The sequence below is a fragment of the Mauremys mutica genome, chromosome 2, assembly GCF_020497125.1.
Source record: "Mauremys mutica isolate MM-2020 ecotype Southern chromosome 2, ASM2049712v1, whole genome shotgun sequence".
Lineage (NCBI taxonomy): Eukaryota > Metazoa > Chordata > Testudines > Geoemydidae > Mauremys > Mauremys mutica.
In genome coordinates this window covers 122,369,466-122,629,327 of record NC_059073.1, presented here as the reverse complement: position 1 = coordinate 122,629,327, position 259,862 = coordinate 122,369,466, and the positions used below count along the sequence as shown (strand labels likewise).

At 42.3% G+C, this 259,862-nt stretch overlaps 1 long non-coding RNA gene across 2 annotated transcripts; it reads left to right on the top strand.

Moving 5' to 3' along the window:
* The first annotated feature begins 77,419 nt into the window (after positions 1-77,419).
* On the top strand, positions 77,420-201,607 carry LOC123364779. Of its 2 annotated transcripts, XR_006577278.1 has the most exons (5): positions 77,420-77,612; positions 108,576-109,006; positions 110,584-110,734; positions 120,765-120,915; positions 200,254-201,607. It is a non-coding gene; the product is annotated as an uncharacterized LOC123364779 (long non-coding RNA). The 2 variants fall into 2 exon arrangements; XR_006577279.1 differs by lacking the exon at positions 108,576-109,006.
* The last annotated feature ends 58,255 nt before the right edge of the window (positions 201,608-259,862 follow it).

Sequence of the window (259,862 nt, the reverse complement as noted above, 5' to 3'; positions counted from 1 at the left end):
TTACTGACTCGCTCGGACCTCAGCGAAAAAAATATCCCCATTGTTATTGCTGCTTGCTGTGTGCTCCACAATCTCTGTGAGAGCAAGGGGGAGACCTTTATGGCGGGATGGGAGGTTGAGGCAAATCGCCTGGCTGCTGATTACGCTCAGCCAGACAGCCGTGCCGATAGAAGATCCCAGCGGGAAGCGCTGTGCATCCGGGAGGCTTTGAAAGATAGGTTCCTCAGAGAGCAGGGTAACCTATGACTCTCCAGTTGATTTACAGAGAAGCTGAACCTGAACCTGTTTCAGTGACTGTTGACTTCGATCTGCGGTTACATACCCCGTTCTCCAGGTTTCCCCCCTTCCAACACACGTTTTAAAATAAATTTAATGGAACACTGATTATTAATAAAGTTTTCTTTAATTATGAATTCCTGTTCAAGGGTTGAAACATGGACGCAGACCTGACTCTTGCTAACTAACATTCATTAAGATCTCTTCAAATCCTTGTTAATTATTTACTGGCTTCCACAGTACGGTGTGCACTGATGTACAGACCGCTTCTACACTAGAGGAATGACAGGCTCCTGCTCCTACAGCGGTCTCTGGGGGGAGGACGGTTGCAGGTGGGTGTGCAGGAAGGGGTGGGTTTGCAGGAAGGAGTGAGGGGTGCCGTCTTTGGGACGGAGTTTGGATGCAGGCTCTGGGCTGGGGGTTGGGGCGTAGGAAGGGGTGAGGGGTGTGTGGGAAGGGTGAGTATGTGTCCGTGGATGAGGGCTCTTGCTGGGGCTCAGGGCATCGGAGAGGGTGGAAGGGCATGGTAAGGGCAGCCTGCCTTGCCATTTGTGGATGGCAGGCGCTAGGACCCTGGGGCAGCATACACCTCACAGACTGACCCGGGACAGCATTCACCTCCCAGAATGACCCTGGTGCCTAGTGACTGCAGTCTGTGTGTGTCCTGCTGTTGATCCTGCCCCCAAGTCTGTACCCTGGTAATGGAGGCTGTCCTATGCAATTAAAAAAACCCTCCCCCCCTTCACACAAAGTCTTCTGACAAGGAAAACGTGACGGAAACAGTGAATAACAACAAACTACTCTTAATACTCAACTACACAGTGGGGGGATGAAACTTGGATTTGGGATCGGGTGAGCCAGGAAGGCAAGCAATTCTCATACTTTAGGGAATGAGAGCTGTTTGGTACATGAGCGCTCTGCTGGGGTGGAGTGACAGTTTTCACGGCCCCTAGCGCCCCTCCTTCTTGTGATTTTGGGTGAGTGGGGGACAGGACTTTGTGGCGGGGGAAGGCGGTTGCAGATACAGTTCAGGGGGGCTCTCTGCTCCTGCCTGCGGTCCTGCAGAACATCTACAAGGCGCCGGAGCGTGTCCGTTTGCTCCCTCATTAGCCCAAGCAGCGTTTGAGTCGCCTGCTGGTCTTCCTGCTGTCACCTGTCCTCCCGTTCGCTGTGTGAGCGCTGGTGCTGACATAGGGTCTCCCTCCACTGTCTCTGCTCGGCTGCCTTGGCTCTGGAGCAGGCCATCAGTTCCGAGAACATGTCGTCCCTAGTCTTTTTCTTTCGCCGCCTAATCTGCGCCAGCCTCTGTGAGGGGGATGCCAGGGCAGTTCGTGAAAGAGCCGCAGCTGTGTGATGGGAAAAAGGAAGTGATTTCCTTGAAAAGATACATGTTTGCGAACACTGAACACAGTCTACTCAGTTTCTGTGAACAAGACCATACAGGGCACCTAGTCTCACGAGCTCTCAGGACAAGTTCGAGATTTCGGAATACGCTTTCATTGGCTGCGGTCTTGCACAGGAGATCGGACAAGCGGGGTGGTACAGCTGAATCCGTGTAGCAGCCAGGCCTGGTAAGCACTACACTATAGGCTGCTTAACAGTTAATGGATAGCTGTGCCCTCCCGCTGAAGGCAATCTGGAAAGCATAAAGTCTGACCCTGTTCCAGCCCCTCGCGGCTGTGCCCGGGAAAGATCACTGTATGCTTTTCCTCTGCGGCCTCCAACACGTGGCTGTTAAACGAAGGTCATTGCTATGCAAAGTAAAAGTCAAGCATTCACAATAGTAACAGTACACTAATTGCCCTAATTAGATGCAGCAGTCGCCGAACGAGATTACCCTGAGGCGGGTCACTCGGAGAGAGAGAGAGAGGATGCTGCTAGAATCCCTGCACAGACCAGGACCGTATGCTGCCATGCTGGTGGAGGCAATGATTCCGCTGTACATTAGGATGGCCTGGCGCGGAAGAGTGTGCTTCCACGGAGCACCAAATAAGGCACCTCTCCCCAGGAACCTCCTGCGGAGGCTTTTCGAGCTCCTGTACGAGAGCTTCATGGAAGTGTCCCAGGAGGATTTCTGTTCCATCCCTATATGCCTGGACCTTCTTTTTATATAGTTTTATATGGAAAAGTTTTTATATAGTTTTTATATATTTTTTATTCCTGTTTTTTAAAAAATAAATGTTTCCATGTTTATAGCACTTACCGACTGATCCTTCCCCTGATTCTGAGTCCAGGTTAACGGCCGGGGAGGGTTGGTAGGGGATCTCTGTGAGGGTGATGAAGAGATCCTGGCTGTCGGGGAAAGCGGTATTGTAAGCGCTGTCGCCTGCGTCGTCCTCCACAAACCCTTCCTCATCTTCCCCATCGGCGAACATCGCCGAGGAACTGCCCGTCGACACTATGCCATCCTCAGAGTCCACGGTCACTGGTGGGGCAGTGGTGGCAGACCCACCTAGAATGGCATGCAGTGCCTCGTAGAAGCGGCATGTCTGGGGCTGGGCTCCGGAGCGTCCGTTTGCCGCTCTGACTTTTTGGTAGCCTTGTCTCAGGTCCTTGATTTTCACGCGGCACTGCGTTGTATCCCGGCTGTATCTTCTGAGTGCCATGGCTTTGGAGACCTTCTCGTAGGTCTTTGCATTCCGTTTGTTGGAGCGCAGCTCCGAAAGCACAGACTCAACGCCCCACACAGCGATCAGATCCAGGACTTCCCGGTCTGTCCATGCTGGGGACCTCTTTCTATTCTGGGATTGCATGGACTCCTCTGCTGGAGAACTCTGCATCGTTGCAGGTGCTGCTGAGCTCGCCCCGATGTCCAAACAGGACATCAGATTCAAAGTGCCCAGACAGGAAAAGGAATTCAAATTTTCCCGGGTCGTTTCCTGTGTGGCTGGTCAGAGAATCCAAGCTTGGACTGCTGTCCAGAGCATCAACAGAGTGGTGCACTGTGGGATAGCTCCTGGAGCTACTAAGTTCGATTTGCATCCACACATAGCCTAATTCGAGATAGCCATGTCGAATTTAGCGCTACTCCCCTCGTCGGGGTGGAGTACCGAATTCGAACTAAAGAGCCCTCTAGGTCGAATTAAACGGCTTCCTGGTGTGGACGGTTGAGTGGTTAATTCGAATTAACGCTGCTAAATTCGATTTAAAGTCCTAGTGTAGACCAGGCCTGAGAAGGCCTAATTTTAACAATCTCTTTAGAATTTATCTGCGAGACTAGGGATTGAGGGACTTTCCCCTTTGAGCCATCTGTGCTAATTCTACTGAGTCAGACACTCCATCATAGTTTCATCAGCTATACCAGAGTGGTACAAAGAGTATGTAGTCTTGTCACAGCGGACCAGCTGAGAATTTCTCTAGGACAGTAAAGCCAGCATAGCCAACTAGAGCTGACAACCTATGACAGGTCTGGGTTTGGGTGACACAGTCCCAATAGTACTGTGGTGATCTTAATCACTGCATCCCATCTCAGATACATTAATATTTTATATCTCTAGCAACTGCCTTTACTGAATGTACCGTTCTCCACTTTTTGATACCTTATCACCTTTTGCCAGAGTTATTGTCACAAACAAATTTGTAACTGTGCCTGGGCATTTGTTCATAGTCTTAGATTGGAATGGCATGTTAGATCACTCTGATAGCCCCTATGGCCAAAGAACTGGGTACTGTTCCAACAAGTTTGTCCTTCTGTTGTGTTAATTTAGTACCATTCTGTTTGTACCTTTCTTTGTGGGTCAACAGCGCACATGATGAAGAGGCAAGGTAGCAGTAGAGAGAGCAAACAGGATCTGCCAAAAAGACACATTTAGGCCTCATGCAAGTATCAGGGCATGATCCCAACATCATAGCACCAACATAGGTTCATCATCACAACCAGACACTGCTAATGGGAGCCCACATGATCTGCTTGGAACCATCAGTCTATTTTGTGTACTCTGGCAAAAGCAGATTGCCAGGGTCATGGTGTCCCTGCTCTGGACTACAAAGGATGTGGTACAGGCTGTGTTGTCTAATTACAAGATGCTGCATATCAGGTCAGTATTTCTGGAGGGGGGATGGTCATCTGCATGTTATACATCATCATTTTCCTCTTCTGAGAAAGATGATGGTGCTACTGTAACTGGGAAAAGATGGTGTAGTAGATGTCTGAGGAACAAGCATGAAGGTTATGGTGGGGAAAAACAGGACATAGAAGATGGGATATCATAAATGGACTCTCTGAGTATTGACAATATGTTCTCTGTACAGTAATCCTACATGGAAAGCACCAAACTGGCATTTAACTTAAGCTGATAAGACAGAGTGTGGGACACCCTCTGTATTTAGGAGCTGGCAATTGGCAATACTGCTGATCAAAATTTTCCATCAAAACTGTCCTTTGACAGAAAATTGGGTTTTTGACAAATCTATTTTTTTGAGAAAAGTGTGTTTTCTGTGGAAGTTTTAAATTTTTGTCAAAAAACTGAACACCAACTCCCAAATGTTTGATTTTCAGCCAAAAATGGCAAAATTTTGACTGAAAACTGAAAATTTTGATTCAGAAATGCCACTGCTGTACCTTGGGAGTTGTACTGTGGGTGATTCATGCCTCCATTCTCCTCTATGAGCTGGGCTCACTGGCCATACCTGATCCCCGCTGCGGTGGCTCACAGTGGTTCCTCATGATCCCATGTGGTAGTATTTCCAAATATTTTTTATTTTTCCACTGGAATTTTTTAGGTTTTGATTTTTCACAGAAAAGTCAACATTTTTCAAGAAGAGGAAAAAAATTTCTATGGAGGAATTTTTCTCTCCTGACCAGTTCTACTTGGCAAGAGAGAGCACAAAAAACAACTTAGAATTGCTTGTTGATATGGCAAAACTCTTACAATTTGTCTCCCTGTCTGCCTCTCTCCATTTTTGGGGAGAGTGTAGATTGGATTACACAGCTGTAGTCATTTGTCTTTTAAAATTTATAAGATCTATAAATAGATGGGTGGGGGGGTTGCTTCATTTTCAAGTTTCTTATTCATCTCTAGTTCACCCATATTGCAGCATGTATTGTTTATTGCCTTCAACCTCTGCATTCTGCTGTGCCCAAAGAAACATATTAGCTTCTTTTAACAAGTAAGACATTATTGCTAAGAGGGATCAGCTGTTTGAAAACAGGGGGATCTGACACCTTGTATATATGGTGCTGAGGAGAATACTGCTCCTGCTGTCATGTAGTTCCTGGGCCTTAGTATAATTTCTGGGCCTTAGTATAGGCAGCTGATATAATACTATCACTTTCTTGTTTTTTATCTAAAAACAATTTTTTTGGCTAGAGGCTTGCAATTTTTTAAAATAAAAATGTGCATAAACAATGGCACATACATGAATAATCAAGTATCAGAGGGGTAGCCGTGTTAGTCTTGCATCCGACGAAGTGGATATTCACCCACGAAAGCTCATGCTCCAATACGTCTGTTAGTCTATAAGGTGCCACAGGACTCTCTGCTGCTTTTATGAATAAGACTGGCCTTTTAAATAAACAAAGGGCAAATACCAAATATTAAAACAGTTCTCATTTCTTTAGGGTATAACAAACACATAGTTAAAAAACAAACTATTTCATCTTATTTTTTAAAAAATCAGTGACTTACATCACTTTATATTATTCAAATGGTGTAAGAGGGATTCAATTTTAGCTTCAACTTCTCCAGAATCTCTGGAGGTTTATGAGACTGCTTGAGGTTTGACCATCACTGCTTATGATAGAGAGAAATCATTCAAGAAGAGGTAAAAGCATTCCAAGACAGATGATGGGCGTAAGCAGCTTTAGACACCAGCAATGTGATAACCCTACCTTGTATAATTAAGCAGTTATGGTGCTTTCAGTGGTAGGTGTTATTGTTTTGATCTCTCGGATATGACTTGGTCAGCATATTGCAATGCAGCAAAAATGAACCACCAGACGTCTCTTTCAGTAAGTTATAGCCCTAGGTAAAATACCATAGACTTGTGAAACTTTATTTTTTCAACTGTTCCCCTTGTCTTTCCATTGCTGTACAACTTATTTTCACCTGAGTCCAAGACTTGCTGGCAACTAGTCATGAAATACGAATCATCTTTCAAGAACTGTGACCTGGTTATGGGGAAGGTGGGTTATCGTATAGTAAGGCTGCTAGCCTGGGGCTTGAATGTCCCAAGTTCAGTCCCCTGCTCTGTGACAGAAGTCCTGTGTCACTGCGTGACCTTTAGTGAGTCACTTTGGCCCAGATTCTCAAAGGTATTTAGGTTGACTGCAGTGTTGGTGGTCAAGAGTTCATTTCTGTACTACAGAAACTTACTTTAATGTGATGTAATTATGGACATATTTGTGTCCACATTTAATCCAACTACCCCAAACTCCCAGTAAGTATGAACTATATTGCTCGGTTAATATGGATGAGTTTATCTGTACTGGGTAGACCAATGGGTCTTGACTTCCTCCTCCTGTTACAAAAGTAAATAATTTGGAGACTTCCTTACATTTAGCCACAAAAAAAAGAAGGGTGATCATACCACCCTGAAACTTGGTCGTGAGCCCTATCTTGAGAACCTGTGATGTAGATCAGTTTTCACATACCCAATAAAACACCTGCAGCCGACCTGTGTCAGCTGACTTGGGCTCAGGCTGCAGGGCCATAACATTGTAGTGTAGACATTTGGGCGTGGGGACCTTTCCCGGTCATGAGATCCCATGACAGCAAATCTCACAGCCTGGGTCTGTTTACTCAGGCTTATGCTATGGCTCTAAAAATAGCTGTGGAGCCATTCAGACTTGGGCTGGAGTTCAGGGTCTGAAGCCTAGGAAGGAGGGTAGGCTTCAGATTCTGAGCTCTAGCTCAAGCCTGAAGATCTACACAGCTATTTTTAGCACAGTAGACACTGGCTTTGACACCTGCTGTCATTGGCTCCTGCTTGCTCTGTAGATATACACTAAGTGGCTAGCTCTCTATCTGTAAAATGGGGATACTTATACATTCCTACCTCACAGGGATGTTGTGAAGATAAATACATGAACATTTGTAAGGCATGTAGATCCTGTAGTAATGGGGCCATATAAGTATCTGAAATAGTGACTATATTTTGTGAGGCGATACTATCCTATTGCAAACGTTGACTGACCCCTCCCCCCGAATTCCAAAATTTTCCTCTAGCAGTAAGCTATCTAAAGTGATCAGCTCTCAAGGAGGGGGCTTAACTGTGGCAAAATTGGACACATGTAAGGATATTTCCACCTGGTTTATTGGGCCATCTTTTTTATTTTGTAATTTTACATTTTGCATGAGTTACAGTAGGTATTCTCAATTGGTAATGTAAATATAAAGTAATAAATTGATGGAGAAAATTAATGAGCATATAGTTGTATGACAAATGTGCTATGTTAGATGTGCATAGATGTATAGTAATACATCCCACAAGTCTCCCATATAATAGGGAGCTAATTTTTGGTAGTCTTAGAAGAGAGGCCAAGAAGGGCATGGAGACTGAGCTAAAATGTTGTTATAGACAGAGCTGGTAGTGACACCTATAGCTAAGGTTGCCTAACACATTTCATTTATAGACTCTCATATCAGATGCTTATAACTTTGCCAAACTTCAATCATTCAGGCTGAAGTTTTCCATGCCAGGTATCTGCCTCTGACTGAATTCTTTTGGATCATTTCAGCAAAAATAGTTCAGCCATTTCTCCGAATAAGAAGGGAGAAAAGGTTGTTTTGCCAATGTTTAAAAATTCTTGCAATTGTTTCACTGAGCAGTTCTCATGCCTCTGTGTTTTGGAACAGCAGCTTGAAATCTGGCAGCAGGATATTCCTGTTATTAGGGCTGAGCTTTTACTGTCTCTGTGAACATTTGCCTAGGTTTTGGTCAGGCTCTACATCGCTGAAAAAATCTGTCTGTACATGCTCAGTAGAGACTTAGTGTATGGCAGCTACATGAGCCAAAGATTCAGCTGTATTAGGGATGCTCCATCCCAGAGTGCAGGGCCTCGGCAGGACTACTGGAACTGTAATTACTCCTTGCTGTCAGGGCCCAGGTGATCCTCATTTTCTGGATGCCCGACTTGAGACCTTGGGGTCTGATTGTCGGGGGGGGAAGGCAGACAGGGCTATTGGCAGGAGCTTGAGAAGTAGGAACTGAAGCCAGGGGTCAAAGCCAATATCAGAGTCAAGAGTCAAGTTTTGGGTCAGAGACAGATTCAGGAATCAGGCTGAAGATCAATACCAGGTATCAGGTTCCATGTTGGGGTTCTGAGGATTGATCGGCAGTTAGAATCCAAGTCAGAGCTGAGGTCAATACCAGCAGTTCAGAAGCAGGGAAGTCATGACACCGAACTAAGGATCCATATTGTTGCCCGGACACTTCCTGGTATGCCCCATGGGCCTATATAGGATCAAGGAGCTAATCAGAGATCGCTACGACAACTGCCAGTCAGATCACTTAAGGCAGAACTTCCCATGGCGTGCAACTTCTGCAGATTGTGGGTCACAGGAAGTGGCCATTTTACAGTTGCTGCTGGGTGGCAGTGTGGGGATGTTGGGTTGTCTGGTAGGCCTACAGGCCTGCATTCAGGTCCTGCCAATCCTTACACTGATTTCCAGAAGTTCTGAGCACCCACAGCTATATCTGAAAAGTCAATGGGAGCTGTAATGTGCTGTCAAAAACTCTGAAAACTCAGGTCCCAAGCATCTTAAATTGGGCATCCAAAACTAGTGGAGAATTTTGGCCTTAATCTCTCTGTACCTTAGTTCCCGCAAATTGGGAATAATAATGTCTCCTTACCTCAGAGGGGTTGTGTGAAGATAATTCATTAATGTTTGTGAAGCACTCTTATTAATTTCCTCACGAGTTTTTCTATGGTGCCTATCACTATTGTATCATTCTGTTTATTTAGTGCAGGATTTGGATGCTGTGCACTACATAAGTCATGGGGCCACATTAAGTGAGTGAGCACCATCCATCCAAACAGTCTGGGACCATGTAATTAAAGACTATAACATAATGCATGTGCACAAAGGGGGAGGCAGGAAGGGGAGGTGAATTAAGGTTGCACAGAGAATCTTAATTCTGGTATTCCTAACGTATGAGGGCTTGATTTTGCAACTTCAGTGTAGGCTTTGTATGTTATATTTTTTTTAATATGTAATACTTACTATATCAGCTGTGCTATAAAACCAGAAACAATGAATTCTACATATCTCTTACAAGTTTCTAATGGGTCATTAAATTACAGCATGGATAATAGAATATTTTCTTAGGGAGTATATTTCTAATCGCAGAATCGCTTATAAGTATAATACTCCCATCACGCAATGGTGTGTCTATGGCCAGATTGTGATTTCAGTTACACAGGAGGTAATTTGGAGTGACTCCATAGACACCTGTGACATAATTTAGTAGAATTATTTTGGATTCCCACAAGTGTAAATGAGATCTGAAACTCGTAGTCTTCCTACTATTTCTCTGTATTGAAGCCATCTTTGTCCCTATTAATTTCAATTGCCTTTCTGGGGCCTTTTTCTATTTCTGCTTTGTCTTTTTTGAGATGAGGAGTGTGTCAGAGTGCTGAGACCTGGTGGGTCGTTCAGCCCTCTGATCCCTGTAGCCTGAATTTTTCCCCAGTGATGAATGATTGAGGAAGTAGGGAGGAATTAGCTAATCAGATAGAGAGGCTGGGTGAGTTAAGGAATTAATTGGTCCATCAGCTGACTAGCTTGATAAAAGGCAGAAAGGCAGCATTGGGAAGAGAGGCCAGACAGGGAGTCCTAGCTAGCTGGGACCACACTGAAGAAGAGTCCAAGAGTCTTCTCAGGGCCCTGATAAACAGGGCCCGGAGTTCGTAGAGATTAGGACTGTAGTATTGCACTGTACGGGTGCTGGTGGAGAGGACTCAAATAAATTATACAGAATGGCCATTAAAAGAAGAGAGTCTGAGCAGTTCCTATGACCGCCAAGGAGGAGCAGCAACATGCGCTGTGTCACAGCGTGACTGAAACTGAGCATAATGCGCTACGTCCATCTGCTGGTGTGAATGGGCCTAGCTCCATTCTGGTTAGTGGAGCTGTGCCTATTTACACCAGCTGGGGATCTAGCCTGGTATTTGAAGACTTAACATTTATTTTACATTAGAATGGGGGATGGATGCCTAATTTTGATCTGACTTGCACATTGTTGGTTTTAGAGGTGGGCTGGAACTCAAACATTAATCGGGCTGTGTTTCACTTAGAGGAAATTGGGCAGGAGGGTGAAAGGAGCAAAAAAGTGACAGAGGGGAAAAACAACCACAGAATAAAGAGGGTGAAAAATGGAGCAGAGCGTGGGCACAGTGGGGGAAAAAACAAAGACAGTAGGAAAAAGCGTGTGTGCGTGTGCAGTATACATCCCATAAAGAACATCTGTTGTGCAAGTTTAGCTTTTGGGGGTTTCTCCTCTGTCATACATTCAGCTAGAAAAACATGTTTTTATTTTTTTTTAAATTGAACCATCCTTGAAAAAACAGGGCTTTAAATTACAGAAAAATAAGGTCTGTGCAGTCAAACTAGTTTTGCAGACATAAACATTACTTTGAGGGGCTTGCAAAACCTGGAACTATGCAAGACTTACTCGTTCCTAGTCATGATACCTTTTGGTATTATTCTCTAGTCCCATTTTACTACAGACAAACATCTCATTCTCTCTCTCTCTCTCTCTCTCTCGCTTTTTTTTAAATCTCCACTGCCCATTTGATCTCCACTCCATATCTTCATTCACCTGTCTGCAGAGACAGCTAATTTCTTTTGCTGAGTGGTTGCATCATCTTCAGAACCTGCCAATGCATATAAGTAGTAGAAAAAGTACCTTCTAACATGCACTATATTTCACTAATCTACACCAAATCACATTGCCATTTTATGTTGCCCACTTATCTAGCTTTATTAGAATCCCGCAATTCTTCGCAGCTTTCCCTAGTCTTGAAGAAGCTTTGCCTCTTTGTACCCTGATGGCCTACGGACTCTGCTTCCTACTTCTGATGTGCTTAACATGTCTCATTATTTATAAATATATTAAACCATATAGAGAGCCTGCTGTGCATCACACTGAAGTCAATGGCAAAACTCCCATTGACTTCACTGAGTGCTGGTGTGGGGCCATACTTTTTCATGCAGTGCATGATGATGTTTATTTATGTATCCCATACACTTGCTAGACTATAGAATGCATGTGAGTCCCTTAGGTGACTAGTAAATAGAGCTCTATCTCTTTCTTCTTATGCCTGGTTTTCAGACAGCAGAGAGATCCCAGTGCTGTAGAATTCAAGGACTTCACACTTGGTAATATTCCCAGCTGGACTTTGAAATTCAAAAACAAACTAAAGGATGAAAACGGAGTTAATGTATTTAACAGCTACTAGGATGTCTTAAAAACATCTTACAAAAGGCATCCAGACTTCATTTTCTTAGCATCTGGTCAGTGATACTAATGTCCATTAGTGCATTTAAATCTTCCTTTGATATGTTCTTCCCCCTACCCCCATCCTAATTAGCCCAGACCTAGTGGCCTTCCAGGCATGTTGCAAAGACTACCTGTTGGAATTGGCATTGGAGGCAATTGGGCTTGGGATTTCTGTTTGTTTGTTTGTTTGTTTTTGGTGGGGGGGGGAATGTGAGGTGTGGGGGTGAGAGTGTTAATTTACTATTGCAACTGATGATTAGTAGGAGATGTGGGGAGGGAGAAATGTTGCTGCTTTGATAGTGGCAGTTAATCTTCATTGTGCTTTTAAATTTCTGCTGAAAGTGCAGAGGAGTCTGGATGGATGATCTTTAGCTTGGTGTTAAAATTACATAGAATTTGAAAGATATCACACTTTATCACATTTGCAGTGCTCAGTACATAACCAGTATGTTAAATGTCATAACTCTTCACATGGTGGTCAAAATTCTAGAGCTTTGTAGCTCTAGAGTGATGTTATCTTACACCACCATGGGTTTGGATCTGGTTGCAACAGTTTCAAGCTCAACAGAGTGAAAGTCACCTCTGCTACTTGTCTCCGATGCAGAGACTCAAGAACACATGAAGACCCAGAATAGTGACCACAAATACATTCACAAGTGCAAAGTCTAGTCTGTATTACACATTTTATTAGAGTCACAAGTAAGGTAATGATTACGCAAGCAGACACAAATCCTACAAATGAATACCCACGCACAAGTTATAAATATATACTAACATCCTCAGAGATATTCTGATGGATTTCTCACCCACTGATCAGCAGTAGGGAGATAGTTCCTGCTGAGGTTCTTTCCCACTTTTACCCAACCAGGGAATCCTCTTTTATATATGTTGACTACAGCTGATACCCTGTGCATGTGCATAAAAGAGGGTTGACACCTTTCCTTCTCTGTACTTCCACATCCCATGAACATTGGGTTGCACTGTTTTTCATAGATTGATTGTAGTTATTCTCGTTCTTAATAGTATTTGTATGCAACATGTACCCTGTGGTCAGGACAGATGTTTTAAAAGATGTTACAATAAGGTATCTTGTGATCTTGAACAATAAATTGCAGTCAATGTTCCACAACATCACCTATTGGCACATGTCTACAGTAGTTTTTTGACCTTTAATGGCATAGAGTCATTCTTTGATCACTTACTTATGTCAAGCATTCCTAAATCTATGGCCTAGTATGGCTACGCTGAAATCTTATAGGCCTCAGCCTGTAGGCCTTGCGTTTCAGTCCTGCTTTACTTATATATCTAATGCATATTCATTGTTCCTAAATACTTATCAGTCTTATAATCCTACAACTGAAATCTGTTTAGCATATATTAACAACGTGTAACGTATCATATGAGTTAATCATTAGATCACATAGCACACTAATACATGGCTGATAAAATGAACTAAGTGGCCAAAGCTTGGAGCAACATTAAAGTAAATATTTCTTTTTGTAAATAGATGCATGCAGGAACCTCATGTAATGGGACAGTGAGAGGCAGGAGAGGGGAGGAAAGAGAAAGGAGAAACTATCCCTCCACAAAGATGATTCTTACACTTCCTGGAACAATCAGATCTGTCTTTGTGTTTCCTCTCCTTCACAATGTCACTGCTGATGAGTTGAATGTGATACCCACCCTCGAGGTTGGTGTAGTTTGTTTGTTAGACATACATGGCACAGTGCCTCAGAGCACATATCTTTTTATGTAATAACATAAGGCATGAAACCTTCTGAGCCAAATTCATTCCTGGTGTAAATCCATTGAGCTTGATTCTAATTTCACTTGCATCAGTTTTATACCAGTGAAATTTTACTGATTTTCAGTGGAGTTACTCATGATTTACACCTCCCTGAATAAGAGGCCAATTTGACTTCAAGGGAACTACACAAGGGGGTGAATTTGGTTTCGCATAGCTATTGAAAAGAAAATATTTGGTTATTTTAGACTTTTTTTTAATTTTTTAACACAAGAACTACAGAAACAGAACAGCCTGCTACTGCACCGGGGTCCTGATTCAAGGTCCACCTAAGTCAGTGATTCTCAGACTTTTGTACCAGTGACCCCTTTCACAGAGCAAGCCTCTGAGTGCGACACCCCCCCCTTATGAATTAAAAACATTTTTTTTATATATTTAACACCATTATAAATGCTGGAGGCAAAGGGGGGCTTGGGGTGGAAGCTGACAGCTTGCGACCCCCCACATAATAACCCCATGACCCCCAAGGGGTCCCCCCCCAGTTTGAGAACCCCTGACCTAAGTCAACAGACTCCCATTGATTGATTTCAATGGGCATTGGACTGGTCCCTGGTTCTTGATCAGGAGAAATTCTACAGTGACCTGTGCTTGCTTGACTGGTTCACTGTTTGAAAAGTTGTTTTGATCTGAGAAATGCTGCTGCCTGCCTCCTTCCATCCTTCTGTTCTGTGACAACAGCTACGCGAAAGCGCCTGAATTTCAACCATCTGCTTTCCAGGTTATTTTGGGATGGGTATATTTTATGGCAGCATAAAGAATTTCTAAAAACACAAGAATAAATGTAAAAAGACAACACTTGCACACTTTACCCTGTGCATTACACAGCGGGCAAGGGAAGGTGCTTTGGGGGCTAGGGCATGGGCTGGGACTCAGGAGAGCTGAGTTCAATTTCTGTTTCTGCTGCAGACTTTGTGTGACCTTCAGGACCCCACTTAATCTCTCTTGGAAGATCGGTTCCCCTCAGCTGTGAAATGGGATGATTTTAAACATTATTTTTCAGGCAAGTATAAATGAGTACTGCAAAGAAATTTTTATGTAGGAAATATTGAATATAAACTATCAATGAACAATCGCCTATTGCTCAGGTGACAAGCAATAAGCTGTTTCCCCATTGTTTATGACTGCAGCTGGTCAAAGCAAAATGTAAACATTTCAAATTTGAAAACTTTTTTGCTTTTAATTTTGCTTTTTTTTTTAAAAAAAGTGCCGTGGGTCTTAGCAGCGCTGAGCACCTGCGACGCCCACTGATTTAAACAGTAATTGCATGCACTCAGAATCATGCCACTTTAATGTAGGCACTTAAATATCAGTTGTGAATTTTCAGAGGGGTAGCCGTGTTAGTCTGGTTCTGTAGAAGCAGCAAAGAATCCTGTGGCACCTTATAGACTAACAGACGTTTTGTAGCATGAGCTTTCGTGGGTGAATACCCACTTCTTCCGATGTGAATTTGAACATCTGGGCCCATATGCATGTGATTTAAACTTACATTTGTGAGAAGTATCATTTAAGTTAGAATGCCAACAAAAATGGGTTTGTTTTGTGCTTTGGGGGGGGGGGCAGGGGTCCCTATAGACTGTTCTATTATTGTAGGTAGATGTCTGTTTTGCTTGGATTCTTTTTACTGGGGAAGAGGTTAAGAGTCAAGTTAAACAATTAGAAGTGGAATGACATTTGAATTTTTTTTTTCCCCTGTGGGACATGTGAATTCACTGAGTCTGCTAGGTTTTGGGTTCTTCTCCTTTTTCTTTCTCCCCAAGCTCCACTCAGTCATGGTGTCTTACTGAGTCTATAAAGGTGAAGTAAAGTGCTTCTTAGAGACAGAGTAGTAATTGATTGCTCAGCTCACAGATGCAGTTCAGGCTAAATGTTTGTGTGTGTACATAATACACTGTCATTGGAGGGCTAGGAGGGATAGCTCAGTGGTTTGAGCATTGGTCTGTTAAACCCAGGATTATAGGTTCAATCCTTAGGGTGGCCATTTAGGGATCTGAGGCACAACCCCCCCTCCCCAAAAGCTGTTAGGGACAGTACTTGGTTCTGCTAGCAAAGGCAGGGGACTGGGCTCAATGACCTTTCAAGGTCCCTTCCAGTTCTATGATCTAGATATCTCTAGACATATCTATACCTATGTACAATGGTGACTGGTACAATATAGCTACCTAGAAGGATGAGTAAATTAGATTGCCTGGTGGTGAACATCATGGCATTGCCATTCTGTTGTACATGTTAACTCAGTATTAAAGCCAACAATAAGCATTACCACAGGGTAGCAAGTAAATTTCACAGGGCAGAGCCTGCGTCTTTTATTTGCTTACTAAGCATCATGGACATCCAGGGTACTATATGAACAATAATGGTAATGGGATAACTGAACTTGTACCATTACATTTTGATCACATAATGGAGGGTAAACACTCCTGGTGTATTGCTGGAATCTGACAGTGAGTGGGTGTTAATAGACGCGATTGTAAAAAAATAACATGAGCTACTAGATGGACAAGTTTCTGGCTGGCATTCCCTGGATGGTTGTGGATCTCTGTAATATTTAGCAATTCGGTCAGTTGTGTAGTCTCTAATTACAGGGTTCTTCAAAACAGCACATTGTTGGTACCATAAACTAAGCACATAGTTGTGAGGACAGTGTACCAGCTCTTTCAAACAGGTAATTAAAAAGTGAGAGCAGCAGAAAGAAAGAGAATGAAATACTGAAATGGAATTGTTTGCACAGGGCGTTAGAGAGGCTGAGTAAAACCAAACTACAAAGTCTAAATGCAGCTTATAGGTACATCTTGAATTCTGTTTGTTATATATTCTTTCTCAGAGCAAAACCAACCTACTTTTTTTAATATGGATGCAACTGAAACAAGCTTGATGTAGGCCAATGTTTGTTGGTAGCATGTTCAGATAGTGGAAGGCAAACCAAGCAAGTTTAAACATTTCTTCTAGAGCTGACTGCAGTAGAGATAATAAATTCAGATTTAGATGAAATTAGATTATTTCAGATTTGAATAAATATTCACCTTTTTTTTAGAAGGTCACTCATCTAGCTGTATAACTTCTATCAGTGTGATTAGAGGCATACAATTTATAAGCATCAAACATTTGTTATGTTCTGAAATTCAGGTGGATGAAAATAAGATGAGAAAAACAGGCTAAGTACCTTTTTTTAAAAGATTGTGAAATTTTATCTGAAATGACAGTCTACCCCTTTACTCAGCTCCATTTTCTATGCTGTTTTATCTATATTTTTATTAGAGGTGGCCAGAAGTAGTTAAAACATTATCAGACTTCCAAACACAATGGAGCTGGGAAATGGTGGGACTTCTAAATATCCTCAGAGCCTGGGGAAATACTTCCCCATTTATGGCAGTGTTGTAACTTAACATTGATATTACACCTCTACCCTGATATAAGGCTGTCCCCGGGAGCCAAAAAATCTTACCGCGTTATAAGTGAAACCGCGTTATATCGAACTTGCTTTGATCCACCGGAGTTTGCAGCCCTGCCCCCCCAGAGTACTGCTTTACTGTGTTATATCTGAATTCGTGTTATATCGGGTCGCATTATATCGGGGTAGAGGTGTATGAACAAAACCCTCAAAGACTCTTTACTGTAGAGCTGGTTGAATAGCTGGATAGAGCAGAGTAAAAGTCAGAATTTCTGTCCTGCAGGAACTTCTGATATTTCAATATTTGTTTTCATTCTAGAACAAAAAACACAAATACCCAAATTGGTCACAAAATAAAAGTTCCCCAAAAATTCCATTCAGAAATGGCAAAATATTTTATTTTGTGTCAGTTTAATGTTAAAATGTACATGCCTATGGTGTCATGGAGCCTCGTGGGAGTTGAAGTCCAGGTAGCTCATGGGCCCTATTTTACCCTATGAGCTAGGCAACCTGGCTGGGCTACATCTCCTATGATGCACCTGCAGTTACGTGATTGCCATGTCCCACTACTTGGTTTGATGAGAGGGAAGACCACAGTTCATCAAGGGAGATATTCCAGACCAGACCTAATTATGAATAATATTAGCTATGAATGTAGTCATTTTCTATTTGTGAATCATGGACAAACCCATTCTGATTTTCTTTTCAGGTGTCCACCCCATAGCAGTTAAAATAAATAATTTTCAGACTATAAGCTGTTCATGAACAGTTCACTCCAAATATTTACTATTTGCTCTTTTCTTGGATGCATAAATCACATGGCGGCATTTTTGCTGCCTGATTTGATGGCTGAAACTTTTTTAAACAGGAGAATAATGAATAACAAATGAGGCAGTTCTGATATGAATTTTCTAAGAAACTCTCATTCATCCTAAAATTCATGAAAACTTTTCACAAATACCTGGCAATTGTCCCAATATACATGGGAAAAATTAGCAATATGATCCCACAAATCATTATTGAGCCGAAGTCCCACTTTTATTTCTCAAAATATTTGTGGACATTATTATTACTATTTGATCAAGTATCTCTTGCACCAGTTTGTGATAGAAACCCTGATTCCCTGCCCCTTCTCCCTCCAGTTCCCACATTGTCACATTTGTGATCTACTGGGAGGAGAGAGAAAGAGAGCGAGCACTTTCCTGGCTACAGACACTTTAATCAGTAGGGTATATTTGGAATGAAGTATAGCTTTACCTCTGAATTAACTGGATAGGTCTATCAGTCATATATCACCTCCCCTCCCCCTGGTTAAATTAGCTGAAAACATTTTGTCTGACTTCAGCAGATTTGAAAAAATGTGTATCATTAGGGTATTGTGAATGAATGGTTGGGCATGAACTCCTGCTGGAGTTGAAGGCTGTGCCATACAGCCTTGGAAAAGTTATTTCCCTTGATTTGAATGAAGATCTTGGATTTGAAGTGTGATTGTGATCTCACAAGATGTTAATGACCTTCACCAGGGTAATATACAGACAAAAATAATGCTTCTCCTTGCCCATGGGATGTCAGCAGGTTGGAACCCTGGATCGTCCACATCAAAGCACAACCTTAGCTACTTTGATGCCACTGTCTGTCCATAGAAATATATAGACCAACATTTTCAAACTTATCTGACTTAACTGTAGCCACCTAAGTCCATATTTGGAATCTAGCCTTCTCTTGATGAACACATTTAACTCCAGTGGCATTATTATGATTAATAAACAATAATATCTTTGTGTAGAGTGTTCTATGCACTAAAACCTCTGGGCACTTGACAGAATGTAACTAAAAACATAATTAAAGAATATACAACACAACCCAGTAAAATCTGAAATGGGCACGAGAACAAAAATGATCACTCACCTCAGGCAAGAAGGCAAGAAAGTAAAACAGCCATCCCCAGTAAATGAGCTTTTTACTCCATCTTCTACCATTCAAATCAATGGGAGTTTTTTCATTCACTTGAATAGGAGTAGGATCAAGCCCCAGGTAAAGAGTAGAATGGGTCTGTGTTACCATGAGTGGTATCAGCTATAGTTATGAACCCTGTGTTTAAAAGGATAGCTTTCTAATTAACTGGATTATGGTACCACTGTATTTCAAGCTTCCTGCTTCCTTTAGTTAGGTAGAGGTTTTAGGGTTGGATTTTTCTGTGTTGACACTGGGAGTGCACAGGACCCTTCTTCCTCTGAGACTGGAGGCCAATATTAATGTTGCCTCAGGGTACAACCGAACTCTGTGCAGCTGAGTGGGAGAAGGGTCTGTCTTGTTTTATATTTCTTTCTGTATTTATTCCATCAAGCTCCTGTTATCTCATCTGATAAAATAATCAGGCTCATCAAAATCCTGCTCCTGATTTAGGGACAGATTTTTCAAAAGAGTTCTTGGCTAGAGCTTTAAAATTGCTTTAGCCACCCAAATAAGGGCCACATTTCCAAAAGAGCTCAGCGCATTGAACATTTGGCCTCTTATTTTGATGCCTAAGTAAGAGGCAGGAGCTAAACTGTTCTGAAAATTATTTCCTTGTCATAGTACTTTTATACTCTGAGTAGGTCTTCTTAAGGACTCATAGCTCCTCTGTTATGTAATCCACATTCTTTCCTGGTGAGACTGCTCCAGCAGAGTTCTTCAGTATTGCTACTAGTTTGCTTGTTCTCTCCCTGGCCTTTCTGGATAGCTGCACGGTGCAAATTGCCATGTTATCACAATCACCAGGTCCAACTTCCTGCAATCACAACTGCTTAACTTCTACTGGTTAACCAGCCATCACCTTCCTCCATTCTCTTTCAAAGAATGGCATATTGTAGCACATCAAAGCAAAATAACATCAATGCCATATAATAAAAAGGCACAAATAACGCAAAGCTTGAATTAATTCAATACAGGAAGAGTGAATAAGAATTCCTAGTGCCTTTAAGAGAATAAAAGCAAGATCATTGGAAGAAGGCCTTTGGTGTGGTCACTTCTGTTGAGAATTAGACTTACAAAAAATATTGTTGTTATCTATACTTGTTCTGTAATAGCTCCACCCTATTCATGTGTTTAGGAGAATGGATCAAAGTAAGCTAGAAGATATATAAAGTTTATAAAAACATAACTCGTTTGCTTATACTTTCTTCAGTGCCTGAGGCAGAGGTATTGATCATAAAGCAACCGAAACCAGTTAATCCCTTTTTGTCTTCTTTAAATTTGCTGATTGCATTATTGCAAGTGTTCAATGGAAAGAACACTGATGATTCATAGAGCACAGTACAAAGGTAAGACTGAAAGAACCAAGTTGTTTGAATAAAACAAATTATGTGAAACTGGGATTCAAATTGTATTGAGTCTTTCAGATGCTCCAAAAAAAAACCCCAAACGATTATCTTGTTTAGCATTTTTCTCCTAAGCATTAATGTGAATGACAACTGGACACTATATAAACTTTTGTTTTAAAAGAAAACCCAATGAAAACTCCTCTTAATGAAGAATCAATATACTTCATGCCTGTTATCTAAAACTGCTCATGGCTAAACAGGACAAATTAATATGCCTCTTACAAAACTGCTTTCTTTGGGTGCACCATGCATGCTGTAGGCCATCTTCTACATCACTTAAACCCAGTGTCAGACCTACATTATAGGAGAAATTAGCCCCTGTGATTTTACACAGCCTAAATCTTATTTTGAGGGCTTGAGTGGGATCTCAGAGATGCACAGACTATGGGTGGGCCATCTGTACAGGGGTAATGTCATCCGAAATGAATACAGATTATTCAGATAACTATATCTAGCTACCTATCTAATGTGCATAAACTGATTTTCATTTACACTAAAGACTCATCTACATTAGAAAGATTTACTGCTTTAATTGTACCAGAATAGTGTAAAAAGTTCTCCCAATGTAGACACAGTTATACTGGTATTAAAGAGCTCCTACTGGTGTAGCTTATTCCCTTTTGGGAAGTGAAATAAGCTATATCGGCATAAGGCAGCTTCCTACAAGTATAACTATGTCTACACTAGGGTTTACACTGGTACAACTACAGTAACTCCTCACTTAAAGTCATCCTGGTTAACGTTGTTTCGTTGTTACATTGCTGATCAATTAGGGAACATGATTGTTTAAAGTTGTGCAATGCTCCCTTCTAACGTCGTTTGGCAGCCGCCTGCTTTGTCCACTGCTTGCAGGAAGAGCAGCCCATTGCAGCTAGCTGGTGAGGGCTTGGAACCAGGGTGGACCAGCAGCCCCCCCATCAGCTCCCCCTATCAGCTCCCCGCTCCCCTAAGTTCCCTGTGCTGCAGCCACCCAGCAAGCTAGCAATTGCCTCCCTCCCGCCACTGCCATGTGCTGCTCCTGCCCTCTGTCTTGGAGTTGCTCCCCGAGACTCCTGCTTGCTGTGCAGGAGGGGGTTGGGGGGGCTAATGTCAGGGTGTCCCCCTCCCCCCTGCTCCTGCACCCCGCTTACCGCTTCTCCATATAGAGCAGGGAGAGGACACAGACCGACAGAGAGAGCTTGGGGCAGCAGCTGCTGTCTCAACTTCCTGATCCACTTAAAAAGACAATGCATTTAAGAGTGGGTCAGCTTACTTAAAGAGGCAGTGTGCATCTCTCTCTCTCTCTCCCACACACAGGGTGTGTGTCTGTGTCTGTCTGCTATGCTGTCTCCCCTCCCTCATGTTCCTGCTGCCTTTTGTGAGAGGCTACTTTAACAACAATGTAAAAGGGCTCAGCCGAGTGCTAGTTCATCATTTAGCAGCAAGGCATTCCCTGGGAAATATCCCTCCCTCTTCCACCCTCTAACTTCACCACCTCAACTAAGCTTCACAATCATTATAGCTGTGATCAGTATTAAATTGTTTGTTTAAAACATACATTGTGTGTGTCTATATAATATATAGTTTTTTGTCTGGTGAAAAAAAAATTCCCTGGAACCTAACCCCTTCCCCCATTTACATTAATTCTTATGGGGAAATTGGTTTCGCTTAACATTGTTTCTTTTAAAGTTGCATATTTCAGGAACATAACTACAACGTTAAGTAAGGAGTTACTGTATAAAATCACACACCTAACAAATATAGTTACAGTGGTATAACTTTTCCAGTGTAGACCAGCCCTCAGGCCATTTTGCAATGCTCTGGTAGTGTGAAGAGGCTTTAGTGAGAGAGAAAATTATATTGACATCCATTTAAGGTCCTTTTGCAATACTAGAGCAGATGAAGTGGCCTTAGCATAAATGAGAATCAGGCTCATAATTAATGAAACCGAGGATTGTCAGTTTCCTGAATTTCTACATCACCTCTTAGAGTCATTTCCAATAACCTGGACATAGCTTTTTGAACACAATAAAGTTGTACATATTTTTCATCATGATATGTTAGCCAGAAAAAATATCAGATATCTTCTTATTTTTAATTAAGTCCCCTATATTTGAAGGGTGATGACAACTTGTCTTCAGACTTCCCTGGTTCTTGTCTTAGAGCATGAGATATTCCAGTCTGAATTTCACTTTTCTCATAACATGAAATTTATTCTAGTTTCCTGGATCTGTGGTACAGTATTCACTCTGTCCAAGGCTCTAATGATATAATGGGATTCCAGTAGTCACACAGTGTGCAATATTATTGTATATTAAGGCCCCTTGTTGGACTGTCCGGTTCAGATTGGAGCAGATTGGAACTTCATATGATACAGAAACTTCGCTTTGTTTCTTTGGGTGACTGTGGATCTGCTGTTACCGACCATTCCAGTTGTGCCCCTAAGGATTCTGTTCTGCTCTCTGCTTTCTGTAGTGATGTAGGATTTGCCAGATCAGATCACTGATCTATCAGTTCTGTTATTTTTCCTCTGGCTGAAGCCGGTTCATTGTGGTTCAGAGAAAAGTGGAGAACTCCAATTGGCTTCAATCCTACCCAAAGGTTTAAGGTTTACCACCAGGTAAGAGATGACCATTCTAGTGGTATCCCCTATTGTAAGTGTAGCAAATACCTGCTCAAAGTTCTACTGTCTTAGCTACCATTAGAAAAGGTAAAATAGAACTTCTTAACCGGATCCATTGTAGCCATGCACAAATGCACACAGGCATCTGCTCAGTACTGTAGATGTGAGGGGGGAAAAATCCTTTCTGACTTCTTTGGCAAATAGTTTACACTCTGAAACAAGACATTGGATTACCCATCTCTTAGCACACATTGGCCATAAAAATGAGAATTCTAAAGATTCTTGACTGATTGGAGGATGGGTCTGAATACAGCAAGATAAAATTCAAAGACAAGTGCGAAGCAAAACTTAAATGCACTGCTACAAAATGGGGAATAACTGGCTAGATGGTGATATTGTTGGAAAGGATCTGGGGATTAGAGTGGACCACAAATTGAATATGAATGAATAATGTATTCAGTTGCACAAGAAGCTAATATCATTCTGAGTGTATTAATAGGAATGTTGTATGTAAGACACAAGAGGTAACTGTCAGACTTTAGTTGGCACTGGTGAGGCCTCAGCTGGAGTACTATGTCCAGTGGTGGGTGTTGACCTTTAGGCAAGATGTGGACAAACTGGAGAAAGTCCTGAGGAGAGCGACAAAAATGATAAAAGGTTTAAAATACCTGACCTGAAGGAAAGGTTAAAAAAAACCCGGCCATGTTTAATCTTAAGAAAAGAAGACAGGGGGGAGGGAGGGGAAATGACCTGATAAAGGTCTTCAAATATGTTAAAGTGTCTTTATAAAGAGGACTGTGATTAATTGTTCTCCATGTCCATTGAAGGCAGAACAAGATGTAATGTCTTAATCTGCAGGAAGGGAACTTTACGTGAGATATTAGGGAAAAATCTCTAATGATAAGGATAGTTAAAGTCTGGAATCAGATTCCAAGGGAGGTTATGGAATCCCCATCATTGGAGTTTATTAACAATGGGTTGGAGAAACACCTGCCAGGGATTGTCTACGCCACACAAAGAATCTCTTCATGCAGGCAGAATTTCTTGCTTACCAGCTCTGCCCACTTTATGTTCCTTTTACATTGGCAGAGTGCCCACTTGTGTCCAATATCTCTAACAGTAGGAGAATAAATACCTAACAATGACACCAAAGAGTAAATTCTGATCAGTCCCTCAGATTCACCAGATCCCATAGTACAAAAACAAGGGCTCATCTGATGACCGTTAATGGCAGGTAAGTGTAATCAAATGAAAAACAATACTTCATAGCATAGCACATAGTCTTCCTGTGCAGTTACCACTGCAGTAGATTATAGTATCAGATGCAGTTGCTAAATTTAAGAAGGTGGTAGATAAACGTAGAAATCATTGAAATGTAGGGCTGGAAGGGATCTCAAGAAGTAATCAAGTGCAGCACCCTGCATTGAGGCATACACAAGCCCCCCGTGTATGCCTCATTATATTCAAATGTTCTTATCCATTGTATTGCTTCCTGGTATGGCAGCCTTGTTGCTGTCTGATTGTATGAACAAAATTTAATTCTGAGGGCTTTTAAAGGGCTGTCCAGTGAACACTGAATTTGTGGTTATTGGTACAATGTAGTGATATTAAGGGATAAAACATACTAACCTTAATGCGTTAGCTCTCTGAAAACGTTTTCTACATAATTTTGGGTTTATTTTGGACTCTATGCATCTTGTACCTAACAATAGTGCCACCACTGTCTGCTCAGCATTTTCCCATTACAAGAATATTGCCAGGTTAAAGCAATCATTCTCTGTACAGAGATTCAAGTGCTCCATACAAGCAGACTTAATTTGATTAACTGATGGAAAGCCTTTTCCAAAATGGCTATACTATATACTATCTTCAGTGATCTTAGCTCTGTGGGTCATATTCACTGATAATGCATTAGCTGTATGGCGGTAACACATAGTCCTGGTCTGAGTCAAGGACCAGAACCCCATTGTGTTGGATGGTTTACAAACCCACAACAGATAGCCCCTAGCCCAAAGAGCTTAAAGTGTAACTCATGAGTTGAGTTAAAGTGCTAACTCTCCTTCTGCAGTAGATTGACTGATTTTTAAAATCTTGGATTTTTTAATGCAAAGCCCTTCATGGTTTCGTTCTTATATTTTTCATAGGGGATAACTTTAAAGATCATGCTAGGGTACCTGGCTTTCCTTTAGTTCTATAGACCATACTTTTGGCCTGTGGGGCCCTGATTTCCAGAGATGCTAACCACCTACAGCTCCCAGTGGCTTCAGTTGGAGTTATGGGTGCTCAGCAGCACCTATGACTTGTGACTATGCCTTGTCCAATTATTCTCTTGCCATCTGGAGCTCTTGGTGCAGGACTCTGTCATAAAACACATTTTAACTTAAGAAAATAACATTTGGCAGTGAGTTGGCAGCAAGAGCCTTGTGTTGCCAGAATGCATGTTCACTGAGTGGGTGGCTCAGATGGCACTTGGTTAAATAATTTTTTTCTGAATTCCCTGACCTCTGTTCATTTCTATTGGTGATGAGTAACTAAGCCATCTCTAAGGTGACTGTTAACTTGCAGGAGGGAACATGGGCATCTATAATTGGGAAATGGACATCATTTTTATTATAAGGCATCTGTTCATTTCCAGAATCCTCCTCCCTTAGTTTTTACAATAATAGAGAATGTAACTTACTAAAGTAAATCTTCCTGCCCCTTATCATAGTAACTGGTTCTCAATGGCTGAACACAATATGCAAAATACCCGCCTATCCTACCTAATGTACCACTGCTAATTGCTTTATCCACTTGTCTCTAGTTCTTCATATTCAAGAACCAGACCTCACCTCACTGACTGCACAAGATCTGATCCCAAGTTATCTCTGTCTGGCAGCCAGTGCATTAAAAATGTTCCTGTACAGACCGGTATTCCTGTCTATGCTGTGTGAGAAGGCAGGACTGAAGTATACATTTCCACAAAAGGTGTTCACAGAACATTTCCTTTCTGCTGGCCTGGTACACACCTTTTGATGAGATACTAAATTTCTTTTCTGAACTCATTAGAATACTTTTAGTTACTGTGACTGTTTTCCCAGCATAGTTTCTCATGCATTTAGCTAGAAAGATGCAACTTGTTTAGCAATATTTTAAAAAATTCTTCTTGAGTTCCCTTATATGTATTTATGTTGGACATTTATTTTCCCAAACTGGCATCTATAGTATGAGGAAATAATTAGCTTATGCATTTTCAGTGCTGGATTAAATCATTTTGGGGCCTTGTGCATGATGAAAACTGGGAACCCCTCACTTTCATTCAAATTTGGCCCAACTGCCTCTTCTCCCATTACTTCCCTTTCTCGTCATGAGGGAGGGGAGCCTGGGCCAAACCTGAGTGGAGCTGTGACCTCATGCGACAGCTTGCAATGCCACTCACTCAAAACTGGTAGTTGGTGGCCTTTTGAGATGGGAACCAAGTGGACATTGGTTAATCCAGGTCTGCATAGTCTCTCAGTGCTGACCAGTTGACTGTGGTGTCCATTTCATTGTCCCTATGTTTCCTATTTAGCAGTCATTTTTCCTTCTTTCCAGTTGCACGCAGAGGTTTTCCTATAGAGCACATGGTACAGAGAAGATGGCATGGATATATTAGCAGAGAACATAGTTATAAAGAGTAACAGTTTCAAAATATCTATGTGATTTAGAAGTCTAAGTCCCATTCATCTTCAATATGATTTTGGCTCATAAAATCCCCTAGGCTTTTTCGAAATGTTATATTTTAATAACTGAGTCCTGTGTTAATATGGCCAAGTTAAAGCTACTAAGTCGTGACACATTTGAAAACTTTACCTGAAGACTCTATTTTTCATGTACAATAGTTTCATTAAGTGGCCCAATTGTGGATCTCATGTAATATCTGTCCAAGATTTTTAAGAAAGGTACGTATCTGCCATTTATGCCTTTGGAATTCTCCACCTAGGATCCTAATGTTGGACTCTTCAGTCCATCTCTAGGCACTCACCTAATTTGCAGAAATGTTGAGCACCCATTGAGCTGCTGGGTGCTCAGCACTTCTGAAAATCAGAGATTTAGGAACCTAAATCTAGGTTTCTAGATTGGAATTGCCAAAGACTAAAGATGTTGGGTGTAGGTTTTGGACACCTAACTCCCTTAAGTGCCTTTGAAAATCTTGAGAGTCAACAGGTTTAACTGAATTAGGAAAAAATGATTCTTCCTTCTACTCCTGCCAGCACATCCATTAGACTGATCAAATACCATTGGTCCAGCTATTTCAGAAAATGAATATAGTAGTCACCCAAATTAGGACTTATGAATTAACCAAACACCCTACTAAAATGACTGGCATTGTTTCCTGAAACATGTTAATGCTCCTCATCCATGTGCCCAGTAGAAGAGCAGATGTTAGCTCAGGTTGGTGGTCCAGTCAGAGAGCATCTTGCATTTTATCTCTTTCATAGCCCATATTCTTACAGGCCTTTGGAGACTGCAGGATTTTGCACAACTTTTGAGATTTCACAATGTTCTGATATTTATTTATTGAGCACCACTGGTGTACTTGGCAATGTACAAAATGCAGCTTACACTCTAATGGCTCTGTAGTGCTGTTTCGGCACAGCCCTACTCTAGGAGTAGTGTGGAGCTGCACCACCCTAGTAGGAGACCTTGGGCAAAATTCCTCCTGGAGTTTCTCAGTGTTGCACACCTGCTGCTACACTCCCTTGGTGGATGCAGCATGCTCACTCTGTGTTCTCAGCCAGCTCTACTGGCTGGTGAATAGGGTGGAACATTCCCATGGCTTGGCCTCCCATCGCACTTTGCGGTGTTTTGCAAGCACAGGGTACATAGAAGAAGCTGTCAGTGGGCTCCCAGGAATGCAAGAAAAGCAATTGTGCCTGGCTACAGCACAGATGTGCAAGAAACATAAAACTATTTGTCTTTTCCTCCCACACTGTCCTCCTCCTCCTTTGACACCTATGATATAGCTATTAGAAACATGTACCCTCCTACAAGCAGATTTGAAGCAGCCAGAGGCATTCCATGTGTGCTCTCAGTGCCAACTCTTGAGGATAGAGTGATTTGACTTTGTGCAGTGTGTCACAGTTTCACAAAGATCTGGACTTCCTTTGGTTTTGCTCATCATATCCCAAAGTGGCATTGCATGCTCTTCAGTACACCTATACTTAATTTTTAAATCACTCTTTCTAAGTCAGCCTCGTGCTACTTGCTTAGAAGTCCTGAGTATGTGAATCTGGTCTCTAGCATCTCTGTGTTTCCAGACACCTGAATACACAATGAGCACTCTCTCAAAGATATAGAGTTGAATGGATATTCTTACTCTTTACTTATGCCCCAATATTCATTTATTCATGAGTCTCTATGGATTTATGTTTGAATGCTATGTTCTGTTAGGTTTCAATTCAGGAAAACACTTAAGCATGGGTTTTAGCCTGTTCCTATTCAAGATAGCACTTAAGCACATATCTAAATCCTACTGACTTTAAAGTTAAGCATGTTTAAGTGCTGTCCTGAATAAGGATGATTTCCTGAATCAGGGCTTAGAAAGAAATGGGGAAATTACATGTATCACCTGGTGGGGTTTTATCAAGACAAGAAAAATAGAGGAAGAAAATGGAGGTAAATTTAACATCTGTGACCCTAAGAGCATCCCAGTGACAGAGGGCAAGGGGTTCACTTGTGTCAGGTAGTGCGTTTCAGCTGGTCTGACCAGTTCATTGTACCCCAATTCACTTATGTCATAATCTCTATCTAATATGTGTCAAGTAAGGTACCATTGGAAAATCAATAGAAAATCATTAATATTCTTGCATGGTATATGTATGGTAAAAGACCAAAGGATGGTACAAATGTGGGACTAAAATGTTTGAACCAGACAAATCTGGGAGTGGGTAAACAGGTTTTTTCCAGACAAAGGAAAGGCCAATGTCTCCATCCAGGTGCAATCACAGACAATTGACAATGACAGTCAAGTGGCCATTCATTGGCATATCAGAGGCTGCAGGGACAAATCAATTTGCATTATACCAGCAGGGAAGAAACCAGCATGGAAACTTCTCCATCAGACTCCATGGCATCTTTTCTCACAGCAGAAGCTGTGGATACACTTCAAAAGTTCACTGGATTATAGGAGAGAGAGGCAAAGAACCCTGAGTTATCTTTCACCTACGACAAAGGATCTGAGCACTTTGGATTTTGTGGGAGATCCTGACTGAGGTGAGGGTCAGCCATCTTGCTGGAATGAGGTGTGGTAAGAATCTTACCTTGAACCAAGATTGTAGTATTTTTAAATAAGTCACTAGAAAGCATTTTTCACTTTGATTTTTGTAACTGTTTCTGACTTTATCCTTTATACCTGATCTCACTCAAAATCTTCCCCTTTTTGCTTAAATAAACTTGGTTTACTTTTATTCTAAATCAACTCCACACTGTGTTTGACTTGAAGTGATTATTAACGCCAGTTAAAGCTGCTGTGCTTTTGGCTCTTTAAAGAGACAATGGACCTTATTACTCCTCTGAATGTTGCAGGAGAGGGCTGGACATTCCAGGCAGATAGTTTTGGGGAAAATTAAGACTGGGGGTGTGTTTGGGGGTCCCTTGCCTAGTAACCAAGGCTGGTGGAGACCCAAGTGGGCTGTGGTATAACAAGCAGGTTGCTGGAGACAGAGTTGCTGAACCAGGGCTGCTCAACACACGGCCACTCAGTACATGCTTGTACACTGGCTGGGAGCATCTATACAGGGAGCTACAGCAGCAGAGAATTTGAAGGGATTCAGGGTTACTGGCCAAGTGATGACACAACCTCTCACTGGTCTGGGTTGAACCCCAAATCATGACAACATCTTAGTATGTTGAGATCTAATGGGAGCAGTCTCACATTTTTCTCTCAGATTTGCTGACTGGCTATACCAAAGTTCCTCTCGCATACTGTTGTGCAAACATACAATCAGTCAAGTGTTGTTTTTCCTAATGGAAGCCTTCCTGCTTACACCCTGCCCGGCATGTGTAATAATTCCACAGAAAAAGTGTGGGATGCTGTGGTGCAACTCCCAACAAATAGAGCCCTCCGTTTTTTAATATATGTGTTCACTTCTATCTATGACAACTTCACTTCACTGACAAAGGGCTCATTAGCCTCTCCACTGCCAATTGTGGTCATCCTTATGTCAGACTTACGTGATAGCATATTGTGCCATATTTTTTGTAACTCCTAATAATGTGTGGAGTCACCCACAGTTGTGACATAGCATGATAGCAAATAAAGATGGGGTTTTAATCTTAACTGAGTTCCTTGTGCTGCTATTGTTCTTGGTAGCTGGTAAATAGTGTACAATACAGTAGTATGTAGATGGTCCATATAAACCAGTGACAGACTATGAAGTAGTCCTCATATGGAAACCGATTTCTCTAAAATCAGAGGGTCATGCCAGTCATGGTTTGTGTGGTCCTGTGGGACCAGATGCATGTCCCATTATCTGCAGAGCCACAAGCTAAGTAATACTGGCTGGGGTTCTTTTGCCTGGTCAGGTATTATAGATATGGATTCAGCTCTGGCTCAACTCAAGCTTGGCTCAGGATCCAAACTCCCCCAGAACTTAAGGTGGTTTGGATCCAGCATTTGGTTCTTCCCATTACAGAGGTGGTGACTGGCTGCCCCGGTTTTATCAGAATGTTACTTCTTCCAAAGTTGGGAGCTGGAGCTATTTTGGTTCAGGTCCATCTCCAACCATAATACAAGCCTGGTCAGATCTGATTATTGCCTGTGATCATTCAGTTTCTTATTTGTGGTTGGCTGGTGGTGGTGTATGTGCAGAAACCAAGAGCCTGATTCCCCTCTTGACGTGGTCTGAGGCAGGAGTAATCCGATTAACGTCTGGGGAGTTATATCGAAGTGAAAGGAATGTGCTGAATCAGGCCCAAGGTGTTCAGTCAAAATTTCAGTGCACAACTGAAGCAGTTTCTTTGTTTGCTTGTAAGCTTGTGTGAACACCCACAATTACACCCACGCTCAGTTCTTACCTAAAGCCTCCTGCTTTCTAAAGAGCTAAGGGTTTATTTTTTTTACTCTTCACCACCCAACAGTACACTTGTCCCGTGAACCTAAATGATCTTTAGTGAAGAAGTTTGCCTCTGATGTAACTCCACCGACTTCAATGCAGTTACACCAGGGAGGATCTTGGCACAATAAGAATTACAGCCTTCAGGTACATGGACAGTCTAATGATAGTCTTTCCTGCATACCATTTGCACAATGCTTTCTTGGAAGCACTAATTAACTTGTTATACTTCAAGCATTCCAGCCAATGACATAATGCTCTACTTAATTAACCCTATTAACTGTTAGTCTGAGAAACCTCATCGAAGAGCCCCTAATCTGACTATGTATGTGACAAAACACTCTGCGGTTTTTGAAGGAAGACAGCTATTGGATAGATGGTTTTGATGTAGCTGCTGCCAATCACTTAAAAGGAGTGGGGTTTCCTAGTTTTGAAAAGTCTAAGGTCTGGTCTACACTACAGACCTATATTGGTATAACTGCATTGCGCAGGGGTATGAAAAATCCACACCGCTGAGTGACACAGTTTTACTGACCTAACCCCTCCATGTAGACAGCACCAGGTCTACCACCTCTTGGGGAGATGGATTAACTACACTGATGGGAGAGCTCTCTCCCACTGGCTTAGAGAGTCTTCTTTAAAATGCTATAGCAGCACAGCTGCATCGGTTCAGATGCGCTGATGCAGTGTTTTCTGTTAGACTTGCCCTAAGTGTTTACCTATCACAAGAGTTCTTACTTAGTCCAGGAGTTCAACTGTCCCTCACCTCAAATTCCTTCCCATCTATGTCACTCAAACTCCTCTTTACCTCTCATTGTTATTTCTGGGCCAGGTTCAGCATACTGGTGAATCTGCTCCCACCAGCCTCATTTTCAGTTCATGGATACTTCTTCAAAAGCGTCTGGTTCCCTGTCCCTACCACAGACAAGGAAAGCTGCAATTTGCACCAATGGAGAACACTTGCCTTTTGAAGCTCCCCTGGTATAAATTGTAACTTTCCTTGTCTACAGTAGAAGTTTGCACTTGGTGCAAACCATTTGCTGGCTGCTGAAATCAAACCTAATTTCCATGTTAGACAGGTCTTAACTTTTGAGTCTCCTGGGATGTGTAGAAGATCAGTTGCTGACTGCCCATTGCATATCACTTTTTTACGCATTATTCAGCCATTGCTTCAGTGGTACCATTGATTTAGTTAGATATAGTCATTGCACTTGTCTTAAGCTCTAAACACTCTTGACAAGGGAAACTTTCCTTCCATTCTGTTCTTTTCCTGAATGTATTGAACTAGTTTCTTAATTTAAAATATTCTCATAAGGGGGATTTCAGTCTCCCTGATTCCCTCTCAGTTCAAGCCCTGCTTTCATCCTGCCAGAATTGGCAATCCAAGTGGAAAATATAAGTATAAGCCTTCGGGGTAGAGTCTGGATTGTGATACACTCCAGGGGCCTTTGTGTCCAGCAAATGATGAATGGATCCTTCTGATGTAGTGTTTCATCTGTAACAGAGGTAATGTTGATGATTACCTTTTACTTCAGCTTACTGATTATATTTAAACCACAGTGTGCAAGAGAAACACAATGGAAACTGCTGACAAATAGAAATGACACATGAGGGAGGGACACATAAAATACCTGATTTATTTATTTACTCGTTCAAGGCCTCTGAGGGATGTTCTGATGAGAGAAGACAACCAAAACTTCCCATCTAGTCCCCAGTGGTCGGTTTCCAATGAAACTGAGTCATAACTTAAATCTGCGTCTCCCACATAGTGCAAAAACCCAGTGAAGCACCCCTGCCTTCCCTCAGCATGAATCTGCTCTAGGCTATAGATAGTGAGGTTGGTGCAGATAGGTACGCTATAGACCTCACTACACCAGCTTTAGCTAAGCAGGTCCATTGATTCTATTGGCCAGCATAATCCATTTGCAGATAGCTGTATCTAGTTGGATTTGAATGATCAAAATTGCTTTTATTGCATGGATGAACCAACCAACCCTGCTATAAGCTGTACCCTCTCCACGGTAAAATATAATTATAGCTTATATACCTCATACAGTAGGATAGTTTACACTGAGTATTTAATGTTGTTACAGTGCTTTATTTTTTGGCGTTCCCACCTGTTTTCTTACTTTTGAAATTAGGAGTTTGCTTCCTCTTTGTCTCCTTAGATTTTAAAACAATAAAGCTCAAGGGTTCTCTGTTTATACAGCCCTACATTTTTCTTTGCTCTTGATACAGAAAAACATACAGCTGTTGATATCCACCTCTAAATTTAAAAAGCACAGGAATACCCCTGCGGTCCCCAGATAAGCACACACTTTTATTCATCCTTCTGTTTCTTTGAAGTGTTTATAGGTCTCCTGTTGAGCAGTTAAATATATCATGTGATATGATGTGATTTAATCTGATTCACCTACTGTGATGTGCTGCCAATCTTTTAACAAAGGGGAATCCCATCAAATTTCCCCCTTAGCCTGTGATAAACTCTATGTAGCAGGGCTGCATGTATTCATACTTGTCAGGGGTTCCGAGGGACAGGAGGAATCTGTCATTTATTCCTCATTTAAACAAAAAATATTTACTCATAATCATAACCAATGATGTCCTCCCCTCACCAGCTGGCTCCCAGTCCCCACCCCATTTCTCTCGTTGGGTTCCAGTCTTGCTTCTGGCTCAGTCAGTCCCTGCCTCCCCATTATGCCCGGCTCCCAGTCTCCTTGCCCAGCAAACCCCAGGCTATCTATTCTCCTCTGGCTCACAGCCCCCCTCTTTTTACCCAACCAGTTCCAGCCTCCCATCCTTCCTGGGTTCCAGTCCGAGCCTTTCCTCCCACCAACTTCCAGACACAGTCCCCCTACATCCCAGTCTCACCAGACTCCCTCTTGGTCTGACTCCTATTCCTTCTGCATTCAAACCAGGCAGCTTCCTCCTGCATGATGCTTAGGCACGGGCAGGGCAGTCACTGATAGCACAGGAGTGACATGCTCCTCGGTGTCAGTTCTGGTGCCCAGCCTCATCCTAGCCTGGAGCAGCTGGGCACAGCAATTACAGGGAAAATCTGGCTTTGCTTCTCTAGTCCTGGGCTGGAACATGCTCAATTGCTCTGTGTAGATGGAGCACGTGCAGGCCAGACAGCACTAGGAGCTGTAAGGGGATAGAGTATGCTCAGAGAGGACCAAATCTTCAGTGATTTTAGCTGCTAAACTATAAAGTCTACTGAGTACGTGAGGATGCTGATTTTTCATAGGCGTATAAAATCTGGGTAGATTTTCATGGGACAGCAAAAGGCACATCCCTGACACAAAGATCACCTCTTCCTCCTTTCCCTGCCAAATTGCAAGTCCCTGCTCCAAAGCATGGGAGGGCTAGAGCTTTTAAAATGAAAACAGTTCCAGCATTTTTTAAAATTAGCAGAACAAATTATGTCCCCCTAGACTGGTTCTTGGAAATAACTGAATTATTTTGGCTGAAATTTCCCCAAAGGATTCAGCCTGACCCAGATACCCATCATGGAAAACTTCAGCCCAAGTGAATAAAGTTGGCAAAGTTATAAGCAACTGAAAACAGGGTCTTATAATGGGAAATGTCAGGCAACATTAATAGGCAGTGCTAACAGCCCCCTCTATGACAGAGACCTTTTAAGGAGATCAGGGGGGACACCTTCTTCAGTACCTAACACATGAGTCAATCTAGCATATTGCAAAGGGAATATACTGTTTCTCACTGCAGAAGAATTTCTGTGAGCTTTGGGGATAAAAGTCATCCTTGGCAGAGATGATTTACCAGTCGCGTGCCGGTAATACATGTTAACGTTTTTAGAAGGTCTCTTTCTATAAGTCTATAATATATAACTAAACTATGTTGTATGTAAAGTCAATAAGGCTTTTTAAATGTTTAAGAAGCTTCATTTAAAATTAAATTAAAATGCAGAGTCTCCCAGACTAGTGGCCAGGACCCAGGCAGTGTGAGTGCCACTGAAAATTAGCTCGCATGCCGCCTTCGGCACCCGTGCCATAGGTTGCCTACCCCTGAGCTAAAGCATAAGGTCCATATATGGCTACCACCTTTAACATAGAGGATGCGTTAAAGGAGGTTGGCCTCAGGGGCTTCCTAAGTTCAAACCTCTTTAAACTTACCAGGTACAGCACAACTTGGAAAGACCCAACCAGTTAGGACAGAAATAACAAATGTGATACTTAACCACAAAAGGGCCCTGGTAACAGATGGACGTATATGGTAAGAAGTTGAGATCATTGATATACTAACATATAGGAAAAATACACCCCAACATTAGTAAGGTGAGGAAATACAAATAAGGAAAAAGGCAAAAACAAACAAACAAACAAAAATGCTATTGAATATGCATATATGATATTATAGTAACATATTATAAAAGTGGCATCCCAGCCTAGGGGCGGAGGGAGAGAGAGATGTAGTCCTTTGGAGGTGCCAGAATGATGGTCACTGGTGATGATGGGGAAGGTGATGGTGATGAGGAAGATGATGGCTAACATGTCAGGTTGTTCTACAAGGGATGGTGTGAGTATATGGATGTGGAGATGTATATTCTGTAGTATCTCTATCTACCTACTGAATTGAGGTGTTTGTGACTAAATGTATTAATGTGCTAAATGTATTAATAAACTATATTTGTAAATATAAAAGAGTTCTTATAGTGTGAGTGTTGCAACTGTACACATCACGGTTCCTAACTATATAATAATTTAAATAATACTGGGCCCAATCTTGGGGCAAGAACCTGTCAACCCTCAAAGTGATAACTGGGGATTCTTAAGTAATCAATATAATTAATATATAATCTAAAAGATCGGGCAACACCAGCCAGTTCCTTAACACATTTTCCCAAGTCAGCACAGACAAGGAGGAACTTTTTTACAAACCAGCTTATAAAACCATGCCAGAGACTAGATCCACCACTCTAGTATATCATGGGTACAATCCTGGCCATATTGAGGTTTGAGGTCAATGGGAGTTTTGCCATTGACTTCGCTACAACCATGACTTCACCCTATATATATTTAAAAAAAAAGAATTGGTCTATAACCATTTAACTCTGTCCACACTGGCCAGGAGAACCCTGTTACTTATGAGGAAGGGTGGCCCGATAGTTAGGGTGCTAACCTGAGACTCCAGAGAAATATCTCATAGACTTTAAGGCCAGAAGGGGCCATCATTGCACAGAATCTCACCCACCCACTCCTGTAATAGACCCATAACCTCTGGCTGAGTTGCTGAAGTCCTCAAATCATGGTTTAAAGACTTCGAGTTATAGAGACTCCACTATTTACACTAGTTTAAACCAGCAAGTAACCATGCCCCATGCTGCAGAGGAAGGCAAAAGTCCCCAGGGTCTCTGCCAATCTGACCTGAGGGGAAATTCCTTCCCAACCCCAAATATGGTGATCAGTTAGCCCTTAAGCATGTCAAGAAGACCCACCAGCCAGACGCCTGGGAAAGAATTCTCTGTAGTGACTCAGAGCTCTACACCCAGAACTGCTTAGTTCCTTGCCCTGCTGCTGACTTCCTGTGTGACCTTAAGCAAGTCACTTAGTCTCTCAGTGACTCAGTTCCCTATTCATAAAATCGGGGTATTGTGAGGATAAATGGATTAAAGACTGAAGAATTCAGCAGTTGCAGTAACAGGGGCCATAGAAGAGAGACATATAGCACCCTTATAGCAAGAACCATGTTTTTAATTCAGTTCTGGCTAGCATTGCTCTAGTGCAGAGAAGGTTTAGGTGTCTGATACAACACAGGCAGAAGAAAGGGAAAGAGAAGGTGTCCTTGATAAGACAGGGAGAAGACCTCTAGTGGGGGCCACTCATACGAGGCCAGGTAACAAAAGTCCAGTGGAATTACATCAGAGATAAATATGGCCCACAGTGTCCAATTTGTAGACAGGTCAAAATAGCCCCAAGGATAGGAACCAAAATATTTTATATAAAGCGCAATGTGTTATACCTCTTACTGCAGTGATACCCAATCTGAATCTCTTCATAGCCCTGTCTCGGGCTCCGTTTTTGGGCTTGAGAGCAGTGTCACAATTGTGCTGAGATGAATGCTGTGGATGCTAGCGGGAGTGGTGGGGGGTGGTGAAATAGCTCTCTTCAAACACAAACACATAAATATTGGTGGATGGCCCTTCTATGGGCCATCTTAATTATCACTTCAAAAAGTTTTTTTTCCTCCTACTGATGATAGCTCATCTCAATTGATTAGACTCTTCCTGTTGGTATGCATACTTCCACCTTTTCATGTTCTCTGTATGTATAAATATCTCCTGTCTGTGTGTTCCATTCTATGCATCCGAAGAAGTGAGCTGCAGCTCACGAAAGCTCATGCTAAAATAAATTTGTTAGTCTTTAAGGTGCCACAAGTACTCCTGTTCTTTTTGCAGATACAGACTAACACGGCTGCTACTCTGAAAATTGACAGAACAAGCCTTCTCAAAAGTGGTGACAGATTTTGAGTGCCAGATTTCTCACCGATTTTTCTAAATAATATTGCTCAGAATGTAACATGTATGTGGCTGGGTTTTTTTGTTTTTTTTTTGTTTTTTTTTTGTTTTTTTTACTGTATGAGCTCTTGCTTTATTAAAATTTGTTACATGCATTTCTGTATCCCAAATACAAAACGTAATTCTTTTGTGGCTCTCTGAGAACCTGTTTGATGAGAAGTGACGCTCTTGCTCTTCAAGATTGAGTACCACTAGCTTACAGTACGATACTGTTCATTCCATTTGTGCACTAAGGCACTATTCCAGCAAGCACGTATGCAAATGCCTATCTTTAAGCATGGGAATAGTCCCTTTGACTTCCATTGTCTTTGAATCAGGCCTTACTAGAATTGTTCAGCTTTCTTTCCTATTCCTTGTGCCTTATGCCTTCATGGGGGGCTTGAGCCTGAAGGTGCTGAACTCCTTCCACTTCCATTCAACACACTGCTTATAGGCAAAAAAAAAACAAAAAAAAGCCACTTCCTCTGACTACCTCTACGTCAGGGTGTAATGTAAACCTGCTCTCATTTCAGCTTTTTATTTTTGTTGCACTCCTATGTAATTTTCCTTTGAGTTTCATGGGCTGGAGGGAGCAGGAGTAATTGTAGTAGTAAATATTTCTATTATGGAAGCACCAGAAGGCTTGAATCAGGATTGAGGGCCCATTGTGCTGAGCATTGTACAAACACGGAAAAGAGACAATCATTGCCCTGAAGGGCTTGTCTAGTCTGTATAGGTTCTTAGGCCGTGCTCACCACCATAGTGTCTGAGGGTTTGCAATTTAAAGACACAATCAGAGAAGGGGGTAAGGGACACAGCATCCAAGCAAATGAATCTGGGGAAGAATCGACACTGCTTTGTTAGCTACATGTATTGTAGGTTGGTTGGTTTGTTTTTGTTCCAAATTGGGGTTAGAGATAGGAAGAACAGGAGAAGGGGAAGAGGAATAGTGACATCTTGTTGCCTGTCTAACCATGATCAGCAGACTGGGTTTTGCTGGCATCATGGTGAGGTCTTCTCTGGCTTCTATTGCTCATCTTCAAGATTCCTGCCAACACTTAAAATAGTTAGTTATTTTGGGAACCTGTAATCATTTTCTTTTCTGAAATCCTAAGATTACCCCAGGGTCCTGTCCTGTCCTTACTTCTAGCATTTCTTTGATCTGCTATAGTACATGGTGTCTAATGTACCACACATAATATCTCTACACTGTCTACTTATCTTTGCTCCATCAGTAGAATGCATTCAATAGACATGAGCCCAGTTTTGCAGATGTTTGCATCTGAGTCAAATGAGTTATTTTGAAAGAAAAATAAATCCTTTCTGGCAGAGAACTACTAAAGAGCATTGGCTCAGGATTTTCTGGCTCTGGCTGGACTCTTTCTACAAAGTGGTGTTATAATATCATACCTAAAAGATAGTAACTTGGCAATCGATGGAAAAGCTTATTGTAGAGCTTAATGAACATTCATCAGGCACATTTAATTGATTTCTGTAAAGGAGACCTTTACAAAGCAAATATAATTATTAATCTCGTTAGTGCTTCAGCTAATATACCTAAATTATGTTTGGATACCAATATATCAAGCAAATATTTGTACGAGATATGCATTTCATTAAGTACGCAGCTGAAATGTACAAATTAACATCTTTGACTGCAAGGTCCTTGTTCTCTAAAGTTATACTTTACGGCTGAGATTTTCCAATATAGATGTTTAAAGTTAGGTTCCTAAATAGGTGACGTGATTTTCAAAAGTCCTGAGCACACAACAGCTTCTGTTGAATTCATATACTTATTGGGTTACTGCATGTAGTACTTAAATATTTGGTAGCTCATATGGCAGCATGCGAGCTCTTGCAAACTGGTCGTTCCATGGCATAGTCTAGTGAACAAGTCTTACAGAGATTGCTGCCATTCAACTTCTAGTCTCACTGTTTTCCCCCAATCCTGAATGCCATCACTGAGCATATGAAAAATATTTGCATAAAATCACGTCCTATGCCCCAATCCTGCAATGATGTCCATTTGAGCAGACCTCTGCTCCCACTCAGAGAGCCCCATTGAGATTCGAGCTTAGGGCTTGATCTTGCACTCACCAAAGTCAGTAGTATAGCTCTAGTCCATTTCAGTACTGCAGGATCAGGCCCATAGTGAGTAGTTGGCTAATTCTAGATCAACCACGGTGACAAGATAACTGCTTAAACATCAAGGTATTGAACTGTCCATGTCTGCGCTCACTGTAATATAAGCCCATTCTGTATGGGATTGTGTAAGTGTGAATGTGTGTTGAATCTGACTAGTAGGCATGTGGTGGGGATATATAAGAGAAAGTGGGGAGCTACCCTTAGCTCCTGTGAAGGCACACCATGATCTCTTCTTATTGCTGCTATAGAAAGGTCCGAGTCTCAAATATTTGGGAATATTCAGATTCAGGGGTTTGGCTCAAAGCCCTCTCTGTTTGATAGGAGTCTTGCAGTGACAGACTAGATATGATACCACCCTAAGGTGGTAATTGCTTGAAGGTTATGAATGAATATGGGGAAAACTAGCTGAATTACCAGTCTAAGAGTATTATTACACCCTATACACCTCTACCTCGATATAATGCTGTCCTCGGGAGCCAAAAAATCTTACTGCATTATAGGTGAAACCGCGTTATATCGAACTTGCTTTGATCCACCGGAGTGTGTAGCCCCCCCACCCAGAGCACTGCTTTACCGCGTTATATCTGAATTCGTGTTATATCGAGGCAGAGGTGTATTTAATGGAATTGGGAGGCTGTGATAGGCTAATTGTGGATTTCAATTTCCATACATTACATGTAAAGATAAAAATGAGACATAAAACTACAATTGGTTAAGATTAATTTCATTACACATTTTGTGTAACCTATGAAAACACTTCACTGTGATGCAATTTTTGGAATAAGGGGACATTTTGAGATTAAAAATCATACATTTTTAAAAACACATACCTTCACCCACTGTTTGTTGTCAATAATGTTAACAACTTAGATTATTCAAATAGATTATTTTTTTTTAAATCGAATCTTCCTTTTCCCTATTTGTCTTTCTTTACTTTTGTGCATTTTTTTTTCAGCTTGGACAATGAAACTAGCCTAGTCATTATTCCTCTTATTTAAGATTCAGTTTCTAGTCAATATTACTTTCAGGTTCTTATACCTTTAGTTCAAAGCTGCAAACTGCACGGATATTTCTGTGTTTCATAAAAGAATATTTAATTGGAGTGAGGAAAAATCAGGGAAACACTTCTGCAGTTGTAGGTTTTGCCAAAGCTTGTTTTATAAAACCAAAATTTTGACAGGACAATGCCTCTTTAATTTGAGCAATCTGTTACGCATAATTGAAAAGGAGCTTTCTGGAGAGGACTCAGATAGGCTGAAACTCACTATTGTCTATTTAGCTACTAGTATTTAGCTTTAGTATTTAGCCACTTCTGTAAAATTCATTGTGGAGTGGTGGTTTCTAAGCCATTAGTTTGATTAGATGTTTGGGAGTCAATTTCCCTTTCTGTGCTGTCTTGCAGGGGGATCACTAATTTAAAACAGTTATTTGATTCAAACTGGTTGTGTGCTAGTACAAGTGGTGCATTGTCACTTTAAATATTGAAGCTACTGCTCTTTCAGTGTAATTGCTATTTACTGGCAATTCTTCATTTGGAGTTTTACTAAGCACATGTGGGAACTGGATAAGTGAAAAACTCTAATTGACTATCCTAGTACTCAACTATAAATACACTTGGGCAAGGGGTTTAAGGGTCCCCTCCTGCCATTTGTGAAAGGATGGGGAAGGCTAGTTCAGGGAAGAGATTTAACTGTTAATGAATAGTAGGAAAGTGTTGTAAGGGGGACTAACTACTTGGGGAATGTCCGAACTTGTCTTGGTTAATTCTGAACCCACGCTAACACTGTGGGTGTGAACATTCCACTCAGACTCCAGTGTTACTGGGTTTGGCCTCTGCTTAGGAGAGACGGAGAAAAGAGACAGAGGAAACAATCCAGGGGAAAATTAGAGTGAACAGTAATACAGGGAAACTTGAAAAAGGATCAGAGATGGGGGAGAATAGGGAAAAATTGTAATGGAAAAAACAAATTCAGTAAATACACTGTATGGAGGACCCTCCACTTTTGCTAGCCTGGTTGCTGGTGGGAGAAGCTCTTCTATCCTAAATGATTAGAAAAGCTTTCACCTGGTCCCAAAAATATAAAGATTGAAATTAATCTGCCTTAGAAAACCATGAGTCTAAATTAGATGGCAGTGGAATTTGCAGATTTGCCTGGAGTCTTCCCAAAATAATTAGAGATTTTCAGAAATTCCAGCTCCACCAGGATCACCCATCTCTGGCAATGACTTCCTATTCTAGTAGCTTAACTGTAGTCTGATCAGTTTGATTGTACCTTTTATAAAATATATATAGATATATAGATCTCTGGGTTGGCACTGCAGGTTACAATGGTCTTATTACATTTTCCTCTCATCGTCACATTTGTGATTATATATAACTGAAGTCTTAGTTCCCTGCCTGGGTCCTCAAATGATTTTTCTGAATATTCTTGAGACACCTTAGTATTGTTTAATTTTCTGCAGTGGTAGCTGTTGATTAACATTTAGGACCTGATCATTTCCCTAGTTCAATCTATCTCGGTACTTGCATGGCCTTCCCATAGTATCTGAGCACTTCACAATCATTTATGGATTTGTCATTATAACATTATTTGTCATTATGTAAGGTAGGGAGGCATTACCCCCATTTTACAGGAGGGGGACTGAGGAACAGGATAGATTAAGGCTGTTGCCTGAGATCCCATAGGAAATCTATAGCAGAGCTAGGAATTGGATCTGGATCTCCTGACTCCCAATCAAGTGCCCTAGACCAGAGTTTCTCAAACTGGAATCCGTGGACCCCTGGGGGTCTGCGAGGGTACTCCAGAGGCTCCGTAGGCCCCAGTGATCAATTCCTTCCCCTCCCTCCCAGCGCCTCCTGCATGCCAGAGAACAGCTGTTCTCGGTGTGCAGGAGGCGCTGGGAGGGAGGAGGGTGGAGCAGGGACAGGGTGCGCTCAGGGGAGGAGGTGGAAAGAGGCAGGGAAGAGAGGGGAAGGAGTGGAGCAGGGATGGGAAGAGGTGTGTTGGGAGAAAGGATTGAGTGGGGTGGGGCCTGGGGCTGAGCAGGGGGATTTGAGGGTCCCCAAAACATTTTAAATCAAAATGGGGATCCTCGGGTTGCTAAAGTTTGAGAACTGCTGCCCTAGACCATTTTTGCTGAAGCTTTACAAAAAATTCAGTCGGAGGCAAACCACAGCAGGGGAATTTTCAGCCCAACGAGTTGAAGTTTGATATACTTACAAGCAACTGAAAACAGGGTTGTAGAATGGGAAATGTTGGGAAATCTTAACTACAGGCAGTGCTACCAGCGTTTTCCTCCTGCAGCTGTCAAAGTGCACTGCATAGGAGGATAGATCTACTTTCTTCATTTTCCAGATGGGGAAGTTGATGCACAGAGAAATGAAGTGACTCCTCTAAGGTCAAACAGCAGATCATGGGTAGAAATGGAAGTAGACCCAAGGTCCCCTGAATCCTAGTCCAGTGCAGTATCCATTGGGCCACATGAAAATAATGCACTAACTCATGTCTATTATACCGCTGTGTGCACACAGACTATGAATTATTTTCTATTAGTTGCCATACTTGTGTGCAAATATTTAATGAAGCCCTGTTGAAGTGTATAGGCTCAAGGACACTAACTTATTTCCTGACTTTTCTCTGATTTAATAATCTCATTTTTCGTATCGACATTACCACTTAGGGGTGGGGTCATGTAACTTGGAAGAGCCAGCCATAAGGATGTGGAGGAAAGGTGGGAGGAATAGTAAGAGACCAGTATGTTTGCATCAGGAGCTCTTTAATGAACTGAAAATCAAAAAGGAATCATACAAAAAGTGGAAATAAGGACAATTGCTAAGGATGAGTATACATGAATAGCATGGGCGTGTCAGGACACCAGCAAGGCGAAGGCACAAAATGAACTACAATCAGTTAGGGACCTAAAAGGCAATAAGAAGTTCAATAAATACATAGAAAGTAAGAGAATGATGAAGGAAAGCATAAGCCCATTACTTAAAGGGGAAAGAGAGCAAGTAACAGATGACACAGAGAAGGCTGAAGTGTTTAATGCCTTTTTTGCTTCAGTCTTCAATAAAACGGTTAATTGGGACCAGGTGCTTAACACAATTCATGTTAACAACAAGGTGCAAAGATCTATGGCCAAAATAGGGAAACAACAGGTTAAAGAATATTTAGAAAAGTTAAATGGGAAGAGACTGTCTAGGAAGGAGTAAGGCAGAAAGGGATCTAGGGGTTATAGTGGACCACAAGCTAAATATGAGTCAACACTGTGATGCTGTTGCAAAAAAAGCAAATATGATTCTGGGATGCCTTAACATGTGTGTTGTGAGCAAGACACGAGAAGTCATTCTTCCACTCTACTCTGCGCTGGTTAGGCCTCAGCTGGAGTATTGTGTCCAGTTCTGGGCACCACATTTCAAGAAAGATGTGGAGAAATTGGAGAGGGTCCAGAGAAGAATGATTAAAGGTCTTGAGAACATGACCCAGGGCCGGCTCTAGGTTTTTTGCCGCCCCAAGCGAAAAAAAATTTGGCTGCCCCCACCCCATCTCTGGGCTCCCCCCCCACACCCCATGCTGCCCCAGCTCTGGGCTCTCCCTCCCCACTCGCACCCCCAGCTCTGGGCCTCCCCCCACCCGCACCCCCTGCCGCCCCAGCCCTGGGATCTTCCCCCCCCCCACCTGCACCCTCCTTCCGCCCCAGCCCTGGGTCACTGGTGGGTCACCGCTCTCAGGGTGGGTCATTCAGCAAGAATTTTGGATGTGCACAGAACACAGACAGGATTGGTTCCCATATGGTTACAGAACTGCAGTAAAGTGGAACAATTTTCAGCTTGTGTGATTGGAGGATATCTGGATGCATATTATAAGACTGTCCTCCATAAATGAGGAAAAGTTGAGGTGCCTTTATTATTCTTTTGTTCCACTCTTTCTTTCTATGGGGAATTTGCCAATGCAATATCACTGTCTTCATTTTAAACATTTAGTCCACCCAATTCCTTCTTTGGGGGCTGCAAGGTGAGGTCACACCAGTAACCCTCATCCAGTCTGGGAATGTCTTCTGTAGGGGATATCTGGGCCAAAGCCTTCTACTCCTTGGGAACACTTGTTTGCCATTCACAGTGCCACCCAACTCTAGCAGTGAGCTCTCCATTCACAGCAAGCTGCAGCATGAGGTTTCAGCTACCATACTCCCTCCCCCTTCCCTTTCCTGTTGATAGTGGCCAAGGGAATGCTGGGAAATGTAGTTCTTTCCCTGCTCCAGGGCTGGCTCTATAGGCAGGGAGCTAACCAAGGAACTACAACTCCCAGGCCCCCTGTTGGTTCTCAGCTCCCAAGCTGGATCCCTGCCAGCTGCCGCCCCTGCAAATGGGCTGCCTCAAGCAGCTGCTTGCTTTGCTGGTGCCTAGAGCTGCCCCTGACATGACCTATGAAGGAAGGCTGAAAGAATTGGGTTTGTTTAGTTTGGAAAAGAGAAGACTGAGAGGGGATATGAGAGCAGTTTTCAGGTATCTAAAAGGGTGTCATATGGAGGAGGGAGAAAACTTGTTCCCTTAGCCTCTAAGGATAGAACAAGAAGCAATGGGCTTAAACTGTAGCAAGGGAGGTTTAGGTTGGACATTAGGAAAAAGTTCCTAATTGTCAGGGTGGTTAAACACTGGAATAAATTGCCTAGGGAGGTTGTGGAATCTCAGTCTCTGGGGATATTTAAAAGTAGGTTAGATAAATGTCTATCAGGGATGGTCTAGACAGTATTTGGTCCTGCCATGAGTGCAGGGGACTGAACTCAATGACCTCTCGAGGTCCCTTCCAGTCCTAGAATCTATGAATCTATGTATTTAAGTCAGCAGGGCCTGATGCAGTGTTTAATTTGTAATGAAAGAGGTGCCCAGGCTCAAGCAATTAGGTGCTGGGGCTCAAGCAATATTTTTACTTTCATAACTGAGGTAACAAGCCCAGAGGTGCGGGGGCTATGAACTGCCAAACCTAGAGGTGCTGGGGCTCAGCCCAGGCAAGACCTGACATAAATTAAGGACTGGCCTGATGAAATTCACCCTGGAGTACTTAAAGAACTAGCTGAAGTGATCTCTGTACCAATATCAATTATAATTGAGAAGTCATGGAGGATGGGTGAGGTCTAGAGGGCTGAAGAAGAGGAAATATTGATCTTATATTCAGAATGGGGAGATAGGAAGACTGAGGGACCAGACAGCCTAACTTTGGTACTGGGAAAGATACCAACCAGATTGTTCAAACGTAAAGGATAAGAAGGTGATAAGTAGTAGCCAACATGGATTTGTCAAGAACTGATCATGTCAAACCAATTCAATTTCCCTCTTTAAAAAGGTAGATGGCCTTGGGGGGAAGCAGTAGACATGATATATCTGGACTTCTGTAAGACTTTTGACATAGTCCCACATGACATTCTGATGGACAAGCTAGAGAAATATGGTCTGGATGAAATTACTATCAAGTGGTTGCATAATTTGTTGAAAGATTGTGTTCAAAGAGTAGCTATCTATGGTTTATTGTCAGACTGGGAGGATGTATCCAGTGGGTTCTGTTTTGAGTCCAGAGCTAGTCAATATTTTTATTTGTGATGTGGATAATGGTGTAGAGAGTAAAACTATAAAATTTGGGATGACATCAAGCTGCAAGCACTTTGGAGGACAAGATTGAAATTCAAAAAGCTCTTGATAAATTGGAGAATTGGTCTGAAATCAGCCAGATGAAATTCAGGAAAGACAAGTGCAAAGTACTACACTTAGGGAGTTAAAAATCAAATGTACAAATACAAAATTGAATATAACTGGCTAGGCAACAGGAAAGCTGAAAAAAGATCTGGGGGATATAGTGGATCACAAATTGAATATGAGTCAATAGCAAGTTGCTGTTGCAAAAAAGACAGACACGTTATTGTGGGATGTATTAACAGGAATGTTGTGTGTAATTGTTCTACTCTACTTGGTACTGGTAAGGCCTCAGCTGGAGTACTGTATCCAGTTTTGTACACCACACTTTAAGATGTGGACAAATTGGAGACCGTCCAGAGCAGAGGAACAAAAAATAAGAGGTTTAGAAAACTGGACTGGGGAGGAAAGGTAGAAAGAATTGGGTATGTTCATTCAGAGAAGAGAAAGCTGAAGGGAGAAGTATGTAAACGTTTTTATAAAGATGGTGATCAGTTGTTCCCTATGTCCATTGAGGGTAGGACAATAATGACTGAATTTGCTGCAGGGAGATTTAGGTTAATTTAAGGAAAAACTTTCTAACTATAAGGATAGTTATGGACTGAAACAAGTTACTTAAGGAGGTTATGGAATTCCTGTCACTGGAGGGTCTTAAGAAAAGGTTCAACAAACACCTGTTGGGGATGGTTTAGATATACTTAATCCAGCCTCAGAGCAGGGGGATGAACTCTTTAAGTCACCAGCCCTACATATCCAGGATTCTACATTCTGATTAGCTGCAGCCTCAAACTTAAAGTTCAGGTTTAATATCCCCCACCCTTCCTGTCCCCAAACACTGGAAAAATTTGAATTGGGATCTGAATTTTGTGGCTTTGGCCCCTCTCTGTGTATGATGAAGAAATTCAGAATCAATAAATCAATTTATTACAAATTGCTGTATGCACGATTTAGCAATAACTTGCATGGAAATAGTGAGGAGTCATATAGTGTGTGTGCATGAGTGCATGGTTTTCATCATGTGTATTCTGACAGTGCCTGAGGGTCAACCAAAAAAAGAGGCCCATTGTGGTAGGCCTGTAGAAACAGAGTGGCAGACGTTCCCTGTCCTGAAGAGCTTGCAGTCTAAATAGACAAGACACAATGTGGAGGAAGGAGTAGAACATACAAGCAGAGTGGACATTGGGATGGTAGCAAACACCATGTTAGTTCCATGCTTTTGTTTTTGGATGGTGTCACAGGCTGGTCGGCCCTCTGAGGTAAACTGGGCTCAGCCTAGTGCATGACTTGGAAACTATCCCTCAGCCTTATTGATAAGCTGGGGACATAAGGGCTAACTAGTGACCCTAGCTGACTGTTATGGGGCATAATTAGAAAGACTGATCCCAGCTGTGATGGTGAAGCAGGGAGACCACTACTTAAATGGAGCTGGGCACTCAGGAGAAGGAGGAAGACTCTGGAGAGAGGAACAAGGTGGAGTTCCCCTCTGGGAAAAGCCTGAGAAAGTCAGGATGAAGCAATGGTCCACTGGGAGCAGGGTAAGTGCCTTCGAGTGGACCGTTATGTGACTTGGCTAGAGGCCGAGCCATAGAAGACCTAGAGGAAGAGTCAGGAGAAGACGCTGGCTATGGCTGGCCATTGCAGGGCCAAGGAAGTGGCCACCAAGGGATGAGTGAGAGGCAAAGTCCATGCAACACCATGTCTGCACACGGGGGGTGCCCTAGAGTTGAGGAAATGCGCTTACTCTGGGATAGGGAGGGTTGGAGTAAACAGCCACTCAGGACACAGAAAGTACAGCAAATGTAGCAAGTTCTCTGAACAGCCCAAGGTCCTTGCTCTTGCTGCTTCTGCCTGTACTGGTTGGCTCCTCTGTGCAGTTTCCCCCGAACGCTGCCTGGTAATGGAGGGAAGGGACCATCTGGGTCCTAGTGCCCTAGAGTGTGGCAGTGTCCCTTGCACAGTTCTGGATCCAGTGGGGTGATGGGAGAGAGGGGTGTCCCCAGCCCTGGTGATCCTGTTTTATTTCTTCTCCAAAATGCAGCAGGTCCCTGCTTTGGTTGCTTCTGCTCCCACTGGCTGAAGTATGCATGTATGTGGTAAGAGTAATAAAAGACCAACAGCATGGGAATTAGTAGTTTTTACAAACTAAATTAACTGGCGTCACTATTAGAAATGTTTCTAACATCTCAAGGGGAAGAGTAAATTCCATGTTAAGCAGCAGTAGAGATTTCTTGATGTATTTTGAAGTGCTCCCCCTTTTAAAAATCAGAAAAGAAAACAAAGAACATAGTTTCCAAATAATAAAATGTTATGAAAGAAACCCATCATCACCAGAAAACATTTTGTACTTTTTCCCTATCCGTGTGCCATGAGCCCCAGAATGGCACTGTAAGTGCTTAAATGCTCTTTTTTTCTTCATTGACTTAGTGTCTTTTATGTGTTGAGTGAATGAAGATCCTTGCAAATTACAAATAAATAAAAAGCAAGCCGACTCCCAGCTGTCAGCTTTCCCATTACCTCACCTGGTTATAGTCAAAATATTTATATGAAGCAACCTATGTGTATCTCAGGGTATAAATGGGACTAGATACAAACCCATAAATATTCTGCCTCACATTTATAACCTTAAACGGATCACCACATATAGGCTGAGCAAGAAATTCCCCTTCCTCCTCCACCATGGTGGCACTGTTCACCTTCTTCTGGAGTATTGAACAGAAGTCCTCTGTCTCTGGAGTCCTTTAGGCTCAGGTAGTTTGTATCATGACAGATTGCAGGGGATGAGCACTGGTAGATGTCAGTCCTCTCCGTCTCCTATTGCCCATATGTATATGTTCATAGAAATTAAAGATGGAGGAACTTTATCAGATCAAACCTAACCCTTCTCCTGTGGACCAATGTAAGATTGTTCTCTGCAATATATGGTTCTGATTTTTAGTGTCACAAGGAATAGGACTTCCCTTGATCACCTTGGGAAAGCTCTTCTGAAGATGAGCAGATGTCAGTGTCAGGAAGCACAGCATTTGGGGAGCTGCATTCCTACTGCATTCAACCTCTCTTCAGTTTGAGGCTGGCTGAGATGTGGCCATCTATGGCTGCATAAACCAAGGATATGATGCTAAACTTGCCCTGTGGCTCAATGGTCAGATGCACCAATGGGCTTGCTCTCCACCTCATTTCAGCCACCAACCCCAGCATTGGTAGCAAGTTTGGCTCTGTAGCTTTGCTGATGTTAGCTCCTGGGTGATTGCATTCTGTGAACATATTGATAGGATCATACAGAGCATATATGGAGAATTAATGCTATTTGCTTGCTGTGTGTTTGATAACGGATGTATCACATTGAAGCAGCTATTCTCCAGCTCCTTCTTCTTATGTCCAACTGTCCATGCTCCCCTTGGTCTTCAATGCAGGAGCTCAGCTCTAGTTCTGCAGAGGTAATAAAGTGTCTGTGTAGTGGTGAGCTACCACTTAGCTGCATTTCCCTTCTGCTTTTACTCTCTACCCCTCTTCCATGGGATTTCCATGATCTGTCTCCATTTCATGAACAGTTGTAGGAAACATTTGTGTCACATGATGCTTCAGGATGGCCTGGTGTTTGCTTTTTATATGACTTATTAAATGAAGTGTTTTATGCAATACCTCCATTCCTTGCATTAAATATAAGTTGAATGTGATCTTGATGGATCTTTAACCAATTCTTTTAGCTTCCACACTTGGGAGTCAAGTCTTAGGTCCTTATAAGATATTACCCAGGCAAACTCCTATTGCAGTTTGTCGGTGTTTGCCAAAGATAGGAGCATAAGCTTTGACCTATGGAAGGAATGTGGTCTGTGAATTACTGAACAGTTTCTGTGTGGATTGTCCTGTGTATGATAGCATCTGCCAGAGAAGGTAGTGCCCAAGGTCCCAGTGGGGGTTTGGGGTCCCATTGTGCTGCAGGCTGTACAAACACAAACAAGAGCTTATACTTGCCCTGAGCCAGGCTTGCTGATATCTCAGTTCTTGTACAGAAAAGAGAGAAAAGGGATGTCTTCAACTGTCTCTCTGTGTCGCCCACATCCTCATCTCAGAATATCGAAATGTGCATCTTTGCATTTCTAGAGTGAAAGGGCTGTTTTCAGCATGGGTTTGCCTAGAAAGATATCAATCTTTTAATAAGAAGCCTTGAAGCATAGTTAAAGTGATGTCAAGTAACTGATCTTCACAAGATATTGACACCGGGCCATCTACATGAGGGTGGTAGACTTGGGCATCTCTATAATGAATGATGCATGCAGTTTTTTGGAAAAAGTTATACAGAGAAACTGCAACTTTTTGCCCTTTTTTAAAATAGCCTTTCTAAATCTTATACCAAACCACAAACATTACTGATTTCAGATCAAGCCTTAGTCTTAAAATGTGTATTTTCCTTCCCAGATTCAATTTTTTTAATTGATCTACATATTGTAAAACAGTGGGTCTTGGAGAAATGGAAGAAAAGGAGATACAGGTAGTAGAAAATAATACACTGAGGAGAATGGCAGACAAGCAGAGGGTGGACAAAGTGACGCTGGAAGAAATTAGAGGGAAGATAGGCCAGAGAGTGCACGTTTGAGGTGGGATGGCCATGTGATCAAAATGGGAGAAGAATGACCAGCAGAGAACGCATGGGAGAAAGAGGACAGTAAGAAAAGATATGGTAGACAGAGGACATGATGGAAACAGTCTGTCAAGATAAGTTTGAGGAGAAAAGCACTGAAACTCCAAGACCTATGAACCCATGCCATGGACCGGAAGGAATGGCGAAGATTGTGGGCACTTTCCACCCTTGTAAACAGGAAAAGGAGTCGAAGTGAAGTGATATTGTAAAGTGGTTTGCTGGTAGCTTAAAATGATCTTCCTGCTCAAGTACTGGTTTGGATCTGATGATAAAACATGCTAAAAAAAATGTTGGTCTTCTGAAATCATTCAGTTCTTGACAAGCCTTCACTACTGCACGGTAGAAGATGCTTGGTGTCTGACAACTCTAATGAGTTTGTCATCAATAACAGGCTAAGCTTTGAATTTGCTACGAGTAGGCATTAGCAGTTGCATTAAAATGAGATCACAAGGCTAGTCCATTAGATGATTTTCCACTGCAGAAATTCTGCCAATGCAAACATAATGAACAGTATTAAAGAAGTAAAACTTTACTTTATGGCCTGGCTCTTGTGATCAGCATAGCTTTGCAAAGCATATTTGATATATTTCCTCAACCATGTAGAAAAAAATGTATCCAGCAATGGAAAAAACTCCTAGTGAAAATGATGGAAGCACCATCTTTAAAATTATTAAAATGCCATAAAATATATTGTGGGGAACTATTCTGTGTGGGGAGGAAAATGGATCAGATGGATGAGAGAAATGGGAAAAGCCTCTAATTCATTTGAACCTTGAAAATTTCTTTGAAACTTTTTCCCCACCAGATAAACAGTAGGGAGGGAAACAAACAACATACGGAGGCAGATTAAGGTGAGATCAATGCAATGCATCCTGCATGCTTACATACGCACAACAGTAAGAGGCAGAATTAGTGGAAGCAGCAAAGTATGACTACTGCAGTTTAAATGCCTGCTGACAAGAGTCTGCATGGGGCTGTTGGAGGTGAGGGAAAGGGACTGTTCCAGGCTAGTGGGCACAGGGCTGGGAGCAAGGACTCAAAATTGTTTGGGCCGTAGGCTGACCAAAGAGCAAGCGTGAAAAATTGGGACAGGGGGTTGGGGTAATAGGAGCCTATATAAGAAAAAGCCCCAAATATCAGGACTGTCCCTATAAAATCGGGACATCTGGTCACCCTATTGGGCTGGGATCCACCAAATATAGTGATTGTTGGTCCCTGCCCACGTTTTGTTTAAAAAACAACATGGAAATTGGTTGTAGTGATCATCTTTTATAAATAGCAAATTCTTCTAGCCAAAGCCCTATTCACTTGCTCATTGTAACAGCCATATGGACTAGAAGACTTCTGGTAATAAGAATCATCCTTGGAGGAAACAAAACTAGCTGATTGCCAGTAAATAAACACTTCCATGCAAATGCCATATGCATTATGTCCGTCCTGCCAGGTATTTCTATAAAATGAGGATACGCACTGTTTTTGCTTTGCATGCCAGCTTGAAATTATATCCCTCCACCAATAGAAAGGATGCCTAAAAATGTACCTTGCATCTGGAGAACTTGGTGATGAGTTCCTGGATTCTGAGCAATGAAAGCTGAGATGAAACAATAGCAAAGTGAGGAGCCACTTGTGTCAACACAAAGAAATAGAAGCTGATTAACATATGTCATGGAAATGTGTGGCAAAACTTATAAAGAGGCTCACTACTGCTCAGGTCATCACTTCCCTAGCCTGGCTCCCCACTCTGCATGAACCTTAAGTGGAAGAAAATGAGTGACTTTTTGACAATGGATGTATTTAATAGGCCAACCAGTTTGGATAACAAGAGGTGGCTCTCTAAAACCATCTTCACTTAAAGCTCGAACTAAGCTTGCCCTGAACATTTTTAAGGTTACAAGTTGCATTAACTTTTTCATCCCATTGTCTTTCATTGATTGTATAGCCCTCTACTTGCTGGTTGTGGGCAGGAAAGGAAATAGAAAGGCCCATATTCTGGAAGGATAGTTGTGGTGTGTCCAGCCTGACAAAGCTGTGGAAATGCCATAAGCTCGCCCACCTAACTTTGTAGAAACTTGGGGCAAATTTCAAAAGTGAGTCTACCTTGGTGTAACTTGCATTCCAAGTTAGAAGAGCGGCAAGGAAAGCAACTAATAAAAGGACCAACCCTTACCTTAATGTATGTGCACATTGTTAAACCTCCTCCTTCCAGCTCCTCAGTGTGTAGGCCAGCCCATTCATAGCTTTTGCTATGTAAATGTACTCTGTAAATTATAGCAGTTTAACCTCCATTATATATTGCTAAATGGGTGTAGGTAGGTATAAAGGAGTATAATTTGATTTCTCTTCTTTTAAAGGGAGATTATGGGCTTGTCTGCAGGGACACTCAGAACCTGTCAACACTTGAAACACTACAATGGCACAATGCCACTGTAGCTCTTCCGTGTAGACGCTACCTATCCAAATGGGCGGGGTTCTCCCTACCTCAAGATGCAGTAGCCATGTTGACGGAAGAATTCTTCCATTGACCTAGCACTGTCTACGCTTGGGGGAAGGTGGTTTACCTATGTCACTCAGGGGCATGGATTTTTTTCACATTCCTGAACAATGTAGCTGGGCTGAGCTACTTTTTAAATCAGGCCTTGAGAAAATTAACCTGAATTAACTAAAGGTGTAGATTTAAAGTGGATTAGTGAAACTGAATTAACACCCTGTGTGAATGCTCTTATTCAGAATTAAAATGGCCTTAATTCAATTTAGCTTAGTTCAGTTCCCAAGCAACATAGTGAATTATGCTAAATTGAATTAAAGCCACTGAGTAAGAGCATCCACACACGGGTTTAATGCAGTTTCACTAATTTACTTGAAATGTTAATTTGTATTAATTTTCCTGAATGTCTGCATGTAGACAAGCTTTAAATTAGTGTAAGGTGTTGTTAGACTCCCTTATACTTCACCTCTGAATCTGATCTGTGAAGTTAAGTGCCTGGGCTGAAATCCTGCCCCCACTGCTTTTTTATCATGGACTTCAATAGTTAGGATTTCATACCTGAACTTCTGGGTGCTTGTCCAAATTGAACCTACAAGCACTTTAAGGATAATAAGTTGTCCAAACAAATAACCAAACTCTAATGTATTTCAAGAACCTCTCCCACATCCTCTAGTCTTCTCTAGTAAGGAGTATATCAGTTTGTACAATATCTAGAATGCTTATAAGAATATTGAAAAATAAAGTAGAGAAAATATTTAATGTATGTATTAGTCTCTTGTCTTGAGGAGGGAATCTGCCTCTGTTTCAAATTGAAGGCATATTATAAAATGCTGAGATTGGCATGAGCTATGCATTTTTTTTCCCAGGGGAGCATAAAACCCAAGTCTCTTGTTTGCACATAATTATTCCTGCCCTCAGGTTGCAGCATCTTATGCACACAGCTGCATTGTGAACATTTTTCCAAGTTTATTTAGTACGGAGTGCATGTACTTTACATGTCCAAGCTGGGAATGCTCCTGTTTCAGCTGACTCCCCTGCTTTGGGGTATTGTACAGCACTCAGGTGACTCAGTGAAAGGCAATCACACAAGCCTGGGGAGACAGGGAGCTTACTTAATCACTTCAGAAAAAGAGAGAAGAGAGCCCAGCAGAGGACAGAGCTGGCCTCTGAGCAGAGACAGAGTCTGTCAGCAGACAGCGAGTACTACAAAAGGCAACGGAAAGACTCTGGGGGCTACATTTTACAAGAAAATATCAACTCACATTTAATACACAAATTTTACAGATGCTTAAACTCTTCTGATTCACCATGAGTCCAGATCCACATTCAGGCACCTGACTAAGGGGCCTGATTTTTATAAGTGCAGAGCACTCAGCAGCTCCCATTGTGAGTCTGCTTGCAGGGATGGCTTCATTGCTTGTGTTTTCACTTTCCCATTAGATCATTTCTTTGGCAGAGGTGGTATCAGTGCTTGTGGGTCAAGATTCAATTAACCAGCCCCTCGGTTCTTTTCTGTGTTCTTTAAACTGCTTTAGGTCCATGCATATTATTTAATATAGATGGCAAAGTGAGCTTGTTGTATGACAAAAATGCCATCTAGGTCCAGCAATATCTCTGGAATTCTCCAGGTTTCTGGGTCTCTGTTCTAGTCAAAGAACTTGCCCTTTGTGGGGTTCTTCTTGGCATATGCCTGACATGCCTCAGGTGGCATGTGATCATGATTCATCACCAAATTTGGGCCACTGGTTGGATTGAGGTGCTGGTATCCCCTGGTGTGGCATTGGAAAGAGCAGTGGTACAAGTTCAGGCATGAGGTGTTTGTACTTGGCAGAGAAGACACTGGGGCAAAGTTATGGTCTGTGTGATTCTGACTAAATACCTCTAACTCAATCACTTTTAGTGTAATTAAATGCCTGCAGTGGGTTACTTTTTAAAATGGATATAGACAGGCACACATCCTGGCTGTCATAGGATACACGTTTATATTTCTGGGGGAAATATTTTTTGTGGCAACTGAGTTAATTTTGTTCTTCAGTCAGGCCTTTGAGAATATATCGCTATTGCTTCTGTAGATCTAACCACACCCATAGTACAGGTGATCATGTTGGGTGTTAAGTCCAATGTGGGAGACTATTAAGGGTATATGATATAGGCAAGTGAGGGGGAAGGCAGAGGCAACAGATTTGCTAAAATATGACCATACCCTAGCAATACTACTGGTGGGTATTGGCACAATGCAGTTCCCTGGATTCATCTTTATTTTCATATCCAAGAATCGGACATGGAAATGACTTATTGGGTCACTCCTACTTCATCCTCTGTTAAAGCAGGATTGTTCCCTATAGCACTAGTGCTTTGCAATAAGCATTTTCTGGATGCTGCAGTAAATAAATACTGTTTTTGAGGCTTCCCAGGCAGGGCCGGCTCTAGGATTTTTGCTGCCCCCCACCCCACCCATGGCTCCACCCCAACTCCACCCCTTCCGAACCCCTTCCCCAAATCCCCAGCCCTGCCTCCTCCCCCAGTTGTGTCACATTTCCCTCCTCATTGCTTCCTGGGGGTTCCCTGCAACCTCCCACCTTAGCTCACCTCCGCTCCGCCTACTCCCCCAGGTGCGCCACCGCTCCGCTTCTCCTCCCTCCCTCTCAGGCAGGGAGGACGGAGAAGCGGAGTGGCGGCACGTACAGGGAGCAGGAGCGGCGGAGGTGAGCTAGGCTGTGGGGGGGTGCAGGAAGTAAGGAGGGATAGAGGAACCGCTCCCCGTTCCCGCTCACCTCCGCTCCATCACTGCTGCCTCCCCAGAGCGCCCCGCCGCTCGGCTTCTCCTCCCTCCCATACTTGCTGTGCGAAACAACTGTTTCGCATGCAGCAAGCCTAGGAGGGAGGGAGGAGAAGCCGAGCGGCGGCGGCGCGCTCAGGGGAGCAGGCGGAGCGGAGGCGAGCTGGGGCGGCGGGGGCACTTTTTCCCCATGCCCCGGAATCAGCACCTATGATGGCCGGCGCCAGAATGCCGCCCCTAGAAATGTGCCGCCCCAAGCACTTGCTTGTTTTGCTGGTGCCTAGAGCCGGCCCTGTTCCAACAGAAATGGACCAAGCAGACGGTGCTTGGATATGGATTAGGTGTGGATTAGGATTTGGTGATCAGCTGACCTTGTAAGACTTCTGCCATCGTAAATGGTGGCAATATCATGAGATCAGCTGTTGTCAGAATATATCAGCTATTTCTCCAGCGTGGAAACCGAAATATAAAGGTGGGCTTGAATCTAACCCACACTTTCCAGAATTTGAAAGAGTTGGATTCAGGATTCCATTGGCCTATTTGAAGTTTGCACAAAACTTTCTGAATTTGTGAAAAACTCTTGCCCTACCAAGTCTCAACACAATTGTCACGGGGAGATAAAGCATCAGAATAACCATTCTGTACCTCTTCTTCACCCTCTCCAATGATGTCAGCAGGCAGCAAGCTGTGTAAAACAATTGTCTTGAAACTTGACAAAACTCCCCTTTCAGGTTTCATTACAGACCCCGGATTTGGGCTAAATTCTCTGCAGTTTGCAAACCAAGAACATTTTATAGGGAAAGCGGGATTCCAAAGTAGGCAAATACAATGAATTTAACTGTTTGACATTGAATGTTGAAATCATTTGAACTCAAACATAGGTGGTGGAAACTTACATTAACCAAAGCCAATAAAAAAGTTTGCATGAACTTCTGCAAGCTGCTCTTTTAGAGTTTTGCACAGATTTAGCAATTGGGTCAGAGCGTCTGAGGATCTGTAGTGCCCCCTACAGGGTCACGTTTGGTGCTGCAGGTGCTCCCTCCATTAATCCACCAGTTCTGGCTGCCTGCTGGGAGCAGGGAAGCCAGTGCCCTAAGTTTGGAATCAATCTTTAAATAGTCAGCTGAGGATAATTAAACTTCTCATTTGGCTGTCAGCACCTCTAAACAAACAAAACTCAAAGGCAAGCTCTTAGTTACAGCTCTGGGGTTCTGGCCTAGCATTAAGACCTCTTTTTCTCTCCCAGTCTTTACCCCACATTCTCCTGAGAAGAAGCTGGCAAGCCTTTTTAACTGGCCTGCTGGCTCTCAGTTGGTTAATGTCTTTTCCTGGTCCTTTTTAGGCCTCTGGAGGACTAAGGACTTACACTTATAACACTGTGGCAGCACCGCTGTAGCACTTAGTGAAGATGATGCCTACACTGATGGGAGAGCTTCTCCTGTCTGGGTAAGTACTCCACTTTCCCAAGAGGTGGTAGCTATGTCACTGGGAGAAGCCCTCCCATTGGCCTAGCAGTGTCTACACCAGGGGTTAGGTCAATATAACTGCATTGCTCAGGATTTTCCACACCCCTGAGCAATGCAGTTATAATGACATAAGTTTGTAGTGTAGACTGGGGTTCAGTCTACAGCACAACACACACTGACTGAATTGCTTTGGTGCTTGCACCATCATCTTTCAAGATGTATGGTTGCCATTCAGATGATAACGAACTGTTAGTTTGGTGCAGGGATCTGCAGCAGGTCTAGCTTGTTGCCGCTTTTGATTTGTTCTTATCTTAGGCCTGGTCTACACTAGGGGAGAGGGGGTCGAACTAAGGTACGCAAGTTCAGCTACGCGAATAGCGTAGCTGAACTTGAACTACCTTAGTTCGAACTACTCACCCATCCAGACGCCGCGGGATCGAAGTCCGCGGCTCCCCCGTCGACTCCGCCACCGCCGGTCGCAGTGGTGGAGTTCCGGAGTCGACGGGAGCGCGTTCAGAGTTCGACATATCGCGTCTAGATGAGACGCGATATGTCGAACTCCGAGAAGTCGAACGCTACCCGCCGACCCGGGCGGGTAGTGTAGACGTACCCTTATAGGGCTTTAGGTGCTGGGCTAGCATCATGAGCACTTTTTGGTTTCCAGAGACACTGTTTGGTCCTCTGATTGGGCCTGGGTACTAGCGCTCTGTAGGAGTGGATCAGGGATTTAGTTTCTGATCCTCTAGTGCTTTGAGATGGAGGGAACATTTTCTGCTTTGGTTGAGATGGCACCAGAAGTAACTATGCCTTGCTCTGTGTTGATTTGCAGGGAAAATCGCACCCAGTTCTGCTTTATAGCCATTGCATGCAAGAGTATCTTAAACTTGGAGGAATGCAAGGGATTTCAGTGTTTGTCTAAAGGTGGGTGGGGACCCTCAGAGCCTATGAATTCATTAAAATTCCATGTTGTGTTGCAGGGTAAATGCGTGGGACTTAATATGCAGGGCTCCAACAGGTAAATACTCGAATCTTGGATACAAGATTAAGCGAGTTTTTACCTGCCTTTCAGCCAAAAACCTCATCAAGTACTTTACACCCACCCAAAAGGCAGCGTTCACCGCTATATGAATCTAATGCAAACTGACTGGAGCAAGTACAGAGTAGGGGGAACAATTTGCCTCTCTAGATAGGTATTTACAACAAGGGTGTGTCTGCGTGTGTTGACAGTAAAGAAAACTAACTCTTGTTTTAAGAAATCAGATGTTCTTTATTGTTTTCTTTGCACACACTCTTCTTCACTAACAGCATCCATTTGCACTGCTGATTTCTGAAGATTATATAAACACTTGCAGTATTCTCTGCCTTCATCAGAGATTCGGACCTCTAGAAAGCATTCACTAGACTAGACTATTAGCTCCCTGGTTCAGAGGAACAGTGATTGGGGCCAAATTCTGCCCACAGGTATAGCTACCGGGGTACATTCTCATTGAACTCTGAGGTAATTTGATATTGTTGTCCAGAGTTTTTAGATGCAGTGGAATCCTCTTATACTGAAGGTATTTTCCCACAGACAGAACACCACCACAATGAATCTGACTCTGCTGCCATTGAAGTCAATGGCAAAAATGGGTGAGACGCATAGATGATTAAAAAATGAGCATCTTAGGTGACCACCTATGTCTAATGGTGGTACAGAAGAAGTGGAAGCGCTTAACACTAATGAACCAGGGCAGTTCCATTGTGCATGAAGTGGGTGAATAGCTGTGGAGTGCAGGGGACTTAATATCACCTATATGCAAAACCCCAGCTCCACATAAGTCATAGTATAGAGGATTGTGGATTGGTCAGGGGAGAAGACAGGGGGTGAGCAATGCAGCCTTGATTATGGGAACCCAATGGCCACAGGACCTCATAGGGTTGTACATGTTACCTATCCTATGCAAGGAGTTGTAATGGCAGTTGCCAAGCTGTGCCACACCCTGCATGTGAGCTAGGGGGTCGATTCTACTCTCACAAACCCAGCAAACTCCCTGCACAAAGCTCTTTAACTCAGATTGTGCTTGTACAAAGAAGGCTAGTGAAGTTCTTCCTGTAACAGGTTCCACTACGTATATCTCAGCGGACGGACCCATATATATGTGATGGCACTCTGGACTATCATTCCATAACCAATAATTGTCATAGCCCTGTAGGCAACATGAAGTCTTGTCCTTCATTCAGCAGAGTCAATGTCCCTCTCTTTTACCTTTTGAGCTGTCCAGTGAAAGCAGCAAAATCAGGGAATGTGCAACCACACAGCTGAGATCTTCTTTTATTTGAGTTTTTTTAAAAAGAAACCAATGAAAAATTAAAGACGAGCTGTGGTCACTGAAAGAAGCAATAGCTCTGCTTCAGCAAGGGAAGAGAAGGAAAACCTCTGCAAGGAGAGAAAACAGAGTACAGAGTGGTGTTATTCTTACACTAGAATGTTGGGATTAGGCTTTTTTTTTTTAAATCTTTTCTTTTTTAGAGCCCAACTGGCTTCAGCTCCTTCAGAGATCAGATACTAGAAAGCCGTTTTTCTGATTTATTTTTCCTTTGCAGAATGTGGGTATTTCGAAAAGGTTGCTGCACAATATCACATTCAAAGGTTATTTGAGTTGGTCATTTTTTTAAATGAAAACAATCGTTTATCTAACCACTAGTTGATTTCTTTGGCCCTCGGGGAGCCAGTCGTGAAGGGTAGCAGGTTATTGTTTAACATGATTAAAACGGAACTCTTAATTTTTCCCTCCCAAACTCCCTCAGTGACAACACCACTTACAGCGTGGTGGTTTTGTTAATGGCAGAGATGGGCCAATAATCTGAAAAATGATCAGCAGAGATCTTGTGAGTTTCTGAATAGTTCCCTTCCTCCCCACCCCCATTCAATCATTTCCCAACCCTTTTTTTCATTTGTTTTCCCATGAACATTTGTCCCAGCAATTTTTCATCCAAAGGTTTGGGGAGGAGCTTTTATTCATGCAAAGGTGTGGAGTTGCATCTGAATGCATGTGTCCACAACTGAATGGGCACATTCTTGTGTGAATAAGTGTACTTCTGCTAGGAGTATTTACCTGACCACCCTCATAGCTCTATATTCATATACAGTAGAACCTCAGAGTTACGGATACCCCGGGAATGGAGGTTGTTTGTAACTGTGAAATGTTTGTAACTCTGAACAAAACGTTATGGTTGTTCTTTCAAAAGCTTACAACGGAACATTGAGTTAATACAGCTTTGAAACTTTACTATGCAGAAGAGAAATGCTGCTTTCCCTTTTTTTTAGTAGTTTATATTTAACACCATATTATACACCTCAGTAGATGCCCCTTCTTCCTGCTCCTTTGAAGGCACACGGATAATTTACAAAGCTTTCTGCACACCAGTATTTTTTATGCAATTCCTCTAACAATCGCCATCCTGGAGGTCTGGGAGTTGGCTTGAAACCGGAGGCCAAATTCTGTTTGTTACCCCATTGCAAATCTAGAGTAACTCCGTTGTCACCTGTGTGGAGTTAGCCTGGATTTACACCCATGTAACAGAGAGCAGGATTTGGCCTCAGGTGTCTTTCTCTGAAAAATGTGCCCATACAGAAGGGATAGGATAGAGCCTGTGTCCGCAGGGAATGGCTCCTCTTCACTGCTGTCTGCCCTGACTAGTGGTTATGGCCTTGCTGTTACGAAACCCAGGTGTGCGAACAAAAAATGTCACCATCCCTATAGATACCACAAAGGATTAGAAAAAGCCCATTTGCAGTGATGTATGTAAATCCGCACACTAATTAATACTGGCAGACAAAGATGAGTGAGCCCAGAGCTGAAGTTTAAAAATAAAAGGTCAGAAACATTTTTAGACAATGAAAACACTTAGTTACATAGTTCACTGGGAGCTGGATTTCTTTCTCCTTCTTGCCTGCACTCATCCATACACGAAACATGCCAGCTTTCTTCTGTCTGTAGGGTTTGTAAATCTAATCCCCACAGGAAGCAGAAAGTTAGAAACAGAAGAGAATACAATGTTTTCAAATGCCTGCTTAAAATACTGGCAACAAACCAATGTATTGACTTATTCTAGCTTTGTTTTCTGTTCATATGACCCTCAGCACCGTAATATCAGAGCACCTCACAATCTTCAATGTTTATGCTTACAACATCCTTAGGAACATCACAAGGAAGTGCTAGTGCCCCTGTTTTACAGATGGGGAACTGAGGCACATGGGAGGGTATGTGAGGCTATTAATTGTGGAGGCCCAAACCATATGTCTAACAATCAGTAAGTAACTAGTAAAAAGATGATAAATGCTTGTATGACTTTTTCCCTTCTTTTGTGGAGTCTGTTTTGAATCCCATGTGGCATTGGGGAGAAGTTGGAGGGCACTAGGGGAATGACGTTCTGCCTTGAGCAGAAGCACACCAAAACCCTGGTTTGTATTAATAACTCAATAGGGTCACAACGTAAGCTGGAAATCCCCCCCATCTGTATATTAATAAAGACAAACGTCGTGGTAGAAACGTATCAGGCTCCCACTCCTGCTCTGCTGCCAGCTCTGCAGCCAGCTGCTCCCCAGGGCCACCCCAAACAGCTTCTCCAAGTACACACCCAGGATATGCTGTAGCTGCTCCACCGGCCTAACATCTTCGGTTACTGGCCTTAGCACTAGGGTCCCTTCTTGCCCTTCCTCCAGCAGCTGGCTCTCCTCCAGAGTGCCTGTGACTGGAAGGGTGTGTGTGTGTGTGGGGGGGGGAGAGTACAAGGGTGGCATCATTGCTCAGCAAATTGTCATGCACTGCTCTGGGTTCAGTGCTCGCTACAGTTCCCAATACCTCTAAAAGAGGCAGATAGCCAGGGAGTTGCCAGAGGTTCCATTAGCATCCTTGGCTTTGTGGTAGTCTGTCCTCCACCAGTTGATTCGCTCTCTGGCGTGTTCTGCTGTCCAGTCAATCCCCAATGCTGCGAGCTGCTCAGATATAGCTTTGTAGACACGATCATTTCTTGTGCTCTTGCTGAAGTCGAATATGTTCCTCGCCTCGCTTGAAAGGTTAACTAGAAGCCATCTGGATTCCAGAGGAGTCCCTGGCCTGAGTCAGATTGATTTCTGTGTGGACAGAAGAGGGTCTTGTGTTTAAACATAGCCCAGGCTTAGTATGCTGTGTAGTCACTGAACTAGGGAAAAACAATGGGCTATCAGGCATCATGATTTTAACAGATTTGCTGGTCATTGAAAATTGTTCATGCACATTTGGGGCAAATATAGTTCAGCATACTGGTTATCTGAAAATTGTTAGCTGCAAGTATGGCTTACAGTATTGGATAGGTGAAATTCTATCCAGTAGTGGATACCTACTGGTGAGATTCGGTCAAGTGCTATAGGTCCACACAAGATCCTGTGCACTACTTATGCTTAATACAGGAAATAAGTAGGGCTGAAATGATACAACCGGGCCTTCCGCATGACATCTACCTGGTGTCTACTTCACTCTGCTGGATCTGTGACTGGTCACCTAAGTCTCACGGTTTTGTTTGTGTTCCGTAATTGGCTTGCAAGCAGGGTGTTGTTAGTTTGTCTGTTTTTAACATCAATTGCTTTGATTTTGACTCCCTTATACTCGTCTCACTCTCAAACCCATGAAAAACACACAAGGCAAGCATTTCTGGTGTAAATATGTGTCAATGTGCTTGGTCATACTAAAATGCATGTGTTTGTGTGTGGACAAGCATATGTGCATGAAATCCAGGGTTGTGAGTTCAGTCCTTGAGGGGCCATTTAGGGATCTGGGGCAAAAATCTGTCTGGGAATTGGTCCTGCTTTGAGCAGGGGGTTGGACTAGATGACCTCCTGAGGTCCCTTCTAACTCTGGTATTCTATGAGTCTATGAATGAAAGCTCCTCTCCAAACATCTGCCAAGAAAAATTGCTCCCATGAACATCAGCAGGAAAGTGAATAATATGAAATGTGAACATGGACAAATAGAAACATGCTTTAAAATCCATGCCTTAGAAATTTTCCTACTGTTTGCCCATTTTTAGACTGCAGTCACAAACTCTGTCTTGAAAATAGCATCCATAATTCGTTATATTTAATTCTATTTTGTACAAGAGATGGGCATGAACCCCAACCCTCCCAGTCAGAACCCTAGATCTGGGTTTGTGGATAGATTGGAACTGGGAAGTCAACTCTATAAGGGGACACATTTGAACTTTCTGTACTTTAGGATAATTTGGATCTGGATTTCAAGCACTAAAGTATGTGAGCACTGGGAGTCTAAAGTTCAGTTTCTGCCTATTACAGAGACATGGGGCCAGATCTGCTCTAACTTAAACCAGGCTGGAGTGACCACAAGGAACTGAACATGCAGCCCAGGGCTGACCTGGAGTGGGAGGTCAGTCCTAGCTGCTTATCATAGATTATTAGGGTTGGAAGGGACCTCAGGAGGTCATTTAGTCCAACCCCCTGCTCAAAGCAGGACCAATCCTCAAATCACCCCCTCAAGGATTGAGCTCACAACCTTGGGTTTAACAGGCCAATGCTCAAACCACTGAGCTATCCCTCCCCCCAATGCTACATGGGAAACAGGGAGAGTGTGTAGTATATGGTCCTCTACACCACTGGAGGGTCATCCTTATCCCGAGGTAATTATCCTTGGACAGTTACATTGGGTTTTTGGCCAGACTAAAGCAGCATGGCCCATAAGGGTCTAGACTGCAGATTGTCATTGTTTGAATCCTGGGAGTTTGCTTCTTTACATTACAGATAATATTGGGATCCAGGTCTGGGGGTTTGATTTTGGCTTGTCTCTACTTGCTACCAAATAATCTTTTTCAAAAGTAACAAGGCTATAATTCCTTATATAGGAGCTCTCAGGGAGGCACTGATGTCTTTTTAGAACAAGCAGGTATTGTTATGAAGCTGTTTAAAAATAAAGCTACAAAAATGGTATCACCACTTCTTTTTTCTTTTTTCTATTTTTGCCTGCTTTTTGTGCCACTCAGCTTGTTTGCCTGTAAAATCTTCCTTGGGGCCACATTCGTGCAGACAGACTAAACCATTTTTCACTCTGAAGGAATCCCCTCAGGTTAAATTCACCTAGATAATATCACAGTTACTACATAACCTGCTTGGATTATTTTCGAACACTGCACAGCAGCAGCAGCACCAACAAAGAGAAACTCTGCATGATACATACCAGTAGCAACTCCCTACAAATTAACCTTTAGGAACTTCGTCTTCGCAAGAAACGCCCACATGTCAAATTTCTCTGTGGGTTTTTGAGCCAAGAGATTTAAGAGTTTAAACCTGACGAGGTTTTTTTTTAATGACTTTTTCAACTTTGTTTCTTTTGTTTAAAAAAAACCCCAACAACCAAAAAACCAAGACTCAGGATAGTTTTAGCTGGTCACAGACGAAGACCGCTAGATGGTTTGAAATGTACAGGATAGCACACAAGTAACTTGAACATTATAAAATTTAATACACAGGACAAGCAAGCCTGAGTAATCACTTTACAGCCATGATTAGACGGGGGCCCAAAACGAAAGCTAGGATCTGAACATGCCTGAACTTTGGAACCATTATGATTCAGGTCAAAACATCACGGCTCTTCTTTGCCTGAATAAAGAGCTGAAACAAGCTTCCAGGTCTGAAGTTCAGAGAAATTCAGATCTGGATTCAAATTCCACATCCTGGATCCCTCTCTAAGAATGCCAATGTTAGACAGATCTCTTATCTTCTTATGGGCCTGGAGGAATGTCAGATGAATGCTCTTCCCTCAGGTCAGATTGGCAAGATCCTTATAAAAACAAAGAGGAGTCTGGTGGCACCTTAAAGTCTAACAGATTTATTTGGGCATAAACTTTTGTGGGTAAAAAAACCCACTGCTGCATCTGAAGAAGTGGGGTTTTTTAACCACAAAAGCTTCTGCCCAAATACATCTGTTAGTCTTTAAGGTGCCACTGGACTCCTCGTTGTTTCGGTGGATACAGACTAACACAGCTACCCCTCTGATACTAAGATCCTTATGTTTTTTCATTTTCCTCTGCAAAATGGGGCACAGGTTGCTTGTTGGGATCATCTAGATATATTTCTCAAAATCAGTTCCCTTCCAGTGCAAGGGGCTTCAGACACTGGTGTGCCTCAGTCCCTTCTATTCTCTGCCTGTGGCACACAATGGTTTAATCTCCTCAGCACTGTAATATTTTTGTGTAATCCAGGTTAGTGGGCTCAATAACTTGGTGGGATTTAGTGACCTGCACCATGCAGGAGGTCAGACTAGATAATATGGTAGCCCTGTCTGGTCTGAAACTGGGACACTGCCAAGATGGTAGCATGGGCTGCCCAGTGGTGGTGGTCCTTCTAATGGCTGGGAACAATAGGTCTAATTATGCGGCAGGCCAGCAAGGGCTGTCTGTGAAAGCAACTTTTTTTTTAGGGGGGGATGGGATGGAAATGGACTGGAGCATAAAAATCAAATTTTACCTGCTTATGAACTGCAGGACTGGGCCTATAATAGTAAGAAGATTTGAAAAGGGAATAAAAGATTAAAAGGAGAAGCTATACGGCAAAAAATCTGATCCAAACTAACAGGAGTAAATACCCAAAGAATGTATTTAGAGTAATATCTACAGAATCCTTTTGGTTTAATCTCTATTAATTTTAATGGGACTTCCCCATAAGAGGAAGTGCACTTTGAACTTGTATAGTGTTTTCTATCAGAAGATCTCAGTGTGCTATATAAACACTAATAAATTCAGCCTCCCAGCAACTTTGTGAGGGAGGAAGGTATTACCTCTCCATCACCTGAGAGGAAACTGAGGCATGAAAGAGGTTACGTGACTTGACCAAGGTCACATAAGGTACAAAGAAGTGCGGAATCTTATTGAATATATCTATGACAGCCCAGCAGTTAGTTCTTGTGACAAAACAAGGCTCTATCTTGTGCCTTAATCACAATAGCATTCTTCTTCTCAAGAACCAAACATATGGCCACCATTCTTAAAAGGAAAATGTATAGTATTCGAATATAAGGGTCCTTATTAGAAAGGCATATTATAAGGTCTACCATCATGTTTAATACCTTTGTAAGACCAGCTTAATATACATTGTTAGTAGATCCAGAAGAAAGCAGTGTAGTTGTGCAAATGCAGATTCAATAAATGAACACTAGTCATTATAAAGATAGAGTGATTTATCTCTACCCACTGAAAGAATATAGTTGTACCTATGTGCACTGTCATAGGAATGGTTCTGCCTGGGTTTCCATCTACAACTTTGTTTTGGTTATAACTTAAGCTAAGAAAATTTGCTCCAGGCTAAAACTTGCTCTACATAAACTTTACCTTTGGAGTCATCTTTTAATACATATGTCTACAGTGTGAGCCAGGTTATGATACCCTTACTCGTGCTGAACGACTCCGGACTGCACAAATTGTTCCATTGATTTTACTCAGAGTAAAATATGAGTAACTGTAGCTGAATATGATCCTAAAATACAGATCTATTCTGCCCCTAGCTGCTCCCATTGAAGTCAGTGGGAATTTTGCCAGTCTTCAAATGGAGCAGGTCGGGCCCATCATTTTAAAATATCTGTTTTGGAATTCAAAAATAAAATGGCCTTTAGTTGATTAGAGCACTGTTTGGTATGGCTAGAATTCATAAACAACGTGGACCTGATCCTGCAGTCCTCGTGTGCACAATTATTATCACCTGTTATTTGTATTACCACAGGCCCTAGGAGCCTGAGTCATGGACCAGGATCCCATTGTGCTAGGCACTGTACGAACCCAGAACAGAAAGATGGTAACTTCCATTCAAGTCAATGGGAGTTTTGCAGATATAACAGCTTCAAGATTGTGCCTTCAGCTGTTTGTGATTTTATTGTTTGAAATGTCATTTTTAAGTTGTTTTATATGATGTGGGTATTAGCCCTTTTTCAGATTAAAGCCAATCATTTAGTCTGATATTTTAAACTTGAATCTGTGCTTAGAAGCCTGTAATTTTTTTCCTCATAAGTCAAATTTTACGGTCGTGGATGCCTAAGGTTAAGTCGTAAGTCTACAGTTAGGCACTAAAAAATAAAAATGGCATCGTTTTCAAAGGTGGAGAGCATTTGCAAATTGCACTTAAGGGCTTGGCTACACTTACAAATTTGCAGCGCTGCAGCAGGGTGTGAAAACACACCCTCTCCAGCGCTGCAAATTGCGGCGCTGCAAAGCGCCAGTGTGGTCAAAGCCCGCGGCTCCCAGCGCTGTCCGTTATTCCCCACAGGGAGGTGGAGTACGGACAGCGCTGGGAGAGCTTTCTCCCAGCGCTGGCGCTTTGACTACACTTAACGCTTCAAAGCGCTGCCGCGGCAGCGCTTTGAAGTGCTAAGTGTAGCCACAGCCTAAGCCACTGGGAGTTACAGGTACTCATCTTTGAAAATCAGGCCATTTTCATTTAGGTGTCTACATATGGCTTTTAAGTCCAGATCCTCAAAGGTATTTAGGTGCCTAACTCCTATTGGTTTAAATTCCCTTTGAGAATCCAGGCCAAGGAGCTTAATTTTAGACACTCGTTTGCAAAAGTGGTCTTTAACATGCGGAAGACATCCATTTTTCAAACCAACACAACAGTGCTTAAAGGCTCATGTAAAGCTATACTCCTTTCAAAGGTTCACAAACTGATCCAAAACACAAAGCCTGCTGGGTCAAGGATTACATTTTATTTTATAACTTGCCTATTTTAAACACAAAACCCTTGTAATTTGCTGCATAATTAGGCTGTGATTCAGCGAAGCACTTTAGCATGTGTTTAAGTGCCATTGACGTCAATGGGTGCTTAAATGCTCTGCTGAATCGGGGCCTGAGGCATTGTTCAAACTGAAACTCTGAATAGAGTGACAGTGTGTGGATAATTATGTCTTGTTTACAGTAAAAAAAGGAGGGATTTTTGTCTAAAGCTGAATCAAATTCTATGGCTTGTGGCGAACCTTTCCAGATGCGGTTTGTCATTTCCATAGAACACATTTCAGGCTTTTATGTACTGTGCATTTTCTTCAGTGTCTAAGGCCAAGTTTACACTATAATTTTGCATCGTGTAACTACGTACCTATGGGGGAGGAGGCGGCGGTGAAAAATCCACATCTCTGAGTGACGCAGTTATACTGACCTACCCCTGGAGTGGACCGTGCTATGTTGCCAGGAGGGCTTCTCCTGTTGATATAGCTACCCCTTCTTGGGGAGGTGGTTTAACTACGCCAGTGGGAGAAGCTCTCCCATCGGCATAGTACCGTCTTCACTGAAGTGCTACAGCAGCGCAGCTGCATTGCTGCAGCGTTTTAAGTGTAGACCTGCCCTAACTTTCCTTTTATTATTTACATGCCTTTGTATATTTTAAAGATAGACTTCCACTCCCTTAAGAGGAACTATTACAGTCCCTAATGTCACCTCCCTTCAGTTTAGCTGGGTGCGCCTTTTTAATTTTTAAATAATGCTGCTAAATAAACCAACCAACAAATCCCAAAGGAAAACAAGCCCCAGGAATTATGTTGAAATACCCGTAAGGGCTTAATCTAAACTACAAATTCTAAGACATTCAAAGTTAAGGCTGTGACTCTGCCCTTGATTCACCCTGTTGCACTAAGAGATTGTGTTTGTTGCTAACCAGCAGGTGAGGGATGATTAATGCATTATATAAAGAAGTGTGAGGCCTGTCCTACTAGTCAGAGCAGAAGACTCAGAGGCCAGCTCTGCACTAAAAAGTTAGCTTGACCCAGCTATGTCACTTGGGTGTGAAAAATCCAAACCCCTGAGCGACATAGTTAAGTCGACCTTTTGCCTGGTATAGATAGCACTAGGTCAACAGAAGAATTCATGGATTAACTACAGCAACAGGAGAACCCCTCCAATCGCTATGGTGAATGTCTACACTGAAGCCCTACAACGGCACTGCAGTATTTCTAATGAAGACATAGGCAGAGCAAGGAGCTTCTGAGTTTGAATTCTGGCTCTGACATTGACTGCCTCTGTGGTCTGTCACATAACCTCTCTGCCTCAGTTTCCACATCTGTAAAAAAGGAGATACTAACACTTAACTGTTTTAAGATTAATTAGAACCATGGCTTCCTTTAGTTTCCATGATTAGAGGGCTGCAAACAGCAGAGGATTTAGACACAATGACCCAAAAGGAGGGGCGTGGCTGTACACCCCTTAGCCCTTCCATTGTTGCTTCTGTGGGGATTGTGGTGTCACGTTAGACTCAGACTCATAGAGTTCTTGGTCCTCCAGTTCCTAGAGAGGATTAGGAATCGTGTTGCATTTTGTGGGTGGGGTATATGTTAACTGACTCTGCTGCTCACTGACCCTGTTCCCCAAAGTGGGTTTGGAGGGCAGCAACAGGCAGAGACACCATGAGGAAGGGCTTCTGCAGCAGCCTAGAAGTGGAGTCTCTTCTAGCTCTCAAGGGCTTTCCCGCTAGCTGATCAATCCTGGAAGCTGTGAGGAAGCAGGAGTTCAGGGGACCTGCTCCCCTGCTAGTCCCACACCACATGGGCACCTTCAGACAGAATGAGCAGACAGGTGGGAATATCACAAGTCCAAACTTGTGGCATTTCCAGTCTTCATGCAGGAATAATCCTTAGGGAATGGTCTGGCCCTTAGTTAATATTTAAGTACATTGGAAATGATAAAGCACTATAGAAGCACCAAGAATCATCATTCAGCATGGATGGCAGTAGCCAGGAATAACAAGGTAGGATAAAATTTCCAGTGTAATGATGTTGTTAGTTTAATTTAGAAACTTTAAAATATCCCTTGATTGGATTTTCTCTTTGTTTATTTGTTTGGCTTTCTTGGTGTGGTTTAGAACATTTCAACCAACTGAAACTTACTTGTGCTGGGGATGGGGGGGACCTTAGGTGGTAGTGCACATGTCTCTTAGTGAAATAATGAAGTGTTTACATTATGGAGTCCTATTGTGAGATCAATCAGCCTACCATGCCAGATTTATAAACAGAATCTGCAGGTGGTCCCTGTGTCTCAATTGCCCAGAAGACATGCTTTAATCCTCAGGAAATAGGCAGCATATACATTCCAAAAGTCAGCCTAAGCAAAATGAAAGCACAAAACTAGCCTGAACAATGCAACGCATGTCAACCTTGGAGCACAATCGCTACAAATAGCAACTGACAGCAGAGTTTGACAATTTACCCATCAGCTACAATTGCCAAATTCAGGATCTCTGTATTCATGAGCATCTTAGGCAGGCAGTAAATGTGAAGCAGAAAGGAAGGCTAGAAAATGCATCTCACATGGCTGTCAGATGGATCTCTCTTTTTTCAAACTGAGTGGTTACATATATATACTTATACAAACTTTTTTATTTGTAAATTTCACTTATTCTGTGGCTTTCTACATGTAGAACATGTACATGGTTTGCCACAGACCTTTTTGTTCCCTGATTGCATGAGCGGAACTCTTATAATTGGGTTTCTTATCTGAATGCTTGCTGAAAGAAAATGTAAAACTCAAGTATTTTTGTGTGCAAGCTTGAAATGCACTCTTTTGTGATGTGGTTGTGCTAGTAACACTGGATTGTGAAAATATTCAAGAGAAGTGAGCATGAAAGTGTGTGAACATGGATGAAAGTAGTTTGGTTTAAAAATGAATGAATACTCACGGAAAATTTTTTGGTAGTATTCTCCAAGGTCTATCTGTAAGCAGTTTTACTTGAAATCAATGAGAATTTTGCTCAAGTAAGGACAAAAGGATTTGGGCCATTTTTTAGTACAAAATCTCCTGTACAAGAGGATTGTCTGTATATAGAATAAAGACAAACAAATGTCAGCTCAGAGAATTAATAAAAATACATGCAGCTAAGATTGCTTACTTGGTAGTTTGCTGTGGGGTTATATTATAATTAGACTCATGAAGCAGAGGAAATGCCAACTGAGTTCCACGGCAAGAATAAAATAGTTTGTTAGAAGATCATATTTAGTGGAATAGAATAGTCTAAGAGGGTGCACTCTCTTTTTCTTTTTTCTTCTCTTTTCAAGAAAATATTTTAACTAGTGAGTCAGAAAATATTGAGGAGTGAAGCTCAAGATATTTGGGGGTTCTTATCTCTGCAGAAATTTATCTGAAGCTTATCCTAACTTCTTTGGAGAGGGCTTGAAATCTAAATTAGATCTGATTTTCTCACTAGTATTTATATTTCCTTGTTCCAGAATGATCAGTCATACCATGAGAATATCTTTCTTCTTGGTATTTCAGTACTTCCAATTCTAATCATATCCAGAAGCAGAAAGCAGAGATTCGCAAGTGTGTGGACATGAAAAACAAAATAAACAAAAACATGACTGAATGCGTTTGCACTTAAGAAAACATTTAGCTGGAATTTTGCATGAAGTTTCAAGTGGTTTTTATTTTCTCCAGACCAGTTTGTTTATCTTCACTGCTATGTGCCCCAGTTCCCACATCTGTTCAATGGGGATAATGATAGTTAACTTCTTTGTAAAGCACGTTGAGATCTACCGACGAAAAGGGCTATATAAAAGTTAGATATCAACATTCTTATCTTTGAGCAAGTGACTTTCTCATTGGCCTTAAGATATACACCTCTACCTCAATATAATGCGACCCGATAAAACATGAATTTGGATATAATGCAGTAAAGCGGAGGGGAGGGGAGAGGCTGTGCACTCTGGTGGATCAAAGCAAGTTTGATATAACGCGGTTTCACCTATAACGCGGTAAGATTTTTTGGCTCCCGAGGACAGCGTTATATCGGGATAGAGGTGTAGTCTGTATTCCCTACAGGATCAAACTCACCTGCTTCCTGAAGCATGATTTTATTAACAAAATTATAAAAAATAAGACTGCAAAGTCCAGTCAAAGCCTCATCTCCAAGCTTGGTTACTTCTAGAGTTCCTATCTCAGGTCTAGTCAGTCCACCCGTTAGGTCCTCTCTGTTCCAGGCCTGCTATTCCTCTGTCAGAACAGCCCAGTTGTGAGGCCTTCTTCCTTCCAAATTTATTCTCGCTAGGCTTGACATAACTGGCAGGTGTTGGGAGGGGTGTGTGTGTGCCAACTCCTCTCTACATAACAGACCATTAACCCCTTCCAACCCTAATCTAGTGTGAGATTTGTCCATGACATCAGACCATCTCTATCAGAATCATTTTTATTTATTTTTAAGCTGGGAATTTGGAAGAAATGGTTTCAACTTAAAACATTCATAGCTGGATGTCAAACACTCCTACGTTTGGGAATGTTCATATCCTGGGGTTTGGTTCAAGACCACTTCTAGAGAGATGGTTCTCTTAAACCTCATATTAAAAAACCCTGGTTACAAGCATCTTAGAAAAAAAACTAATATAGAGTAGATTAATCTGTTGCTATGAAGTCCAAAATTATTCTTGTGATTGTGAATATTAACCAACATTACAGTACCACCTAAAGACTTCAACCAGGTCTGGACTCCTTTGAGCTAGGTGCAGTGCAGACATATAGTGAAAAATAGTTGCCTCACAGTTTACAATTGTCTCTGATCCTGCAATGGTTTATACATGTGCTTTCTTATATTCACCTGAAAGGCTTGTCTACGTGGTGCATTAGCCTGCACCACCTGCAGTTTAAATTCTAGTGCACACAAGTGTGTCACACATTAAATGGCCCGTGTCATACAGCTACTGTCATGCACTAAAAGTTCCCTAGTGTGTGTCAATGTGGCACTGTTTGAAAAGGGACTATATTAGCTAAGTAGTACCATTGAAGTTCAAGTCAGTGGAACTATTCATAATTTGTAAAGTTAAGTACATGTTTAATCTTTGCAGGATCAAAGTCTTAGTTCAAGATGAGACATAACAGTGAAATAAATAAACAGGAGGAAAGGGGAAGGGAAAAAGGGCAGGGGGGATGGATGGATGGATAGTATAGATCTTACAGTTTTATACTGATGCCCATCACTGTTGTATCTGAACACCTTCTATGTAAAATCAATAACAACAGCAAAGTCCTTAGAAGACTTCACGGAGTCTCAGGCATTTCTCCCTTTTTGGGGTCAGATCTCTGCTTGGTTAGGGTATTTTTGGGGAGTGAGAGGAACATGGTAGGGATTTAGGAATAAAGGGATGTTCACATATGGTAGAAAGGCTTCTCAAAGAGGAAAGCTCTGCAATGTTTCCTGAAGATGGTTATGCTCTGGATTCACCTGATCTCCTCTGAAGATTGTCCCGTAACCGGACCCCTTGGATAGAGAATGCTTTTTCCCCAGATCTCACATCCTGAGCATAGAGATTGGCAATTGTCCCAGAAGAGCAGAGCTGCCATGGTTATCTACAGATAAAATTTGGTCCTGTGTGTATGTGGGGTTGATCTATTAATAGTAACATGAGCATGTCATAGACTGTCTGCATGCCCAATTTAAAGGTATAGAATTCTACTTTTCTGAACCACTAAGTTTGTGCTCCCATCAGTACCTGGCCCAGGCTGGGGAAGCTAATGATCCAACCCGCGGACCAAATTCAGTAATGAATTCTGGTCACGTCCCACCCGAGGCACGTTGCGCATTGGCTAAGAAGAAGACTCCAGTGTTTAATTATTTTGACTTAGAAACTTAAATACCATTTGAATGGATTTGTACTTTATTTGTTTGGTGTTTTCGTTTGGTTGGTTTTGCATCATTAATGTTTAAGGGTTGGGGGGCTTATCTCTAGGTTAAATCACCTGCAAATGGAGAAAAATGTTCCCACTCCTAAAACAAGCCATGCATTATTTCAGGTGGTTTTAAGCAGCAAATACATTTGATATGTAACTCATGCTAATGTTTAAAGGGCATTTTTACCAGATGCTGGTGCTCAGGATTAGCAGCAATTTTAGTTATCTGACCACTATGTCCTTCTGCTTTGAAAAAATTGAGAGATCTTTGTGATATTAATCTGCATAACTGGAACTGAGGAAGCCAATTTGATAGACTGGCTAGGTAAGTAAATGTAAAGCTTAATGGTGCATGGAGCAAAGTACCAGCTAATTCATTTAAACTAAATGATGAGTGAACATAAAAACAAATAAAGAATTTTGGGTCAGTCCAGTTTAATTTGGATCAACACCCAAAAGCTGGGTTTCCTTTCTGAGGCTTGTGCGGCATAATGCCGTCTAGTGGACCTGTCAGATATCTTAAAGGAAATAGGCTAGAGCAGCGGTTCTCAAACTGTGGGTCGGGACCCTGAAGTGGGTCACAACCCCATTTTAATGGGAATGCCAGGGCTGGTTTAGATTTGCTGGGGCCCAGGGCCAAAGCCCAAGCCCAAGGGCTTTAGCCTGGGTGGTGGGGCTAAGGTTACAGCCCCCCTGTCTGGGGCTGAAGCCGTTGGACTTCAGCTTTGGCCCCCCCACCCCGGCCTGGGGCTTTCGCTTTGCCCCCACACCTGGGGCGGCAGGACTTGGGCGGGCTCAGGCTTCCCCCTCCTGTAGTAAATTTTGTTGTCAGAAGGGGGTCGCAGTGCAATGAAGTTTGAGAACCCCTGGGCTAGAGAGAGATAGAGACAAAGTTTACTGATGTTCTGAGTCAGCCACTGAATCAGATTTCAAGCAATATGTTGTTGACATAATTCTTAAATAAAGAGCATCTCACTGAACCCCAAGACTCCCTGCTACCTTGGGGATATATGAACTTTCTGAACCACCTGAGTCTGCAAAACTGGACTAGATTTTTCTCAAGAATAGGCTTTCTCACCCGTGTTTGATGCTTCCTCCTTCCATTCCGAGTAGAATGATTTTGAGGGCAACCTTTCTTTCAGCCCTGTGGTACCAGAGGGAACCTGGAAGTGCTGTGATGCACAAACAGGAGAGAAAAATGAGGGAGAGAGAAAGTGGGTTTAGTTTAAGGTTTAGTGACCATTTTGCTTCATTCTTCTTTTAAGTGACCTGTTTTCACTCATCTCCAACTAAGGTCTTGATCACTCCCTCTGGATCTGAGCATGGAGGGGTACCTACTGGGCACGGATTTTCCTCTTTCCTTGGGGAGAGGGTTCAACCAGTTTCATGGGAGCATCCTTCCTACCTCTAGATTGTATGGATGGCTCTGTATGAGTCTGGAGATCCGTGCAGGGAGGAGGGATCAGGGTCAGATGCATATTGGCACCCCGCACCCAACCCTGCAGAGCTTAAAAACAACACGGTTATACAGGCACTGTATTGTTTGTCTGTGGCCTACATCCTCAGTTGGAGATCTGCCTTTAAGGTGGGTTTAAGGCAGAGGTGGATTAAGGTTTCCTGGGGCCCTGGACCAGAGCAAGGGTGGGAGAGGGGGCCCTCCCCACCTCTTCCACTTGTGGTCCTGCCCTGTTCTGCCTCTTTCACATGTGACCCTGCTTATGGCCCCACCCCATTCAGCCCCTTCCCTGGGCCCACCCCGTTCCACCCAGGGTCCCCCTCATTCCACTCCCCTACTGCGGCTCTAAGACCAGAGAAGCTCTGTACCCCTGCTGCGGCCCAGCCTGGAGACCGCAGCAGGTAGCGAGAGCTCCTCCCATCCTGGGGTTGCAGGGGGGGGTCCCATTTCTGGGGCTTTCCTTGTTGCCCCCAGCTTCTTCCAGGGATGGGGTCGAGGAGTTCTGGGGTCTTCCACTGAGGCCCCAGGTTCTACCAGGGATGGGGGTGCTGAAGGCTTCCCCTGCTGCCCCCTGGCTTCTGCTGGGGTCAGGCGGCACTGGGCTCTTCCCCTGCCGCCCCCCATCAGGAAAGGAGTCCGGGGGTGCTGGGGGCTTCCTCCGCAGCTATTCCCAACCCACCCAGCCACCGGAGAGTGGGGTCAGAGATATGGGATGGGGGAGGGGACTTCCCCCACTGCCACACCTGGAGTGGCTGCTGGGGAACAGTGTCGGGGATGTGGGAGGCTTCCCCCGCTGCCGCCACCCTGCCCACTTGGTGCTGCTGCCTGGGAGCAGGGCTGGGGTGTGGGCTCTTTCCCTGCCTGCCTGGGGCGCCAGGGCCCCGGGGCCTGGGCCCCACAGATCCAGTGGCTAACCTGTCACTGGTTCAATGGGTACTGCTAGCTAGGGAAGCCTGGTAGTGTAGCCTATCAGGGTGTGAGGGGGGGACTGCTTGTGACACAGGAGTGTGGAGGCACAAGGCCTTTGTTTAGTTGTTCTGGGCTTCTCACTGTCCCCCCATGATCCATGAAGAATTTGGGGGCTCTGAAGATTGGTGGATTGGCCCTATAGCCTGTTCTGCAGGGAGGCAAATTCTCACTGTGATATTAGGGAGAGAACTCATGAGGAGAATCTTGTAGATTTTCTCCTCTTCAGACTCCTTTTTTGATTTTTACCACAGAAGGAGCTGATTGGGCACAAAAAACTCTGAGCCAAAATGCTAATCAATGATCATCCATCAATCATTGTCAATAACAGTATTTGCCTTTATTTAGACATATTTCATCTGAAAACCCAAAGCACTCTATAAAGGCAGGTTATTATTTGCCCCTGAGGCAGGTTATTATTTACCCCTGAGGCACAAGGAGAGTAAGTGATTGACCCAAGAGCACACAGCAAACCAGGACTGCAATTCAGTTGACCAAAGGGGAAAAATAAATAAATTTCAAAGCCCCTTGAGCAGCAAATGTATATTTGTCACAGGGTAGCTGGTCTCTAGTGCCCTGGGACTGGAGCAGGTGAGCCCAATCCAGCTAATTAAAGCAGGCTGGGCTACACCTGGGTCTATAAAGGGCTGCTAGTAGGCAACTCTTGGGGGAAGGTTTGTGGCAGGCTGAGCCTTGGGTGGCAAAGGTCACACAGGAGTGTGGTGAGCCCTTGGGACAAAGCAGGGCTCAGGGAAGTAACCCTGCAGCTGCTGCTCTCAGGTGGAGAGCAGAGCTGGCTGAGGATAGGAAGCTATGAGGAGCTGGAGTGTCACAGATCCTTGGGCGGGGTGGCCCTGAAGCCTGGGAGCCAGGTACTGACTTAAAACTGTGTTCTGGTGGTTTGTATAACCTTGTTGGAATAGAATAAACCTCCTTAAGTGTGGGGCTAGGTGTGGCAGCATGGAGGCCGTCTCGGTGACAGACCCATAATCAGTTTACAATTTTCTACTTCTCAGTCAGACTCTATTTGTTTTGAACTGCTCTTCAGGATGACTGCTTGTCTAAGAATGTGGTGGTGGTTAGGAGGGAGGGGGTTTGCCCTGAAACATGCCCAGCTCCCAAAGAGAAGTGCAGAAAACTGAACTGAGTGAGTGAACTAAAGACTCTCAGATGACCTAACAAGCTAAAAGAATTCAAACAATGGGTAGTGCACGACCTGCCGCTGTACTCATTGCCTTGATGGTATGACTGCATCAGCTCATCCTCTGATTAGCTGAAACTGTTTTTACAGCAGGATGAAACAAAATTTTAGAGATGCAGTGCTACAGCTCATTCTTGTAATCGTTCCTCATGGAAATACACTTGACTCCTGTGAGTGGTCCATTTTGCATCAGTGGAACTATGCACATGAATAAAGATTACTCATGTAATTACTCAGGCTTACCGGCTGCAGTCTCTAGTGTCTCTATATCAGGGGTCGGCAACCTTTCAGAAGCGGTGTGCCGAGTCTTCATTTATTCACTCTAATCTAAGGTTTCGCGTGCCAGTAATACATTTTAATGTTTTTAGGAGGTCTCTCTAAGTCTATAAACTATTGTTGTATGTAAAGTAAACACATTTTTTAAATGTTTAAGAAGCTTCATTTAAAATTAAATTAAACTGCAGATCTTATCAGTTTAGTGCAGTGGTTCTTATCCTGGAGTGCACGCACCCCTGGGGGCAGGGCTGGTGCAAGGATATTTTGTGCCCTAGGCAAAACTTCCACCTTGTGCCCCCCTGCACATCAGTTCATTGAGGGGCAAATCCTAACGAGCCTTTATAGACCCCAGGAGCCAGTGCCCAAGGGCTGCTCCCCAGACCAGGTTCCCCCCTCCCTGCCTGCTGAACTCCCCTGGAGGGTGCACAGCCCCCCCACGAGCCCAGCCCACCCCACCCAGGTGGTCCCTGCCCCAAGCCCACTCACTGGCTTTGGGCTGCTGCATCAGCTCAGCAGGGAGGAGCCGCCTTCCAGAGGCACCGGAGAGCCAACGCATCCCGCTTGTGGCAGCAGTGAGCCCCAGCCATGGAGGAGCCGGCGCAGTGCAGGGAGGCAGCAGCTCTGCAAAGGCAGCGGCACCACTAGCGGGGAGCAGCTGTGCCCTCCTGCCCAGGCTGCGGCCTGGCGCCCCTCCGGGGGCACCTGCAGGCTGCAGTGGATGTATGCGGGCACCAGCCCCAATGTGCCCCCCGGCTCCTCCCTCGCCTAGGGTTACCATATTTCAATAATCAAAAAAGAGGGGAGCCCTGCCCTAGCCCCCATCCACTCCCTCCCACTTCTCACCCCAAATGTGCCCATCAGAACCCCCAACCCCCCCTGCTCCTTGTCCCCTGACTGCCCCCTCCTGGAACCTCTGCCCCTAACTGCCCCCCAGAACCCCACCCCCTACCTAAGCCTCCCTGCTCCTTGTCCCCTAACTGCCCCCCTAGGACCCTACCTGTCCCCTGACTGCCCCAACCCTTATCCACACCCCTGCCCCCAGACAGACCCCCGGGACTCCCACACCCCATCCAACCACTCCCCGCCCCCTGACAGGACCCCCAGAACTCCCAACCCATCCAACCCTCCCCCTGCTCCCTGACTGCCCCCCAGGACTCCCCTTACCATGCTCATGCCGGTCAGATGCTGGCTCCATGTGAAGCCCCTCCCTTGCAGAGTGCTGAGGCAGCGGGAGGGGCAGTGGCGGTGGCTCACACTTCCAGGAGCCGCAGAACCCAAGTGCGGTGAGGGGGGAGCTGGGGGGGCACGCCTGCCCAGGCTGCGGCCCGGTGCCCCCCTGGGGGACTCCTGCAGCAGATGCATGCAGGCGGCAGTCCCGTGTGCTCCTCGGCTCCTCCCTCACTACGCTCGGGCTCTGCAGCTCTGGGGAGTGTGAGCCACCACCGCTGTCCCTCCTGCAGCAGGCTCAGGGTCCCGCGCCCCGGTGGCTCACGCTCTTGGGAGCTGCAGAACCCGAGCACGGTGAGCGGGGAGCCAGGGAATGCATCTGCCACTGGTCTGGGGTCCTGGCCCCCAGCCCCGCTCAGCCTCCTGCTGGCTGAGTGAATGGAACCCCAGGCTGGCAGGATGCTGGTCAGCAGCCGTGTGCCAGGCAAAATCGGCTCGCATGCCACAGGTTGACGACCCCCTGCTCTACATACAGGTTCTTAGAGAATTAGGGTTGTATTTTTAGGTGATGTGTAATGTGATATAACTGCACACACAAGAGAACTTACCCACACTCTACTTATGTACAGAGAAATCTAGGTTGGTGTAATTTAGGGCATGTCTACACTTTAAAAAAAAAAGTGTTCTTAACTTGGATTAAAGTAGCCGTGAAGGTGTGGCAACTTGGGTTAGCAGCTCAAGGAAGAGGAGCCTTGTGTTGAATTTGTGCTGCTAACCTAAATAAAAAAATCTTGTGTTGCCCCATCTTCATTACTATTTTAACCCGAGTTTGTTAACGCATGTTAGCTAACCAAGTTAAGAACATCTCCCTCCACCCCCGCCTTTGTTTTTTTCTTCCTTCAGTGTAGACATAACCTCATATGCTCAGGAGGCAGAGAAAGGTATCCACGGGAAAGCAGCCCCCCACTCTTCTCATTTCCATCTTTTGGTTTCTCTGCTTGTCAGTTACACAAAATTAGATCTCTTTATGCATTGGAAGAGTGGACATAAGTATGTACAAGGGAGTCAAAATTAGTATAAGGAGATCTAAGGTAAAGCAGCAAGCACATCTCAGTAGCAGTCACAACATTAATCCATAAATGCCTCTATATCCACCACCAAATGAGAGAGTCCTCCAGTGTGGTTTCTTTTCTTTGTCTCCACGGATGCAGCTGCCCCTGAAACCTTCCCCCACCCCCATCCTTAGATGAGGATTGCACGGTGCAGAGGAGCTCTGCAAGGAAGTCTTGACTACTAGATACTATGCAGTATTAATAATTTTCCCACCTGTTCCCTACAAAATTGGTAGTGGAAATGGTGTGCAGTCCTTCTCCCCATACCACTACTACCTGTGGATCTGGGACCCTTCAGATGGTATAGTACTTCAATATATGTGGGGGTTGGGGACAGTGGGTGATTTTTTGTGTGTGTGTGCCTGGGGAGGAGCTGAACCATTCACAAAAGGTCTCCGTGCATCAATGTAAAGGATGCTATTTGCTACTGAAGCAAAACATGTAGCTTCCTATAAAGCTTCTTTGAAAATTAGGAGGGGAAGAAAAGCCTGATATGAGCTGACTTAGAAAAGTGATAAAGGATTACATGTCTCAAAGTTTGTTACTAAATATCATTGATCCTTTGATTGTGATTATTGACAGTTAAGTGTGGCAGAAAGTGCTTTTGTCCCTTTGAAATGCTCAGCAGCCTTCTAAATAAACCCAACCAAAAATACATTACATCTGATAACAACATGCCTGGAAGGTGTAGGTTACTATGAGAATTGTTGTATCATGATTTCTCAGTGATTGTGTTATCTCAAGACAGCATGGAAAACATATTCTTGATGATCAAACATCATTCTCTATTAATACACTGAAAGTTTAAAATCAAATATATTGAAAATGGTCTTTTCTTCTTGCTACTGCTTTATTTTTTCTGGTTTAACCATTGAGTTCTGTCTCAGCCAGCTTGTTTTCTGACTAATCTTGACTGTAGAAAGCATTTTATTTTTAAATAGAAGAAACACTAAACATAATCTTAATGTACAATTAGTGATGGGACTGGAATTCTTCAGTCTTCTTGCCCTCTTAGCCTTGTGCCTTCCATTAACTGTATCTTTAGGATACTATCTGAGCCATTGGATGATTGTAAGAAAACAAGACATCTCAATGTCTGTCTCCTGTATACACAGTAGCAGAGCACAGAAGTACTCTGCTCTCATGTGAACATTATGAACGCTGTTAAATGTTCTTCTTCACTTGTTCTGCTTAGGGTCAAGTTTGCCCCTGGCCACATTGAGAGAAGTGCTTTCTTTTTAATGTACGTATCTATTCACCAGATTAATGTATTGTTAACTATTGTATGGTGCCGAGTCTTTCAAGGTAAAGTAATTGTGCTTCCATGAATTTATCTTTGAATGTTGTTGAATACATAAATGAACAAGGGCTCTCAAAAAAACAATGAATGATCCCTATTTTAATCACAGAAAAATTATAAATTTCTTCTCAAAAGGAAAATATAATTAAAAATAACATGCGTTTGTAAGGTTTTAGTCTGTAAATACTTTAAAATGAGATTAGATCATAGAAACATAAAAATTACTAAAATGACCCTAATTTTGTTTGAGTACTTTACACATCAAAAGTGAAATAGGATTCTTAAAAAAAAAAAACACTTTCTTTTTCACATAGTAAATCTGTACTAAATAGAGGAAATAATAATAATCCTTCCTTTATTGTAGAGTCATTAAGGTCATATTGAAGCTTTCATTATAATGAATTTTTTTCACATTTGTAACTTTTTTCTGACTATTCCTGCTATTGAGGATAACTTTTCCATGCTTGCTCTGAGTTCAGAGGTAAATATTCTTTTGAAAACTTATCCATTCAGGTATATTTTCAATTATGGAAGGTAAAAATGAATATGTTTTCTGCTGTACAATTTTATTAACTCTTTGTTCACAAATTTTCTCCCAGAGTAAGCTGATACAGCTTCATTGATAGAGCTGTACTGATTTACAGCTGCAGACATGGCCTTTTAAGCTAAAATTTTCTAGGTGGCTAGTCCTCATCAAGAACCAATCTGTAGCCTGATTTGCAAAAGTATTTTTAAAGTACCACAATTAAAAGCAATTGAAAAATCAGTTTAGCACAAAGTAAAACTTTCATACTGCAATTTGCGGAGTGATTATGGGGAAAATGTAAATATTTAATAGCAATGTTACTGATGTAGTTACTTACTTTTTTAGTGATGTTTCCCTGTAGAGAGAGAGCTGCCTAAGCTGTTAATTATATAAATGTGAAGATGTTCAGTGAAATCAGCGGACAGATTTGAGGTCCATTTTTCTTTATTGTTAAACTAATCAATTACATTAAATATATACACATACTTTAATATGTTAAAGTTACAATTATGATCATGCAGTCTTAGAAAGCCATGACAACACTTCCACTCTAATATGATAAAAGCTAGCACTTGGGGGGCGGGAACAAGCAGACTTAACAGAAATATCTCCCTTCCTCCTAGGACTATAAAAGAACAATTCTCCAGCTACCATCATTCCTTTAATGGGTTTGGATAAGAGGCATTCAGGGATATGACATAATTAGGGCTGACTGAAAAAATTCTGTGTTTTCTATTGAAAACAATTGTATTTTTTGGATAAATTAATATCTTTTACATCATTCACCTCGGTGCCCAGCCCATAGAGGAGAATGGGAGCATGAGGCTCCTAGGAGGTTCTGTGGCAGCATTTCAAAATACAAATATTTCAGATTTGGCTTTTTTTTTGGTTTTTAAATTTGTGCCAAAACCTCAAAAAAATAATAAAAAAAAACTTTACATGGGAGGAAAAAAATTCCCATTTTTCAACCCATTCTAGACATTATGCTCAAAGATATCCATGAGACTATTTCCCCAAACTTCCCTGGTAATGAGGCATTGGCAGGATTTTCTTTAGTGCAGCCATGACTATAAGGGAGCTCAGGTGATCCAATCAAATCTTCAGTTCTGACCTCTGTGTGCCACTCCTGATCCTTTTTGGGAACATGACAATGTTTATACTCAAAGCCAGTTGGGATGGCTTTCTCTTGAAGAGGAAGTCTACAGAATAATTTTTTTTTAAAAATTGTTGTTCTCATTACTTTCATTTCATCCCTTCTCCTTTTCATCCAACACTTCCCACAACAGATTTTAAAATAGGGCTTGATACAGTATCATTGTAAAAGCAACAAAGAATCCTGTGGCACCTTATAGACTAACAGACGTTTTGCAGCATGAGCTTTCGTGGGTGAATACCCACTTCTTCAGATTCAGCTTGCATCTGAAGAAGTGGGTATTCACCCTCACGAAAGCTCATGCTGCAAAACGTCTGTTAGTCTATAAGGTGCCACAGGATTCTTTGTTGCTTTTACAGATCCAGACTAACACGGCTACCCCTCTGATACTTAGTATCATTGTAGATTTTTTTCCCCATTGACTTCAATGGTCACTGGATCACAAACTATAGAGAGGCTTGGCATAATTCAGTTTTTATTTTTTCTTAGTTTTGATGGATAGTGATTATTTTAAAGCATTTTATTTAGATTTTAAATCAATTTAAATGTTCAGTTGTGGGAAATTTTAGGAAGAGTCAGACAATAGGGGGGTGTTTCAGACAATAACTGTTTAATGATGGTAGACATTGAGATTCAAAAAGTTAAATCTTTATAACCATTGAAACAAACTGTCAATATCAGGTGTCAAAATATAAAAAGTAAATATACTTAAGTCAAACTCTAAGTTCTCAAGCAGCACTTTTCTTACTTCGTGTGTCTGTAAATTTTAGTTATTGATGGAAATATTTTTTGTTTGTGTGGATTGGAAGATATTGACATTTACTGACACCAACGGAATCCTTCCAAGCCTACCTATACATTGGGGAACAGATCATCAGATAGCATGAACTGGTGTAGTGCCAATGATTTATACCAAGGGTCGGCAACCTTTCAGAAGTGGTGTGCCGAGTTTTCATTTATTCACTCTAATTTAAGGTTTTGCGTGCCAGTAATACATTTGAATGTTTTTAGAAGGTCTCTTTCTATAAGTCTATAATATATAACTAAACTATTGTTGTATGTAAAGTAAATAAGGTTTTTAAAATGTTTAGGAAGCTTTATTTAAAATTAAATTAAAATGCAGAGCCACACTGTTTTTTAGTCAAATTAGACCTAAGTGAACTAGCTGTGGTTTAGCTACATGTGCTGCAATCCCACCCCTAATTGCAGTACAGGCATACCCAAAGACTTCACTTAGCGGTGACCTGGCCTACCTAACTAATCATGGCCTACCTAACTAATCAACAGAACTCAAATTTCAAATATCCGCTATTCACAATGAACTGCTCAGAGACAAGCTTCAGACCAAGAGCTACTGTCAGAAATTGTATTCTGAATAGGTAATACATTTGAGAAAATCACAACCTGCTGGTGGACAATTCAGAAAAAGGGGCAAAATATCTACTCTATTGTCACAAATTATTCACTCAGCCTCAGTCCCAAAAGGAGACTGTCCAGATTTAAGATGCCCCTGAGCATATTTTACAGACTCTGTAAGATTAGGGCAAAGAGGCTGAATTCTAAAGGGGGAAGAGCCTTAGGACCACAACCCGCCTCAGTTATACCTACATAATGATGCCAGTAGGGTACATAATGATGCTAATGAGAGCAGAATTTGTAAGGCTCTGATGACTGCCACTCCCTGAATGACCTGCAAGGAGCATTGCCCTTCTTCTGCCAGGCAAAATCCCTATGTACAGGGTTAGGGAGTGTTCAGGGTGTGTCTGGGCAGCAAGGAATGCTGCTGTGCAGAGCCCAGCCCCTGAAGCCAGTCTGTCCCATTATTGGGGTTCTGTACTCTAACAAAGAACTGTAGCACCATAACGGGCTCTTACGAAGCAGAAGTGTTTTTAAGCAATCGTAACAACTAGGGTGACCAGATGTCCTCATTTTATAGGCACAGTCCTGATTTTTGGGTCTCTTTCTTATATAGGCTCCGATTACCCCCCACCTCCTGTCCCAATTTTTCACATTTGTTGTCTGGTCACCCTAGTAACAACAAGCACAAAAACATGCTATTTGCTCTGCCTTGACTCTAATTCCTTCTTGTCCTACCAGTTCCCCATCCAGGGCCGGCTCTACCATTTTTGCCGCCCCCAAAAAAGTCTGCCCAGACTGTGCCGCCCCAAGAATGGACGGAATGCCACCCCTTAGCATGTGCCGTTCCAGGCACATGCTTCCTCCGCTGGTGCCTGGAGCTGGCCCTGTCCCCATCTCAGTATAGCTTTTTTGCAGTGCCTACACAACAGTCCCAATCCTTGGGCCTAATCCCGACCAGTTTATTTACAAAGGTATTTAGGCACCTAACTTCCATTGATTTGAGGATGTAGGTGCCTAAATGCCTTTGAGGATCTGGGCCATGGTCTTTTAGGTTGCCGCCTCTTCCATCATTCTCCACTGCTCCAATTGCCATTCTGCTGTAGGGAAGAGAGAACAATGAGGTGGCCATATAAATGTTACATGGCTGACTGCAGGGGAAGTGATGCAGGGCTGTGCAGACCAGATGGGCTACAGGGCTCCTGTGGGCACCACAACTCAAAACATTGCTGTGTGCATGACAAATTCAGTGACATAATCCTTAAGATCACTGATATTCTAAGCAGGCCCCAACAGCTCCTTTCACCTCCAGGACTGATCTAGAATTATTTTATTAGCATTAATAATGGTCTCAATATTGTTATGAGGATTTTAAAATTATCTGTTGCTTGGAATCAGTCTTAATCAGGCAGCAAATGAAAATATTTTTCTTTTTGATGAATGGCAACATGAAGCACAAGGCAAGCTGTCCATGTTTTTATGCTGGAGAAATCGGTTCTTTCCAGGACTCTCCGCAATTTGTACCCTGGAACAGTCAGATACTCAGCACAGCTCTGGAATGGCTGTATGCTCTTAAATGGAGATGCAGCTACAGTAGAAGTTCAAATGGGTACTTTTCTGTGCAGTGAATGTAGGGATTTAGATGGGTAGCCCTTGCTTACTATAACAATGTGAATTTCACATTTTAACTCCTTGCATGGTACTTGGAGGTAAAAACAGAGACGTTACACATCTATAACATTTTGGGTTGCACTCAAGCTGGGCAGTAATTCCCAGCTCATGGAGATGTACCTGCACTAGCGCTGAGTTAGCTAGTGTGGTAAAACCAGAGTGTAGCTGCAGTGGTGGGAGGGGTTAGCAGCAGGGCCGGCTCCAGACCCCAGCACGCCAAGCGCACGCGTGGGGTGGCATTTTGCCGGGAGGGCAGCAGTCATGCCTGTGGGAGGTCCACCGGAGCCGCGGGACCAGCGGACCTCCCGTAGGCATGACTGCGGAGGGTGCGTTGGTCCCGCGGCTCCGGTGGACCTCCCGCAGGCATGACTGCGGAGGGTCCGGTGGTCCCGCGGCTCAGGTGGACCTCCCGCAGGCATGACTGCAAGAGGTCCCCCGGAACCGCGGACCGGCGACCGGCAGCGTGCCCCCTGCGGCGTGCTGCCGTGCTTGGGGCGGCCAAATTCCTAGAGCCGCCCCTGGTTAGCAGCCCTGAGAATGCGCCAGTCTGAGACACTAAATAAGCACTGGGAGGGTGACTAGCCCATCCTGCCACTTGCGCTGCTACAGTTACCTGCCCTTGCTGCTAAAAATGAAGTGTATGTCTCCTGGAGATGGGGATTACACCCCCAACACGTAGTGTAAACATATTGTGTGTGTGTGTGTGTATGTGCGGGGCCCCTTCATTCAGAGGATCTCAAACTGCTTTACAAACATTAATACCCCCAGCTCACATTTTGGTTAACTAGACATTTTATAGGGATAGCGAAACAGATACACAGATGTTTAAGTGACTCGTCTAGGGTCACGCACAGATCCTGTCTTCCATTCTCCCTCCTGTAAACATTCAGCCCTTACACAGATATAAATTAACGGTATAATCTAATGTTGTAATTCACAGGAGTGGTGTTTTTGTGGCTAAATAGCAAGGCTGATAAGGAAAGGGAATAATGGGCTGTCAGTGACATTGACTTCAATCAATGTCAACATGTTATTTTAATGATCCATATAAGAAATAATGAGGTTGCTTTTGTAATTTGTTTTCAGGGAATGTATTTTTTCAGTTGATTGCAGATCAACCATCTTAATGTTATATCTCTTGGTCCATGAGGAACTTTTTAAACACACAAAAATAATCAATACTCTCAACTATAAACTTAATCCTGATTATCCTAATAAAGAAAAGGAATTTTCGGGAAAGGGAGAGTAGCTTGGAATCTAAAAACATGTTGGCTCCAGTGGCAGGTGACCATTTTGGTAACAAGCCAAGCCAAACTTCTGGATCTAAACACAATTGAATTTTGAATGTTTGAAATCCAGGTCTGAAATGTGAGGCTTGGGCCGGTCAGGAAAATTCCTAATGAGAGAGTACAGCAGCAAGTTTGTAAGCCTGATGGAATTCATGTATTTAAGTTTGAAGCTGAAGGTCACTGTAGCTCCAATCACTAAGGGCTATTCAACTCCCATTCAGGCCAAAGGGAATCTTTCTCTTTCTATTTGGAATAGAATTAGGCCTTAAGTCTTGGCATTGGAAAAGTATTTTATTCTCTCTGAGTGCATGTTAAGTTCCAAAAATCCACCTGGAAACAGGAAATACTAATGTCCGAGAATCCACCCACAAAGAGAAGTCTTCACAGTATTATCTCCTGTAAAGAATCTAAAAAGTTTTACCAGACTTCTTTTCTTGAGGGCATTTGGTATCCACTACAAACTACTCATCTTTTTTAATAACAATCTAGGGCCATTACTGTTTTCTGCATTCATGACAATATACTTCATGGCATCTTTAACAGACAATATGTCATATGTGTTAGAAAGTGCTACTGAGTGCATCTTCTAGCTGAGGCTCATATCCTATAATGCAGTATGCATTGATCACCTACATTGTTAAAAGAACATATATGATTAATTTTTTTCTTTGTCATCAGTATAGTTTACAAAATAGGGACACAACACTTAGTATATCACAGAACATACTGTAAATGTAGATCTGTGGAATATGAAGGAACACACAGAATTCAGTGTCTGCAATAAATTTTCAGTACACTGAGCCAGCCAGAAGAGAAAAAAAAACTCTTCCATAAACCACAGTATATTTTTGGTAGGGTTATTGATGAAGTCATTGGGAGAGGGCACAAACTTGTATTTCACTATTTAGCTATAGTTGACCCATTTTAACCCAAGTTAAAAATGTGCCCTAATGACAGATCAGTAAATCCAAGGAGAGAGAGGTTATGTCTGCATACCCAGAAACATGCCTGATGTCCGCTCTTTTGTGTAGTTCAGATCTGAATCTCTTGCCTAGAAATTTTTACATTTGAATCAGTACAGAGACCATGATGCACTTCCAGAAACTACCCTTCCCATGAAACAAGAAGAATGTTAACTGTTGTGAATTTCTTTCTCAAAGCCTTGGCAATCCTATTGTTACAAAACCATGAAAACCTCTTTAACTCCCTTCAGTGTTTTGTATTTAAATGTTCATTTTGGAGACTTTACTGATTCAGCTGTCAGTCATCTGACCTGGTGAGTCATTTGTGGTTGACTAAATGGGAGTCTGCAAGACGCTATAAATTGTTGTAAAGTTGCTTGATAGGGCAAGTTGTTTCATATTTTACTTACAGGTCATTCCTTACTTGCCTTGGTGGGATGTTATATAACAGTGGTATTTTGGATGCATTTATGTACAATGACTATCATTTACAATGGAAATGTATATTCGTGCAATGTACAGTTGTAATGATATCAAGGGTTCTTTTCTCCTTAGTCACTTGAAAAGGTAGAAAGGGAAACAAACTTTAAAAAAATGTTTTCCTGCACTTTGTTTAACCTGACTCAGAATATATTTATGAGAATCTTGCTGCTGGACTGAATGGCAACAGTCTAATTACTAATACCTGTGGGGTGGAAATAATTGATCTTTAATAACAAAAATTAAAAGCTTATTCCACACCCTGAGACACACATGAGTCACCGAGAGACTAGGCTATATGAATTGCCACACAAGTCATTTACATCTGTTTGGAGAAGCCTGGTTCTCGAGATTCTCTTGACACAGACATGTATGTTGTTGGCTGCATTTTTGTTTTACATGTCTGTTTTTACCCCAAAGATCCTGTACCTTCCCTCTTCTTCAGCTTTCCAACCATGTTCCCTGAGGGCAGTCTCCTCTCCATTCACATAAGCAGATAGGGGCTTTACCCTCCCCTATTTCCTGTAAACAATTGGAGAGTGCTGCTTTCTTTGAGTCAGATGTAAGAAGAGGTTGATGTTTTTCTAAATATTAGTGTGGAGATGACAAAAACTATGGGGAAAAATAGTCATTTCAGCATTGTTTATATTTTTAATACAACATAAATTCTGCCTAGTGCATAAGAGGAAAGATTAAACCCTTAAGGGAACTACATGGTTGCCTTGAATAATCCAATGACTTCTGCTTTCACTTTTCTGTCACTGTGAATGTTTTTACAAAGTATGTAAATAATCTTTAGGGTGCCTATAAGTCTCTGGTGGCAAAATAAATGAGTGCTTAGAATGTTTACATGAAAGAACAAGATCTACTGAAACCTATTCAAGAGGAAGAGTAGTTGATAAATGTGGAGCAAAGTGCTTTTTAATTTTTTTTTAATATTAGCTTTCTTTTTCTAGTAACTTTCCTCACTGAAAGGTTTCCTTTGCATCTTTTTGATTACCTCTCTTCTCTAGTTTTTGTCTAGACTCTCTATCGTGTCTTGCCTCTTTCTTCCAGAGCTTAGTGTTTTCATAGAACTGAGCAAGACACTCATTATATTGGCGAGGAGGAGGAGAACTCTCTACATCCATAGCATTGTCCTTCACTGAGGATTTTTGTCCTCCAGTTCACCAAGAAGGTCCACAGACTCATGGTCCTTCTAGACACCTTACTTCTAGAAACTCATACATCTACAACTTTTAAAAGCACCCTCTTCTCTCTGTGACTGGCCAGCAGACTGCATCCTAAACTATCAGACTCTGTCATGGTCAGTGAGCCATATATTTGGGCTTGATTAGTGCAATTTCCCATATCTATGAAAGAAGCTGCTTACTTGAAAAAGCTCCATTTAGAACAAAACTCAGCAGTCTTGTGCCTTTTCCTTGGGATCAGTAGGTTTTGGAGGCTGAAAGTTTAAGAAGCTTGCAAATTCATAAACTCCAGGCATGTGCAGAATTTCTATTGATGTTAACTGAGAGATCTGCATGTCCAGGGAGAGAGTAGAATGAGAATATCTGAAAGATTTCAGTCTGTAGTCTTTAAGGTCTTTCACTTGTTTTGTCAATTGTGCATTCATTATTTTCCTGGCTTGACGTGGGTCTTATGAGTTTCAAAAAAGATGTGACGATTAATGACTAGCAAAAAAATAAAGAGTGCTCCCTCTATTTCTACAGAGTGCTTCATCAGTTATGATACACTAAGGCTGAAAATTGCCAGCAACTTAGTTTATTTTGCATGCCGAGTAGGTAAATTACTACTTGAAATCTTTGGTGTTATGTAATCTAGTTAACATTCTGAAACAATGAAAAGAAAATCACCAAGTATTTCTCAGAGTTAAACCAAGGTGCTATGAAGAATGAAACACATTGTTAGGTCAGACAACCAAATAGATTTCCCATTTCTGTTTTTATATAAATAGAAGTGCTGTGGAGAGTATCTTCCTTCCGTTGCCGGTATATTGAAAGAGGGATCTAGCCCTGGGTATTTTGGTCTGTTCTTGTCCAATCAGCTCTCTGATTATGGGGGCATGATGAATAATCTTAGGTACTTATATGGCCCCCATTACTGTAAAAATCTGAACACCTCCTATTTCTTAATGTATTTATCCCCACAACCACCCCATAAGGTATAACATTTTACATAAGGGAACTAAGGCACAGAGAGACTAAATGACTTGTCCAAGGTCACACCGAAAGTCTGTTCCAGGGCAGAGAACTGATGGGTATGGCTACACTGGCTAGTTGCAGCGCTGGAAAGCCTCCACCAGTGCTGCAATTAGTAAGTGGCCACACCTGCAGGGCACTTCCAGCGCTGCAACTCCCTGGCTGCAGCGCTGGCCGTACACCTCACTCAGCATGGGGAATAAGGATTCCAGCGCTGGTGCTGCAGCGCTGGTCATCAAGTGTGGCCACACACCAGCGCTGTGATTGGCCTCCAGGGTATAAGGATGTATCCCAGAATGCTTTTATAAATTACTCTCTTTGTTTTGTTATGCAGCCTCTCTTTGTTTTGTTATGAACGAGCTCCGCGCGGAGCTCCGTTGCCGCTGCTGCTTATCTAAAAAAACAAACAGAGCTCCTGTTTGCTGTGATCATCTGTACCTGGCTGTAAACAATCAAATGAGAGGCAGGCAGGGAGCGAATGAAACAGCGGGGAGTCGTGTTGGCTGCAGGCTGTTTGCAATTAAGAGTTAAGACTAAGGGGTCGGAAACATGTTCTGATTTTTCAAGGCAGGAAGCTAAACACACAGTGTTGGCTCCAAAAATCCCCTCTCTCTCTCCCCCCGCTCCCTGTCACACTAGACCCCACTCCACCCCCCTCTTTTGAAAAGCACGTTGCGCCCACTTGAATGCTGGGATAGCTGCCCATAATGCATCACTCCCAACAGCGCTGCAAATGCTGCAAATGTGGCCACACACCAGCGCTGGTAGCTGTGAGTGTGGCCACACACCAGCGCTGGCCCTGCACAGCTGGATGACCAGCGCTGCAAACCGTAAGTGTAGCCATACTGTAAGTGTCTCAAGTTCCAGGCTAGCACCCAAGCCACTGGACCATCCTTACCTACCACCTTCTTGGTTTCATTGTTGCTTTCTAGTAGGACAGTAGATACTCAACCAACCATGCTTGAGTTGCATGTGGCTTTGCCTAGCCCTATTTGCAGTTTTCTTAGTTGGAATAAGGAGTCATGTGGCATCCTGACTGTCCAGATGTGGAAAATAGCAATATATAACAAAAATGTAGGGGCAAGGCATGGTCATGCCTTGAAGGGCTTAAAACAGCCCGGGAAGAGGACCGAGAAGAAAAAAGATGGTCTGTTTGGGGAAAACAGCCACAGCTGTAGCCTGTGTATTTAGGACCCATCTGGCCCTTATAAGAGGGCAGTGGGCGAGAAGGAAGACACAGTCTCTGGTTGTGGAGAGGGATGGGCCTGGCTGCTGGGAGATGAGCAGGGTACTTAAAGTGAAACGGGGCTGGGGAGCTCCGTCCTGGAAACCACCCAGGCTGCAGGCCTTGTTAAAGGCCAAGAAGGGTACTGGGGTTGCAGAGGGGCAGCCCAAGGGTAGGCAGAGGCAGCAAGTCCAAACCCCCCTTGCCAGTGATGAGTTGCAATTATACTGCAGTCTGCCACAGTGAGTGGGGGCTAGATGGTGACTGGCAGTAGCCAAGAACTGAGGTGAGGTGGGGACAGGGGGTTGGGGGTTCCCCTAGGTGGGGAGACCCAGATTGTGGGTTGCTGCAGTGGGCAGAACCCTGGGTAAAAGGCACTGGGGTCTGGGAGGGACACGGGGGCCAGCGGCAGACGAGATACTGGCCTGCAGAGAGCGCTCTGGAGCTGGTGAAGAGCTAATTCCCGAGACAACCAGCAGGAGGTGCCACGCCGGTTAGGCGTCACCCCGCCACACACAGACATGCACCTAGATAGTAGGGACATCCCTAAAATCAGATGCTCTTTTCCCCTACTCACACTAAAGCCCCTCTGTGCATGCTGCAAGAATGGGTGGATGGGGTTAGGTGAGCTTGCCCACACTGCCAAACCACTCCCCAGGAATTCAGGTGGTTATGGAAATGCATGGAGTCGGTTAGTCCAGTGTGGGATCAAGTGTGAAGGAGCAGAGCTTCCAGAGACTTCTAGAAATCCTACCTGGTCCTGTCACATCCCCCCCACCCTCCAAGCCATGCACTCTTGAAGATCCTCCAAGTTTGGGGGTCTTGAACTTCCTGCTTCTTGGAAAGAAGAGAGATTTCCTCACCACCTTCTTACAAGGGATTATCTAGAGGAAACACTGATAATACAAACTTACACAGGTTATTTTTGAGTAGTGGAACATAAGGCCTTAAAATGTATCTGGGTTAATACTCTATTGGCATTAATATAGTGTTACTTATAGAGCTAGTTGGGGACATGATTTATTCCCTGTGAATTTTCAAGAAAAAACATGTCTTTTTGGTCCAAAAATTTTCTTTGACATTTTTCAGGTTATGGTTGAAAATCTGAAACACAAACTAAAAATGTTTTGTTTTTTGGTTGCTGAAACTCAATCCTTCTTTGTTTCCAGTAAAAATGCAGAAACTAGGTGAAGATGGAAGTTTTTTCACTAAAATTTCTGTTTCACTGAAAAGCCACTTTGAGTCAAAAGAGGAAACTTTCAATGGAAAAACTTCACCCAGTTCTAATTATGTATGATTTTAACAGTAGCCAAATACTTCTTGGCTCTTTACAGTACAAATAGCCAGGTATGGTCCTTGCTTCCAACCATCTAATTTTAGACATGACACTATAATTGGGGATAACTGTCAGGAGATGGTGCAGAGAAAGGACACGGTTTAGAAGCGTGAGATCACTAGGGGTGTATGTCTACATTGCAATTGAACATCCATGACTGGCCCATGTCCACTGACTCAGGCTTGAGCTGTGGGGTGGTAGAATTTCAGTGTTTTTGTTCAGGCTTGGGCTGGATCCTGGCTCTGGGACCCACCCACGTCATAGGACCCCGTCCCCTATAGTTACTGTAGCGCAGGGGTTCTCAAACTGGGGGCAGGACCCCTCAAGAGGTTGTGAGGTTATTACATGGGGGTGGGGTCACAAGTTGTCAGCCTCCACCCCAAACCCGACTTTGCCTCCAGCATTTGTAATGGTGTTAAATATATAAACAAGTGTGTTGTTAATTTATCAGGGGGGATCACTCTCAAAAGCTTGCTGTGTGAAAGGGATCACCAGTACAATAGTTTGAGAACCACTGCTGTAGTGATATGCACATCTTGGTGCCATTGGCTGGAATGGTAGCATGAGGGGCCCATGCTTAACATGCAGGAGTATATTCAACTGCTGGGAGGAATTTCAGCAGGCAACAATTCAGAAGAGCTGGCCCTGAATTGCATTTGTAGGTGGATGCTGAAATGATCTGGCTTTCTATATTGGTTTCTCTTCCTCATTATGAGACTTGCTGTGTGTTCCTATTATTGCTAAGTTGCGTGACTTCTCTTTCCTTATCTGTTTTTACCCCCTGATTATTTAATCAGAGTTTTGTAGGTAAGGACACATTACCACAGCCTTTTAAGATACATGAGAACTGTTTTTCTGCTACTAGATTTGATAGTCAGTAGTCAGTCATTACCTAGCTATCAGATAAGGCCCATCTGATTGGTGCATTTTATTCACTGCTGAATAAACATTTCTGATAACTTTATTTTTTTAATGGGAATAACTGAGAGTGGGACCCAGATAGTCCCTGCTGGAGATATGCCAGTTAAAAGGCTGACATTTGATTTTCTTCCAGTTCTCCTCTGTGATAAATATGGGGGGATTTATTTTCCCCTGTGTGTAATCTGAGTGGCATTTTTCTTTTCCTACTTTCAAGCTGCAAGCTTCACTTCTTTCTCCCCTTCATATTAATCATTCTGGGGTTGGCAAATTTGATAAGTGGTACCGTGAATTCAGGTTGAAATATACAGAACTGGTTTAGGCATCAGAAACACACCGGAGTCATTGAGTTGGGACCCTCCCTCGGCCCAATCAAAATATGCTAAATTCTCTTTAAAAAAGAGGGGGAAAGAAGGGTGAGGGGAAAACATACTGCAGAGGTCTGGTTAGAAAGAAAGAATCTTGCTCTCCCCAAACTTAACCAGGTGCTCTATAACTCTGGCCCAGATTCCAGTATTGTTACACTGAGCATGCACTAATTCCACTGACTTAATATTAAAATCTAGCCTTGCAGGAGTTGAGCCACTGGCTCTATCTTTTCTTTACTCCTACAATAGAATCGATAAAGGTGACTCCTTGTGCCCATGTGTCTCCAACTGTAGGGTTAAGGCCAATGTTTGAGGTGCCACCATTTCCTGCTAGGGAATCCCTTGCTTCTAAAAGGGCCAGCTTGTAAATAGAAAGCACGTTCTGTACCTCAAAACAATCCAACCAAACCCTACATAGTCATAATGGAAAGTCTTGTTACATGAAAGCCATTGTCTGAATGGTGACTATGGCTTATGTGTTGACCTTGAACCCAGTGCTGCTCCCATTGTACTCAGTAGCAAACCTCCTATTAACTTCAATGAGGCCCTGCTTCCCTAAATGCACTGTACATTCTTATTCATTGCACTAAAATTGAGAGAGAAAACAAGGATGGCAGTAGAAGCCAACCAAAAATGAACAAATGAATAATCTGTGCGGAGATACCGGTCTGTGGGCATGGAGTGACTATATAGCAACCCCAGCCAGCCAGCTCTGGAGTGCAGTGATGTGCCACCAAAATTTTAATAGACTACTCCCTCAGATCAGAGGTGATCACATTTCCTGAAGAAAATATCCATCTTACCACCCCCAAATTTCCATCCTTTCAGTATACTCCCACATCAATTCGGTTCTGTTTCTCCCCCCCCGGCACCCATACGGATCTTTCCATCCTTCCACTTCTCACCCTCTGGTCCAGTATCTTTCAGCCCAAGGCTTACCCAGTACCTCTTAAGTGGCTTCCTTATCTGGCAGCTGTTCTCCTCAGCATCAGGGGTGCAGCCATTACTGGCAGCTTTGACAGTGAAGAGACTCTGCTGCTCTGGCTACAGGCTGATTCGTTGGGTGGGGAGAGATTCCACTTCAGTGATACATTGGGTGGAATAGATCCTCTTTAGTTCTTGACATATATTTTCACATATTAATAACTTCCTGTCTTTATTCACTGGGATTCTACCTGTGAGCCAGACTGCTAAAGCATTTGTTCCTTCAGTCGCACCAAAACAACAAAGGGAAAAATGTGGCTTTCTCTGATCACCTGTCCTTGTTTCATTCCTGGCAGAGCTGCTTCTTTATTCAGATATTCCTGAAATAATGGGCTTGCAGTAAATATTAAGTATCGACTAGGTTAAGTAAAATAGATTTCACTTATTTTTCAAATTCTCAAATCTATCAACAGCATCAATGTTTTCAAGTTTAGGTGTGTATCAAGTTTAGCTTTAAATGCAATTAGTGTGCAACCTTCACTATACATAACTTCCTTTCTAAGTTTGCCGAACAGTTTTCATTCTAATCCCCATTTCAGTTGCTCATAACTTTCCAAAATTTTCATCTCTGAAATTTTCCAGCATTGGTCTCTGTCCAAATTCCATTTTAAAGTTTACACACTGTCTTCTTTTCCATTCTAACAGTCACCAAGAGCAGCAGCTCTTTCTGGTGTTCTAACATTAGTGTGGCACAATGGAGTGATAACTGTGCTAGAAGAATTATGTGGGGACATAATTAATAAACCTATTACACAGATTTGGAGACAGGAGTGCAGTGTTGACAAAGGGCAGGGCTTCAAGATAATGTTTCGTTTTTACCAGAAGCAGAATGAGCTAACACAATCTGTCACTTCCATGAACTGGGTCAGAATCCAGAATAGTGATTGCAATCTACTTAGCTGGCACTAGCACTGAAGATTGTTGCCTTTAGAAGGATAGGTTGGGCTGGGAGGGTTATTAGAAGGGATGGTTAATTCATTTGGGATAAACAACCCGGCTTTTTTTTTGTTCTTTTTCCAAAACCGTTATGGAATTGTTACTAGCGAACTGAATGTTCCTATTTTGTATAGCTATCTGATCAGTGAATGAAATCATTGAGAAAGGAAACCATCTGAGTGACATTGTTTTAAAAGTTTTGCTGAAAGCCAGTGAAGACTAACAGTAGTTCTACAGTGCTTAGGCATTTTGTTCTTGCTAACTATGTTCAGAATGCATTTGTATTATCACTCTGCAAAATCGGATTATCCTTAAATACAAACAACTAGTCAGTATGTCAGTGGGAACCATTACTGTCTGACAAGTTAGGCATACCATCCTGCATTACTGTAGCTGTGCAGGACTCTCAGCATGTCTCCACCTCAATTTTCCCACCTTGTAAGTGGGTAAGCATCGTTATCCCAATTTATGTAAAGTGCATTGAGGTCTAACTCTAAGTGCAATACAAGTGCTATGTGTTACAGCTTGAGCCAACTCCCAAGTCAATGGGAATTTTGCCTGAGTGTAAGGACTTTGTAAAAACTAGGGACTTCAGAATATGAGCTGTTGCTATTTCATAAAGGGTTAACTGGGAGAATTATATTTGATAAACTGCCACTCTACAATGAAAAATCTAGCAATATGTTTGTTTAGCTAACAGGGGTGGGGGTGGTGATGGCAGGGGGTCATCTTATTTTTCTAAAGATGACTGATGTTCTATTGAAGTCACCTCAGGGCAAATCAGATAGGAATCTGGAATCATGCAAGACCTCCTTTTGGGGGTGATGAAACCTCCTTTTGTTGGCTGCTGCTGTGTTGGTCCATCAGGTGTATCTGATAATTAAAGGTAAAAAGGCTGCTCTTCCCTACTGACCAAGGTAAAACAAAGCCTCTAATCAGGTGATACAATGCCAATGGATGGGTGCTTTCCTGTGTCCTCAGCCATCTGTAAACTCCAAGGCTTTTAAGGAAGTTTACATAAGTCTCTCACAAATAGCTTCCTTATTCTTTCCTTCTTCCAGGTGAGCTTTGAAAATGTACCTGTGAAGTAGGGGAGACACAATGGGAAGCACAGGTTTTGTGTTAGGACTGTCCCTTCAGAAATCCCCCACTTTACTATTGTGCTTTAGCCTGCTCAAAGCTGCCTATTTACACTGCCAGCAGTGTGCCTGCCTCAAAGACAGAGTTATCTGCAAAGCATCTCTTGAAATAAACAGACCCCTCCAACAAAAGGCAGGTATGTCAGGGGTCAGAAAGGTCAAATACTCATTTGGATTTTGCCCTGCAGTTTGGAACCTCTAGTACAAGAGTTGCCAATAATTTTTAAAGATAACCTGGAGGCAGCCCCCAGTAGGCAAAAAGTCATACAGGAATGCAAAGCACCTGTCAAAGTCTGTTCAGCGTACAGTGAACGGAGTAAAGGAACTTGGAGCTTATTACTTGCTCTTTGAATTTCTGACATAGTTTCATTGGGCTGGCTGGTTGCAGGCGTAGCGTTTGGAAAGAAAAATAACTGCTAGGGCAAGTACATGAAGTGTGTGAAATATGGGTTCAGTGGAGTGAGTTGAACATGTTTGTGACTGCTGTTCTTGTCACCGGGGTGTAGGTTAAATTTTGGAACAGGCTCTTCCTCATACTTCTGCTCATGTTCAAACCTATATACTAGGACACTGCTCACTGCTTGTGTGTCCCAGGCACCAGGTCAGTATTCAATATCCCCACAGCAGCCCCACTAGGAAAGCTACCCTGCCAAGAGCCAGTGCATTTCTCTCCATCTGAGTGCAGACCCCTCAGATTCTCAGCATCCAGTTGCGAGTACCATTAAAAAGCAGGTCTTTTCTAATATTTGTTACAACACCAGTTGCTGGAGAGAGCCAAAACATTTCATCAGAGGGAATGGACATGTGCACAAGCCCTTGTGTGGTATGTATGCTTCGCTCAATGTATCAAAAGGTTGTTTAGAAATCTTGAAGGGAGGGGAGGATGGATTGCTAAAGTCTGTATCGCATCTGTAGTTTATGTAATAATACGTGGACAGCAGGGTCAGATATAAAGATAGGGAGGTGATAGTGGTGAATCATTTAATTGGTGCTTGCTGTTTTGAGAGGAACATGAAATGAGCTTGTAACAGCCATGGGTAGTATTTCTTTTCTTTTACATATAAAGGGCCAAACTGGGTTCTTGGCTACACCTGTGCAACCCCATCAAAGTCCATGTGGTTATGCAGCTGTACCTGAGACTAGAATTTGGCTCTGATTTTAGATTTATTCAAACATATCAGCTGATAAGGTTCTGTGTACGTGACTAATAGTTATCAGCAGGGTTCAGAATTAGGTGCTCAGGTGAACAGCTACGTGCTCCCCATCCCATCCACACAGTGCTGCCTTGCAGACCTATTTTTGGTGGCTGCTAGTCTAGAGAATGTATAGACTGAGGCAGATTATGGGTTTGTGGGGCCCTGGGCCAGAGGAAGTGGGTGAGCCCCCTCCCGACCTCTTCCACCTGCAGTTCCCCCCTCTTCTGCTGGGGAGCAAGGTCAGAGCATGGGGGCTTCCCAGCTCCCTGGCAGGAGTGCTGGGTGGGCAGAGTGGATTGGGACATCAGGGTGCCCATTTTTCTGGGGGCTGCCCAATTGGCCTGGGTCTCATTGGCTCAGTGGCTAATCCACCACTGTGTATAGAGGGAATGGGAATCGGGGTTATGGTACCAGCAGCTGTGCCATGCCCACGGTGCTGCAACATTACCATCCTCACCAATTCAACAACCTGGGGCTGGATATGAAATATGAGATTTTCAGTCTCAGATTTACACTCAAGAGCAAGATGTGATGATGAGGGCAGATCGGTCTCTTTGTGGTTCTCCTCGTTCTCCTGGCTGCTAGGAGCAGGTGCTCTCTTCTAGCTGCTAGGTGGCTGAATTTGGGTGCATGGTCTCTCTCTCTGCTTGTTCTTACTATTTACAGCAGCACCTACTATGTGCTAGATGTTCCACAGATGCTCAAAAAGGAGTCAGGAACTTCCCTGTCCTGAGTGCTCACAACGTAAGGATAGACTGACACGAAGAAAGGGGAATAACAAAAAGATTTTCTAAAAATACAAATGTCATTTGTTCTTATTGGGGGAAGATGGGATACTGCACATTCCCTCTTTGTAGAGAAAGAGCAAGTATATCTCCTCTCTTTCCCCCTACCTCATCCCTCCAAAGAGGAATTCCATCTAACTTCAAAGAGACAATGGCAGGATTACCAAGTGGCTCCCACCCTCCCGTATCCATTTGATTAGCATTCCCCACTCTGCCAGACTGAGCCAGATGCTCTTCCATGAATGGCATTCTGCCTCCCCCAAGACAGAGTTTGTCCAGTGCTCATCTGCAGGCTTTAACAGCAAATCAGGCCATGTATGGGAGCAGCACTCTCTGCCAGGGGGAGGGAAGAATCCCATATTTCACATGAGCCATATGAAAAGATCCCAGAATTTGTGATACTCAAGTCATCTGTGAGTACTGGCAAGGCTGGTACTTGGTTAAAGGAACCCCAAAGCAGTAGCTGAGATTTGGGAATGCCTTACAGCTTCCTGCTTTTAGGGCTGTATGTTTTAACTTCAGTATTGCGTACCAAGGAATGTCCATTCAGGCTGTAGAAGAATAGTTTGAGTAAATCAGTCTCAAAGCAGCAAACAGAAGCCCTTCTAAATTCTGGAGAATCAAACACATCGAGCTCAAGTTTTCCTTCACTTACACCAGTTTTAACTCTACTGACTGCAATTTAAAAGGCTTGTCTTCATGGGGGGAGTGGGGAAGAGAGGTGGGAAGTCACAGTGGAGGGGGAAATGCACATTATGGGGCTGTGATTTCTAAAGTCCACTGACATGTTGTCCATTAATTGACCCATGTAGACTCTGCTGGTGTTCACTAACATTTGTTTAGTGTGCTTTAATGTAGTCTGTGATATACAGGATGTCAGAGCAGATAATCTAATGTTCCTTTCTATCCCTAAACTCCATGAATTAAGTATCTCTGGTCTCAGACAAATCAAATCTAAATAGAAGCTGGAAGGAAGATCAGACTTAGGATGTTAAACTAGAAACAAACTCTTGTATGTGGCTCATTATGTCATAGTCCTTGGTATCTAGATGCCTGATCCAAATCTGAGGTTCCCTTGTTGCTTAGAGGAGCCCAAAGTTACCCAAGTAAAAGACTTTCCTTGAGGTTTCTTGACGCTGCCTCCCGTGCTTTCCTGGTTCCTACTTTGGGTACATTAAAAACAAAAGATGTAGGTGTGACAGACTGACAATATCCTCTCATATCCCGAACAACCCTGTTGGAAGTAAGTTAAACCTTTTTGAATTAGGCTAATACCTTTGTACTAAAATATATTTGTGTATGTGGTGGTGTTACATGGTATGTACCTTCTGTAGTAAGGAGGGGCATACCAATGCCTCTTATCAGTCTTCGAAGACCCCTGCAGAGAGATTCACATAACTAGTTCAAACTGGATTCTCCTGAGACCAAAGGACAAAAAGCAGGGTTTTGGATAAACAGCCTAAGTTTAGGTTGGCTTCCTGATCCAGCAGATGGACAGGACCCCTGGTTCAAAGAGGACCCCAATTCTTAGAGAAGGATTGGAAGGACTTGGCCTACTGAGGCCTCATAAAACTGAGTGCTTGTTATGAGCTGAAGCTGTGATGAACTTGTAACACAAAGAAGAGCCTAGGTTGGGTGTTGAAAGACTGCTTTTGCCAGATCCTATGTGAAAGCTGGGATGAAGTCCAGTAAGCTTATTATCATGTGTGTATGTTCTTCCATTGTTTGTTTTCTCTGTAATGCTTTTTACCTTCAGACTAAAGTAGGCTTGCCTAGAAAAAACTGAGTGGTAACTTATATCTTAGCAATCACTCTATCAGCCTTGAAGAGAAAGCAAGCAGGTCTGTTGGGGCTGACTGTCTTGGCTGGGAAATATGTAGTGAAGGCAAGGAACTGTGGAGACTGGGAATACCCATGTCCAAAGCGAAAGAGACATGGATCTCCACCCAGAAAGCAACCACCAGGGAGCTGGAAGCTGAGGGTGGATGCCCTTGCTGGACCACTGAGGAGAAATACAGGTGCAGTTGCCCTTGACTGTGACAGTAGGGACAGGTGAATAGAGCAATACTTATGATAAATGTATCAGTGTTCTTCAGTGAGACAGATGTTCTAGTCAAATACCAACCTAAATCATAGTCCAGTCACCAAATAAACTTTTCACTCAACCCTTAATATGTTGCTAAGATCAGGAAGTGCTAGAGGAGCCTTGCTCAATGATTCTAGCTCAACCCAGACCTTCAGATAAGGATCCCGTCTCCTCCTGACCATACAGGGGGATGGAGACAGAAGATCCCCATGATAATTGATTTTTTGATAATATATTAAGAAAATGCCTGTATAGGTCTGGTGGGGAATACATTTCCAGGCACCAAGGGCCTGATTTTTCATACACTCACTGCTCTAGGTGAAGTCAATGGGAGCTTCAGGTGCTCAACCTTTGAAAAATTCATCATTATTGTCACCATCATCATGGCAAATCCCAAAAGGATGTAGCCTCCTTGCAAACTGAGCACCTCTCAGATTGAACTCTGGCAAGGTACTTATGGTCATTTGACTGGATATTCCATTTAAGTCCATCACCTGCAATCCTGTCTCACCATTGAAGTTTTTGACGCTGATGTGATTGCTGGCTGCTCTTGTGCAGCAGCATTCCTTGGTACACATGCTTCAGAATGCATTGGTCTTCCATTAGAATATGTTCAGACCAAGAAAGCCTCCGAAGCCAAACCAGTGTTGATGGAGATGGTTGCTGGGTTTGTTTTTGAATATCCTTATTTCTGATCTTGTCTTGCCACCTGATACAGAACAGCTGACAAAGAGGATGAGAATTGAAAACATCAATCCAGTGTTCATCAGCCTTTCTCAGCACCCATATTTCACTATGTATAACAGGTGTAACTGTGTTTCTCTAGGTCCGCAGCTTTGTAGCACGCCTGATGTCAAGGTGTCCCCACAAAGGCTGCTGAAAGGCCCGAAACATGGCTGCTGCTACTATATGAGGATCTTCCAGCTGTGTCTATGGCACTGTCCAAATATTTGACAGCTGCCACCAGATTGATATCCTGTCCAAACAGGTTAGTACTGAGCTGGTTGTTATCTGGAGCTGGAGGATGTTTGATGATGGCCAGGGACTTTGTTTTAGCCAGGTTAATAAATGGACCAATGCACACTGCTTCTGCTAGGTCGGCCCTCAGCTGCTGTGATTCACCAAACTGATTCAATAAGACAATGTCATCTGCGTATTCAAGATCTTGAAGCAAAATTATGTTCAGCTGAACACCCTCAACAGCTGTCTCCTCAAGCTCATCTACCAACCAATCAATGCTGATGTTGAACAACAGTGACAGAGCCCAGCCTTTCCAAACTCCCGTGGAGATAGGAAACCATGGTTTCCTATCTGGCATTGATGCAAACACAGCTTTCCGTTCTATAATAGAACTCTTCTATCAAAGACACTAGCTTTCCAGGGATCCCAAGTCACCTCATTAGATCCCACAAACTTCCTCCATGCACTGAATCAAAGGCATGATGGAAGTCTATAAAAAGTTCTGTGCATGACTTATTAAATTCAGCCATTTTCTCAAAAAGCTGTCCCAAGGTAAAAATCAGACCCTGAGTAAATAACTGGATCATATGAGTATTGCAGAACCACGTCTTTGGCTGACACACAATTAGCTGCACAGGACGAGGAGTTTTATATGTAACAGACATGATTTGAAGGCAATACTCAGGATTGACAAGATTAATATGTCATGTCCTTTTCAAACTGATGTCTACATGTTGTTTCATTACCTTGTACAACTCCTGCAAAGACCTGCCAACTTCAGCTTATCAGGCAAGAGAATTATAGAACAAATGTGGGAAGGCACTGCTATCTCACATCAGAGAAACATAGAGACCAAATGAGTAATAAGCCGTTAGCTTTTCAGCATGAGAAGCCTGAAGATGTCAAGCATCATTTTGTGACGACTAAGATTTGCTCGCATTTAAGTGAGTTATTAAAGTAAGGCTGAAATGAGACTCTGGAAGTATCAGTGTAATTTTGGAAACAATCTCAGTAAAGCTGGGAGTGCTGCTTGTCATAAGAGATCACAACTTCAGGAAGGGAAATTGGTTATAAATGATATAGCTTTTGGGGAAAAGCACTTAATTAAAGAGAAATATTACAAATAGAACTTGTTGATTTGACAAGTAAAAATCAGTAATACTGACCATCATGCACAATCCAAAAAGACAGAAGTTACTGGTTTGGTTCATGTTCCAGCAGTGTGCTATCAGCATCTGATAAATATAGCCTTCCTTTAGTCTCATCACACATTACATGTAGAGAGACATCCCAGCCATTGGGCTGGTTTGTCACCGTATCATGGGCTAAATTCTCTGCTGGTGTTGACTTCAATGGAGTTTCATCCATTTACACCAACATATAATTTTCTTTGTCTCAACCCCTTTTTCTTGATAGTTATTTTAAGTCTGTCACTGTAGATCCAGTAGTTTGAGCAGCCATGTCTTGACTGGTTGTTTTTTTTTTTAAATAACTACTTTTTAAAACTGAATGAATGAATCCTTCACCTGATTCTCATGTATTTTATTTCTAAGGTAAACCCATTCAGGAAGAATTCATTGCAATAGTATTTGTTGATTGCTAGTAATTTCAGTGTCAAGTCTGAATAAACAAATAGTGCTGGAGTTATGGGGAGAGATGCTCAGCTGGTGTAGACTGATGTAGCTCCATTGACTTCAGTGGAGCTAAGCTGATTTACACCTTCGGTTGATCTGGCCTATGACATTTCCTAAACAATTTTTGTTCAGCTCACTGTTATCTTGGCTCATTTGTACTATTTTCTTTCTCTTTTCTTTGTTTTCAATGCCTTTGAACGTTGTCTGCAGAAAAATTCCTTTCCCTTCTATGCAGGATAGTTTGTCTCTTGTTATAGGCTAAGGCAGCATTCATAGACCACTCTAACATCACGTTTTTAGGAGATTCCAGATATTTACTTTCATTGGTACATGACAGTTGCAGCTTCCCAAAGGGGAATGGAATACAAGAGAAATAGAAAATGGGTCCTCTCCAGGCAGGCTGCAAAGCTGATGCCTTTCAGAGCTTGAGTCGATTGTTATCCAGATTCAGTTAAAATACAGGTTGCGTTATTTGCGTGATTTCTATCCCTTGGTCTCTGTGCCACTGTCCCACCTAGTAACTAGGAGAGAGAGAGTACGTGCTCCAGGAGGGTGAGGAGTCTCCCCAACTCATCCCATCTACTACTGACAATCTGCTCGCATTCTTTTGTGTGATTTTGATGTTCTCATTCCAGTTCCATCATCTGGATGTTGAATTTTGGTGGCTGTTAATGGTGCAGTAATATTGGGAAGGAGCATCTCCAGATACAAGAACTCTTATTCCTCTCCCTGTCTGAGCTCTTCCATGTAGCAGGTATCAAAAACAGGTTAGTGGTAAGGGAAAGTATGGTGTCCAGCTATCAAGAAAATATTAGGCTCTTCAATTTTGCATTGTAGGCAGGTGCATGTTCAAGACTACATGGTAGAATGTATCTTTTAAACATTAATATTCTCAATCAAAACTAGGTAGTGATACAATATCATATGTAAGAGAGGGGGCTATGAACATGACCATTCACATAGGTAGGTCCTTTTTTTCCTTTTAAACAATCTAGCGCAGGGGTAGGCGACCTATAGCATGGGTGCCGAAGGTGGCACACAAGCTGATTTTCAGTGGCACTCACGCTGCCCGGGTCCTGGCCACCAGACCGGGGGGCTCCTCATTTTAATTTAATTTTAAGTGAAGCTTCTTAAACATTTTTAAAGCCTTATTTACTTTACACACAACAATAGTTTAGTTATATATTATAGACTTATAGAAAGACCTTCTAAAAACATTAAAATTTTTACTGGCACGCAAAACCTTAAATTCGAGTGAATAAATGAAGACTCGGCACACCACTTCTGAAAGGTTGCCGATCCCTGATCTAGCGGATGCCAACTGCTGGCATTGTTTAATGGATTACTTTGCACTATGATTTTTTTTTAAGTTGCAAAATGTTATGATGAGCTGGTAAACAGATTTCAGAGGCATTAAAGGGGATTATGAACTAAGCGAGTGCATGACAATGATGAATCCTGGATGGCAAAGGATTCAACTGTTTGGTGCTGCTACTATGACTTAGATTTAAGCAAACTAATTAACCAGACCAACTCTTGGGCACCTTCTCATGAGATTCTGGAAAAGATAGAAATAGGCAGTTCTCTCTGCTGGGTCATATCTTTAGCTGGTGTAAATTAAAGTCCCAGTGAAGTCAATGGAGCTATGCTCATTTACACCATCTGAGGATCTGGCTCACTATTTTCCTACATTGTATTTGTTTGGCCTCTCTTCCAACTCCCATTTCCTCTACCAAGAAGCCAGGTGACATTTCCAAAACACCTGAGTAATTTAGGAGTGTAAATCCATTAAAAGTGAGTGTGATTTAGGCACCTATAAACATTTTACCTGTGGTCTCTTATTACAAAGGACGGTAGTGGGGGCAAGGCAGAGAATGATGGGAAATCATTGAGGATGATGGGAAAGATCTTTGGTTCCTGTTTTGATATTCCCACTTGATTTAGCTTCATTCATAATGTTCATCTTAAGAGAAAGCAAATTAGGGAACTTTCTTTTTCTCCTTAGCTACAGTGCCTAGCACCATGTCCTCCTGTGCATTTTCTTCCTCTCCCTCCTTGGAGTCTGGGATCCAGGGGTGGGGAGGGGATGGGGTCAGCAGAGGGATGCACAGTACACACATTGCATACCCTGAAACTAATGCAGAATCTGCTCCAAAGAGGCCAAATTACTTTTTGCACAGAGGCTCTCCATGCCACAGAACATCTCTCTTAGTGTGGGTTCTTGGGGTTCTTGGGGAAGCACTGCCCAGAGTTGTGCTGCTAAGGAGAAGAGAAAGCTGCAAGAATCCAAGAGTCATGACTGGCTTTAGCCAATCTCTGAGAGCTCTGATTCCTGACTTCCAACCCCCCTGCCCATTCTGCAGGGCAAGAGGAAAGCGAACTCTGCCTATCACTTACATAACAGGATAGAAGCTTGAATAGGGTTTTCCATGGATGGGATTTGGCTCTGTTATCTGTTATACTGGTGATGATCTCCGGTTATTCCATGGGAGTCAGAGTTAATGAGAGTAGAATCTGGGCGCCAGATTGCATGTTACTGGAATATCAGTGCAGCAGTATCTTTCAGACTATGCACTCAGTGTGTGCACAGCTGTGTGGTTTATCAGGCAGCTCTTTACTTTATGACTTGATAATTAACAATACATATTTACTTTAATAATTTTCACATCACATCATACTTGTTCTGCCTTCCAAGTGTACAACCACTGTTCTGAGAACACAGAACAAAGCACTGTGGGACAGCAGAACTTCTGAGTGGTTTTTGTAAGGATGTTTTCTATAAGTGGCATCAGTGGTACTTTTCAAAGTGCCCACTGTCATGTCATGTTTATTGTAGTCATTACTAAAGCTGTAGTAAAAACAAAACAATCAAACCATGGAGCAGGTTTTGAGCTGCAAACCTACCCCTTTGTGCTGCTTTTGACATCTCAAATGGACAGCAAAGCAAGATTTCCCTACTGAGGGATACCCTTGGGGTAGGGGAGTACTCAGTTGACGTAGCACTGGCTTAGAATTTTTTTTTTTAAATAATTGGAGATATACCAATCTCCTAGAACTGGAAGGGACCTTGAAAGGTCATCAAGTCCAGTCCCCTGCCTTCACTAGCAGGACCAATTTTTTGCCCTGATCCCTAAGTGGCCCCCTCAAGGATTGAACTCTCAACCCTGGGTTTAGCAAGCCAATGCTCAAACCACTGATCCTACATACTCCCTCAGTACCCCTCAGTGTAAAGAGCAGAGAGGGGTCAGGTGTGACTGGAATGTGCAGTGGCAGGTCCTCACTGGCAAATGACTCTGTGGGGGGGAGCAGTACCAAATGTCACACTTTAAAGGGGCCCCTAGGTGTAGAACAGGTGCTCTGATCAGCTGAGAATTTGTCCCCATACTTGGGAACAGGATCAGACCTTTCCAGAGCTGGTTACCACAACTATCTAAGGAACAGGAACAAACACATGTTATACGAGGAGGACAGAGTAGAGGAAAAGAGATCCAAAATTAAAGTGATTAAGATGCAAATAAGTTTGGCAAAGCAATACCTTTCTTTTCACTAGAAATGCTTTCTGCATGTTTTTAAGGTACAGATGAACATGAACCTTATTCTGCCTTGAATGGCTAGCTCTGAGCACCACATTACCCGAAGCAATCAAGACAACGGGAAGCAGATAATGGGACTTTTGTGTCTCTACTAAAGAGGCCTCCAATTAAATTGCGTGTAGGTCTTCAGAAAGGTCAATCAAAGCTTAAGCAACCCCCTGTTGTTTGACAACTTCAGAGCCCAAACTCCATGGTCCTGGAGACCTCCACTCTTTGAAGAGGGGGGAAGTTTAATTACCTTTTGAAAGCTGGCAGCAGGACAGGATGCAAGGATGTTTTCTTTCTTTTGTGTGAGTCCAACAAGTTACTATTTTGGTCCATGAGAGCCAACAACCCGCCACCCTGGAGGAGACGGACCCTTCCTCTGGCCTGCTGTCAGAAGAATAGCAGAAGCAATAGAATATTTGCTAAGGTGAGCCTTGAACAGGAAGGAAGCATTGGCAGTAGGATGCTTGTGGAAGGAGAGGCAAAAACCTTCTAGGCCTTTTTAAATATCTATCTCTACCTTTCTCCTTTTAAAATTGTTTTTATTTTATCCCGTTTTGCTTTAGAGGAAGACATCAATGCAGTTGCAGGAAACAGATTGCTGTCACCTAAATGAAATTTATTTTTCATCATTAAAGAGCTGGGAAACTGATTGCAAGAGTTTTAATTACATCTGCTCCCTCAGAAGTGCAGCCTTTCACAACACTTTGTGTTCCAACTATATGTTAGTTGGAACACACAAATGTACATTAAGGATTCTCTCTCTCTCTCACACACACACACACTCACTCACTCTTGAATTTAAACAAGCTAAACACATACTTCCTGGGGAGAAACATTCTCAAGTGCTTGAAAAGAAACTTGGATAGCATGCCTAACATATTGTATGTGATCAGAAATGTTAGTAAGGTGCTATAACCCACAGTACATACATTGTAAAGATACATATGTCACACTTATGTATAGCAGGCATAAAGGGGTTGTGCTTCTGGAAGGATAATTTAGCATGGGAGAAATGTAGCGGCACAGAGGGCCAAGCCTGTCCAGGAGCCAAAGGCTATCCCATCCGAACTTAATGCACTGGTACTGCAATGTGAGTGGCTTATATAGCACCCGATCCTCCTCCAGTTGGCATCTATAGGAAATTTGTCATTGATTTGGCAGGAGGGGTTAGGGGATAAGGCATTGGACTCACTAGATCTAGATTCTATTCCTGGCTTAACCACTGAATTGCTATTTTCTCTCTGGCAAGTCGCTCGATCTTTCTGTATGTGGAAGGTGGAAATGGTAATGCTTACCTGCAATTGTAAGCACTTTGAGATCTGTGGACGAAGAGGGCTATATACGGCCCAGTTCCAATGCCCAAAGATTCTCTGACTTCAGTGGGCTATGCCTCATGTGCTAATTCTTTAATATTATTTAATGGGATTTGCCTGTCATGTGTAAGTGTTTTCCAGGGTATTTCAGGTTCTGAAAATGAGATAAACCCATTGTCTAGTATTTGGAACCAACCCCTCCAAACCTAACTTCATGCAGGTTTGTGTATCTATTGCCATATGAGCAAAGATATTTCCCCTTATCCCCATTGAAAATAGGTGCAGTTGAATTTCTGGCAGTGTGTGAGCATTTAGGTGTATTTTTGCCATATAATTCACTATAATGATTTCACAATGAGCTTATTTGACATGTTGGCTTCTTACCAAAAATGAAAACAATAGACACCTATTTTCAGCTGGGAAAGCCACGATCACTAAGTTTCCCAGCCCAGATAAAGAACTGAAGCAGCATCACACAAAGTGCTCTTAATTCCCTGAGTAATTTTTTTTTTTGTGTGAACAGGCTAGATTTATTGGAGAACCATTCAGCATACTACTGTTCCTCATCTCTTCACTCCTCTAGAGCCTTGATAGCTGGCTGGGCATATAGTTGTCTGCTCATAGTTAAGTTTCTCTTTTTGTCACATGTAAGCTTTTACATGCATTTAACTTTCCTTTCATACACAAGGCGCTAGAATGTGGTTGATGCTGTGCAGGTTCACAGAAGAAGAGGTCGACAGGCTCAGCAAGGGAAGTGATAGCCCTGCGGGTGGCACTGGACTTCCAAAGAGTGAGGAAAAATGTGCGTGGGCCTGCAATGACTGAACTAGAGCAAACAGGTATGCTGAACCCTGTAAAGGGATGTAGCAGTTCCACTGTACCCCAACAGGCTATCCTAATCTATCATCTGCACAAATCACCAGGGTATCTGAGCAGGAATGGTGTCCCTAGCCTCTGTTTGCCAGAAGCTGGGAATGGGCGATAGGAGATGGATCACTTGATTATTAGCTGTTCTGTTCATTCCTTCTGGGGCACTTGGCACTGGCCACTGTCGGAAGACAGGATAGTAGGCTAGCTGGACCTTTGGTCTGACCCAGTAGGGTTGTTCTTATGTTCTTAGTACTAAGGCAGCCTGTCTGCCTCTGGGATCTGTCAGAAGTCCATAACCCCTTGTTCCCCTGTAACGTAGACTGTGGCATTAAAAGGCACTATGTAGCCCAAAGACTTCATTAAGTCGAGAAAAAATGAGTTCACAATGATGAAAAATATTGCAGGTCAGGACATACCAAAACTGAACCTTATAAAATGTCTGAGGCACATGCTGGTGGTGGTTGTCTTTCATGACTGACGATGACACTGATGACAGTTTTACATCTTGAGTATGGTTGTGATTAAAAAGACCAATGCACGAGTGCCACTCCTTTCTGCACAAAGTGCATAGGTAGCTTGATGCTGAGGAAGGGATTACAGTCTGTGCCTGATGAATCTGATGCTGTTTGACTCAGCCTGTGTGCCTAATATCCTAAACTCTTGGATTGGGTAACTCCATCATTGACAACTGCTTGCCAGCATGATCTATCTGTTGCTGACAACTCCCAGCTGTCAACATCAATCTTGCACAGTTTCATGTTATGCTTCAGTGTGTTCTTGAAGCATTTCTTCTGGTTGCCTCGTATGAGGTTGCCCACTTGCACTTTGCCATACAGCAACAGTTTTGGCATTTTGGTGTTGTCCATCCTCAACACGTGTGTAGCCTGACGTAATTGTCGTGACCTAAGCATGGCTTCAATCCCTGTGGAATGACTACATTCCTCATTACTGGTAACTGTAGCCTGCCATTTGATGCAGAGCATGGCATGCAGATGTCGTAGATGGAATTTATCTGAATGCTTAATGTGATGCCTGCATCAGGTCCAAGCCTCTCACCTATACAACGAGTTGAACTAGCACAATTGCTTTGTAGACTTTTAGTTTGGTTTGCTGCTTAATACCATGTTGCTGCCAGACTCTGCCTGATAGTCTGCCAAGTGATGAACTGGTTGTGTAGATACGACTTGTCAGTGCCTTGTCTATAGTAACATAATTTGGCAATATGCTACCAAGATGATAGAAGTCTGGAACTGCATTCAGCTGCGTGTTGCTGATAGTGACTCTTTGTTTTGTGTGGCATTTCCCTCATGTAGGCTGATACAAGACCTCTGTCATTTCCAGATAGATTGTCAGCCCATACCTTTCTGCAGACTCTGTAATCAATTGTATATCTTCTACAGGCTGTGCCTCTAGAGTACAGTCATCGGCATGTAGCAGCTCATGAACAATTGTCTCAAAGGCCTTCATGGAGGAGCATAGCCTGTTCAGGTTAAATAAATTTCAAAAGGATCGGAATTTGTATCCTGATACTGTCATTCAGGTGTCTTGTCAAGCTTTGCTGCATAGATGAGATTAAACAAGAGTGGACTGATTATGCAGCACTGCTTAATGCCATCAGTGATAGGAAATGGGTCAGACAGAACACCATTTGGGCAGACTTTTCTGAGCATTCCATGATGAAACAGCCTCAGAATATTGATGAATTTTTCTGGACAACCAAACTTGTGTAGTAATTGCCAAAGCCCAAGTCTACTGACCATTTCAAATGCCCTAGGTCAATAAAGACCTTTAAAGGTCCTGTTGCTGTTCTCTGAATTTCTCCTGTGTCTGATAGGCAACAAACCATAGACTCATAGAAGTGTAGGACTGAAAGGGACCTCAGTAGGTCATCTAGTCCAGTCCCTTGCATTCAAGGCAGGACTAATAACTAGGCCATTCCTGACAGGTGCTTGTCTAACCTTTTCTTTAAAACCTCCTGTGATGGGTTGGATCACAGAAACCCCCTTGGGAACTGCCAAATGATGTGCCAAGACTACTTCTGCCCCTGCTTTCCCTGCTAGCTTGAGACTCCAGCACTCTGTCTTGCTGAGCCAGACACGCCAGTCTGAACCACATGCCCCAAAGCTGCAGACTTAACTGAAAGCAGCTTAAGAAGCGTTCCTGTCTTTAACACTCAGATGCCCAACTGCCAGTGGGATCCAAACCCTGGATAAAGCTTCTACAGGGTAAACTCATAAATTATTCACCATCTATAATACTGATAGAGAGAGAGACGCACAGCTGTTTGCCCCCCTCCCCCGGTATTAATACATACTCTGGGTTAATTAATAAGTAAAAAGTGATTTTATTAAGTACAGAAAGTAGGATTTAAGTGGTTCCAAGTAGTAACAGACAGAACAAAGTGAATTACTAAGTAAAATAAAACAAAACACACAAGTCTGAGACTAATACAGTAAAAAACTGAATACAAATAAAACCTCACCCTCAGTGGTGTTCCAGTAAGCTTCCTTTTATAGACTAGTCTCCTTCTAGTCTGGGTTCAGCAATCACTCTCACCCCCTGTAGTTACTGTCCTTTATTTCAGTTTCTTTCAGGTATCCTTGGAATGGAGAGGCTATCTCTTGAGCCAGCTGAAGACTACATGGAGGGGTCTCCCAGGGGTTTAAATAGACTTTCTCTTGTGGGTGGAGATCCCTTCCTCTCTCCTATGCAAAGTCCAGCTGCAAGATGGACTTTTGGAGTCACATGGGCAAGTCACATGTCCATGCATGACCAGGGGCGGCTCTAGAAAGTAGGCTGCCCCAAGCAGCGCGGTGCGCTGCGCCGCCCTTCCCCGGTCCCTCGGCGGGTCCCCTCTTCCCGCGGCTCCGGTTGAGCTCCCGCCGGCATGCCTGCGGCAGGTCCACTGGAGCCCGGGACGAGCGGACCTGCCGCAGGCATGACTGCGGCGGGTGCCGTGGTCCCGCGGCTCCGGTGGACCGGCCGCAGGCATGCCGGCGGGAGCTCAATTGGAGCTGCGGGAAGAGGGGACCCGCCGCAGTCATGCCTGCGGCAGGTCCGCTCGTCCCGGGCTCCAGTGGACCGGCCCCACGCCGGCATGCCGGCGGCAGGTCCCCCGGAGCCAAATGCCGCCCCCCCCCGGGAAAGGGCCGCCCCACGCGCCTGCTTGGCGCGCTGGGGTCTAGAGCCGCCCCTGTGCATGACTCAGTTTTTACAGGCAGCAGCCATTGTTTACATGCTACTCAAGTAGACTTCTTATGTGGATTGGAGCTGTCCTTGAAGTGTTTCTTGATTGGGGACTTAATTTGCACATTCCTTTCTCAAGAAGCTGACCAAATGCTTTACTAAGGCTATTTAGAAATCAAGCATCAGAGGGGTAGCCATGTTAGTCTGGTTCTGTAGAAGCAGCAAAGAATCCTGTGGCACCTTATAGACTAACAGACTATAGCAAGTACACAGCCAATATTCATAACTTCAAATACAAAAATGACACATGCATACAAATAGGAGGAATAGATTCAGTAGATCATAACCTTTACAGAGATATGTTATGTGGCATATGTGGCATATGTGGCATATAAAACTATGACATAACTGGAATATTATACGTTCATAAGCATATTTCCATGAAGCCTTATGGGGTGCACAGTCACACTTCCGATGACAGAGATTCCACCACCTCCCTAGGCAATTTGTTCCAGAGCTTAACTACCCTTAAAGGAAGTTTTTCCTAATGTTCAACCTGAACCTCCCTCACTACAATTTAAGCCCATTACTGCTTGTCCTCTCCTCAGAGGTTAAGGACAATACTTTTTCACCCTCCTCCTTGTAACAATCTTTTATGACTAGAAAACTGTCGCCCCTCAGTCTTCTCTTCTCCAGCCTAAGCAAATCCAGTTTTTCAGTCTTTCCTCATAGGTCATGTTTTCTAGACCTTTAATAATTTTGTTGCTCTCCTCTGGACTTTCTCCAATTTGTCCACCTTTCATGAAATGTGGGCCCCCAGAACTGGACACAATACTCTTGTTGAGGCCTTATCAATACACAGTAGAGTGAAAGAATTATTTCTCATGTCTTGCTTACAACACTTCTGCTGATACATCTCCAAGAATGTCTGCCATTCCTTGTGTTGGTCTAAAACCATATTGTGACTTAGGTAGCATGATTAGCCATGTTGTATAGAAGATGATCGAAAAGTACTCTAGTCAGAACCTTTCCAGTGGGAGAGTAACAAGATACCATGATAGTTACCACAGTCTGACATTTCACCTTTCCTCTCATACATGGTGACAATAGTGGTATCTTTGAAGTTCTGTGGTACGTCTTCAGTACTCCATATATTGAGAAATAGTCCACGCAGTCACCTCAGCAGGATCTTACCTCCATACTTGACTATTTCTGCAGGAATGCCTTCAGATCTGGGAGCCCTGCAGTTCTTCATGGCACTGATTGCAGTGCTGACTTCATCAAGGAAATGGGACTTTATCCATGTTGTCAATATATGTTGGCTGATCCACTAGTCTTACTAGTGCCTCATCTGTGATGTTGGATTGTGTGTGCAGAAGCTTACTGAAATGATGTTGCCACCTCTGAAGGATTTCTCTTTTGTCAGTGATCACTGTTAGGCTATCTGCACCCTTCAAAGACACTCTCTCATGGCATGTGTAGGACCATAAACTTCTTTCAAAGCAGCACAGAAGTCTTTGGTCACATGACTATCAGAATAGTCTGGGATTTCATCTGCCTTGGCATTCCACTATTGATCCTGCATGTCTCTAATCTTAGATTGGATGTCATGACACAGATTCTTGTATGTTATAACTGTGCTGATAGGGAGGTGGGATACAAGAATTTGATGATGCATCTCATATATTTTAGTGAGTAGCTGCTGAATTTCTGGATCATCCTCATTAAACCAATCTTGGTGACTGCGTTTTGCTGTACCCAAGGTGGTGAGAGAAGCTTAATATACCATATCATGAAAAATTTGCCCATTTTGAAGCACTTGGAGGACAGTGAGGTGATCCAGGAACAGTTAACATTGATTCATCAAGGGCAAGTCATGCCTGATCAACCTGATTGCCTTCTATGATGAGACAACTGGCTTTGTGGATATGGGAAAAGCGGTGGATGTGATATACCTTGAATTTAACAAAGCTTTTGATATGGTCTCCCACAGCATTCTTGCCAGCAAGTTAAAGTATGGATTGGAGGAATGGACTATAATGTGGATAGAAAGCTGGCTAGATCGTTGGGCTCAACAGGTAGTGAGCAATGGCTTGATGTCTAGTTGGCATCTGGTATCAAGTGGAGTGCCCCAGCAGTCAGTCCTGAGGCCTGTTTTGTTCAACATCTTCATTAATGATCTGGATGATGGGATGGATTCCACCCTCAGCAAGTTTGCAGATGACACTAAGCTGGGGGGAGAGGTAGATATGCTGGAGGGTAGGGATAGGGTCCAGAGTGACCTAGACAAATTGGAAGATTGGACCAAAAGAAATCTGAGGTTCAACAAGGACAAGTGCAGAGTCCTGCACTTAGGACAGAAGAATCCCATGCACTGATACAGGTTGGGAACTGACTGGCTAAGCAGCAGTTCTTCAAAAAAGGACTTGGGTATTGCAGTGGTTGAGAAGCTGGATATGAGTCAACAATGTGCCCTTGTTGCCTAGAAGCCTAACTGAATATTGGGCTGCATTAGTAGGAGCATTGCCAGCAGATCGAGGGAAGTGATTATTTCCGTTTATTTGGCACCAATGAGGCCACATCTGGAGTATTGTGTCCAGTTTTGGGCCCCCTACTACAGAAAGGATGTGAACAAATTGGAGAGAGTCCAGTGCGAGGTGACAAAAATGATTAGGGGGCTGTGGCACATGACTTGTGAGAAAAGTCTGAGAGAACTGGGCTTATTTAGTCATCTTTTCTGCAGAGTGAGGAGGGATTTGATAGCAGTCTTCAACTACCAAAGAGGATGGAACTAGTCTGTTCTCAGTGGTGGCAGGTGAAAGAACAAGGAGCAATGGTCTCAAGTTGCAGTGGGGGAGGTCTAGGTTGGATATTAGGAAAAACTATTTCACTAGGAGGGTGGTGAAGCACTGGAATGGGTTATCTAGGGAGGTGGTGGAATCTCCATCCTTAGAGGTTTTTAAGGTCTGGCTTGACAAAGCCCTGTTTGGGATGATTTCGTTGGTGTTGGTCCTGCTTTGAGTATGGGGTTGGACTAAACGACCTCCTGAGTCTCTTCCAACCCTAATCTTTTATGATTCTATTATTCACTGTTTACCTTGGCATTAGTAGTCAAGTCAGTGGGGACAGACAAAGCTGTGGTAATGTTATTACAGAGCTACACTCATGTAACTTCATCTTGTAGTTGCTTTATGTTAAATTGTCTGGTTTAGATGACAACTTGCATTGCATCTGCTCGGATTACCAATAGTAGTTTGGAGTGGATCATGCGATGGAGCAGATCATGCGATGGCTCATCCAGCAGCCTGTCCTGCACAGGGCAGCAGTGATTTGTACATCCTGTAGATCTCGCTGCTGGACGATGATATAGTTGGTAAGATGCCATTGTTTGGATCATGAGTGCATCCATAAACATTACTTTCTTGTTTGATAAGTGGGAGAAAAGGTATTTGTGATCGCTAACTGCTGCTTTGATACACTCACTAAGTACCAGGGTCTATTGCTATTCTTTCCCAGTTCCATGCTGTCCAATGGCAGGCTTCCAGATTACCACATTACTTCCAACCCTTGCATTAAAGTCCCCTATGATCAGTTTATTTGGTACTGATGAGTTTTTTCTAAGTCACTGTAGAATTTTTTTCCACTGCTGGTATTTGTCACAGGAGGAGCAGAAGTGCTGATGAAGGTAACATACTGCTTGTGTTTCAATGGCAACCATAGGATGATCAGATATGCCTTTGGGTAGACTCTTGAGCTCGGAAGCACTGGCATTGCTAATGGCAAAACTAACACTAATTTGTTGTGGTTCTGAGGATGGGTGACCTTGCCAGAAGAATGTGTACCTGCACTGATCTCTGTGAGTTGCCCTTTGTCAGAGTCTGGTTACCCTCAGTGCGGCAATGTCAACCCTATACCCGGCCAGTTCTCTTACAACAAGTGCTGTGCTTCTCTCAGTTTGGCTCATGGTAGGAATTGTCACATCACTTCTAATAGATTCATGGATTGTTAGGATTTGGTGTCATGAGCTCCCTTTTATGCAGATCTGCGACTACAACCACCAGCATCACCAGACCTATTGCTTTTGCCACTTGCCCATCACTGTAAATCTTTCATCAGTCCTCAGAACCCACTCAGGAATTGTTTTCAGTGCTAATGGCTTGCATTGCACGAGCCACACTTTTACCCATTCACCTGTGCTCCAGTGGCATGTATTCAGAAGAAGACTGGCAGGAGTTAGGGTGCAGTCTATGGATGTCAAGGTGGAATCATTCCATGTGCTCTCTACAGTAGTAGACAACTGCTGTGCTTGCATCTGCTTGCTACACTGTTGTAGTGTGTAACTCTCTCGTTCGCCATAGAAACCACTGAGGACTTCACTACTGACCTGAGAGCTAGGGACCTGGATCAGGGAGTATCAAGGTGTGTTCCAGACACTGCTGGGCCTGTTCACTACTCCTCTGGGGCCCCAGGCTGCTCCAAGATCCCTTGCAGAATTTGTCAGGATTGGGCATGCAAGGACCCAGTTACTGGTTGATACAACTCAGGAGATATTGCAAGGGTCTTGCCTGTGAAGAGAGGCATCAGTAGGGAAGACTTATGCACTGGGCCTCCTTTTCACCTAAAGGAGGCTAGCTGGCAGCTAGTGATAACAGTAGTAGAATCACTACATTGATCACTGGTATTAGATGCATCACACAGGCCTGTGCCATAGCACTAACCAACCCAGAGGCATATAGAACTGTGACACACTGTCACTATTTTTAAGATTTGTTAGCTAGGGAAAATAATCAAACAGAATCCCAGAGAGAAAATTCACCCAAGCCTCTGACCACCTAGAGCATATGTTAACCGGTAGGTGATTAGTACCTTGCCTTCTACCCAGACAAAGAGGTTAAAAAGGAATGACAGCACATCATGCAAACATTGGCTACTCAGATGTATTCTACAGGCCAAGAATTACTTGCCAAAATTATTCAGTGAATAAGTTTGAGCAGTGAATGTTGACAAAAAATCACGTACATTTGTCACGTTATTTGTAGTGAATTATGTGATTATTATTTATTTGTATTTTTGTAGTGCTTAGGAGTCCTCATTGTGGACCAGCAGGCCATTGTGCTAGGCCAGGGATCGGTAACCTTTTGGAAGTGGTGCGCCACGTCTTCATTTATTCACTCAAATTTAAGGTTTTGCGTGCCAGTGCAAATTTTAATGTTTTTAGAAGGTCTCTTTCTATAAATCTATAATATATAACTAAACTATTGTTGCATGTAAAGTAAATAAAGCTTTAAACATGTTTAAGAAGCTTCATTTAAAATTAAATTAAAATGCGGAGCCCCCCTGGACTGGTGGCCAGGACCCGGGCAGTGTGAGTGACACTGAAAATCAGCTTGTGTGCCACCTTCGGCACCCGTGCCATAGGTTGCCTACCCCTGTGCTAGGCACTGTACAACCACAGAACAGAGAGTCCCAGCCCCAGCCCCAAAGAGTCTACACACAATCTATATTTACTTAAAATTAATCCACCCCCCAAATAATCCCATGCTCTCAAGTACATCTCTCCCCTTTTTCTGTTTCTCCTACGTCTTTCCCCATATCAGCTTTTCAAATTGAATGCATATATTTCTGAACTGTCCAATTAGGAGTCTTATCAGAATACACACACGTATAGCCCCAGGCCTCTTTAGCTGGCACTTAGGTGCTGCAATAGAATCTGTCTATAGCAGGAGAAAAGGTTTAAGGAAAGACTGAGCTTTGTAAACAGGGGTTCAGAATCTCCCTCCCCACAAATACTTGCCAGGTGGCAGGGGACAACACATTGCACACTAAAGCTCTTCAGGATTGTTTATCTTCTCTTTCCTATGATGTTTATTGTTTGTCTGGTGGTGACTGATTTCCAGGTTGTAGACTGAGCAATGGTGAGGAATCCCAAATTCTTCTTGTTGGCAGAGTACTAAATACACAGCAGCAACACATACTTGTGTGGGTGGCAATTAATCAGCTCAATCAGCTTGATCTACTAGCAAAGCCCATTTTTTCTTTTGTTTCATGCCTCCTCCCCTTGGCGTATTTCCTGGTTGTTCCTTCAGCAGGCAGCAGCTCTTGTGTGCTCACTTAAGCAGTAGGTCAAATGCCTTTAGAACCTAGCCTTTTCCTAGCTCCTCTTCTCAATTGCTGACCAGCGTGGGCATTGCATGTAGTAAAGTCAGTTTAGTACAGGACATTCAACCTGCATTTTACATTTTTTAACATATAAAGGTCCACATTCCCTAAGGGTCTATGCTGGTGAGCTGGAGGGGGCTTGGAAAACGAGGTTAAGGTAAAGGGGGAGCACAGCTCTGATTCTCCTGCTAAACTCAGAGGAAGTATTCCTTCTCTTCCTCGGGCGGGCTTGCCAATGATCAGTTCCCCTTTCTCCTGTTTCCTTACTAGCTGATGAACTGAGGATTTGCCAGGCAGGGGACTCTGAGGTGGGGGTGGCAGTAGGAGCTGGTACCTAGATAGGAGGGTGCTGGGGTTCCAAATCTGCCTACCAGTAGGTGGAACATCAGAAGCATGTGGTGGGGGAGGAAAAGCAGTTGCAGCTGGGAGTCCCTATCCGTCTCATTGGAAGGAAAATCAATCTCCTGGGTGGCTCCCCTTCCCCTCCCGTGCCGGAAGGGAGAGGGAGAAAGCAAATTTTAAAAACACACACTGTGCAGCCAAGTAGTAGGAAATCATATCAAATATTTAAAAGAATATTGAGAGAAGAGCAGTCCCCCAACTTCCTTCCTACCACCCCTGATCACCCCACTTTTTGTTTTGACATCCATACAGAATCTCTCTTGGTTACATCTGAAGGATGGCATTTGTAGCAATGGAGACAGAAAAGATACATAGCTCCCTAAGTGGAGTCCAGGGAGAAAGCTGCCATGGAAGTGGTCACCAAACTGGCTCCACACAAAACATCATGAAAAGGTGTGATGGGGTATGTGTGACATTAAAAATTATATTCCAGTATTAAATCAAATAATATTGATAGGAATACTATTTTCCCTGGATCATAATACTGTGACTCAGTAATATGTTTTGCAATTTAAGGTCCTTATTCTCAGTCTCTACTAATGCCAATGAAGTTACATCAGGGATGAATTTGGCCCATTTCCTTTAGGGCCGTATGGGACCATACACGGAATCACCAACTGCTACCCACTTTGAAAGGGTGTAGCACCTGAGCACCTACTGGCCATCTTCTTTCATAGACGGGGGCTAAGGTTATAGTTTCACCTAGTTCAGTCACATTTCTTCTGGAGTATCTAGTGTCACTGGTAATGATCTGACTCCCCCTGAAACTTGAGCTCAGAAACGACACGTGCCAGAATTCTGGCTGCCCAATGTACAGTGGAATTGGACTCCCTGCTCTCCCCTAATGTGCACCCATGAACCAGCCACTTAAATGTGGTCCTCAGTGCTTTTGCACCCTAGGTGCTTTTCTCTGCTCTGTGATGGAACAGTAATTAATATTTTTGCACACCACTGTGACCGATTCAGAATTTTTTTTTAAAAAGGCCTCCCATAGGAAGAAACTGAAAATGCTAGCAAGTTGTTTGGTTAAGCAACATTATACTGAGATAAACTCCAGCTGTAAAACAATACAATTGATTTACATGTAATAATTAATCCCTGTAATTTTCCAGATCCTGCCAGGAAAGAGCTGTATGTGCTATTTTCTCTCTGGCGATAGTGATTACTACGTGGGGGCGGGGGACAAAAATTGCCAAATAAGAAGATGAATATTCATGAAAGAGCACTGTGAAATGTTTGGCACAGAATCTGAAAGCAGGCCAAACCTCTGGTTTCTATGTAGGTTAAAATCTCCAATCTGTTTAGCTTGTCTACACAACAGTCATGAACCTTTCATTATAAAATCAGGCCCAGTTGGCCACACACCTGATTTGTACAGTGTCAGTGAGATAATTAAAAAAACAAATGTGGCTTTGTGGGGATTTTATTTGAAGTCAGCTGAATCTCACAGGTTTCAGCTGAGTGTCACTTTGAGTTTCAAGTTCTTTAGAACCCAAAACTCACGTTGAAATGCCAGGAGTGTAAAACAGGAAAGCTTCCCTTAACCTCATTTTCCATGCAACTGTAATGGAGGGTTGATCTCGCAGAACTGCAGAGATCGTTTCTGAATAACCAGCAAGCTTTTACTGAAACTCAATACATTTAATTTATTTAATGGCACAGGCAGCAGTTGACATTGTGGACTAACAATACAGTACAAAGTAGCTTTTAGTGTATTAAATGGCTCATTTTAATTGAGTCTTAAACTGGAACCTTTTTGCTCCTTTCATTTGCTTTCATTTCATTGCTAATTACCCATGAAGTAGCCATAAAACATGAACCTAGTCCTTGGCTCCAGTGGAAAGTGTATTGAATAATATCCCTATGCATCATGGTGCTTGGCAATAACATGTTTAATTTAGCTAATTTAGAGGTGAGATTTATTTCTGTTTGTGTCATAATAAAGAATCCATGTTTCTCGAAGCTTTAAAACCTGCATCAGAGAGCAAAGCAAACATTGGGAATGCAGCTCAGATAGTGCCTGATCCAAAGCCCATTGCAGATAGTGTCTTCCTATTGACTTGAATGGGCTTTGGATCAGCCCCCAAGTGACACTGGGTAGAAGTAACCTGGTCAGATGAACAGCAACCATCTTGAATGGTGGAAATTTGATTAGATCTGTTTCACATCTAAACCAAGTCCACAACTGTAGGAGTGGGTTCAAACCCAGGCATTTAGATCTGACCCTTCTTTTGCCATCACTGGAATTTAGGGGAGTTGTAGAGTTGAGGTTTCAGCTTAAGTCCAGCAAAAGCCGCCTGTAAAACTGCCCTGTTCATTTTCCTCCTCTCCCTTCTTTCTTGTCAGTCTCCCTAACTTTTTCTCTATCTTTATCTCCTTTCTTCTTTCTTCGCTATCCTTTGTTTTCCTTTCTATTTTATTTTTATTAATTTAATATTCTTGCAAGTTGCTTCATGAGTATCCCTGGATACAGAAGTCCTCTGTCTTTTACAGATGAGGAATGGCCTAGCAATTTACTCAACTATTGGGCTGCCAGTGTATGGAACTGGCTCTTCTTAGACCAATTTTTCTCTCTGAGAGTAGGAGTTGCTTCCACTACAAATGATTCATTGCAGTGATTGACAGGAAGATGAGCAGGAGGATTGTAGGCTTTAAATTGTAAATCCTTTCTACTAAAGGCAGGCCGGTTCTGATTTTTACTGAACAGGTTCAGCCAGCTCTAGTACAGATTAAAATATTTGGTGATTCAGGAGATGAAGACATAGTGTATGGAAAACAGCGGGAAGGTAGATTATACTCAAACAAAAGGCACTATAATCTGCAGTTAAGCTTCTACCCTGATTTTGGTGACAGGAATATTCTTTATATGCAAAAAGAACAGGAGTACTTGTGGCACCTTAGAGACTAACAAATTTATTTGAGCATGAGCTTTTGTGGGCTACAGCCCACTTCTTCGGATGCATAGAATGGAACATATAGCGCACGCACACACACACACACACACACACACACACTTGCCCTACCAACTCTAAGAGGCCAAATATATGCTTAGCAGTTGAAGAGTAAGATCTGTGTTAGAACTCATCCCACAACCTCCACACCTGAGTGCACATCGGACACTGTATGAGCTTGGCATCTATTTGACTACAGAGAAAGCATAAGCCTGTGGATACAACTGAATTTGTTTTCTGCAGTTTAAACATTTCCTATGAATTCTTTGGCAACCTATGCTCCCTAAAATCTCAACAGCCTCATACAGCTCTCTTTGGGTTTTCTATAGCACTCGTATATCTGAGGGCTTGTCTACACTTACCAGGGGATCAACACTGCAGCAATTGATTTAGCGGTTGTCGATTTAGTGGGTCTAGTGTAACATGTGTGAGCTATCCCAAAGTCAGAACACAATGAAAACCAAACATTCTAGCTTTACAGCAAGGTAAACTAGATGAGGTCAGCACCATACCCAAAGCTGGGGTTTATCTCTGTGTGTTTCTCACTGTAAAACTACAGTACCATGTCTCCACTGCGTGTTTACCTCAGGATAGCCCACGCTCATTAGTCACCCCGAGGTAGAAAATATGTTTTTTATCAGTGAAGACAAGGTCAGAGATGCAGGGGAGCTCCTTGCAAACAGAGGCTTAAGGATGTTCATGTTAATATTGTTTCTGTTTCTGCTATCAGGCAGGAGTAACTCCCCAGCTAAGTAACAACGCTCCCGGTAATGCAAGTCCTCCACACTCCTTGTCCTGCTCATCACTTTTTATCTTATGCTGAAACATGCCACTCCCACATTTTTGGAGATGTCCCACAAGAGTTGTACTCCCCCTCTGTCATTGCGGTGTAGACATACCCTACATGTTTGTATTTTAAGAGGGTGGTATTGTATTATGTTTTTTATTACACTCATGAACAGATACAAGAATTTATGGGGAAAAATACATATAAATACAATTATTATTTGATTTCGTGGCCACAGCCTGCCACCATTTTCCTTTAAAATGTTATTAAAACCATTCACCTTAAATTGCTGTTTTCTAACATCAGCCTTTCCCTTGAAAGCAATCAGAGCAGATACCCCCTATGTTTACCCTACCAAAATGACATTCACTTACACAGACAAGGTTTTGTGGTGCCTATTTGTAGAATGATGGTACTGGGGGAAAATGAGGGAATAAATAGTAAGGTAGGGCACCTAGTGTGCACAGATAGAGAAACTCCATGTACTAAAATAAACAAGGAGTTCACAACACCTGTTGTGTCTTTTTGAGGATGAGTCAGGAAGGGCTAAATAACTATCTTTCATTCACACTGACAAATTCTCAGCAGTATTTAAGAATTATTTTCTTCAGAGAAGGGCAGCATGACTCTGGATAGCTAAACTCTAGTAATAGTCTGGAGCCATTTCCAAGTGGTTATATTTAGAGAATATGAAGGATAGATGCCATATGACATGAATACAGAGAAATTATCAGTAAAGCAAGACTTTCGCGATGCAGGAGTTTAGTCTGAAATAGCACCCAAAGATGCCTATCAAAGGATTTTTGCTCTTGGTTGGAAGTCTTAACAGAATTTGTTTTCTCAGGATTTCCTTGTTTACATGGAAAGCTCTCTGTGGTAAGGGCTATCTTTATGTGTTCAGCACCTAGCACAAGGGGTCCTGATTGCAACTAATTCTTCTGAAATAAAAATAATTAAGAAATAATTCTTCTTGAAAGGCAAAACAAAGGAAAAAAGAGTATAGATCCATACAAGGGATTTATCATTAGGTTAAAACTACCTACTGGTACTAAAATATTGTGTTGGGTAGACCCCTGTATGAAATATATTTTCTGTCATTGCTGATATGACAGACATTATGTGAAGTCACAATTTGTTTTTGCGACAGTTCTTGATATTTCATCTTCTTTTCTTTATTTTAGTTCTCCTTTTGTCTGATACTAGTGAAGGCATTGTTAGCTAGCATTTGTAGTTGTCACTTTGGTCTGTGTCAGAAAACCCTAGACTGGTTTACTGCCCATTGGGAAACAGATGAGATCAGAATATGCCAGTTAAAGACCTTGGCTCCTAGAGGGATAGTCTTACTCCTTAGTTAATTGCAGAACATTAAAAAAAACAAAAAACAATCTTTTCAATGCCTGACTATTTGTTGTAAAAGCTGGAGAATGATTTCCATTTACTCTTCACACACATGGGATTACTTGTTGCCTCTAAATAAAAAAAAATTATGATTTCCGAAGTGTCTCATTCACTGTTGGTTTTTATTCATTTATAAGGCTCCATGTACTGGAGTGTGGTGGCAAAATCGTCACTGTTTACACAAGGTACTTGCATAAATGTGCACAGTTATAATGCAGGATAACATGATATCAGATTGGGTGTGGACAGCAAAGGTTTCCCTTTTGTACGTGCTTACTGTGTTCAACAAGCACTTAATAATTGTACTGGCAATAATGAGTAAGCTGGTTACATAGTGGCTGCCCTTTGTGCTAAGAAACAAACTTTATTCAAGGACATATAGGAGGAAAAGCAATGAAAATGAATGAAAACATTGGAGGAACAGGTGAAGAATATGGAATTTCTTCTTCCGTGGTTCCAGCAAAATGCAGGGGTGTTGTGGCAAAGGAGGTGAAGGCATCTTCTTCCAAAGTTGCAGAGGAAACTCTTTGATCCTTACACACATCTCTTCTTGGGCTGAGCCACAGCTCCAAAAATCAGCTGGTCTTTCCTTTTTCAGAATTCCATATCAAGGCGGAAGAGAGAGAGGTCAAAGCTGAGTTTCTCAGTTAGTTGCCGAGCCAAGCCATAGAGGCAAAAGAGCTGTTTATTAAAGACACAATTCTGGCCTTACTAATGTGAGGTGTTATGTCTGTCACAGCTGCAAGGTAACTGAACCTGTGTCTTCCTCCCTGCCTCTTGAGATCCCACTGAGTGCCCAGTCAGGTCTCAGGTCCTTTGTCCCACTCCATTCTGACAGAGGGATGACGGACACATGGTGGAATAGTAGTAATGACTGGAGCACAGATATTGAAGGATATGCGCTGTTCAGGAAAGACAGAAATAAAGGTAAAGGTGGTGGAGTAACGTATATTAACGATGAAGTGGACTAAAGAAATTAGAAGTGTTGGAATGGATAAGACAAGGTCTGTTTGGGTCAAAAATCACTTTGGGGAAGAAAGCTACTAGAGCAGGGGTTCTCAAGCTTACTGCGCCATGATTCCCTTCTGACAACAGAAAATACTACACAACCTCAGGAGTGGGGCCAAAGCCTGAGACCCACTGTCCTGGGTTGAGGGGGCCAAGGCCTTCAGACCACACCAGGTGGCTTGTAACCTGAGTCTTGCCATCCAGGGCTGAAGCCCTTGGGCTTTGGCTTCGGCCCCAGGCCCGAGCAAGTCTAAGTCAGCCCAGTTTGAGAATGGATGTACTAGAGGTTTCCCTGGGAGAGGGCTTGGCTTATGCTACAGGCCCCCACGATCCAATTTGCATATGGATGGAGACCTCTTTAATGTTCTTAATGAAATAAATATTACTGGGAATTGTGTGATTATGGGAGACAAGTGCTACTAATAATAGTAGGGCCTAGAATTTCCTAGGTGTGATAGCTGTTAGATTTCTTCATCAAATAGTTGCTGACCCAACAAGCAGTGATGCCATTTTAGATTTGGTAGTGATGAGTAGGGAGGGCCTCATAGAAGAACTGGCTGTAGAGGACAACCTTGGTTCGAGTGACCATGAGCTAATTCAGTTTTAACTAAACAGAAGGACAAACAAAATCTGCAACTAGGGTTGTTAATTTTTTTTAAGTTTGCACTTTTGCAGAGAAAGGCGACTAGGGTAGTTCAAGGAATGGAAAACCTACCTTATGAGACAAGACTCAAAGAGCTTGGCTTTGTTTAGCCTAACCAAATGAAGGCTGAGGGGAGATATGAATACACCAGGGGGATAAATACCAGTGAGGAAGAGGAGTTATTTAAGTTAAGCGCCAATGTGGACACAAGAACAAATGGATATAAACTGGCCATCAACTGGTTTAGTCTTGAAATTAGACTAAGGTTTTTAACCATCAGAGGAGTATGGTTCTGGAACAGCCTTCTAAAGGGAGCAGTAAGAGCAAAAACCTAACTGGCTTCAAGACTGAGCTTGATACATTTATGAAAGGGGTGCTATGGCTAGACTGCCAACAATGGCATATAGCTGATCTGCAACTACAAGCAGCAAATATCTCCAAGGGCTGGTGATGGGACACTAGATGGGGAGGGATCTGAGTTACTACAGAGAATTCTTTCCTAGATGTTTGGCTAGTGTGACTTGCCCATATGCTCAGGGTCTAACTGATTGCCATATTTGGGGTCAGGAAGGAATTTTCACTTGGGTCAGATTGGCAGAGACCTTGTCGGGGGGCTTTCCGCCTTCCTCTGCAGCATGGGGCATTGGTCACTTGCAAGTTTAAATAAGACTAAATGGTGGATTCTCCGTAACCTTAAGTCTTTAAATCATGATTTGAGGACTTCAGTAACTCAACCAGAGGTTATGGGTCTATTACAGGAGTGGGTGGGTGAGGTTCTATGGCCTGCGATGTGCAGGAGGTCAGACTAGATTATGGTGATCCCTTCTGGCCTTAAAGTTGATGGGTCTGAGACAGAGGGTTTAAGGCTGCAGAGCTTTCTGCCTTGCCCTGTGCTATCCCCAGCAAGCCAGTCTGCCAGGGCCTGTGTATTGCTTTCTCCCTGCAGGCTATGACCAGGGTAGTGCTAGCAGTTACAAATCATCACACAGCTCTTTCTCCTTAAGAATAAATGTGCTTGCTTAGAAAGCTTCACAGAGAAAACACAATAAATATAACACTTAAGCAAGCACAAACTAAAGATACCAGCAGTCACTCATCAGTCTTATGGGGCCTTAGAAGGCCAAAATCTTTCCTGCCCTTCTGCAAGCGTTGGTGCCTCCATTGGACAGAAGGTCCTGCACATTTGCTGGATCAGAAAGGCAGCCCTGCATCAGTTCAAAAACAGCCTTTTTATGCCAAATGCTCATTCTTTGGCTGTTGGTCTCTGGAACACCTAGTTTGAACCAGGACAGGCAAGCCTCCCCAGGGGGTGTTACCCTTGCTGGAGGCAATTACAACCTGAGTGAGTCACCATAATCACCTCCAAACACACACTGGTTTTGGTTCCTGGAAGAGCTGTGATATATAATTACTGGCCCACAGTGATGCATAAACTTAATACAACATAATCCCCAAAGTTACTGCATGATATTGCAACATCTGTCACAATCAGGGGCGGCTCCAGGCCCCAGCACACCAAGCGCGTGGTTGGGACGGCATGCCGCGGGGGGCGCTCTGCCGGTCGCCGGGAGGGCGGCAGGCGGCTCCTGTGGACCTCCCACAGGTCCACCAAAGCCGTGGGACCAACAGACCCTCCGCAGGCATGCCTGCGGGAGGTCCACCGGAGCTGCCTGCCGCCCTCCCGGCGACCGGCAGAGCGCCCCACGCGGCATGGGGCGGCGAAATGTCTAGAGCCGTCCCTGGTCACAATGCCCACAGCACACACACAGAGAAGTGAGAAATAAACAAAAATACTCTTCCTGGAAGGTTGCAGTGTAACACTACTAGATTTCTTAGAATCCAGAACCCTATCACACAACAGAGAGACAAAGCTGGCTGCTGCCTAAAGGCAGAGAGGCACAACTCAACCTACCTTGCTACAGGCAGGCTCTTTGCAGACTCTCCAAAGAGGAATCAGATCACAGGGCCTCCCTCAGAGCCCCCCACCCCTGAGACTGCAACCAGGACCAGGGAACCCCTTACGATTTAAATTGATAGTTTATCATTTTAGCACATATTCTAATACACCACAAGATGCACTGTGGGGAGTTGTGTGATAGCAGCAGAGGGGCAATATATTCTGTAATGTTACTTACGGTTGATCCAACTCTCCCCGACCCCCACTGTGCGCCACACAATGCCTATTGTTGAGGATATTGTTCATACAGGATGGTGCCGAGGCTTTTGCCATATCCCAAAGCCAGTTGCCCACACTTCCTTGCAGCCACAGAGCACTGCAGAGAGCATTATTTGCTCTTTTCTTCCCATCTTTCTCTCTCCAGTCCTCCTGAGAATGTTTGGACTTCCCTGTTCTTGCTTGGATGCAGTAGAGAGGGAGGGGAAAAAGCTACTGGAATTCTCCCTCCCTCCCTAGCACACTGTACCTGGACAGAATTTGCCCAAAAAGTACAGGATGGCTCAAGGTTCACATTCCTCAATGCCAATTTGCTTCCATCAAACGCTTTTTCCTCACTGTTCTGAATGAGATGTGGTATGCAGGCCTCTAGCAGATTCCCAGGATTTAGAGCTGGGTGAAAGCTGCAAAAGATTTCCATGAATATTCATTTGGATATTAAAACAAATTTGTTTTGACCTTGTTTGCATCCCATTTGTGTTTGCTTCCCACCAATATTCTAGGGTATGAAAGGTTTTATTTTATTTATTTATTTATTTTTGGCAGAAATGTTCACAGAAATGGAAAATTGTAAAGTGAAATATTTGTGGGAAGTGAATTTCATTCACACCAGAAACCTAATTTCTATCCTTATCCAATCATGAAAACAAAAGCATATAATGTGAGCTTTGGGTGTAATCAAAACAGCTCAGATGTTGAATTTCAGATACTGAAAACTCACAACAAACCACTCAGACACTACCCATCAAATATTAGCAGAAATTATTCAGTCAATTTTATGTAACAAATGAATTTAAGAAAAATTTCAATTGTTTGCAGGCAATTAATAACAGAAAAAGAAGCAAAATTAATCAAACAATTTTGCTAAAACTTCTTAACCCCCCACAGAGATAGTAAGTGATCATGAATGGGAGAGGAATTGTCAGTGAGAGACTTTCTATTAACATGGGGTCCACAAGGTGACAACAATTTGAAGCCCCCTTTCATCCAAACGGATCCTAAAACATTTGACAAGCATTACAGCACATTCTGCAGCCCTTCCATTCATGGAACTTCCATACTGATTTGTTCCTAGGTGGACATGTATCACTTTTCACACAAAGAAGCTATGTGCACTAGCAAACTTTACCTTGGGCAAATGTCATTGATTTTCACCTTACACAAAAGTTGAAGAATTCTTACAAAAATCTCCCAGTGCAAGGGGGAAATAGCTGTGTTCACACAGCTGCCTCTAGCAGTGCCATTGTCCTGTGTGTATCAAACTCAGGACATTAAAAAATGATCTTTAGCCATATGAGATTCTATAAAACAATGTGATTTTTCATTTCTTTAAATTTAGAAATAGAATATTTTAAATGTTCTCCTTTAAAAAAAAAATGGAAAAACCACACTGTTTGTGCAGCACCATGACTGGCAAATACCTATGAGTCAGAGGATAATATAACATTGACTTGAACTTCCTGTGAATAATTAGTTTTACAATAAATCTCTTAATTCTCTCCTGTTATCCATCACAAGTAAACATGATTGTTGTGAATGCAACCTTGAGATTTCATGAGAAATTAATCTGTCTCAAATATTTGGTTTCAGCAAAGAATTAATTTATAATTGTATTTACTTTTATTAATCAGAAAAGGGCTGTTCTTAAAGCTGATGTTTGTGGTAGAGAGAACCAAGAAGGAGGGGAAAGGGCAGGAGAAGCTGGTTCACTGTGCTACATATTAGGGACATTGGTGAACACATACTGGCATGACTAGTCCCATTCAGCATCATGAAAATAAGGATTCCACAATATGTCCCTACATTTGGATTTATATACTACATTGGATCCACCAAAACCTATGCAACTGAGGTCCCTAACTCTACCGCTGCAGGATGTGAGTAATTCTTTTAGAATTCCATAGGAATCATTCTTATCCTGAGATGGGAAAACAGGGCATTGCTGCCTTCATTTGATCAGTTACCAACATTTTTATGTATGTATTTATTTCCTCGCCCTTTTATTTTTAAATATCACATGTGTGGATTTAATGCTTATGAACAGGATGAATTGACAACCACTGAGATTCAAATCTTTCCTTCTTCTGACCAAATAGCAAGTGGAGCAAAAGCAGGAACCATGTGAGCTTCCAATCTAGTTCCATCTACACACAGATTTTTACTGAGTTTGGAACCAGGTTACAACATGATGATTGATAACATACATGGTTGGTGTCCACCCACAACATGGTTAACACCTAGTTCTGCACAGTGTTTCTGGGCCATAGCATGATTGTCAAGCTCTTAGCAAGTCCTAATATAGGTCTTCTGAACTGTAGAACTGTATTTGTGTAAGATGGCCTCCGATTAAGAAGACAGCCTGAATTGTAATGCCCCATGTGAAAAATACCTAGCTTGCCTGGCAATTGAGCCAGTATGGGATAGATGCCCAGATTTTTCCCAGAATGCACTGATTTAAACAAGATGGTTCAGTGTGTTAGGTATGGATAGGACACATGGTTGTGCTGGGGAAAAAGCTATTGTGTGGAAGTGCTGAACCATGTAATTCTAGCTGTAACTGCATGAGATAAGCATGTCACAGCGTGGTCACATTTAACTTGTTTCTGTTTGTAGTGTTGATGAGTTCCAATGTGCATTAACCTGACCTGAAAGGATCTGAGGTGTGAGAGGGATGGCCTCCATTTCCATTCAGTCATGGGAAAATAGAATGAAGTCAACGTGTATTGGAGATACACAATGAAAGCAAGATCAGACCCTCCATCTTGACTCAGCTCTAAACCTGACACTAACTATAACCATGCCCCTGAAAAATGTGTTTCGAATGATAACATTAATTCTGAGCATAAATAGGGGCAGCGCCTGTTGAAGTTAATAAGAGTTGCATCCGCTACTGCAAGAGTTAAATCGGCTCCAGTCTCTTAATCGTCTGGAGACTGTGGTTACATATACATATCCTCCTTCACATTTATTTGGTTGTCAGTCTGGAAAACACCAGTGTTGCTGTGGTTTGGCGGCGATTAAACAACAGCTCAACCATAAACCCTAGATTCACCCAAATCATAACCACCTCACCACCCACAGGAATTCTAACTTTAAGTTCTAGCCAATCTTCTTCAGAATGTCATGGCCACTATCAGGAAAAGAGTATTCACTGTAGTTCAAATGTTACTGGTTTCATGGGAGACAAATATAACCTATTGTAATGGTTTGGACTTTTTATTATTACTTTGAGGTCAGATGTCACTGCCTGCAAGGGGAAATCCCAGTGCTTTCCGTCCATTTCTTTCTCCAGTATTTTCTCCTGTAGACTTGGTGGAGAAAATACAAGTGATTTTTAAAATAACAGAGTAAAATATCTGAGCAGAGGGCTAAATGACTGACCTATGGAGCATCCCACTCAAGGCTACACCTGGGAAAAGGGGGGCGCTATGTTTCTCTTATACCCGGCTACCATGACACAGCCCCTTAAAGCCCTATGCCACTAATATAAAATAGAAAAGCCCAGAGGGTGCTTTGTTTTTGCATTGGTGATCAGGGTTGGGGATCTACTGGTCCTGGGATCAGGAAGCCAAAGGGGTGGCATTAAACCACCCTCTTCCCCCCAGAACTTGTACAGAGTATAGCTCAGCTGGTACAGTGAAGCTGAGCCAGTCTCTGACCCAGCTTTACCCATTTAAAAATGTGTATTGGGAGCCTTAATTAGTATTTGTAGAAATTGTTGTTTTAGAGACACTATATATGTGCAAAATGTCATAACAAATAATGTTGTTACTTATTAATAGCCACTCTTTATGCATGAATGCAAAGCAACATTGGCATCACATCCAATAGAAGGTTGTCTTGTGCATGAAGGGATAGGGGTTAGAGAACAGCCGACTTGCCCAGCAAGAAAGTGTCAAGCTTTTATCTCATTCAGTACTTCTGGGGGTGGGGATTATATTTTGCTGGGGAAGTCAAATGAGAAGGGGACTATTGGGTAAGTCATGGTGCATTATTTAATGGTTGTTTCAGTTTCTGGTAGAGGTAAGCATGTACCAACTCCAGAATCTGAGCTCAACCAATGTGTGTTGCAAAATGTTGTATGGTATTTTTATGGCTGTCTAGTGCACATGTCTATCCTAAGATCCTTGATGGTAAATTTAGTTCTGTCTCTTGATGAGTGTATTGGGGAGTTAATAAATGGGAAATATGGGAGGAGCAAGTGGATTGTGGAGTTTGGTCATGAGAGACATAACTGCAAAAAGAGGGGGAGAGCATATATGCTAATAGAGGAGCATTTCCAAAGGACGGAAATGATGGTGAGCATTGAACCAGAGGGAGTCCATGAACCTACAAATGGGTGAAAAATATTAGATGTAGTGAGACTAGATCATGGAAATATTAGAAAGTCTGTTCATGACAGGGGAAAACAATATCAATATGGGCTGGGAGCAGAGTGAATCAGGTCATCTATAGAGATTCCTCATTTGCAGAATGGGCACAAAGATGCTACTCTCCTCAGTAAAGCACTTTGAGATTCATGGATGGAAAGTGCTATAGAAGAGCTAGTTGTAGTTGTTGTTTTCTTGCCAGTGAGAAGGTAGTGGGAGGTAGAATGGAGTAGAATGGAGAGTGTTGCAAGAGAGAGCAGCAGTCTGATGGCACAGGTCACCAACTAGATATGTATACTTATTCATTTTCTTTTTACTTCTTATTGCTCCTTGCGTTCCAAATTTTATAAGATCTGGCATCCCCATCTCTGCTTCTTGCCACTGCCCCTTATTGCTATCAGAATGAACTTTTGTAACCCCTTCCCCGTCCATTATCAATCCCTAAGAATTTGTATCAGTAGTTCCCAAGTGTACAGATAGAACCTAGAAAGAATAGTGTTTGCAAGACAAATAATCCCTACTTTGTAAGCCATAAAAATTTCAATTTAAACCAGTAATCCCCAACTCTTATAGTAAAGACTGATGACTCACAATGTGGAGTCTTGTACTAGAATTGCAGGTAGACATTTCAAGCTTTCATGGAGAGTTAAATCCTTGTAAATTACAGTAACCTTTCTAGAAGATGTGGGTTTGATCTGAAACATTCATATCCAGTTCTGGGTTTAAATGACTCTGAACTTTGGTCATATTTAAATATGGAATTCTGATTCAGGTCCATCTGTACTTTCCAGGCCCTAATAAGAAATGTAGGTTTCCTTTGCCCTTTGTTAGACATATTTACAGAAAAATGCATCTAAAATTATGAAACTGTTAACTGGGAATAAATAACAGGGAGAAGAAAAACATCCCCCATCAATAGTCAAACCTGCCTTTTTTACTGCAAACACATTTTTCATTGCATTTGAGGATAGATAATTTGATGGATTTAAATTGTAAGTGTATGTAGTTGATTTTTAGATATTATTATGCCAGGTCCTTGCAGTGTAAATATTTGCCTCTGGTTCACTTGTAAAGTATTTTGAGAAACCCCAGCCTGTTTTGCACCTACAGTGGTCTTGCACCTACCGTGGGAACAGTGCAAATGCTTACGTGAGCATTAGATCAGTCAAGGATGCTCAGCTAAATCAGACAAGGAGATAGTAAGAGTCGACAGCCCTCTGTCTGTGCCAATCCAGGAAGTAATAGGAGGCCTAGAAAGAGAGAGAGGTGCTCCAAACATTGTAAAACTTCTTGACTACATGTTGTTTTTTATGCATCATGGAGAAAAGAAAAGTAGGAGAGGAACATTTTTGCTTGTGTGTATACGTACAAGTGTGGATATTCCTGCTAGGTTTGTGGTTTTTTTCCCACCCCCCTGCTGCTGTTGGTCTCAAAATCCTGGTGGCAAAAAAATTGAGTTTTGGCTGGGCCTTCTAAACTAATGTTGGAGAATGCCTAATTTACAGAAGATCCATTAAGGTACTTACCTGAGTTTGAGTGTCATTCATAATTCCTTCAAGTATATTCTGCCATGTACAAGCTAAATATCAAACAGTGAGGTCTTAATGTAACTGGCGGTTTTATATTCATTTTGACGTTTTTTGACTGCACTCAAGGCCTTGAATGGCTGTTGCAGTCCTACCTACCTTATTTGATCTCCTTTTGTTTTACATGGCTAATCATACATTAAGATTCATATTGGTAGGTTACTTAATTTGTCTTATCCCAGTTACTGTCTAGAGCTGCACATTTTCTAATTATGCCCCCTGGTTATGGAATCCCCTGCCCAATAGCATTTCAAATGCTCTGTCAGCACTGATATTTAAAACCAGATTGAGTAAATTATAATGCTCGCCACTGCTATTAACTTGATTCTTTTATAGTTAATAAATTATAGCATAATATTTTAGTATGGTGCCAACAATGCTTTTATACAGTATGCAAAGATTTTAAAAGTTCCTACCCCCAAAGAGCTTATGTGCTAAAAGGTAGACATACAAAAACTAGATATACTGGGAAATCCAGAGGCAGGGAGGACTTAATGGTTTGTTGTTGTTTGTTGTTTGTTTGTTTTTTAATTTACTTCTTGTGGGCTTTGCAGAAGACGGAAGTGAGTTTTTGAGAAGGATTAGTATGGAGAGAGGGTGATGGCTCAATGAGCTGGAATGAGAAGGGTGTTCTACACACAGGAGACAGTGGAGTAAAGGGTACAGAAAGATTGGTTATACAGTATGTACCAACAGCAAATACAAATAAAAATAAGACAGAAGAATTTCCATTTAATGTGGTTACATATGGGCCTTTAAGTACAAAATTCTGTGGGAATTTGACCCTCAGGGTAAGGGGCTGGGATAAGACGCAGGAATATTTTAATGGTGTCCTCCCCTAGCTGCCTACATTATGTATGGAGTGTTAGGGCCTTTGCAGGAGAGGTATCCAGGCACAATTTTCTACTGGCTCCATCTCTGTTTCTAACGAGCCCAACTGGCATTGGCAATGGTGTTTGTCACTTTCATGCCTGCCAGTCTCTGGTCTATATAAAAATAAACAACAATAGGTCAAATCACTGATTCAGTTTTTATTCAGGCCAAATGCCCAAGTCAGGAGCACTGGCCTAGCAATACTTGGCAGGCTGGCCAGGGCACAGAGACAGCTGGCCCTGCCATGCCCTATAGTAACTTTCAGCTTTTATCTGGAAAAAGTGATGGGCACAGAGGTGATCTTCAGCTGAGGTAAATCAGTGAAGTACCATTGACTTCTACCAGCTGAGGATCTGACCCTATAGATGCAGAGGTTCTGCCAGCACATACAAAGTTGGCTGTTGGCTGTTATGCGCCTACATGTGTAATTGATTGACTATTCTCCTTAATTGTCCTATGGGCCCCCAAATAGTGAGTAACCAATGATTGTATCCATCAGCTGGCTTTATCCTGCAGGAGAGCATCTTCAAAAGGATGCATGTACTAGATATGTTTTCCTTTCAGGCAAAACTTTCCTTTTACTCCCCACCCCCGTATCCCTTACATGGGATGCAAAACAGGAGGAGATTTGGCCCATAGCATTTAGTTGTACAACACCCTTTTACCTTTTATTTTTTGGATGGTAACAAAGTAAATATACATCGTCCTACTGGCAATATACAATTTCCTCCTTGAGTAATGATCACTTTTGGTGAGTTTTTCCCCCCACCCCCAACATCTAAATACAAAGTAACTGAACCCTTATGGTAACAATGGAACTGCTGCCATCTAAAAAGAATATTCACCCAGCTGAAAAACCTGGGGTGAAATCCTATGGACGGCAATGTGAGTTTGCCATTGACTTAAATGGGACCAGGATTTCACTTTTGGAGCCTGATCTGGTACTCACTGAAGTCAGTGGAAAGATCCCCATTTAATGTGTGGTGAATGGGATCCTAATTACACGAGTGCTGCATTTTTGCAGCACCCAGTTCTGCAGTCTGTATCCAGGTGGTTGGAAGCCAGTGGCCTGTAATCTTGCCCTAATGTTTGTCTCCGAAGGAAACTATATACTCAACTGCAAATGTAAACATTGCTTCAGTCTACTAAGATATATGAAACATTTAATTGTATAAATTGTTGTCATTATCTTCTTGTCCGAAACTCTGTTCTAAAAACAAAATGAGACTATTCAATAAAATACATCCAATTAGAGGGTTTTTTTCCCTCTTAATCACTCTCCTTGACTAAGCTTAATGCTTGCCAGAGAGGTTAGCTTTTGGCTCTATGGTTTAGTCACTGAATCATGCTTCTATGTTTCAACATGTTTTTTTTTCTTTTTTAAAAAGCAAATATTGAATTAAGTGAAGTTACTAGGGTTACTGTATCTTGGCTACTATTGGTATAAAAATGGTAGGTGTTTGGCACCATAATTTGTTGGGTAGAAGCAATCCTGGCTAAACCCTAAATGGAGGAGATGGAGAGAAAGATTAAAAGCAAAGGGGAGATGGATGGCAGTGGGAGCGAGAGAATCAGAAAAGAAATTAGATCAGAGACTTTGTAGGGAAAGAGAGAGGGACATACAGAGTGAAGGCAAGAGAATGAGATGTAAAAGAGAAAGGGATGGAGATGGCAAAGAAAGAATGAGAAAAAGAACTAAGGAGTAAATGGATAAAAAGAGAAAGGGAAGGGGAGATAAAGAACAGTGGCGTCAGTGAGGAGATCCAAGAGATTCTATTGTACTTGGATTTCTCAGAAATTCTTTGCAGGGCTGACATGAAGTGTCAGATATTGATATCCTACCCATTTCATTCCACGTGCAGTCCCATTGACTTTCGAATCTGGCCCTAACGGATGACTGTCCATCTGCCTCTTGAAGTGGAGCAAATCAATAGCTAAGCTCTTACACTTCTCAGAGCAAGTCTAACATAGCTACTTATGGAAAACAATTACTCCCTCTATGTTTATTATATTAATGAGTGTTAAGTGAACTGGAATCCTCTGTCTAAAAAGCCAACAATTTTGGTGAACTCTGGAGGCTTGGAAGATCTCTAAGCTATAATCGATCCACAAGAAATTGAAGCAATATTAAGTACTAATGTTGTGGTGGGATTTTTGGTATTTGTCAAGACTTACTGATGAAGGGATAGAGAAAGGGTTAAGTTACCTGGACTCCAGTCCCCAAATGTAGTTGCCTCATTAAACTCATGACCAGGACCCTAATCAAGCTGACCATTGGAATAAATTGTCCAATTTTTGTGTGGCCACTCTGGACTGAGATCCCTTTCTTTATAAACTCAATGGATTAACAGACTGTCAGTTGATACACAGATCCTCTCTGGGAGGTATAAAGCAATGCCACTCTTCAAGTAAGTTTCCCATCGTTGATTGGCATTTGCCAAGAATTTGTGTTACCAGCCTTTAAATGAAAACTTTGGTGGTGGAGTAAATCAGGTTGGGCTCTGGGAGTGAGCATGTTGGGGGAGGGGCGGGATAGCTCAGTGGTTTGAGCATTGGCCTGCTAAACCCAGGGTTGATGAGTTCAATCTTTGAGAGTGCCACTTAGGGATCTGGGACAAAATCAGTACTTGATCCTGCCAGTGAAGGCAGGGGGTTAGACTCAATGACCTTTCAGGGGCCCTTCTAGCTCTATGAGATAGGTATATCTCCATACTAAAGGGACCCTAAGTGCAATGTAGATTAAGAAAACATTTTTGATTTTTCACTTTATTAGGATCCAGGATCAGATTCTCAACTGGTATAAAGCAATTTAGTCCAACTGACTTCAGTGAAGTGATGGCAATTTACCCTAATTCTCCTCAGTGCAAAGTGAAAGAGGATGAAGTCTGCTGTTTGTCTGGTTGAGAGAGTGAGTGTATGTATGTGTAGGATCTCTGCAGACAAAAGAACTCAAAGCTTTAGTTATATTGAACTCTGCAGAGATTTTCAAATCCAAGCAAATCCATCAGTTTAGGGATTTTTATTATTTCCTACTGAGGGGGGAAGTTTCTGGCTTTTTGCACCATGTTTTCACAGTAAATGAAGGTCAGATGAAAATGTGACAGTCCTGTATGTAACTAATGCCTTCTATTTGTAATCTATGTCTACTAAATATAGGATTCTTTTTGTTAGTAGAAATCACAAATACACATGTGGCTATAGCCCCAGTCATTCATTTCCACTGTGCGCGAGCACACACGTACACACTTTAGTCACAGGTGCCTAAAGTTAGAAACTTAAATAAATGGCCTCATTTTCGGAGGGGCTGAACAACACTAGTGGAGTTAACTTCATTGGGAGTTGTGGATACTGAGCATCACTCATTTCCGTGTCTAAGCATGGGCACTGGTGCCTAAATGTAGGCACTCAAAGTTTAAAGTTTTGCCCTAAATAGCATTCTCAAGACAACAAAATGAGTTAGTGAGACAGCCAGAAGCAGACAACATGCTGCCTTGATTTTTGTTTATCCCCACTGAGTTTTTATTACCTGATTCTGATAGTTATGCTGTGTAAGTTTTCTAGCTTTAAAAATATTTTGTAAATGTTGTTAATGGTAACCTCTGCAGATGTCCATGTCTTTGGTGGTTACCTAGGCCTCTTTGTTGGCAAGAAAAACTTCTGTCCCTGTGTCAAGTACTTGCCATTCATTAAATGCATTGAATTAGAAGGAAAGTTTAGGCACGCTACACATTTCTGTATTTATAGTGTTGCTTATTAGCACTATGAAGACCTTCAGGGAAATGTAAACCAAACGCAGATTCATTCTTTCCCAATGTGCTTGATATTCACCTTTTTGTACATACTGATCACCTGACTCTGCCATTTGGTAGGCTCAGAAGAGCAACTTTCTTCCGGCTTATCTTGTGACAAGCCATTTCAAAGATCCAATAATTGAAAATAAAAAACAAGAAGACATTATCAAAAGCCTATGTAGCATGGTTTGACATGGGTTCTAATTGAAATTCACCCCAGGTGGAATGGGTGCTAATCCATTGAGTTCCACTTGCACTTGCTTATGGCTCTGATTTAATATTATGGCATAATCATGATGCACTTTGTACAAGATGGATCATCTTGAGTGTCACTGTGAAGTGTCACTGGAAAAGTTATGATTTGCTGAAATATGATTATCCTATTTAGATACAAAAATAATACATGCATACAAAGTTAGGAATATTGACTATATATCTGTATTTCAATCGTGCTTACTCTGGGTGACACCCACAACTAGCCTTTCTTGTACAACAATGAAGAAGACAGACAGTGCTGATGGCCCATCAGCAAAGACAATGAACCCTGGAAGAATGTAACTTTCCTGTGTACACTCCAGACAGCCTGTAATGGCTGCTATGACTCAGTTAGGTATGCAAGGGCATGTAACCAGGCCACATGACTCAAGATGGAGTCTGGGGATGACTGTGCTTTTCCACAAACTGAGTTTGGGACAAAGGGTTCCCCACCATATGCTAAAGCTATCTTTCTAGGATGTTAAACTTAGTTTGCGTTTTTGTTTATTTACTGGGTAATCAGCTTTGATCTGTTTGCCATCACTTAATCTATCTTTTTGTCATTAATAAATGTATTTGATATTTTAATCTAAACCAGTACATTTGGAGTGAACTGCTTCGGCATCTAAGCTCAGGGGGCTTTTGCATTTCCTCTCCACATTGAGGGAGAGGCAAACTCTATGAGCATATGCAGTGCAGTTCCCGATGCAGTGCAAGATGGTATAATTTTGGGTTTATACTCCAGTGGTGGTGGGGAGTTCTTAGGCTGGGAAGCTGGTGGTTATTTTGGATGTAGCCTCTCTATTGTTGGTTCATGCAGTGGCTGGCCAGGGAGCCTGCATGTAACTGCAGCTGGGTATGTCCCTATGTGCGTGAGTGCTGGAGGAAGTGTAGGACCGGGAGCAGGTCTGCAGCTTGTCACAGCAGCACAGTGTGAGAGGGAGCTCAGGCTGGTGTGTCAGAGGGCTTAGTGGTGTCCCAGCTCCAGGTGGCACCCCAGGCGGAACCCGTCACACCCATGTCTATTCAAGGAGGGTGTTTAAGACCCATTGATTCCCATGTAATTGAGCACATGCTTAAAATTAAGAAAAGGGATAGATTTAAACATGTTTGTGTGTTCATGAACACTTGCAGATACAAAACCTCACATTTGCACATGCAGATAATGTCAGTGGGAACATGTGAGGTAGTTGATGCTTTAGTAATGTCTAAGTCTGTGCACGGAATTATTGCTTGTGCAAACAAACCTGAATTTTGAGGCTTTAAAGTTTAGAAGCTATTTTGAAAACTTGGCACCAGTGTTTGGGGCCAGAGTAAGGTTTGCAGGGAGTTTGGGGATCCCTTTCACACTGACATAAATTTTACATAGACTCTCTTTGTTCCTGATCCTATTTCCTCCACAAACAGTACAGTGGGTGAGGAGAGCACTTAAAAGTCCACTTACAAGAAGGAAAGCTAGATAAAGGGTCAAGTCCTACATGAGTTCCACAACAGAACTCTCAGTGAAGTGAAAAGGACTTCATTCAAAGCCCTTTCAGGATCAGGCTGTAAACAGCCTATCAATGCACCAATGTGATATTTTCCCATAATTCTCTACACAAAGTCTCTAAGGATTTATGCATCCTGGTTTGTTTTAGAAGCATACAAAGCTGAAGTGCTCAAAAATTGTGAAATGTTATTAGTTGAGATCGCCCCATCTATGGTTTTGCATAGCTCAGTATTCAAAGCTACGACAGCTCAATGGCTCACTAAAATAGGAGTAGACAGTACTAAATACAAGTAGTGCAAATAGCTGAAAGGAGATAGCATATTTGATTTTCAGCTTTTATAAAGATATTTGTGTATATGACATAGGAGAAGCCACATGATTCAGGAGTAGCAATATACAGTTTTAATTCATTGCTTTTATTAACTCTTCAGATCAGAGCAGTGTTTAATTTTAACTAAAGGATACTTAACTGATTCTAATCCTAATGCGTCAAAAGGGTCAGTGAGTGTTTGGGTGAGTGTTGTTTTAATTTAACTGGGGGTTTAGGGAGTGGGAAAAATCTACCAGGTCAAATTAATGGAGTTTCCTGCAAATTCTTCCTCTTCCTTCTTGGGGTTTCGAGCCCCAATCCAGCAAAGACCTTAAGCATGTGCCTAACTTTGAGCATGTGAGTAGTCCCATTGACTGCAATGGGACTGTTCACATGTTTGAAAATAAGTATGTGCTTAAAGGCATTTTGCTGAATTGGGATGCTCTAAATATTGATTCAAACTGCATATTCATGTGTTTTAACTATTCCTCATACATCAGCCTGTCCAGCCCTGTGAATTTTCTCTGAACGTTTCCCAGTTTGTCAATATTTTTCAAGGAGAGAGATACACAGAAATTAGCACTATATCTCATGAAGGCCATATAATGTATGTGGGGATTACTTTTTCTTTGTGCCATGGGTGATATAGTTGTGTATGTAGCCTAAAAATTGTATTGGCTATTTTTCCTCCCATTGAAAACTTATGTCTAGTTTGTTATCCTCTCTCACATAAGTTCTCAGTTAGTGTGTTGCTGCTCATCAGTTTTCTTCATCCCATTAAAGAACTTCGTACTGTCCCAAGTTTTGTTGTTTTCTGCTTAATGTTTCTAATCTTTGTCCATTTGTATTATTTTTCTATTTTCAGTAGTAGTTGCAGCTCCTCCCAGTTTATTGTCATTGGCAATCATTTTGGAGGAGGTATATTACAGAGAGAGGACTATATGAATTGCTGAGCTGGAGGGAAGGAAGAGAGCAATGCATAAGGGAGACCAAATTTCATTTTAGGACATCAGTGATCTAACCTGGCTGAGGAGATAGTTACTTAACTCTCACCTTCACCATTTAGACTATCATGCAGCAAGAATCTAGAATTCCCCATCAAAATCTAAACAAAGGAAGAAGTATAGTATGTGCACCTATACTTTAGAAGTATAAGTAAAGAACAGCATTTCCCCAAATGCTTTGTGATAGGTGGAGATTTCCTTCCTGAAACAGTCCTGAAAAGGCATAGAACCAACCCCTAGGAATGTGGATACTTCCTAACAATCAGCTGCCGTGCTCAGGCGATATCACTCTTTCTTCGTTGTTGTATGAGTCTCAATATTAGCACCTCTGGAAATGATGTAGCAGCATCTTGGTGTAAAAGTAAATTAGTGTGCACTGATCTAGGAGGCTAAACTAATTTCAATTGGAATTTGACCCATGGTAAAAGTAAATAAACTTTATGAGATATATATTGTCAGATGTTTAGAAAATGAATAAAACATTACTAAAACCAATATACTTTTTAAAAGTGCCCTTAAATAAATGAAAAGTTTATTTAATTTATTCTTTTCTTTTCTTTTTTTTTACTGGCCCTGTTGTTTTTAACCTGTTGTGAGAAGTGGCCATGGTTTTAACATGCGTGTTCACTGGTGCTTTTACTCACAAAGACATGGCATTTATATAACTGTTTTATAAGTCATCCCTGGCAGATATTTCTGATTTTTTTCAAAGCAATCTGTGCTGACTAATAAAACTGATGTTTGGAGTCTGAGACTGTGTATTGGGGGATTTTATTTTAATATTTTTTCTTGAAAATGAGGGAGAGACTTGACAGGAGTTAATTCCAAAAAACTAATAATGACAAAATTCAAATAAGATCATGCAAACTCAAGCACAAAACAGTACATTTGGAATAGAGTTGTCAGTTTAAACAAGTGCCAACTGGTCTTTCCTAAATTGCATTGTGTAGGCAGGCTCGGATTATTTTAAATAAAATATATTTCATTATTATTATATAAATAGAAATGTATATTGTACAAGCAATGAGACTCACTCAAAAAATATGAACTTGCCCTTCTAGGCATCTTGTCTGGGCACCTGAGCGCTGTGTTCTGCTATTTATATCCCCAGCAGTTACAGGGATTTGTATCTTTTCTTTCAGTATTATGTAACATTAGAGAACATTTGCAATGTTCCTATAAACTGAGCAAACTGATCAAAGAAGATAGCTGCCTAGCAAATAAAACAGCAAGGGTAGGATTTTTACAGTTTGCAAGTCACAACATGTGTTCATAACTCAATAACTGCAGGCATCTCATTACCAAATATATCTAGCATATAAGTTTAAAAGTGACATCAGTCATGTATATATTTTTCACACACACACACTTTTATATGAGTATTCTTCACAGTTGTCACCCCCTAACTTCTTTCAAAATTTTAGTGAGAGAGAGAGAGAGAGAGAGCAAGCCCAGAATAGCCAATAGTTGGGGCACTCACCTCGGATGTAGGACACCCAGGTTTGAATCCCTGCTCCAGAGCAGGTAGAGTGGGGATTAAGAGCTGGATCTCCTACATTGAAGGCGAGTATCCTAGCCAGTGGGCTCTTGCCTGCAGGTGTGTGTGGGGACTGTCTTTTTCTGGATTTGACCCAAAATGTCATCTCGGACTGGGGAGAGCTTGCCAGCAGAAGTTTTGTGAACACTTCTCTGAAAAATGTTGATTCTCTCAAAAAAGTGTTTTGTTGAAACACCAACTCCAGTTTTAAGTCACTTTCTTTTAAGATCCTCTCTTCACAAGCCTCAGAGAGAACATTTTTTAACCTGTATTTTTAGGTTTGGCTCAAGGTATGAGGGTAGGTTGGGGCTGATTCTTATTTGTTCAGATCCAATTCACCCGTAACTACATACACTGTCTGTATGTATGTGTTTGTATATCATATTATGGATAGTTAGCAACACCTATAATTAAAGTTACCTGTCACTTTCCATTATAAGAACCTTTTTTCAATTGTTCAGACCTTTGCCAAACTCTAACTGTTCACACTGAAATTTTCCATTCTGGATGTCTGCCCAGGCTGATTTTTTTCCCCTCCCCCCTAAAGAAAATTTCAGCAAAACCAGTTCAGCTGTTTCTCAGAACTAGGCTAGAGAAAATAGTGGTTTTTGCCAATGCGAGTTGCAGGGGCAGCGCCTGCAGAGGGGGCAGCGTGCAGAGGTGCCTCTGTGTAGGATCCAGAAGGGGGACATGCTGGCTGCTTTAGGTAAGCGCTGCCTGGAGCCTGCACTCCTGACTGCCTCCTGGGCCCCAGTCAAAGTCCTAGACCTGATCCCCCTCCTGCCCTCTGAACCCCTTGATCCCAGCCTGAGCACCTTCCTGCACCACAAATCTCTCATCCCCAGGCCCACCCCAGAGCCCGCACCCCCAGTCAGAGACCTCCCCCTGAGTCCCAACCCTCAGTCCCAGCCCAGAGCACCCTCCTACACCCCCAACTGCTCATTTCCAGCTCCACCCCAGAGTCTGCAGCCCCAGCCCAGAGCCCCCTCCACCCCAAATCCCTCAACCCCAGGCTTACATCAGAGCTCCCCCTGCACCCCAACCCCCTGTCCCAGCCCAGAGCCCCCTCCCACACCCTGAACATCTCATTTCTGGCCCCACCCCAGAGCCTGCACCCCAAGCCAGAGCCATCACCCCTCCTGCACTCCAGCCCTGTGAGCCAGCCAGGTGAAAATGAGCAAGTGATTGAGGGTGGGGAGAGTGAGGGACAGAGGGAGGAGGATCGAGTTAACTGGGGGAAGGGCCTCAGAGAAGGGGCAGGGCAGGGGTGGGGTATCAGAGGAGGGGTGGGGCAGGGCAAGGATGTTTGGTTTTGTGGGAGTAGAAAGTTGGCAACCCTAGCCCCAATAATGATTTACGTGATGGTGATTTATCAGTGGTTCACAGTCATGCTGGAAGGGCATAAATAGTGGGGTCCCGCAAGGATCAGTTCTGGGTCTGGTTCTGTTCAATATCTTCATCAATGATTTAGATAATGGCATAGAGAGTACACTTAAAAAGTTTGTGGATAATACCAAGTTGGGAAGAGTTGCAAGTGCTTTGGAGGATAGGATTAACATTCAAAATGATCTGGACAAACTGGATAAATGGTCTGAAGTAAATAGGATGACATTCAGTAAGGACAAATGCAAAGTACTCCACTTAGAAAGGAACAATCAGTTGTACACATACAAAATGGGAAATGACGGCCTAGGAAGGAGTACTGCGGAAAGGGATCTGGGGATCATAGTGGACCTCAAGCTAAATATGAGTCAACAGTGTAACATTGTTGCAAAAAAAGTGAACATCCTTCTGGGATGTATTAGCAGGAGTGTTGTAAGCAAGACGTGAGAAGTAATTATTCTGCTCTACCCTCTGCTGATTAGGCCTCAACTGGAGCAGTGTGTCCAGTTCTGGGCACCACATTTCAGGAAGGATGTGGACAAATTGCAGAGTCCAGAGAGAAGCAACAAAAGTGATTAAAGGTCTAGAAAAGAAAGAAGATTTAAAAAATTGGGTTTGTTTAGTCTGGAAAAGAGAAGACTGAGAGGGGACATGATAACAGTTTTCAAGAATATAAAAGATTATTACAAGGAGGAGGGAGAAAAATTGTTTTTCTTAACCTCTGAGGATAGGACAAGACACAATGGGCTTAAATTTCAGCAAAGGAGATTTAGGTTGGACATTAGGAAAAACTTCCTAACTGTCAGGGTGGTTAAGCACTAGAATAAATTGCCTAGGGAGGTTGTGGAATCTCCATCATTGGATATTTTTAAGAGCAGGTTAGACAAACACCTGTCAGGAATGGTCTAAATGATACTTAGTCCTGCCATGAGTGCAGGGGTTGGTCTAGATGACCGCCTGAGGTCCCTTCCAGTCTGATGAGTCTATGATTCTGTCTCTACTGGGCTGCTCTGGGTGCCCAAACCGACCTGCCTGCCCTGCCAGGGATCGGGTGTGGGACTTCTCTTGCGACTTCTTTGCTTCCCCCTCGGAAGTCATTTTTCTATGGGGAAGCAAATAAATCAGCGGAGGCCATGAATCCTGGGCACGTGCAGTGACGCAGAATTGCCCCCGGAGTAACTCCTCAGCCTTCTCACCTCAGTCCCACACTACTTACTCATTAAATCCGAGTCTAACCATTCTAGTCCCAGTTTACACACCCAACTCCAAGTCTCTTTGCCTAGCCAGTCCCAGTCTCCCTCTGAGCCCAAGTCTCATTCCTAATTTCCTTCTCCTCCCTGCTTCCAGTCTCCCCCTCAACCTACTCCCACTGCTTCCTTCCTCTACAAGTAAGTCCAGCTCTTGTTTTTTCTGCATTCAGATCAGGCAACTTTCTCCTGCACAATACCTGACCCCAGCAGGGAGGTCACTAAAAATTCAGGTGCCCAGACCTGGGCTGGCCTGGATCAATCCAGAGCTGGAATTGCAGGGAAAGTCTTGCTCAACTCTGGATGGAAGCATGCTTGTGCAGATGGAATCTTAGTGAATTTAGCTGGGAATCTAAGAAGACTCTACTGGATATGTGCAAACTGAAAAAAATCACAAAGGTTTATAACTTAGCCAAATTTGGATGGATTTTTACAAGGATAGTAAAAGGCACCTTACTACCAATGACCACCACTTCCATATGTAAAGTTCTTGCTCCAAAGCATATCAAAGTAGGTGCCAGTGAGATCGTTATACCACACCACACTGTTGTGCATTTTATTTATTTTCACTATATTAATTTCAATGCATACACATATTCTATAAAAAGGAATACCTAACCTTTTCTCTCAGCTGTCTTTGACACATTTTAAAAATACAGTTACACAAATAAACTACTGCAGGAACTGATCTTTGCCCGATAATTAACATAAATCATATCCATCATTTTAAAGCATATGTCTAACCTTTTTAATCTCCCAGAGTCTATCTAGTCTCTCTCAGCCAGAGAAACGAACTATGCTTTGCAGCATGTTTGGACCAAGGAAGATGGAAAGCAAGTTCTAAAGCCCACCAGGAATGAGCAGCCTGCTATTTTATAGCAATATTAGTTTGGAAACTTTCAGAGAAAGTTTTGAAAATTCTGTTAATATGGCTATTTTACCCCTCTGTCTGTAAAGCAAGGCTCCTTTGTATCATGAGTGCCACTGTGAAGGTAGGAGCGGAATACTATGAGCTGGATCCTGTGTATGATGTGATTATGCAGCCTGGAAAATGGTCACATAATATACCCTTATTTGGAGAATACCAAAGTCTAAATATTGGGTTTAAATAAAGCCATATAAATCAAATGGCCTGGTGGTCTGGCATACCAGGGATCCAAGTTTGACATCACTGGCAATTAGGTACCTAATTGTCTTAGGCACCTAGTGGGACTTTCAAAATTTCTGAGTCTTTAGATATTTAAATACCTTTGTAAATCTGCCCTCACATTGCTTATGCCAATGGAGGATTCAATGTAGCAGAGCTCAGCTCAGACATGTCTGCTTCTGGCTCTCAGCATGTCCCCTGCTCCTCCTGATGCCAAAGTGAGGGGATAGCTTGTGCATGCTGCCTGTCTGCACTATGCCAGTGGAGATTTGCCCTGTAGGGAGGGGATTCTCTGATAGGAATTTCAGGCCAGTTTAGCACAAAGTGGCCTTGGTGGATTGAAGAAGGATCTGGGAAATCTATTTGAGCTCTAAGAATGGCTCAAAACCTTCTTTGGAGAAAAAAACTTCAAGTACTATGTGAGAGAATGTTTTTCTAAAACCACAGACTGACTGACTATGTATCTTTTTATGAGACACCAGTTGCTGAGATACCTTCTAGTGATGTATGAAGTGATGTGATTAATACTTGTCACATGACTTTCTCTCCCCATTCCTATCCCCAGAGGAAATTTGCATATGGTGCCACTGCCCTTTCCACACTCAGGGGAGTAGAAAATGTGGGAACTTCACTGTCTTGTTATATAGCCAGCCAACCAGCTAACAGAGAGCACTCAAGTTAAATACTCCCAGAGCTGTTCTGACGTTGTTGATACACTAATGCTGATAGAAAGACAATGAATCAAACAAAATAGAATTATGGTGATTGCTGTGTCATATGAAACATGGGGGGGGGAGAAAAAAATCAGTGTTTGCCCATTCAAAAAGCAATTGGTAAAATAAAGTGATCACAAGTCGTAAAGCCAGTGATATGTTTTCAAACTTTCCAGTGTGATTTATCAAAGAATATAAATGACTGTTACAAAGCAGTTTGACAATAATCAACTGCTACTTGTTCAGTGTCTGTATTACCGGTAAGTCCGTGATTCTTAATGTTTAGCAAAATTATGAATTTGTTTCCAGGCTCATCTTTGTGCAGGTTTGCTTTGAGGATGAGGACTGAGAGGTCAGATTGAGTGATTGCTTTGTGAAAAGTGTCTACCCACAAATGATATGGGTTTTTTTTGTCTTTTTAAATAATTTTTCTGTATGACTTCATTTGAGAGCATAGTGATTGTCTGGTTTCACCCACACAGTTGTTGTTGGGGCATTTAGTGCATTGGCTGAGATACACCACATGTTATGATGGACATGTGTAGGACCCAGGGATCTCAAAAGATATGTTGTAGAGGGTGCTGATTATTGTAGCACTGGAGATATGTCTGCAGGTTTTGCATCTGTTCTGGCAAGGTCTGGTGCTGCTTTGAGTTGGTGTGTCCTGGTTTGTGATCACGCTGTGCCCTTTTTCACACAGTTGTTGCGAGGCTTGATTCATCAATGTTTGCTAAACTAGGTCTAGATAGGGACCATCAAAGCAGAAAATATTATTAATTAAAATGAGTAGTATGAATTTTGCAATTTCAGAGGAAATTATCCTTTTTAGACAGGAACAGCTACAAAAGTTGTGTGTGTGTGGGGGAAATAAAAACTATATCAGCTTCATCAAATCTATTGTAGGCATTTAGACATTGAATCTATTTTTAAAATATTGCTTACCATACTTTAACAGCCAATAGTAGTAAAACATCTACTAAATAGGGATTTTCCATTACATGCAGCAGTTAGACAACTGACATTTGATTATAATAACCAGCAAACCTTCATGAACTAAATGACATCTGAGTCTGTGCCTCGCCCTTGTCTGGAATGTATCAATACCATACAAGGGCTAGGTGAGGTTCTGTAGACTGCAACAAAAATATTTGGAAAACGATTACTGAGCTTTTCTGAGATGGGTTAATGTGCTTAGTTCCAATGTTGTAATAGAAATTAGAAGCACTTATGCATCTGGCTTTCTGATGCAATGACACGTGCACACATAGCAAGGGGAAAACATTCATCTTAAGTATAAATTTGCAAAGAGGACTCAACTATGCCTCCATATTTATGCACAGAGTGTAAACCTGTGTACTTAGTTTTCTGCATTATCTGGGCTTGGTACTTGGCTGACTAGTCAAGGTGCAAATCAGTGATTTGCATCTATTGAGTGTAAAGTAGGTGTAAGTTGCTGCCAAATCAGAATTATTTGGCACTTGGTTTGCATAGGTGTACATGACTGGGGAATCATACTATTTGTTTGTAGTGCCTAAGTCTTGCATACCAAAACCTTGGAGATGAGTTGGCAAAACTGTATTTGCCCAGGCAAACTGGATATATTAGTTATGTAGTTTGCTTTCAAGAATACAACTTGTACGTGCAGATACATAGGTGTGCAAATAGGTCACAGCTGAAAAATGTGGCTCTTAATGATTGAAAATATTGACTTTTACAAATGTAGCATATGAAAGGTGGAGTGAAAAAGAATCCTTGTATGCATTGGTCTTGGCACTTAAATGGCACCCTTCATCACTCTATGAACACCTCCCAAGATTCTCCCCACACCAGCTAAAGAAGTCTGCCAGCAGCTAGTGAAAACCTTCTCACTTCCAGAACCAGGGGCGGCTCTAGCAATTTGGCCGCCCCAAGCACGGCGGCATGCTGCAGGGGGCGTGCTGCCGGTCGCCGGTCCCGCGGCTCCGGGGAACCTCTTGCAGTCATGCCGGTCCACCAGAGCCGCGGGACCAGCGCACCCTCCGCAGTCATTGCAGTCATGACTGCGGAAGGTCCGCCGGAGCCGCCTGCTGCCCTCCTGGCAAAAGGCCGCCCCAAGCGCGCGCTTGGCGCACTGGGGTCTGGAGCCGGCCCTGTCCAGAACACAAACAAACTGTTTTTCCCAGATAACTAGCTACAGCACCTGACTACCAAAGGGGACTTGCTTCTCAATCAACCATGCCACATTCAGAGGCTAAAGGGTAACCCACCTGCCACCACCACTGATGGAAAAAGCAGGACAGCTGCCTGCCACCATGAACAGTAGAGGACCTAGCTGGTGGGAGGGCGTTCAGGTGCACTAGGATGGAGATGAGGAGGTCTCTGGCAGAGAATAGGCAGATGGATGGAAGGATGTGAGGTGTGGTATGTGTTTGACAGCAAAATCTTTATCTCTAATAATAGTGCTGTTCTGAACTCTTGATGTTACAGGAATTTTTTATTATTCCTTATGGATAAATGCTAGGGAAAAAAAGATAAAAATTCAGTGAGGACAGTGGAATTACAACTACTTACACCAGGGCTAAATTTGGGCCTAAGAGATTCTCTCTGGTAAAGGCTTTCCTGTACGGCAATTGTGAGTACCCTTGGTGCATAGTTTTCCACCTCTGTCAAAACGTTATGGAAAAGATAATAACCATGGAAATATATTTGTCACTTGCTGATGCTGACCCTGGTTTGATGGCATCTCAAAGGTGATCCAGATCACTCAATCACTGAGGCCCCTCAAACTATTCCTCTCTGTCAATCAGCTCTTCCTCCCAGCTTCCTGCTCACCTCCTTGATCTTACTCCTCTCCCACCACTCCCTCAAAATAGACTCTTTCCCCAGTTCCTGTCCCCAGGCAGATTCTAACTTCCCAATGCACTTCTTGATCTCCTCCCATCCCCGGGATAGACTTGGACTCACTGTTACATTCTGCTGCCTCTCAAAGATCACTGCCTTAATCTGCCTCAGTTTGATAGTTCTCAGGACAGTATGACTGAGCTGAAAAAAACCCAGAGTTCAGGCAAGTTTGGGAAAGTGCAGCCTTATCGCTAATGACTTCACCTGTACCCTGGTAATGAGGGAACAACCTCTTGCTAATGCAGTAGGGCATTCAGCTGGCATAGAAACCGTACCACAGAGAAGGCATGCAAAGAGATGATTTAAAAAAAAGCCTTCCATGAAATTCCAAACAGCTGCATGGTGTTGAGAATATTATAAAACATAATTGGATAATCTTATTATTTTTGTTAGCAACCCCACTGCTTCTTTATCTGTTGTGAATTTAATAATTTTTATAACAAAGGCTATTAGACTTTAGAGTTTATTAATCTCAAATGTAATAAACAACTGAACATTCTGACATCTGACCTAAAGAACTCTTAATTGCTCAGCTTAAAAAAAAAATCCGAGACCCAGCACAGAACAGATGTATGGTAATAAACTTATCTCATAATGTCAAATGATTAAACATTGGATTCTTTTTTGCATTTAAATATACAAGATTTTCCATTAAGGCGCTTTGTTGACTCTGATAACGGTTTCACAACCATTAAGTTTATTTCTACAGCTATTTGTTGAAAGCTAATAGGGAAAATAATAGAAACTAATTGAAAAGCAAAGCAAACAGACCAAAGCCTAGAATGTTTCAGTTAATAAGCAATAGAGATTGTATTGATTTCATTTTATAAACAACATTAATCCTCAATAACAATTAATGTGGAGACAGGTTGCTTGTTTAAGTTATCTGATAAGATGGCATAATCAGGTCCATACATTTGGAGTATTAATTTGAAAAGGATATGAGGATTCAAGCAATTATTGATCTGTTCACCAGGCGTTTGTGCCAGCGAAAAGCCCTCTTGGGTTGAATGAGGGATTCAGCTTCAGATTTGATGGCATAAAATCTCAGAAGCTGATCCTACAACATTTCTGCACCCCAACCAGAAATGGAAAAGAGGCCTCTTCTGGTTTCAGCTCTGACTTAGAATCAAAACTGTAGGATAGGTTTGGAACTGGGAATGTGAATACAAATCTATACCCCACAAATTCAAAGGCATTTGGATTCAAGCTTCCAATCTAGAGCCCATCTATCATTTTTATACAGGCTAAGACTTGATAGCAACACAACAGAGCATAGATATAAGGCCTACACTGCAGCTAGGAGCGAGCCTCCCAGCCTGGGTAGCCAACCTTGAGCTGTGGGGCTTTGAGCTAAAAATAGCAGTGTGGGCACTGTGGCTCTGGTGGAGACCTGGGCTAGACACACATGCTCAGACCTAGGGGGTTGGATGGGCTTGATAACCCAAGCTGCTGCCCAAGTTGCAATGTCCACACTGCTATTTTTAGCAAACTAGCTTGAGCCCCGCTAGCACCAGTCTATCTGGGCTTAGGCTATGTCTACACTACAAACCTTACAGCAGCACAGTGGGAGAGAGCTCTCCTGCCAGCATACTGAAACCACCCCCAATGAGCGGCGTTAGCTATGTCGGCATAAGCCTCTCTTGCCGACATAGCGCTGTCCATGCCAGCACTTTTGTTGGTGAAACATTTGTTGGTCAGGCATGTGTGGGGGTTTTTTCGCACCTCTAACTGACAAAAGTGCTAGTGTAGACAAAGCCTCAGAGGCTTGCTCCCAGCTGCAGTGTAGACTTGCGCTAAAAGACCCCCCCAGACCTACAGAATCGTAACAGCTACTGTGTTGCACTTCTGGCAGCATTGTTAAACTACTCTACATGTTAGTCAATGATTAAAAGTCTCTTAGTGCTATTATCACTGTCCTTAATTGTCCCAGTAATATATATTATCTCTAAGAGTTTAGTTGTTCCTCTTGTATGGTAAGGGCTAGCCCACAATACAGAGATGTACTGATACAGGAATAGCGTTGGGAAGTGTGCTTCAGAGAGCTACTAAGGTGGTCCATTAAGGTGGAAAGTAGTAACTTACAATACCTGGTTAATGAATGTAGCATGTTTCATCCCACACAACCAGCCAGTTCAGCAGGCCAGTGCTTAAGGTGGGAACACGCTCTTGGATCTGCTCATTCTCCACTACCTTTCCACCAATTTACTCTTGGAGGTAAGTATCTGAGGTCCAACCCCTCTCCTAGTGCCAAGGTGACAAATGCTGAGGGCCTCAGTCCTTTCTACCTCTTGCTCTACTGTGTGGCTGATGAGGACCCAATACAATCATGGCCAGATTCAAAGCCTATAGAAGTAAATGTAAAGGCTCCTGTTGTCTTCAGTGGGCTTTGAATCAGGCCCTACATTATTTTTCTTTAGAGATGCACTTAAACTCTATTTGTCTTAGAGAATCATAGAATCATTGTTCGAGTTTCAGGAGATCATTTTAATGTGAAATTGCTCAAACACAGCAGGCATATTGTTGAAGCTACTTTGATGGCAATTGTTTGGGGAGGCATCTTGAGCTCATTTCTGAAATGAAGTCCTTTATGAAGGTTTTAAAAGAATATCTGGATCAACTGAAAGATTTTTAATGAAGAGGGAAAATGTAATCAGGTCATGTTAGGGGTATTTAAATAAACATTTATTCTGGATAAAATGCATTAGATCAGGTCCTGATCAAAGATTAAGATGAAATTAAATGTGAAATAAAATTTTTGTGCTTTTTAAAAACATATTCTCATCCATATGTTGTCGAATACTTAAAAAACAACCCACCACAGATTGTCAGTATTGTGAGATGACTAAAAGATAAGCCAGCAAATATGGCATATAAATGAAAAACAAGCTTCATAGCAAACAAATTTCCTTTTATGATGAGATTTCCTGTACTTAGCAGGAGAGATGGTGTAACACAAACAAACAAATAAAGCTGTATGATTTTTAGGCAGAAATTAGTTACCTCTTGGGTAAAGATTTCCTGTTAACTTTTGCAATCCTTGGAGAGTAGTCGACTGTCATTGATTCTTAGTTCAATATTTGTGTATTTCTCTTTGGCAAATCACTCCATTTGCTATTTGCTCAATCAATGTATAATAGCTCAGCGACTTAACATTGTAAAACTCAATGACCTGTGAAAACGTCAACATTTACATTTCTTTTAAAATCTCAATTTTTTTATTAGCAGGAACTAGCTAAAATGCCAATCAGATAAGTACAGTGACAATAATTAGCTATTTTCTTAAGTCATATAGAGGCAGAGATTCTGGTAACCTTATTCACACTGAGTAATATGAATGAATGGGACTACTCACAGAGTAAGAAATTACTCAGTGTAAGTAAGGGCATTAGATTCTGGGCCATAACTTTTTTAAAAGCGGTGTCAAAGAGGTCCCTCTCAAACCCTGACTGATGTACCACTCTTCTTGCTTTAGTCTGTCAACCACAGTGAACTTATAATTCCATGTTCTAGTTATAGTGCCAAAATAGGCACAATGTGTTTTCTGTCTATATGTGCTAATCAAGTGCTTTCCGGAATCTATCTGACTGGACTCAACCAGGCATCTGGTTAAAAATGTCTCTACAGTCTTATCATTGCTAAAAATATGGGGTGAAATCCTGGCCCTACTGAAGTCAGTGGCAAACTCCCCAAAGGATACATCATGGGCCTGGTAAGAACAATATGTGCTGTTCATTTAAGAGTTATTTCCAGAAGTATGAATAGCCAGACTCTACCTCTTTTTAGTACCTTACTGAGTGAGTAGTCCTATTGATCCCAGTGGGACTTCTCACTGAGAAAGGCATTGCTTAGCGTGAATAAATGTGGCAGAATCAAGCCCCGAAGGAACAAATCTTGGATGATGAAACAGAATTGGATGGATTCTGTAAATAAATAAAAATCCATAAATATTTCAATTTTTTACACAATTTGCATTTGTATATGCAGTCATTCTAGCAGATGAGCTCGCTGGCAGAAATGTTTGCCAAAACCAGCCACTTTTGTACAAATATTGCAGGATACTGTTATTTGCTATGCATATTAAGGCAGTTGCTGAAGATCCCAATGAGGATCGGACCCCATTGTGATAGGCACCATGCAAACAAGAATTAAAAACCACAGTTCCTGCCCTGAAGAACTAACAATCTAGTTAATAGTGAATACTGGTGTATGTAGCATACAAAGGAGGTGTATGGGATAGGAATGGGAAGGCAAGGCTAATGAAAGAAAGAATACATGATTACCAGAGATCTCAAGTTGGCAAAATTGTTATGAGCAAGTTTTTCTGAATATTAGAAATCAGGCTCTGGCCAGCCCCCACACCCAGCAGTTGTTGGGGGCAGGGCACACTCATGCAGTGGAGGTGCTCTGCTCTTATCACCCAATTCTGGTCACTGCCATCCCATTGGCTCTCAGCTCCCAGAGCCAATTTATGGCCAGTCCATCTGTTTCTCCTGCCCCCAGCCATGGACACCAAGTCACCGTCACTGTGTCATATAACCGTGGAGCTCCTTCCCTAGTGGCATGACAGAGCAGCGGCCAGGCCAAGTTTGAGTGGCGCTGTGACCTGGCACATGGGCTTCTGCTTCCTGTCCTGGGCTCAGCCCCACATTTCAGAGTCTGTGTCCATTGACAGGAGCTGCCACTTCATGGTGAGTGTGGGGTGGACTCACTCTCCAACCTCCCCCCACCCCAGGTTCTCCCTGCGTAGGCCCAGATCCATGTGTGAGATTTTGTGAGGTTAATGTATGTGAGGCAGGCTTCAAATGCGCAAGTCTCACACCTCAGATGTGAGACTTGAGATGGCTGTGATTACATAGGTTAACTACATGCAAAATGAGCAGGTTTCAGTAATTTTAATTTAATATAAAACTGTAATAAAGTTGTCATCAAAGGGTTAACTGGGTTACTAAGAGTATTATGGGTTGGCACCTGATCATGCCTCCCTTACTTCCTGTTTTAGTTGCGGGGAATTCCTCTGCTCTCCACTCCGTTGTGTTGCAGTTTATTAGAACCGCAAATTCCCAGCCTGGAGTCCTGTGAGCAGACTTTTTCAGTGGTCTCTTTACAAAGATGTCAGGGAGTGAATGAGTAATAAGTAGAATATCCAAGAAAGGCAAATTTTCAATTTGTCAACATAAATATTTGCAGCACAGTTTAAAGTACACTCCTCCATTCAGGGATCAGCAATATACCATGTGATGTATGTATCCACTCAAAACAACTCCCATTTTATACACTGAATACTTGTAACAAACTGCTCATCCACAATCTGCAGAACATAAATTTTTCACAAAAATGGGACATTTCAGCAACAACTAAATGAGAGGTTTCAGAGTAGCAGCCATATTAGTCTGTATCTGCAAAAAGAACAGGAGTATTTGTGGCACCTTAGGGTATGTCTACACTACAAGAGTAGTTCGAATCAACATAAGTCGAATTTGTGGAATCGACCTTACGAAGTCGAATTTGTGTATCCACACTAAGGACACTAATTTGACTTTGTGAGTACACACTAACGGGGCAAGCGTCGACTTTGGAAGCGGTGCACTGTGGGAAGCTATCCCACAGTTCCCGCAGTCCCCGCTGCCCATTGGAATGCTGGGTAGAGCCCCCAATGCCTGCTGGGGGGAGAAATGTGTCGAGGGTGGTTTTGGGTAACTGTCATCATTGACCCGTCAATCACGCCCTCCCTCCCTGAAAGCGCCTGCGGGCAATCTGTTTGTGCACTTTTCTGGTCAGTGACAGCGTGGACGCCACAGCACTGCGAGCATGGAGCCCGCTGCAGTTATGGCCGTTTTCACCTCCTCGCACCTTATCATCCACCTCTTCCACAGTCAGCTGCTGAGAAATCGGGCTACTTTTCAATGGTGTTGCAAGCACTGGTGGACCATGGGGGACGTTTTACCAACATCAACGTCGGGTGGCCAGGCAAGGTTCATGACGCGCGTGTTTTCGGGAACTGTGGTCTGTTTAGACACCTGCAGGAAGGTAGTTTCTTCCCGGACCACAAAATAACTGTTGGGGATGTGCAGATGCCTATAGTGATCCTCGGGGACCCAGCCTACCCGCTAATGCCCTGGCTCATGAAGCCCTATACAAACGCCTTGGACAGCGACAAGGAACTCTTCAAGTACCTGCGAGCAGCGAGCAGCGTGACCTGTGACTGTTCAGTTTCTTTACAGAGAAGCTGAGCCTGCCCCTGTTTCTTTACCCAGTTACTGTTGACTATCCTCTGCAGTTACATACCCCATTCACCCCGTTTCCCCCACTTCCAACACACGTGTAAAAATAAAATACATGTTCCATTGTTACTTAACAAAGGTTTCTTTATTAATGACTTTGCGTTAAAGGGTTGAAACTGGGACGCAGACTGTGCTGCGTAGGGTGTGCAGTGATGTAAAGACCGCCTCTAAACTCGAGGAATGACAGGCTCCTGCTCCTAAAGCGGTCCACAGTGCCGGACTGGTTGTTTCAACGGAGCCTGCCATCCCTCCTTTTTGGGATTCTGTGTGCGGGGGCTATGTGACCTTGGCGGAGGAGGACGGATACAGATTCCTCTGCTGCGTGACTCTGCGGTCCAGGACAAGGACCGCTGCATAAGATCTGTAACCGCCCTCCCCCGCTACAAAGTCATGTACCCCCCCACCCACACAGAACCTGGAAACCACCTCCCATACCGACCAGGGTGCCTACTGACTGCACTGTGTGTGTGACCTGCTGCTGATCCTGCCCCCGTGTCTGTATCCTGGTAAAGGTGACCGTCCTATGCAATTACCAACCCCCTTCCCCACCCCCCCTTCAAACACAGTCTTCTGTAAAAAAACATGACGGAAACAGTAATTAACAGCAAAGTATTTTTAATAATTAACTAGACAGTTAGGGGATGAAACTGGGATTGGGGCTTGGGTGAGTCAGCAAGGGAAGGACTTCTCAAAATTTAGGGTATGAGAGCTTTTGGGTACTTGAGCACTCTGCTGGGGTGCAGTGACAGTTTTCATGGCCCCTGGCGCCCCTCCTTCTGTTTATTTTGGGTGAGGGGGGTATGGGACTTTGTGGCGGGGGAGGGTGGTTGCAGATACACTGCAGGGGGGCTCTGTCCTCCTGCCTGCGGTCCTGCAGAACATCCACAAGGCGCCGGAGCGTGTCCGTTTGCTCCCTCATTAGTCCAAGCAGCGTTTGAGTCGCCTGCTTGTCTTCCTCACGCCACCTCTCCTCCCGTTCGCTATGTGAGCGCTGGTACAGAGAGAGGGTCTCCCTCCACTGGCTCTGCTGGTCCGCCTCGTCTCGGGAGCAGCCCATAAGTTCAGCGAACATCTCGTCCCGTGTCTTTTTCTTTCGCCGCCTAATCTTTGCCAGCCTCTGTGAGGGGGATGCTGTGGCAGGTCTGGAGACAGTCGAAGCTGTGTGATGGGAAAAAGGGAGTGAATTCCTTGCAAAGATACATTTTTGCGAACAATGAACACAGTCTAGTCTGTGTCTGTGAACAAGAGCATGTGCAGCCCCTATCTCGTGCGCACTCCTGCTGCAGGCAATCCGGAAAGCATAAACTCTGCCCCTGTCCCACCCCATCGCAATGTCCCCCGACCCTTTGAATTCTGGGTTGAGATCCCAGTGCCTGATGGGGCAAATTTCATTGTCGCGGGTGGTTCTGGGTAAATGTAGTTACTCATTCCTTCCTCCGGAAAAGCAACAGCAGACAATCATTTCGAGCCCCTTTTCCCTGGATTACCCTGGCAGACGCCATAGCGTGGCAACCATGGAGCCTGTTTTGCCTTTTGTCACTGTCACTGTATGTGTACTAGATGCCGCGGTCAGAGGCGATTCAGCAGCGCTACACAGCAGCATTCATTTGCTTTTGCATGACAGCAGAGATGGTTATCAGCCATACTGTACCATCTCATTGTAAATTGGCAATGTGATGATGGTTACCAGTCGTATTGCATTATACCTTCTGCTGCTGTCGTAGGTGCCCCTGGCCGAGATCAGCCGGGGGCGCAAAAGACAAAACTGGGAATGACTCCCCAAGTCAATCCCTCCTTTATGGTATGTAAAAATAGAATAATTCCTGCATAGAATATGGGGCAAGTGTAGTAGAGATCCAGTGTATCAGAGAACCAGAGAGCACAGCCGCTCCGTGTCAGATTATGCAGGAATGATGAGCTGCATGGCATTCACAGGGGGTGCTCCTGCAACAACCCCACCTGTTGCTTCCCTCCTCCCCCAGCCTTCCCAGGCTACTGTTGCAGTGTCCCCTGATTTGTGTGCTGAAGTAATAAAGAATGCAGGAATAAGAAACAGTGACTTGTTAGTGAAATGAAATGAGGGGAAGGCAGCCTCCAGCTGCTATGATTGTCAAGACAGGACATTAAGCAGTGTGGGGGAGAGGAGAACAGCATCCTGCTGCTATGACAGTCCAGGCAGTACAGAATCTTTTCTTTAGACATGAAGGGCGGGGGCTGATGGAGCTCAGCCCCCTGTTGCTATGATGAAGATGGTTAGCAGGCCGTCTACTTATGGGCTGATGACGAGGACGGGTACCAGTCGTATTGCACTACACCATCTACCGCAAGGCTGATGATGATGACGGATATCAGTCATATTGCACCGTCAGCCACCCATGAGGCGGGGTGGGGGAGGATGCTACAGTACAGTGCCGCAGCATCGCGTCTACCAGCAGCATTCAGTACACATAGGGTGACATTTAAAAGAGTCAAGAGACGATTTTTTTTCCTTTTCCTTCTGGGGGTGGGGGAGGGGGGTACATTGACGAGCTATGCCCTGAACCGCCGCGGACAATGTGTTTGACCGTACAGGTATTGGGAGCTCAGCCAAGAATGCAAATGCTTTTCGGAGACTGCAGGAACTGTGGGATAGCTTGCGTCCTCAGTCCCCCGTCCCTCCATGAGCATCCATTTGATTCTTTGGCTTTCCGTTATGCTTGTCACGCAGCAGTGTGCTGAGTCTCTGCTACGCCATCTGTCTGGAGATTTTTAAAAAATACTTTGGACCAGGCGTAACATTACAGTAATTCCCCTAATTAGATGCAGGAGTCTCTGAGCGAGATCACCCTGAGGACGGTCACTGAAGGAGATAGAGAGCGCATGCTGCGTGAAAGCCAGCACAAACCAGGGGCCTATGCAGCCATGCTCGGGGAGGCAATGCTCCCTGAGTACCTCATGAAAGCCTGGCGCGGAAAAGTGTGCTGCCACGGAGCACCCAATAAGGCAGCTCTCCCCAGGAACCTCCTGCGGAGGCTTTTCGATTACCTCCAGGAGAGCTTCGTGGAGATCTCCCAGGAGGATTTCTGTTCTATCCCCATATATATAGACCTCCTTTTCACATAGTTCAGATTCCTGTTCCATTAATAATAAAAGTTTACATGTTTAAAGCACTTACCGACTGATCCTTCCCCTGAATCAGGGTCCGGGTTAACGGCCGGGGAGGATTGGTAGGGGATCTCTGTGAGGGTGATGAAGAGATCCTGGCTGTCGGGGAAACCAGCATTGTAAGCGCTGTCGCCTGCCTCGTCCTCCACAAACCCTTCCTCATCTTCCCCGTCCGCGAACATCGCCGAGGAACTGGCCGTCGACACTATCCCATCGTCAGAGTCCACGGTCACTGGTGGGGCAGTGGTGGCAGGCTCCGGAGCATCCGTTTGCCGCTTTGGTCTTGTGGTAGCCTTGTCTCAGGTCCTTGATTTTCACTTGGCACTGCGTTGCATCCCGGCTGTATCCTCTGTCTCTCATGGCTTTGGAGACCTTCTCGTAGGTCTTTACATTCCGTTTTTTGGAGCGCAGCTCTGAAAGCACAGACTCCTCGCCCCACACACCGATCAGATCCAAGACTTCCCGGTCAGTCCATGCTGGGGCCCTCTTTCTATTCTGAGATTGCATGAACTCCTCTGCTGGAGAGCTCTGCATCGTTGCCGGTGCTGCTGAGCTCGTCCCGATGTCCAACCAGGAAATGAGATTCAAACTGGCCAGGCAGGAAAAGGAATTCAAATTTTCCCGGGGCTTTTCCTGTGTGCCTGATCAGAACATCCAAGCTCGGACTGCTGTCCAGAGCGTCAACAGAGTGGTGCAGTGTGGGATAGCTCCCGGAGCTACTAAGGTCGATTTCCGTCCACACCTAGCGTAATTCGACATGGCCATGTCGAATTTAGCGCTACTCCCCTCGTCGGGGAGGAGTACAGAAGTCGAACTAAAGAGCCCTCTATGTCGAATTAAATAGCTTCGTGGTGTGGACGGGTGCGCAGTTAATTCGAATTAATGCTGCTAAATTTGAATTAAAGTCCTAGTGTGGACCAGGCCTTGGAGACTAACACATTTATTTGAGCATAAGCTTTTGTGGGCTACAGCCCACTTCATCAGATGCACGTAGTAGAAAATACAGTAGGAAGATATATATATAGACATAGATATATACATAGAGATATATGTATACACAGAGAACATGAAACAATGGGTGTTACCATACACACTATAAGGAGAGTGATCAGTCAAGGTGAGCTATTATCAGCAGGATAAATGAGAGAAAATCATGCCCTGGTGGTGGGCAAGTCCCAGACAGAGAGAGAGGCAATGTTTATCAGATAAAATATTTATACCGAGTTATTCACCTAGCTCTAGTTGATTCACACCATATCAGTCTGCAGCCTGGCCCTTCCCTTTCAGTAATACTTTGTGTTTCTCCTTGGTACAATGTGCTTTATTTACCTTGTACATTTGAGTACTCAGTAAATATATGTGGATGTAGGTACAGGTTTGTTACATATACTGACTACTTAAGGCTAAGAGCAACTGTTGTGTCACTATTTGCATGAGGAATGTGTGTGGGTTTATTTTTATGCAAAAGCTACCTGACACACCTGTTAGGGCAAACAAAACATTTCTAGAAACAATAAATCTGCCTCTTGCCCTAGTGACGTGAGTATCTACCATATTCATGGTTACATATTATGCAATTCACTACGCTTAGGATATAGGAATTGCCACACTGGTCCAGAATAGTTAAATAGGCTTGATTCAGGAAGGCACTTAAACACATGTCTCATGCTACTGAATGCATGAGGGGAAGTTTTAAACCCCCATAACAAATTACTTTCAGGGATATCCACTAAGGGGGGAGAAGGGGACATGACATGAGGACCGTACCCCTTAATTCTGATCCTAGTTCTTGTAACTGGAATGTTCAGATGATTTTATAATTATTATTACTTGAGTGCTTCATTTTTAAATCTTCTTTAAATGGTAATAAAATAATAACAAGAAATCAGAGCTGGGTGAATACTGCAAAAATATATTGAATATTTGCTAATTTTTAAAATGCTTTATGTAATTTTTTTCAGTGCAAAGTGGTTCTCTAGAGCAGAGATTTGCAAACTTTTTCTAGTGTGGTCCACTTCCCATCCTCATTTGCAATCCTATAACATCCCTACAGTGATGGCTCATATGGAAAGTCCATATGTCCTTTTAGTTGTCTTTTAATACAATTTAGGATCAGAAGGAAGTACAAAAGCCATTTCCCTGTGACCAGCCAGGTCTCTCTGGTCACAGCAAGTGCTAGGTGATGCATCTGTGGTCCATGGATCACAATTTGGGAATTTCTTCTTTAGAATAAAAAATAATTTCTGCATCTAATAGTGTGCAAAAAAATCCTTCAAACTGCACAATTTTTGCTTTCGATTGTAAGCTGTTTGGGGCAGGGACCAGCCTTTTGTTCTGTGTTTGTACAGTGCCTAGCATAACAGCATCCTGATTTCTGGTTGGCACTTCTAGGCACTACCACAATGCAAGTAACAGTAATAATTAACTTACATTTTGGGGCCACACAAAAAAGCAATTACTCAAAACTGCATGCCAAAAATTTTGAAGTGTAATTTTGAATGCACAGATTTTGAGGTCAGGTTGCGTTCACTGAAAATTTGACTCTATATGTATCTTCATGAGACTTCCCTGGATCACAGTTTCATTTTACATTCTGAAATGTAATCAGAATGGGTGTAGTTGATGTTGGGAGAGGCAAAGATGGCCTTGAGTAGATGCAATTCAGAGCAGAAAATCAGGCTGTGAATGAGAAGTTTATCACCTATTCCCGATCTGTTCAGTTCACCTTAGCTAACTTTTGTACAATGGTATATTCTGTACAAGGATCATGCATAACTAATCACCACCACGAGAAGACCTAGAAGACATGGTTGTTCAATCCTAGGAATGAAAGCTTTGCTCTGTTCACCTTGCCTATCTTTTATTTTCTCTGCATGTGGTGTAGTAAATGCAGCAACACCCACATGCAGGTCGGCCTGTTGGGTATCAGTAAGAGATAAGTTCATTGTGTAAGTGTGCATAAGAAAATTGGTGACATCAATCATAGAGAAAAAAATTAAATGGGGCGTGTCATTTTGGGGAGCGTGCAATGAAAAAAGTCTTACAACACATAAAACAATTTGCTAACATTGTTCCGTGTCCACATCAGGTGAGCTGCATTAATAAGAAATTGCACATGCATTGAAATTAAAGTGGAGATGTGTAGGAATTGTGGAGCTCTGTATGCTGATCTAAGACCAGATACACTTGTAGCCTGGGATTAATGAAAAGAGCAAAGTGCATGTGTCACAAATAACAAGTTTTTTATTCAGGAGATTGTTTAGAATTAATTAAGAAGATGAGATTGGTGAAGCATGTACAGAAACTTTATTAATAGAAATAATAGAAAAATCAATATACATAAATATAAGAATAAGATAGATACAGTAAAGTGGTTGCCCTACTGCTAATTTTAAATGTGACCTACGAAGAAACAGAAGAATTAAGTTTGTGCTGCTTTTGCTTTTTTAATGCCTTTTTAAAGGGCTAAAACGTGATGCTTTTTTCCCTTCTTGCTTGCTTTTTTTGCTGAAGATCCTATCAACATCATCAAAAGCTTTTATTTCAACTTTACATGCAGTGTTGATCACAGTGAGCTCAGTTTTGAAGTCAAAACAGGGGTATGTCAGGGGTGTGTCATGTCTGCAATCCTCTTCAACATTGCCATCGACTGGATAATGCAGTGTACAACAGAAGACATGCCAAGAGGCATTTAATGGACACCATTCTCATCCCTTGAAGACCTGGACTTTGCAGATGATCTCGCTCTCCTATCACATACCCAACACCATATACAAGAAAAAACAACTCAACGCATTCAGTCAGCAAATTGGACTGAAAATCAATGTCAATAAGACAGATATCATGACCTTTAATATTGCCTCACCAGAATTATGTTCTCACTAATGTAGAAACTAGGGCTGTTGATTAATCACAATTAACTCACACAATGAACTCCAAAAAATGAATCGCGATTAAAAAAATGAATTGCGATTAATCGCCGTTTTAATTGCACTGTTAAACAATAGAATACCAATTGAAATTTATTAAATATTTTTGATGTTTTTCTATATTTTCATATATATTGTAATCTATAATTGAAATCAAAGTGTATTTTTTATTACAAATATTTGCACTGTAAAAATGATTTAAAAATATTTTTCAATTCACCTTACACAAGTACTGTAGTGCAATCGCTGTCGTGAAAGTACAACTTACAAATGTAGATTTTTTTTTGTTACATAACTTCACTCAAAAACAAAACAATGTAAAACTTCAGAGCCTACAAGTCCTCTCAGTGCTATTTCTTGTTCAGCCAATCACTAAGACAAACAAGTTTGTTACATTTACAGGAGATAATGCTGCTCTCTTCTTATTTACATCACCAGAAAGTGAGAACAGGCATTTGTATGGCACGTTTGTAGCTTGCGTAGCACAGTATTTACATGCCAGATATGCTAAACATTTGTATGCCCCTTCATGCTTCGGCCACCATTCCAGAATGCATGCTTCCATGCTGATGACACTCGTTAAAAAATGTGTTAATTACATTTGTGACTGAACTCCTTGGGGGAGAATTGTATGTCCCCTGCTCTGTTTTACCTGCACTCTGCCATATATTTCATGTTATAATAGTCTTGGATGATGACCCAGCACATGTTGTTCATTTTAAGAATACTTCCACAGCAGATTTCACAAAATGCAAAGAAGGAACTAATATGAGATTTCTAAAGATAGCTGCAACACTCGACCCAACATGTAATAATCTGAAGTGCCTTCCAAAATCTGAGCGGGACAAGGTGTGGAGCATGCTTTCAGAGTCTTAAAACAGCAACACCCCGGTGGGGAAACTACAGAACTCAAACCACCAAAAAAGAAAATCAACCTTCATCCGGTGGCATCTGACTCAAATAATGAAAATGAACATGCATCGGACCGCACTTCTTTGGATTGTTATCAAGCAGAACCCATCAACAGCATGAACGTGTGTCCCCTTGAATGGTGGTTGAAGCATGAAGGGACACATGAATCTGGCATCTGGCACATAAATTAGTGCATCTGGCACATAAATATCTTGCAATGCTGGCTATAACAGTGCCATGCAAACACCTGTTCTCATTTTCAGGTGACGTAAACAAGAAGCAGGCAACATTATCTCCTGCAAATGTAAACAAACTTGCTTATCTGAGCGATTGGCTGAACATGAAGTAGGACTGAGTGAACTTGCAGGCTCTAAAACTTTACATTGTTTTATTTTTGAATGCAGTTATTTTTGTACATAATTCTTTGTAAGCTGAATTGAAAAATATTTCTTGGTTTTTTACAATGCAAATACTTGTAATCAAAAATAAAGTGAGCATTGTACACTTTGTATTCTGTGTTGTAATTAAATCAACACATTTGAAAATGTAGAAAACACCCAAAATATTTAAATAAATGGTATTCTATTATTGTTTAACAGTGCGATTAATTTTTTTAATCGCTTGACAGCCCTAGTAGAAACATTCACAAACTTAGGCAGCACCATCAGCCAGAGGTGGAACAAGCCAGGACATCTGGAACAAAATCAATAAAACCAGGAACACCTTCAGGAGCTTAAATACATTCTGGAAATCATCAAAATACAACATCAAAACCGAACTCAAGATTTATCAGAGCTGCGTACTTTCAGCATTACTATATAGTGCAGAATGCTGGGGAATGAGACATGTCCAAACTGTCTTCATTCCATAAAACCTGCCCCAGAAAAATCCTCCATATCTTTTGGCCCAGAACAATCTCAAACCAAGATCTATTGATACAGTGCAGCTGAGAGGATATGAGCACCATCATTGCCAGGAGGCATTGGAGATGGATTGGCCATGTGCATTGGATGGAAACTGATTCCATCACAAGAATAGCAATAAGATAGACATCTGAAGGCAAGTGAAAACAAGGCTGCCCGAAAACAACATGGCGAAGCTGGAAAACCTGGGGAACAGCTGGGGAACCATTGAAAGACTTGCCAGAAACAGACAGGAGTGGAGGAGTTTCGTCGCTCCCCTAAACGCCAGAGGCATAATGGGAACATGATGATGATGATGACTTTGACATGCATTAGGAAAACAATCAGACCTTCCCACCGGCTCCCTTCCACAGATTGGCTGGCTCTTTAAAATGAGTCCAAGGAGGTTACTGAGGTAGTCCTGAGATGAAGACCATTCCATGCAGAAGTGTTTATGCTTTTTCTGTTGTTGTGGGAATAATCAGTAACACTTTTCTAAAAATACAAAACCTCTCAGGTGTCCTTCCCATCCTCTCCTGTGTAGGGTTTGATTTCAAGAACCATCCAATGCAGTGGTGGTGGTGTCTTCTCCAGGTACTTGGCAAACAAAGATGATTCTTCCCTTAACAATCCTTACAACTCTGCCTGTTCCCTCACTGATAGATATTCTCCCACTGCCTCCAAAAAGGGATCTTTACACCAGTAACTGAGATGGGAAAAGCTCCAACACAAGGGCAAAGCCTCTGAGAAGAGTTCTCTCAGTGACCTTCCAGAATGAGGCTTTTATAAGCATAGGTCCAGCTCCAACAGACCACTGGTGGAGTGTGCCATCCTACTACTCTATCCCAGTTAGGTCCAACCCTATGCCTTATGTAAGTTGAGCCAGCTGGCTTTTTAATACCAAAGTGGTTACTCTACCACAATGACCATCAAGTTACTCCTGCCAAATAGCAACAGTTATGATCAAAGGGGGGCGGGGAGGAGACACATAGCTAAGCATTTCATCTGTGTGTTCACACATAAGCTCCTGCCTCCTCATATACACCCATTCTTCACCTGCAGCCTGCCTCTTCTTTATTCTGTGCTCTAGAAAGTTAGGGAGTAGGAGCACAAGGGATTTAAGACGTCTGCTCAATGTGGAGGAATACACCTATTGCTTAACATTACTTTGTAGTATCCACTCACCCTTACAATGGTAAAAACAACCTTGTGCTCCTTGTTGTTCAACAGGCTCAAAAGGGACCTCACATACCATTTTTGGATTTATTTAAGTCATATTTGAGGGTTTACTCTGTGCTGTGGTAGGAAACCCCTCTTTCCCCCTATTTCTTAGAAAGTGTTGGGCATTTTAGAAAAAAACCTCTTATCTCCCTCCCATTACTTGCACACAGACCTTCAACTGGACTTAATTTAAGCAGGTGGAATTCATATCAGGCAACAACCTCTTGGCAAAGTACAATTATGCCTAGCTCTCAGCTTGGAAATTTTGATTGCTGGATAAATAGAGAAGGCAGATGTGTTTGTGTATGTACCAAAGGTGATATTGACGAGAGGATAAGGAGCTGCAAAAATCACTATCATCTATAAAATAAAGAGAAAAGTGTGATTTCTTTTCTTTTTATTTGGAAAATGAGGATTTCCTTGTTTGGTTTCTGTCAGTGGTTCTCAACTTATTATACATTGTGGGCCGCAAGGGCCAGGTGGCAGGGCAGTGGCAGCCCAGATCCCCGCTGAGCTGGGCCGCAGCTGTGTGCTAATTGGGCCGTGGGCTGAGAACCGCTGGTCTCTGTGGATGAGTATGATATAAATCAATACACAGAATAAAGAATGTGAATGATAATGGTTGTAGCTTGCACTTAGCCATTCCTTGGTTCTAACCATGGAATCTCCTTCAATTTACTAAATAAAAACATCTTTGAATTTCTATACCTATTTTTATTCCTCTTAAATTTTCTCATAATTGTATGAAGTTCTAATTCTGCATCTAAATAGAAATTATAATGTGATGCCTTGTTATAGTGGATCTTAAAATAAAAACAGTGACGCAAAGAAGGCTATGCATATGAATGCCTGCTTCTGCAATAGTTCTGCTTGAACCAAAATCATTGTGTGGCCTTTTACTCAAGAGGGGAAAAGTCTAGGATAAACTATTGCTTGGACTGGTTTAGTAGTGCTTGCGGAATATTTGGTTAACCTAGTTCTTTACAAAGTCTGTGGCATAAAGAGCTGTTTGTTCCCCATGCTTAGATCTGCAGGTGGTGATCTAGGGGACCAGCCATGTTTTGATAACAAACCAAATGAGAGCAACTGTTATCTAATCTATGTCTTAATAAAATATTGGTGTTTCAAAGGGTACATCTATACTGGAATAAAAGACCCATGGCTGGCGTGGGTCAATGACTCAGGCTTGCAGCACTGGGGCTGTAAGGCTAAAAATTGAAGTGTAGATATTTGGGCCCAGTCTGAAGCCTGGGCTCTGGGGCCCTCCCTCCTCTTGGGGTCCCAGACCTTGAGCTCCAGCCCAAGCCCAAATGTCTACACAGCAGTTTTACAGCCCCACAGACAGAGCCCTGCAAAGCCTACTCAGTTGACCCAGGCCAGCTATGGGTGTTCAATTGCTGTGTAGACATACTCCAAGAGCTTAACTGTGTCCTCTGACTTTCATTAAAATGCCCATGACCATGGTATCTGAGTACAAAAAAAATGTTCATAGAAGACTTTTGTAGGCCCAAGACCCATATGTCTTTGTGTAATATGTCGTAGAATCATTGAGTTGAAAGGGACTGCTAGGGTCACTGAGTCTAACCCCCTGCCAAGATGCAGGATGTGTTGTGACTAAACCATCCAAGACAGATGGCTATCAGGCCTCCTTTTGAAACTTCCAGTGAAGGAGCTTCCACAACTTCTCTAGGCATCTGTTCTTTTGTCATAAATAAAAATATATAAAATAAAATAAATATATGGAGATAGGTATAGCTCATAGAACTGGAAGGGACCTTGAAAGGTCATCGAGTCCAGTCCCCTGCCTTCACTATCAGGACCAAGTACTGTCCCTGACAGGGTGCGTTTTTGTTTTTGGTTTTTTTTCCCCTCCAGATTCCTAAATGGCCCCCTCAAGGATTGAACTGACCGCCCTACTATTCTTACAGTTAAAAAGTTTTTCTCGATATTTAATTTAATACACGTATGTTTAGATTTAATCATACACTCACTGTACAGTCATTGTTTGGAATGAGTCACCACTGTTCAGCTTTACTGAAGGCCTTATTAAAATGTTATTTGAGACTTTTTCAATATATTTCTTTAAAGATGGTGGGCCAAACTTGGAAGATATGTAAGAGAGACGTTTTCAAACTAATATAGACTCCCTTGTACTCACTAGACCGACTTGCACCTACTTTCCCCATGTGTAGGAGGTTCTAAATTAATCTAACCTACACAGCAAGGAACCAACAGAAGGTGTAAGTTAAGTATGTGGAACATAATTTAAACTAACTTAGTGGGTATAAATAGAGGTAGGAAAGTCCAAGTGTAAGAAGTGTTAATGTAAGAGTCTAATTTCATGCATCATTCAGAATTTGGTCCTATAGCTATAGATGTAGAATTCTTAAAAGCAGACATTTGGACAAACACTATAAATAATTTTGTGAAGTATCTAAAAGCCATAGATTTATTATTCCTGTTGCAGGTGTTACTGTTGGAGAGCAGAAGAAGGATCTGGGGATGAAAGGGGAGACAGTAGATGCCAAATGATGAACATTATCTTTCCAGTTTTGCTCTTCATATTTTTGTTGGGTAAGGGGAATTTGTTTGGCGAAGTGAATTGCCATGGATGTGCTTTTGCTGCTCCCCAAGAATGAGGAAACAGCAAAAAGAGTGAGAAAAGTATCTAAATATGTATAACATGAGGAAGGAAAAGGAAGAGAAATATAGCCAAACAAGCCTTTTGTGCATTACAATACTGTCATTTTTAAGACTGCCATTTTTAAATTTAACTGATTCCCATCAGCTTGTACTTCATTCGTGATTCTAGTTTTCTCCAGGTTCTTAACATTGGAATCGTTGTTTCATTCCTGTATCTTGGTGTCCACGATGTTTTATACTGTGATTTCTTGAGATTGATAATATGGTCATTTTTATATTCCCCTTTCTCTTTTCCTCATCAATACAAAGGCATTGTCATGAGACATTTCTTTGTTGTGTGTTATAGACTTGCAAAGCCTAATCTGCCTGTACATTCTTCGACAATGTGCATTGTTTGCCTAACAAGGTTATTGTGACATGTCCTGCTTCCCTGCCTGACATCTTGGCATGATTCTCCAAAGAGCTTCCTTGTGCCCAAGAGCTTGTGCCAGTTTTAAACAAAATATGAAGAGTACCAAATTATAGCTGCATCATTTTTAGTGAAGTCATTATTGTTACTGGATTAACTCCCTCATTTACTTTATTTATTTGAATATATCCAGGGTCAAAGTCTTGGAGTCCCGTTTATCCTTTTGCCCATGCTCTTTGCAAGAAGGGTGTAATGAAGTTCCATGCTTGACAAATACGGTGTATTACAGCTCACTACAAACTGTAGGTAGTTGTAGATATTTGCTTAGTTTTACAGTCCTTACAGTGGTAACGTGGCCTTCTATGTGCTGTGCAGGAATGGTAATCTACAAGACAGGAGGGTATATTTGTATCTTTTTCATTTGTGAAACTATCTTTTAATACTGTTAGCTCAGTGGAAAGAAGAAAATGTAAAAATCTAATTTTTTGAAATATGCATGTGAAAGAAGGCAAATAATGACACTAAATCTCTTTTTACAGCTTTCTGCCTATTAAATCACTGTAAATAATAAATAGTATTGAATGTTTAGAGGAAAACTAAACTACATATAGCTTTTTAAGATGCATTTTCTGCATTGACTGTTTCAGATATTACCAACAATGTTAAATCCAAGAGAGAGCACTGCAAATTTACTTCTGTGATTTCTCATTTCATTCTTCCATTTCCCTCCCTCCCCCAAAATATTTTTTAATGTCAAAGATATAGCTTTGTTAATCTCTAGTGAAAAGGAGAAAAAGAGAATAGTTAGAAAAGAAAGGAATAAAGTGAGTGGGGAGAGTAGCTAAAACACACTGTGTGAAGCTATGTAGCATACGGGAAAATGTCCTTTTCACAGCCAAAACATAAAATGTGCAGTCATCTTCCTGTTACATGAACAGAGAAAAGCTGCAGAGAGTGTACCTATGAAATAAGGAAGGAGAAAGAGATGGAGATATGCTTGCTGTATATCACAATGGCATATTACATCTATTGGCCTGTGTCCATGAGCCATAAGTGAACCCCTTTCACAAACTATTTTGTGTTTAAGAAATATTTTGAAGGAAATATAGTCACATTGCTAAATATAATTTCAAAGGCAAAAGAAAATAAAGGCCATTGGAAGGAAAGGAGGAAACAACACATCTTCTAAGAGTCCTGACAATGACGATCCAAACTTATGAGCCACATCTGGAAATGGAGCAAAGTCCAAGTGAAAGGACTTTGGTTGAGTGGGGCTAGGAGAACAATTCCTTCTCCCCATTATAAGCTGCAGCTCTTCTTACCAATATAGCCAGTTTGTGCCTGGCTGTTGTGGGCTGTAGAGGTAGCAACGTACAGGTTGTTTGCTTCTTTGGATATCTTTCAGGATAACGGGCTTAGTCAATAGGTCAATTAAGTGCCACACTGGTAATTAATACAATGGGTCAATGATAGGATATTGTTAGCCTTTTTCCAGAGGATATAGCTGGAGAGTCTTGCCCGCATGCTCGGGGTTCAGCTGACCGCCATATTTGGGGTCGGGAAGGAATTTTCCTCCAGGGTAGATTGGCAGTGGCCCTGGAGGTTTTTCGCCTTCCTCCGAAGCATGGGGCAGGGGTCGCTTGCTTAAGGAGTGGGTGGATCGGCTTACGTGGCCTGCATCTTGCAGGAGGTCAGACTAGATGATCATAATGGTCCCTTCTGATCTTGAATTCTATGATTCTATGATTCTTTCTTCCAGCAGAGATCTGGTCCATATAGATTTTCAGTATGCAGCGACTCACTGACTACATGTCCATAGGCCCATTTCCCTCACTTGCATTGTAGAGATCCACCTTAGAGACCTCCTCCTCAGTGCACAGGTTGTAGGGAATCTCCCTGCATGGGATTTTCACTGCCGGGCCCACTAATTTAGCGGAAATAATATTTCTGCAGCATTTGGATGCACAGAGCTCTTAAAATCTGGGCCTATGTCTGCTTAAATATAAGCAGATCAGCAGTGGACCAACTCTCATCCCCCCGCTGAGTGGCTTCCCCTGGAATTCCAAAAGGGGTAGTGTTTTGACCCAAAGTAGGTGGGTATAAGCAGCACAAAACTCCAAAAAGTGCATGTGTAGAGGCAAGGAGACGCATAATTTAAAGAGGACCTGACTGAGAATAACCACCTTCTGTGTCAACACTAGCATCGTGGAAGAATGCAAAGCATTGTTCTGGGAACATTGTTCACATTTTTGAGTGAATTCCATTCTGCTGTATCCAGGGCCCATGTGTGTTTGCTTTTCACAAACATTTGTGTGATCAGGTTTTTCCAGCAAAAATGCTCATGGAAAATGAAGTTTAAATTTAATGCTAGAAATCGGAGTATTACATTGCCCATCCAATCCCATAATTTGTGACATTTGTCATCTCTTTTTCCATCACTGCTTGTGAACAACGTGATTCCCCTTCCCCAAATGTATGTATTATTCTTTGCTCACAAGCAGTTCATAGTATTCAATATTTGAAATTTCTCTGTTTTGATTGGACATAGGAGAATCACATGTTGCACAATAGCCAAATGTAACTCTTAGAATCAGATTTCTGTGTGAATGTTAACAATTATGGGCCAGACAGTATAAATTGGCACCTCTCCATTGCAAAACAGCGTATGACAGCTCAGAATCCGGCCGTATGTAATCAAATTTAGCATTCCTAAAATATTCTGCAATACGTACTTCAAATTTGTTGTTTCAGCAAAGCCTTCTGCGAGACTATTTGTATGAATTGTACGCAGTTGAAACAAATTCAAGGAATTCAGAGGAATACTTATGGCAAATATGTTGTAGTATCTGATCCAGAACCAGTGAGCAAATATGCAAGAATGGGAATTGATTGTAAAAACGTGGGAAAGGGTTGCAGCATTTTGTCATGAAAGTTAGTAAAGTTCAAAGCGTGTCATAACTAGAGCAGTGCAAATCTGGTGAAAGATTTCACAAAAGGTTTGCTGTTTTCTTTACACAATGTCATGCCCCTCCAATTCCACTTCTGATGAAATCGTGAAATGTGATTTAAAAACAACTGTTTGCATCAGAAACATGCAAACATTTGAATATTATAGATTCCAAGATTTTTAAGGCCAGAAAGTACCATTAGATAGTCTAATCTGAACTTCTGTAGAGCACAGGCCAAAGAATTTCATCCAGTTACTCCCATGTTGAGCTCAATAACTTGTATATGACTTAAGCATATGTTCAAGAAAGGACCCAATCTTGATTTGCAGACTTCAAGGGCCGGTAGTTTGTTTTCATGGTTAATCACCCTCACTTTTAGTCTAAAATAAATTATTTTAAATTACGTTCCATTTCAAATCCTGAAAATCTAAATCATTTTTCCATCAAAATAGGTCCAATATCATTGAGAAATATTGTCATTTGCACTGGAAAAGAACTCCTTTTCTAACAGTTTCAAACACATGGGAAATGTTTAAGTGGCGCGGGTCTGTTATGAGTTCATAAAAGAATGTGGGGGGAAATCCCCCAGAAATGTTGAGTTTTCATCTGTTATTGTGAATAATTCTCACACCTCTAATCACAATGTTGTTTTGATAGGGGACTGAGTCAGTGTTTTGACACAGACTTTCCACAGGTTTGACATTTCTCATTTCCCTGACAGATAACACACAATTCTGAAGCTGCTATTGTATAATGTGGCCATGTCTCGTAGTCAGGTATACTGTACTGTTGAGTGAAATCATTAATTGTTTGAAAGCTTCATAGATATCTGATGTAGAAAACAAACTTTTACAGCTTCTGATATTATACTGCCATAGGCCAGTGGTTCTCAGCCAAGGGTACGTGTATCCCTGAGGGTACACAGAGGTCTTTCAGGGAGTACATCAACCGATCTAGATATTTGCCTAGTTTTATAACAGGCTACATAAAAAGCACTGGCAAAGTCCGTACAAACTGAAATTTCATACAGTGACTTGTTTATACTGCTCTATGTACTAGACACTGAAATGTAAGTACAATATTTATACTTAATATTGGATACAAATAAATATAGGGTAAAAATGAGAATGTAATCAATTTTTCAATATAATGTGCTGTGACACTTTTATATTTTTATGTCTGATTTTGCAAGCAAGTTGTTTTTAAGTGAAGTGAAACTTGGGGGTACACAAGACAAATCAGACTCCTAGAAGGGGGACAGTAGTCTGGAAAAGTTGAGAACCTTCTCTTTACATTCTGTATTAAAAAAGTGTCTTGCATCACAAATATGTTTAGCCTGGAGTAATCCACCACAAAAAAATCTTGCATATTATCTTTTGTAAACTTGGTCCCTTGTACACGTGCTTCTGATGATAAAAATATAATTACGAAGAAAATAATTTTACCTCCAATAGGGTAAGAAAATTGGTAGGGAATCAATTGTGTCTTTTGACTATGTGCTTTCAAAATGAAGTTTTGCAAACCACTCCCCGAGCTCTGCACTAAGATCTGCATTTGTGAAAGGGCATAATCTGCTAGATAGTCTTTTGCTGCCACTCTAGTGCTGAAAGATTTCTCAAAATTTTCATGTTGCACATTCTTTCTGCCAAAGGGCAGCATTTGGCCCTATATATGCAGCCAACATGCAGCACTGTATATTTTTGCAGCACAATTAATAATTTCTGTTTCTTCTCCATGTCACAGCATATTCCAACTGTATATTTTACTTTTCCAGTCCATTTTAGCAATTGCTTAACAGTTTTCTCCACCTCTGTCATTTGAATAGAATTTCTCTGAAAAACTGTCCACAGTTATTTCCTATTCTAAGTATTGTGGTATTTCATATACCACTGTGTATAACTATTGGCTAAGTGGTAGCCAGAACATTTCCCTCAATCTATTAAAAGAAAAACAGACATTTATTAATTGATTGATTGCAAATATTTTTGTGGGGTTTCTTTCCCCATACTCCAAGCAGAGCTGAAATCCTGGTCACCATGGGAGTTTGGCCATTGACTTCAGTGGGATAAGGATTTCATTCTAGCTGGCTGGAAGATTTAACTGAAAACTGTTTTTTGACAAAGACCAGGAGCAATGTAACATACTTTAAGAGTGTGAGAATATTTCAAATAATTGTTTCCTTTCCCCTTGATTTACTCTTCTTTCAGAGTGCCACAAGATTTTAAAAATTCTTTTATCTTTAACCTCTCATTCCCTCTCTGCCCTATTTTCTGATTCTATAGAAGTCCCTTTTCCAGCTCATAGTACCCAAAGCTAAAATTTCCTTTTATTAATGTTTATTCCCCTGTGTTTTTTATGTATAAAATATGCCAAAGCACTAACAGTTGCTCTAACTACTCCCATTGAAATCAATGGAAACAGAATTACATCAATGCTTTTGAAAATCCCACTCAAATGGATTTTGGACAGCAACTGAGACAGTCCTTTCCTTTCAAAATGAATGAGAGTTTTGACGCTGACTGCAAAGGCAGCAAGATTGTGGTTCTCTCCTTATAATACGTATCACAGTAGAGCCTCAATATAAAATTGTGTCTGTGGGATTGAATCAATGAGAAATGGTTAACAATTGTTATGAAAGGAAACTATGTTCACTCATGCACCACTTCTGTTGTTGTCCCCGGCTTAACATTTTACCACACGTTTCCATTATTTGTAGTGCTGGGTAGCCTTCCAAGATTCAGAGATTCAATTCAAATAAGTATCCAAATGTTCAGACATCTCTCAATTCATCAAAGTATTTCTTGGCCTGAAAATAACCCATCTGGAAATAAGGTGAGAACAGATTTTCTTGCAAGGTTCCTAGTAAATCTAGTGTTTGGCAGAGCTGGAAATGCTTAGGAAGCAGTACATTTCTGATTCCCGCCAAAGTCTGGAAGTACAGGAATTACAATTAATCTCCCCCGCCCCCAACACACAAAAAGCCTCCCTAATTCCAGTTCTATAGGAATTGGTGTATAGGAATACCATAGATAGAGACAGATCCTTCTTGAATCACAAAAATGTAGATTCTGTTTAATCTGACATATGGATGAAGACACAAGCTAGCTGTTATTCTCTTGGAATCAGTTCCCCATCACTAATTATTTTATGTGAACAGTAGCCATGGGCCCAAAACAAAATCCTTGGCCTGAATATTTTTGAACTTTAGCAGGGTTTTGGGATCTTGATCTGCATTATATTTTCTACACACAAAGGGGAAACAGACACTTAGAATTCACTTTATTTTACATGAAGGGAGCAACAAAACCTGAAAGAACAAAGGCAGAATCTCCATGAGAGAGCACAATATGTGTATCATCAGTGACATGTCTGCACCAAACAGCATTTTAAATGGTTGCGTGTACATACACACGCGCGCTCACACACACACATGTTACACTCCTAAACATACTATAATCTGGATGAAAAATTAGCAAATGGGTACTTGTGTTAATGACGGGCTGATCCAAACATCCTGGAATTTTGGGATATTTGAATTACAGATTCAGATTTAGGCGCTTGAATCCATGTTTGTTTAACAAGTTAAAATAATAGATAGACCCATGTTTTTTCACCTAGAATTTGCTTTAGTCTCTTCTTGACTTCTGGTACTATATGCCTTTGTCTCCACTCTTATAGAACTTTTATTTCCTACCTAATTTTTTAATCTCTTTCTATTTGAGCTCTCTGGTTATTTAGAGACTTTTTATAGGTGCATGATTTCTGAATTTTCCAATTTCCTCCTCTTCCTTCAGGCCTGTGCTCAACAGCTGCATTTCTTACTATATGAGGATAAATACTTAGACGTGGCTTATTTGTGCCCTACTGCAAATAGTCAATGCCCAGCTTCAGTTTCCAAACATCAATAAACAACCTTGACCTTTTTCGACCACTGTAGCTTAAAGTGCCAACAAATGTTTGCGTGGTTTCAGTGCAATATGTCTAATTCTACTGCCAACTATCAGCATTGTTACAAGTTAGAAGTACATGAGATGTTTTTAGAACTGTAATTTGATCACTCAGTAGTAATGACACTTATATAAAGCCTGATCCAAAGTCCACAGAAGTCAGTGGGAGTTCTTCTGTTGACTTCAATGGACTTTGGATCAGACTCAGAGCAGCTTTTCTCTGAAGAATTCTAAGCACTTGAGAAGCATTAATTAAGCTTCACTTGACAGCCCTGTTAGGTAAAATATGTTCTTTGTTTTCCAGATGGTGAGACTGAGGCATAAAAAGGTTAAGTATTTTGCCCAGAGACATACAGTGAATCAGTAGCAGAATCATTAATAGAATCCTCTGCTCTGACAACTAAACAGTGTTCCCTCATAGTAGTGCTATATGGGTTTTATGTGAACTCATACCATGATCCAAATCAGCATTGGCTAAAGTTCACTGTGTGCATAGGAAAATAAATTGTGTATCTGCATATGTTTGAAAGCAGAATATAGCCCTAAATTTATTGCTGCCTAGGCCTGTCATTTATTTATGATTCCAGTGGTTAAATAGGATTTTATTGTTTACAAATGATATGTTTAGCGGCAGTGTAGTAAAAGTTGTCATACATTATGCTTGGATGATTTCACATGGTTATGATATTGGTTTGTTATTCAGCTCAGAAGATGGGGTACTGGGTGAGAGTGGGTGGAATTAAGCTCCACCCTCTGAAAATATGTATATGAGCCCAGCCTTTGATGATATCTGTGGCACAAAAGAGATTCAGAGGTCTCACTAAGAAAGCTCACTGATGGGCAATGGAGTCACATGGTTAACAATGGAAGTATGGTGTTTCAGTTAAGACTGAGGCCAGTTTTAAGATTACACCTCTACCTCGATATAACGCTGTTCTCAGGAGCCAAAAAATCGTACCGTGTTATAGGTGAAACCGCATTATATCGAACTTGCTTTGATCCGCTGGAGTGGGCAGCCCGGCCCACCCGAAGTGCTTCTTTACTGCATTATATCCGAATTTGTGTTATTTTGGGTCGCGTTATATCGGGGTAGAGGTGTATTTATTTAATTTACAACAAGAAATAACTTAAAGTAAACACAGTACTGATGCCGGTGTAATCTAGCCAGGCTGTAATGCCTATCTCAGTTCCTGCAATTGGTTCCTGTCTGGGAGAATTAATACAAAGTGACACTGCATAATATCATACCAGGTGTGTAGCAACTTTAAAATTCCTTATGAAACTTAATCCATTATAGCATGGGAAGGGCCAGTTTGCTTTAAACAATATATTAGTTATACAACACAGCATCAGGGTGCCATCCTTTCCTTCTTTGACGCTCTGTGACTGGCCTACCCTCTGACCATGCCCGTAAACCAGAGAAACAAGCGGAGGAGGGTTGAGGAGAAAATGGCAGTTTTCATTGCACTTTTGCCACGTGTCTAATAGGGGCTGCTGTTTTGGCTGTTAAACAGCAGCCGATTAGCTGTCTCTTTAATTTGTCCCCTGGCCAGCTGTTTTCAGTGAAGCCCAGTGGATGCTTGAAGGGATGCACAGAGTGCAAGTGAGTAGAGGAAGAGCATGGCCAGTACTGATGAGGAGAAGAAGAGGAACTGTTTCTGCTGTTCAATCTGGTCCCCGCCCTGCACCCAGGCATGGGAAGGCAACAAAGAGAAGAGAAACCTACACTTGATGAAGATTATTATTCTTTAGACCTGCATTCAGGTAATGGTAACTATGGGAGGGGAGGGACTAGAAGTTCCGCCCAGTGTCCTTCCCCACATTTCAAGTCAGCTCAGCTCTTTGGGGAACATTGGAAAGGACAGGAGAGAGAATACAGAAGAGAAAGAATAAGTACAGAGAAAAATGGAGGCAAGGATGATGCAAAAAAAAGGAAAAAAAGAGACATGAAGGAAGAGGATGGATCAGGGAAAGTTCAGGCAGAAATAGACCTGTTCCTAAAGGACATCATTTTTTCCACTTAGTGATACTGTTAAGTATACCAACAAAGGGCCTGATTCTGATTTCACATATGCTCTTACTCTCCATTGGCTGCAGTGGAACTTCTCTTAATTTGCATTCATGTAGAATCAGAAAGAGATCCTGTTCTCATCTGAGGTGCAATCCACACCAGTAAGGAGTTAAGTCACTGCATGCCCTATAACTTGGGTGCCTTAAATGTTCTTCTGCTGTGGCTCACAGCCCAGACACCAAAAGCCAGCAGATGAGCATGCAGCTCCCTGAGGGTATGTCTACACTGCATTAAAGGACCTGCAGCATCGGTGTGGCTAGCCTGGTCAGCTAACTCAGGCTCGTGGGGCTCAAGCTGTGGGGCTATACAATTGCAGTGTAGATGTTCAGGCTTGGGCTGGAGCCCAGGTTCTGAGATTTGATGAAGGGAATGGGTCTCAGAGTCCGGGCTCCAGCCCGGGCCCAAACATCCATACTGCTATTTTTTAGCCCCACAGCCCGAGCTCCATGAGCCTGAGTCTTTTTACACAGGCTCTGAGACTCGGAGCTGCAGATTTTTTTTATTACAGTGTAGACATACCCTGTGTGTCTATGTGCTGTGCAACCCTGGTTCAGCACTCTCACCACAGTAGCCTCTCGCGCACTCGGCAAGGGTGCAGGGTGCCTGAGATTTTATCTCTGCAAAATGGGTGGTAATGAAATTTACTTCCTTCATAAAGAGCTTTGAGATCTTTTGATAAGAACCCAGAGCCAGGTAATTAATACAGTAATAAGGAAAGAGGAATGGATTTTACAAATCAAATTAATGCTCGTGAAGCCTGATCAAAAGTTCTGTTTTTCTTTTTGCATTTCTTTCAGCTTGGGCAATGAAAATAAATTAGTAAGTTTCACTTTTGTTTCTAACGAATCTCACTTTCAGTTTCCTATGTAAGAGAAAAATATTTTTGTTGCAAACACTGCAGGAAATGTTTATTTCTTCAAAACAAAAAACAAGAAGAAATTAATGGACACCTTTTCCACTCCAATTCTGTAAAAGCTTATGCATTGTTGCCAACTCTTGTGATTTTATCACTAGTCTTGTAATATGTAATGTTTCTATAAAATCCCCAGGACCTGGAGTCAAATCATTAAGCAGAATTTCAGATTTCATTTTTTTGGGGGGAAAAGTAAAGTAAGTTTCAAGCACTTGTAGTTTCAGAGATAGAAGTTGAAAATGTGACTCACGTGTATTCTAAAGGCTCAAAAGGCTAACACCCCCCCATCCCCAAAACCCCCTAAAAACCTCTGAAAAAAAAACACATTTTATGCGGGTGGGGGGGGGGTCGGGAATCCCATTATTTTAAGGATTGTCTCATGATTTTTGAATGTTTGGGCTTGGCAATGCTGCTGCTGTTACAAAATCTAAATTAAGGACCCAATTTGACCTACTAGATTAATTTTAAAAATAATTGATTGTCACAGTTTCAGATATGGCAAGTATCCGAGGGGTAGCCGTGTTAGTCTGGATCTGTAAAAGCAGCAAAGAATCCTGTGGCACCTTATAGACTAACAGACGTTTTGCAGCATGAGCTTTCGTGGGTGAATACCCACTTCTTCGGATGCAAGAACACTCATTCAATCTGGCACAATGCTTGGAGTGAGCAGTTCAACTTGATTCATACCACAGTCTCATCCTAACAAGGTCCAGATTTGGAAGATGCAGGATGTGACAAAAACCCAAAAGGAGGGTCATAGAAAACTATTCATGCAGGAAACTTAAAATTCTGTGAGATACGTCCCCATAATCAAAATAGCCATTCTGATGGCTGCTGTTAATATGAGTGTTTATTCCTCATCTAAATTCAGTAATAGGAGTGAGAGATCAACAAATTTGTGTGGAACATAGGGGACTTGGGAATTGAAAAGAGTGATATCCCTTGAAACAAGATACACTTGAGAGGCACAACTTGTAGACCATAATGAATTTCACATTTTCTGCTGCCATCCTTCCCAAATCAGCAGAGCTATAGAAACAATGCACCTCTTGTGATGGTTTAAAAAAAAGGCATTATTGAAAACCTGTGGTTTTTGTTGTTGACTTTTCTGTTTCCATGTCATTTGTAGTGTGAAGGTTTGTTCTATGCTCTGGTGGAAGAGAATGGTATTTTCTGTAAACTAGTGCACTCCAGCTGGCAGAAAGGAGCACTTCAGTGTGAAGATAGCCAATTGAGAACTGAAGGCTGTAGGGTACAGGACTTCATTTTTTCCACAAGTTGATAAAAAGGCCATCCTAGGATTCTGGTGGAATGCTGTAACAATTCTAAAAGGGAGAAAGGAAAACATCAAAGTGGAAACGCTGAAAAACAGCAAAATGTAAAGATTCCAAAGCCTGTCCAATTATCACATCATTCTTTGAGTCAACCTGCTAGGCTTCTGGTGCCAGCTGTGCAAAAGGCAGTTAAGTACTTTAAACTGAGCCCAGCATCAGGTTTAGGATGTGAAGCTGTAAAGAGCCTGGTGTAGGTAAATGACTTCTGTTTATCCTATAATGTGGCAATTTGATAGTTTTGTGTAGTAGCAGTGATTAAAGTAAAAGGTGTGGGGGAAGGGAAGGGAATTCCATCAAGAAATTGACGTAGATGATGAAATCACTGCAGACTATGAAATGTTTGTGCTGGTCCTAGAAAGATAATACTGGCAGTTCAAAAAGACAAGGCAAGTATTATGCACATCATAAAAGTTAGTACTCTTCTGCACATACTGTGAGGGACAAGGAGGGAATCTGTATTCGGTAATTCTGAAGTGAACCTTCCAAAGTTAACAGGCATCTTTATTATAATAAATCATGTTTAGCCTTCCAGCTAAGGATCTGAAAGCATGTCACAAACATTCTTGGATTAAGCCTTACAACACATCTGTGAGGTACAGTATGTAAAGAATATTCATCTCCATGTCACAGAAGGGGAAATCGACACACGGAGGGCAACACTCTTTCCAAGGGTAACTCCATTGATTTCCATTGAGGTCAGTAAAATTACAGTAGGAATTTAGTTGGCCCAGATAGATTTGATCTTAAAGTTTGAGTCAGGCACAAAATTACATGTGCAAACTCAAGAGTTCACATTGTGCTCACTAAAGGGAGAGCAGCTTGTTTGAAAATTTGGCACGGAGTGAGCTGTGCAGGGTCACGCTGCAAGTCTGCTGCAGAGTGAGAAACGGAGGCCAGGCCTCCTTACTTCCATGTCTGAGCCTTACTCACCAGATGATCTTCCTGTCTGGTGTCCACGTAACCCATTCTGTTTTCCCCCGCCATCCTCACGCACCACACCATTTCCCATCAATGGCAGACTTGGCCATTATGGAAGTGCTCATCAATATCTTACATAAAGAAGGATTTCATTACCACTTTTATAGCACATTAAGGGCAAAAGTGCCCAAGTATTATATATAGTCCACACACAAAAATCCCTGGTATTTCTGAACCTGGTTTGAGCCACCTTGTTTCAATTTGAAATTGCCCCATAAAATACAACTTCTTAAAAGCTGCATGTTAATATGTTATGACTTAAAATTAAAAACATCATAATTCCTTTTATTTTGTTAATATTCCAAAAATAAATGATTTTACTCATAAAGGTTTTAGGAAAATTCATTCCTCTTTACAGTCCCAGCACATGCACAGTGCTGGTTCCAATTCTGTCAGCCAAACAGCTGTCCCTGTTACGCTCTTTAGCAGCTGTGTTCCTTTTGCTATCTAGGGACCTGTTACAAAGCATTTACAGAGTTTCATACAGACAGGTGTCCCTGCAAAAGTAATGCCGTCTGCAAAGGAATGTAATAAGAATGATTTCTCTTCTAACACCTTCAAATATTTAACACTTTAAACAAGTAATAAAGAACGAAATTATTAATATGTTCTCCACCCTCCCTCCAAGAAGAATTAAACAAGGACTTGTACCTTTGCAAAAGTATCACCTTTCGTGGAAAATTTGTCTGCTTTTCTTTGCTTCTGTAACATTCTCTGAGATGACTGCGTAGGATGCTAGGAGGTGAGTTGTTACTGCAGCAGCAAAGATATTTGTTCACTGATCCCGTATTATATATCCTGACAGGATTAGGATTTTTGCTTTAGCACTTAAGCCTGGTCTACACTAGGCGTTTAAATCGGTTTTAGGAGCATAAAACCGATTTAACGCCACAACCGTCCACACTAGGAGGCACCTTATATCGATTTTAATGGCTCTTTAAACCGGTTTCTGTACTCCTCCCTAACGAGAGGAGTAGCGCTAGTATCGGTATTACCATATCGGATTAGGGTTAGTGTGGCCGCTGATCGACGGTATTGGCCTCCGGGCGGTATCCCACAGTGCACCACTGACCGCTCTGGACAGCAATCTGAACTCGGATGCAGTGGCCAGGTAGACAGGAAAAGCCCCGCAAACTTTTGAATATTTCCTGTTTGCCCAGCATGGAGCTCCGATCAGCACGTGTGGCGATGCAGTTAAAAATCAAAATAAAGAAAGAGCTCCCGCATGGACCATGCGGACGTGATCGCTGTAAGGGCAGGCAAATCTGTTCTATCAGCGCTCCGTTACAGAAGACGAAATTCAAAATCATTTTTTTTAAAATCTCCAGACAGAGCTCCAAATGCTTCTAGGGTCAAACACCGTGTCCGCGGTGGGTCAGGGCATAGCTCGGCAATTTTTGCCCCATCAGGCACTGGGATCTCAACCCGGAAGTTCCAAGGGGCGGGGGAGGCTGCGGGAACTATGGGATAGCTACGGAATAGCTACCCACAGTGCAACGCTCCAGAAATCGACACTAGCCTCGAACCGTGGACGCACACCACTGATTTAATGTGTTTAGTGTGGCCGCGCGCACTCGATTTTATAAAATCTGTTTTACAAAACCGGTTTATGCAAATTCGGAATAGTCCCGTAGTGTAGACGTACCCTCTGATGCTATGAGGATGGGCATCAGGGTAGATTCAGTTGCAGAATTGGAGCCTTAATCTGTCAAGTTCTTTTAGAAAAAGAGTATGTTTCATTTTCTCCCATATCTTGACGCCAAAATATATTTTGCCTTATGTTAAAATGAATCAAATTACAGAGCTGGCAATGTCTGAGCTCAGAAAAAATAACTTGGATTACATCTCAGTCATAATTTTCAATTAAATATCAACATGCATAAAAATATTGGTCAAGGCAGCTTAAACCCTAACCAAACTTTATAATGCATGTAGAAAAAGCACTTTGTCTGACAGCGTGGGCAGGCGAAGAGGTGGAGGATGCCTATTTATCCTCTTCTGACTCTCTACGACAACAAAGCATTTTAGATGCAAGCAGGAAGTTGGACCATTGTGATTTCAGGGTTTAAAGCACTCAGGTGCCCTGAACTCAGAGCTCCAGATGGATTCAGCGGGAAGGGTAGTGTTTGACACCTGGGAAAGACTACTCAGGCTACCAGGTTCTACTCTAGCCGTTCCCCAAAGGAGACCGCAGTGCATATGCAGATGCGGTACTCCGCCGGGGATAAATTTGGATGAAGGGCACCACCTGAGTAAAGATTCATACAGGTGTATCCAGCATGCAGGTGTAGAAAGCAGGCTGCTGTCAAAATTCTACAAAAGAACCAACCAAGGATGCGTCAGGCCAAGCCAGGCTGCCCTGTCCTGTGCGGGGGCTGTGGAAGAGACACAGAACTCTGTTCTCTTTGGAAACTGGCTTTCAGTCCCATCTTTGAGGGCCGGGGGAAGCAGAATCTGGCGGCAGGATGCGTTGCAAATCTCCCCTCGCAGAGTGTCTCACAGAGATATATGGATGAAGGGGGGGGGGAATCCAAGATAGAAACCCATTCCTATTTCCTTTTTCTTTCTTTTTTTTGGGGGGGGGGAGAAGAGAAGGGCATGAGGAGGAGCACCCATGGGGGAAAGAGAGTCTGAAGGGACCTGGAGACCCAAAGGAATGTAGCAGTGAGATAAAAAGGCAGAAGGTCACTGGCACTGGCCTGGCAGTTCTTCTTTCTTTTCAAACTGGCTTTCAGTGTTTATATTTTTCAGTTAAACTTTTAACAAAAAGATCCAGTATCTCCCACTGACAGAACAAAAGGGGTTCAGCCAGGAAAGGAACAGTACATGGAGAGTATCCTAAACTTCTATAACAATTCATTTAAAATATTGACACAATGTAGCAGCTTCACAGAACTTCCTTCCAACCTCCATAAACCTAGTCCTAAAATAAATGATGTGCAATAATATAGGGGGAAATTCACCCTGTCCATGACTTCAGGGAATAGTAACTTTTAAAAAACATATATGATTTGTTTTTATCCCATAAGAGTTTGGTTAAAAAAGATGTGGTGTTTGACTTAAAAAACTCAGTTGGAAAAGGAGGGGCAAACACATTCAATGTCTAAATTAATTGTAGTTCTAACACCATTGTTTATGGCTTCTAGTCAGCTTCACTATATTAGCTTAAAGGCCAGATCCTGCAGTTCTTACTCAGGCTTCAGATAGGTTTGGTGGAGTAAGGACTGCAGGATTAGACTGCTAAGGGAGACCACGGAGATGCAGACATCTTTCCTTGTTTGTTAATTTTACATTGAGAGAATTATATTAAACTACTAATAAATACACCCCCTGATATTCCATTTCAGTTGTACTCTATTTCACAAGGGGCAATATGTTTCACTGTCATGTACATGATGACATATTAAGAGCTAACATTTCTTGATTAGTTATTTAAAACAGGTTAATTGACTGACAAAAATTGGTGGTGGGTTTTCTAATAATAGGGCAACAGATTTGTGATAATGTAGGGATATTTTAGTGAGGTCTCCAAAGACGTGCAAGAGATTGCTTAATATGAGGGGTGGCTGCACCATAAAATCCCAAGGTGGTGAAAAATGATTGTCTGAAGAAGAAAGCTTCATATATAGATAAACAACCTTTTTTGTTTTTTCTATGCATAAGATCAGTTTTACCACTGTATCTCCTCATAGAGTCCTGAGTGCTGCACGGAGTAATTTGTGTTACTACCAAGTTGATTAGGACTCAAATACAGAAAACACTGTCATAGGAAAGTATCTGATTATATGGGAAAGGAAGCAGGAGAGAGGATAAGGTACAAGGATAAGAGTAACTGGGTCCATTCCTTTGTGTAGTTTTGCACTCCACTTCATTATTGCTCTCCCATTACTTATCCACATCCCTCTCTGAAATTCTTTTTACGGCATTCAGAAGAGATTAGATTGTGTATTTTTAGATTTTAACATTATTGCCTCAAGGTCAGTAGTCTAAGTTCTTGAACCATAAATGTATGTCAACAAATTAATGTGTGTGGGGGGAAAATCACTCCAGCATATTTCATGTTGTAAAACAGTGACACACCTTCACCCCTCTCCTCCATGCACGTGTCTCCGTAAGTACATACATGTGTGTATGCCTGTATTTTCAAAGTGACTAGCGATTTTGGTTGCCTCAGTTTGAGACATTTTAAAGGGGTCTGATTTTCATAGGATGGTGAGTGTTCTGCACTTTATGAATATCAGGCCCCTTTAAGGCATCTCAGCACGGGCACCCAAATATTGAACAACCAGTTACCCCTGAAAATAGGCCACATCATATATGTATATACACACACACAGGTATATGCACATGCACAGTACTTCTGGATGTGAAGCAAGGTTATAAATGAGAATTTCCTATTGTAGATCAACTCGATGCTAGGAGATTACCATGAGTTTAGCTCCTAAATGGAAGATGTTTCAGTGGAGGCACGCCAGACTCTTTGGATGTTTTCTCTTTGTGCTTGCTGATGCTTTACACAGCTAACACTAACAGGCAGCAAGGAGACTTTCCACACCTTGAAACAGTGGCTTTCCTAGGCCATGTTATGGTGTGAAGCTAATGAGCATGGAGCTGGGCACTAAAAATACATATGAGCTGAATTTCTATACATGCAGGGTGGGGTTCATTTATTCCACCTGAAGAATATGAGTAAATCCCATTGATTTCAAGGGGAGATACTTGTATGTGTTTTTAGGAGTTGTAAGAGGGGAGGAAGGGGCATTGGGGAGAATTGGGTCCAAAGGTATAGGATCTCCATGTACACTTCTGACTCCCTTTATTATTATTATTATTATTGTATAGAATTTAAGCTTTAATTTAAAACAGGCGAAAAGCATCAAAAGTATCCACTAATTTTGGAAACACGCAGTTTTGGGTGCCTAGCATGAGCCATAAGAACATAAGAACGGCCGTACCAGGTCAGACCAAAGGTCCATCTAGCCCAGTATCTGTCTACCGACAGTGGCCAATGCCAGGTGCCCCAGAGGGAGTGAACCTAACAGGCAATGATCAAGTGATCTCTCTCCTGCCATCCATCTCCATCCTCTGACGAACAGAGGCTAGGGACACCATTCTTACCCAACCTGGCTAATAGCCATTTATGGACTTAGCCACCATGAATTTATCCAGTTCCCTTTATTCCTGCACCACTGCAGACAGGATCTTGAGGTGATCTTGAGGTGATAAAACTAAACATAAGTTTGACCTTATTTTTAATTTTGTTGTTCAATTAATTTTGAGTGACTGGTTGTTGCTAGGGTTCTTTTTCCAATCAGCTATTTTTATAGGATTTTTTGTATTGAACTTTCCATATACTTGTGACACAACATCATCCCAAGACCAAGACTGGTTGGAACATTTTTAACCAAATATATTTTTGGCAAATATATATTTTGCTGAAGCCAGAATGTATTTACTTGATATATTGGTTTCAGCGATGTTTTTGATAGGAAGGTTTCTGAGGTCTAGAGTGGATTCCTTGGTCAGCTTTGATGAGACAAAAAGAAACATGAATCGAAAATCTGAATTTACATCTGAAAATGTGAATTTTGGCACAATTGTCCAAAGACCTCAAAGGGTGGAACTGCCAGAATGAGTAAGCTCAGTTCACAAACCATAAGAATCAAGAATGAGGCCAAGGAGCCTCCCTTTTGGGTCGACAAGCCACTGGAGGAAAGACTGACATTCCAGAATCTCCAAGACTGATACCCTTGGAGAGAGGAAGTCACAACATCAACAAACATGCCACTACAGCTTCTACCAGTCTCTTTGTGCACCCAAAGGAGACCCACTGGGGAGAATCACTGTGCCAGCAGAACACCGTGGCAGGCTTCTTGATTTCATTATTAATTATTATTATTTTATTATTATTCATGGGGAGACATCACAGTCCCAGCCTTTTTATTTTTAGAGTGTGCTGTGTGCTCTACTCATAAACAGAGCCTGAAAAAAATGTTCCCCAGGTTTAAATAGCACTAAATTTTATCTCAAATATACCCATTAAAATGTGTTCTGTGCCTAAAACTCCTAAGAGATGTGAGATTGTCACCTGTAATTTCTGGTAAATGAATATAACTGTGTCTTGCTCAGGGATCGTTTTGGGGTGGAGTGGAGGGGGGGCTGGGCATAAAATCAGGAAAATAGCCCTGTAGCAAGTGGGGGATATTGGTGAGGAGAGTTGCGGGTAGAACTACTAACCACTTAAAGTAATAATACAGGCATCTGTATCTAAAGAGTGATGAAACACACCCCACACCTGCCAATCCTGATCTATTTCAATCTTGGGCTTAGTGTGCCATAAGTGCACTTAGCACTGCCCACAATGAACAGTGTGTATGGTGGGGAGGGGGAGAGTAGCTGAACCCCCTCCCCTCTCCTTAACCAAATGTTGATAAAATCATTAGCAGATTGTTTCCCATTACAGAGGCTTGTAAACAAGCGTGAACATTAACACAGAAGTGTTGCACAATGATCACAACACAACTTGGGTGCCTCCCTCCATAATACAAATTGTACTCATAAGGTGTTAACCCAGTGGAGGCACCTTCCATAATTCTCTGTAATGGGTGAATAGTCACAGGAAAAAAACAACTAATGACTATGACTCCAGGGGACCAACACCCTCACATGAAGCTCCACAGATCTGTGCCAATGTTCTCTTGTGTTTTTCCAGCACTTGCACAGGCAGATGTTGCCTTCTACCTCCCTGCTGTGCCATGATGTGTGGACAATAGGCATATCTGATTTCTCTTGCCTGCTGGGAGCTAGGACCAGTGTGCACATGGGTGGGATCTGGTTGCTTTATAGCCAGGGGTGAAAGTAACTACAGACACTTACTGGTATGGGGCCGGGGCCGGCGCCTCTGGAGGAAGGGGCAGGGCTGGGGGTCAGCATCCCCCAGCCAGCCCTTCCAGGCCGCCTGGCCTGCGCTGCTCAGGGCGATATAAAGGGCCCGGGGCTCTGGCCACCAGCCCCAGGACAGCTGTTCCCTTCGCAAAAGAGCTTTCAGACTTCCAACTGTGCACTCCGTGAGCAGTCTGCAGCTACTGGGGAGTTTTAAATTTAATCCCCCTTTTCCTGGGTCATTGATGTCGAGAGATTTTTTTTTAGCCAAGTTATGAGCGAGTGTGCAAGATCCCCCAAAATAACTGTTGGCACAGACACTGTAGAGAACCATGTAATTTCTGGGGAATAAAGTTCCTTTGGTGGGCAAAGCATTGGGATATGGGTGCCACAGATGGTCCCTGCATGGTTTGAAAACCCCATCCTCTCAAATCCAGCTATTATTTCCAGAATTTTTCTTATGGCAACCACCCATGGGTAGATCACATTCATACAAGTGTAGACATACCCTCTGTCTCATTGAAAGTCAATAGGAGTTAGGCTCCTAATGGCCTAAGTCACTTTTGAAAACAGTACTGCAGATCCTAAGTCATTTGGGTGCTTTGAAAATTCTAGTCTGGACATTTAAGTGTGAAAGTATGCACCTAGACATCCTGCAGGGGTATTTTTAACGAGTCAGTTCAAGATGGCTTCTGTTACAGAGTAACTCTTACACTCTGAGCTATCTGTCATGGAGACTTTATTTTTATCTCATATTTTTCTCAATCTAAAGTAAAAAGAACAAACTGAAGGTACATGTTCTAGTACATTGTATGGAAATAGAACGGTGAGGATTCTAAAGGGCATGTCACCAGGACACAGCAGTCAATTTAGGGGAAAATACCTCCTGAACGAAAGAATTTTTCACTACAACCAGATTTTATGATGGATGTCTAATACTACTACTCTTTAGTCACAAGAAAGTTATTTTTATCCCACAAACTTTATACTGTTTATTTAACCTTTCTGTGACTCTGCTGTTGACTTTGGAGTTGTTATTATAATTAGCAATTAAGTCACCCTAATGATATACTGCAGCAAATTGACCAATCAGTTTGTAGGAAACTGTACTATGGCATTCATTAGAAAATAAATGGCACCAACCAACTTTAATTAGAAATTAGTGTGTCTGCTTCCTCCATATTTAAGTGTTGAGTACAAAAGTACTAAAATTTGTATTACCTTGTATGATCATGAACCTTGAAGAGTTGTTAAATGCACAAATGAAGGCATCTCCTTTTTTGCAAATAGGGCCTTATCCACTGACATGTTGAGTGCCTCTTTAGATGCTATTGAAATTGATGGTAGTTGAGGCCACTCAGGCCTAGAGCTATGTGAATAATTGATATTTAGGTTCAGTGACCAAACAAAAGCAACACAAAATGAAAAAAATAATTTCAGATCAACCCAGAACAATGTTTTTAACCAAAGAGTTAAAAAGTTGTTTTGGGCTGAATGAAAGGTTTTGTTTGACTAGAACCTTGCAAGATGGGTTCCATAACAATTTTAATTGGAGAATTTATGACTAAGCAGTAGATTGAAATTTGTTCCTCAAGACTATTGAATGACTACTTACAAATGACAAATAGATCTGCAGCAATCAGGGTCATTCCACAAACAAAGGAAAAAGGATAAACTTCTGTAGAATAATTTGATCAACTCTGTGAATTATGAAAGAGGGCAGAAAAGTTTTACTTTCCTCTGAAGCACTGGGTGTGGGCCGCGGCCATTTCCAGAGGCATGAAACTGGACTTGGATCAATGGTTTGACACAATATGACAAATCCTCAGGCAAGTGCTTCACTACTTTGGTGATACCAGTGTCAGATGCCTGTTTGTCAGCCTCTCACACAAATGTTTTCTTCCACACTGCCCCTTACACATTAAATGCCTTGCTTGAATTTATCAGCAAGGCCAACCACTCCTTCAAATCCATCCTCAAGACCCACCTCTGCCATGATGCATTTATCAGCCACTTTATGATAGCTACATGGGCTGTTGAGAATTTATATTTATAATAGTAACAATTGTATATATGCACATACAATTGTATGTATTTTACTGATCACCTTTCTGATCACCTTTTCATAAGTCACTTGTCTTCTAAGCTGCTCAAGAGAGAAGCCCAGCCAAACTATATTTGTACAGCACCTAGAACAATCGAATGCTGATCCTGATTGGGGACCTCTAGACACCACTATATTATAAATATTTAATAATACTACAACTTGCTGAACTATGAGCCATATTCATTTTCCTCTCCAATTTGGATTTTTTAATAAAGTTTCCTTGTAAAATGAAGATAACAGTTAAAATAATTAAGTTACATCTCAGTCATGCTATCATAGAATGCTAACAGCAGTGGCACACCCGTGACTTAATCAAGATCAGGCCTCATGGTGTTTGGTGATACATGTAGAGTTGAGATATTCATATAATTTTTTTAAAGCATCTAAACGAGATAGGAGCCTATAATCCATTTTCAAAGGTGACTTAATCACTTAGGGCTGTATTTTTAAAGGTACTTGGGTGTTACTCCACTAAGCATAGCAAGACCTAAATCTTATTTTCAACAGGGAATTAAGAGCCTAAGTTTAATTAACTTTCAATGGGAGTAAGCATCTGAGGTACATAAGAGTGGCCATACTGGGTCCATCTAGCAGAGTATCCTGTCTTCCAACAGTGGCCAGAGCCAGATGCTTCAGAGGGAATGAGGCAATTTTGAGTGATCCATCCCCTATTGTCACGTCCCAGCTAATGGCAGTTGGAGGTTTAGGGCCACCCAGAACATGGGCTTGCATCCCTGTTCATCTTAGCTAGTAGCCGTTGATGGACGCATCCTCCATTAACGTATCTAATTTTTTTTAACTTAGTTATATTTTTTGCCTTCAAAACATCCTGTGGCAATAAGTTCCAGAGTTCCACAGGTTTACTGTGCATTGCATGAAGAAGTACTTCTTTTTGTTTGACCCCCTAGTTCTTGTGTTACATGAAGGGGTAAACAACATGTCTGTAATTACTTTCTCCATACCATTCATTATTTTGTAGACCTCATTATAGCTTAGTCATTTCTGTTCTAAGATGAACCTTTTTTTAAAATCTCATCTCATATGGAAGTTGTTCCATCCCACAAATATTTTTTTTTCCCTTCTCTGCACCATTTCCAATTTTAATATCTTCCTTGAGATGGGGCGACCAGAACTGTCTGCAGTATTCAAAGTGCAGGAGTACCTTGGATTTATAGAGTGGAATCATGATATTTTTGTCTCATATATTCCTTTACTACTGGTTCAAAACATTGTTCGCTTTTTTGACTGCTGCTGCATGGTGCACAGATATTTTCAGGGAACTCTCCACTATAACTCCAAGATCTCTTGAATGGTAACAACTAACTTAGATCCCATTGTTTTGTATGTATAACTGGGATTTTTTTCCCATTGTACATTACTTTTTACTTATCTACATTGAATTTTATCTGCCATTTTGTCACCCAGTCACCCTCTTTAGTGAGATCCCTTTGTAACTCTTTGCTGTCAGTTTTGGACTTAACTCTCTCGAATAATTATTTTATCATCTGCAAATTTTGTCACCTCATTGTTCACCTTCTTTTCCAGATCATTTACGAATATGATAAAGTGCACATGTCCCAGTACAAATCCTTGGGGGACCCTCCTATTTATTTCTCTCCTTTGTGAAAACTGACTATTTATTCTGACCCTTTGTTTTCTGTCTTTTAACCAGTTATTGATCCATGAGAGGACCGTCTCACTTATCCCATGACTGCTTTTTTGCTTAAGAGTCTTTGGTGAGGGACCTTGTCAAAGGTTTTCTGAAAGTCCAAGTACACTGTATCTACTAGCAGCAAAGAGTCCTGTGGCACCTTATAGACTAACAGACGTACGCATCCGACGAAGTGGGTATTCACCCACGAAAGCTCATGATCCAATACGTCTGTTAGTCTATAAGGTGCCACAGGACTCTTTGCTGCTTTTACCGATCCAGACTAACACGGCTACCCCTCTGATACTTGTATCTACTAGCTCACCCTTGTTCACGTGCTTGTTGGCTTCCTCAAAGAATTCTAATAGATTGGTGAGGCATAATTTCCCTTTACAAAAGCCATGTTGACTCTTCCCCAACAAATCACGTTTATCTATGTGTCTGACAATTTTGTTCTTTATTATTTGCCTGGTAATGGAGTAGGTTTACTGGCCTGTAATTGCTATAATCACTTTTGGAGCCTTTTTTTAAAAATTGGCACTACCTTAGCCATCCTCCAGTCTTCTGGTTCAGAGGCTGATTTAAGCTATAAAGTTACATACCACAGTTAGAAGTTCCAGAATTTTGTATTTGAGTTCTTTCAGAACTCTTGGGTGAATACCATCTAGTCCTAGTGACTTATTACTGTTTAATTTATCAATTTGTTACAAAATCTCCTTTATTGATACTTCAATCTGGGACAGTTCCTCAGATTTGTCACTTAAAAATAATTGCTCAGGTATGGGGATCTCTCCCATAGCCTCTGCAGTGAAGATTGATGTAAATTCATTTAGCTTCTCCACAATGGCGTTGTCTTCCTTAAGTGCTCCTTTAGTGCTTTCACCATCCAGTGGTCCCACTGACAGTTTGCCAGGCTTTTGAAAATCCCATTAGGCTACCTTTAAAAATCTTGCTCCGTGGGCCATGAGCATTTTCCCTCTTACACCGGAAACAGAAGAGAAGATTCAACAAATTACAACATAAAAAAGTCTCTCTCCCCTCACCTGCATGGGTGTTTAAAAATATTATGCTGCTGCTTTCCCAGATTTTCCAGCAGTATCTGTTTGGGGTCCAAGCTGTCCAGTGATGTCACTTTGTGATACAGATGCACTGAGGAGGCAGTGATTTGACCTAGATCACAACTAGTTTTAGGCTTGGATTTGGGTCTGAGAGTAAGTCAGAGCTAGGGGTGTGGGCAGAGGTTTTACAGCACTAGTATTGTGCCAGATGTACTTGCGTGATTTTCAACCATCTGTGAACCAGGATTGAAAAAGAGGACTGTTCTCTTTTTAGGTCTAACTTGAGATCAAAATCATAGTGGCCAGCTTGAATCTGAGGTTATGCATTTGAAGTGATCGCCTCCAAAATCCAAAGGGTTCAGAGTCAAGGTTTTGGTGTCAACCCACCTCCAGTATGGGATCAGGTAAATAATTACTTTTATCCTGCTCCCTGAATTAACAGTTTGAGGAGTTGCCTTTATGAAAATAGTGAAGTAACTGGATAAGGAATGTGAAAGGATTTCATTGTGATTGCTGGGAGGATTAATATAGGATTTTGCTGTGAAAGTGGAAACGTTTATCTTATCAACATATGTTTAAATGGAACCTACAGTAGAATGAAACTACTAACTAAAATGTTGCCACTTCAAAACTGCATTTTGTATAAAGTACTGCTGTGTACATCCAAGGGGGTGCATTTGCTCTTGGATGTAGTGAATGGTGTTAGGACAAATCTGCCTGCATCTCAGTTTCTTTTGTTTAGGGATTTAAAAAAAAAAATCCTGGCAAAGCACATATTTTTCCACAAAACCTCACAAATTCTCAGCTTACAGCTTCTAACAACATGGGCTAGTTAGTGATTAGAGTTCAGAACTGAGACTCAGGAATTCTGGTTTCTATTCCCAACTCTGACCTGTGACTAACCTTACACAAGCCACTTGATTTCTCTCCCCCTCGGTTCCCAGCCTGTAAAATGGCTATAGTGTTACTTAGCTACATTTTTAAATGAATGGAGACCTCTGGATGATGAGTGCTATGAGAGTGCAAAGGACTATTACATGACTTATTGTGGGTAGAATTCTCACCTGCCTTTATGACAACCTGTAGGGAACTAAGAGAGTGTGTTGTGCCCCTTTCTCCACTGTGTAGGGCTGCTGTTCCCCACTTGCACAGGTGGTCGGGACTGAGGGAATGGGAGGAACCAACACTACTCCCTCGCCTGCACAACATAGCTGCACTGCCCAGGTATAGGCAGGGAATACATTGTGACTCTGAGAGTCACAATCTGTTCCTTTGTTTTCTCCTTTCTCCAGGGGAGTAGTCTGCTAGTACTGATCCAGACCAGTAATGGATTATTCCCCTCCTCCTGTGTAGGTCAAGGGTGGAAATAGGGAATAAAGTGTGACTCAGGCACAATTTGGTGCCTGATTTGTCCTGTTCTTGGCAGATTATATCAATATGTATAATCTGCAATATGTAGTCCTGGGCTACCATGCAGTGTCTTGGTTCTTTTTAAAACACATTTAAGATTTGGGGGGAGATGTGTTTTTCTGGTAATTCCAGCCTCTCAAAAGTGAGAACCTGTATGGGAAAAAACGTAATCTAAAATAAAAGTCTTCGTTTAACTTGTGGACTTAAAGTTTACCAAAACAAGGATTAATGATCCTAATTAGAGCCAGGCAAAGGGGTCTCATCTCCTCTCACAATATGAGCAACTTTCAATGACCTTAGTGAAAGTTATATTTGCATTTTGAAAAAGGAAACAGACCACAAAAGCCTGGCAAATGCTATGCAAGTTTCCTCAAACAGCTCTGCCAATATACTTCAGTCCGGTCCTGCTAAGCCCTCTTTTTAGCAGAAAGAGTGTGGATCATGCCAGTGTTTTTGGGATGAATACAAATGGAGACTAGGATGAGACCACCGAACTCATTTTCACTTGTGACCTCAGGCAAGATTTGAACCCAGATGAAAGACTAAACCCTGAACCCACTGAGTCACTTGGCACTCATAAAAGGGGTCTGAGGAATCAAGAACACATGTAATTTATAGCGTAACATTAATGATGGAATTTTATAGTAGTTTTCAATTATAGCACTGAAATTGAATTCTATACCTTCTTTACATGAAGCATGCATAACTCTCAGTGTACCATAGGATTGTACCAAGCCAAACACTATGCATTAGACCCTATTACAGTAAGTATATGTACCTGTGTAATATCCCCTCGTCTTCATTTTGGGCGTCTGAGGCATATTTCAAAGCTCATTTGGTTCTAGTACGCATGATCTCCTCTTGATGTAAATTTCAAGTCATAATGTTAATAATAGCACCAGCCATGTTTTATTTTAAAAAGGGCAGACCCTGTCGTAAATGTATGAAGACATCTGGTTTTCATCATGAAACTGAGGAATAATGCTTCATTTCTCCACAACTGCTGTTCTTTTTGAGAGAATGTAAAAATTATTTCTTTTTAGTTATAACTTTGCACATTATATAACTTAGTTATTTCCAATTAAAAAAAAGAAAATTCAGTCCAGGCTCTAGCTTCCATCTTTGAGGGTAGTGGAAATGGTCCTGAAAATGTCTCGGGAGAAATATTATGAATAAGTCTAAAGTTCTTTTTTCCTCCCCAAAAAATCTCTTATGCTAACTTTGATCACCTGACACTTTCCTAAGGGAAACTTTATTTAGAGAACAATGTTAATAAAATTTCTTTCTGAGCTTATCTGTTGCCCAGAGCTACAGCATTTACCTGCTCTACACCTGTAGTTTGATTGATAACACTTTACAGGATGTGATAAAGACACTTAAAGCCATTAGTAATGCTCCCACAGTAATAATCCTTGATTAGAGTTACAGGCTCATTTATTAGCAGTAGCAGTTTCTATTTTCTGCAGCAAACCAGTTTACCAGGATGAACAAACCTTACTTTGTACAAACAGCTCCAGTATGAGTATGACCAAACACATTCATGTGTTTTGATTAGATCTAATTGGAACAGGAGGAAAGGCTCCATTTGCTTTACTTGCTTATGGAGCCCTGAAAACCTGTGGACAGCTATCTTGATGTGGCAAGGTGAGGTAAAAGTTAGTGCATTTGTCACACAAAATTTTAGCATAAAAGAAATGTTGTTGTATTCACTTGTCTCGGGGCTTGTCATTTAATTCACAGCAACCTGAGGTATGTATCTACCTGCATTAGTCTGCCATGCACTAGTCTAACTGTCCATGTGGACCCTGCTGATGTGCACTAACATGTCCTTAGTGTACATTGATCTAGTCCTATTTCAAAGCAGGATACCTCAAAGTGCACTAAGGAACAGTTAGTGTACATCAGCAGTGTCCATGCAGCCAGCTAGTGTGGAGTAGATTCATACTCTAGCTTGCCTCAAACTAAAAGTCCATGTAGACGAGCTCTAAGACATTTTTAGATTTATTATATAGTCTATTTTAAGAGCTGACAGGCCTTGACTCCGGGCCTAGTTCTCCACTCTCTTGCAGTGCACCTGGGTGTAGCCACCCACATTTGTTCAAGTTTGGATATGGAAATGTGTCAATACCAGGCCTCGCCCTCATTCTGAAATTCTCCAGGTTTACCCTCCCATGGTTTTAGAGCTGAATACGCTGTTGTAGTACTAGACATAAAGCGCCTGATTCTCCACTGTCTTGCTCCTGATGTGGGTATTTACATGTGTACAAAGGGGATGTAAAATGCTACCACATCAGAATGGTGGCTTTTAACTCTCACTTTGCCCTGGTGCAAATGATTGCACATGATGCAAGGCATTGGAGAATCAGGCCCAGTGACTGCCCATTCTAATTTGGTTGCATTTTACATCTACTCTTTATGAATAACTACATAGAGGACAAGGCAGTGGAGAATCATGATTTTTGAAGGCTGCTGGAGCCTGCCGGACTGTCCCCATTCAAATCTGAATTAACAGCCTGATCCTACTCACATTTAAGCCATTTTCAAAATTTCCATTGATTTCAGCAGTGCTGCAAGGGTGACCCCTGAGTAACAAGCGACACGAGTTTGGTGGTTTGATTTTATTCACTTTGCAAGGTGAAACATAGTTGGCATAGCTGGTCTCTGTTCAGGAAAGGCTTTATACCCAGAGCTGTTTCTGATCAAAGTTTTGTTACTATTGATTAGCTGTCTAGGGAACCTTGCTCAGCAGGTTACAAATCTCAGCTGGATAACAGTAGCTTCCAGAGTGAACTCTGTGGAGAAATACTCCACCTTATTCTGTGTGAAAAGTCAGCTGGTTGACATTGACCCTTGGGGGAAGCAGGAGGTGCTCACTCTCACACAACATAGTCTTTTCAGCTGAGTTTCCCACCCTAGACACTAGAAAGATTAAGCTTTAAATGAGCCTTGCAAAATTCTTCTTGCCCACTCACCCAGTGTGAAAAAATGTTGTGATAGCTGAGTAAAATCTAGTTTTTTAAATTAACATAAATAGTCATAGTAAATGGCAGGCAAGTGGCTATCTTAAGTGTAGCCCAAAGAGGTCTGTATTTAAATCCCAAACAAAATATCTTTGACAACTTATTTCTTCATTCATTCTCCTGTTAGAGTCCATGGCTCTGAGTTACTAATTAAAGATGTCATGTAGCCTCTCACCGGAAAGAAGAATTTCACAAAATATCCTGTTTCCCAGGCCTATGATGGGAATGGAGTGGGGAGGGAGAGAGAGAATGAATCAAAGGATGATCACAAGGAATATAAAGTTAAAACTGTATGAACTACAATAAGGGTTTGTTCTCTTCTACTATAGTCTGTCCTAAGAATGGATTCCTGGTGTGCCATTTCCTGTTCTCATTACACTCTTTCTCATGAGAATCAACTCTTAGACCTTGTGCCTCTTGTATTTTCCGACAGATGGTGGCATCCAACAGGACTTTGATGACTGAGTGAATCTGGAAAGTGGAATCAACAACCAATCAAATGACAGAATACTGAAAGAGTCAGAGCATGATGTACAATCCACAGATGCTACTCCTTTTCAAGACTGCAGCAAGAGTGAGAAGATATGACATATTTCCTTTTGGCCGCTCCAGACAAAAATAGTATAATAAGCCTCAAAAGATTAAAAGACTTGGAGGAACTCTGGTCTGGTTTTATTTCAAAGGCCATTTCTGGATTTATAATCATTGGGACCCGATCCTACTGTGAGCACTTCCTGAGAGATACTGAGTGCCCTCAACTCCCACTGAGGATACTCAGCACCAAGCAAGAAGTGCTCAGTACTTTATATGATTTCTCCTGAAATAAATGTACATAAAGGCTATTGTACAGCAGTGGTGTTCATTAGGGTCCCTCTAATCCAATGAAAAGGCTCCTATTGACTTCAGTGGGCTTTGGATCCGGCCCTAAATGTGTACTCCAAGGGTATGTCTACACTGGAGCTGGAGGTATAATTTCCATGCTAGCTTTGATTGAACTTGTGTGCCAAAAAAATAGCAATGTAGCAGCAGCTGCACAGGTGGTGGGAGGGGCTAGCCACCCAGCTATGTACCTAGGGTTTCAAATGGGATTGCACATATTTTTAGTATGCTAACTCGCTCAGAGCTATCATAGGTATGTCTACCCAACCTGAAAATTACACTTTCCAGCTGCAGTGTAGCCAAACCCTGAATATATAAAGTATGTTAAAACATTTCCAAATATAGGTTTTTGTATTGCTAATTGGCTTGAATGAGATATTTCAGATGTAATTATCTCTCCCCACTTTCCCCCCTGACTTTACCTTTGTCACATCTGTCTTCTCTTTATTTTTTAATTTGGAGTAGGATATTCCAAATAAACCATTTCAGCCAAGATGGAAGATGGGGTCTGCCCAAGTGGCTTAACAGTAGCAATTTTGATCTTTTCCTCCTTGGAGGATGGAGAAATATTAAACAGTTTTTGCTAAACCCTTTATGGCTAGGGTCTTGAGCCTGATTCTTGATCAGATCTGGCCACTGGAAAGGGTCCACTGTTGAGGGATAGCTGTAGCAGGCAGGCATTTGGAGGGTATGTAGAGTTTAGAGAACACTCCCCGGTCAGTTGTGTAGTGGTAATTAAGGAGTTTTTGAAATGGGTATTGTGCATGTCATGTAGAGAATTTGGGAGCCATGTGAGGCCATTACTCATTAAAAAACCACCCACAGCCCACTAATAGATTACAATTTGTGGTTTGAAAAGCTCTATATGTGGTTCAGTTGCTCTTATGGTTCATAGATCCTAGTAGATGCCAAAGGACGCCCACTTACATGACAATTGACCTTCCAGAAAATAATCTGAAATTATTCGTTCCATCTGCTGGCTGAAAACAATTTCTTTAACATAATAAAAGGTACAAATCTCTTCTTGCCTCTGATTCTAGACTGGGGATGACCTCCATGTTTACAAGCTTTCCTCAAGTCAGCTCTCTCAATTCAGGTGGAATTCTGAATGAAAGGCAAATGAATATGGACAGGCCTACCAAGAAGGTTCAGGCAGAAAACATTTACAAAAAATATCCAATGGCAGGTAAAAGAAATAAAAATCAAATAGTTGTATGAAACTTTGAGCGGGCTGAATGGAAAAGAACATCTCAAAAACGTAGGAAAAAGGGACATTGTCTTAGTATGAAATGGGAGTCACTTCAATAAGACACTTTTAAAGGAATACTACATTAAATAATTAGGCAAATATCCTTTGGTTGTTTAACTAGGTACTTCCAACCTAAGCTATTCAGGTAATAACTTCCTGGAAGCACCTTTTGATCCTGATTTCTTGGAAGATGCTTTTTTGAAAGTTTGTAACAGGATGACAGAGCTCTTCAGTTGACCCACACTGTTAGCAGGTGTTGGAACCCAGGGTAATGCTGCTGAAGTTCTGTTGGCTCATTGCGGCAGCTGCGGCTCATTAACTCCCCCTGGGTATAAAAGAAGGAAGAGCCCTTCCTTTCTCCCCTCTCTGCTGGGGAAGACAACTAGGTTGATGGTCCTAGAAGGAAACCATAGTGGCAGCCTATCTCAGAATGTCTCTTGTAAAGTAGAGTCAAACACACACACTCAAATTCTTGCTTTGATTACACCTGTGCAATCCACCCCAAAGTTAGTGGGATTTTGTGCATATAACTGAAAAGAGTTTGGCCCATCATTAGCTAATAAATGCAGATGATGTAAGGTTTATCAGAGTTTGCATTTTGGAAACTACCATCACAAACCTTGGTACCCAATTCTGCTCTTACTGAATCAGTTGCAAAACTCCTGTTGACTTCAATAAGAGCAAGATTGGGCCCATAGACTGCTTATGTTGGAAGGCACTAACTTCCTTTTGAAAATTTCCAGTGGTCAGCTTAGAAAAAGAAATTACATTGTCAAGAAAATAATGCTCTTATCAGGTATTCACCAGAATCAGCATATGAAAACTATCAAGAGACGTCTGAGAAGCTGTATTCTACCCTCTGGATATCCGAGGGGGACTAAGATACAGAAATCCATTGAGCAATTTCAGCAAGAGTGGTAAGACCATAACATTACATTGAAATCTATTTTAAGTTCACTTTCATTCAGGAAAAAAAAGCTGGTTAAAATAAATTGAAATATACATTCTTATGCATTTCAGCAGGCAACCATTGTAAAAACAAAATTAGTTTGCTGGCAAAGTATCTTTTATTAATGGAGAGTTATATGGTAACATCTTGGCCCTATTATAGTCAATGGGAGTTCTGCCGTTTTTAGTGTATTCATTGTACTGATCATTTTTATTATGACATTAAGATAAGTGGTGGTTTCTTTACAGAAAAATGTAGATTCATGAGTACAAGAGCTGGGAGAAGAGTTTGTCATGAATAATTGATCTCACAAATTTAGCTTCTCTTTCAGTTCACAAATTTTCTGGGAGTACTTGATAATTACTTTGAACATATTTATTATTCAATGTTATTGATAGAATGTTTTTGGCAAAAAGAATTGGGATTTTTTTTAGATTTTGTGCAAGAAGCTTCATTGTTAGAGCATTATTGGTCAGGTTCCGCTCGACATATAAAGCACTATTTGTGTTTCTTGATTTGGGTGAGTATTACTCTTAGATTATTGGTGTGAAACCTCACACTGAAGTTCAAAATGCACTTCCTATATCTGTCGTTGTTATATATTATTTGTATTACCACAGCACATACTAGCCCAAGTCATGGGCCAGGTCTCCATTGTGCTAGATGTTGTGCAAACACAGAACAAAGAGACAGTTCCTGCCCCAAAGAGTTTACAATCTAAGGATTAGACAAGAGACAGCAAGTGAACATGGACAGACAGATGAAAGGGCACAGGGAAGCAAATTGTCTAGTAATTCCTCTTTCTGTAAACAACCTTTTCAGTAAACTTCTTTCCTAGAATATTCCTGGAAAGAGAACTCAAGAAGTCATCCCAATCCTGAAATCAAATCAGTGTGAAGACCCACTGAAATCAAAGGGGTTCCTGACAGTCACAAAGGTTCGCCCACCCAAATATGATTGCAGGATAAGGACCAAGATTACTTCATTTAAAAAGTCTAGCAAATGTTCATAGATAACAGGAGCCCTCCAAGAAAATTAACTCTCGGACTGTGCAGGACCTGGCATTTCCATTTCACAGGAAATTCTACTATTTGTTCTGAATCAAAATGAAAACAAAGAATTTTGAAATTTTCATTGAAATTCAATTTTTTTTAACATTAGTTTTTGGTCAGTCAAAATGGTTCATTTTGATAAAATCATACCTTTTGTTTTGATTTTGTATTATATATAATATCAAATAAATAAAATTTTGAAATGAAAAGTTGTTTCAGAAATGAAACATTTTGTTTCATACGGTCAAAATGGCTTTTCAACCTTATCAAAACACTTTTCTTTAAAATGACATTTTGTCTGAATCCACACATTCCTAATGAATGTTTCAATTTTGACAAATTGGCATTTTCCAACTGAAAAACACATTCCACCAGAAGATTTTTCACCAGCTCTAACTAATTCTCCTGTGTGCTGTGGAATACAGCTATTGCTGCTGTTGCAGTTCTATTTAAATCTGAAAAAATGTACTTAGTTCCTTTTCAAATGATTGCTTATCTATTTGTCCAGTATATGGTGCACAATTAGAAGGGAGACTAAGAAAAACACAACCAAAGAATCAAAACTATTACTGATAACACAATAAATCCAGATTCCACATTATTCTGTAATTACAATACACCTGGACACACCTTGAGAAAAAGATCTCTGACTAATATGAAAATGCATGTATTACTCACTTCAGCTATTGATAGCATTGCTTACTTTTGCAATGTGGTGAGAGGTTAAAGTAAATGACATGCTCTTCAGTGAAGAATGACTAAATGAATGTTAGATTATAGTGGTATTTTCTCCCCTATGATTTAGATAAACACCTTCACTTGAGCTCTGTGAAATATGCAGACCCACAGAGAAATTTACCTGAACGATTTATAGGCATCTGAGACAAACCCACTAAAGCAGAGAATTTTGCAAGTAAAATTCATCTTCTGGTTTTCAGAGGGGCCTCAGTAAGGCCTCCTGTCTCGTACATTCATTTTTGAATTCCCAAATAATGGCAGAAATATTTCATAGTACTTAGAGATCATTGAAGACTTAAAGCCCAAACCTGCTCCCCTGAAATCAAAAGCAAAACCCTCATTGACTTCAGCCAGTGCAAAAACAAGCTGTTTGGCTCCAGTACTGAACTGTGGTCTGTACAGAGACAAGGTGGGTGGCACTGGTCGCTGTCGGAAGACAGGATACTGGGCTAGTTGGACCTTTGGTCTGACCCAGTACGGCCGTTCTTATGTTCTTAGTATCTTTTATAGGACCAACTTCAAGCTTTTGATCCACATAGAGCTCATCTTCAGGTCTGGGAAAGGTACTCCAAGTGTCACAGCTAAATACAAGGTTGGACAGATAGTTTAGCATAAGTAGTTAGCACATACTCTAAGGGACCATATAAGGTGAAGTGACCCATTAACATCCCTGTAGTCATAGGAAAAAAGGGAGATTAGTGTGTAAGAGATTGTTGTAATAACCCATAAATCCAATGTCTCTGTTCAGTACATGATTTTTATTGTCTAGTGTTTAGTTATGAATTTAAACTCTGTCTCATCTTTTGAAAGTGTTGTGCAGGTTTTCTTTGTGGATGAGGACTGATACGTCACATATGGAGTGAATGCTTTATGAAGACTGTTCACCGACAGGTGATAGGGTCTTTTTGTCTTTTATCATTTTCCTGTGTGAGTTTACTTGAGAGTGTAGTGATGCTGTCTGGTTTCACCCATGTAGTTGTTCTTGGGTAAAGCTTGGATTGTGTCAGGGATATTTTTAGTAAAAATCATAGACAGGTTAGGGGCAATAAACAAAAATTCACAGAAGCCCATGATCTGTCTGTGATTTTTACTAAAAATATCCCTGAAAAAATGGGAAGGGAGGAGGGTCCAGCACCCACAGCAGCAGGTGGCTCTGGGTGGGTGGGAGCTGCGGGGGGCCTCACTGCCCGTGGGAAGTGGGAGCTCAGGGGTCTCTTCGCCATCTGCGGTGGCTGGAGCTGTGGGGACCCATCACCAGCAGCAGCTGAGAGCTGCGTGGTCTGACAGCTCCATCCCTGGGGCAGAAAATGTCACGGAGGTCTCTGGAAGTCACTGATTCCATGACTTCTGTGACCTTTGTGACATAATCCTAGCCTTATTCTTGGGGTATTTAATGCACTGGATGAAGTACACCACATTTTGTGATAGGCATGTATAGGAGTAGGACCCATGGGTCTTGACATAAGTGGGTTGTGGGGTGTGCTCATCATTATAGCAATGGAATATGTCTGTAGGTTTTGCATCTGTTCTGGCAAGATCTGCTACCAATTTGAGTTGGTGTGTCCTGGTCTGTGGGGAGCTTGCTTCTGATGAGCTTGGACAGGTTGGGGGGTTGTTTAAAGGCCAGAAGAGGAGGTTCAGGAAAGATTTCTTTCAGGATGGGGTTCACATCTAGTATAGGTTGTAGTTGTTTGATACCTTATATAGGTTCCAGTGTGGGATACAGACTAACACGGCTGCTACTCTGAAACTAGTGGTGTGTGGTTGAAGAGGTTGTTATTTCTAAACAGTCAGCAACTTACACTTTAGTTGTAAGCACAATAGCTATTGCTGAATAATTCCATGTGTGGACATTCTTCTTCTGGAATAAGAAAGCCTGGTTCCTGTTTAGCTTACTCCACTTTGAAATCCCCATTGAGATCAATGGAAAGTTTACACAAAGACTGAGAATGGAACATGGAGGAAATGGTGTGTTTAGTTACAGGCCTTCCACATTCTTTTTATATTTTATTTGAATTTCCTTTAAAAAAAAACCAAAACATTTATTGTGCAGTATCATGCTTTACTGGAACTGCTTTATGTTCAGTAAATGATTTAATTGCAAAAGTTGCCTGATTTAAATGTTTAAACATAAAGACCCCATTAGAACACGCAGTACTAATAGAATATGTACATTTTTATGTTTCATATATTTTTAGTAATTTCTTTATTTGATGTAATTGCCCTAAACGCCAATTCTGCCATGGGCTTTGAACCCAAAAATGACTCAAAGGAGTGGGCTGCCTTCCACTGGCATGAACCAGGACTGTACGCCTCAGCCGGTAATAATCCTACCTGGAGTGCAGTGGTAGCAGTGTAAGGCATCGGCAATCCCTGTCCCATTGTGGTGGGGCTGAGTCCAGTCAATGCTGCCCCCCAAATAAGCAGTACTGGCTGAGGATGAGTGGGGCACTACCAAGTTGCCCAGAAGATGGGTTGATTAAGCACATGCTTGGGTTGATAAAGCACCTGCTCTGGTGGTAGGGCTTTGATGGAGCACTGACTATGCTTTAAAGATAACTTCCTTCGTGGGGTCCTTCATCACCTCTTCTCCTCTGTGGCTTAAGGACTCCTTCTCACCTCTGCCCCATGTTACAGGACAGTACAATTTTTACCTCCCTTTGTTATCAGGGTGAATGAAGCTCATCCAATTGGGTGGGTGCTTTGGGTGCACGCCACATGGCAGAATTAGATCCCTAATATATTTTCCATAAATCCATTAAAATGTCATTAAACGATCTCAATCCTTTATTAAAATGTTTTAAGTGTGCAATGTGAAAATTCTTAGTTTACCATTTCCATTTCTGCTATAATCATTATCATTATTACATTAGAAGCAAACAAAAACCAGTCAGCAAGCACTTGGATAACTTTCAAAATAGAATTTTCTGATAGAAATTATTATAGAAGAGCAAATTTGCTCACTGCTATTGAATGGGGTCAAAGAAAAGAAGTTCAGGTACAATAAAACCTAGTTAGTTGAATGTGCTGCATTTGCATCTGTCCACAAATGATGACCCTGAACATACAATCAGATCTGGTAATGTGGAGCATAACTAAAATCCTCACTAGCAGATCCAAGGGCAAGATTGAATCCTAAGTTTTATAATGAACCGAATCCTACAGCTTTTATGCAAGCAAAACTTCCTTTGAAAATAATGGGAGCTTTCACTGATAAGACATCATTCTTTACAAAAGGCTGTGTTGCATAAGGCACGCAAAGTACAGCAGGGGAGGTGCATGTAGGTTTTAATTAAAAACAAGCCCAATTAATGAAATAAAATTCCAGAGGTTCTGGTCATTAATGGAAGTTGCTGAGGGGAAAAAAAATCCACACTTTACCAGCAAATTTATTCTGATCTCTGCACATTCCCAGATTGAAAATTCCTCTCAAAGAATTTATTTTCATTTCTTTTTTTGTGTCACACACACACCCCTTTATCCAGTAGTTTTTATTCTTTATCTGAAATAACTGTTTATATCATATGGTAGTTTATCATTCAGAACACCTGTGTGGGAACTGGAGGTGATAGTGAGGACATATTCACTGTATCTCCGTTTTTCTATGAGCAAGGTGTGAGCAAGTGTTGGAGTTATTATCTGTCACATATTTAAGTAAGATAAGGGAATTATAAAATGGGGTGTGCTCTACCTATAGTCAATATGTAAAATCCCACCTGAAGAGATAAGCACTTGGAAACTGTAAATTAAATATAAAAACAATATCTTGAAACATTCGGTCATGGTTTCTATCAAGCACTGGATCACTTGGGTTTGCGCTGAGAAAGGCCTGCTTTTGTAAAACCTGTTCCAGGCCACCCACGAGAGGTTCACATATGCCCTACTTGTGGATTATATGTAGCCACCTTCTCTCCTTGTTGTGCTGAACTGACACTTGCAAGGATGTTTTGGTGGACAATCAGCAGAATATAAAGAAACGGAGGTGATTAATAAGGGAGGCTTTAATTAAAGAAATATTTTTGTCAGATGCATCCAGCAGGCTTTTCCCATTGCAGACGCTGCATTACATGTACTGGATGAATAAAAGGGAATCATCCCTATAATGGCACTTCAGCTAAAATAGAAAGGGGAATCGCCATTTAAAAATGGACCCAGCTTGGAAAACACCAGTTGGTGAACATAACAGTGCAATTAAAAGGAAAGATTGTCTTGGTTATGGCATTGAACAGGGGTTCATGAGCTGTCATATCAATTTCTGTCTCTGCCACCATCTCGCCGTATGTTTTGTGCAAACCACTTAATCTCTCTGTGTCTCAGTTTCCCAGCTGTAAGACACTGATAGTTTTGTCTATCCACCCCTTGTCTGTCTTGTTTATTTAGATTGGAAGCTCTTTGGGGCAGGAACTGTCTCTTGTTATGTACAGTGCCTGGTGCAATTCAGGATACATTTGACAATTTATTTCTCTTGAACTATCTGTGTGCCTAAGGCCTGTATTCTTTACATACACATATATTTGGGGTCCACCATTTTCAAACATTGGTGTCCAACATTAGGTATTTAATTCCATGTTTAGGCATGAAAAAAGTGGCCTGATATTCAGAGGTGTGCGGCACCTGTAACTCCTCACTAACATTTGAAAATTTTGTCCTTTCAACATTTTAAAATGAGATAATTTTCTGTTGCAGATTAAAAAGGTTTTATTGGTAGCATGCTGCAGGGAAACCTGCTTCGAAGAACACTAGCATACCATTGCCCCTCTAACCTGAGTGGTTAGCTAATACTCAGGGCCTTAGAGAGTTGTTTCCATTCGGAAGAGGAATCAATGACAAGTATATTCTTGTTGTAATAATGTTTATTTACAAAGAATGTACACAATGTTGTGTTTCCCTGAATGCAGTAGAAATAAACAGCAGCAGGCAGTTTCTTTGCTCCAAAATCCTTACAGCTGCCACTCTAGTGAGTTCTGTGCCCAAGCAGCATTTTTCTCTGCTTCCTCTCAGGGTCACTCTCCCAATTCCTTCTCTGGCCTTCTGCCTTCAGCGCTCAGGCTGCAAACCCGTATCAACCCCCTGCACTTACAACTAGAGACACCCCTCTGAATCTGCCTGGGTTGTTGGACTTAGAGATTCGCTTTCTCAGCAGATGGATCTAACAAACTCTGTTAAGGTAAAAGACTGAGAAAGAAGTGCTCAGTTACTCACAAGTGGGAAGCTCATCAGGACTATCTCATCACAGTTGCCTCCAGCACCAGATAATACAGCTTCAGCTTCCCTTTGTTTAGGCTGAGTTATTTATAACTTTTGTTGTCTTTTTTCGAACATATGTATTCGTTTCTTATTTCCATGTTAACTCACCTCCCCAGTCAGTACAGGTTTCGTGTTAGTTCAAACCAGTTTCTTCTAGCTTTGTGGCTACTTTATCTTTTATTTTCCTCATGAACATCATTCCTCTGCATCCTTCTTACAGGTGCACAGTTCTGCTTATGCTTACGCTGTTAAATGGTATCAGGACAGATTGTTAAAATTCGCAGCAGGCGTCTATCAGACCTAAATATGGCTTCACTCCACAACATGGGTTAGCTTTGCTCCAGGCTTGCCATGTGGCTTAGTGCCTTGAGCAGTAGCCTCCATTGTCTGCAGTAGTTTCACTACATAAAAGGGCTTAATTGCTCCTTCTTTGAACCAGAAAGAAAGTGCTTTAGGATGCCCATTGGCTTTAACAAGGTCTGTAAATGTCTTTGGGTCCAAGACTCCCATGATGGCAGCCACTGAAATAACACTTTGCTTAAAACAACAGACGAGAAAGAATAGGCCAGATCACCAGTGTGTCCCAGTTGCATTGCATCACTCTGGCAATGCAAACCTGACGTGAATGTGGGTTTATGGCTGGGTTGCTGGAGCAGCACAAAGCAGCCAGAGCATACTGGCAATTCTGGCCCAATGTGTTTGAGCAAATTGCAGAATGACTGACTCATTAGTGAAGAAATTGGGGCAAAATGCAACACTGTTGCAACTCATTTCACTTCAAAGACCCTGTATTTTAGACATTTAAATTAACTGCCCACTTTATGCAGTGGCACTGCAAATGCTCCACTCTGTTGCTTGCCATTATATTGGCCACTGGCATTTTAGGAAGCAAAAAAGCATGGAAAATGAAATACAAATGGCACCAAAGTACATGTAGCTAAAGAGGCATTATAACGTGACAGACCATAGTTTGAGTAAACATTAAAGCCCTGAACTTCTTAATATGGCATCCCTGGTGATGGAGAATACATGGATTGAACCTGGGAACCTCCACAGCTGAGCTAAAGGGCTAGGCTCTGCAACACACTCACATCCTTTGTGGATGGGATACACAACACATAGTTACCGGGGGATATACATGTACAGAGGAAGCTTATCCTGAGTGTTTGAGGCCCACAGCAGTTGGAATCCTGTTTGAGTTCCTGCTTATGTGATGGCAGCTTTCTAGGCCAACACTAAGGATTGAACCTAAGACCTCTAGAATTTAAATCATGAGCTATTATAGCACTAAAGAAGCATTCGGCGGCTATAACATTCATATCTTCTAAGGATTGGGCACAAAGGGGGACACATACATGCTTGGTCTAGCTGAATTGACTTAAAACGAAGGAGCTAAGTCCTTGGTTAATAATATTTTACTTCAATGTGGCTACTCACATACTTAAGGTTAGCAGATGCATAAGTGTTTGCAGAATCAGGACCTGAGTTTGTATTTAGACAGAAAGTATAGAAATGGGGTGGCAGATTCTACTTAGATTTATCTGAGACAACTGTTACAAACCGCAGCTTGTGAATTGTATCCAACTACTGGTTGCTTTAATAACCCTATATGACTTGGGGTGAAAGTTTTTCACGAAAAACCTCAGCTCCACTGAATTTACCAGCTTTTGCCCAATTGCTACACTGCGGTTAATGGAGTTAGTCTGATGTAAAATGAAAGAAGACTCTAGCCCTATGTACAGTAAATTACACTGAATTTATGACAACAGAAGTTGTGGCAGCTAAGTGGATACCTCATTTATCCTAAATGTAAATCAAAATCACATGCAAGATATTATTAACAAAACAGCTGGCTCCCTAGGTTATTTTAAGCCTGGAATTCACCAAGTGCAAATACAATAAATAATAATTTTAGAGAGAGAACTAGGTATGCTAGTCCAAACTCTGTTTTTATATTTTTTATAGCGATGCCAAGACTGTTTGATCAGCATGGGAGAGTAATTTGTTGACTCTCGAATGTAGCTCTCTGATTACTGCTTACATAGCACTTTGGGAAGGTTGGCCAAATACCTTCAAGTCAAGTACCTTGTTATTATGAACATGAGTGCCAATAACAAAGAAAAAATAGTCCACGTGTCACTTAATAATAAATCATGGAGCCAAATAAATGTTTTTTTCTAACAAATGCTGTATTTACATTTCATCATGTGACACAGCTTTGTTTATATTCAGAGATGTGATAACACCTAAAAGAGAATATTTCCCTTTCAGTGCAGCATTGTGACATCAATCATCCAAATGTGACTACATATTATGGGATCTGTTTGCAATCAGGCAAACTAAGCAGCAAGGGAAATTTAACAAAGACTAACTTTTTGTGTAAGTTATGAAGATGAAGAGGTAAATTTTGTTGGCCATATTCTGCAGTCATGAACCACCTACTCCCTTCGCATCAGCCTTTGGCATAATTAATCATGTAGAATAGAGATTCATCATCTGTAACCACTACACAAATGAGGCCATGGTAAAGTTATGTAAACAGAACGTGCATCCAATCTTATGAGTCCCCAATAATAGCTGGTATAATTTTTCATAATATTAGTTTAGATCTTATGTCAAATACAGCCTGCTGTAAGTGGGTGGAAATTCATTGATATCTCTAGGGCTCTATATTTGCCTCCTCATATTTACTTTTTAGTAGCCATGTTTTCCCATGGAAATTCCTTCTGTAGTTTTAGATGTATCTACTTTTGTGTCCTAAACTATCTGCAGCATTGCTGTTAAACTGATAGTGCTGATAGTTGCCACATTCCTATCCCAGAGGTGGCAACCTATTAGTGATGGGGAAAGCAATTGATATAGTTTGTATATAGCTTAGAAGAGTGAAAGGAATTTAATACCTAGGATTAGTGGTTGCTGACAATGGGGCTCTCTTGAGTGATGCTTGGCATTGTTCCAAAGCTGCTTGGTGCAAATCGTGAGAGCTGACCCTAGGTCTTTGTGACAAAAAGATGCCAATAAAGTTAAAAGATAGAGCATATAAAACTGTAATTCAACCCATCCTAGTGCATGGAACAGAGACTCAGCCATCCCCTAGAAAAGAAATCCGTGGGAATAAAGATGTTGAGATGGTCAAGTGGTTGGACGCTGTGTGATAGGAAATGAAATGAGATTGTATGGGACCTAATGCAGATTGTTCCACTTGTGGGAGGCTAGCCTACATTGATATGGGCATATCCAGGGAAGACCTGAATGCTGAGTTTGTAGAATAGCTTTTTCAATGATTGTGGATGGAAGATTACCAAGGGGGAGACCAAAGACTTGGCACATGGATAGTATATCAGAGGACCTAAGAAAGACCAATCTGCACAACAGTCTCATGTATAATCATGAGTTTTGGAAGAAGGCTATCAAAGTTACCGACACTGAATAGGGAAGTAGCAAGAAAGAAGAAGAGCTTATGAAATATTTTGGGATGATTCTTTTGGATGAAAGATGCTATATTAAATGTTACAATTGTCAAAATATATATAATTATGTCTTTTTTGGTAGTAAAACAAGTTCTGTTTCCTTACATCATTTTATTAGTTTACAAAATAACCTCCAGTCCTTCTTTGATATCACTTTAAATATTACATTGTCTTTTGAATTATGAGAATTTTATCCAATTTTTTTTATTTCTGCTTGAAGTCTATCATGAATTCACTTTGCCTTACAAACACATGAAGGCAGATATATATGTGAGCTTGAGTATACATAGGCAATATATAAGCGTGATATTTATGGTGATAATGTACACCTTGCACTTGGAAAACTCTGGGCCCATGAGTGGGCTCTGACTAAGTGAAGAAACTTCTTGATAGCATAAGATTGTCATTGGATGCCAGTAGGTCATTGGTGGGGTTAACTGGAGAGATGCCTTCCAAGTTCTGAATACAGCTGAGTACTATAGTTATTGGATACAGATTTTGTTGTTGTTATTACAGTGACACATGTAAAAGTAAGCAGAGTGGCTAAAACTCAAATAAACTTAACTGACATAGAAAACAGACACAGAGGATGCCTTCTTTCACTTTTCTGTTTTGCTTTAGCAATTGAATCCTTAGAGACTACTAATAGAGCCGGTACAGCAATCTAAGGCATTGTCTCAGAAACACAACCAACAGAATGCTAGCTAGAGCCCTGGACTCCACAGTGTCATTGAAGCCATAGAAGAGGAACAAGAGTCATTGTGGCTTATGGATAGTCTTTTATTTCTAACAGCTCCCCTATGAATTGTGGGATTTAGGCGCCATACCAGCTACTGCGTCTGGGTAAGTGGCAAACTTTATCCCTTCCAATAATATAATTCAGCAAAAACTCGACAAGTGTGTGGGAAGGCACAATCTGGACTATAATTAGGCCTTGTCTAGCCTAGCCAGATATAACTGTATCAGGTCTTAGCTAAGTCATGGCGCAGTCAAGGAACTATGATGTGACTGGAATAACAGAGACTTGGTGAGGTAATTCACATGATTGGAGCACTGTCATCGATGTGTATAAATTGTTCAGGAAGCACAGGCGGGGGAAGAAAAGTTGAAAGAGTTGCACTGTATATAAGAAAGTAGTATGATTGCTCAGAGCTCCAGTATGAAACTGGAGAAAAGTCTGTTGAGAGTCTTTGAGTTAAGTTTAGAGGCGAGAGCAACAACGGTGATGTCATGGTGGACATCTGCTATAGACCACCAGACCAGGAGGGTGAGGTAGACAAGGCTTTCTTCAGACAACTAATGGAAATTTCCAGATCACAGGCTCTGGTTCTCCTGGGGGACTTCAATCACCCTGACATCTGCTGGGAGAGCAATACAGCAGTGCACAGACAATCCAGGAAGTTTTTGGAGAGTGTTGGGGACAACTTACTGGTGCCTTGCTCCTCTTGACCTGCTGCTCACAAACAGGGAAGAATTGGTAGGGGAAGTAGAAGTGGGTGGCAACCTGGGAAGCTGTGACCATGAGATGGTCGAGTTCAGGAAAGCAGACTTTGACTCCCTCAGGGAACTGATGGGCAGGATCCCCTCTGGGAGGCTAATATGAGGGGGAAAGGAGTCCAGGAGAGCTGGCTGTATTTTAAAGAAGCCTTATTGAGTGCTCAGGAACAAACTATTCCAGTATGCAGAAAGAATAGCCAATATGGCAGGCTACCAGTGTGGCTTAACAGAGAAATCTTTGGTTATCTTAAACACAAAAAGTGGAAACTTGGACAGATGACTATGGAGGAGTATAAAAATATTGCTTGAGCATGCCAGGGTGTAATCAGGAAGGTCAAAGCACAACTGAGTTGCAGCTAGCAAGGGATGTGAAGGGTAACAAGAAGGGTTACTACAGGTATGTTAGCAACAAGAAAGTGGTCAGGGAAAGTGTGGGCCCCTTACTGAATGGGGGAGGCAACCTAATGACAAATGATGTGGAAAAAGCTGAAGTACTCAATGCCTTTTTTGCCTAGGTCTTCACAGACAAGGTCAGCTTCCAGACCGATACACTGAGCAGCACAGTATGGAGAGGAGGTGAGCAGCTGTCAATGGTGAAAGAACAGGTTAAAGACTATTTAGAAAAGCTGGACAAGCACAAGTCCATGGGTCTGGATCTAATGCATCTGAGGGTGCTGAGGGAGTTGGCTGATGTGATTGCAGAGCCATTGGCCATTATCTTTGAAAACTTGTGGCGATTGGGGGAGGTCCCAGATGCAGGGCCGGCTCTAGACCCCAGCGCGCCAAGTGTGCGCTTGGGGCGGCCTGCCGCCAGGAGGACGCTCCATCGGAGCCGCAGGACCAGCGGACCCTCCGCAGGCACGTCTGCAGGAGGTCCACCGGAGCCACGGGACCAGCGACTAGCAGAGCACCCCCCGCAGCGTGCCCCCTGTTTGGGATGGCGCAATTGCTAGAGCCGCCCCTGCCCAGATGATTGGGAAAAGGTAAATATAGTGCCCATCTTTTAAAAAGGGAAGAAGGAGAATCCGGGGAACTACAGGCCAGCCAGCCTCACCTCAGTCCCTGGAAAAATCATGGAACAGGTCTTCAAGCAATCCATTTTGAAGCACTTGGAGGAGAGGAAGGTGATCAGGGATAGTCAACATGTATTCACCAAGGGTAAGTCATGCCTGACCAACCTGATTGCCTGCTATGATGAGATAACTGGCTCTGTGGATATGGGGAAAGTGGTGGACATGATATATCTTAACTTTAGCAAAGCTTTGATATAGTATCCCACAGTATTCTTGCCAGCAATTTAAAAATTATGGATCGGATGAATGGAGTATAAGGTGGATAGAAAGCTGGCAAGATCGTCAGGCTCAGTGGGTAGTGATCAATGGCTTAATGTCTAGTTGGCAGCCGTTACCAAGTGGAGTGCCCCAGAGGTCAGTCCTGGGGCTGGTTTTGTTCAATATCTTCATTAATGATCTGGATGATGGGATGGATTGCACCCTCAGCAAGTTTGCGGATGATACTAAACTGAGGGGAGAAACAGACATCCTGGAGGGTAGGGAAAGAGCCAGAGTGATCTAGACAAATTGGAGGATTGGGCCAAAAAAATCTGATGAGATTAAAAAAGGACAAGTGCAAAGTTCTGCACTTAGGACGGAAGAATCCTATTCACTGCTACAGGCTGGGGACCGACTGGCTAGGCAGCAATTCTGCAGAAAAGGATTTGGGGATTACATCCTGGAGGGTAGGGAAAGAGCCAGAGTGGTCTAGACAAATTGGAGGATTGGGCCAAAAAAATCTGATGAGATTCAAAAAGGACAAGTGCAAAGTTCTGCACTTAGGACGGAAGAATCCTATTCACTGCTACAGGCTGGGGACCGACTGGCTAGGCAGCAATTCTGCAGAAAAGGATTTGGGGATTACAGTGGACGAGAAGCTGGATATGAGTCAACAGTGTGCCCTTGTTGCCAAGAAGGCTAACGGAATATTGGGCTGCATTAGTAGGAGCATTGCCAGCAGATCGAGGGAAGTGATTATTCCCCTCTATTCGGCACTGGTGAGGACACATCTGGAGTATTGCATCCAGTTTTGGGCCCCCACTACAGAAAGGATGTGGACAAATTGGACAGAGTTCAGCGGACGGCAACGAAAATGATTAGGAGGCTGGGGCACATAACTTACAAGGAGAGGCTGAGGGAACTAGGCTTATTTAGTCTGCAGAAGAGAAGAGTGAGGGGGGATTTGATAGCAGCCTTCAACTACCTGAAGGTGGGTTCTAAAGAGGATGGAGCTAGGCTGTTCTCAGTGGTGACAGATGACAGAACAAGGAGCAATGTTCTCAAGTTGCAGTGGGGGAGGTCTAGGTTGGATATTAGGAAAAACTATTTCACTATTAGGCACAGGAATGGGTTACCTAGGAAGGTGATGCAATCTCCATCCTTAAAGATTTTTAAGCCTGGGCTTGACAAAGCCCTGGCTGGGATTATTTAATTGGGGTTGGTCCTGCTTTGAGCAGGGGGTCGAACTAGATGACCTCCTGAGGTCTCTTCCAAGCCATATCTTCTATGATTCTAAGAAGAACGGTGTGTAAGCTAGTAATTGACCTAATCACTAAGTTTGGATCCCTCTTTCCCAGGGTTCAGTGCTCTTCACATTCAAGCCCATACCTCATAGTTACCTGAAAAGGTGCCAACATGGTTTCAGATCCCTCTGTTGTTGGTAACCTGCTGTTTACAACATGTTTTATTTTTAATGAAGAGAAAATCTGAAAAGATATTGCCCAAGAGCACCCAAACTTAGTCAGTTTCTTTTCTTTTATGTCTTTTAACTCAATTTCTGAAGTTAATTTATTTGTCAAATATTGTTAGACTGGTAGCACTAAGAGGTGAAATGGTTTTCCCATCCTGTGAAAATTTTCAAGACTTAAAATTTTTTCCCTGCATTGGGATGAATCCAAGACATTTTGGAATTGTTTGTAAAAAGCCAGAGAGAAGGCAGGTGTGTGTGTGTGTCGGGGGGAGGAAATCCTAGAATGGGCCAAACTTTTCATAAGCTATCCAATCAGTCACTCTGGTCCAATGAATGTTTGTCATCCTCCATCCTGGACCTGTGGAAAGTTTCAGTTACATTGCAACATCCATGTGAAAAGTTTTGGTTTTGATAAACTGGCATTTTTCAGCAAAAAATAATAATAATAATTAAACAATTCTCAATCAGGGCATTTAATTCACAGGACAGGTAGTTTCACATTAACCACATGGCATCTCCAATGTGTCTCAAAAGAGGGAGGAGAGTTAATTCTCCATGTTTATTCAGCTTTTCGTCACTCCGCTGAAAGTACTAATCAGAGACAACACTGGGGTGGTTTAGTGATATGCACAGTCAGTAGGGACCAGGCTGAAAACATAATGCAACCTCATCAGCATCCCGTCCCTAGAACTCATGAAGCAAAAGACTAATGCATGAACTCATTACATTCTATCGAGCCCATTTTTTAAATTTAATCACTGCTGTACCAAGATTTTCAATGCCAAGTTTCTGCCTGGAGCTAATTTTACAATGGAATTATAACAACCTGAACTGCGCTGGGATTTATAATGAGAGCAATGACACAATTTTAAGTACAATATGGCTGTAATACCCGGTGTTATACAAACAATGAATGTCTTTATCAAAAGGAGTACACAGACTCAAGAGCCAAAGAGAATTATTTTTGGAGGAGTTTATCAAGAAGATCTGGTGGAATTTCTCAACATAAATCTCTTTTTACAAGTGCATGTCAAAGCTGCCTGATGGCAAACTGTTAATTCTCACTCACATAGCTTGTCAGTGCGCTTAGCTGTGTCCTCAGAACGGCTTTCTGAGGTGATTAAGGGTACGTCTACACTACGGGATTATTCCGAATTTACATAAACCGGTTTAGTAAAACAGATTGTATAAAATCGAGTGCACGCGGCCACACTAAGCAGATTAATTCGGTGGTGTGCGTCCACGGTCTGAGGCTAGCGTCGATTTCTGGAGTGTTGCACTGTGGGTAGCTATTCCGCAGCTATCCCATAGTTCCCGCAGTCTCCCCCGCCCCTTGGAATTCTGGGTTGAGATCCCAGTGCCTGATGGGGCAAAAATCATTGTCGCAGATGGTTCTGGGTACAGCCTCACCCCTCCCTCCCTGAAAGCAGCAGACAACCGTTTCGCGCCTTTTTTGCTTTGTGAACTGTGCAGACGCCATAACACAGCAAGCATGGACCCTGCTCAGCTCAATACTGCAATCGTGGATGTTTTAAACACCTCGCGCACTCTCGTGCAGTATATGGTGAACCAGGACCTTCAAACCCAGGCGAGGAGGAGTCGGATACGGCAGTGCGGCGATGACAGTGATGAGGACGTGGCCACAGAATTCTCTCAAACCACGGGCCCCTGTGCTTTGGAGATCCTGATGGTAATGGGGCAGATTCTATCCATTCAACGCCGATTTTGGGCCCGGGAAACAAGCACAGACTGATGGGACTGCATTGTGTTGCAGGTGTGGGACGATTCGCAGTGGCTGCGAAACTTTCGCATGCGTAAGGGCACTTTCATGGAACTTTGTGACTTGCTTTCCCCTGTCCTGAAACGCCATAATACCAAGATGAGAGCAGCCCTCACAGTGGAGAAGCGAGTGGCAATAGCCCTCTGGAAGCTTGCAACGCCAGACAGCTACCGGTCAGTCGGGAATCAATTTGGAGTTGGAAAATCTACTGTGGGGGCTGCTGTGATGCAAGTAGCCAAAGCAATCACTAAGCTGCTGCTACGAAAGGTTATGACTCTGGGAAACGTGCAGGCCATAGTGGATGGCTTTGCTGCACTGGGATTCCCTAACTGTGGGGGGGCGATAGATGGAACCCATATCCCTATCTTGGCACCGGAGCACCAGGGCACCCAGTACGTAAACCGGAAGGGGTACTTTTCAATGGTGCTGCAAGCACTGGTGGATCACAAGGGACGTTTCACCAACATCCACGTGGGATGGCCAGGGAGGGTTCATGACGCTTGCGTCTTCAGAAGCACTACTCTGTTTAAACGGCTGCAGCAAGGGAATTACTTCCCAGACCAGAAAATAACAGTTGGGGATGTTGAAATGCCTGTCGTTATCCTGGGGGACCCAGCCTACCCCTTGATGCCATGGCTCATGAAGCCATACACAGGCAGCCTGGATAGTGGTCAGGAGCTGTTCAACTACAGGCTGAGCAAGTGCAGAATGGTGGTAGAATATGCATTTGGCCGTTTAAAGGCGCGCTGGCGCACATTACTGACTCACTCAGACCTCAGCCAAACCAATGTCCCCTTTGTTATTGCTGCTTGCTGTGTTCTCCACAATCTCTTTGAGAGTAAGGGGGAGACCTTTATGGCGGGGTGGGAGGCTGAGGCAAATCTCCTGGCCGCTGATTACGCGCAGCCAGACACCAGGGAGATTAGAAGAGCACACCAGGAAGCGGTGCACATCAGAGAAGCTTTGAAAACGAGCTTCATCACTGGCCAGGGTACGGTGTGACTGCTGTGTTTGTTGATGAACACCCACCCCCCTTGATTGACTCATTCCCTGTAAGCAACTCACTCTCCCCCTTCGAGTACAGCTTACTTATGCAAATAAAGTCACTATAGTTTAAAAATCATGTGTTCTTTATTAATTCATTATAAAAAGAGGGAGAGAACTGAGGTTGTGGTTTGGGAGGAGAATAGGAGGGATGGAGAAGCCCACTAAAAAAATTTCACAGTAATGACAGCCTTCTGGTTGGGCCGTCCACGGGGGTGGAGTGGGCGGGTGCACGGAGACTCCCCCGACGCGTTCTTACACGTCTGGGTGAGGAGGATGTGGAACATGGTGAGGGTGGTTATACAGGGGCTGCAGTGGCACTCTGTGATCCTGCTGCCATTCCTGAAGCTCCACCAGATGCCGGAGCATGTCAGTTTGATCACGCAGCAGCCCCAGAGTTGCATCCCGCCACCGCTGATCATCCTCTCATCTCGGGTGTCCCTCCTCTCATCTCGGGTGTCCCTCCTGTCCTCATGTTCACTGGCATCTTTCCTGTAATTTGATACCACCTTCTTCCACTCATTCAGATGAGCTCTTTCCTTGCGGGTAACTTCCATAATATCCGAGAACATTTCATCTCGTGTCTTCTTTTTCCTCCGCCTTATCTGGGCTAGCCTTTGGGATGGAGTAGGGAGGCTTGAAAAATTTGCAGCTGCATGAGGGAGAGAAGTATTTTAAAAGATACATTTTACAGAACAATGGTTATACTCTTTCTCAGTGAACAGCACTATTCACCTTACATAGCACATGTGATTTCAGTACAAGGTCACATTTTTCATCTTAATACTGAGTGCCTGCAGCTCTGGTGTTACAGATCTCACAGACACAGGTCCGGGCATCAGAATTCAGCTTGCATGCGGCCATGGTAAGCCACTGTCTTTCGGCTTCTGCAGTGATTTACCCCTCCCCTCAACGCATGGCTGATACCATGCAAGCTCACTGCTAATCACTACCCTTCCCCCCTCCCCCCCCCACTGCGTGGCTGTTAGCTGGGAAGATCCCCGCTGACCAAACGCAAAAAAGATCATCGGTATTTCACTCCTCCCCTCCCCCCACTTGGCTACGTGCAGGAAAGGATTTTTTTTTAAGCTGCTGCAGTCCACGAACCCAGTAGGAAAATGGCCATCTCTGTGTCCCCTTAATTAAATTCCTGATTTTCAACCAGGTTACCCTGAACGATATCACTTTGCTGAGGATAACACAGTGAGATAAAGAACGGATGCTTCTTGAATGCCAGCAATCACCGGGACCATACGCAGCTATGCTTTGCCATGCAATGATACCTGATTACTTGCTACATGCATGGCGTGGTAAAGTGTCCTACCATGGTGGACGGAACAAGGCTGCCTTGCCCAGAAACCTTCTGCAAAGGCTTCTGGAGTACCTACAGGAGCACTTCATCGAGATGTCCCTGGAGGATTTCCGCTCAATCCCCAGACATGATGATAAACTTTTCTAAGTAACTATACTGTCTGTGAATGCATCCCAAGTCCTCAGGTAAAATAAATCATTAAAAAACGCTTGCTTAAAAAACAATGCTTGATATTTGTAAAGGTACACTCACCAGAGGTCCCTTCCATGGCTTCATTGGCTTGGGAGGGCTGGGAGGGTAATTCCGTCTGGGTCAGAAAAAGCTCCTGGCTGTTGGGGCTACCGGAGTGCTGTGTGCTCTCTGCAATCTCGTCATCCTCTTCCTCCTCCTCATCTTCCCCGTCCGCATAATCCTCAGCCATGGCAGAGATTACAACCCCCACCTCGGAATCCACGGACGGGGGTGGGGTAGTTGTGGCGCAGCCCCCTAAAATTGCATGCAGCTCAGCGTAGAAGCGGCATGTTTTTGGCCCTGCACCAGACCTTCCGTTGGCTTCTTTGGTTTTCTGGTAGGCTTGTCTGAGCTCCTTAACTTTCACTCTGCACTGCACTGAGTCCCTGCTGTGGCCTTTATCCGTCATAGACTTTGAAATTCTTTCAAATACTTTTTCATTTCGTCTTTTGGAACGCAGTTCTGTTAGCACTGAATCCTCTCCCCATATAGCGATCAGATCCAGTACCTCCCGTGCAGTCCATGCTGGAGCTCTTTTTCGATTCTCAGGAGACTGCATTGTTACCTGTGCAGATGAGCTCTCCACGCTGGGGAAGCAGGAAATGAATTTCAAAAGTTCGCGGGGCTTTTCCTGTGTATCTGGCCAGTGCATCAGAGTTCAGAATGCTGTCCAGAGTGGTCACAGTGGTGCACTGTGGGATACCGCCCGGAGGCCAATACCGTCGATTTGCGGCCACACTAACCCTATTCCGATATGTAATCCTGATATTAGCGCTACTCCTCTCATCGGGGAGGAGTACAGAAACCGATTTAAAGAGCCCTTTATATCGGTATAAAGGGCCTCTTAGTGTGGACGGGTGCGGCATTAAATCGGTTTAACGCTCCTAAAATCAGTTTGAACGCGTAGTGTAGACCAGGCCTAAGAGATTGTGGGTCAAATACTCTGTTGTGTAACTCCACTGAAATTACTGGAGTTACACCCGCAGAGGATTTGGTCCTGCTTACCTTCATACACAATGCCTGAGAGAAAGCGAGGATGGCTTGCAGTTAAAGTAGTGGACCTGGACTCAAGGCAGCTGGGTTCACTTTCACACAATTTCTGTGTAACCTCTGGCAAATCACTTAGGATTTGTCTATACTGCAAATACACAGCTGACTCAGGTTCACGGGGCTTGGGCTAAGGGGCCATTTAATTGTGGTGTAGAAAATTCAAGCACAGGCTGGAGCCTAAACGTCTATACTGAATTAAACAGCTCCTTAGCCAAGCCCCTTAGCCCGCGTCAGCTGGCACAGGCCAGCCGCTGGTGTCTAACTGCAGTGTAGACAATACCCTTAATCTCTCTGGGATCCAGTTTCCCATCTGTAAAACAATATGTGGTACTATTGGGATGATAACCCTGTGTCCTCAGCTTTTGTCAGGGTTAATTGTAAGGTTTCTGGGGCGGGAACTGCCTCTCACTATGTGTTTGTACAACAGCTAGCACAATGGGGGCCCTGATCTCAGTTGAAGCCTACAGATGCTACAACAATGCAAATAATTGGCATGTTTTACCTAAGACAGCAACAAGCTGGACATGTTAAACTATTCAAATGCTCTGTCTTTAACATTCATATTCTACACAATTTCATGGCTAAATATGGATACTTTACTGCTTTTGCTTATCTCACCAATTTTATGCGCAGTTTAACCTGTAGCGTTTAATCAAACACTTTAACTTTAACTTCAGAGAAAATAAACAGTTTTTGTCAGTGTCCTTCTTTAACAACAGTAAGAATTCCTGAGACATGCAACGAGGAGGGTTCGATCTCCAGCTCTGCTACTCAATCTCTGAGAAAATGTGTCCTCCTGGTAGTGCCATGTTAGAGATGAGGGCTGAGTGTTTCCTGTCTAGTGGAGCTATCATCAAGTTTCAGTCCAAATAAAGCTGAAAGGGGCTGCAGATTGGGGGACTTTTCTGGTGAGACTTGCTCTGTACATTTGTTTTTCTAGTACTATAGTTGCCAATCAAAGGGACAAGCAAGTCACTACTTAATCCAATGCAGACTAAACACCAAGAGGACTGGTTATGGGAATTTGCTTACAAAGGGATTTCCTGTTCAGTTTGGAGGTCAGCTCCAGAAAAAAATAAGATAGTTAAAGGATTTACGCACTGGCTCAACATTTAAGTGTGGAAGTGACAATCCCATCCTAACAACTAAAAATAAGGAGCAGGATCCTATATAATACCCATAGAGGGATTATTTTATTCTGTTACTGTTCTGCTCTAGGAGTGCTTAGTTTGGAATTCAATAAATACTATACGCGATCGACACAGTTTAGTTACCTTAATTTTCAGGCTTCAGTGATGGTTCATTCACGCTTAGGTTTTTTTAAAAGAGAGGTTCTAGTACGGTATCGCTTTGTAATCATGTTGGTAAAAATGTTTACAAGGTGATGAGCCAAACTCCTGTTACATAAGACTTGGTACAATCCCATCAAGTTAGTCTGGATTTCTATGAAAGTAAGGGAGTAGTCACTTGACTGAGAGACTGGAGCTATCTAATCACTAGGCGTAGTTTTGGGGATTAGCTAGAACATATAATTCATATACTAACAAATGGGTAAAAATGAGCAGATTATGTCATTTGCCATGCCTCAGAGAACTCCAGAATATAATGTCTGCACTCAGGCTGGCATATTATGAGAGATGAAACATAGGTCAAGAGTCATAAAAGTAGGACACTCTTAAGCAGTAGTGATCAGCTCAGGACCAGTCACTGCATGGGAATGTTTTCTGAGTCAGTAATAGTTTACTGTTCTATTATGCTACACGGAAATACAGTTGGAGCTCACTTGTCCAAAATGAATACCAAACTAACACCCTCTTCCTTCCTGCTTCAGAATAAAAGTCCTATAAGAATAGCTTGCCAAGTGTGAGCTGATTATGACAGCAATCTGTTTTGGTTTGAAATGTCCTCCTATTTAATCAGAAATGATTTACATGTACGGTAAGAGCTGTTGCAATGAGAGTAGAAAATGCTAATGGATGGTGAATTTAATGAGTGGCATAATTGTTCTGTTTATACCTTTCTTGAAAATATTCATGTACTCTTATTTTCCTGGAGGAAGGGAGTAGAGAAGAGCTTCTATGTTGCACACCATAGGTGCTAAGAACGTCAAGGATAAAAGCAAAGTATAAAGTGCTTAGCAAAGAGAGCAACACTCGCACTAATACAGAACTGGTGGTTCCCATGTGCTCTATGTAGCCACAATGTGACTCCTGCCTAGGGGCTAAAATGGAGAAAAATAAGTTATATCTTTCATTAGCTTGTCGTGTGTGCTCATTCACATCCACACAGATCCCCTTTTACTCTGTATTCATGCAAATAAGAGAGTGTGCAAGCAGGGGCTTGTGATTTACTACTGATTAGTCTGAAGGACTATACCTGCTTCTTAATCTTAAACCTAGTCTACAATCAAATTTGCAGGGATTTAATGAAATCTGAATCCTGACTGCCCTGTCAAATGTTGCTTAGGTACAAACAAAGCTTCACCATACCTGTCTATCCTGGGCTGCTTTTTGCATGTCTCAAAGATTTTCCCTCTCTAAATACTGTTCAGAGGGATTCTTTCACTTGATCCCTTTGGCATGTTCCTGTAACCCATCCAACCTGTGATGGCTGATGCTCTGGCTTCATTCTTAACATGTGTCCCAGATATTCTCGGCTTTTTTTGGATAACTTTGGAGATAAGGATTTGCTGAACTCACTGATCATAGATCATAGAATTATAGAATCATAGAACTGGAAGGGACCTCGAGAGATCATCTTGTCCTGTCCCCTGCACTCAGGGCAGGACTAATTATCTAGACCATTCCTGAGAGGTGTTTGTCTAACCTGTGCTTAAAAGTCTCCAATGATGGACATTCCACAACCTCCCTAGGCAATTTATTCCAGTGCTTAACCAGCCTGACAGTTAGGAAGTTTTTCCTAATGTCCAACCTAAACGTCCCTGCTGCAATTTAAACCCATTGCTTCTTGTCCTATCCTCAGAGGTTAAGAAAAACAATTTTTCTCCCTCCTCCTTGTAGCAGCCTTTTACATACTTGAAAACGGTTATGTCCCCTCTCAGTCTTCTCTTTTCCAGACTAAACAAACCCAATTTTTAAAATCTTCCCTCATAGGTCATGTTTTCTAGACCTTTAATCATTTTTGTTGCTCTTTTCTGAACTCTCTCTAATTTGTCCACATCCTTCCTGAAATGTGGTGCCCAGAACTGGACACAATACTCCAGTTGAGGCCTAATCAGAAAGTAGTAGAATGGAAGAATTACTTCTTGTGTCTTGCTTACAACACTCCTGCCAACACATCCCAGAATAAAGTTTGCTTTTTTTGCAACAGTGTTACACTGTTGATTCATATTTAGCTTGTGTTCCACTATGACCTCCAGATCCCTTTCCGCAGCACTTCTTCCTAGGCCGTCATTTCCCATTTTGTATGTGCGCAACTGACTATTCCTTCCTAAATGGTGTACTTTGCATTTGTCCTTATTGAATTTCATCCTATTTACTTCAGACCGTTTCTCCAGTTTGTCCAGATCATTTTCAATTTTAATTCTATCCTCCAAAGCACTTGCAACCCCTCCCGGCTTGTTATCATCTGCAAACTTTATAAGTGTACTCTCTATGCCATTATCTAAATCATTGATGAAAATATTGAACAGAACCAGACCCAGAACTGATTCCTGTGGGACCCCACTTGTTATGCCCTTGCAGCATGACTGTGAACCACTGATAACTACTCTCTGGGAATGGTTTTCCAACCAGTTTTGCACCCACCTTGCAATAGCTCCATCTAGGTTGCATTTCCCTAGTTTGTTTATGAGAAGGTCATGGGAGACAGTATCAAAAGCTTTACTAAAGTCATAATATACCACGTCTACCACTTCCCGCCCATCCACAAGGCTTGTTACCCTGTCAAAGAAAGCTATCGGGTTGGTTTGACATGATTTGTTCTTGACAAATCCATGCTGACTATTACTTATCACCTTATTATCTTCTAGATGTTTGCAAATTGATTGCTTAATTATTTGCTCCATTATCTTTCTGGGTACAGAAGTTAAGCTGACTGGTTTGTAATTCCCTGGGTTGTCCTTATTTCCCTTTTTATAGATGGGCACTATATTTGCCCTTTTCCAGTCTTCTGGAATCTCTCCTGTCTTCCATGACTTCTCAAAGATAATTGCTAATGGCTCAGATATCTCCTCAGTCAGCTCCTTGAGCATTCTAGGGTGCATTTCATCAGGCCCTGGTTACTTGAAGACATCTAATTTGTCCAAGTAATTTTTAACTTGTTCCTTCCCTATTTTAGCCTATTCATTTTCACTGTCATTCACTACATTAGACAGCCAATCACCACCAACCTTCTTGATGAAAACTGAAATAAAGAAGACATTAAGCACCTCTGCCATTTCCACGTTTTCTGTTATTATTTCCCCCCGCCTCTCATATTGAGGCCTACCCTGGCCCTGGTCTTCCTCTTGCTTCTAATGTATTTATAGAATGTTTTCTTGTTGCCCTTTTTGTCTCTAGTTTGTTCTAATTTTGTCCCCACATACTCATGTTATTTGTGTATATTCATCCTTTGTAATCTGATCTAGTTTCCACTTTTTGTAGGACTCTTTTTTGATTTTTAGATCATTGAAGATCTCCTGGTTAAGCCAGGGTAGTCTCTTGCCATACTTCCTATCTTTCCTACACAGTGGGATAGTTTCCTCTTGTGCCCTTAATAATGTCTCTTTGAAAAACTGCCAACTGTCTTCAATTGTTTTTCCCCTTAAACTTGCTTCCCATGGAATCTTACCTACCAACTCCCTGAGTTTGCTAAACTCTGTCTTCTTGAAATCCATTGTCTTTATTTTGCTGTTCTCCCTTCTACCATTCCTTAGAATCATGAACTCTATCATTTCATGACCACTTTCACCCAAGCTGCCTTCCACTTTCAAATTCTCAACCAGTTCTTTCCTATTTGTTAAAATCAAAGCTAGAACAGCCTCTCCCCTGGTAGTTATCTCCATCTTCTGAAATAAGAAATTGTCTCCAATTCATTCCAAGAACTTATTGGATAATCTGTGCCCTGCTGTGTTATTTTCCCAGCAGATGTCTGAGTAGTTGAAGTCCCCCATCACCACCAAGTCCTGTGCTTTGGATGATTTTGTTAGCTGTTTAAAAACAGCCTCATCTGCTTCTTCTTCCTGGTCTGTAGTAGATCCCTACCATGACCTTTGTTTTTTACTCCTTTTATCCTTACCCAGAGACTTTCAACAATTCTGTCTCCTATTTCCATCTCAATCTCAGTCCAAGTGTATATATTTTTAATATATAAGGCAACACCTCCTCTCTTTTTCCCCTGCCGGTCCTCCCTGAGCAAGCGGTACCCTTCTATACCAATATTCCAATCATGTGTATTATCCCAACAGGTCTCTGTGATACCAGCTATGACATAGTTGTGGTTATTTACTAGCATGACTCAGCATTTGTTATAAATTCATTGCATTTTCCTGAGGCATTTGCCTTCTATGGCACTTAGACATCTATCTGTGCCCTTGGTTGACTTCCAGCATTCACATCCATATGTTAAGATGGAAATAACATTTGAGTTGAAGATTCATGGTTTGGTTTCTGAAATTGTAGATTTTCAATGACCGAATTGTGTTGAGGCCGGTGAACGTAGCTGCTGTCTTTGTGACATAGTTTCTTTCTGGATATCTCTGCTGACTTGCGTGTTACTGCCAAGATATGTGAAATGACTTGCCCCTTATGTTCCATTGACTTCTAATGTAGTGTGTGAGTTGGGAATTGTTGGGGCTCTCATTAGTTTTTTTTTTCCATAGCTGATTATTAATCTGATCTTTTTTGTGATGCTGGATGGCCTTTTGGTCTTTGCTTGCATGTTGATTGAACTGTCACTGGGAATTGCTGTTGCCAGCAAAATCGAGATCTTCTACTGTACTGTTGTTGAGGCATGCAATATCAGCGTTACATCCATTTACACCTTTTCCCAGACTGAAGTCAATGGCAGTGCCAAACAAGACAAGTGAGAGAATGTATCCCTGCTTGACACCTGTTTCAGATTGAACCATTTGCTCAAGATGGTGTTTTGTTTAACTATGCAAGCTGCACCTTGATATGTCAAGATGTTCCAGAATGAATCACAATAGTCAAATGTTTTCTGAAAATTGATGCAGTTTATGTTTAGATTTTGTCATGAGATGCACTCTTTAATAATTTCAAGTATCAGAGGGGTAGCCGTGTTAGTCTGGATCTGTAAAAGCAGCAAAGAATCCTGTGGCACCTTATAGACTAACAGACGTTATGGAGCATGAGCTTTCGTGGGTGAATACCCACTTCGTTGGATGCAAATACTTGCATCCGACGAAGTGGGTATTCACCCACGAAAGCTCATGCTCCAAAACATCTGTTAGTCTATAAGGTGCCACAGGATTCTTTGCTTCTTTAATGATTATTCTTCTGATGAAAATCTAGTTGCCACGTGATCCTGCAAGTCAAAATCCAGCCTGTTCTTCTATTAGCATTGCTTCAACCACTTCCTTTAGTCAACCTAAAATGATACTGCAGAAGACTTTACAAATCACTGAAAGGAGTCTGCTGACTTGCGTGAGTCAAGTATCAGGGGGTAGCTGTGTTAGTCTGTATCCACAAAAACAACAAGGAGTCCGGTGGCACCTTAAAGACTAACAGATTTATTTGGGCATAAGCTTTCATGGGTAAAAAAATCTCACTTCTTCAGATGCAAGAAGAAGTGAGGTTTTTTACCCACGAAAGCTTATGCCCAAATAAATCTGTTAGTCTTTAAGGTACCACCGGACTCCTTGTTGTTTTTACTGAAAGGAGTGTAACACATCACCAGTTACTGCAGTAGCTTAGGCCATCTTTCTTGGGTATTTGACTATAATGCCATTTTTCCATTTTTCTGAAGGCTTTTCCTGGTCCCATATTTTGTGTAAAAGTTTGGTCATTTTTATTAATACTCTCAACATCAGAAATTTTCCATGTTTTCCTGGTGATTTTGTCTTTGATTGCAGCTTTCCTTGGTTTTAACTCTTTTTTATATATATATATATAGTTAAAAGATATATATATCTTTCATTTCTTTGTTTAGGCTGTGAGATGTTAGGATGTCTAGTCCTGGGTGTTTAATTTGTTTGTCAGTCAATAACTTCTTGTGGTGCAGATCTACTTATCACCTCTTTAAAGTGCTCTGCACACCCCCCACTCTCTCTGCTCTTTTTCTATTAAGGTCTTTTCCTGTTTATCATTAACAGGCCCTCCAGTTGGTGTAAACTTGCCAGCTGGAATCTTGTTGAGTTGATAGTGTTTTATTATCACCTCTTTCAGCAGCCACTTCAGCTTTTTTGGCGATGTTACCCACATGTTTCCTCTTCTCTCTTCTCACACTGCTTCTTATGGTTTTGCCTTTTTGTTTTATACAATTCTTTTGCTGCTGCTTTTTCTGGAGGTGTTTGCAAGGAGTTAATGTTTGTTTTGGCTTGTTTCCTTTTTTGCACACAGTTCCAGTATCCTCCCTTATCCAGAATTTAGGGTTGCTGGACACCAACTTTGTAATTGCGTCATCTGTGATATTTTTACACAGAAAGAATCCTGACATGTCAATGTAGACTTCTTGTGATGGATCTTAGGATATGTCTACACTGCAGTTAAAAACCCATGGTTGTCCCATGCCAGCCAATTCAGGCTCATGGGTTTCAAGCTATTGGGTTATTTAGTTGTGGTGTAGTTATTTGGGTTTAGGTTGCAGCCTCGGCTCTAGGACCCTACAAGGTGGGAGGGTACCAGAGCTCAGGGTGCAGCCAGAGCCCAGATGTCTACACTGCAATTAAACAGCCCTTTGCCAGAGCCCCACAAGCCTAAGTCAGCTGGCACAGGCCAGACATTGGTTTTTTAATTGCAGTGTAGGCATAGTCTATGTCTTGTAGCACCTAAAATCTATTTTTCCGTTCAATTTGAAATTGCTGCTGTAATGTTTTGTCTCTCGAGCATTTGTTCTGCATTTTCTTTGTGCTTTGGGGGGTTTTGCTTTTCTTAAGTGTGTTCTTCAGTCTTGCTACATATAAATTGTGCTCACGTCCAATGTCAGCCGCTCTGTATGCTCTGATGTCTTGGAGAGCTAATCTAAATTCCCTTCCAATACACACATTGTCAATCTGGTTCCTGGTGATTCTACCTGGGGAAATCCAAGTCACTTTTTGGATATTTCTGTGAGAGAATAGTGTTCCATTAATTATAGGCCCTGATACCAGACACAGTTCTACCACTTTTCACCACTGTGATTGTGGGGACCAAAGGCCATGCTTGCCCGTTTCTTGTTCCACTCCAATGTTGTCATCCCCAACCATGGCATGGAAGTCCCCTTTACTAAGCAGATATCATACTTGGGAATATTGTCCATCAGAGTTGGTAGGCAATTGTAGAATTGATCTTTGTTCTCATCACTGTCACTGACGATTGGTACTTAACATTGTATAATTGTCATTTTCAGGTATTGTGTTCTAAACCTAGCTCAGAGCAATTGGCTGTTAATTGGCTCCTACTCTTTAAGCGATTTTTCTGTTTTGGAAGCCATAATTAATGCTACTCTCTGAGTGTTAACCATTTTGCCTCCCTGAATACATTAAAACTTTATTTTCATTTTTGAATTATTTTTTATCAGCTCCTGGACATTGACATGCAAGTACTCCAAGGATTTCCAAATTATATTCACCCATTATTTTCATCACCTGTGTGGCTTTTGTGGTTGTAGCCATTGTTCTAATGTTGCAGAAATCTGTGTTCATAGTTCGCTTTACTTCTCAGTCTTGTCTTCCTGATGGCTTTCACCAAACTTGTCATTTTTCCCCAGACAGAGTCCTTTCCTTTGGCATGCTGGTTGCTGGAATGGCTACCTGGTTATATTTCTATTATTTAAAATGATTAGTTGTTAGCCCATTGCTGAACCCCTAACCTGGAGTCCCCATGGACTGCTTTTCATCTGGTCACTCTTTAACCAAGTGTTAAAACTCCTACTGTAATAGCTCTCAGGATCATTGAAACATCAAGCCTTCTGCTGCATCAGTCTCCAGGGAAGGATTTTACTAGAGGTGTGATTTAAAACCAATTTAATTAAGCAGATGCAAAGCCCTGAATTCTTAATTTGATTTAAACTTGGTTTATAACAATATAAGACAGGTTTATATCCAACTAAGGGCTTGGCTACACTTACAAATTTGCAGCGCTGCAGCAGGGTGTGAAAACACACCCTCTGCAGCGCTGCAAATTGCGGCGCTACAAAGCGCCAGTGTAGTCAAAGCCCCAGCGCTGGGAGCCGCGCTCCCAGCGCTGTCCGTTATTCCCCACAGGGAGGTGGAGTACGGACAGCGCTGGGAGAGCTTTCTCCCAGCGCTGGTGCTTTGACTACACTTAGGCTTTGGCTACACTTAGCACTTCAACGCGCTGCCGCGGTAGCGCTGCCGTGGCAGCGCTTTGAAGCGCTAAGTGTAATCAAAGCACCAGCGCTGTCCGTACTCCACTTCCCTGTGGGGAATAACGGACAGCGCTGGGAGCCGCGCTCCCAGCGCTGGGGCTTTGACTACACTGGCGCTTTGTAGCGCCGCAATTTGCAGCGCTGCAGAGGGTGTGTTTTCACACCCTGCTGCAGCGCTGCAAATTTGTAAGTGTAGCCAAGCCCTTAGCGCTTCAAAGCGCTGCCGCGGCAGCGCTTTGAAGTGTAAGTGTAGCCAAATTCTAAGACCATGTACACAACACAAAGGGATTTGCACCAGTTTAACTAACTCAGGTTTTAAATTCATTTAAAGTTATACAGGTGTAACTCTGAATACAGATGAGGCCTTGCTTGTGTTACCTCTGTTCCCCTAAGAACCAACCCAGGGTCACACTTGTATTAGTTTTATTACAATGCCGCTGTTAGTTCAGCTAGAAAAGAGATGGAGCTTATTCATACATGCACTCATTCACTGCATTCATACCCCCATGCACCCACACACTTACACAGGCGGAGAGTTACTGGAAACAGCATGGAGGCTGAGAAGCCGAAGCGAGGTAGATAATAGATAATAATAATAATAATTGGAGATATACCTATCTCCTAGAGCAGGAAGGGACCTTGAAAGGTCATTGAGTCCAGCCCCCTGCCTTCACTAGCAGGACCAAATACTGATTTTTGCCTGGTGTGATCTGGTGTGTCCACCTGCGGTCACGAATCCAGGCTGCTGAGCAGGTCAAGGAGCAGCTGCTTGAGTGCGTGGCTGCTTCCTTTTATTTTGGAACTGGGCACTCCTGTCACGTACACTGAATTTTTCTTCTGTGTCCATCATCGAGAAGCATTCCCAGTCCCTGTTCCTTTCATGCATCTTTTCTTTACAGCACTCCATAATTGCCTTCTCAGGGCAGATTACATCAGGCACATCTGTCTCCTGTCTCCCAGCTCTCTTCTCCTTGCAGTTCCTCTCCTCCCAGTCCCACATACACTCCCTTGTTCACACTCCCTTATCTTCCCCACACACTCCCTCGTTCACACACTCTCTGATTGAGTGATGGGATATTATAAAGCTTGGAAGTTCATACAAGTGGTAACTTGAAAAGGTTACAGAGTTTGCAAAGGTTACAAAACTTCAAAGGCTATGCTAACAATCACTGAAGTTACAAAGACTGTAAAAAAGGTTGCAGAACTTAATGATACAAGTTACAGATCTTACAATCGCATTTGAGCCGAGGCTTTACATAACAGCTTGTGCCACACGTATTCTGCTGCCCACCCTCATATTTGCAGTGTAAAGATCTTCCATGTTCTGCTACATAATGAATTGCATGATGAAAGCTGCTATACTTTTAACTACTTATCTGCCTGTCATCTATGGCTTTTGCAATGTTCTCATTACTATACCAGTAGGGCTTGTTGGGTGTTTAAAAACAGACATACAAGGAATTTCAACATGTAAGATGTTGTCATTGAGCTATCCTTGATTGCCTATATTACAACCATACCCAGGAAATCACATGAATAATACTAAATCTGAAGTTACTATCAGGTTTTTTGGAAGCGGGACTAATATAAGAGCCTAAAGAGAGTCCTTTTTTACTGAATTTTTAAAAGGTATTAGTGAATGCATTAAACATGCTGCTTCATTTATTTTTGCCAGCATACAAACTTTAATTTAACCCTCTTACATAAATCTGTGCAGTCTAACAATAAAACTACCTTTCTACTGTTGTTCTCTGCAGTAATACAGTTTATAGCTACCCTCTTACCTACATTTTGCTATTCTTCATCCTGCAGCTTTCTATATAGTAATGAACATTTTTACTTGCACTACTTCCTGATTAGTACTTGAAGCATATAAACATATCTTGTTCAGTGTAGTGTTACAAGGAACAGTATCTCCATGCTTTTTAGAATCTCTTTTTGACAATCTCCCAAAGCTTTCTGATATGCTTGTGCTCGTAGGTTTACTTTGAAATGAATTCTGACCCTTTATGTATTTACCACCAATCAAAACAAATACAGATCATGGGATACATTGAACACTGGATCTTAAGAAAAAAAATCAGCTGATTCTGGCTGAGTGGTCTTTCCAAACAGTGGATAATTTTCTTCATTCTGAGCTGGTTGACCAAAGCCAACTATAACAAATGCATGTCTTTTGAAGTCTTGTCTTAAAAGTGGCTCATTTTCAGATGTTTACCTGTTTAAAAAGGGTTTCCTTTCTGTGAAAATCATCTAGGGAATTTTCAATGGATGAAAGATTTTTTTCAGGGCTGGCCTTACCATGAGGCAAACTGAGGCGGTGGCCTCAGGTGCCAGACTCTGTGTGTGTGGGGGGGTGCCACTAGGACCCAGAGTGTAGAAAATTTGTGTCTGCTGCTGGTGCACATGTATTCTCTCTGCTCTAGATGCACAGAGATGGTGGAGTGCTGTGCTGGAGGAAGGAGGGCACAAGAGACATAACAGGCAGGCAGGAGAAAAGGTGAGCGAGAATAACAGAAAGCAACAGAAGCTGAAGGGAGAGAGAGAAGGACGAGCCTCTTATGTACCTCTCTAGCCGCCCCAGGAACCTGGACTGATTAACACCAGCTTCTCAGGGAGCTTCCTGTTTCCTGCTGCTTCCCTGAACCCTCTTGAGGAGAACAGGCAGTCAACTGAAGTAGTAGGAGTCAGTTAGGCCCTTAAGATGCTGATATCGTCCCTCACTCAGGCCCTGCTACTAGCCTGCTTATTTGTCCCCTTCAACTGAGTGTTGAGAGCCACTATAGCTGGCACAGAACAGCAGTCATGAGTGAAAGAAGAAAACGCCCCTCTGGGGCAGCATTCAGAAAAAGCAAGCAAGCAAAGGAAACTTTTCTATCTAAGCAGGAAGGAGCTCTCCTCAGATACATAGACACAAATGTTCATAGTGAGCCTTCTGGACCCAGTGAGGATGTGAGTGGTGAGGAGATGCCTGATCTTCCAGTTAGTCAGAGTGCAGGTGACCTGGCAGCTACTGCAGCACCTATATCTCCATCTCAAATGGATGTAACCACGCACATTCCTGAAGAAAAGTGTAGATCAGAGAAGAGTGTGGTGGAGGCACAAGAAACAGCTGCTGCTGACTTTAGTTCCTTAAGTCTAGATGATCCAGGACTATGGACCCACTTGAACAGTAACCTGAGGAACTTTCTTGTACTGCATGGGCCACAGGAAGTGAAAAACTTCATGTTCCCCAAAGACAATGAAAATAGAAGTTTCCATCCAACACATTACTGGAGTGAAATCCCCAATGGTGACAAAGTGGAGAGGCCATGGCTTATGTACTCAAAACCCAGAATGCTGCATACTGTTTTTGTTGCAAACTCTTCCAGTCTAACGTTCCAGCCATACTAGGTTCTACAGGAACAAAGGACTGGAAAAATCTGGCTAGAAATCTGGCATGCCATGAGAAGGCAGCAAATCACCAGAGAGCATTCCACAGGTGGAAAGAGCTTGAGATGAGACTAAGGTTAAAGGCCACCATAGATGATCAGCATCAAGAGAAGATTGCATCCGTCTCTCTTTACTGGCAAAATGTTCTGAAAAGGTTCATTGCCATTGTGAGTATGCTTGCTACCCAAAACCTAGCACTGCGTGGCACTTCAGTTCAGCTGTATGTGCCAAACAATGGAAACTTCCTTAAAATTGTGGAGCTGATGGCTGAGTTTGATGCTGTACTCCAGGAGCATCTAAGAAGAGTCACCACCCAAGAAATGTACACACACTATTACCTTGAAACCACTCAGTGCCACATGATGGGGAAGTTGAGTGGAGACAATAAAGCCTATCACACACCAAATTGGGAAGATAGATGATGCCATAGTTGCCATTATGGAGGATAATGCTTATGACAGGAACTGTTTGTCGGAGAACAGTGGCAGAGGGAAATGGAATCACCAGAAACATACATAACTTCAAATTTCTGTGTGGCTTAGTGTTGTGGCATGACATACTGTTTGAAATAAATGTTGTAAGCAAGAGACTCTAAGGTGTTGACCTTGATATATCTGGCACAATGGAACAACTGGACAAAGCAGAGTCATACCTACAGTCTTACCGGTCAGATGAGGGATTTCAAAATGTTCTGAAGAGTGCACAGAAGTTGGCAGAGGAACTTCACACTAAAACAATTCAAAATGAGATCATACATTTACTGGCAACAAAAGTCAAACAGAAGATTGTGGCAGATATGAAGTCAGCAAGATATTACTCTCTTATTCTGGACTGCACACCTGACATCAGCCATGGAACAAATGACTTTAATAATGCATTTTGTAACAACGACAGAACCTAGTGAAAACGTCCCTGCAATGGTGACTGTCAGAGCATTTTCTAGAATTTATTGACATTGATGATACTACAGGAGCTGGTAAGACAAATGTGCTTCTTAAAAAACTGGAAGTTACGGGAATTGCAATAGCTGACATGAGAGGTCAGGGCTACGATAATGGTGCCAACATGAGAGGAAAGAACAGAGGAGTGCAGACATGGATCTGAGAGTTAAACCCTCGAGCTTTTTTTGTCCCGTGCAGTTCTCATTCATTGAGCTTGGTGATCAGTGATGCAGCATCAGCTTCTAGTGAGGCTGCTGAATTTTTTAATATAATTCAAAGCCTCTATGTATTTTTCTCTGCATCAACTCATCGATGGCAAATTTTGAAGCACCATCTGGGAACATCCCCTCTGACATTGAAACCACTGAGTGCCACACGATGGGGAAGTTGAGTGGAGACAATAAAGCCTATCAAACACCAAATTGGGAAGATAGATGATGCCATAGTTGCCATTATGGAGGATAACGCTATGACAGGAACTGTTTGTGGGAGAACAGTGGCAGAGGGAAATGGAATCACCAGAAACATACATAACTTCAAATTTCTGTGTGGCTTAGTGTTGTGGCATGACATACTGTTTGAAATAAATGTTGTAAGCAAGAGACTCTAAGGTGTTGACCTTGATATATCTGGCGCAATGGAACAACTGGACAAAGCAGAGTCATACCTACAGTCTTACCGGTCAGATGAGGGATTTCAAAATGTTCTGAAGAGTGCACAGAAGTTGGCAGAGGAACTTCACACTAAAGCTATTTTCCCACCCATTCAAGAATACAAGAGTTACTGAAGAAGACATTTTGATTACGAGGCACAGGATAATCCCATAAGAGACCTCAAACAACAATTCAAAGTTGAATTATTTAACCAAGTGCTAGATTGTGCAATAGTCAGTTGAAGAACATTTCATGCAGCTCAAGGAACACAGCAGTATATTTGGGATGTTGTATGATATTCCAAAACTCCTCACTATATCTGAAGAAGACCTACACCAGCAATGGAGGGCACTAGAGACAGTGTTGACACATGATGACATGCACGATATTGAAGCGAGTGATTTAGGTGATGAACTGAAAGCCCTTTCAAGATACATTTCAGCAGGATCAACTCCAAAGGCTGTTCTGGAATATATGTGCACAAATAACATGACTACCCTCTTTCCAAATGCTTTTGTTGCTCTGCGCATACTTCTAACACTTCCTGTAACAGTTGCCAGTGGAGAACGCAGCTTCTCCAAGCTAAAGTTAATAAAAACACATCTACGCTCCACAATGACACAGGAGAGGCTGGTCGGCCTTGCAACCATCTCAATAGAGCATGAGCTGGCCCAGACTGTGGACCTTCAGGAAGCAGTTCAAATCTTTGCAACCAAGAAGGCCCGGAAAGCACCACTTTGATTATTCAAACAGATAAAAATGCCAGTGTTTACTATGCAGACAAGAAAAGTTACATTTGCTGTTCAGGCGTTTGAAAATTAAGTGTTACTTAAAATTTCTGAACAAGGCATTTTAAATTGTTAGTTCTCCTTTATTGGGGTAGGTAGCAGAGCAGTACCATGAGAGGAGTAGAACAGGAAGAAGGCAGAATTGAGACCTTTCAAAGCTTCGCCCCAAGCGAGGGGGCATGGAGCGTCATATGAGTTCCCTGCTTCAGGTGCCAAAATATTGTAGGCTGGCCCTGATTTTTTTTGTAAATTCAGTAACATGCACAACCAGAAGCAACGGCAAAACCTTGGAATTAACCAAGATTCAGCAGCAGCACATTCTTCACGTGCATAATTCTTCCTCATTCCTCCAAGTCTTTCAAAAAGAAACTGTCCCTAAAATAATTCCTGGGCTACCAATACATGTTAGTAACTATCAGCAATAAAAGTTTTGCTCTTTTGATAGATGTTTTATTCACACCTCCAGACACACAATTGGTAAACAGTTTTCTGTAATGACTTCAGTGTTTTACAGCTCGGGTGCACAAAGAGACAGAATAATAGACAAGAATGATGGTCCTGAATTCTGTGTAAATCCTAATGGCAATATTGTCCCACCAATGCATGGATAATTTAATAACAGCTTGCTGTATCTTTAAATACCATTTGTCATTGGAGGATTCAGAAGGGCTTTACTACACATAAAAGGGATATTGTCAACTATAAAATTCCATCACATAAATCAGTGGTATGCCATCAGCTGGGATACTCTTTCCAATGCTAGTCATCCTAGCACATAAAGGATGTAGCAGAAATAGAGCTTATCTAAACAGGGAAGTTATTCTGGAATAATAGTGCACACTCTTAATTCACTTGCAGATTAAGCTAACTAGGGAAAAGGCACTGTTATGCTGGAATAAAAACCTGCATGGGGAGCTATTCCTGAACATCTTTTGCAGAATATAGCTGTCAATTGCCCCTTAGAGAAAGTTCAGGTAGGTTTTGAGTCATGGGATGTCTTCCTTATGAAAAAATATTGAAAATACTGTGTCTCTTTATTTTAAAGAGGAGACAAAAAGATGAGAAATGCTAGAGGTCTATAAAATAATGACTGGTACAAAGAAAGGCAATCAAGTGTCCTGTGTAACCTCTTATAACATAAGAACAAGGAGCTATTTCATTAAATTGAAAGGCAGCAAATTCAAAACTGAAAACAAAAGTTTTGCTGTTTTGTTGTTTCTTTTTTACAAAATGCAAAATTAATGTGTCAGACTCATTGCTTTAATTAATTAATTTTCACAGGACCGCTGTGAGATAGGTAAGTAGTATTACTGTTAAGTAAGTAATAAGTCAGTAAGTAGTAATACTGGTGAGATCATTTAAAAACTAATTAAACACTTTATTTAGTGATTGGTGGAATAATTTGTTGACTAAATTATTCACCAAATATTAGCTATGGAGTTGTCTAAATGATGAAAAAATATATTAACAAATAATTTATTTGAAGAAAACCCCTAGCTTCATTGGATAAATTATTAGCAATGTATAATGCAAGTGTCTGTAGTTATTATTATTGTTTTATGAATAACCTTAGCAGAGAAGGTCAAATCTATTCTTGGTGTAACTCCATTAGCTTCAGTGGACTTGCACCAGATAGGAATTTGGTTTGCAAAAGTTCAGTAACTTCCCCAGCGTCACACAGCAGATCAGTTGCAATGTCAGGAATACAACCTAGGGCCCCATTTCTGCAACTTGTTGCATGCAAGTGGACTGTTGCACCTGTTCAGAGCCAAATGGATTCAGTGGGGCTCTTTGTGGGTGCTACAGTCCAACAGCACTAAAATTGTGGATTGGAGCCTAAGTTTCCTGATTCACAGTCCCCACTCTGTGAGGTTGGGAGAGGACAAGGGGACCAGCTACTTTCCACATCACATGCCCACTCTTCCCCCAGATTTCTATGCAGAAATCTCGGACGGAGTTAATACAAATAGCGTCTCTTTTACTAATTCCCTGTGGAGCTCCTATGTGGCTGCTTCTGAGCAGCCACAGTAACATGCCACTTAGGAACTGTTACTCCGCATGGTAGTGCCAGCTGTCCATGCCGCTGGTTTTGACGCTGCAGATCTTAGGGTGCCATTCCCCTGTATCCTCAGAATCCAGAGGATTAGGAGGCCCCCGACTCCATCTTCTCAAGTAGGGAATATGAGATGAACTTTACACCATTTACATGTCTCCCTGGAGCTTTCCTGAGATTTTACCACAGCAGGGGTAATCTGGCATTTGGAGTCCTTGAACACTGTGAGTCAAATGGTGCCCTCATAGGTACATCAGTGCTGCAGCTGGGAGGCTGCTTCCTAGCTGGGGTAAATAGACGTGTTAGCTCTGCTTGAGCTAGAGTGCTAAAAATAGCAGCATAGCCAGGGCTAGCAAAAGGCAGCAACTTGGGTTAGCTGCCAGAGTACTGACCCCTTGGGTATGCACCTAGGTGGCTAGCCCAAGCTGCCTCCTTTGCTGCCCCCACCTACACTGCTATTTTTAGCATGCTAGCCCAAGCAGAGCTAACATATGTCTGTCTACACTAAGCACAGTCCCAGCTGCTGTGTTGGCATACCCATAAACATGGACCCACATTGAGGGACGTACGGAGCTGTTGCCTAATAAATGCTGATGAGAAAGAATGTTTTGTTAAATTCACTCTTACAGATCCCTTCAATTGACGAGCGAAAAAAATCCTAATTAAAGCTGGGCTGGAACTGGATTTTCCATTTGGTGGGAAATTCTGATCTAAACTGGAAAGAAAAGAAAACACCTGAAATTTTCCATGAAACTAACTTCTAAAATATTTTTCATTTGGGATCAATTAAAAGAATTCATTCTGATAAAGTCAAAACCTCTTGTTCTGGTTTTGTCCTTTTAAAACTTCTACAAACGTTTTTATATTAAAAAAAATTCAAAAGTTTTGTTTTGAAACAAAACACTCTATTCCCAAAATGTCATAACAGGACATTTCAACTATATCTACATTCTTTGTGTCTTTTTTTAAAATAAAAAATCAACACCTTTTTCAGAATGTTTTGATTTTGACAAAAATGAATTTTTGGAAAACCATTTATTGTAGATGAAAAATTTCCAGCCAGTTCTATTCTTGATCCCTCTCTGAGACGTTCAACAAAACCCCAGGAAAACCAGACATTCCTAATATTTTTCGGGTGAAAATCAAGTTGAAATAAAAATTCTTTCATACTTTCTTTATAAAACATAAAGACACAGAAAAGGTCAAAAATGCACTTTACCACAATTTTCTTTGCAGGTCACCTTTAAAACTCAGCTACAAATTTTCTACTGTTTAGCTTTAGGGATGTTTCAATGTGGCAACCGTTCTTTCTTTTTCATTATTCATATTTTTAAGGTTGACAAGATATTACCAACTGAATAAGGAAATCATAATTTTTCTTTTGTGCTGTAAGTAACTAGTTTCCTTTAAGGAATTGCTATCTTTCTATTTCCCTGTCAGGGCCGGTGCAAGGATGTTTCGCGCCCTAGGCGAAACTTTCACCTTGCCCCCCCCCGACCCTGAGGCGCCCTCTCCCCCGCGGCAGCTCTGCCCTGAGGTGCCCCCCCCAGCAGCTACCCCCCTCCACCCTGAGGCACCCCCCTTGTGGCAGCTCCCCACCCCCAACCTTCCGCCCTGAGGCACCCCCCCGCCCCAGCTCACCCCTGCTCCATGCACGAGCACCCCGAGCACGCTGTGGCTGCTTCACTTCTCCTGCCTCCCAGGCTTGCGGCACCAATCAGCTTAGGCGCCGCAGGCCTGGGAGGCGGGAGAAGTGAAGCAGCCACGGCGTGCTTGGGGAGGAGGTGGGGCAGCAGTGAGCTGGGGCAGGGAGTTCCCCTGCGTGCTGCCCCCCCCCTTACTTGCTGCAGGCGGCCCTCCCCGCGCTCCCCTGCCCGAGCTCCCTCCGCCTAAATGCCGGCTGCGACCGGGGCGGCCGAAGATCCGGCTGCCGCGTTCGCTGCCGAAGAAAATGGCGCCCCCCAAATCCCAGTGCCCTAGGCCAGTGCCTAGGTCGCCTAAATTTTTGCACCGGCCCTGTTCCCTGTGAATATTTTCATTTTAGGCAATCACCCACAATGCCAAGTAATAATTACCAATTGAACCTACCTATGTTAGGGCCAAATTGTGTTCTCATTTAAAATAGCATAATTCATACTGTCCTCAATAGGAGATGTGGGTAAAAGTCAAGACACTTACTTTGTATCTAAATCCAGATTTAGATACCTAAGTTTAAGTGGCCAAGTTTTAAAATGTTGGCCTAAGTGACAACTAAAGTCAGACAGTGAGACAGTGGCCAACTTGGCTGTAGAACTCAGTCTTGACTCAGTCCCCTGTGCTAGCTGCTAGACAACTCTGAATTGCATTTCGGCATTAGCTCTTGAATTTTGACCACCTCTTTTAATAGCTAATTAAAGAAACATTTTCATATTGAAGGCATATCGTGAAAAGTAAACTAGGGCTTTCTAGGTGACACAGTAATGGCTGTGAGACACACTCACCATGAGTCAAAAGCTGAACAAAAGAGGTATTTAAAAGAAATAATGATTAGGAAGTACATCTTCTTTCTCTTTCCACTTAAGAGGTGAAAGGCCACTCAGTATGTTAAACCCCAACCCAATGTATGCCTTAACTGCAGCTAATTTTCAGTTACATTCCCTGCACCATCATTAGACCTAAGTCAACCTTAGGCCTTTCAAAGGGCTTGGCTACACTTGCAAGTTGCAGCGCTGGTAGTTTGCAGCGCTGGTCGTCTAGCTGTGAGGGCCAGCGCTGGAGTGTGGCCACACTGACAGCTACCAGCGCTGCAGTGTGGCCACACTTGCAGCATTTGCAGCGCTGTATTGAGAGGTGCATTGTGGGCAGCTATCCCACAGAGCACCTCATCCCATTTTTGCGCTGTGGGAAGGGGACGGAAGGGTGCGGGTCATTCCGCTTCCTGTCCCAACGCCCCGTGGTGCATCGCTTCGCATCCCAGCATTCACAGTTTTTCCGGCCACATTTGGCGCCATTGTGAGTCGCTTGCTGTTTTTTACTCTCTGTCTGTGAATCGCGATTTCTGTGGGAAATGGAGCCCGAGCTGCTGAGGACTGTGATGATGAGTGTCGTCAGCACAACACGTTTGGCAGTTGAACTATTCCTTCAGCTCCAAAGTGACAGTGAGGAGTCCGACAATGATATCGATGATATCGAGTCGCCTGCCGCGTGTGACACTACAGTGCTTGTGGCATTCACGGAAATGCTCAGCACTGTTGAATGCCACTTTTGGGCTTGGGAAACAAGCACTGAGTGGTGGGATCATATCGTCATGGAAGTCTGGGATGACGAGCAGTGGCTGCAGAACTTTCGTATGAGAAAAGCCACTTTCATGGGACTGTGTGCTGAGCTCGCCCCCACCCTGCGGCGCAAGGACACAAGATTGAGAGCTGCCCTGACGGTGGAAAAGCAGGTGGCTATTGCAATCTGGAAGCTGGCAACTCCAGACAGCTACCGGTCGGTCGGGAACCAGTTTGGAGTGGGAAAGTCGACCGTTGGAATCGTGTTGATGCAAGTTTGCAGGGCAATTAATCGCATCCTGCTAAGAAGGACCGTGACTCTGGGGAACGTGCAGGACATTGTGGATGGCTTTGCACAAATGGGTTTCCCTAACTGTGGAGGGGCGATAGATGGGACGCATATTCCTATTCTGGCACCCCCCCACCTAGCATCAGAGTACGTTAATTGGAAGGGGTATTTCTCTATGGTTCCCCAGGCGCTTGTGGATCACCATGGGCGTTTCATTGACATTTACACAGGCTGGCCTGGAAAGGTGCATGATGCACACATCTTTCGGAACAGTGGCCTGTTCAGGAAGATGCAGGCAGGGACTTATTTCCCAGACAGGAAGATCACAGTAGGGGACGTTGAAATGCCCATTGTGATCCTTGGAGACCCCGCTTACCCGTTACTGCCTTGGCTCATGAAACCCTATACAGGGAAGCTTGACAGGAGCAAGGACCGGTTCAACTACAGGCTGAGCCGGTGCCGAATGACTGTGGAGTATGCTTTTGGCCGTTTAAAAGCTCGCTGGAGATCTCTGTATGGGAAGCTAGACTTGGGGGAAAGCAGCATCCCCGCGGTTATATCCGCATGCTGTACCCTCCATAATATTTGTGAAGGGAAGGGTGAAACATTCAGTCAGGCATGGACCACCGAGGTTCAAGTCCTGGAGGCTGAATTTGCACAGCCAGAGAGCAGGGCTACTAGAGAGGCCCAGCACAGGGCTACAAGGATTAGGGATGCTGTGAGGGAAGAATTTGAGGCTGAAAGCCAACAGTAATGTTTGCTGCCTTGCATGGGAGTGAAGTGCAGTGGTTACACTGTTAGGATTCTATTATCCCTAACATGATTTCCAGTGACTGTTTCTTTACTGGGATAAGGTATCTTTCACTATCTGCAATAATAAAGACTGTTTTCAAAGCCAAGATTTATTTTATTGAAAAGAAAAATACTTCCTTGACAGACACACAACATTTCAGGAACCTAGGGCAGGGGGGTGGGTTGGTGAACTGTACAGTCACAAGTTTGCATATGTCCTGTCTGCAGTGCTGTGCAATGGCTGCTGCACTTCAGGGTGCATATACTGCATGGTGATGGGGGTTGAGTGCAGAGGGTAATGGTCATAGTTCTCAGGGCTGGTTGTTGAATGTACAGGTGTTGGAGGCAGCTGGTGGTGGTAAGAACCTGGATGCTGGGGAAGGGGGTTTGGAGCTGACATTGGGGCAGAAGAGAATAAAATTTGGGACGGGGGGGGGGGCTGTGGGGCAGCACGGGACTGCTCTGCCTGCATGACTACGAGTGCCTGGAGAGAGTCCGCTTGGCGCGCCAGGATGCCTAGCAGCTGGTCTGTGCTTTTCCTCTTTGCCACAGCGTTTCTCCGCCAATGTCTCTGGCGGATCCTGCTTTCACTTTCTCTCCACTCCTGCAGGTGTTTACTCTCTCTAGCAGAGTGATCAATAACTGTTTTCAGCATGTCTTCCTTGGTTTTTCGTGGCCTTTTCCTCAGATTCTGTAGTCTCTGTGCTGTGGTGGAGATTGGCAGTCCAGCAGTTAAGGTCGCTTTTGGAAGGCAAAAATTGCAACAGTTAACAGGGTAGCATTGTTCATTATCTCATCCAAACAGTAATTCCCACACACTGAAGGAGTTTACAGTCTTCACTTTAGCATATTTTTCACATAACAAATAAGAGCACACACATAACACAACAGCAGCCACGAAATGGTGAGTAAGGGGTACTGATTGCTTCAGGGCTGTGCAGGGGTTTCTGTGCGTTGGGGACAGCAAACAGCTGCATGGGGGATCTGCACTAAACAGTCTCCCAACATTTTCCACAGGAGTTACTCCTGGAAGATATCTCCCTGCTGCGGGTCACCAGGGAAGAGCGGAAAGGTCTTCTACAGCAATGCGGATTCCGCCCTGGCCCCTATGCAGCTTGCCTGTGTGCAGCAATGGTCCCCCCACCCCTCGCGGCACAGTGGCGTGGACGTGTTAGCCTGACTGGGACAAGGACCACAGTGGCTCTCCCTATAAACCTGCGCAGGCACATTGCCCACGCTCTGGCTGAAACTTTTGAGGAGATTACTGCAGCCGATTACCGCGACGTGATAGACCACATCAATGGGCTATTCCACATCTAGGCATGCATGCATGCATGCAGCCCTAACCCCCCCTCCTCTCCCGAAACATTTCCACCCTGAAAATAAAAGCCGCTTACCGGTAACTCGCTCCTCTGCTTGTCCTTCAGCAACTGCTGGGTGCTGTGATTGGCTTCCTTCCTCTTGGCTTGAGAAGAGCTCCTGGGTGCATGCCTCCTGGGACTCTGGGGTGTCTTCCCCCATCCCAGTAGCTTCACTCGCGATTTCCGCCCCCCCACCGCCTCCTCCTCCTCCTCCTGTCCCCCACCCTGCTCAGAAGTGTCCATCGTGGTCCTAGGATTGGCAGTGGGGTCACCCCCAAGTATCGCGTCCATCTCCCTGTAAAAATGGCAGGTTGTGGGGGCAGCGCCAGACCGGCGGTTTCCCTCGCAGGCTTTGTAATAGGCACTCCACAGCTCCTTTACTTTAACCCTGCATTGCAGCGCATCCTGATCATGGCCCCTATCCAGCATGGACCTTGATACCTGCTCAAAGATATCATAATTCCTACGGCTGGAGCGCAGCTGGGACTGCACAGCTTCCTCCCCCCAAACACTAATGAGGTCCAGCAACTCGCCATTGCTCCATGCTGGGGCTCGTTTGCCACGTGGAGGCATGGTCACCTGTAAAGATTAACTGATTGCACTCCACACCTGGCTGCAGCAAACAGGAAGGGGATTTTTAAAATTCCCGGGGCATTTAAAGGGCGTGTCACCTGAGGCCAGAGCAGTAGAGTGCAAACTGATGAGCAGAGTGACTGAACAGGAATTCTGGTATATCTCCTTATTCCCTGGAGGCCAATTAAAGCGCTGGTGTGTGTCCACACCTGATGAGCAGCGCTGGATCACCAGCGCTGCATTCCTTATACCCCAACCCGAACGGGTGCACAGCCAGCGCTGCAGCCAGGGAGTTGCAGCGCTGGATGTGCCTTGCAAGTGTGGACGGAGAATAATTGCAGCGCTGGAAAGCCTCCACCAGCGCTGCAACTTGCAAGTGTAGCCAAGCCCAAAGACACCATGGGCCAGATGCGTAGTATCTGGTGTAGTCATTTACACCTTTGCAGAGTGAGTGTAAACTGCTGCCTGATCAGAATGAGCGCACCACTTTTCACAGATGTAAATGATTCCAGAAGAGAGTGAAGAATCAGGCCCAAGGCCTGCGGGCACTGCTGCTCCCTCGCTGCAGCATGGCTCAGGAGCCGTAAAGTGCTCCTAATGCACTGAGTTCTTAGCCCATTTTACGCCTCTTCAAGTTAACTGAAGTCATGTAAACTACTTTTTCCATTTTTTAAATTTATATTTGATTTACAGTTGCCCCATCTCCTTTAGGGCTCAGTTTGTGTCAAAATGTATTGAATGATCCTGCTGTTGTAGGTATGGCCCTTTAAGAGAGCTGAACATGTGAGCCTCCTCCCTTCAGCCCTCTCCTCCATCTCCTAAATGACTATTCTCAGGCTTTTGTGGATGAAAATGAGATACTGAGAGGCAGGACTGGCAACAGAGACTCCCTAACTCTGAGGTGTATGGACATACTTGTGAGCTTTGCCATTGCTATCTTTTGATTCTGGCTTCCTGACCACAGAATCTGCGGTGAATGGAATTTGACTGATTTGTCTACACATTGATGTGAGGATTTAAAAGGCTTTTGCATTTGAGAAATGGCTCTTTGTTGTCCAGGCCCAAATTCACCCTGATGACTTTAAAGGGTTTACTCCAGAGATGAATGTGATAATTTTCCAGCTTCCCAAACCTTGAAGGTAATGATGTGAGTAAAAAGAGACCCAAAGATCAGAGAGTTAACTTCATCTCTGCCTTCACCGCTATTCATTACAACAACATTGTTGTATTCAATGCATAGTCAATATAGCTAAAAAATTGTATCTGGAAGAAAAATTAGATTCTGAGTCAAGTATCCTTGCATGCATTCAGTACTTTTTCTCATGGGTTTTGCCCATCATTCTGCCATCAAACAGTCCCAAGAGCCTCCAGGGTATTGCAGGTCCATGAGAGCTTCAAGTTGATTGCATTCTCTTCAGTATTTGGTGTGGATGGTATTCACATATGACAGTGATTGATGCCTTAGAAATACCTAAGAGACATTGATCTGTTTAGTCATTTATACCATTCTTCTCATCATGGTAGTCTTTGAGATTGTCTGTATGTCATCAGTCTGATAGATAGTGATGGGATGTACTCCCAACACTGGGCCTGAAATAGTTGAAATGGTCCAGGTTGGTCCAATCAGCCAAATAAGATGCAAATGGGGGAGTTTTAGGCTGAGTGGAGGATGCTAATTAGGAGAAATCTCACCTCTGAGGGAACAGCCAGGGCTTCTATAAAGCCAGCAGGGTGAGAGGCGGTAGATAGGAAACCTGCAGTCTCTTTATCGGAAGGAAGGATGCGGGATAGGAACCCCCTGAGAAAATGTTTAGCTAGTAGGCCAGTAAGAGAGGGGTCTAACTAGGAAGGCTGGAGAATGGAAAGCTTGGAGAAGCATGGTGGAAAGTAGCTCAGGGGCAAGAGCAGTAAGGTTGGTGAAGACTCAGACCTTAACTGCTTGATGTAGTGCTCTGGACTAGAACCTAGTGCAGAGGGTGGGCCTGGGTTCCCCTACGATCCACTGCAGAGTGGTATTGCTAAGGGCAGTGAAGGGGAAGACTGCCTGCATCACTGCAGGAGTGACATAGGGCAGCAGGTGTGCGCACTACCTGACACTGCTGATACAAAGAGACTTCCAAAGACTCTCCCTGAAGGGGAAAACACAGTGTGACCTGTCTGGAGGACAGAGTCACAACGTGGTGGTACTTAGGCTCTGTGAGTGGAAGGAGAGCTGCACGTTGGAAGACTGGAAAAGGGGTGCTGAACAGGGTGGATCTAATCCCCAGAACTGCCAGAAGGAGGCGCCATCCAGTGGGGAGTACAGCTCCCCTTGACTGTATCCAATGTTTCTTTAGGAATTACGGTTGTTAGTCAGTACTGGTGAATAAAGCAGCATAACATTTTAATCACCTTTTTCTTTTTAGTTACATAGCCTTTAAGGGCCAGCTCCTCAGGTCCAGCTGAGCTCTACTCCGTGCAGGACCTGAAGCAGGCAGAGGCCACTTTGCTGATCACCCAGTCCTATGGCTGGTTCAACCCCAGCATAATCTAGAGCATTAATCATCTGAAAGGGACCATTCTGCTGGCTGGTGATTGCTGAAGCACAAGTGTCCCCAGCTATGTCTCCTCCAAAAAGCAAACGATTAGAAAAGCTTGGGCGGAAAATGGAGAAATGTTTTGTTTCAAATATTTTACAGGAGACCAGTAATAATACCCAACTCTTATACAGTGCTTAGATCTCAGAACACGCATCACCATTTTACAGGTGGAGAAACTGAGGTACCAGGTGGTGAAGTGACTTGCCCATGGTTGCAGAGCTGGGAATAGAACCAAGGCCCTACCCACTGGTCAGACTGTCTTGTTCATATTGATCTGCTTACAGTACTCCCATAATGTATTTTTCTTAGATGCATTCAGAAATAAAATCATTTGCAGCAAAAACCAAGTTACTATTGTACATAAGATACCATGACCTTTCTCATAACTGGCAAGTCTTTTGGGTTTACTTGGGTTGTTCTAGCAGAGCTGGCTTTATGAACTGTGGGGCCCGATTTGAATACCCGGTGGCGGTCTGGGGCTTCGGCGGCACTTCGGTGGCAGTGGGGTCCGCTCTGGGTCTTCCGCGGCACCGAAGGACCCCCCGCAGCCGAAATGCCACCGAAGACCCGGAGCAGACCAGGTGAGGGAAAAAAAATTAAAATCTCTATACCACATTGGTATGGCTTTTGTAATAATCTAGGTGGAGATGTAACATAGTTAATGTAAGAAAATAATTACCCAAATTTTCTTTCCACTGGTTCGGTATGGTGTATACCAGATTTTCATTAAGTGCCTATACTATTTTACTCAATTTTAAATATGCTTATTAATAGTTTGCTCAAACTTAAGTAAACAAGAAGAGGTGGATTTCATATCACTTGAACTGGAATGGTTAAATATTCAAAGCCTTTTCTAGCTTCTCTAGCATTTCCAAAGGATCTCTGATGACTTTGTGCAGAAACCTATTGAAAATCTACCGAAAACATCCAATAGCCCCAGCCCCTTAATGTGGTGTTTAGACTTATCAATCTTGGCTCATCACCAAGGAAGAGAGGACACTTCATGTCACTAATTTCATATTATTACATATTATTAATCATTTTTCAGAATGCAATGTGTTACAAATACAATGTTCACTCCTACACTCTGAAATGCACCATGAGTCCCATCCTGGAAAGCTGATTTTGTGGTCACATGATGGCTGGTTCTCTGAGAGCCATTGCTGTGGGCATCATGTTTCAAGAGGCAGGACAGAATGCAGGATCTACATCTGTCAAGGGGCCCACTGACGAAACTATTTTTAAAAGGCTCTTTCATTTGGTGTATTCCTCTTCCTTCACAGCAAGTTTGCTTTATTTTATTTTTTTTTAAACCCTGGTTAGGCAGCATTTGAACTCCTTCTCATAGAGTCCACCATCCAGGCTTCTGACCGTGACTCTTCCCTGCCTCTCAATCTATATCTGGCAGAACTTAATCATTGGAGATGGATATATAGGAAGGAACACATTTTGCTCTCAGAAGCACATTCACTGTACCCAGTGAAACCAATGAGTCATTCATGTACATCTGAAGAGAGAGTCAATAATCTCCTTGGTGGGCCAGTTCTTGGAAGCCAAAAAACTGCATGACTAAAGGGCAAACTAGATTTTGTAAAGTATACAGGTACTGTAGAGTTCATGTTCATCCTTACTTCAGAAATACCCTTAGAGCTGCCTGAAACATGCATCTACTATACCATAATCATTTTGTTAAAACCTGCTTCCTGCATCAGAGCTGTAACAAGAATAATAATGCATTAAGTTTTAGCTGTATGCTCAATACTTTAATGCCCCCCAACATCTGGTTAATGAATCCTGAGGGAGCGGCAGACAAATGCTTCAGAGGCCATAGACAGGAGTCCAAAGAAATGCTAAAAAGTCGCTTGATACAGCTGATTTAGAGTAAAGTTTGGAGTTTGGAATTTCCATAACCATAAAGCATGTTTAATGGAAACAAGGGACCCCTAATGAAAAAATTTAGGAAGCCCTGAAAAAATACTTTAACTTTTTATCCCTCTTTAAAATTGTTTAAATTGATTAAAGTTTAGATATTAACACCAAAAGTTCTAATTCCATAGAAATCAGCCTTTGCTGCTTGGAATCATATGAATCCAATTACCATCCATTCAAACCTGGTTAATCCAAGTCAATCTGCAAACTTCAATTTTTTTTATATAGATTTACTAACTTTAATTCAGCAAAGCACAGCAGTACATTCATACTATGAATCAGATTACCTTTAATGTCTTTCATATAAACAGATATACACTGGTCAAGAATGGCTAAGGCATGCAAGGATTAAACCAGTTTGTAGTTTTACCATACGCCACATTACGGTCCCGAATTTACAAAAGCTCAGAAAAGAATTTGCATGGCATATGAGTCAGGAAGATTGTTCTGTCCATGCCCCCGATACTAATTTTCAGAAGATGCAAAATATTTTTGATAACATTCCAATTTTGAAATGGCAAAGGTTTTTTGTTTTCTCTTCTCTTAAACAGAGACACTGGTTGAAGAGGAGGTAGAAAGATCTCAAAAATATTCCAAAAGAAATCAAACCTCTGTACCATAAAGTGTGTGTGTTAAGATCTGGTAGATGGCAAAGCTGGTGGAAATGAGCAGGGGAAGTGGAAAGGGTCTGGAATATTTTGACTCCTTGGAACCAGAGGTGCAAATTTCTATTTGTTTGCAGCTCCATATTTGATGTTGTCAATGATTTTTTTTTACATAATTTTTCAACTTTGCAGCATCTTAAATTCTCCACCATTTGGACTCTTTAAATCAAGACTAACAGGAGTACTTGTGGCACCTTAGAGACTAATAAATTTATTGTAGCATAAGCTTTCGTGGGCTACAGCCCACTTCATCGGATGCAGACTAACACGGCTGCTACTCTGAAATAAATCAAGACTGGATGTCTTTCTAAAAGATATGGTCTAGTTCAACTGCAAGTTATTGGGCTAGATGCTGCGTGAAATGACATGGTCTCTGTTATGCAAGAGGTCAGATTAGATCATAATCTGGCTTTGAAATATATGAAATCTCAAAAGCCTACCTGGCTGAGACTGCTTCTGTCTCAACGCAGAGTTACAGTTGACTGGAATGCTCTTGAACTCTGAAGAGACAGTGTAAGAACATTCTCTGAGAAAGGCTCTCGTCTTCGGACGTTGCTTTGACCTGCAGTCTGCTACACCTAAAGGGGCAGTCTTTGGGGTATGGTTTAAAGTGCAGCATGTCATCTGGTCTTTTGTCAGCAGAGAATTTTTCTTTGGCTCAGGAAAGTAATTAGGCTGAAGTGAGGCTCTGTCTGAAGCCATAGCACTTGGCTTTTATAATTGTTTTTTAAGTTTATGTTGAGCTATTATGTGATAGGCCCATTATAAATACATTTCAGCAGGATTGACCTAGGGATAATAAATGGAGTTCTATGCAGATTACTGTGTTGGGGTCTTTTGAATAAAAGTTTAACAACTCTGTGATATGTGGATGTTGAGGATGGCATTTTCAAAAGCACTCAGCATTGGCCTAACTCAACTCTGCTTACACTGAAATCAAAGAGGGTTTTACCATTGACTTCAATGGGAGTAAAGTCAATTCTGAACATTCTTGAAAATCCTACCCTAAAATTCCATTAGTGCTTTTTTTGAAAACAGGGACTTCCCTTTTTTGTCCTTGGACAAAACTGGTTACTACCTCTCCACTCAGAGGTGGTTGCCTCTCAGTGGAGCTGAGGTACATAGTTTGTGGAGTGCATTTGAGATACTTTGACATAAAAAGCACAGCATCAACTCAGGTTTTTAAACAGCTCTGAACCAAAGAGCATTGCCAATTTGAACAAAACTGTTGCTAGAAGTACTGCCCATCTGTGTGTTATGTTATCACTATCCATTGTGGCACTTACATGGCCCTCTCACTGCAGTGTCTGACCTCCTCACAAATATTTGAAAACAGGAACAATAACACTTTCTTCTGCAGTAGAAATAGTTTGATTAGATGCGGTGTGTCACTCCAGGTTTAGACACTGTTGTTGGTCTTGTACTGTCATGACACTTCCAAAAGAGTTGCCTGTGTGGCAGGAAAATAATGTCTCCCTGTAGCCCATACCTCAATGGGCTTTTTATTTAAGGATGGGGATGGCAGAGAGTTCTCTCAGGACATACACTCTTAAAACAGAATAATATACACTCCCAAGGGGTGGAGTTTTTCTGTTTGCTTCTTTCCTTCCTCTCTTCGCTCCTCCCCCCTCATTTTTAAGATTCTAAATTCTTATGGCAGGGAGATGTTCTCCATATGTGAGTAAAATAAAAAAAAATTCCCTCTCAATTTTCAAAAATTTGAACACTCAAATATTTTGGCTGAATACAGAAATACTGCCGTAATGTCTCGTGGGAATTGTAGTTTGCTTGCCTCCTGATCCCATTCTCCTCTATAGCAAGGCTTCCTGATCAGACTACATCTCCCATTATGCATCATGATCTCACCTCTTGGAGAGAGGTGACAATGCATCATGATAGTCCTTGATCAGGATGCCTCATGAGAGATGTCAAACTGTTGAGCCAAGCCCCTAGAAGAGGATAGAGACCTGAGGCACCCAAACTAGAGCTCCCATGAGGCACTGTGGCAGCTTAGCCAAAATGAAATATTTCACTTTTCAGGAACTTTTTTTGATGAAAAATCAAAATTTTCTGTGGAAAACAGACACTTTTCATGAAAAAAGTTGTTTTGTCAGAAAACCAACTTTCCTTCCGTACAGTTTCCATACCAATACAGTTCTAAAGAAAATGTTTCAGCCAGCTCTAGGAAAAGTATAAGTTGGACAGCAGTGATAACAGGAGCAGTTACACCCAGGCCACCTCCTATGGGAGTAAATAACCTTCTCAGGGCACCTCTCTGAATGAGTCTGCATGGAAAAATAAGACCGTAATTGAATTAAGGTAACATTTGGAATTAGGTTCCTTGTATTCAGGTGTTATTCCAGTTATCAGAATCCTTTTCTTCCATACTTCATTGAAACAAGAACCTTTCAAGTACAACAAAATATATAATCAAAAGTGTCTTTGACCTCAGCTGAAAATGCATGAACCTTCCCAGAACATTTAGCAACAACTAAGATAAGAAAAGCTTCTAACCACTGTGTGCATTGGAAGGGCAGACCCAGGACTCCATTCTGAATAGAGGTAGTATGCATTCTTACGTCTGCACCTTGCCCTCTACAAAAATGAATGTGCCAGAGCTATTCATGAGTGTTTATGTAAGGTTCTCTCTATTTGACTGAAAAAATAGAGCTGCTCTTTTAGCTCACAGGATAGAGGTTGGTGTTTTGAAAGCTGAAGGTTATTATGAGTTCTATTCCTGGTGTATGTGGCTGGTTCATGACTGTGCTGTCTACTTGTATGATATGTGGCCATGAATTACTACAGTAAGAAGCCAAATGTAACTTGTTCTAAGGTATTTTCAAGGCACCAACTAAGGAGGCCAAGATACTTGCAGACTAAAAATGGCTGCAATACTTTAGATAGGCTATTTAATCCCACTCTTTGAATTTGCTTTCAATTCAGATTCTAATCATTTGAAACGTAGTTGAACTGTGTAGAAACTGAGGGACTGGAATGTATCAGGGCGGGGATACACATCTTGAACTGCCTCACACCATCTTTCTATTTAAACTCTGTACTATTTTGGTGTGTCTGAAGGATACTGTTGTAAATTCCCTCTTTCTACCTTTCACATTTTTCTCAAAACTTTGAATCAGAAGACTAAAAGTTTGGCAAATCTAGGAATGTAATCACAAAGCTAAAAGCATAGACATATACAGTGAAGTCCTCAGCTCATTTAAGTAAGAGATGAGAGAGAGACAAATTTCAATGGGCAAGTGTGAAGCGAGTACTAAAATAACCTTTTCATTGTGCTCCATTATTATAATTTTACTATATTCATTGTTTAATATTAACAAAGGGTCCAATAACGATCACCACTGTGCTAGATAACATCTATATCTTAGATCATGTCAGGTGTTGTCACATAACTATAGCTTTTTAACCAGGGATTCTTATCAGAAATAGTATTATGAAACTCTATCCTAAATGCTTGAAAAACCAGTGGTTTGTTCTTAGTGATATTCAGAAGCTTAGACTTCCACAAAGCCTGGACACTTCATTAAAAACCTAGCTATTGAGGACTACAACAATAAGAATTTTCAAGCACTGCAAAAATAAAAATTGCATACTTTTCTCTAATCTCCAGTCTACAAATTGCCATGAAATACCATCACTTCAGCATCTATGAGGGCTAAGCACTGCTGGATGTCTTCCTATTAATGGTAAAGACCTAAATGTCAATATTCTGGGTACTGCTTTCCTTTATCATAATTAAGATCGCTATAATTAAACATCACCATTAAAGTGCACTTGTAACCCTCTTATACAATGTTTAAGATTTATACTGAGTCTGATTTTGATTAGATACTTCTCTGCCACTACAGTAAAAGCCACTGTACAGGGTGAAGCTAAAAAAATAAAAAGCCTGATTTTGGTTTGTTTCACAGTACCCTTTTGTTATATACTAGTCTACTTGATCTAAGTAAATAAAAGAGATTACATTGTTAGGACTGAAAATTTTCTCCGGTATTTGTGTGACAGCTGTAGAACTCCATGCAGTGACATTACCAAATGCTGCTCTTTCTGCCCAAACTGGAACTAGCAGAGGGTTTATTTTATTGTGGGGTATTGATACCAACTGTTGAATTCAGTGGATGATTCCTCACCTGTGCAAAGTATGTATGACATGCTACCACATCTGAGTTGCCCCTCAGGCTGGTGGTGACATTTTATATCCACTTTCCACAGAAATAGATAACTACTTATGGTGCAAAGTGGGGGAGAATCAGGCCTTCACTTACGTCCTTGCAACTCATTTGGCTTCGTAAGGGTTTTGCAGGTATAACTGAGGCTAGACTATGTCAATGAAACTTTTTAAATTCTTTTTTCAGCCCTAGGAGCTCTTTGGAGGTATTAATATAGGCAAAGCATTAAAAGCACATGCTTAGCTTCAATCATGTGAGTAATCCAATCTCCAGAAAAGCACTTCAGCATGTGCTTAACATTAAGCACATGCTGAAGTACTTTGATACATGGAGATGGATTATTTACAGGCTTAAGGTTTTAGATTTGTTGAAGAGCTTTGTTTGAACCAAGGACACAGTTTTTCTTTTTTTTACAAATTAAAGACTAATTTTTAAGTGGCTGCTAATTTGGACGTCCACTTTGAGATTGCTAAAGACTGATTTTCAGAGCTGCTTAGCTCTTTAAATTCAGCAGGAGCTTCAGGTGCTCAACGCTTCTGAAAAATAGACCTTTGGGTACCAAATTGGGTACCCAAAATTAGTGGACACTTTTGAAAATGTTGACTTTGAAGCATAAAACCGAAATAGGAAGAAAATCTTAAGAGGCAGAGAATCAAATTACATCCTCCGTTAAATCCATGCAACCCCTTTGATTTCAGCAATGCAAAAATAATTCTAAAAACAATGAAAATTTTGTTAAGTGATTTGTCTCCACTTGTTAGTGGTAGTAGAAAAAGTGGTTTGAATGAGCCTTGTTCACCTCTCATACTCTTAGAGCCTGATCCAAAGCCTGCTCAACTCAAAGGGCATCTTTTCATTGTCTTCAATACTCTTTGAGCCAGAGCTTTAATGAGCTAGATTCTGCTTCCATTGAAGTCAATGGGATTTTTGCCAGTGACTTAATCGTGAGCAGGTTCAAGCACAATATTACCTCCTATATGAAAATTACATATTAGAAACTCCCACATGCATACATACTATAAATATAATAGCAATATCATATAGTAGTGGTTTAATTTCAGTATATGCGTCCCAGCTCTCAAACAATGTTCTCAACAGAACTAAGGATAAAAAGTTGTAATAAGAGACACATGTCTTCTGTAAATGTATAAATAATATGCTAAAGCATTTTTGGTCCCATTTTAAGACTTGCTTTTTTAGCACTCTAACTCTCCAAGAATGTTTCTAAACTAATTAAAAAGAAGGGTGGGACGTGGCATCCAGAGAACCATTTGCTCACCATACTTTGTGTTTTTCTTTCACTTCAGCCCTGGGATCCAGATGGCAGACTTTAGTAGATATGTTTCCCTAACACCAACATCTGGATCTCTGGCAGAGCCTCCCAGCCAGTTGTGCTGATAGCTGTTCAATTCCTTGGAGCTGCTTCATGATCCAGTAGGGTAGCTTTGCTATTCTTGGTTTGTCTGAGCAGCCAGGTCACGTGGACATCATTCTCATCTCTCTAGCCTCTGATCATCCTCCTATTTTAGTTCATGATCATATTCTTGTCTTGATTGAGAAGATCTAGGACAGATCTCGGTGAGATCCCTTCATAGTGTTTATACCTGCAAAGGCACGTGTATCAACACACATTTATATTTCCATATCCATCTCTCTTGGCCCCTTCTCTGGTTGGGCTCACATTTTTCCATCCCAGCCCTACAGGTGGGCTCTTCAGACAGACATCCCTTGCCTAGGATCTGGGTTGCTTAGGCAGGGGTATATTTCTTTCCTCAAACCCATGGGAGGAAATTGTTGTGAGAAGGGCTTCTTTCTCACTTGAAGACCAGGAGAAGTCAGTGTACAGCCTGTTGTGTCTAATCCATTTGTTCTGGGAATCACAGCTAGGAGCATTGACAGCAACAGGGGGTGGGGTGGGGAGTGAATCAGTAGGTCAGCAACTTTTTCTTTTTTTAAAATTTTCTGTCTGGTATCTGCACGCTTAACCTGAATAGGATCTGGGTTTGCCCATGCTTCACAATACCATTGACATTTTCTGATTTTTTTTGAAAAGTTTACTGAAAAGTTTTGCTGAAATTTTGACAAAGTTTCCAATGAAATTTTGTCTTCTTCCTCACTTCCATTTTTGAACAGCTCTAATGGAAGGAATAAGAGGAGAGCAAGATTTCTGGAAGAAAGAAATGATTTTGAACATAGACTGTGGACAAGAAGGGAGGTACAACATGGATGGGAGAGAGGTGGTATTGGAGTGGAGGCCTAAGAAAGAGATGGTATCTATAGTCATGCTCTAAAAGATCTTGGAGAAACAAACTGAAAATATATTCCACTGTTTAGTCTTGCAGGACATGAGATGTGCACACTTTCTGCAAGGGACAAGAACACTGGAGGTCATGTTCTTGTTTTGGGAGACTGGAGGAAGTCCTTGTCTCTATATCTGTTGCTATGTAATTCAGAATTAACCAAACAAGTACATAGATACACACAAAAAAAGGAATGGTTGTGACATAAGTTTGAATCTGTAAATATTTAAGGGAATAGATGCTTAGATGGTGTAAATTGGCATAGCTGCATTGTTTATATACTTACCATATTACTAGCTTTGGAGCTGTGCTCATTTTCACCAGCTGAGGGTCTGGCCCATTTCGGCCCTGTCTATCTAAAAGATAATTGCACTGGTGTAACAATAGTCAACTAATTACGCCCATGGGAATTTTCTCAAATTTTTCTAAAGTAGACAGGCTCTAAGTAGATTTACTGAGTCATGCTTGTATCACAATCATTCATTTATTTGTGTCTAATGTGGGGAGGAATAAGGCAGAGGGAGAGAGACTGGATATTTGAGTTACTATCATTTTTACAAGGCAACAGAATTGAAGATTGGCTTCTCCGAGACTTCCAAAAGGAAAATATGACTTCCAATTTATCCCCTTCAGTGCAGTCAATGAAGCTATGCCAATTTACGTATATACTGCTTTCCTAATAGATATAGATTATATCTACTTGAAGCATTATGTTGGTTGATCCTTCAAATACAAACTATCTGATGAGCAATATTATATTCACAGCTGCGTAGGTATTACAACGGGGGCGTATGTTGAAGGTAGAAAGATTTCTCGTTACAGAAAATTTGCAATATATCACATCACCTGAATAGAACTGTTAGAGCTGGTTGGAAAAATTCAGAATTTTGGGGAAAATATGTAACAGTTTGTCCCATTTTTCACCTAGTTCTAGAGCTGAGTCAGAAAATTTCAAATGTCTATTTTAGTCTTAAAATTTTGATTAAAAATGAATGTTCACCACTTTAATGTTACAATTATTATTCGGATGAAAGAATAATTAAGAAATGCTTTTTAAAAATCAATATTAAGACAAAGAAAACAGTCAAATGTGTGTTAAATTTACATGGTTATTGCTATCAGCCAGACACTCGCCCTGAAGCAAGAAAATGCTTAAGCACATGCTTAGTATTTTAAGCATGGGCTCAAGTATCAATGTGGCTTAAGTGCATCCACTTAAGTGCCCTTCCTAACTAGGGATGCTTTCCTGAATCAGTGCCAGAATGCTGCTGTCTCAATGTACACAAAAACTTGGTTTTTAATGTAAGTGCACACACTAGTAGTGTAGTATTAACTATGCCAAACCCTGTTAAATCCACAAAAGAGGCATCACTTTTGTATTCTAATTCTGTAACTCCTGACCCAGATTTAAAGGATATAAAGATCAAGATATTTTCATTATTTGTAAGACTGCATGTTTAACTCACTGTTGTTTTAACCCCCCTCGAAGCTTGAAGCTGAAATCTGTTTCCTCACTT